Genomic DNA, 288,358 nt, shown 5'->3' with positions numbered 1-288,358 from the left:
GTTGGCCAGGCTGATCTCGAGCTCCTGACCTCAAGTGATCCACCACCCTCAGCCTCCCAAAGTGCTGGAATTACAGGTATGAGCCACCATGCCTGGCCAGTATTTTTAAATTTATACACGGTAAAATTCATTCTTTTCTCGTGTATAGCTCTATGAGTTTAACAAATGCATAGAATTTTGTATTTTTTGTTTTGTTTTGTTTTGTTTTTGTGTGTGTATTTTTAGTAGAAATGGGGTTTTGCCATGTTGCCCAGGCTGGTCTTGAACTCCTGAGCTCAGGCAATCCACCCACCTCGGCCTCCAAAGTGCTAAGATTACAGGCATGAGCCACTGTGCCTGGCCAGAATTTTGGAAATGCCCCACAGTGAAGACACATATACCACCCAAAAACATTCTCATATTGCCCCTTCATAGTAAAACACTCCTTCTATACTTACCTCAGCAACCACTCATCTAGTCTCCAACCCTACAATTTTTCTTTTTCCAGAATGTCATATAAATGGAATAAACTAGTATGTAGTCTTTTGAGTCTGGCTTCTTTTACTAAGCATAATGCATTTGGGATTCATCTATACTATTCCACATATAATAGTTATTCCTTTTAATTGCTGAATAGTATTTCATTATATAGATACCATAATTCATTTATCCAACATTAATTGAAAGACATTTGATTTCTTTTCCAGTTTTTAGAGATTATAAATAAAGCTGCTATGCACATTTGTGTATGGGTTTTAATATGAACACACATTTTTATTCATCTTGGAAAAATACATGAGTGGGATTGATGGGTCATATGGTAAGTATACGTTTAATCTTGTAAGAGACTGACAAACTGTTTTCCAAAGTGTCCGGGGCTGGTCCAAAGGTAGTGTGTTATCTCAATTGATTGTTCACAGTCAGTTACAGATTGAACTCCTTGTTCTCTTTCCCTCCTTCTCACTGCTGCACTTGACTAGTCTTCAAAACAACAAAGTGTCCAGGACACTGGACAGTGTGGCACTGTTTTGATAAGTCTTGAAACTAGGTAGTGTAAGACCTCCAATTTTGTTCTTCTTTTCCCATATGGATTTTAGAATAAGCTCATCAATATCCTTAAAAAAAATCTGCGGGTAATTTTGATTGTAATTGCTTTGAAACTATAGATCAGTTTAGGGACAATTGACAGCTTCGTATTTTAAAAATCTAACGTTGGCAAACTTACTGCTGCATCCTAATGTTTTTATAGTTGCACCCTAATGTTTAAATACCTTCATGAAAGTGAAGTCTAGAATTTATTTATTTATTTATTTATTTATTTTTGAGACAGAGTCTTGCTCTGTCGCCAGGCTGGAGTGCAATGCGCAATCTCAGCTCACCGCAACCTCCACTTCTCAGGTTCAAGTGATTCTCCTGCCTCAGCCTCCTGAGTAGCGGGGACTACAGGCTCATGCCACCACGCCCAACTAATTTTTGTATTTTTAGTTGAGACGGAGTTTCACCATGTTGGCCAGGATGGTCTCGATCTCTTGACCTCATGATCTGCCCTCCTTGGCCTCCCAAAGTGCTGGGATTACAGGCGTGAGCCACTGCGCCCAGCCAAATTTATTTATTTTTTAAAGGAATTTAGTAACTAGGCATTTAAATCTACACCGAGTTTCTGGAAGGCAGAGGCTGTGTGCCACTTATATTTGAATCACAGTGTACAAAAGATTCAAGATACAGAGCAGGACCTCAATAATGGCTTGCAGATTAAATATTTAAACATGAGGCTTTTAAATAATTCTACTTACGTTTTCAGACATGATGAATAGGGCATATGGAACTTTCATGAGGCAAGAAGAAGAAACAACTACTTTTCCTTTCTAAAAAGAGCTATGGTAATGGTCCCTGGTGCAAGTAGGAGTAAGAAGACAGTATAAACTGTCCCCAAACTTGTCACTCACAAGACTTAGATTCCAAAATGTGAAGGCAAATTATTTTATAGGTGAGGATCATACAGTGACACAATGTGACTAATTTCTTGTATGTCAATATATACCTACACAAAAATTTGAGCCCAAAACAAAAAACTTCTAATACAGCAGGTTATGTTTGTTGGTTTTTGTCATGTATAAAAATTGTACATTCTTTTATTTGACTTCCTTAGTGAATTTCTTTTTAGGATTTCCCTTTAAGAGAAAAAGTATTAATTAGTTTGCTGAAAAGCCTACATTTTGGTTTATTATTTTATTTATTTATTTTTTGAGACAGAGTCTTGCTATGTCATCCCGGCTGGAGTGCAATGGCACGATCTTGGCTCACTGCAAACTCTGCCTCCTGGGTTCAAGCGATTCTCCTGCCTCAGCCTCCCGAGTAGTTGGGATTACAGGCGCCCACCACCATGCCCAGCTAATTTTTGTATTTTTAGTAGAGACGGGTTTTTGCCATATTGGTTAGGCCTCTCTCGAACTCCTGACCTCAGGTGATCCTCCCGCCTCGACCTCCCAAAGTGCTGGGATCACAGGCGTGAGCCACTGTGCCCGACAGGTTTATTGTTGAATAATACTACAGTGATCGTCATCAACCAATTTTCACATAGCTGTATTTCCAAGTTAGATGCTAAGGAATATATTACATCCTTTCCAACACATAGATGGCATCAAATTATTTTACTAGTGATTATGTGACCAAGGTAGCCAAAGAAGTAAAAATTATTATTTTTTCTTCACTGCTGTAGGATTTGATGTGCTTCAAACAATTTTTTTCTTTTTTCTTTCTTTTTTTTGAGACAGAGTCTCGCTCTTGTCACCCAGGCTGGAGTGCAGTGGCACGATCTGGGCTCACTGCAACCTCCGCCTCCTGGGTTCAAACCATTCTCCTGCCTCAGCCTCCCGAGTAGCTAGGATTACAGGCACCCGACACCACGCCCGGCTAAATTTTGTATTTTTAGTAGAGACGGGGTTTTGCCATGTTGGCCAGGCTGGTCTCCATCTGTTGACCTCGTGATGGTCTGTATACATAGGCAGTGCCTATGTATGCAGACTACTGTATATGACTGCTAACTAGGTCTAGATGAAAATATGAGTCTATAAATTCTTTGTTAATTGGACATTTTAAATTATTTTTCCAATTACAGTGGTGCATTTGCACAGATTATTTTATTCTCTTTTTAGACCCCATTTTGCTCAAGAAAAGACCCTTGTCAAGCAGTTGGCTGGGGTCACGGGTGCATGTTATGATTAAGGAAACTAGTAGAGATAAGTGAGCCACACCGGGATTAAAAACTATGACCTCATTGACAAAGAGTTCCAACTAACCAGCACAGAGATAATAAATATATACTTCTTGGAACTTTGCTTGCTCTCTTTTCCACAAGTGTTTTCTCTTTGGTCGTTGAAGTATGAAGACATTTTATTCTCTCTAAACTTCCAGCAGAACTCTTCGTGCCAGAGATAGCACATTCCATCCTCTGTGTACTATTAGTAGTAAACAATAAAATGACCATCATAGAGTCTAAGTGTTTTTTGCCTCATAAAAGGAATTTAGAAGAGTCTTTGGATGAAAGTCACCATACAGAGTATAGAAGTAGTATTGTATTACTGTGCAGAGTATTATCACACCAAAGATTATGAGGCACACACACTTTACTGAGAGGCCTTTGTGGGTCAAGTTCATGTAGTGAAAACAGACATGGCATTTTAAATTATGTAAATTTATGGAATTATAGATTTTTCTCTTAGAAAATGAATAAATCCTTTATATAATTCTCAGGATAAAGAATAATAATGAAACTTGTGGAAGGAAAGTTCTAACATATTCATTACTTTTAAACAACACCAAGTTGTTTTCAGAGTTGGTAAAAATTTCTGTTTTTAAAAATTACTTCTGGTTTTAAAAATTACTTCTATTTCAAATGAATCATTAGGTGAACAGGCCCACATAAAAGGTGAGTGAACATAGAAAAAGAAGAGGAAAGAGGACATGAATTGATAATTTGTCAAAATGTGGTTGTGTGACACTTTGGGTTCCAAAGAACAAACGTTCATTCAGTCTTAGGGGAAAAGGGTTCGACCGTAAGGACGTATATGGTTTAAAATTACAAGCCATTTCACAGCCAAGGCAATTCTAGGACTGACTACACCAGTGTCCACATATTCTCTCTCTCCTTTGAGCATTAATCTTTTAAGTACGTTAGACTGTTAATTCATCAGTGTGGAGTGCATCTACTGGGTAGATTCTGACTCAAGTGTCCACCCTAGACAGAGGTATTTAGCTTCTTCTCTTAGGAGGACAATAGGAGGCAGAAGAGTCTATGTCATACTAGTTAGCATAGGTCCCACATCTTTTAAAAGCAAAAATAGGCCGGGGTAGGGTGGCTCACGCCTGTAGTCCAAGCACTTTGGGAGGCCAAGGCAGGAGGATCCCTTGATAGAGCTCAGGAGTTCGAAACTGCAGTGAGCTATGATCGTGCCACTGCATTCCACCCTGGGCAACAGAGTGAGACTCCTGTCTCTAAATAAATAAAATAAAACCCCAAATAGCCCTCCACATTAATAAAAATTATATATGCCTAATATTTACTATAATGGACAAAAGTGTATGCATGTAATTGAAGACAAAAAGGGACTATGAGAAATAAAAAATAGTTTTTCAAAGTGGTGAGATTATGATTAGCTTTTTTCTCTCAGTTTTTTCCAATGTTGTTTTAATATTTTGATGATTTAAGGAAGTTTTAAAAACATTTAGAATAATGAAGATAATTTAGCAATGCTCATGCTTTTCAACCGATTATCTCCAGTTATTTTATTTTTCAAGTAATTTTAAACTCAAGCAATAGAGTCAATTAAATTTAGGAAATGTGTGTAAGATGTGTTTAACCAACATTCTAATTGAAGATGAGTCAACAGTCATTCCAGTCAGTTTCCTCATGTTACAGAGGGAATTCATTATTTGGAAGTGCTATACATACTTTAAAAATAAAATCCCAGATATATTTGTGTCCCTCTCACACAAGCTGTTAAAATATTTGCCCGTCCCTCTACATAGCTGTAGTCACAGGCATGTTAACGTTTTCTGTAAAATAGATCAAAATATAAAGAAACATTAGGAAAATACAGCTGTTAGAACGAGGAGGGGAGAGTACACAATGTATTTATAGCAAGTGTATATATTATATCAAGTAGAACAGACACCCAGCCTTTTATGAGCAGTTTTAACTCTGACATGCATGAGTTTTAAATAAGAAATAACTGTAGAAATCTCCAAAGAATTTTAAAAATCCCAGGCCGAGCATGGTGGCTCACGCCTGTAATCCCAGCACTTTGGGAGGCCGAGGCAGGTGGATCATGAGGTCAGGAGTTCGAGACCAGCCTGGCCAATATGGTGAAATCCCGTCTGTACTAAAAATACAAAAATTAGCTGGGCGTGGTGGCATGAGCCTGTAGTCCCAGCTGCTCGGTAGGCTGAGGCAGGAGAATCGCTTGAACCCGGGAGGTGGAGGTGTCAGTGAGCCAAGATCACACCATTGCACTCCAGGCTGGGCGACAGAGTGAGACTCTGTCTCAAAAAAATAATAAAATAAAAATAAAAATAAAAATTCCATCAGTTGGTTAAGAGCTTTTTGCTTTATTATAAGTGATGTTTCATTGATTTTTGTTTTCAGATTCCAAAGAAAATTCCAAAACTAGTTTTCATAGACAGCAGATACATTTCTAAGTGCTTGGGATGATGAATCACATAAAATATGTATTTTTGAGAGTATTTAATTACAATGATTGTTCACCAATTAAATAATTTCCATTTATGTTTCTAATAAAACTCTCAGGTAAAGTATAATAAGTTAGTTTCTTAATCATATGATAAATGGACCGTATTCTAAAATTCTGATTAATATTTCTGAAGGATTCATGATAAGGAAGCAATGTTCTTACCAAGTTTGTTTAATTGTTAGATGGAAATTGTATTTGTCTGCCACCTGGGGGATTCATTGAAACATTGCAATTGACAAAATTCATAGTCGCAAAAATATTGCAATGTATGTGTTAATAGTGTTGTATTTGTTTTATGAATGATGTTGGCTGAAACACACACACACACACACACACACTTACATAATTGTGGGCAAAAAAGTAGTTGCAAAACCAATAGACTTGTGTTCTGGATGTCGAGTGAAGAAAATGTTTCCAGGCCGGACACAGTGGCTCATAGCTATAATCCCAGCACTTTGGAAGGCCGAGGCAACAGGATCACTTGAGGCCAGGAGTTCGAGATCAGCCTGGGCAACAAAGCAAGACCCTCATCTCTACAAAAAAACTTAAAAATTAGCTGGGCACAGCAGTGCATGCCTGTAGTCCTAGTCACTTGGGAGGCTGAGGCAGGGGGATTGCTTGAGCTTGAGGCCACAGGGAGCCATGATTTGTGCCACTGCAGTCCAGCCTGAGTGAAAGCAAGACCTTGTTTTATTTATTTATTTTTATTTTCATTGTTAAGACTTTGTTGTGTGTGTGTGTGTTTTTAAAAAAAGGTTCCAAAAGAAGGGAGTGATCAACTTCATCAAATACTGCTGGTAGAATCCCATAAGATAAAGAGGACTAAAACTGACCACTGCATTTGGCAATTGGGAAGTCATAGGTGACCAGGAAAAGAGCTGTTCCTGGATGTTTTATAGTTGTTATGGCTATTGTGAGCAAATCTTTCTATTTATGATTTTTTTTCTTTTTTTTTTTTGAGATGGAGTCTCACTCAGTCTCCCAGGCTGGAGTGCAGTGGCGAGATCTCAGCTCACTGCAAGCTCCATCTCCCCGGTTCACGCCATTCTCCTGCCTCAGCCTCCCCAACAGCTGGGACTACAGGCGCCCCCCCACCATGCCCAGCTAATTTTTTTTTTTTGTATTTTTTAGTAGAGATGGGGTTTCACCGTGTTAGCCAGGATGGTCTCGATTTCCTGACCTTGTGATCCACCCACCTCAGCCTCCCAAAGTGCTGGGATTACAGGCGTGAGCCACCTTGGCTGGCCTACTTATGATTTTTTTCTAATCATCAATTTACATTTTTTGAAACAGGGTCTCTCTCTGTTGCCCAGGCTGGAGTGCAGTGGCGAGATCTCAGCTCACTGCAACTTTTAACTCCTGGGCTCAAGCAATCCTCCCATTTCCCAAGCAGCTGGGACCACAGGCATGCGACACCAAAATCAGCTAATTTTTAACATTTTTTGTAGAGGGGTCGTGCGATGTTGCCCAGGTTGGTCCCAAACCTTTGTGCTCAAGTGATCTTCCCCTCTTGGCCTCCCAAAGTGCTGGGATTACAAGCGTGAGCTACCACACTCAGCCCCTTTATATCTTATGTGAATATGAAAGAGAATGTCATTATTCACAGAAAACACAAATTGACCATTTTGGGATTGTCACAATGTCTGTAATTTATTTTCATATTATTCTGTGAACAAAACCTCAAACTGTAATACTAAAAGACTCTAGGCAGAAAAATAAAAATAAAAAATAATCTGGCTCCCCCTGCCAAAATAAAAACTATGTACGTAAATACATACATATAAAGCAAACACACTAAAATGTTAATCAAGGTGGTAGTTACACAGGTATTCACTGCATTATTATTTAAACTTTTATCTCTATATTTGTTAAAAACACTGGAAAAAATGAGGGCCAGGCGCCATAGCTTACACCTGTAATCCCAACACCTTGGGAGGCCAAGGCAGATGGATTGCTTGAGTCCAGGAGTTCAAGACCAGCCTGGGCAACATGGTGAAACCCTGTCTCTACTAAAAATACAAAAATTAGCCAGGCATGGTGGCAGGCGCCCATAATCCTAACTACTCAGAAGGCTGAGGTAGGAGAATCGCTTGAACCTGAGAGGCAGAGGTTGCAGTGAGCCAAGATCGTGCCACTGCACTCCAGCCTGGGCGACAGAGGGGGACCCTGTCAAAACAAAACAAAACAACAAACTGGAAAAAATGGCATTTGAGACAAACTTTGAAAGATAGAGTATGAATACTGTTTTAAGACTTTGTTGTTCTTACATCAGTTCAATAAAGAAAAATCAGAAAACAGATAAAAAGAGTAAATTTATGTGACACACAATGTAGATGTAACCACTTTTAATTTTTTTAAGCTATATACAGGTTGAGGCCGGACGTGGTGGCTCACGCCTGTAATCCCAGCACTTTGGGAGGCCAAGGCCAGTGGATCACCTGAGGTCAGGAGTTCAAGACCAGCCTGACCAATATGGTGAAATCCTGTCTCGACTAAAAATACAAAAATTAGCCCGGTGTGGTGGCGGGAGCCTGTAATCCCAGCTACTAAGGAGGCTGAGGCACGAGAATCACTTGAACCCAGGAGGCAGAGCTTGCAGTGAGCCGAGATTGCACCACTGCACTCTAGCCTGGGTGAAAGGGTGAGACTCAGTGTCAAAAAAAAAAAAAAAAAAAAAAAAAAAAAAAAAAATATATATATATATATATATATATATATATATATTTATAACAGGTTGAGTATCCCTAATTCAAAAATCTGGGCCAGGCGCGTTAGCTCACGCCTTAATCCCAGCCCTTGGGGAGGCCGAGTTGGGTGGATCACTTGAGGCCAGGAGTTCAGACCAGCTTGGCCAACATGGTGAAACCCCTTCTCTACTAAAAATACAAAAAAATTAGCCAGGGCGGTGGCGGGCGCCTGTAGTCCCAGGTACTTGGGAGGCTGAGGCAGGAGAGTGGAGTGAACCTGGGAGGCGGACCTTGGGAGCTTGCAGTGAGCCGAGATTGTGCCACTGCACTCCAGCCTGGGCGACAGAGCGAGACCCTGTCTCAAAAAAAAAAAAGAAAAAGAAAAAATACAAAAATTAGCCGGGCGTGGTGGCGCATGCCTGTAATCCCAGCTACTCAGGAGGCTGAGGCAGGAGAATCGCTTGAACCTGGGAGGTGTAGGGTGCAGTGAGCCGAGATCGCACCACGGCACTCTGGCCTGGACGACAGAGCAAGACTCTGCCTCAAGAGTAAAAAAAAAAACCTAAATGTTCCAAAACTCAAAATGCTCCAAAATCTAACTTTTTAAGCACTGACATGACTCTCAAAGGAAATGCTCATTGGAGTATTTCAGATTTTGGATTTTCGGATTAGGATGCTAAAGTGGTAAAACACTTTCATATTCTGCTTTTCATTTAATACGGTGGTTGCCTTTCTGTCAGTCATCGTACATTAGCATCAGTTTGCTGCGTGATATTCCATTGCAGAGATAAATCTTGTGATATTTTTAACCAGTCCTCCATTGCTGGATGGTGCAATGAACATCTGTTAATACATATCTTTTGCTCATGTGTCTGATTATTTTAAGGGTAAGATTTCAGCCCGTGGAAAGGGAGTAAGTGTAAGTTTGAGCAGAGGAAAGGAGACCTAAAAGAATAAGGCGAGTCTGGGAACAGTTCACTAGGTTATTTTAGGGCATTGGACCCCCGTAGGCGAGAAATGCTTACAGACATCTTACGATGACGCTTAAATGGAAGAGCAGTTTGAGAAGATTTAATCTCATTTAATTTTTTTTTTCTTTTTTTTTGAGACGGAGTCTCGCTCTGTAGTCCAGGCTGGAATCTCGGCTCACTGCAACCTCCGCCTCGCGGGTTCAAGCGATTCTCCTGCTTAAGCTTCCCGAGTAACTGGGACTACAGGCGCAAACCACCACGCCCGGCTACTTTTTTTGTATTTTTGGTAGAGACGAGATTTCACCAAGTTGGCCAGGTTGGTCCTGAATTCCTGACTTTATTTATTTATTTTCTGAGACGGAGTCTCGCTCTGCCGCCCAGGCTGGAGTGCAGTGGCACGATCTCGGCTCACTGCAAGCTCCGCCCCCCAGGTTCACGCCAGTCTCCTGCCTCAGCGTCCGGAGTAGCTGGGACTACAGGCGCCCGCCACCATGCCCGGCTAATTTTCTTTTTTTTTGTATTTTTAGTAGAGACGGGGTTTTACCGTGTTAGCCAGGATGGTCTCATCTCCTGACCTTGTGATCCGCCCGCCTCGGCCTCCCAAAGTGCGGCGATTACAGGCGTGAGCCACCGCACCTGGCCTAGAACTCCTGACTTTAAATGATCCATCCGTTTTGGCCTCCCAAACTGCTGGGATTACAGGCGTGGGCCACCGCGCCCAGTCAATCTCATTTAATCTTAATGCCAGGTACCGTTCTAACACTTTTCTATGTATAATTTATTTCACTTGCAGGTACTATTATTATTCCCATCTATAGGCCAGAAAGCTGAGGTACGAAGTTTAATTACCAGAGTTACTTATCTTCGTTAAAATCCAAGCAGTCTGGGCTGCAAACAATTATACCTACTTTGCAGTCAAGGAACCATGCTGAGATGTTGAGCTGAAAACCCAGGTCTCACAGACTTCAAAGCTTTCTACGCAAGAGTCGACGGTGGCAGTAAAAATTAATGGGGGCTTGATCTATCCCTCCCACCCCCAAGAAAAGTAAAAAGCAGGAGCTGGGACCAGAGAAAACCTCCACGGAGTCCTTATCCCCTAAATATAAGAGGCATTTAACGCTTAGCATTGCTGACCTGCAATCAGGCTTCAACTATGAGAAGCCAGGCTCTAAAGCTTGATAACTGAATTCCAAAAAGCGCGCGAGCCTCCAGGCGAAACAGCTTCCCGCCTTCCAGCCGGTTGGAGCCGGCTCAGCAACAGCCTCTCCAAGCCAGGGTAGTGACGTCAGCCCAGGAATTGGGCCCGCCCCGGGATCTCGCTGCTTTCTGCACGCTCGGAATAACCAGAGTCGCGAAATTAGCCCCGCCCACTGCCCCGGAAGTTAATGCGGAAGCCACACACCTCCTCCTCGGCCGGCAGGGGCGCAGCCATTTTAATTCATATCTGAGTGGGCGGTGGCGATTGGTGTTGGCGGTCTGGCTCAGCTGGGCAGGGGGTAACTTTACTGATTTGGGGGTGGTTTTTAGTTTAATTTTTCTTTTCTAGCTTCCCATCGACGGTCAGTGCGCACGTTGTAATCAGCCGAGGCCATGTCAGGAGACGGAGCCACGGAGCAGGTGAGGAAGGAGAGTGGTGGGGCCTCGTGGCGACCTCTTCTCCACGTCTGTTCCTCCGACTGCTCCAGACATGTTCGCCTGAGGAAGGAATTGGGTCTAGTGAACCCGGGGGACAGGGTATATAGAAGAGTGGTGGGAATGGGGAGCAAGATCTAAGATTTAATTTTTTTTTTTTACTTCTCTCTCTTAGGCATGAATACGAGTAAATACTTGATTTAGACAATAGCGGTAGGCTGCTTCGTCCTATTTAGATTCATGGGACTACTCCAGATGGGATGCTTTCCTTTGATATCGTTTTGGTATTAGAGTGGATAGGAATTATTTTAATGTGCACCCGACGTTTTAGAAAAACTTGAGTGTTTCTTTTACCCCGCCAAATATACTGTACCCAGAAATATGTTACTAGTTTGAGAAATATTTGAGACAAAGCTAATCTGGAGAATTAAGACTTAATGAGAGCGAGTGAAGAAAGAAGCAAGTTATGCTGAGGTTTTGGGAATTTTGTGGCTTTCTTTCGTTTTCTTTTAGTCACATTTCGTTTTCATTTTTCCAGCTACATAAACATTGCAGGTATATGATAAGTTGAAAATAAGAAGTCTGTTTTGGCCACTGTAAATAAAAGCATCTGTTTTAATAGTAAATACGAGTGACAACTAAATATTTTAAAATTCACACTTTTAGGTTAGATCAGTGTGATTTGTTTCTTTTGCTCTTTGTATTCAGAATTTTGTAGGATAGTATTTACCTTTCAGTGTGAAAGAGGAAGCTAAATAGTTATGAAAAATGCCATTAAATGTGTTTTTCGATCTAAGTCCTGGTGTGTTTAGATAAATACAGTTTCTAAAATGGAGGCTAGGTAGCCTGCAGTCTCAATTTCCTGAAATTTCCCATTGCCATAGCAACGACATGCACTTAGGTTTTCATTTTTCAGGTTCCCTAGCTTATAACGTGGAAGATGTTATTGGAGGTTGACAGAGATGAGGCAAAATAGGAGCGTTCTATTGCATAGTCTGTAAGACTGTAGATTTCATTATGTCGGCAGTTTGATTAAATTGTTTTGTGTTTGCCCGAGGACTGGTTTCAGTCCAGAAATCTTCGCACTATTTACATTTTACATAGTGTTAGCATGCCCAAGCATGCAAAGTCTTAAAATTACTGTATCAAAACTGTTTACCCCTTTTCTGATCTGGTATTTGTCATCTGAAAGTGAAGGACTAATGAACTGAGGTTTCATTGAAAGTTTTCGAAATTCATTGTTAATTCTTAGAATTTATCTAAAATTACAAAGACACGGAAATGTTACCATGACCTCTTGAATGTTTTAGAACTGTGGTGTTTCAGTGGGACAGATGGTGGTGAAAATTTATAGAAAAATAATTTCCCCCAAAGGTTTTATTGTGCAAAGTTTAGAACATAGAGAAAAGTTGAAAGAAAAGTGCAGTGAACACCTGTAGGACAACTCTTCACCTGGAATCAACAGTTGAAAGCCTTGCCATATTTGCTTTATCTCCCCATGCTGATAGATTGAGAACAGGGTCTTTGTCACACTAGAGTGCTGTGACGCCATCACAGCTCACCATAGCTTCGACCTCCCTGCGCTCTCAGCCTCCTGAGTAGCTGGGAGTACAGGCGCGCGCCACCGTGCCCAGCTAATTTTTTTTTTTTTTTTTTTTTTTTTGAGATGGAGCCTTGCTCTGTTGCGCAGACTGGAGTGCAGTGGCGCGATTTCGCCTTACTGCAGCCTCCGCCTCCCGGTTCAAGCGATTCTCCTGCCTCAGCCACCCCAGTAGCTGGGATTACAGGCGCCCACCACCATGCCCCGCTAATTTTTGTATTTTAAGTAGAGACGGGGATTTCGCCACGTTGCCCAGGCTGGTCTCGAACTCCTGACCTCAAGTGATCCGCCTACCTCTGCCTTCCAAAGTGCTGGATTTACAGGCGTGAGCCACCGTACCTGGCCTAATTTTTGTATTTTTTTTTGTAGAGACAGGAATTCACCATGTTGCCCAGCCTGGTCTCGAACTCCTGGGCTCAAGCGATTCACCCACCTCAGTGTCCCTAAGTGTTGGGATTACAGACAGGCACGAGCCACCACGCCTGGTCCATGCATGTTTATTTGGAAGTATTTTGACACATTGCAGCCCCAAGTATTTCAGCATTCTCTTATAAATAAGAGCAAAATGTTGTTACATAACCACCATACCATTTCCCCACCCAAGAAAATAATATTTCTAAAATCTAGTTCTTCTTTAAATTTCCCCACTTGTCCCAAGAATGTGATTTTTTTTTTTTTTAACCAGAATCAATCTAGATTTACATATTGAATCATTTACTTCTGTCTCTTAAGTAGTCTCACCATTCTTCTCCCCTGGGGCTGTTGTCTATTTGAAGTGTCAAGGACACTTAACACTGCTTTTCTGGGTGTATTTCTTTTTTGTTGTTTGTTTGCTTGCTTGCTTTTGGTTTGGGGGTTGATGATGTCATTTAACTTGTCCCTTCATCTGTATTTCCTGAAAACTTTACAGTTAGGTCTATACTCAGCCTTGATATTTGGGTTAAGTATTTTTGGATAGAATACTTAACATTATATCATTACATTAGCAGGCACTTCTGCTGGGTTCTATTAGGATGGTTAAGTTTGATCACTTGGTTTAGGGTGATCTCATTGTTAAGGGTCATGTTCCCCTTTGCAGTTAATAATCTGTGAGTTGATAACCGTTTTCTTTAAAATCACCTTATACCTAGTTATCAATTGATAAATCTTGACTAAATCAGCTCTTACATTGGAAGTAGCAAATGGTGGTTTTGTTTTGTTTTTAAAACCCACAATTCTGTTGGTCTGTGTCTGTTTACTGGCTCATACTTTCTGCAAAAAAGACTTTTTTTCTTCCTAAAGATTAAGTATCGCTGTGGATTCATGGATTTCTCTTAGTGTGTTAGTATCAGTGATAGCCATTTTTCTTTTGCACACTCAACTTGTCCAAACCTTTTTGGTGGTTCTTATGTCTTTTCCTTAAGTCTGAAAGGCAATTTAGACATCTGATTATCAACAAGGAAGTCATGTTCATATAGCCTTTTCTTTAACTTTTTAATAATACATTTCAAACATGTAAGAAAAACAGTATAATATATGAAGTACCTGTCATAGAGCTTCAATTTATGGCTAATCTTGTTTCCTCCATGACTTCATTTGCTTCTCTCACCCGCATTACTTCGAAGCAAATCCTAGATACTGTATTCAGCTTCAACTAAAATAACCATTAAATAACAACTTAAGGATGGAAAATATGAATGAGCTGTACCTTGCTTGATATTTAAGACAATATTGAAAATCTGGAGGAAAAGAGAGTATCCAAAATAACCTGAAATCATGGATGAGAAAAATAAACTCAATGAGACTAAAGAATAATAAGAAAAAAATTCAAACCACTGAATCATGGATTTGCTTTGGAAAAATGCCAAGGGATGGGGTGGACAAAGAGTCCTACAAGATGCAGGTGTAGATTTAGCCTTTTAGTAGCATTGAAGTTCAAGTTTGTAGAATAAACCTGATACTATCTTAAATTTATTGCTAAAATATATGGATAGTCATTTTTCTCTTGGTGCTAAGATTTGTGATTTGTGCCCCCTAACAGAGGGAAATTATTGCAGACAAGCAAAGTCACTGCTAAAGGTTTATTGCTGTGATTTTTTTTTTCGACTCTAGTAAGGAAGTTCAATTTTGCATGTAGAGAGCTATTGGAATTACCTTATAGTGTTCAAGGATCTCTTCTGAAGCTCCTTGCTTATTGTTTTTGCTAGTTTAATGCTGAAAAAACTATTTGCATATAGGTTTACCCCCCTAACAAACATATGATTTCTGTGTGGAATTATGGCTGTATTATTTATTTCATGGTTTTGTTTTTTTGTGTTTTTTTTTTTTTTTTTTGAGATGGAGTCTTGCTCTGTTGCCCAGGCTGGAGTGCAGTGGCATGGTCTCGGCTCACTGCAACCTCCGCCTCCCAGGTTCAAGCAATTCTCCTGCCTCAGCCTCTTGAGTAGCTGGGATTACAAGCACACGCCACAATGCCCGGCTAATTTTTTTGTATTTTTAGTAGAAATGGTGTTTCACCATGTTGACCAGGCTGGTCTTGAACTCCTGACCTCAAGTGATCTGCCTGCCTCGGCCTCCCAAAGTGCTGGGATTACAGGCGTGAGCCACTGCGCCCAGCCCGTGGTGTTTGTTTTTTTTAATGCCTGATTCAACTTTTGATCTCATTCTTGGGTCTATTTAACCTTGTGCACTACTCTTAAGGCATTTAATATGCTGTTATTTATAGACATTTTCCATTGGGTTTTGAACTTCTTTAGTTGAAGAGATGACGTTATTCATCTTTATGTCTTAAAGACCTAAGAAATAATATTTTGATGCTTAAAGGTATTCAGTAAATGAATGGATTAAGTTTGCATCTTTTAAAAAAAATTATTTATTTACTATTTAGGTAGAGACGAGGTCTCACTGTGTTTCCCAGGCTGGTCTTGGACTCCTGGACTTAAGTGATCCTCCCGCCTCAGCCTTCCAAACTGTTGGATTACAGGTGTGAGTCCAGCCATATTTCACCTTTTAAACAATGTATAACTTATCCTAGAATTTGGAAGGCCTAAAATACAAGCCAAATGATCCTCAGCTTGGAAAAGCTACATGACTCTAAGAAGCGCAAATTAATTGCTGGTAGTTCTTAACAAAGGAGCATTTAGGCTCATAAATACGTGTTTTTAGTGAAAAATAATTTTGGGAAGATTTAGAAAATAATGAAGAGTATGTGTCCTATTATATACTTATTATTAATAAGGAAAGAAAAAGTTGAAACACCCACAGCATTGAAAACTGAAACCTGGTTTATTTCATTAGGTAAACATTAGTACTTAAGCTGTTTAGAAGTAACAGTATCGCCAGTTTTAGTCAAGGTGCATATATGTGTAGGGGTTAGAAGAGGCAGAGAAAGAGCCAACTATGTGTGTTGGACAATGTGTTTTTTTGGATTTATTTTTTCCAAAATCTTTCTGTAACAGCCCTTCCTAGTTTTCTCCCTCCTATTTTTAGTGATGCTTGTTTGGTGTAACAGTTTTGGGCAGGCAAATTGATTTGATCTTTATTGTTGATATTTCTTAGGAAACTGGAGCATTATCAAATATTCTGTTTGGGGACAGTTGTTCCTAAGAGAAATTGCTCTGTGCTTAAAGAATGAGAATTGGGTTTTTCTTAGAGATACAGCAGAAAGGTACTGTGTTAGGTGATATTGCATTCCTTCAACATTATTTCAGGGAATGTAGGCATTTACATCCCAGATAGACCTTCAGAAGGGCAAAATCTGTATTTGGGTGTTTTTACCTATTGGACAATTACCCATACCAATTCATGATTTTAAGCTTTTTTTTTTAAATCTTCGATTTGGTGACAGTGATTTTAAGCTTTTCTACCATGTCTCTGAATCTTTCTCTTTAGATAGGACCTACCTGTGAATTTGAGTCTTTTTGTTTTGTTTTGTTGGACAGTTGGTAATGGTGTGAGAATTGGGCTAAAAAAGGGATTTGAGTTGGCAGTTGTTTAAACTATCTTTAGATTAATGGACAACTTAGGATACATAGTAAATATTGAATAAAATCAGAAGGGCAAAGCTTCTGTGTGTCCTAATTAATGTTTTTCTAATGTTTGACTTAGTTTATTTAGTGTATTAAATCTGGATTATTCATATTTGAAAGAAGTCTCATCTTTTAAGTTCCAAACGGTTAAGATTTTAATTTATATTTTGTAGCTATTTGTTTCCTAGGGGATGAATATGCAAGTTTACTAAGCAGATAATGGTAAATATAATTATTTGAACCAATATGTTAAGCCAAGATCTTTTTTTTTATTTTTAATTTTTTTATTTTTATTTTTTCGAGACAGAGTCTCGCACTTTCGCCCAGGCTGGAGCACAGTGGCGCGATCACGGCTCGCTGCAAGCTCCGCCTCTGGGTTCACGCTATTCTCCTGCCTCAGCCTCTCTAGTAGCTGGGACTATAGGTGCCCGCCACCACGCCCTCACGCCCGGCTAGTTTTTTATATTTTTAATAGAGATGGGGTTTCACCGTGTTAGCCAGGATGGTCTTGATCTCCTGACCTCATGATCCGCCCGCCTTGGCCTTCCAAAGCGCTGGGATTACAGGTGTGAGCCACCATGCCCGGCCCAAGATCTTTTTTTTTAAAGTTTTTGAGTTGTTTGTATGTTTAGATTTTTAATCTATGGATGATTTGGAGGGATTAGTTTTGTATTGTAGGATACATGTTCAGTTTCATTCACAACAAACATGAAGTAGGGTTTGGTTGCATTGGTAAAGGAACACAGAACTAAGCTGACATCTGGTCCTAATATCTGGTCTCATTGTGACACCTGTCACATATAGTTCTTTATTATCTGGGCGTATGAATGGAATCAGTTAGGTTACTCCTCTATGAAAGTCTCAGCACGGCACCGTGGCTCACGCCTGTCTGTAATCCCAGCACTTTGGGAGGCTGAGGCTGGCGGATCACGTGGTCAGGAGTTCGGGACCAGCCTGGCCAGCATGGTGAAACTCCGTCTCTACTAAAAATACAAAAATTAGCTGAGTGTGGTGGTGCATACCTGTAATCCCAGCTACTTGGGAGGCTGAGGCAGGAGAATCACTTGAACCCGGGAGTCGGAGGTTGCAGTGAGCCAAGGTACAGCCACTGCACTCCAGCCTAGGTGACAGAGTGAGACTTCATCTCGAAAAAAAAAAAAAAAAAAGTCTTACGGAGTGCTACTCCGGTCTACTTTTAATTTTGAAAAAAAGTTAACCACAGAGAGAGACTTAAGACTTCAAATATATAGTATATTCAGTTTTCTTAATATTTTAGCAGAAAATTCACTTGGAATGACAAGTTTGTTGCCACCTTATTTTTAGTGAAACGTGACATTTGGAAAACATTTGTGGAACAGATAGATGAGGTGGTACATATTTCTGAAAGTGGAGCCCATGGCCCATTTATGTCATAATTAGGTGCTTTATAAAAGTATAGATACGTAGACTCTGATTTCAAACCTAACTGTTAAGTGGGGCTGAGAATCTTCGTTTGAAACAGGTACCACAGTGGTTTTTATGTCAATAAAAGCTTGCAGACCACAGAGTTAGATGATAGCTGGTTGTTTTAAAGTACATTCTTGATAAATAAGTGGATGAAAAAATGGCAGATATTTGAGGATGGTATTTTACTGATTTTTCCTGCCCACCTGCTCCCCACCCCCATATATTTAGTTATTACCCTGAATAGTGAGAAATACTCATTATAAAACCAGGGTTGAGGCTCAACTCTGCTTTTTCTGTTGGTCATAGTAAAAAGCTTACATCGTCTTAAATCTTTCAATCTACCATCTTTCTCCCCCTCTATTCATACTTTTGTGTTATCACTTTAACTGATCCCTACTTTAACTTAATTTCAATATGGCTCCTAATATAACACCTTTCTAATTTATCATGAAAGTAGCTATTTGGAGAAAGAGAATTATCTTTTTTTTTTTTTTTTTTGGTCTGTTTTACCTGCATGGTTGAAATGGAAGAAATTAGATTATTATTATTATTGTTATTATTACTATTGTTTTTAGAGATGAGATCTTGCTCTGTTGCCCAGGCTGCAGTGCATTGGCGTGGTCATAGCTCACCACAGCCTCAACCTCCTGGCCTCAAGGACTCCTCCCACCTCAGCCTCCCAAAGTGCTGAGATTACAGGTGTGACCCACTGTGCCCAGCCTTAAATTATATTATTTCAGTCATTAACATGATAGTGTCTGTCACCTCTTCACATCCCACCTTCCCATTAACACCTCCTAATAAAAGTTATGAGCTCATATAGAAAGAAAGTGGTTAGGAGTTTCAATAAAGCATAACTCATAGGGCTTTCCAGAGGCTACATCACCTATCCACAATTATATGTAAAGGCTGTTAAAAATGGTCTTTCCTCCCTTTTCCAACTACGTAACTGTGAGACTAAAATTTTTTCATATTTTTCATCTAAAGCAATATATTGTAACAGATTGAAAGAAGCAGATAATGTCTTCTATTCAGCCAGACATTTAAAAGATCATGAAAATGTAAAATGGTGCCATTCTTTTGACTTTTTTTTTTTATTTTGGAAAATTTCCTTCAGTAAAATATTTATATTCATATTTAAGGAATTTATTATTTTTAAGTGAATTAAATACTTTAATTTTTTGTTTTAATTTCTGATGTAAGTAACGATAGAATCCCTCTGGGCTCCTCAATTATTATTGTTATTTTTTTTTTTGGAGACGGAGTCTCACTCTGTTGCTCAGGCTGGAGTGCAGTGGTGCGATCTCAGCTCACTGCAACCTCCGCCTCCCGGGTTCAAGCGATTCTCCTGCCTCAGCTTCCCGAGTAGCTAGGACTACAGGCATGTGCCCACACCCAGCTAATTTTTTGTATTTTTAGTAGAGACAGGGTTTCACCAAATTGGCCAGGCTGGTCTCGAACTCCTGACCTTGTGATCCGCCCGCCTCGGCCTCCCAAAGTGCAGAGATTACAGGCGTGAGTCACCGCGCCCGGCCCGAGCTCCTCAGTTTTTAAGAATGTAAAGCAATCCTTTACAAAATGTTTGAGAATGGTTGGAATAGTACATCATGTTTGTGAAGCCAAGATTGTAAGTTCTATTTCTCTGAGTTAGCTTCACATAACAGACGGTTAAACATGGAAAGTGGCAAGGAATCCCACAGAATAGGATAAAATTTTTGTAAATCATGTCTGATAAGGGATTTGTAACTCCAACATGTAAAAATTCATTAATGAAAAAACCCAGCCAGGTGCGGTGGTGCACGCCTGTAGTCCCAGCTATTTGGGAGGCTGAGGCAGGAGGATTGATTGAACCCAGGAGTTCAAGTCCAACCTGAGCAACATAGCAAAACTGTATCTCTAAAAAGTAATAATAATACATCCAGTTTTTATTTTATTTATTCTTATTTTTTCAAGACATAGTCTCGCTCTGTCGCCCAGGCTGGAGTGCAGTGGCACAATCTTGGCTCAGTGGAACCTCTGCCCCTCCCTGCCGGCTCAAGGGATCCTCCCACCTTAGCCTCCTGAGTAGGTGGGATTGCAGGTGCCTGTCACCATGCCTGGCTAATTTTTTGTATTTTTAGTAGAGACAAGGTTTCACCATGTTGGCCAGGCTGGTCTCAAACTCCTGATAAGTCCAGTTTTTAAATGGGCAAAATATTTGAACAGACATTTCTCCAAAGAAGATGTACAAATGGCCAATAAGAAAATGAAAAGACACTCTACTTTGGTAGCCATCAGAGAAATGTAAATCAAAACCACAATGAGATATCACTTCAGACCCACAAGGATGGCTGTAATAAAAAAGATAATATCAAATGTTGGTAAGGATATGGAGAAATTAGAACCCCTTATACACTGGAAATGTAAAATAGTACAGCCCCTTTAAAGTCTGGTAGTTTTTCAGAAGGTAAAACATAAGAGTTACCACATTACTTAGCCATTCCATTTCTAGGTATATATCCAAGAAAAAGGAAAACACACAAAATGAACTCCACAAAGAAATCTTAACACACTAATGTTCATAGTAACATTATTTGTAATAGCCAAAACTGGAAACAATCCAAAGTCCATCGGCTGATACATAAACAAATGTAGGATATACACATAATGGAATATTGTCAAAGAAAAGTACTTAATATATGCAAAAACATGAACTTTGAAAACACGCTAACTGAAAGCCAAAACAAGGCCAGTTATGGTGGCTCACGGTGGTAATCCCAACACTTTGAGAGGCCGAGGCAGGTGGATTGCTTGAGCCCAGGAGTTCAAGACCAGCCTGGACAATATGGCAAAACCCCATCTCTAAAAATTATAAAATTTAGCTGGGCATGGTGGCACATGCCTGTAGTCCATTATTGGGAGGTCTAGGTGGGAGGATTGATTGAGCCCAGGAGGTTGAGGCTGCAGTGGGCCATGATTGTGCCACTGCATTTGAGCCTGGGTGACAGAGTGAGATCCTGTCTCAAAGAAAAAAGAAAACTAGAAACAAAAAGAACACATACTGTATGATTACATTAAATATGGGCACATCCCTAGAGACAAAGTAGATTAGTAGTTGCCCAGGGCTTAGGGATTGGAGGGAAATGGGAGTGACTGCTAACAGGTACAGATTTCTCTTTGGGGTGATAAAATGTTTTAAATGTGTGATGGTTCTGTAAACTTGAATATATTCATAAATAAAAACTATTGAGTTATACACTTCAGATGGGTGAATTGTATGTATGTGAATCATGTCTCAAGCCAGTACTAAAAAAGAAATTATAAAAGCTTAAATACATAATATGCTTATTCTACTTTCAAACCTTTTTTTTTTTTTTTGAGACAGGGTCTGGCTTTGTTGCCCAGCCTGGAATGCAGTGGTGTGATCTTGGTTCACTGCAACCAACACCTCCTGGGCTCAAGCCATCCTCCCACCTCATCCTCCCAAGTAGCTGGGATTACAGATACCTGCCACCACACCCAGCTAATTTTTGTGTTTTTTGTAGAGATGGGGTTTCGCAATGTTGCCAGGCTGGTCTCCAACTCCTGAGCTCAAGTGATCCACCTGCCTCAGCCTCCCAAAGTGCTGGGATTATAGGCGTGAGCCACTGTGCCTGGCCCCCCTACCTTCTTTCTTTTAGCCAGTTGTACATGGTTGTGTTATTCACAGAGAAGATAAAATTAAGTCATTGGTAATATGTATGTCTCGATAACTAGTCCAGTTTTTGCTGTACTCCTTTGATTTGGGGTCCCTGCCTGTTCCCCATTAACATCACCTGAAAAATGATATTGGGATTATAGATTATTATTTCAGAAGCAAAACTGGATTTTGATAGTTTTTGATAGTAATAAGTTTTTGGGATGCATAAGCATGGGACAGCTGTTCTTGCTACACTAAGCAGTTTGTTACAGAAGGGCATTGGAAACTTGCCCTGTTTTCTTTTCTTTTCTTTTTTTTTTTTTTTTTAGTTTGAGACAGAGTCTCCATCTGTTGCCCAGGCTGGACTGCAGTGGTATGATCTTGGCTCACTGCAACCTCCGCCTCCCGGGTTCAAGCAATTCTCCGGTCTCAGCCTCCGAAGTAGCTGGGATTACAGGGGCCTGCCACCACGTCCCGCTAATTTTTGTTGTTGTTGTTGTTGTTTGTTTGTTTTGTTTTCAAGACGGAGTCTGGCTCTGTCACCCAGGCTGCAGTGCAATGGCATGATCTCGGCTCACTGCAACCTTTGCCTCCTGGATTCAAGCAATTCTCCTGCCTCAGCCTCCCACGTAGCTGGGATTACAGGCATGTACCACCACGCCCAGCTAATTTTTGTATTTTTAGTAGAGACAGGGTTTTACCATGTTGGCCAGGCTGGTCTTGAACTCCTGACCTCAGGTGATCCACCTGCCTCGGCCTCCCAAAGTGCTATGATTACAGGCGTAAGCCACCATGCCTGGCCAATTTTTGTATTTTTAGTAGAGGTGGGGTTTCACCATTTTGGCCAGACTGGTCTTGAACTCCTGACCTCGAGTGATCTGCCCGTCTCGGCCTTCCAAAGTACTGGGAGCCACTGTGCCCAGCCTGTTTTCTTAAAATGACCTGTTCTGGCAACAGATTCAGGTAATAATACAACTTCGTTCCTTATGGAGGCCCAGTCTCTCTTCTTTTGGGTACTACAAAACTGTTCAGTTTTTCTTTGCCCAGTAGCATTATGGTAACCAGGCCAGAAAACAAAAATGCTTCACTCTCAGCGTTGGCTACCCAAGTGGTTCATAGCTGTTATGTTAAAAGGCTTTTTATTGTGAGAATTAAATGTGACCATAACCAGCAGGATATGCTCTTGAGCATTCTGGTTAACTTCCATTGTTAGTTAATGTGGTTGATTGAGAATTACATGTATAGATTGTGTTACGAACATTTAACTACTGAGGAGCTAGGCCAGAAAAAAACATTTAGTGATGTAACTGATACTTCTGCTAATTCCCCAGGTATCTGGATAGCATTTTAGGGATTCTGTGAAATTGGATGGGGGAAAAGACTTTCACTAATCGCTAACTGAAATTGAGCATTCCCTTTTATTATTAATGTAGGCCAGAATTTACAGAGGTAATAGTGTTAGCAGCAGCACTCATCACTCATGTAGTGAATTGACCCCTAAAGCTTGTTATTTGATGTATTAAGTATATATTACTATAAAAAAACTCTGGAGCAAGGAGCGGTGGTACACGCCTGTAGTCCCAGCTACGTGGGAGGCTGAGACAGGAGGATCACTGGAGCCCAGGAGCTCTAGATCAGCAATGTAGAGAGAGCCTGTCTCTTTAAAAAAAAAAAACAAAAAAACAGCAACAATACACACACACATGCTTTTTCCTTGAAAATCCCTCAGAATTTATGTATTTAAGAATATTATTCTGAGAAAAGGCTCATAGGTTTCACTAGACTGCAGAAAGATTCTGTGGCACCAAAGGAGCAACCAACTAGAGAGCATAGTTTTTTTTTTTTTTTTTTTTTGAGACAGAGTCTCCTCTGTCACCCAGGTTGGAGTGCTGTGGCGTAATCTCGGCTCACTGCAACCTCTGCCTCCCAGGTTCAAGCGTTTCTCCCACCTCAGCCTCCTGAGTGTGTGAGACTACAGGCACATACCACCACGCCCTGCTAATTTTTCTATTTTTAGTAGAGACGGGGTGTCACTGTGTTGGTCAGGCTGGTCTTGAACTCCTGACCTGAAGTGATCCACCTGCCTTGGCCTCCCAAAATGCTGGGATTACAGGCGTGAGCCACTGCGCCCGATGAGCCATGGTTTTCAACTAGGACTGCTATATGTTAGAATTACTTGAAAAGTTTTTAAAAAATATTGATAGTATGTACATTCCTAGAGATTCAGGTTTAGTTGATTGAGGGCGAGGCTTGGACATCTTTTAAAATCTCCTTCCCTTAGGTGATTCTAATGCAGAGCCAGGATTGAGAATCACTAAAGGGGTGGCTCATTTGATGTATTAAGGAGACATGTATACGTCTTATTGTGATTATGCTTGGTTGGATATCAGATTCTATGCTCTTCAGTTTCTCTCTTTTACAGATTATATGGTATACCTTACCTGATTTGGTAGGTTAATTTGAGCAAGTGGGTCTTGAGCTCCAGAATACCTATGAACACTAAAGTAATTTAAATAGCTCTCTAAATGCAAAATTGACCTTGTAACAAGAGTAAAAACAATTATAGCAGTAAACCTTGGCAGTGATTCTGCTTGTCTACAATCCTTTCCCTCTTTCAGAGGGCAAAAATCACAAATCTTAATACCAAGAGAAAAACGACCATATGTTTTAGTAACAAATTTGAGATTATATCAGGTTTATTCTTCAGTGATACTGAAAGGCTAAAAGAAATTGACAACTCATACCTTGTAGGATTCTTTGTCTACCCCATCCCCTGGCATTTTTCCAAAGCAAATCCATGATTCATAGTGGTTTTGGGTGTTTGTTATCACTGATTACCTAAAGCAGTTCAAGTATAGATGAACTGTTTTTTGGTTCCCATATCAGTTTTATTTCTTAGTTAATCGTTATCATTTTATAGTCGGTATCTGAAGACTGAAATTCTAGTTTACGTAAAATTTCTTTTTTTTTTTTTTTTTTTTTGAGACTAAGTCTCGCTCTGTTGCCCAGGCTGGAGTGCAGCAGTGTGATCTTGGCTCACTGCAGCCTCTGCCTTCCGGTCTCAAGCGATTCTCTTGCCTCAGCCTCCCAAGTATCTGGGACTACAGGCACGCACCACCATGCCCGGCTAATTTTTGTATTTTTAATAGAGATGGGGTTTTACCATGTTGGCCAGGCTGGTCTCGAACTCCTGACCTCGTGATCTGCCCACCTCGGGCTCCCAAAGTGCTGGGATTACAGGTGTGAGCCACCAAGCCTGGCCTCTTTCTTTCTTTTTTTTTTTTTAGAGACAGTGTCTCGCTGTCACCCAGGATGGAGTGCAGTGGCACAGCCTTAGCTCACTGCAACCTTGAACTCCTGGGCTCAAGAGATCTTCCTGCCTCAGCGTCCTAGGTAGCTAGGACTACAGGTGCCTGCCACCACGCCTGGCTAAGTTGTTTTTGTTTTGTTTTGGTAGAGACAGAGTCTCACTATGTTGCCCAGGTTGGTCTTGAACTTCTGGCCTCAAGCAGTCCTCCTGCCTCAGCCTGCCTAGTAGCTAGGGCTGCAGGCACACACCACCATGCCTGGGTAATTTTTAAATTTTTTGTAGAGACCAGTGTCTCACTATGTTGCTCAGCTGCTCTTGAGCTTCTGGCCTCAAGTGGTCCTCATGCCTTGGCCTCTCAAAGTGCTGGGATTACAGGCATGAGCTACCATGCCTGGCCTAAAATTTCTTTTAATTTTTTTTTTTTTTTTCAAGAAGTAAACCCATTGAAAGAATTCTTTATTTTGTTATGTATCCCAAGGGCCACTACAATGTCTGACACATACTAGGCACTGAGTGAATATTTCTCAGATGAATAAGAAAAATTCAAACAAACCAGAAGCGTATATGGCAGAGTAAGTGTATGTGTTGTTTGCATGTCTCCCTGCTCACCATCACTTTTTATTTTCCATGTGGCTATCTGCCATGCCTTGTTTTTTTTTTTTAAGTGACTACAAATTCCATAATTTATTTAATTGGTCCTTTTGTATATGTATTTATTTAATTTTAACAAATAGAGACAGGGTTTTGTACTCTTACCCGGGGTAGAGTGCAGTGGTGTGATTATAGCTCACCGCATCCTTGAACTCCTGGGGTCAAGTGATCTCTCCACCTTAGCCTCTTGAGTAGCTGGGAGTATAGGCATGCACCACCACATCTGGCTATACATAGTTATTTAATTTATTTTCAGCCTTATGTAACTATAGTCTAGTAGCTGACTCATTATATATCTTTGTGTACATGTGCAGTAGGGTGTTAATAGAAGTGGAATTCAGAATCGGACATTTATATTAAACATTGATCAGTTTCTTTTTTTCTTTTTTTTTGAGACGGAGTCTTGCTCTGTTACCCAGGCTGGAGTGGAGTGCAGTGGTGTGATCTTGGCTTACTGCAACCTCTGCTGCCTGGGTTCAAGCAGTTCTCCTGTCTCAGCCTCCTGAGTAGCTGGGACTACAGGTGTGCACCACCACTCCCAGCTAATTTTTGTATTTTTAGTAGAGACGGGGGTTTCACCATATTGGTTGGGCTGGTCTGGAACTCCTGACCTCAGGTGATCCACTCGCCTCAGCCTCCCAAAGTGCTGGGATTACAGGCGTGAGCCATCGCCCCTGGCCACATTGATCAGTTTCTACTTGCCCTTGCTAACAATATGAGAATATCTTTTTCTGCTTACCCTCACCAGTGCAATTTAATTATAAAATGTTGGATCTTTGTTTTCTGGTTTATATTTGCATTTCTTTTTTTTGTTTGTTTTTGAGACGGAGTCTTGCTCTGTCATGCAGGCTGGAGTGCAGTGGCGCCATCTCTGCTCACTGCAAGCTCTGCCTCCCAGGTTGACACTATTCTCTTGCCTCAGCCTCCTGAGTAGCTGGGACTAGAGGCGCCCGCCACCACGCCCAGCTAATTTTTTGTGTTTTTTAGTGGAGATGGGGTTTCACCGTGTTAGCCAGGATGGTTTCTGTTCTCCTGACCTAGAGATCTGCCTGCTTCGGCCTCCCAAAGTGCTGGGATTACAGGCATGAGCCACCGTGCCCAGCCAATATTTGCATTTCTTTTGAGTCTTTAAAAAGTTAATTATACACTGTTCTTATGCTTTGCCCTTTTTTTTTATTTTTAAATTTTTATTAAAAAATTTTTTTTGACACAGAGTCTCGCCCTGTCACCCAGTTTGGAGTGCAGTGGTGTGATCATGGCTCAACCTCCTGGGCTCAGGTGATCCTGCCACCTCAGCCTCCCAAGTAGGTGGGACCATAGGCGCATGCCACCATGCCCCACTAATTCTTTGTATTTTTTGTAGAGACGGGGTTTCGCCATATTGCTGAGGTTAGTCTCAGACTCCTGGGCTCAAGCAATCCTCCTGCCCACCCCCCAACCCCAAAGTGCTGAGATTGCAGGTGTGAGCCTCTGCATCCAGCTGCGTTTTCTTTTTGAACCACTGGTGGTTTATTGATTGTACTTTAATAAATTTAGTATTTTTGTCATGTGTTGGAGGTTTTTTTTACATTTGTCTTTTTTTATTTTGGTACTTTTCTCACGCGCAAATTTTAACTTACCATGTAAGTTTACTCTTTAAAGGCTTTTTTTTTTTTTTAAAGACAGGGTCTGGCTCTGTCACCCAGGCCTGAGTGCAGTGGCGGCAATCTCAGTTCACTGCAACTTCTCCCTCCCGGGCTCAAGCGATCCTCCCACCGCAGCTTCCCAAGTACGTGAGACTACAGGTGTGTGGCACACACCTGGCTAATTTTTGTATTTGGGTAGAGACGGGATTCTGCCGTGTTGCCCAGGCTGGTCCAGAAGAACTCCTGAGCTCAAGGAATCCTCCCGTCTCGGCCTCCCAAAAGGCTTCTGAAGAGCTTTTCCAATGCAGAAATACATTTCACCGTATTCTGGTCTAGTTCTGTCTTGTGTTTTGTTTTTAACATTTGAATCTTTGATCTCTCTTAAGTTTATTTGGGCAGAAAGAGTAAAGTAGGAATTCAACTTTATTTTGATAAAATTGACTTCACAGTTATTCTAACAGATGATTATATAGTTATTCTGAAACCATTTATTGAACAATTCACCATTCTGATTTGAATATGCCACCTTTATTATTTGCTGATTTTCCATTTGCTGTTCTTTCTGAGCCTGTAGTTTCATGTATGGGTAGAGCCAATAGTCCCTTATAAACTTTACAGCTTTAGTTCCTTGAGCAAGCTATTCATAAAGTTCTTATATGTTAGGAAAGCATCCTAATTTTAATTTTGAATTACAGTAGTCAACATGTCTTTTTTCTAAATAAGTAAATGCTTACCAGTGGTGCAAGCTAATTTATTCCAAAGAAAAGAGTTTATTTCTCCTAGGTAATTAAAAAAATCTGAACAGATACTTTTTTTAAACTTTTCCAAACTGGTGTTTTGACTGAATTGTTCCATGAAATACTAATTCCACTAAAAAAAGGGGGGGAGTGGTAGGGGAGAAAAGTGATAGGGGCAGTGCTTCCCTCTTTATGCTCGGATATTATCAATATATATTGCCATTTATAGATGTCAGGATGTCCTAGAAAAAAGGCAAAACAAAACTTCATATAAATTAACTTTTTTTTTTTTGAGACGTACTCTCTGTCACCCAGGCTTGAGTGCAGTGGTGCTATCTCGGCTAACTGTAAGCTCCGCCTCCTGGGTTCACGCCATTCTCCTGCTTTAGCCTCCCGAGTAGCTGGGACTACAGGCGCCTGCCACCATGCCCGGCTAATTTTTTGTGTTTTTAGTAGAGATGGGGTTTCACCATGTTAGCCAGGATGGTCCCAATCTCCTGACCTCGTAATCTGCCCGTCTCGGCCTCCCAAAGTGCTGTGTGGCTCTGTCACCCAGGCTGGAGTGCAGTGGCACAATCTCACTCACGGTAACCTCTGCCTCCTGGATTCAAGCAATTCTTGTGCCTCAGCCTTCCAGGTAGCAGGGATTACAGGCACACATCACCACGCCCAGCTAATTTTTCTGTTTTTAGTAGAGACTGGGTTTCACCATGTTAGCCGGGCTGGTCTTGAACTCCTGGCCGCAAGTAATCTGCCTGCCTCGGCCTCTCAAAGTGCTGGGATTGTAGATGTGAGCCACCACACCTGGCCTGTATGAATTAATATTTATCTGGCTTATTTGACCATCCCTTTTTGTGGTACACAGTAGTATTCTGAACAACAATTTGAGAATTAATACTTTTATTTTTGCTTCAAGTGCTGGCTACTATTTTAGGCATTTTTTTCAAAAATTAAATTTCTATAATAAAAGTAAAACTACCTTACCAAAGGATTTGGGGAATATTGAAAGAAAAGGGGGAAAAAAATCAGCCTCTAATTCTACTACTTATCTTCCAAGGATGACCAGTCTAAGCATTTGAATATATTTTAAAAATCTCTTTAATTGCAGATTTCTTTTATAGTTTTCATTGTATTGTACATACAATTGTGAATTGTGTTTTTAAAATTTCTTTACATCGAAATAAGATTTCCATGTCATTTCATGCATTTTCTTTGTGGCGCAGGATGAATGCTTTAACAGCAGTGTTTCTCAAAGTTGGTCCAGGAACCCCAAGGGTTCCTAAGGACTTTCAGAGGATCTGTGACTTCAGCCTGTCTCATAATAAATCTAAGACATTATTTGCCCTTTTTCACTCCTAATCTCTCACGGGCATACAGTGGAATTTTTCAGCATCTGTATGATCTGATAGGGCAGCAGATTGAATGCAGAAGCAGATGTGAAAATTCAGCTGCCTTTTAAAAAGTCAAACATTGAATGGATTTATAAATATGTAAAAAGCGACATTCTTATTACTGAATTTTAAGTTATTTTTTATAAAGAAAAAACATGTAAAAAGTTTTATTTGTAAATCAATCAATATTTAAATTTGTTTTAATTTCTAATATGGTAAATATTTGATAAAACCCACATAAAAGCTCTTTGTGGTTCTTAAATTTTAAGAGCGTAGAGGGGTCCTGAGACCATAAAGTTTGAGAGCTGCTGTTTTATAGTATTTAATACAAAAGTAAGTTTATTTGAATAAAAAATACTTGATCACTTGGTTTTATTATCTTTATGCAAGTTACTTCTGATTACAAATACAATCGTCCCTCAGTATCTGTGGGGGATTGTTGCCAGGACACCCCCTTAGATACCAGAGTCCATGTGTGCTCGTGTCTCTTATATAAAATAATGTATTTGCATATAGCTTACATATGTCCTCCCAAATACTTAACTCATATCTAGATTATAATAACGTCATATAATACAAATGCCATGTAAATAGTTGTTATACTGTGTTGTTTAGGAAATAATGATAAATAAAAAGGCTGTAGGTGTTTAGTGCTGTCTTTTTTTTTTTTCTCTCTGAGTATTTTCAATCCACCCTTGGTTGAATCTAAGGATGCGGAGCCCACAGATAAGGAAGGACGATTGTACACATAGGTTCTAGGAAACACGCTTCTCTTTTATAAGAGGATATTTTTATGCTTTGTAATGTGACATTGCGTCTGAGGACTTTATCGTTCATGAATTAAGTTAGGCATGAGATTTTTAAAACAGTAACTTTAGTTCACTGTTGTTTTTTTTCCCCAGGCAGCTGAGTATGTCCCCGAGAAGGTGAAGAAAGCGGAAAAGAAATTAGAAGAGAATCCATATGACCTTGATGCTTGGAGCATTCTCATTCGAGAGGCACAGGTTTAGTGATATAGGATTACATTTCCTTCTCTATGGGTCCAATCACACTACTTGGTTCTGCAGTGAATAATATTTTCATAATCCTAACATTGTAAATGCTGTTTATTGGTTTTCAATTTTAGAATCAACCTATAGACAAAGCACGGAAGACTTATGAACGCCTTGTTGCCCAGTTCCCCAGTTCTGGCAGATTCTGGAAACTGTACATTGAAGCAGAGGTTACTATTTTATTTTATTTTTTCTTATATCAGCATCTGATGGGAATTGCAGCATTCACTGTAGTGATAGAAAACAAGTTAGGAACATAGCCAATTAGGACAAGGAGGATTTAAATGTGTCTTACCTTTATTTTGTAAAATAGGTATAAAGGAGTAATTAAAATGAATTTTTGAAATTTGGGTCTTTTACAAGCTGATGATTGTTGCATTTTGGAGTTGCAACAACATTAAAACAGTTTCAATGGTATTGGAGTGCTTTAGCCTTTTCTTTACTTGTCATGTGTCAATTTATTGCCTCCTGTGTCATTTATTTAGAACTCATTTTTCTTTTTATTCCTACTTACAAACTAATATGAATGGGAGTATATGAAAATACAGAAATGTTAACTTAGTTTTTCATAGAATATTTTGAGTGTCTGGTGAAATGAAACATTTTAAGAGAAGAATTACTTCACATTTTAATTTTGTGAAAATGCATGGTTTATCAATGTAAGCACTTCAATAATTTAACGATTTTTCTGTAAGATAGTTTATATTATGCAAGAATAAGCTAATGTGATTCAAACCTATTTAATCCTATTTAATCATAATTTTACCCAATGATACTTTGATATTTTTTTCTTTGCTTTTTATATCTTGAAATTTGAACCCAGGCATGTATATTTTAAAGAGTAAGGACCCCATTCATGATTATGGTTAGGAGGAAAATGTTAATTTTTGAAGACTGGAATTAGTAAAAATCATAATAAAAGTTTTAATGTGTCAATAACAATTGGCACCAAGTAGTCATTTTCAGGTTATTAATATAAATTAATGATATGGAAGGGGTAAGATGTAAATAACTGATATCCACATTAAGCTGAAAATTATATGCATTTCTTTTTGTAACTTATGCAGTACTCTTATTTTTAATATTAATTTTGTGATATAGATTTTCAGCATAATCAAGTACACTGCAGCCTCAACATAACATTTTCTGCTGTACCTGAAATTTGATAATATTTAGGTCTGTTTTGGACCTATTCAAAGGGCTTTGGTCATCAGCAGTACTGAATATACTTCAGCACAACACAGTGTCATCTGTGATATGTCCTCAGAATGGACCCAACCAATAGCAGATTTAAATAGAGGCTACAGTGTACTCATTGTATTTGTGCTATAGTTTAGATTGTATTACTTGGTGGGGAGGGAAATTACTGGATAATAGCAGGAACATTGTGTGTGTTTTATTTTTGTGTGTGTGGTTGTGTATGTGGTATGTATGTTTGTGTGTTTGTATGTATGAGAGAGATTGTGCCTTATGTGGAGTCTGGTAGTTTTGGCCCATGACCATACCTTAAAGTTTCATCACCTATCCTCTGGGACCATTTCTTTCCTTAATATATTTAAATCACCAAAGTAGCTTGGCACAAAACAGGTGAGGCCTGTCTGAAATATGCTGAAGCCTGTGCTGCTTTGTATTAACTCATTGAAACAAGGAACCTGGATCACCTGCACCTGATCTGCCTTCTAGTCTGGCTTTAGAAACACATTAGACTTAAATTCAAACGCACCAGAAATGAAAATAATTGATATATAGTTGTTTTTGTATAATGAAGTAGAACTTTCTGAGTTTTTGAAATTTCCTTGTTTCTCAATTATTCAGGCATTATTCATGCATTTTATTATAGCGTAAGTTAAACTGAAATAGGCAGTTAGATACTCCATTCTGTAACTCTGAACACAATGGGTTTGTTTCTCCAATTTCCTAGCTGTAAGTTACAAACTGCATCCTAAAAAAAAGTTTCAGGAAGACCAGATGTTATTCCAAGGGGCTGAAAGTTGTCTACATAACAGGCTCAATTCATATAATGAAATGAAGAGCTGCTAGCAGTTGCCTGATGTATTTATTGGTAATATTTGCAGTTACTTCACGCACACAAACATACACACGCGCACAAATAGGTATATATAACATGTATTAAGAACAAATGGTAAATAATATATATGTATATTTTTTAAAATTTATATTTTTGGTTTAGGAATTAAGGTTTTAAATTGAATGCTGGTTTTAGAAATGCATATCCTGAGCTGTGTTTTTCTCTTTCCTGGTTTGCTGTTTATTTTTTATTTTCACATTTTATATTTTTGTTTAGCCTGTGAGAGGCTAAAGTTTTCTTTGATCATATCACTCAATGTGGCCATTAATATTTCTGGAGAAGACACATAACCTATTTATAATACTTTTTAAAAATCTGAAGTGATAATAAGAATGTTTTTACGTTGAAAGTAATACTTAAGTGTTTACATAACATTCTGTATGCACTCAAGAAAATAAAGTTTTGTTAATACATTTGTTGTAACTCAGTACTTCATGGTGGGAAAATTGTAATGTTCATTTCTTTATATTCAGCTAAGCCAACTTGTGTGACTCCAAATACCTTTTTTTAATAGAAAATACATACATCTTTAGTAACAGAAGATAATTTGCTTCCCCAGAGAAACTCCTTGCAAATCCTATTTAAGTACAGAATGTCAAAGGAAAAAAGTATTAAACTTTTTTAAAAAATTTGAAACATCAGTTGGAAATGAGAGCATATTAATTATTTTTAAAAAAGTTAATGATGCTGCTATATGAGCCAGTGCATCAGATTTGCTCATGACTGAGCAGTATCTATTTAGCTATGTAAAATTTGGATTTAAAATGTCATTCTGAATTTGTCACATGCTTTCATTTTTTTGCTGTAGCGTGGAAATTGTTGGAGGTAAAATTATCTTGCTCTAGTGAATGGCATTTAGGACAAACTTCTGTGTATTCTTAATATATAATTTCAAAAACTAGGCCAAATTACTTTGATGTTATATATAATACATAGGAGATAACATTTTGCCTCCACTCCCTGAAATACATTGTTCTGCTCTTTATTCCAAAACTGCTATGTCACATGATTTAACAGTATTATAAGATGAGCAAGTCATTAATTGTATGACTATTCTTAAAGTGATAGTTATCAAGTATAAAGTTTAAATATCACTATGATATGAAAGTACTTTTGTGACTTCTTAGTTTCAAATAAAGGAAACATTTAAATATGTCTCCAGCTATTTAATCGGATAAGGATATCTTAAATGCAGTTTAGTGTATTTTTGGATTTAATAAATGAGAGGTTTTAAACACTTGAGTTAAGTGGAATGCCCAGTCAGAGCCTCAGTGCTCTTTAAAGAACTACTTTTTACAATGATCAAAAAGGTCACTAAATAATCACAAAATTGAGAAAACCTACAGAATTTTGACATATTCTTTTAAATTGTTCTGCCCCACCCAGCCTGTGGTTTCTGTAGCTTTTCATGTAATTAGGTGATGAGTGACAACATGTAAGCTACAATATCTTATTGTTAGAGAAGTAATTTGTTTTGAATCGGGCCACATTCATAAGGAATTTTTTTACTGAAGCGTGTTTTTTATTGGTGGCTGAAGGAGAAATGAAGAAGGTAATGCTGCTGGTAATAGCAATGATGTATCTTGCTGTCTGTGAAAGCTGTATTTCTTTAATAAAAGCATATAGAGAATTGATTGTTTTATTTAAAATTTTTACAAAAGGTGAATTCTTTTCTCTATACTTGGTTTTTCCTTCCTTATAAATAATGGGTTGTGTAGCATACATTTCAGTTTTTCAAAATGACCTTTCTTCTTGGAAAATGGAAGTGAACTCAGGATGCAACATGAGTGTCCTAAATTGAAATAAACTTTTCCACTGTTGATACTGTTTTAATACCTTTACATAGTAATTTAAATTACTGTATTATAATGTTTTCTTTCTGTTGAGCAATGTGATTTTAAAATGCAGATACAATTACTGCATTATATAGATTATGGTGATTTCTATACTTCAGCTTGCAGCCTTTTTACCAAAAAAAACTGTACTCTTTTCTTATAGATCTACACTTTTCCTGTTTGTAATAAATGTTGGTCCATGTCTGTGTGATTATTCAGATTTTTACTTTAAAACTCAATATGCTTTTTTATCTAGTTTCTTAGATGCATATATAAATATAGAATAGAGATGTAAAAGAAAAAAGTACTTGTAAACAGAACTGAGTGATAATCTGAAAGTGCTTTGAATAAAGTACTGTTTGATAAGCAAAGGAAATATTTGCATGTTGACTATAATAAGTAGTATAAACTATTTTAGGTTTTATTGAATTATCTGATTCCATCCCTTTTCCCTATCCATTCTATAACAGAGATGTTTAGATGCTGTCACTTCTACTAACATGGTCTATACATTTTTTCCCTTGGGACTTTTTTTCTCAGCCAAAGCAACTACTTTCAAAAGGATGTAGTCACTTAGATAACAACATTTCTTTAAATAAAACTGTATGTTTTCTAATCTTTATAATTTCTAGATAATTCTTTTATGTGAAATGTAGCCATTTATTTTCAAGCAAAATCTTGTGCTAATCAACCTGATTGCCTATATATTTCTCAGCTTTATAAAGCAAAACTAATCTCTGCAGTCATTAGTAAACACATTGAAAATATATGGTCGTTTTCTTTACCCTGCAAAGACTCTTACGTTTTAAACCCAGCTTCTTTATATTCTATTCTTTGGTGTAATAAGAGTCATGATATATTCTGAAATTGTGGAAAAAGGTTTATGATAAAAAATGCATATACATTCTAAAATTAATGGTGAAACAAAAAGGACTATTGGATCAGACAATTTGAAGTTTTTGGGGGAGGTAGTAATGTTTTACCTAAATTTCCTAGACATTCATGGAATAACATAATATATATAATACCTAATACTTAGTTGTTAAAAATATTGGGTATTATAGTCATTAGGATCATAGGGGATAATTTTGGTTCAACACTCTATCCCTGTCCCAAAAGGTATTAAAGATATGCTGCAACGTAGCATCCATGAATCAACACAAACATGTAAGCCCCTCATAATATCACAGAGCTAGAAACCTCCATATTTGGAAATAAAACTAATTCTAACACATGAGACTTTTTACAGTGCTGAGCATTTTTGGTTATAACTTGAGCTCAGGGGAATCAGGTGGCAATTGACTTTCCTTTATAAAACAAAAGGACCAGTTTAAGTCAAAAGCTCAAATATTTTCTAATGGATTGTTTGTATTTTCTTTAACGCATCAGCTTTGAAACAGCTATTCCTTTGGAATGAGTCTGGTTCAAGGCACTTCCAGGAAATGAAGATGTCTAAAATATTACCAGTGACATCTGTAAAAAGTTGCACCTCTAAATAAATGTGGACAATGCATTTATTAGTTGTAACTTATTACTTTCAATTTTATTACTTTAATTTTACTGAATTTTTAAACTTTAAATTTTATTATTAAACCGGTTTGCTCCTAGCAACTTGGTAGCAGAAAACAAATAGTTGGTTGGTATAATGGCATAATAGGTTGAAGTCTGCATCTAGATTTTTTTCCCCCACATACCAGAATCCACAACAGTTTGAAAAAAAATTGTGAATATTTGCTTTGAATACAACTTCTTGAGAAACTCAGCTGCTTTTCTAAGACTCAGGAAAGCATAATGTGGGTAAGTTTTACCATTTTGTATGCTAGACCTCCAAAGAAAAATTTTCTATTTGCAAGTGTTAATTAAGCAATAGTTCTAAAGACAAGTTGACATCAGCGATAGGATTCAAATGTAGTTTTGAAATAGTACATTGCACCGTAGTAAGGGTCAAAGATAACAAGATCCCAAAGCTGTTTTTAGTCTTTCTGAAATGAAATCTAAATACTTTATTCATGTGACAGAACATGTTCAATTACAACCTTTTATTTAAATGCAACATTTCAGCTCTAGCATGTACTGTTGACATTTTAAGTCTTCCTTTGTCCTAAGATTCATATTCTGCAACTTTTCATACTGGATTTGAAGAAAAAAGAAGGTTGGCCATTTTGTGATGATGGTTTCCTTGGAAATTTTTTCATTCACCAGACTATGACTACTGTACATTTTACATATAGTTGAAGTGGACATAATGTTTTAAGCCAGAAATTTTTAGAGCTGGAAGATGAATTAGTTTAGCCCCCTCATTTTATATGTGAGTAAAATAAATCAAGACATTGTTATCCCTGGAGCCAAAGTTTACAAACTTCACTGCTTTAGAATCACTTGGAAAGCTTTTAAAGCATACAAGCTTCCCAGTTAGCATACCAGCCCTGCTGACTCAATCTCTAGAGGATGGACATATGGTATGTGTTTCTGGCAGCTAGTTTTGGGAATTGAGGCTTTGCAGGGCAGTAATTGAATCTTACTGCTGTCAGTAAATTTTATAGTTTGCAGAATACTCCCTATACTTGCCTGGACAATAAAGTGATTAGTCTCCTGGCTTGCTTTTTGTATATAATCGAGTGATCTTTGAAGCATCTACTATGTGCTTAGTATATTGTGACTGTTAGATTCACAGTCAGGGTCAGGGTTAGGGTTATGCTGTTTTAACTGTAACCGTTTTTTTACTAACTGAATTTATTCCTGGGTTTGAAAACTGATTTTCTGGTTGCGTAAACTTTTTTAAAAAAGACAATCACATGAGTGCTAAACTAAGAATCAGATAACCTTTAAGGACACTTCAAGTGTTATGGGAGAATCATCTAAGCTGAAGAATGTGGCTTAAAAGAATTAACTGCAGCTAACTTGTACCCTGTGTAGAGTTTGAACAAGAGTGCCACATCTTGGTATTTATTTTTGGTTTGTTTAGCTAACATCCTTTTATTTCAGTGCAACTTGAGTGTTGTACTGGTACTTCTCATTCTTCTGGGTGGTGGGGAATGGGATGTTTTCTCACAAATAACCAGTTATTTCTAACTTACTATAGTCAGGTTCAGTCCATTTCTGAGCTTTTCACTAGAAAGATCTGTAGTGTTTCTCAACCATTTTAAACTCATATCCTTATAAAAAATGAAAACTCAAATGCTTCCTTAATGGCTTTTGACAGTTTTAAAGTCAAATTTGATGACTAAAAAGTCCACCAGTGGTAATTTTAGAATGGTCTTTTCAGCTGTAGTTAAGAATCTAAGTACTAATAATATTTAGAATTACATTAGACTAAATTTTATAAAACTTAAATGTCCAAAATGACAACACTACTAAGTATTACAGAAGTGCAGTGTCATTGGAGGGAAGATTGTCAGCAAAATAACTTTGTTTCCTGTGTTGGTACATTTCTTTTAGTTCCCTCATCCACCATTTCCTTTGGTTTTGGCTATCGTGTATGAAGAGAATTTTTGAAGGTTTTGTGCTTCCCGTATTTGGGGTATGGTATTGGGTATTAGGTGAAAAAATGCTTAAAACTTTGATTATTTAGGTTATCAGAGTTGAAGATCCAATCACGGGAGATCACATGGTTTAATCTGCTTTGTATTGGTTGAATAACAAGAGCATTGCTTTTAGGGTTTACAGACTGACAGTTATTTAAGCAATTTTTGTAATGCATTTGTAACTTTATTTTGAAATTACTTTGAACTTACAAAAAAGTTGCAAGAACAATACAAAGAACTCCCATATATATTTTGCACTGCTTTTTAACATCTTGACATAAGTGCTTTACTGAATCTTTATTTTTTTCCTAACTATAGGAGATTGCATTGCATATATTATGAACTTTAATGCTTTGATGTGTTTGCTAATAACAAAGATTCTTATACATACACACAGTTGAGTGATGCAATTCAGGAAATGTAACATTAGTAGAATAATCTGCAGTCTATGTTCTACTTTTGTCATGGTAATACTCTTAAATTTCTTCTGATTCATTATCTAATCCAAGGCCATTATATAATTGTCATTCCTCTTAGTCTCCTTCAATGTGGAACAGCCCCTCAGCCTTAATTTGTTTTGTTTTTGAGTCTTGCTCTGTCACCCAGGCTTGAGTGCAGTGGCGTGATCTCGGCTCACTGCAACCTCAGCCTCGTGAATAGCTGGGACAAGTGTGCTCCACCACACCCAACTAATATTTGTATTTTTAGTAGAGATGGGGTTTCACCATTTTGGCCAGGCTGGTCTCAAATTCCTGACCTCAAGCCTTCCAAAGTGCTGGATTACAGGCGTAAGCCACTGCACCCAGCCCTCAGCCTTAATTTGAATTTGTCTGATGCTTCATCATTAGATTTAGGTTATAGGTTTTAGCTGAAAAGCCACCAAAATGGTCATGTGTCTTTAGTGTATCTCATCCAGAGGCATAGTAATGTTCATTTGTCCCATATTGGTGATGTCAGTTTTCATGATGTCGTTCAGGTGTTGACCAGCTTGTCCACTCTGTAGTTAATATTATTCCTTTGATAATTAATAGAAAAAATAATGGGGAGATAATTTGAGACTAAATATTGTATTCTCTTCTAACAACTGTCCACTCCATTTAAACCCTATTGATTCTTGGTTGAATCAGTGATATTTTTCCATGGAATTATCTGGTGTTTTTCAATATGTTTATTGAGTGGAAACAGGTATTCTATTCATGACTCAAACTTTATTGTGTTTGAAAACTATTGGAAAGTCCTAGCTTTCCCCTCCCTACCATGATTTTTTTCATTTAAGAAGCTTACTAGTGAGTATAGTTAGTAAAGATAATTTTCAGGATTTTGTCAAATATAAAATCATTTACTGTAAATGATGCCTGTCAATTCTGTCATAAATCATATGGGGAAGAAAACTTAAAAATTGTTACTTCAAGCATTAGGTTATATATATTGTATGTTACATATATATTATATATAAACTGTATGATATAGGAAATGGATATCTATATTGATTTACTTGACCAAATGGCAAATTATTTTAAATAAGAATTTAGATATTTTAAAAATAATGCCATCTTTCGCTTTGTAAACAAATAGTGAGTCAAAAAGATCATCTAGACAAATACGTGATCATTTGCAAATGCTACATTATTTAACTCGTTAAAAGTTTTCAGTTGTTAGCAACACAAATGATGAAATTCTTAGCACTTTAAAGGAAATAGTTTCTATTAGCAATTAAAGATGTCAGATTGCTTATCCATGGGAATATTTGCCAAAAGGTTCCTTTTTAAATTTGAGTTTCCTGAGTTCACAGAATAGTTAGGAGATTAGCATTTAAATAACAGGTATTCCAAGTCAAAATAACTTTGAAAAAAAGTGTTTTATCTGGCTGGGCGCAGTTGTTCATGCCTGTAGTCCTAGCATTTGGGAGGCCAAGGTGTGCAGATTGCTTGAGCCCCAGGAGTTTGAGACCAGCCTGGGCAACGTAGTAATCACCCCATCTCTAAAATACCTTTTTTTTTTTTTTCAACAGAGAAAATTATTATTCAAGTTCAGTTTTTTATTATGGGGGAGGGGAACTACTCTGTCCTGTGCCTCAACTGCAGGGCCAGAATTTTTCTTACTGTGTTACTGTAACAGTGGTCTGATCATATTTGGTAGTATGGAAAAGGTATGTTTAAAAATGTCTTCATTTATTTAAAGAAATGCAGTGCAAGGAATCTGCAGGTAACTCTATAAAGGATATATGCGGAAATAGGAATGAAAGAATTTGAAATCTGGGGACACTAGGATATTCTGCTTGCAGCTTCCTTATTACTAGGACCTTAGCCAAACAATTTAATGTTTTTTCTTTCCAACTTTTTATTATAAAAATTTTCAAACAAATTTGAAAGAATAATATATAGTCAATACCTGCGCACCTCTACATCGGCTCAATAAATGCTTTATATTACTCTGCTTATATAAAGAATAGTACCCTGTAAAACCACAATACCATTATCACACTTAAAAGGAACAATAATATTCAAATCTTTGTTTTTTTGAGACGGAGTCTCTGTAGCCCAGGCTAGAGTGCAGTGGCACGATCTCTGCTCACTGCAGGCTCCACCTCCCGGGTTCACGCCATTCTCCTGCCTCAGCCTCCCGAGTAGCTGGGACTACAGGCGCCCGCCACCACTCCTGGCTAAATTTTTTTTTGTATTTTTAGTAGAGACGGGGTTTCACCGTGTTAGCCAGGATGGTCTCGATCTCCTGACCTCATGATCCGCCTGCCTCAGCCTCCCAAAGTGCAGGGATTACAGGCGTGAGCCACCGCACCCGGCCTGTTCAAATCTAATTTAATATTCAGTTCATGCTTAGATTTTTCCTCCATGTGGGCTTCTAGTCACTAGCCATTATACGAACTGACCTAAGAAATCTAAAATACAGTATAGTTGTGGAAATAGCTATTAATATATAGTAGGTTTATAACTGACTCTTATTTTTCTTTGATCAGGAGTTTTTTGCATTCTTCGTTAGCTGTCTCAGTATTAGGTCTATCAATATTTTGGTGGGCATTTGAAAAAATGGATTATGTATAGCTACTCACAACCACATAAAATTGCTTCAGAGAATTTAAGCAAACCTTTTTAGAAGATTTTATGGTACAATAACTTCTGTGTAGCCAGGTTATCCTTTGTATAAAATCTTATCTCTAAAATTCTAGTTGCTATTCTCCATACTTCCATAGTTTTTTAATTTTTAGCTGTAGATACTTGGACTTAATTTCAGAGAGTACAAAGGAATGCTGTACACAAAAGGGGCAAATCTTTGTAATTTTGGATTTTAAGAAATTTGTAAGAGCATGTATTTTCTTACCTTTTTGGGACAGGGTCTCACTCTGTTGCCCAGGCTGGAATGCAGTAATGTAATCATGGCCTACTGCAGCCTTGACCTGCACAGGCTCAGGTGATCCTCCCACCTCAGCCTCCAGAGTAGCTGGGAATACAGGTGCATACCACCACACCCGGCTAATTTTTGTGGTGTTTTGGGGTTGGTTGGTTGTTGTTTTTGGTAGAGACAAAAATAACAAAATTTTGTATTTTTTTGTTTTGCCATGTTGCCCAGGCTGGTCTTGAACTCCTGGACTCAATCAAAGAACATATTCTTTACCACTTTGAATATTTTTTTACATTCCACATTATAGAGAGAGCAGTAATTTTTACATCTGTTTCTGGGTTAGGAATTAGGAGTGTTATTAAAATGGCATTTACTTAAATCAAGGCCAAAACTAAGGATTTAGGTAGAGTGTATTAGCGTTTCAATACCTGCTTATTAAACAGTTGTTTTCATACTTTTCAAAGATGTGTAGAAGTTTTGTAAATAAGTTTTCTGATAGGATAAACTAGATTCCCTATGATCTGTTATTTATTTATCATTGTTTTGAGACAGAGTCTCACTCTTGCCCAGGCTGGAGTGCAGTGGCGCAATCTTGGCTCACCACAGCCTCTGCCTCCTGCATTCAAGCGATTCTCCTGGCTCAGCCTCCCGAGTAGCTGGGATTACAGGCGCCCATCACCACACCTGGCTAATTTTTATATCTTTAGTAGAGACAGGCTTTCACCATGTTGGCCAGGCTGGTCTCGAACTCCTGACCTCAGGTGATCCACCCGCCTAGGCCTCCGAAAATGCTGGGATTACAGGCATGAGCCACCATGCCCAGCCTGATCTAAAAGGAAGTTTTTACTAATTGAGATTATGAAATTTTATGAAAAATAAAAATGAAAGAGGGGCACAATATCTAGCTCTGTATTTAAAAATATTAAAAGGATCTTGACTTTTCTAGTTAATGGGAAAATCTGATTTATTAAAACTAAATCTTTATTTCCAGTTATTTGTAATTTGTGGTGCATCAGGCTTAGGGATTCAAGATAAACTTTTTGAGCACATCTCCAGTCTATGCTACTGAAAACTCAAGTATCTTCGTGTAGCTACCTGATATTCCTCAGTTGATTGTAAGTAAACCACTATGATGTTGCATCAGAATTTGTATTATTTACCTATAAAACAGTTTGCAATTCTAAGCATCCCACAGTTGAAGTGTTTTGGAATTTTACTTTAGTGTATTCAGTTATGCTTGTAAGATACTTTTATGGGTAAGAAGAAAAGTTTACAAGCTGCAGTTTGTCATTTTTAGGAGACTGTGCAAACTAAAAATGCAGAATTGCATTCTTAGCAAACCTTGGAAAGTAATTTTGTATGTGGAGGACTAGTCCTTAAAAGTTCCCAAAAATTGTGGCCTTTTAGTAGAATGAAATTTACTGATGCCTACTGACGTATTTGCCTGGGTTATAGTCACATAAAATTGTCCAAAGTATTAACACCTTTTTTTCAATAGTACAGTTGGCTGTTGAATTTAGAGATTCTCAAGAAAAGTCATCTGGTGGTAACTTTGTAGACCCCCCCCCCCCCCACCATCTGTATATTTTTATAGGTTTTTATGTGGATATAGGTAAAAAAAAAAAAAAAAAAAAAAGTAGGCTGGGCTTGGTGGCTCATGCCTGTAATCCCAGCACTTTGGGAGGCTGAGGCGGGCAGATCATTCGAGGTCAGGAGTTTAAGACCAGCCTGCCCAACCTGGTGACACCCCGTCTCTACTAAAAATACAAAAATTAGCCAGGTGTGGTGGTGTGCACCTGTAATCCCAACTGCTTGGGAAGCTAAGGCAGGAGAATTACTTGAGCCCTGGAGGCGGAGGTTGCAGTGAGCCAAGATCATGCCACTGCACTTCAGCCTGGGCAACAGAGTTAGACTTTGAAAATGTCTTTTTTCAGGTTCTTCCATCCACGTTATTTTTTCAGGGAAGATGAGGACATTATCTTCCTAAATTGCTTCTAAAATTTATTAACTTTTCCAGTATCTGTTGTGTAAATGCATGCCAGACACTGCATGGGAAGATGGGGGATGGTGAGTCAAGGAAATCTGGAAGAACAGGACTTGTGAACTGAGGTTTGAAGTACATGTATGAGTTAAGCAGAGAATACCTGGCAAAGAGACTGCCAGTGCAGAGGCCTTAAAGGAAAGGGAGAAAACATGCTTTATTTGATGAGTTGAAACAATTTTAGCTTGATGATTTATAATTTTTTACATTTTAGAAATAGATGAATGGCGTGTTTTTTTAATTTTTAAGCTGAATTTTGCTTCTAGTCATTCCCAGTATATTAAAGCAGATGACTTGTGGCTTACATGAACGTTATAGAAATATGAGAATAATATAGAAATATTATAGAAATATGAGCTTAATGGTCATTAGCTCATCTAGAATTGTAACTAAGCAATGAGGGAGAATAATTGGAGAATAAGCATGAACATCTGAAATAATTGCTAGGTTAATAAGTTGGCTGTAATTTTGCTCTAGGAAGAGCTTAAGTTGAGATATCATTTATAATTCTGGGCCCTTATTTTACTCAAATACCTACATAAATTTATAAGTTAAATGACTGTGGAAGCTTCCTGTTCAATTCTCAAAAAAAAAAAAAATTACATGTTGATTTATAAATTCTCTTTCGGTTTCTTTTTCTTTATTTTTAGTTTCTATTTGAGTATTGAGAAACTAATACAATTAAGAAGCCATAAAATTTTCCCTTTAATAGTCTTCACAGCGATTGAGGAAAATATGACAGTAATTGGCCAGAGTTTTCACTTTTTGAGAGGGGGAAAAACATTTCATAAGATAAAAAATTGGTTATTTTCCATAGTAGGTTAACCCTGAGAAGTTGCATGAGTTTGATTCCTAGAAATGTTTTTACCATGAGTAAAATTTGTTTTTACTAAATGGGAATCCTAAGATACCACATTGTCAGCGTCTAGCTTATCCAATGACATACAGTTTCTAAATTGACTTATTTTGTACAGAAAAAAGATTGCTTATTTTATATGAATTTTTTAAATGAAAAAATGGAAAGTTTTCCCCCCTTTTGGATAAATATTTAAGTTAATTTGCATGTGTTTACTAAAAGGGATAATTTTACCAAAGGGACAAATATTTAATAACCAAGATTAAGAGATACTACTTATTTTACTGATTCTAGTATCAAAGTCTGAAACTTAGTTTTAAACAGAACCCTGTAAAATGTTTTGATGTCTTCTGGATACTTTTGGAATACCTAAAGACTGGTTAAAATTGAGAAAAGCGAAAGCACAAGAACAGTAGTTTCCAAACATCTCTCAAAACCCAAAAACATCGTGCCATTGCACTCTAGCCTGGGCGACAGAGCAAGACTCTGTCTCAGAAAAAGAAAATAAAACTCAAAAACGTTGGCAGATCATGTCAGTTTCTAAATTTTCTTTTCTAATTTTATTGATTTGTAATATCCAAAAATTAGGGAGAATTGCCTACCTAGGTGATATGAGGAGAGAAATATTAATAAGAATGTGTTGATGTAATAGTAATAACATTTTTTAAAAGACAGTGGTATTACATGAAATAAAATGTTTTTATGGGTGTTAAGAGTAAATGAGGATTATAATGGAACTTTGATCACTGAATTAGAGTTCTGATACAATTTTTTAAATTGATGAATTTTAAATGAATTTATATCTGTATTCTTAGTAATTATGTGAAAAGCCTAACATTTGTATGTTTAAGAATCAGGTTTTTTTAGTACATTCAGGTAGGCTGATTTAATAATTAGTAGAAAATTATTAAATGCTAGGATACCCACAAGTATAAAAATTTGTGCATAATGTCTGCATGATAGATAATCCACATATTAATAGTAAAGTCTCTTCTCTAGTCACACTGGCCTTGATGTTCCTTACACTGGCCTTGATGTTCCTTAAATTTATTCCAGACATTCCTCCCTTAGGGCTTTTGTCTACATTAGCTCTTTTATCTGTTCTAAAGATATTTTTCCAGATAGCTGCTTTGCTTTCTTCAGATCTACAAAAATGTTAACTTCTCATTGAGATCTACTGTGACCACTCTGTTTAAAATTGCCACTTCTATCCCCTGCAGAACTCCTTATCCTTTACCAAGTTCTACTTTTCCCCTATAATACTCATCACCTAATGTACTGAATAATTTACTTATAGTTTGTCTCTTTTGTATGTTGCTATATTCCAGGAAGCTACAATAATGCTTGGCATATAATGGCACTATGAATACTTGTTGAATTAAAAATCCACAGTGGGAAATAATTGTATTTTACAAGTTGAATTTCTAAAAATTCAAAGGTCTCAAAGAAAGTAAAATGAGTTATTTCAGTTTATAACGATGTATTTTCATGAATATAAAATTGTGATAGGCTGATACCTTTACTGTGACAGGTTAAAAAAATATCTTTATTTTTAGAACACTAAAAAGAAACTGTTCCTTTGAATTGTCTAATACCCCTAAATATTTAAGTATTTCAGAGTAAGCTGCTTTCACATTATTTAGAATTATGTTGATGTATAACATAAGAGAAAGATTTATACTTTTTTTTTTTGGAGTCAGGTTCTTACTCTGTCACCGAGGCTGGAGTGCGGTGGCTTGAACTCAGCTCACTGTAACCTGTAACCTCCACTGTGTGGGCTGAAGTGTTCCTCCCACTTCAGCCTCCTGAGTAGCCAGGACCACAGTTGCAGGCCACCACGCCTGATTAATGGTAGAGACAAGGTCTTAAGTTGCCCAGCCTAGTCTTGAACTCTTGGGCTCAAGCAATCCTCCCGCCTCAGCCTCCCAAAGTGTTGGGATTACAGGCATGAGCCACTGTGCCTGACCAGATTTTTACCAGATCTGGCTTCTTTAATAGATTACTTTTGGAATTTAGTGCCTCAGTGAACATTGGATTTTAGAGTTTTTAGTTACTTTTCAAGGGAGTTTGCACACATTTTTTTTCTAATCTTTTTGAAAGCTTGATATTAATAAAATACTATGAAGGAGACTAGCAGGTAATATGGTGAGTTAGGTTACTCAGATTAGCTCTCTCACTGAAAACAGCTAAGGCTGCTAGGTAGAATTTTAAGAATGTCTTATTAACATTGAACTTACAGCACTAAGGAATTACCAGGTCAAAGCCTAATGTACTGGGGAGGGAGAAAAAAGGAACTCGAGGAGATAAGCAGAATGCCTAAACTGTTTTGGCCCTGAAAGCAACTGCCAAACTGGGAAGACTTGAGCTTCAATTTTAAACGCTTCAGGACCTCAGGCAGCAAAAGTCAAAACCCAAGGCCTGCCCAAGGTACAGTGTCCAATGGGATATCCTTTCCCCTTACACTATGTGCTCCAAAAGCTACACTCAGGATGACAGTGATCTAGAAGTAAATCCATGCCACCTTCCTACCTGTAAGGGACTGAGAAAAGTTGCGTCCGTCTGAGTAGAGCAGAATGGGGGAATCCTGAGATGTTCCTTATGTGGATTTGTGTGAATAAACATCACCTGAGAATGATTCAGAAAAACTGAAGCCATGTATGTAAAGTAGACTCAGCCTGAATTATACCCCTAATAGGTGGTAATAGCTTATTCATACCCTTTCTGGAGGAATGCACCTTCTTCCTACGCCTCAAAGAGTTTCCACAAATAATCTTTGAAGGGAAAGGAACAGATCAGTTGTTAAAAATAAGCATATAGGGAAACCACATACATCAGAAACAGACCTCCAAAGACTTCAGAAACTAGAATTTAGATAAGATTAGCTTAATAACACAGGTGAAGAGAGAATTGGAGAACTGAAGGCATCCAGAATGGAGCTTAAAGAGCCAATTAGATGGAAAATATGAAAGGGATATCTGAGACACAAATTGATAACGTGAAAATGTGTCTACTTGAAGTTCTAGAAGTAGAGGAACGACATGGGGCGGAAGCACAATTTGAAGAGAGAAATACTGAGAAATTTCCAGAATGATTGAAGGCTTCAACAGATTCAAGATGCTCATTGAATCCCAAGCAGTAATTTTAAAAATTCACAACTGGACACATGAGGATGAAACTATAGAAAACTAAAGGTTTTTTTTCTTAAATCACATAAATGGTTGGAAACAAAAAGATAAATGACCTTCAAAGGAATGGCAGTAAGGTTGGTAACTTCACAGCAACAAGGGAAGCTAGAAGACAGTGGAATTGACTCTTCAGTTTGCTGAAAGAAAATAGCTGTCAACTTGAAAGTTCTGTACCCAGAGTCATGTTAATAAAATACCATTGTGGAAGTTACACATGCATTTTTGAACATGTCCAATTGTAGGTATAACTTAAATATATATATTAAATTACAAGCTCATTTATTAAGTATCCAGGTTTCTCTTCATGTTTGCTTCCTAGCCTAAAGTCACTCTGTTCCAATGAAAGTTTTCATAAGTGAAAGGACTCTTATTGGAATTCGAATTGGTGGTCTGTTTTTAGCTTCACTTTTTTCAGGGCAAAAATGATTATGAGTTTTATTTTTATGTTTATTGTAAGTAGAATTATAAATCTCACTTGATTGGTTTAGTGCCACAAGTTTACAGTTCGGGCATTGAACAAGTAGTTTCTGAAATGCTGAATTTCAGTTAAATTTTTACCCAAGTATATCACTTCAATTTTATTGTTAAATATTTATAATAACCCTTTGACTTGGTTGGAAATTAGTATTTTTAATAATCTTGAGTTATGCCAGTGTCAAATTCCATTAATTAGTATTCATTTTTTAGGTTTGGAAATTAACTAAATGAACTAAATTTTTATGGTAGTGCCTCTGGACTTTACCAGTTTGTGTTACGGTTGATAGTTTTCTTTTTTAAATGCTTAAATTATACTATGTTTAGAGGCTGCAAAGGTAATCCTTTACATTAAAAAATGTTAGTTTTGACAGTATTATACATCTAATTTCTGTATGCATAATGCATATTATGTTTTATTTGTACATTTTTTGCAAATTTTAACATTTTGGGGGTTTTTGGAATATGGTTTTGAGAATTGATGAAAATATAGATATGTGTTTAAATGTAAAAACTCAAAAGTTATATGTCACCTAGACATTCCATATATATGTGTATTTATATTCATATATGTATACACATATGTATATGTGTATATATTAAAATAAGGTTCAAAAATCAGAAGATAACAAAAGGAACCTACAGTGAAAAGTCACCTACCCCTGTTCTTGAGGCACCGGTTCCCCTCAGAGACAATGTTCAGAATCTAGAGATGTTTAATGCACATACATTCATGTGTTCTGTCCTTTACATTAATAAATATCTATTACATTTTGTTTTGTACCTTTTTTTAATTAAGAAAGTAGGTTTTGGAAATCTTTTTCTACAAGTACATAATATTCTGTATTTCTTTTAACTTGTCTCCTACTGAAGGACATGTAAGTTTTTTCCCTGTCTTATATATTATTACAGACGGTACTGCAGTAATTGTGTACATATCATTTCCATTTGTGTAAATATTCTTGTAGATTAAATTCCTAGAAATGGAATTGCTGGATCAAAGAGTATATGGGGTTTATTTGAATTTTCTGTTTCCTAATGTTCTTCCACAGAGGTTGTCATAGTTTTAAATCTCATTGATAATCCTGTAAAGGGCCCATTTTTCCAAATCCTCTTTACACAATGTTTTATAATCTTAATTTTTGCCAGTACTTATAAGTAAAAAATGGTCATCTCAGTGTGGTTTTCATTTGCATTTCCCTTATGAATGAGATTGAGCATATTTTCATTTTTAAGAGCCCTTTGGATTTCTTTTTCTGAGAACTAATCTCTCTAGTCCATTTTTTTGTTTTTTTTTTTCTTCTTTACAAGAGCACATTAGGGAAGTTAAGGGAAACTTTTAATGTTAGCACAATTTCCCATTTAGAAGTTGAAATAATTTTGATAAAACATTTAAATAATGTGTTACATTTATTGCTTTACCTGTTTTTCTCATTGTCAGGATGGAAGGAATGATAAATATGTTCTGAGATAAAAGAACATACTTTCCTTTGTTATTTTGATGTTCTTACTGACCTGTTTTACATACTTTTCTTTCCTTTTCTTTTTTCTTTTCTTTTTTTTTTTTTGAGACAGGATATCACTGTGTTGCCAAGGCTGGAGTGCAGTGTGTGATCACGGCTTAGTGCAGCCTCCACCTCCTAGGCTCCAGCAATGCCCCCACTTCAGCCCCTGAAGTAGCTGGGACTACAGGTGCACGCCACCATGCCCAGCTAATTTTTGTATTTTTTTGTAGAGACAGGGTCTTGCTCTGTTGCTCAGGCTGGTCTTGAACTCCTGGACTCAATCTAACCACCAGCCTTGGCCTCTCAAAGTGCTAGGATTACAGGCTTGAGCCACCATGCTCGGCCTATATTTTCTTTCAAATGTGTGTTTTGTGCTTAAGTATTTCTTTTGTTGGCCAAACCTCTGATTTCCCATTTAAATTAAGTCTTAATGTTTGCAAATTATTTTTTTCATCTTTTTAAGCTTTTTATGTTGCATCTCAACATTAGACATGAGGAGACTCACATACTGTTATATAATGAAAATAGTTTTGTACATATATATTTTTTTCCTGAAAACTGATTTGCTTATGAAATAGTTATGAAGAAAAATCTTGATTCACATTACAGATTTTCAATAAGGTCATGTATATAGAGAATAATAAGGTCATGTATATAGAGATATCAAAATCATGAAGGCATCTTTCAACAATCAGATCCTTTTGAAGTGAGTTTATATATAAGGATTATATTCTATTAACAGTAAACATTTCAAAACCAGTTTTCTTTCCCATTGGTGAGCTAATTAAATACTTTATAGAATTTGGTTTTCAACATGCACACTTTGCTATCCAACAATGTATCTCAATTGTAGTAATTTGAAAGCTAATCCATAGATTATTTTATATCTTGTTTCTGTGCATTTTGCAGTAGGATGATGGGATATGGGGAGAAAAGTGGTTTTATGCCTGTTCTCCTTTCCTTCCTCAGGTTTAGGTATTGACTGGGAAAGGGCTGCCAGGAGCTCAGTTTCTTTGAGAAACAGCTTTAGGAAACTTGTTGTTGTTGTTGTTAATTTAATTTTTTTATTTCTTACATGTCACAGCTTTTGATAATCTGATATCTCTACTGACCTGTTATAGTAGTCATGGACAAAATTAGACCTGTATAGTAGAATCAACTAGGAAGAATGGCCATATGTGTTTATTAGATTTGGGGAGCCTTCCACTGCAGACTTCATTTGCTGGTGAAAGTATCACCACCTTAACCCAGAGCTTGCCATTTAGGTTTTTTTCCCTTCAACTGTCTTTACATTTTAATGACAGCACCATAAGGGTCTGTTCTTAGAGCAGGAATATCAATATAATCTTCATTTCATTCTTGCCTACTAAAGCCTTCATGGCAGCTTTCCATATAGTATTTGAACTTAATTCTTTACCTTTGGTGGCATCACTTTGGAAAATATCACAAATATAATTAGAGGAGGTAAAATGAAATACAAACATTTCAAACTATAAAATAAGATTCCAGAGAAAATAGGATATGTTTTCGTTAAGCCTTTAAATGTGGCCATGTTTGGAGAAATGCACTCAGGAATTCATAAAGTTAGGAAAAAGTTTTAAAATCTAGTAGATTTTATGAAATAATTTTATAGATATTCTGGAGATAAGTACGTAGACTGAAGCCATTAAAATAGAGCCAAAATTTCAATTTTGGAACATGCCCATTAGAAAAAAGAAATTCACGTCTAAATCTTCTTGATTCTCCTGGAACTTAATGTTTACCTGAATTTTTTCTTTGTTTTTCTTAATTGGTTAGCTATGTCTACTTTTCAAACCTCCAAAGTTCCTAATTTCCCATCTTTTACATGGCTATTTGAAACAGCATTTTTGCTTCAAATAGAAATCATGTTTTCATTCAAGAAAAGTAATGGAAAATGGAATTGATTTGGGTGTGCTCACGGAAAGATCGAAATCCTGTGAAAAATCTAACTTTCAAAATCCATATTAGAGCTTTAATTATTCCTCCATTTTAGTCTGAATTTACTGATAGCATTATACTTTGCACCCTTTCTAAACCTTTTTATTGAAGTAAGGTTTTAAGTTAATATTTTAACAAGGATTATAGGACTCATAAAGACCTTTCTGTAAAAGTTATACATTTACATTTTTCATTTCCCTTGATATTTAAGACAGTATAATCTAAAATCTATTTTTGAATGAATATGCAAATAGTAACTGGTAGTTTTATCCACATTTATTTAGCAATTATTATTGAATGTCTGCTATATGTTAGGCTTTGTTCTAGGTGCTGTGAAATAAAAAACGTTATGCCTTCGTGGAATTTTTTAAATTATGTTGACTCGCTTGTTTTCTGAGTAAGCAGAATAATACCTAGATGGACTACTGAGAAAATACACTTAACCTAAATACATGCACAAATAATATTTTTGGAATTAAGTGGTTGAATTTTAAAAGGCAAGCATAATGAAGTAATATCAAGTGATTGAAACCTGAGAGATGGGAGGGAAAGTGGAGTTTGTCAAGATTGTTACAAAAAGGAAAACATTTTTCTTATTTAAAAGGGTAATATATGTGTTTATTATAAGAAAAAAACTCTAATGGAGAAAAAAACCATATTCTCCCTACCTTTGAACTATAACTTAATCACAGTTAACTTTTCCAGATCTGTCTATAAAACCTTAACTTTTTGTAGCTTGTTTTTTCCACATGGTAGCTATATTTTTGTGTTATTTAGTCTATAAAATCGCTTTTAATGGTGGCACAGTAGTACATCCTAGATACATGCTGTTTAACCAGTCCTAATTATCATTTACAGTGTTTCCAGTTTTTGTTTTATAAGAATCTCTTGCATGAATACAATTTTATTTCAGTATTTTTACATAGTCATAATTGTTTCTTTAGATTGACCTTTTAGAATTCATATTTTACTATCAAAGTTTGCTGTTGCTGGTGTGGTCTTTTGAATTGAGCTGGGTAATGATTTTTTAATCTTTCAGAATTTAAGTAAATATGACCAATGTGTAGTTTGTTCAAGAATAGAGAAACAGGGTTGAATAAATATACAATTTTGGGGAAAACGATGATTATTTGATAAGCATTTTCTAAAAAGGAACTTGGAATTAGGTCACTTCAACAACAAAATAGAAATAAACTATGCATATAGGATTGAGAAGGCTAGAATTGGGTCATAATACAAATGTTGATGGTATGTTCTTGGAAAAAGTGATAGGGTATCAAAAACAGTTGCAGAATAGAATTAGAATATAATTTCTGATGTAAAGTTAAAAGTATTGGAGTAGCAGTATTGATAAAAACTAAAGTAGTCTGAGGAATATACTGTGAGTTTTATAGAATGAGGAAATGGGCTATTTCTAAAATTATGCTTCTCTACTGATAGGTAAAAACTAGAGGAGTGGGCAAGTTGCTTAAAAAATACAGAAAAGCAATCCATTGAATTTGTATCTACTTCATTGTGGAAGTTTAATCCTGTTTTTGGAAAGTGATTTTTAAGAAAGGTTAAATGAAGCATTACTCATGATACTGGGTATCTACTATAAATGTTATACTTGATTTCATAGAATAAATAAAAGTGTACTTAGAATTAAATTGCCAACAAGAAAGTTACATGGAAAAAAAATGTGAACTCATTGGATGACACTGAAAATTAAGTAAGAGAAATAGTATTCTGATAGGAATCTCTATCAAAATGGGAAAGATTGTCTTGATTAGTGAACTAGAATATCTCAAGTAGAGGAAATGACTAAAGGCTTTTGTCCAGTGATAATACAATTGCTAATATTTTTAAACAGCAGTTTTCAATTTGTATGTAGTGAGAAGTACAGTAAGAGATGAATGAATTATAAACAGTTTTAAGTAAATGGTTTTCTGAACAACTTCCCCTCTGCACATTAAAAAAAAGTCATGTGACTAATGGAAGATTAACTCAGCAAACAAAAGTGAGATTAGATATTATAATATTTTATAAAGCAATATATAAAGTTCCTGTAGTAATACTAGAGAAGTTATATTGTTTAATATTTTAAGTTTGCCTGGAAGGACTTTTATTAAGATGATAGTTCACAAAAGCTGCAAATTAAGGTAGAAAAGACTATAAGTTGATGTGCAATAAACTAATATTAGACATTTGAGGGAAGCAAATTAGCAATCTACTTGATTACCATTCTGGCTGTGCAGTATGGAATTAATGTCATTTTTTGTTTTTTTTTTTTTAGATCAGAGGTTTATGAACTTGATTTCTTGACTTTCCTGATAGCTGGAGTGTCTCAAATGATTGTATACATTTCTTAGTCTCAATTTTAATTAACCTTTAGAAAGATCTATGCCACTCAGCAATTTTGAGGAGAGACAGGGGAGATGACCTAGTGGGAGGTAGAGTAGCAAAACCAATTGAGCCATGAATGTTAACTAGTGATTTTGATACTTCTGACTAAATTACTCACTTTTCTCAAAAAGCAAATACCCTGCTGTATTTTTCTTACCCAAAAATTACAGAGTATTCTTTGAAAGATAATGTTTGGCATGCTGTTGATAAGTTATTTACAGAGTTTAGATGTTTATTAAGTAAAGTAGGCTGAGTCTATAAATGTTAAGTGATGGTTGTTGATAGATGCCCTATATATTGGGACAAAATCAAATCTGAGCCAAGGTTTTACCTTTGAGATTCTTGACTGAAATTAGTATTGTCTAATTTATCTAGCATTTATTTAACTTTTTAAATCCTCATAGGCCTGGCTGAGAATTTGAGAGGATTTAAAAGTAGATTTTAAAGTGGGGATGTTTATGTTCAGAGAAAAATACCAATGAATTACTCCGAAGAGAAACTTACTGTTCAAAATCAGTTGTAATTTTCTTTCTCTTATTAAAAAAAAAAAAAAATCCCTAATCTGTCATGAGATTAGAGTTAAAAAAGAAAATGTTGAGTTATTTTTTAAAAATCCCAACTCTCTCCTTTGTGAAATTGATATGAAAATAAAATGTAACTGAGACAAAAATTGTCTCAATCCTTCCAGTGAAAATAGTTTTGGTCAACAGTTATTGTGTGCATTTCTTCCTACTCAGTATATATTTTTTGGATTTCACTTTTTAAATGTACTATGGATATATTTCCATTCAGTATTATACATCATTGCTTTTAAAGTTCCTGTGGGTGTGTATATATCTATATCTCATCCCATTGTTTAGACAAAACAATTACTTAGACAAAGCACAGTTTAATCATTCTACCTTTTGGTAATATAGGTTCTCAAATTTTCTGTGTACTCTTTCAATGAACATCCTCATATATATATATATATTGTGCTGAGAGCAGTATAGTATAGTGGTTAAGAGCTCAGTTGTGTGATCTGGGGGAAGTTATTAAATCTCCTTGTGCCTCAGTTTTCTCATCTTTAAGTAGGGAATAGTACTTTACCTGAGTGCTGTTTATGGATTAAATGAGTTAATACATATAAAATCTTGGAGTAGTGCTTACAAACATTAAATATTTAATAAATGCTGCTAGTATTAGCAGTATTTAGTCATTTTAAATTATAAGAAGCTGAATTGCTTCAACTTTTAAGTGTGTAATAAGCAATGAGTTTCTTATTGCCAGATCCTTCGTATACCCTTATTTTTGACCTGTGGCATATTCCACCAGATCCCTTTTTCTTATAATGTTCATCTTTGACTTCATACATATTATTTTATCCTGTTTTTCTTATGTCAAGTACTCTGGGGTTCTCTTCCTTTTTGTTGCCTGGGAATGGATAGTTTGGAGAAATGAGTCTTTGCTTGTCTGAATATTCTCTACTTCAGAGAATATACTTAATGCCTTAGGTATTGTATACCCTACATATTTATAAGAAAAGTTTTTTTTACAAATGACAAATATGCATCTTTAATTCCACTGTCTTATTGATGAAACCAACCCCCATCTGCTAACTTTAATTAGACAATTTATACCTGAGTTATGTCACCTCATAATAAACCTAATAAAAAGTAAACTTTACAGCAACTCTCATAACACTTTTCATTCTTGTTCCCATTAAAAAAAAAAAGTCTGTTGTTCTTCCCTCTACATTACTGGTTTTCTCTCCTTGTTCTACCTTCTCTGAGCCAAAGCCAATATTACCCCACTTAAGGATGACAGCAATAGCATCTTACCTATTGTAGCTAGTACCTGCTTGTCTCATCCCATAGCACTAAAAGCCACCTCTGTATTCTCCCCAGCCTGTATTCCCTAACCTACTTATGAGCCATCTTTTTTCAACTTTCCTCATTGTTTACCTGCCAGGAAAACCTCAGTGGGATTCAATAAGGTTTTCTGTGTGTCAGATTTAACTCTGCCTTTTTATGCCCTCTGTAATGGACCTTCACCATAATCAGCCAACTTATTTTTCCTATGCATATTCTTTTTTTCTTGCTTGGATGTCCTCATTATTCCACCGAAAACTAAAGAAACTCATGTTGTTTCACTGACTTGTACAGACTCCTTTTTTTCATTAATGGCCTGGATACCATCTGCTCAGTGAAGCTTTCCTTGTTAACTCTAGTTTGCATGGAACACCTTTTCCTCTGAATCTTATAGGACATAGAGCATACACAAAATAATTTAAACTTAAATTTAGTCCTTTATTGTTTCCATCATTAGTTTTATGTTTTCAACTGGGTCATAAACTCTTTAATAGTTCAGGTCCACATCCCCACTTCCACTTGGTAAATCCTAAGGACACATGACAAATACTTTTTAGTTGGCTTGGGAAAGTGGAAGACTAATTAATACCTAATGGTTAGTACAAGGAATTAAAATGAAACTAAATTTAATCTAGACCCAAAGATAATCATAGTTTTGTTTAGCACATTTCAATTTTAATCATAATTAAACTATACTTCACAGTGGTCTATAATTTACACTCATTTTTGACAAGTAGTTCTGTGATATATTTAAGGGCCTGGATAATTGAAAGTTTATAGGACATGTAGAGGTTGTGGCCAACCTGTTATATCTAAATCAGTATATATTATAGGTATACATTTGTATGTACATATTTATATTTTTAATTTTATAGACAGAATCTCACCATGTTGTCCAGACTGGTCTCAAATTCCTGGCCTCAAGTGAGTGACCCTCTCCCTTCCGCCTCCCAAAATGCTGAGATATAGGCATGAACTACTACACCTGGCATTTATATCTATATTTAATATGAAAATACAAATTGCAGAAACAATACAATTTATCATAGGAAAATTAGGAAGTACAGATAAAGAAAACTATTCTTTAGGTAGTGGCTGCCTCCCAAAATATAACCAAAATATAATTCCATGAGTTATGACTTAGTTTAATCCACCACTTTATCTCCAGTGCTAGAAAAGGGCCTGCCACATAGTAGGCACTTAATTATTTGTCAAATAAAAATGAATTTATTTGCAGACACTACTTTCCTGATTTCTTTACCTTAAAATTGGGAGTGGGTGGTGGAAAGAAGAATATTCTGCAACCACTCCAGCAGCTAACTTAAAAGCCTGTTTGTAGATCTTAAAATGTCATTCTTCAATATTTCCAAATTCCTTAAAACGACTTGTATTCTGTAATCTTCCAAGACATTTTTCAGGTTGCAGGGGATTAGAGAGTAGCTGAAAAGAGTAGTGAAAAAGTAAATGAACAGGAGATGAATTTATATTTAGGATTCCATTTGCTTTCAGATTTCAGGATTTGGCTAAGCTTTTTGGATAATTAATACAAGTAGAATCAGACAGCTTCTCTGCATCTCAAATTCAGTTTAAGATGATTGTCTTAAGTCCTAGGAAAGTCTATGTGCTATACTTTAGAGTAGAAAAGATGCAGGGAACAAATTAGGAATGCGACTGCAATTCATTTATTCATTTGTTCACATTGTGAACAACTACCATAAGAACTCACTTTAGATGGATCCTAGCCCTGCCTATGTGCCTATGTGCCTATGTGCCCAGTACTGTCTGAAAACCTAAGTGTTGACTTGTCCCAAATGGTTATTGTGTGAAAACCTACACAAAGTATATAGAGACTTACTTTTTCCTTTAGATTATAAAGCTTCTTGGTGTTCCTCTATAGAGTTATGTCAGGTTAATTTATTTATCAATTTTTTTTTTTGGAGACAGAGTTTCGCTCTTGTCCAGGCTGGAGTGCAATGGTGCAGTCTCGATTCACTGCAACCTCCACCTCCCGGGTTCAAGCAGTTCTCCTGCCTCAGCCTCCCAAGTAGCTGGGATTACGGGCGCTTGCCACCATGCCCAGCTAATTTTTGTATTTTTAGTAGAAATGGGGTTTCACCATGTTGTCCAGGCTGGTCTCAAACTCCGGACCTCAGGTGATCCACCCGCCTCGGCCTCCCAAAGTGCTGGGATTACAGGTGTAAGCCACTGCACCCAGCCTCAAATATGGTTTTAAACCATTTCGAGTTAATTGTATAATGATTCTTATAACTGGTGATTTTAAAAACAGCATACTTTTTAAAACTTTTGACTTTATGGGATTTTTTTTTCCCCAAGGGATAAGGGAAAAAATTGAATTTGAGGAAACCTGTCAAAATGCTGTTGACATAGAGTTTTATTTCTCTGGTCAGAAAAATGTGAATTTTGTCGGCACTTACATCAGCATTTCATAAAACATCCAATGAAGCATGAAATATGTTCCTAACATTAGGAAAAACTCATTTATTTTTGGACAAGTGAATATCATGCTTTCTTTAGATCTCAATATAAATATATTCCAGGGAAAGGACATGGCTAGTCTAAACTGTTAAAAATAGATGTTAGTCAAAGGGTCATTAGACCTTTTCTGGCAAAGTTAACACTTTAAAAATTAAGTAATTAATTTTGTTTTAACCTGTTAAGTAATAGGTGATCATTAGTTCCAATAATTTATCTGAGGATAGTTTTAGTTCCAAAAGATACGTGATGACCAATTAATGCTTGGGAAATAATTGTGGAAGTTAACAAAGGCCTGGAAATATGAAGTATTCAAAAGTATTGGGAAAAGATCTGTGTTTCCTCATCATGTTATACTTGTTTTACTCTCCCTAAGATAACCACTGATTTTTTTTTTTAAACAGAGATGGGGTCTTGCTATGTTGCCCAGGCTGGTCTCAAACTCCTGGGCTCAAGAGATCCATTCACCTCAGCCTTCCAAAGTGCTGGGATTATAGGCATGAGCCACTGCACCTGGCCAATAACCACGGATTTGAATGTAATTAAACTTAAAGGTTAATTGATCTTGATATTGCTATTCTAATTATCATACTCTTCTATTTAAAAAAAGGAAGTTGAAGATTTAAAAAATTTATTATTTTTTCTCAATAGACACTTTTCATATCTTTGTAAAATTTGGATAATTCATTAAAAAGTAATGTAATTGTATGACAAATTTTTATGATAGTATGTGTACCAGATAAGTATTTATTTGTTTTTTGTTTGTTTGTTTGTTTAGACAGGGTCTTGCTGTATCACCCAGGCTGAAAATGTAATGGTGTGATCATAGCACACTGCAGCCTTAAACTTCTGGGCTCAAGCAATCCTCCCACCTCAGCCTCCCAAGCAGCCGGGATTACAGGCATATGCCACCACACCTGGCTTAAAGTTAATTCTATTAAGAGCCTCTGTCATTGAAAATGATGCACTACTTTTAATAGATTAAATATAAGCAAGTCTTAGTAAGTTTTGCAAAATTATTTGTATGCATATAATGGTCTTATTTATTTATTTATTTATTTATTTATTTATTTATTTATTTATTTTGAGACAAAGTCTCACTCTGCTGCCCAAGCTGGAGTGTGTGGTGCGATTTCTGCTCACTGTCACCTCCACCTCCTGGGTTCAAATGATTCTCCTGCCTCAGCCTCCCGAGTAGCTGGGACTACAGGCATGCGCCACCATGCCCAGCTAATTTTATATTTTTAGTAGAGATGGGGTTTCACTATGTTGGCCAGGCTGGTCTTGAATTCGTGGCCTCAAGCAATCCACCCACCGAGGCCTCCCAAAGCACTGGGATTACAGGTGTGAGCCACATGTAATGTGGTTTATAATGGTCTTTAAATGGAGACCTATAATGGTCTTTAAATGGAGACATTTTCTATTGATTAATGGCAGGAAGTTCTGAGAATCCCAAATGTCAAAACAAAGTAATCTTAGGTATCAAGAATTTTTTTTTATTTTTAGAATTTAAACCAGGCTTTGATTATCAGGTAGAATGGATTCCTGTACAAATACACATAACTATGAAAAATATATTTAAGAATACTTATAGCTAAGATGTTTTCATGTAAATATTAGTAAGTAATACATAGGATAATAATCTTTTAAAGAAGGAAAATGGACTAGTGGTGGGATGGCTAAAGACAGGGTATTGGTGTGCTAGTCTCACCAATAATGCCATTTGAATATGGCCTGCACTTTTCCTCTGCATCAAATGGGCCAATTATAGTAACACCATTGCTCTTTCTGGCTACTTGGTTTACATAGTTCTGTTTAGAGAAGATATAATGAAAAGTTATACTCCTTTAGTTTATAGCTTTGTTGACTAGTATGATTTATGGGCACCTGGAATATCTAGATGCTTTATATTCTTTTTAATTCTTGATAACCCTTTGAAATGGATGTTATTATCATTCCCATTTTATAGGTGGAAAAGCTGAGACTGTAAGAGAGGAAGTAATTAATGCAATGTGATCAAATTCTTTTCATTTTGTCACACTGCAGATTTAATCTCCAAAGCACATTGATGATTTTTTTTTTTTTTCCACACAGAATTTCGCTCTTGTCAGCCAGGCTGCAGTGAAATGGCACAATCTCAGCTCACTGCAACCTCCACTTCCTGGGTTCAAGTGATTCTCCTGCCTCAGCCTCCTGAGTAGCTGGGATTACAAGTGTGCGCCACCATGCCCAGCTAATTTTTGTATTTTTAGTAGAGACGGGGTTTCATCACGTTGGCCAGGCTGGTCTCGAATTCCTGACTTCAGGTGATCTGCCCGCCTTGGCCTCCCAAAGTGCTGGGATTACAGGCATGAGCCACTGTGCTTGGCCAATGATTTTTAAAAGTATTTTTTTAATGAATGATGTTTTAAAAAATAATGAGATTATAGCTATTGTGGTAAGGCCACCAGTACCAGCTCTGTAGAAGGTCTCTCAAATAATATTTACTGGTTGCATTAATGAATGACAATCAGTGACCACGTACTAGAGATCAGAGAATTTTTCTATATTAGTCAAAAGTGTCTTTCTACATACATTTATTGGGCTAATACCAATTTACCAATTAAAGAAATAATTGATGAATCCAAGATATAGGACCACTTTGTTGGGGAGGTGTATGCAAAATTTGGTTATTTCGTAGATATACATAATAGACATAATTTTTACTGAAATGCATAGATGATAGTAAAGTCTTTTGTCTTGTCTCTATTTTTGCATCCACCCGTATCACCCTGCCAACCATAATTATGTTTAACAACCTTGTGGGTATTCCTTATTTTTCTCTATGCTAATAATACATAAACATATATAGGATTTATTTTTATTTATTTTATAAAGATAGATTATATAAATTTTACTATCTTTTCATTCAATAAGATCTTGTGGCAATCCCTCCCAATTACCTGTTAAAGCTGAATACATAATATTCCATGATGTGAATGCGTCATAATTTATTAAACTATTTCCCCACTGGTGGACATTTGATTTTTAAACTGTTTTTGCTACTACAAAGTTTACAGTAAGTAATCTTGTACGATTACCTCTCTATTCTGTTGCTTTTATTTTTATTTTATTTTATTTTTTTAGATGGAGTCTCTTGCCTGGGCTGGAGTGCAGTGGTGTGATATCAGCTCACTGCAACCTCCGCCTCCCGGGTTCAAGTGATTCTCCTGCCTCAGCCTCCCGAGTAGCTGGGATTACAGGCGCCGGCCACTATGTCCAGCTAATTTTTTGTATTTTTAGTAGACACAGGGTTTCACTCTGTTGGCCAGGCTGGTCTCGAACTCCTGACCTTGTGACTTGCCCGCCTCGGCCTCCCAAAGTGCTGGGATTACAGGCGTGAGCCACCATGCCCGGCCTGCTTTTATTTTTATAGGATAGATCCTAGGAGTGGAATTCCTGCGTCAAAAGATACATTTTTTTTTATTAGAATAGCTGTTACTAATGGCTTTTCAAAAATGCTGTAACAATTCATATTTCCTCCAGCTGTGTATGAAGTGCCTTTTCATTACATGGCTTCAGTAGTGTTAATACCTTTGTAAGTTTTTGCCATTCTAATGGTTTTTAAGTAATATCTATTATTTTAATTTGTCTTTCCCACATTGGAAGTTTACACATTGTCATATAGCTTTTAACCATTTACATTTTCTCTTCTGGGAATTAACTATTAATATTCTATGCCTATTTTCTCAATGGGTAGCTTTGGTTTTCCTGACCAGTTGTGTGAACTGTATATAATCTCAACTGCACCTAGGAAGCTGGTGATTTAAATTCATCCTACTTTATTCCCACTCTATTTACCTCTACTAAGCCAAGCAGCCGAATGCAAGGAAGCTTCAGGTTCTATGGGAATCTCAAAGAAGAGGCCCAGTAGAGGGCCTAGGGAAAGGACTAAGAAGCTGACCCATAGAAAATTTGGAACCCCTCAAATGTCTTTACCCCAGACGAATGTTGACATCAGCCTGGCCTCTTGGCTGAGTCCTCCCTACTCTTGAGTAGAGATTTCTTTCTGGTTTCTTGGCAGAGGGCTAGCAGCAGCTTGTTTGCTGCCTACACCTGCTACACAGCTGTCATGGTAGAGAAGGGTCAATTTCTACTACTTTAGGACTGCCAACACAGCTTCAGTGAATAGGCAGGAAAAAATAATAGCACATCTGAAGGATCCACCAACCAGAAAGGAATATAAACTAAAACTATCAGGTCCTTAACAAAATAGAGCTGCTAGAGGAGAAATACAACTGGAACAAAGTAATATGAACACAGGATTCAAAGTGCTGTATTAAAAACTCTGGAGTCTAAAACCATTATGTATGAACCAAATACGGTAATAGGCTAAGTGGAAGAGAATAGTCACATGGAGCCCTAAATGAATTGCCTGGGGAATCTACTGGACAAACTATTTTAACACCTTGAGCAAAAATTCAAAGGAAGGGTAAAGATAACAGATTTCAAGGACGGAACCAGGAGATCTAACGTATATAGTTCTAGAAGGAGAAAAAAGGAACAAATAGAAGAGAGACACTTATTCTTGACCTAAAAAAAGCCCTGAGTATATGGGTTCAAAGGGCATGCTGAGTTCCAAGCAGATTTTGTGGTAATAAAAGTAAATGATAATTACTCAGTGCTCAACCTGCTAGGCAATATTCTAAAGGCTTCACATTTATTAACTCATTGAGTGCTCAGAATAGCCCTGACAAAGTAGGTATTATTATCCCCCTTAATCAACTGAGGGAAAAAGAGGTTAAGTAGATAGCCAGATTGTGAACCTAAGAGGTCTGACTCCAGAGCCTTGATTGAACTGCTTCAAAGTACAAAGAGCTGTGTTTAAGTGTGTGCTAAAATTTATGAACTCTAAAGATCAAGATAAAAAAGTCCAGAAGAGAACAAGTTATCAGCAAAAGCAAAAAAGACTGTCATCAGCATTCTCACCTGCAGTAGTTTAAGCCATAAAACTGGGAATACTACTCTATTACTGTACTACTTTAGATAAAAGGACCAAAACTTCTCTAATCAGCCAAAATATTTATTTACCTATCTGGGTGAAACAGATTTGCTGATTAACACAGTTGAGCACCTAACCCCACCCACTCTGTGATGAAAATACTCAAAGAAAAGAGAAATCTAATAGTATTTAATCTTGGTCTTTGCACATGCTATTTCTCCTGCCTGGAATAACTCTTCCCTTTCTTCAGCAAATAGCTCAGATTCTCCTAGAAAAAGTTATCTTTTTCCCGGAAATCTTTTGCAATTCCCCAAGTCTAAGTCTTTTGCTCTTCCAAAATGCTGTAGCACCCAGTACTTTCTTCATTTTAGCACTTAACCATAATATCTTACAATGACCTTCCACTTCGTTGTCTTATTTTCCCCATAAGATTGTAAGCTCTATGAGGGCAGGGGCAGACCTGTCTTGTTCACAGTGGTAGCCCCCACGCCTAGCACAATATCTGCAATATAGTAGGTTGATGGTGTGACTGAATGTTTATATGTAGTCCAAATTTGCAAATCTTTTTTGCCGCTCGGATTGTTCTGGTAGCTATACAGGGAAAGGAAAGCCTTAAGTTTTTCTTCAGTGGATACATCCTATTCAGGTAGACCTATCGGGTGTGTATATATTTCTGTATTTATCTCATGACTTTTACAGAATTTTATTAAATTCACAAAATTTCTATGTAAATGTATGAAAATCCATATAGATTCAATTTACACAGGTATATTTACAATGCATTTTATCCATGTTTGCTTCACACTTCTGTTATTTTTGAAAATAACAGAAAAAATAAGAGACTATAGGGATGAATTTGCAAAGTTGGTTAAAAATTGGTCAAAAATTCAGATTGATGCTCTAAAAAAATAGTATTAATTCTATATTTTTCTGTTTCTCTTCAGATTAAAGCTAAAAATTATGACAAGGTTGAAAAGGTGAGTCCTCAAATACTTTGAATTTTATATTGAAGTTTAACTTAAAACCTAGTATGTATAAGACAGATGTAGTAAAATGTTAATAATAATTGAATCTAGATAGTGAATTTTTACAAGTTAATTGTACTTATTCAGCTTTTTTATATGCTTGAAAATGTTCATCATAAAAGTTTTGGAAAAGGAAAAGAAAATAATTATACTCCCCTGACAAATCATGAGAAGCATTTTAATTATCTAAACTGAAAATGGGGAAATTATTTGCTTTTTATTTATAAGAGATAAATTCATAAAGGGAGCTGAATTTGTGTTTTTAATGTTCCATTTCATCTATGTCCATGTGAAATTTATTTAACTGGATTCTGATAATATATTCTTGTATTTAAAGCTATTTCAGAGATGCCTTATGAAGGTTTTGCACATTGATTTATGGAAGTGTTATCTTTCATATGTCCGAGAAACCAAGGGTAAACTACCAAGTTACAAGTAAGTGAAACCAGGATCTTAAGAATGCAAGTCATCTCCAGGCACACAGTTAATCCCACATAAACTCACACCTTCTGTTAGCCCCAAGTGGGAAGAATTATCAGGATTTGAAAAGTCAGGATTTCCTAAGAATTAGTAACCTTGAAAAAAGTGCTTCAAAGAAAGTCACTGGCATGAGTCTTACTCTGGAGAATTGAATCGCCCAAGCCCTTTCTATACTGAAACACTGTATAATTGCAACACCAAACCACTTTGTTGACAGACTTGTTGCCAAATTTTTTCAAAAACCATCTTCATACTTGTGCTAGTACCACTTTTGTGAGGTCACAATGCAATGTGCTACTTAAGTGATCTAAGGGGTCTCTGACAATTATAGTGATATAAGGGATCTCTGACAATTGTATTGTGAAGTTGCCATCCCCACTCCGAATTATACCCACCTCCCCATCTTTGCCAAATCTAAATAATGGACCTTCTTCTGAGGTCCATTTTTCTATGTAACTAACAGGCAAGTTATGTCTGTTACTGAAATTCTGTCTTTATTGTCTTTTCCTGATTATACTTTTTGTTATGATTTTTGTGTTTTGAGACAGAGTTTCAGCTCTGTCGTACAGGCTGAAGTGCAGTGGCACAATCACGGGTTCACTGTAGCCTCAACCTCTTGGGCTCAAGTGATCCTCCCACCTCAGCCTTCCAAGTAGATGGGACTACAGGCAAGAGCCACCACACCTGGCTGATTTTTTTTCTATTTTTTTGTAGAGATGGGGTCTCCTTATGTTTGAGACTCCAAACGTAGCAGGGTCTCAAGCGTAAGTTAATGTCCCTAGGCTGGTCTCAAACTACTGAGCTCAAGCAATTCTGCCTCAGCCTCCCAAAATGCTGGAATTACAGGCATAAACCACCACACCTGGTCTGTTTATTGTCTTATATTGAAGTGGAAGTTCTTTTTCCCTAATGTACCCTTTACATTTTAATATAAGTTGCATTTTAATAAAACTATACTTTCCAGATTTCTACATTTTACTTTAGAGCTAAAGATCTTAATGTCTCATTAATGAGAGAACCACAAATTTCCACATTTGAATCTGCTATGTATAGAATTATGCAACTTAAATGATATAAAGATAAGTAAGACATGAGCCTTATTTTTGATAAGCTCACAAGCAGTAGATAAAGGAAACAATTTATGATATTGACAAGCTTAACATCAAAGAACGACTTTATATACTTACAAAGATGTCTTTAATTTTTGTTTATAGAGAATGTTCAAATGTTGTTCTGATCCTGTGATCAGAAGCTACATTTTAGTTATATATACATTTATTATTTATTTATTTATAGAGACGAGGTCTCACTGTGCTGCCCAGGCTTGTCTCCGACTCCTGGCCTCAGATGATCCTCCTGCCTCAGCCTCCCAAAGCATTGGGATTACAGGAATGAACCACCATGTCTATCTTCAAATAATAATTTATTTTTAATTTTTTTTAGAGACAGGGTCTTGCTCTGTCACCCAGGCTGAAGTGTAATGGTGCATTCATAACTCACTGTAACCTTGAAATCCTGGGCTTAAGCACTCCTCCCACCTCAGCCTTCTGAGTAGCTAGGATTACAGGTGCACGCCACCATGCCCAGCTAATTTTTTTAATTTTTATTTTTTTAGAGACTGGGTTTTGCTATGTTGCACAGGCAGGTCTTGAATTCCTGGTCTCAAGTGATCCTTCTGCCTCGGCCTCCCAAAGCAGTGGGATTACAGGCCTGAGCCACCATGTCTGGCCTAATTGTAGATAAATTTTAATAACAAAAAAATTTAAAAACCACGTCTTTCATGTTCATTTCAGAGAAAAAATGGCTCAAGCATATGACTTTGCACTGGATAAAATTGGAATGGAAATTATGTCCTATCAGGTAGAGTTAAAACTTTTTAATATATGCACTTAAATGTAAAAATACCAAGAAAGATATTAACATTTTATTTTATTTCTTAGATTTGGGTGGATTACATCAATTTCCTAAAAGGCGTGTAAGTATTTGTATAGTTTTTTTTTTACATATACAGTTGATGTAGCTAAAATATAATTTTTAGTTCTTTGAGAAATCTCCATACTATTTTCCATAGAGTTGTTCTTTGGGTAGATATCCAGTAGTGAGATTACTGGGTTGAATGAGATTTGGTTATAATATAATTGATGGCATTTCTTATCCAATCTCAGGGAAGCTGTAGGATCTTACGCAGAAAATCAAAGAATAACAGCTGTCCGAAGAGTTTATCAACGAGGTTGTGTTAATCCGATGATCAACATTGAACAGCTCTGGAGAGACTATAACAAGTATGAAGAGGTAAATTAGGTCAGAGTAGTTTTTTATTATAAACCAAGCCATTTTAATTTTTATGCATTGTGGATTTGTAGATTATAGCCTTTCTGTATCAGTGTTACACTTTTTTTATTGATTGTAATGAAAGCACTATAATGTTTTTGCAAGGTTTGAGAGTCTCCATATAGTGTTATTTTTTAGAGGATACTCTGAAGAACAATAGTTCTTATAAAACTATTTTTATTCTTTGCTAAGCCATATCCACACATTCATACACACACATACACATTGTCATTGACCTATAAAACAATACCTTTTGGGAATTATGTTTCCAATAGTACCTTTTGGGAATTATTTTTTAGTTGCTGTGCACCTTTTTCACCTGATTACAGTGATGTGATGATTGGTTTGAATTTGTGAAGTGTGTGGCTACAATCCAAGATCTTTGTGTTATTGGTATCTACTTTTAATAACTGAGCTAATCAATCTGAATACATAAATACACATGCCAAATAAGCTCTAGCATTAAAAGGAAGTTCCTTGGCTGGGCATGGTGGCTTACACTTGTAATCCCAGTGCTTTGGGAGGCCGAGATGGAAGGATTGCCTGAGCCCAGTAGTTTGAGACCAGCCTGGGCAAGATGGTGAGAGCCCGTCTCTAAAGAGAAAAAAAGAAAGTTTTTCGTATGTATATTGTGATTTGGAAGAACTATATAGGGTAGTGAAATTGTTCCCTCACAGGCATCAGCTGTGGTTTCCAAACTTTATGGTTTTTGGATTTTAACAGTTATTGAGGATCACAAAGAATTTTTTATTTTTATTTTTTTGAGACAGGGTCTTACTCTGTCACCGAGGCTGGAATGCAGTGGCACAATCACAGCTCATTGCAGTCTCAACTTCCTGGGCTCAGGTGATTCTCCCACCTCAGCCTCCCAGGTAGCTAAGACTACAGGCATGCGCCACCACTCTCAAGCTAATTTTTTGTAGAGATGGGGTTTCTCCATGTTGCTCAGGCTGGCCTTGAACTCCTGAGCTCAAGCAATTAGCCCGCTTCGGCCTCCCAAAATGTTGGGATTACAGGCACGAGCCACCATGCCTGGCCAAAAACTGTATTTTCCAAAACAAAAAATGTAGTGAGAAGAGTGGCATTGTTTTATATTTTCACAAATCTCTTTCATATCTAGTTTAATAGAAAACAGCTGGATTTTCATATCTGCTTCCATTTAGTGTGTTATAATACTAAATGTCACGTAGCCTCTGTAAAACTCCTGTATTTTATGAGAGAGGCAAATAATGTGTTAGTGTTATAATGACAACTATTTTGATCTCATGGACTCCCTGAAAGGGTCTTAGAATCCTTGGAGTACTCACTGAGTGGTAATGTTTATCTTTCCTTGCTACTTCTGTTTGTCTTTTTAAAAAGTGTTATACAACAGAACTAGTTTGAAAAGGGCTATTAGCCAGGTGTGATGGCTAATGCCTGTAATCCCAGCACTTTGGGAGGCTGAAGTGGGAGGATTGCCTGAGGCCAGGAGTTTGAGGCCAGCCCAGGCAACATAGCAAGACTATGTCTCAACAAAAACAATTTTTTTAATTAGCCAGACCTGGCAGGGCACACCTGTAGTCCTATGTCTGAGGCAAGAGGATTACTTGAGCCCAGGAGTTCAAGGTTCCAGTGAGTTAGGATGGCACCACTGCACTCTAGCCTGGGTGACAGAGGAAGACTCTGTCTATAAAAAAGAAAAAGAAAAGGGCTATCAAAGTCAAGCCATGGCTATTCACCCAGATGAATCTGTACATATTTTTTTTTTCTTTGAGACGGAGTCTCGCTCTGTCGCCCAGGCTGGAGTGCAATAGTACGATCTCAGCTCACTGCAACCTCTGCCTCGCCATTTCAAGCAATTCTCCTGCCTCAGGCTCCCAAGTAGCTGGGATTACAGGCGCACACCACCACACCCAGCTAATTTTTTTGTATTTTTAGTAGAAACAGGGTTTCACCATGTTGGCCAGGCTGGTCATGAACTCCTGACCTCAAGTGATCCACCCAACTTGGCCTCCCAAAGTGCTAAGATTACAGGCATGAGCCATGTCATTTTTTTTTCAGTAGAATCTTATATGAAATTATTGAGCCTTTTCAAATGATTCTATCTTTAAAAGTTCCTGATAAATGGAAACTTACTGCCAGCTCATAAGACATAAGCACATCCTCCTTGATCTTGGAAATGTATAATGTGATTGAACCTTTTTTCCCTGCTTTTCATGAGCTGTATGAACCTTTATTAAACAAGAAATCTTTTAAAATAAAAATTTAAAGTTATTTAGTAAATGAATAAATTAACTGTATTGTGCTAATTTTTAAGAAACTATACTTAATTTTAAAATATTTTTGTTTTTTTCTAGGGTATCAATATTCATTTAGCTAAAAAAATGATTGAAGATCGGAGTAGAGATTATATGAATGCTAGACGTGTAGCAAAGGTATGGAATTCCATCAGGCTATTTTAATGATTATTATGAGTCTGTTGTTTACAGCAGAGCTTTCCCTGTCTGGTATTACTCTTGATATTTTCAGTCATTAGCAATCTTAACAGCAATTAATTGCAAAGTCTGAGGAGATGACATATTTGAAATGAAATCTCTCTTTGTAAGAACAAAATATAATAAATTGGGTTTAGAAGAAATTGTTTTTTAAAATATGGAAACAGAAGACATAGAGAGAGACAAGGCTCTACTTAGAATTGATGAAGTAATTCTTTTCCCTCTATTATTTGGGTTCGTCTGAATATCGTATTACTCTGTGGTCTAATAACATAGCTCTCAGGGACACATTTTGATTGTGTGCATACCTTTCTATTCATTGACACTCTTGGAAGTTAGGAAAAATAGCCTATTAATACAAACTATTGAAATTTTAAAAGACAGTTTCTCCAAAGATGGCAATAATAATGCCACCAGATCTTCAATCTTATTGATCTGTCAACTCTTACATCCTGGAAAGTAACCTCCTAGATCACTTATAGAGAGGGCCCATGGGTGTTTTGTTTACCCACTCCTGGGAACCTGTTCTTGAGTGGGTAATACTCTTATCTTTCTCTCTACTCTTAAATAGTTTTTAGGTTATATTAACAAAGTGGTATTTGGAAAAAGTAGGCATTTTGAACAGTCTTCCAAACTGATCTACCCCATCCCCCATATATCTCAGTTGTTCCTGGCTCACCAAAGAATTCTAAATCCTTGTTGTCTAGGAATATGAGACAGTAATGAAAGGCTTGGACCGTAATGCTCCCTCGGTGCCTCCTCAGAATACTCCTCAAGAAGCTCAACAAGTAGATATGTGGAAGAAATATATACAGTGGGAAAAGAGCAACCCTCTTCGTACAGAGGATCAGACCCTTATAACAAAAAGAGGTAACAAGATTAACCCTCATGGGACTTCAGTTACATGTATGTTAGGCCACTTGGTATCCCCATAGGTTACTAAAATTTTCTTACCCCTAATCTTTTTTTCTTTTGTTCTTCAGATTCAATAATTCCTATAGATCTATCTCCATATTCACTGAACCTTTGTTTTCATCATATGCAGTCTGCAATTAAGCCCATCCAGTGAACGCTGTATTTCAGATACTATATTTTTCAATTCTATAAATTTCCATTTTAGAAATTTTTTATTTTTTATATTTCTTTTTTATGGTGTCCATTTCTTAGTTGAGATTCCTTGTGTGTTCATTACCATCTTTTTCTTTGTTTCTTAGAACGTATTTATAATAGTAGTTATAAAGTCCTCATCTGCCAATTCCAACATCTGGGCCTTCAACCACCATGGAGTTTATTTTCTTTGATTGCTTTTTCTCTTGACTGTGGTTTACATTTCCCTATTTCCTGTTTAAATTTTTTCTTTTAGATATTGTACAAATGTACAAATGAAACATTGTAAAGACTGTAGATTCTGTCATCTTCCTCTGAAGAATGTTTTATTTTAGGAGGAAGTTAAATATTACTGTCAGATTACTTGGACTTTGTGGAGGCTTAGTTTTATACTATGAAGACAGGTCTGTTTTAGTTTTACCATTAATCTCAGATTAAATACCTTATTCTTGGGACATAGTCTTTACTCCTAAGACAATGAAAAGTCTAAGGTGTTTACCCCAACCATCTAATTGGATGGGACTCAAATTCTAAACTTCATCTCCCTTAGTTGCTGAGGTATCTATTTAACTCTTTCTGCCTTCCAGCTTTGTTTTCTGCTGGTCTGTTTGTATTCTTCCCTGTGTATGTACATTTTAGGGATCAGCTGAGGATTTGAGAACATTTATGCCCAGATTTTCAGGATCTGGCTTTCTCCTTTTGGGGATGTCTCCTCAATTTCCAGCTGCTCTCATAGGCCAGAACTCCATGTTACTTCAAGACAGTAAGACTGCAGCATTTGACTTGAGTTCTAGCTATCCCAGAAGTGCACAACATGGGCATGTGTTTGAAGGGAAAAGCCATATTTAAATATGGATCTCACCTAGTGTTGTTCTGTCTTTTTAAGGTCTCAATCTCCTGATTTCTGCTTCTTTTGGTCATTTCCAGTACATTTAGATAGTTGCTTTTGTATTTGTGTTTTGTTTGTTTGTTTATAATTTTTACTTGCTGAGGGTTGGTCTGATACAAACTACTCTGTCAGTGCCAGACTCTTAATTTGGAGCTTTATTGAATTCCTCAATCTTGCCTTGCTGTTGCCTTGCTGTCTTACTTGCAGGTCTTTGCAAATATTGTTTCCTTTGCCCACTTTTTTTGTATCTACCCCATCCTTACTCCACTTCACTTATTTGCCTCTGACCAGCTTCATCCCTTCTTCAGGTGTTGTGCTAGATGTCAGTTCCTTAGTGAAGCCTTTCTTGAGCCCCTAAACTATGTTAAGTCCTGCTGCTGTAAGTTTTCAGAGTATACTGTACTTTCATCATCATAATCCTTTTGATCTTTGCTTTCTGTCTGTCCTCCCCATATACTGCAGACTTCTTGAATATAGGAAGTCTTACTCACTGGTATATTCACCGTGCCTTCCACATTCCCTGGCATATAGTTGGTGCTCAATAAGTATTAACTTAGGCTGGGTGCAGTGGCTCACATCTGTAATCCCAGCACTTTGGGAGGCTGAGGCGGGAGGATTGCTTGAGCCCAGGGGTTCAAGACAAGCCTTGGCAACATGGTGAAACCCCATCTCTAAACAAGATTTTTTTTTTTTTTTTTGAGATGGAGTCTTGCTCTGTCGCCCAGGCTGGAGTGCAGTGGCGTGATCTCCACTCACTGCAAGCTGTGCTTCCCGGGTTCATGCCATTCTCCTGCCTCAGCCTCCAGAGTAGCTGGGGCTACAGGCACCCACCACCATGCCTGGCTAATTTTTTGTATTTCAGTAGAGACAGGGTTTCACCATGTTAGCCAGGATGGTCTCAATCTCCTGACCTTATGATCCGCCTGCCTCGGCCTCCCAGAGTGCTGGGATTACAGATGTGAGCCACCGCACCTGGCCACAAGATTTTTAAAAATAAGCCAGATGTGGTGGCACACACCTGGTCTCAGCTACTTGGGAGGCTGAGGCAGGAAAACCACTTGAGCCCAGGAGGTCGAGGCTGCAGTGAACCATATTTGTGCCACTGCACTCCAGCCTACGTGACAGAGACCCTGCTTCCAAAAATAAAAAAAATTAATAAGTGATGGATAGATGGAGGGAACTTGGATGGATGATGGTGCCAGAAATCACTAAAGCTTTTTATTTCTAATTATCATTAATTTTTGAGGAGCCTAATTTGGTTATGATATTTACATTGATAGTTTTACAAATAATAATTATTTTAATTGAATATTGTTTGTTAATTTCTTCCCTTAGTTATGTTTGCTTATGAACAGTGCCTGCTTGTGCTGGGCCATCACCCTGATATTTGGTATGAAGCTGCCCAGTATCTTGAGCAGTCAAGTAAACTGCTCGCAGAAAAGGGAGTAAGTGTTCCTTCCCTATCCCCACTTTGATATTTTTGTGGTTTTGATATAGCAATGATTTACTGAAAAATATAACTGAATTTTGGTAATAAAGCATAAGTATTGAAAATTTAAGTTTACGTTCATGTGAATCTTAGTGACACTCATATAATTAGACCTCCTTAGAATTAAAATAAACTGGCAGTTTTTTAACGTATCAAAGTGATGAATCATTTAGAGTACTTGCATGGTTATTTTGTAAGTTAAAATAATGAAAGGAGTTTTTGGAATTTTTTTAGAATCGAGAAATGCATATGTGTTTATGTATGTGTGTGTGTGGATACATATATGTGTGTGTACATACATGTATGCTTTCTTAGACACATAAATAAAATAAAGTAGATGTAACTTTATTAATTTTATTCTCTCACAACTATATTAAAATTATTGAAGATGAGCTTTCTTTTTTTTCTCCCAGGATATGAATAATGCCAAATTATTTAGTGATGAAGCTGCTAATATATATGAAAGAGCCATAAGCACTTTATTGAAGAAGAATATGCTTCTTTATTTTGCATATGCAGATTATGAAGAGGTAAGTAAAAATGTTTAGAGCCTTCTTATAATTCAATTTTTTAGTGCAGGACTGAACTTTTTTTCTGGCTGCTTGTTTGCCAGGCATATTGCTTTTGGTAGACAGAGATGATGCCAAATGAACAGTTATTAGTTGTCAGCTTATACTATATTTATGCTCAATGGAGATGCCATTGGGGGTGGGAGGTTATAGCCGCTGGATTCCTTAGAGCTCAAATCCTGCTTATTTATGACCATATGTTGATATTCACTTCTTCTGTACCACCTTAGAGTCGCATGAAGTATGAAAAGGTTCACAGTATATATAACAGACTTCTGGCAATTGAGGATATTGACCCCACCTTGGTGAGTAACTTTACAAATCTTTTTTTCCACCTTTACAGTCTTATCTAACAAAAAATAATTTAAATTTATATACAATAAAATTCACTGTTTTTGTTGTATAGTTCTATTAATCTTGACAAATAACATTGAGTCATGGGATCCCCACCACAATTAAGATAGAAAACACCACCATCCTCCAAAAATTCCCCCATGTGACCCCTTTGTAGATATAACCCTTCCCTCTGCCCTTACCTCTGACAATTACTGTTTTCTGCTAGAATTTTTTCTTTTTAATGCAGCAGTATAAAATAGATACAGAGGCACTTTCTCTAACACTTTCTTTGTGATCATGGTTTGAAGCCACTTTATGCCACAGAATTGTTGCTTAATAAATATTTCTTTTTAAATGAGGCAGGAGAAACCGACATCCTGGGAAGAAATTAGACTGAAACTCACTTTATGCTAAATCCTGCTCTATCATAGTGGTTTTCAAAGCCCCAAGTGCAAAAGTGCAGTGATGCTCTCCCATTGGGAGAGGAAGGGGACAGGCTTGTGGGTGTGTCTCTAGAACCTCTGCCTCAAGTCAATTATAGCTACACTACTTTTTCTTGTTAACGATTTATATTGGGATTCCACTGCTATAATTCCTACATTTATTCATCATCTTATAATTCATTCCACAAACATATCTGGCAAATATATTGCTGGAGTCTATGCATTGTGCTAGACTCCAGCAACATTAATGACAAACTAGATGAAATTCCTTTTCTTGAGGAACTCATAGTCCATCCATCCATCCATCAAAACTGGGTAATATAGCTAGACATTATCAATACTGGGCAAACCAGGACCCTACTAATTAGTCATTTGTTCACTAAACAAAACTGCATACTCATGATGTACTGGACACTCTGTAGGTGCTGGGTATAAAATGGCTCATAGTTTATCCATGAAGTTCTATTATATGTTGTTTGGAAAATAGAGTAGTGGGCTTTTAAAAAGAAACCAAGAAAATGTGAAGTTAAACATGTATTGCAGGCTGGGCGCGGTAGCTTACACCTGTAATCCCAGCACTTTGGGAGGTCGAGGCAGGCAGATCACGAGGTCAGGAGATTGAGACCAGCCTGGCTAAAATGGTGAAACCCCGTCTCTACTAAAAAACAAAAATAGCCGGGTGTGGTGGCGTGTGCCTGTAGTCCCAGCTACTTCGGAGCCTGAGGCAGGAGAATGGCTTGACCCCAGGAGACAGGTTGCAGTGAGCCAAGATCGCACCACTGCACTCCAGCCTGGGCAACAGAGCGAGACTCCGTCTCAAAAAAAAAACATGTATTGTAAGACATGCTTGTATTAAAGCAACCCTTGAGTTTTTTAGATATTGGCATTCATTAATGGAGTATGTTCTAGTAGTGTCACACTTTTCACTCTTAAACTTTAATTTACATATTCTAGAATTAGATAATGGTGATGATTGCACAACCTTGTGAATATATTTAAAACCACTGAATTGTAAAGGGTGAATTTTGTGCTATGTGAATTATATCTCAATAAAAAAACAAATTAATTTGCATGCATCTCTAATACCAGAAAAAAATTAGTTTGTGGATTTAAATAGAATATTATCTAAATTCCTACTTTCTAATTTATTGGGTATTGAGGATTGCTTTCTTATGCAGGAAACATACTGCCTAATTTATAGAACACAAATACTTTCTTTTGCATAGGTATATATCCAATATATGAAATTTGCACGGAGAGCAGAAGGCATCAAATCTGGAAGAATGATATTTAAAAAAGCAAGAGAAGATACCAGAACCCGCCACCATGTCTATGTTACTGCAGCACTCATGGAATATTACTGTAGTAAGGTAAATACTGAAATACAAGTGTAAAGGTAAAACAACTTCCTTCATCTGAGGTTCGTAAAAGAAAGGTGATTTTAGCTTCTGTCATTAAGCTTTTATTGCTCCATTTTGTAAAGGCAGTCTAAGTGTATCTGTGTAAAATTTTATGGAGCATCATCCAAATCCCCAACTACTTGCTAATTTATGCTTCATTAATCACTATATTTCTAATTTGTGCTTTATTAATCACTATATTAATCACTATTTAGTGATTTCTAATCACTAAACTCCTTTGAATAGTTTCTAGCTCAGCAATTTTTACTTAACATGATTTTAATTTGTTTTAATTCTTACATATTTTGTCATATGTAGGTATAATTTTAATATTCTTTTAAGTGTTTTTTATCTGACATTTCATGGAAATCTGTATTTTACTTTCTTTACTTGTAGGACAAATCTGTTGCCTTTAAGATTTTTGAGCTGGGGCTAAAAAAATATGGAGACATTCCAGAGTATGTCCTGGCCTATATTGACTATCTTTCTCACCTCAATGGTAGGTTGATTCTAGAATCTATAATGATTACTTAATATTAAACCATGTGAAATTATGTTGCTAGATTTCTTCCTTCTTGAATGTATTATAATTTTGACATAGCAGACAGGCACTTGTTAGGCACTCAAGAAATACTTGTGGTATATCAACCATGAATATATTTACTGAGCAGTGGTAGATGTTTTTTGACTCTGCAGAACTGTCTTTATTCAGTAAAGTACCATCAGTAGTGGGATAAAGCTTCAGAGTCAGAGTCAGGAGACACAGAGTTGTTTATATTCATCTCTGATGACTCTGGGCAGATCATCTCCTGTTTCCTGGAAGGAAAACAAACAAACAAAAAACCCTCTAGCCACCAAAACTCAAACTCAAAAGATGCCCAAATAGTAAAGTAAAACACTTTGAGGATACTGGGGAAAAGATTCAAAAAGAAACATTTTGGTTTTTAGTATTTATTTCCCTATTCTGTTGTACGAATAACACTGGCCATCCTTTATTGAGTTCCTACCAGGCACTGTGCTAGATAATTCATATATGTATATCATTTAGTCTAGTTAACAACAGTCCACAATATGTAATTTCTTAACAAAAAAAGATGTAGTATAAAAGTTGGTTTTTTAGCTAGGTGTGGTGGCGTATGCCTGTAGTCTCAGACACTTGGAAGGATCACTTGAGCCCAGGAATTGGAGGTCACAGTGAGCTGTGATCACGCCACTGTACTCCATCTAGCCTGGATGACAGAGCAAGACCCTGTCTCTAAAAAACATTTAAAAACAAATGAATAGGCCGGGCGTGGTGGCTTACGCCTGTAATCCCAGCACTTTGGGAAGCCGAGGCAGGCAGATCACCCAAGGCCACAGGAGTTTGAGACCAGCCTGGCCAACACAGCGAAACCCTGTCTCTACTAAAAATATAAAAAATTAGCTGGACGTGGTGGCAGGCGCCTGTAATCCCAGCTACTGGGGAGGCTGAGGCAGGAGAATTGCTTGAACCCTGGAGGCGGAGGCTGCGGTGAGCCGAGATTGCGCCATTGTACTCCAGCCTGGGCAACAAGAGCGAAACTCTGCCTCAAAAAAATAATAATAATAAAGTAAATAAATAAATATAAATAAATACATCACTAAAAGTTGGCTTAAGAAAGAAATATGCAATTATATGTCATGTAAATGATTATAGAATTAGATATCATAGGTATAAATCAGTAATTTTAATATTTCAGAAAAATAGAGCATTCTATTTACCTAAATAATATAAAAGAGTAAAACTTAAATATGATTTTGTATTTCAGCTTAATGATTCTACATTCTGGGAAAAAGGCTTAACTCCAAAAAATGAGATAGTGGGGCATTTAATATTCCTCATAAATCTTAAATTGTTTTTCCTGATTTTTTTTTTAGAATAGTTACTAGTATATGTATTTTTATTTTTTTAAAAGGAGGATATCTGGTGTTAGCATTATTGTCTTCCAAAATCAGTGTCTTAGATGATTCTTTCATTCATCTATCCATCTATCCATCCATGAAACATTTATTCATTACCTTCTGGTTACTAGAGTCTGGGAATACCAAGATGAATAGGATCCAGAAAAACGTTTTTGTGGGGGAATCCAATGTGTAAATATAATTGCATCATCATTTGATGTTTCACTGTAGCATAGTTCTGAGGTTAGGTGTATAATCTTAAACTTCAGTTTCCTCATCTGCAGAATGGTCATAATAAGAATACCTTTCATAGGACTGTTGAGAGGGTAAATGAGTTTTTGCATGTGTTTCACTTATATATAGAATGTTGTGATTATTCCATAAATGTTATGATGAGGGTGGTGATCATTAAAAATGTGCTAAATACTGTAATAGATTCCTGAAGGAAGTACTATGGAAGCACAGAGAAGAGAGTATAATTTAAGTTATAGAGCTATGCTGCACAATTATGGTAGTCACTAGACTATTAGGTATTGAGCACTTGAAATGTGGATAGCCTGGGCTGGGTGTGGTGGCTCACACCTGTAATCCCAGCACTTTGGGAGGCCGAGGCAGGCAGATCACGAGGTGAGGAGTTCCAGACCAGCCTGGCCAATATGGTGAAACCCCGTCTCTACTAAAAATATAAAAACTAGCCGGGCATGGTGGCATGCACCTGTAGTCCCAGCTACTCAGGAGGCTGAGGCGGAAGAATCGCTTGAACCTGGGAGACAGACGTTGCAGTGAGCTGATATTGCGCCACTGCACTCCAGCCTGGGTGACAGAGTGAGACTCCATCTCAAAAAAGAAAAAAGAAATGTGGCTAGGCCAAAATGAGTTGTGGTGTAAGTGTGTAAATACATACCAGATTTCAAAGACTTAGTACAAAAAAAAATGTAAACTATCTTAACAATTTTTCATATTGATTACATGTGGAAATAAGATTTGGATATATTAGGTTGATTAAATATATTAATTTCACCTGTTTTTACCCATTTTATTAAATTCCATATGTGGCTTGTATTATATTGCTGATGGACAGCAGTGTTCTAGAGGGTGTCATAGAGAAGGGCACATGAGTTGGATTTTGAGAGATGAGTGGTAGTTAGCCAGGTAAAGAAAGATAAATGCATTATTCCGGGCAGAGAGCACAACACATAGGCAGGCAGTGTGAAAGTTCTGTGGAATGGTAAAAAGTGTGTCTGGAGCAAAGCTTGGGATAAAACAGAAAAAGATAAAATGTAAGATTTGTTTAACATTTTTTAAAGTATAATACGTTAAATTGAAGATAGAAGCCAAAAAAATAGCACCATCTTCTTTGGTCTAATATATTTAATTTCTTGGTTTTATTTTGCATATGGACATGTAATAAACTGAATAACTACTCTCAGGCAATAAAAAACAACTCCTCTGCTGGGTTAATTTTTCCTTTGAACAGCTTTATTGAAGTATAATTTGTATACTATAAGTCCATCCATTAGGTGTACAGTTCAGTGGTTAGTAGTAGATTCAGTGGTTGTTGTTACTGTTAGATTCTTAAGTTTTAAAAGATAACTTAGAGTTTAGCAAGAAGTGTCATTTTCCCACTTCCAGATATAGAGGACCTCCTGAGACTCTTAAAAGTTAATACACCTCTGTCAACAATTCTTAATTCATTTACATTTCCATAGTTACCTGCCAACCTAGATATTGTACCTCTGCAAGAGTTAAAGTAGCTAAATATAGCATAGTCCTGGTGCCTCAAAATAAGAAACTCAATTATTTCTAAGTTTGAGTTTGCCATCCTTCCATGTTCAATGTATTTAAAAAAATAGCAGTAGTCTGACTAATGTCAGCAGATATGTACTTGTCATTATTTTTAAAAGGCAAATGGGATACCTGGTTCAGATGGCACTGTTATAAATGGTTTTGCATTAGAACTGCAGTATAGTAGAGGAGGGCTGAACTAGAAGGGAAAAAAACATGGCTTGCAGTTACTGCTCTGCTACTCAGTCACCAAGAGCCAGATCAAATCTCTTAATCTTTCTGAAGCTCAAGTTTCCTCATCTATAAAAATCAAGTGTGATAATAGTTAAACCTTTCTGCATAGGATTTTTGTAAGGATGAAGTGAGATAATGCATATGAAAATATTGTTGCATTGTAAAAGTGAATTAAAAAAAATTTAAAATCTTTTTCAATATCCTAGAGGACAATAATACCCGAGTTTTGTTTGAACGAGTTTTAACATCTGGAAGCCTTCCTCCTGAGAAGTCTGGGTAAGCCATTGTGAAAAGTTGTTGATCAGGTTCTAAAGACAGCTTTCTTACCTGAATTGTGGTCTATGGGGTGAATGTTTGCTTGAGTATGAGTTTCAAGAGAAATTTCGTTTCCTTCTCAAGATTTATTTTACCTATCAGCAGTACTTTTATACCTGTTTAAGATTATTTTTAAATTTCTGCACAGTGATTAGAATTGTTTTTAAGAGATGCCATAGCAATTTATTATCATCTTTCTTGTTTACTATATATCCCTAACCAGAAACTGTGGCTCATGTCTGTAATCCCAGCATTTTGGGAGGCCAAGGTGGAAAGATGACTTTAGCCCAGGAGTTTGAGACCAGCCTGGGCAACATAGTGAGACCCAATCTATACAAAAAATATTAAAAATTAGCTGGGTGTGGTGGTGCATGCCTGTAGTCCCAGATACTGGGAGGCGGAGGTGGGAGCTGGAGGACTGCTTGAGCCCAGGAGGTTGAGGCTCCAGTGAGCTGTGATCACACCTCTGCACTCCAGCCTGGGTGACAGAGTGAGACTCTGTCTCAACAACAACAAAAAAGATACCTCTCTCTCTCTCCCTAGAAATTGATATTAACATGTTAAGAGAGGCATTCTGAAATTTTCACCTCCCTTACTCAAAAGCAAAGACTCTTGTAAATTCAAAGTTTGTTTTACATATTATGTCTCTGACTTATGGTTTTGTCTCTTGTTAGTTTTACCATACAGAGGAACAACACTGTCAAGTGGTACAGTGGAAATATTATAGTAAGGCTTTGGAGTCTTGGGTTCAATATCCAGCTAGATGGCAAATTTCATAGCTATACCAATCTTCACTTTCTTATTAACAATAATGTCTACCAGTGTAGGATTTTTTGTGATAGCCATATATCTGGTATATAAGAGGCACTTAATATATTACTTTAGTACAAAGGTGCATAGTGACATTTAAGTAGTCTCAGAGCATTAATTTTAGCTGTTAGAACAATGATGAGGCACCAGTTTTTCCCCAGTGATCCACGTTAATGGGAAACAATAGCGTAATCATTAGATTTTGGAGTATATTTCTATTCATATATTAGATGAAGAATGTATTCTACATTATAATTCCTGCCACTTAAAATGAAGCCACATTATTCAGGAGAAATTAGAAATCTGTCTAGGTTCCTTTTCCAACTTCTCCACCTAGAGTTTATCCTCTCTAAGGTAAGTCTCTCATATTGACCACAAAGAAGCAGCAGCTATACTAAATAAGTAAAAACTCAAAAATGGGCTTAAATACTGAAGTGATAGGTTTATAATTTACTTTGAAATACGTAAGCAAAAATAAGATGAAGCAAATATGGCAAAATATTAGCAATATAGGTAGTGGTATATAGGTATTCATTATACTATTCTATTTTTCTATAGTTTAAAAATCTTTATAATAAAAAGTCACTTTTTATAACTTAAGGGAAAAAGAGAGAGCTTAAGGCGTTTTTGTAAATGAACTCACTGCCCTAAACCCAGAATAATTAAAGTATTGATTGTATTTCTTTTCTTGCAGAGAAATCTGGGCCCGATTTCTAGCATTTGAAAGTAATATTGGTGATCTAGCTAGTATACTCAAAGTGGAGAAAAGACGGTTTACAGCATTCAAGGAAGAGTATGAAGGGAAAGAAACGGCTTTACTAGTAGATAGATACAAGTTCATGGATTTATATCCTTGCTCTGCAAGTGAATTAAAAGCACTTGGTTATAAGGTATGTACTTAGGATCAAGATGTGGAGTGTCCTCACTTTTCCAGTGTTTTAGAAGAGTTCATTGATAACCTGCACTCTAAATTCTGAAATGTGAATCTAGTTTTAGAATAGATTTGCAGGAAGCAAGAAAAAAGTTCAAAGATTTTCCTTGGGTTTAGGAAATCCTGAGTGTCAAAGTAGCTGAACAAAATGAGAATTGAAATGGGATTTAATAGTTTCATTCTGTCCCTGAAATTGTCAGTGCCTTATATCTTATATCTGGTGGGCAAGATGGAGGGAGTGTGGAGGGAAGAAAAACAAAAGAAAATCTGAATGTCATCTTAGGTATTACTTTTTTTTCCTAATAGTTCTTATCAAATTGATAAATATGTTTTGACAGATCTTAAACCAAATGTAGTTCCTGTTGCATATTTTGTAAGATATAATGAAGAAATATTACAGCTTGTTAAATCCATAAAGTTCCTTGAGGGATTTGTATTCTTAAAACAGTGTTCCTTTAGTGGCCTTTGGGGGAATTAGCTCATCTATGAATAGAACTCTTTTATACAGACTACTGAGTCATAAGAAAACAAATCTGGCACCTGAACCTGTTCAGGCCACAGGGAGAGATTAATATTTACAAAGCCCCAGTAACAGCCCTTGCTGATAAAACCACTGTTATATCATCTCTTAATCTTTCTGTGACATGTGAACAAAGACTAAGATGGAAATTCACAGAGAAGTCCTTGGTTGATCTCTTTAAGCCAACCACCATTAGGATGTTCCTGACCATCATTCTCCTTTTTCTCACTGCCCTCTTTTAGCCTGGGTCTTGCTCTGTCTGATCCAGATAAAATATTTTGAGAAAAAACTACCCATAATTGATATTCAGACATTTTTGTTAATGGAAGCCCTATTTCTGTGCCAGATGCAGATTCCTGGTATGAACCATAGGATTACTGCTCAGGGATAAGTAGTTTCTGCTTCTAGTTTTAACTACTTCTCAATGAAAAGTCAAAGATAGTTTAAGACTACAGTAAATCCTCATTTAACATCATTGATAGGTTCTTAGAAACTTTGACTTTAAGCTAAATAATACACAGCGGGTCCTCAAATAACGTTTTTGTGTTTAACATGGTTTTGTTATAACCTTGATAAGAAAAAAATTGGTTTTCCTATACATCGTTTCTGTCTTTTTTTTTTTTTTTTTTTTTGAGATGGTCTCACTCTGTTGCCCAGGCTGGAGTGCAATGGTGAGATCATGGCTCACTGCAGCCTTGATCTCCCTGGGCTCAGGTGATCTCCTGTTCAGCCTCCCAAGTAGTTGGGATTACAGGCAAATGCCACCACATCTGGCTAATTTGTGTATTTTTTTGTGGAGATGGGGTTTCACCATATTGCCCAGGCTGGCCTCAAACTCCTAGGCTCAAGGAATCCACTTGCCTTGGCCTCCCAAAGTGCTGGGATTACAGGCAGCAGCCAACACGCCTAGCCCATCATTTCTCTAAAAGTTGCAGTTTCCTAGAACCTATACAATGTTAAGTGAGGGACTTACTGTACTTTGTGCAATTGCTAGAAAAAGCTATTTCAACTTTTCCAAGATGAAAATGAAAATTAAGGCAGTTAATTAAAATAAAGATCTGCCAGGCACAGTGGCTCACGCCTATAATCCCAGCACTTTGGGAGGCTGAGGCAGGCGATCACTTGAGCCCAGGAGTTCAAGACCAGCCTGGGAAACATGATGAAATCCCATGTCTACCAAAAAAAGAGAGAAAAATTCAAAAATTAGCCAGGTGTGGTGGCGCCTGCCTGTGGTCCCAGCTATTCGGGAGGCCAAGGTGAGCCCAGGAGGGAAGCTGAGCCTACTTTAGTGAGCCGTGATCAAGCCACTGCACTCCTGACTGGGTGACAGAGTGAGACCCTGTCTTAAAAAAATAAAAAATAAACAGAAAAGAAAGATCTTATAGTGGCCAGGTGTGGTGGCTCACACCTGTAATCCCAGCACTTTGGGAGGCCAAGGCGGGTGGATCATCTGAGGTCAGGAGTTTGAGACCAGCCTGGCCAACATGGTGAAACCCTGTCTCTACTAAAATACAAAAATTGGCCGGACTTGGTGGCGGGCATCTGTAATCCCAGCTACTCAGGAGGCTGAGGCAGGAGAATTGCTTGAACCCAGGAGGTTGTAGTGAGCCAAGATAGCACCACTGTACTCCAGCCTGGGTGACAGAGTGAGACTCTGTCTCAAAAAAAAAAAAAGAGAGAGTAAGTATTCAGGAGTAGAACTACTTCCTGAATATGATGTTTTCCATCTTGTATTTCTATTTCTACTCTTTTGTTTTTTGGGGAAGGATTAATGTGCTTCTGTGTTTAACGGTGGGTGGTATGGTATGTATGTATCTGTGAGAAAGATTTTTAAAAAGCGATACCCAATGTGTCTACCATTTAGATTTGCTTATATAATACATACCAGATGTCACCAACTGCATTTCAACAAATTTTGAGAAAGTGGAATGCTTTTATATCCCTTGATGGCGGCAAAAAGGGGTTCTTTTGTTTCTAGACAGACAGAGTAACACTGGGTTGCCTGGAGCAGAGGAGCTCCTCTGAGATAGGGCCTCTGTTCATAGGTGACTGTATTGCTTCCTTTGGCATATCTTGTCTCAGCCCTGGCAGGGCAATGCTAGTGTACTGAAAAGAAGACTGTGGATGGATTTGAGGTCAGAGAGGCCTGCCCTCCCAATCCTCCTCTCTCTACTTCTTATTAGCTGTGTGACCTGGGAAATATCAAAACCTTTGTGAGCTTCAGTCCCTTCTATAAAATGGAGATGTTACTATTTCCCTCATTAAAAACAGAATGGCTAAAATTGCCTGATGAATAGTGTCTGCTCAGTAAATAATCCTTGTCCCCTGTAATAAATAGTACATTGGAAATAATTTTTCATTGCATTAGCAAAATCTTAACCGGTGTGATGCCTTCACAAAACAGGAAGTCACTTAATCCAGCTTCTTCATTTAATGAAACTGGTGTTCAATTCTAATGGAAGGGAGGTGTCAGAAGATCTAAAATCTTGAATTTTCCTCCAAATTATCCTGGCCTCTACTTGGTTCCCAGTCTGACTACCCAAAAAAGCTTGTATCTGTCCTACAAATGTCCTGCCTGGCAACACTACGTTTAATGACTTGTAACTTGTATGGGGTAAAGTTATGATACACTGAGTCTTAGAAACAAATAGCTTTCCTTGTTGAGTAACAATCTTTACCATCATTAGAGTCCTTGCTTATCCGTCTCCATTTTTTTTCTGTGGTTTTAACCCAGATATTCACACTGTATCCTCAAGGTTATTGCATGATTATTCTCTAGTAGTCCCTTTTTCAGGTTTAGGATTCTTCTGTTCTGCATTTTCAGGATGTCTCCCGTGCTAAGCTAGCAGCTATAATTCCGGACCCAGTTGTAGCTCCTTCTATAGTGCCTGTTCTGAAAGATGAAGTGGATAGAAAACCAGAATACCCTAAACCAGACACTCAGCAGATGATTCCATTTCAGCCACGACATTTAGCACGTAAGCCATGACTTTAGATCCAGTACTGAGACGTTGGTTTGTTTGTTGATTTAAATCCAAAGTGTGGGGGTAAAGTGACATGGTCTCTCAATTGTGGGTTAATTATTAGACTTAGGATCACTATGACAAGTGATTTAGCTTTAATCTTTGAACCAGATTAACTAAGAATGTCCTAAAAACAAAACTTCAATGATCCAGATTCCAGGAACCCATTCTGGCAGTAATACTTGGTTTTCAGAAATGCTGCTATGGCCAGGTGCAGTGGTTTACACTTATAATCCTGGCACTTTGGGAGGCCAAGGCAGGTGGATCACCTGAGGTCAGGAGTTTGAGACCAGCCTGACTAACATGGTGAAACTTTGTCTTTATTAAAAATACAAAAATTTTCTGGGCCTGGTGGCATATACATGTAATCCCAGCTACTTGGGAGGCTGAGGCAGGAGAATCACTTGAACCCGGGAGGCGGAGGTTGCAGTGAGCCAAGATGGTGCCATTGCACTCCGGCCTGGGCAACAAGAGCGACACTCTGTATCAAAAAAAAAAAGGAATGCTGCTACGTACAGATTACCTGAACAGCTGGTGGAAATTTTCTTCACTGATAGATTTGGTTTCTTTACTTAGGAATGGGTTAGTAGCTTCTCTAGATTCTTTTTGAACAAGGCCCTTCTGATTAAATACACTGTTGAATAATTGACTTGAAACAGGATTGCTAAACAAATGACTTGTGTAACTCAGAAACACTCTTTGACAAAAACTGACTTTAGTTCAGTCCCTGGTTGTCTTACACAAAGTCACTTGTCTACTTCTCTGCCTCCCAGTGGCCATGGCATTGAGACTGCTCTGTCTCACCCACTTTGGTTTGGTAAAGCCCTAGAAGTATTTTCAGTGTCCAGAACAAAGCAGCAGACATGGAAGATCTTTATGTGCAAGTCACTTGATTTTAGCTCTGTGTAGAAATTCTTCCATTCCACTTGATTCATACTTTTCTTTTTCTCACAGCTCCAGGTTTACACCCTGTACCTGGTGGAGTGTTCCCAGTCCCTCCCGCAGCTGTTGTTTTAATGAAACTTCTCCCTCCTCCTATCTGTTTCCAGGTTTGTTCACTTATTTTCATGGTAGATACTGGCTCTGTGGGTCATAGTAATTGTGTATAAAGTTACTACTACTTTAATGTGTCAGATTACTGGGATTAAAATTTGTTCATGTCAAAATAGGGTCCTTTTGTACAAGTGGATGAACTGATGGAAATTTTCCGAAGATGCAAGATACCAAATAGTAAGTAACAGAAGCTCCATTTCAGAGTGTCATTCCACATTGTTGTCTCATAGGCAGTAGAGATTGTTATTCTCTGCCACTGAAGTTTTCGAAACCAGCCAGCCAATTTGAAGTGCAGTGAAACCCAGGAGTTACCCAAACCCTCTTTGGCAGAGAGAGGCTTATTCACATTGAATTCCACTAAGTAAAATGTCATAAAACTTTATCTTTTCTATTCATGTGAACATGCACTATCAGGCTTGGCTTATGAAAATTATTAGTTTTAACAGCAGCTTTTGTCTTTTTCTTTAATTATTTAGTATCAGTAGTACTATCCCATGTTTTGCTAAAATAGTAGGCTATGAAATAAACTATAAGGTATCCACAGTTGAACATACATACCCTTTCATAGTGGAATATGTTTTTACGTTTTGTTGTTTTGTTTTAATAGCTGTTGAGGAAGCTGTGAGGATCATTACTGGTGGGGCCCCAGAGCTAGCTGTAGAAGGCAACGGCCCCGTGGAAAGTAATGCAGTACTCACCAAGGCCGTCAAAAGGCCCAACGAGGATTCAGATGAAGATGAAGAAAAGGGAGCCGTTGTCCCCCCTGTTCATGACATTTACAGAGCACGGCAGCAGAAGCGGATTCGGTAGGGTTTAAACGCCTCTGCAGAAAACTCCTGTCCAGGATTCCTTTTGCCTCAAGTGGTATGTTTAAAAGAGACAACGCTTTGTTACAAGGTTCTTGGAAACAAAGTTGTATTGTCATTGGTGCCTCTATCACATGGTTCTTGAGAAAAAACAAACCAACCTGTGTGAATTTTAGAATATGGAACAGACCTATGCTCTAAGCAAAATTAGGTTTTCAAAAATGTGAGAACAGTACAAAATGGCAGAACCACATTTTGTTCCCTCTTCAAGGGTGTCTTGTATGTGCCGCTTGAAGATTTGTGAGTTTTTCAACAGTTTTATTTTAAAAACTGGATGGCTTATGATTGTAAAGCATTTTATCACATTTTCTGAAAACAATTGTTCTTGGTTTGCTTATGTAGAGTCCTGCCTTATTGTTTGTTTTTATTTATGGCAGAATGTATGAAATCCGTTTTGTAGTTTCAAATTTTAAAAGTCCTTTAAAAAAATAAAAGGATTCAGAAACATCATGCTTCCTCTGCTTCTTTCAGATTTTATTTACAATAACTACTTATGTTATTTATCCAATACCATTTAAAAATAAATGTCAGGACAAGGAAAAGTCATCTTGTATTTACTAAATGTATTAATCACATACTCTTTCCTGGTCTTTTTTGGTGCTAACTAAAAACATTTTTAAGAGGCAAATTAAACATTTTAGAAATCCTCAAATATGAATGCATTTGCTCCCCAGTAAATCTGAGGCAGATTAAGATCCTGTTAATACTTTTGTCTCTCTTGAAAGCAACCTAAGTGTGGAAATTCCTTTAACCACCTGCTGTCTTGTTCTCACATAGAGTATCTCTTATCTAAAATACTTGGGACCAGAAGTGTTCAGGATTTTGGATTTGTTCAGATTTCAGAATATTTGCATCATACTTACCAGTTCACCATCCCTAATACAAGAGTACAAATTCCAAAAAACTCCACTAAGCATTTTCTTTGTGCATCATGTTGGCACCGAAAAGGTTTTGGATTTTGGAACATGTTGGATTTCAGATTTTCAGATTAGGGATACTCAACTTGTATATTTTCACAGGGGCCCAGTGCTCAAGAACATTTTTTTTTCCATGAGCTAAACATAGATAACATTAAGGAAAATGACATTTATTTAACTAAATTCTAATTACAGTGAGCAAAAACTTGTAATGCAAATTAAGTCCAAAGAACTAGACTTTGCTCTTTGGTAACAACATTACCTCCTCTTCTCATTACTAGTTAAAAACTAAAAAGCAGGAAGGAAACAAAAAGGAGGGGAGGACAAGTATTATGATTATAAAGAAATGATCTTACATATTAGAAACAATTTAGTTTAGAATTTGAATTCAGATGTGATTAAATAATCTGACATTTAAAATCAGCTTCAAATGTCCCATAAAAGTCTTACTTGTAAAAAAAGGTTATGCTGAATCATTTAGTCATATAAATTTATATGTAGCAAGGTTATATAAATTGGTCAAAAGTGTGTTTAGTTTCCAGTATTTTCCCATTAAAGCTAAAAATCGCCTCTCAAAACAAAGTCAGCTGCCTCTAATTCAGACTTTCTTATCCTTTCAAGCATCACTTTCAAGTTGTGAGTTTTTTAAAAATATCACAGTTACCATCAAAACTTAAGACACAAGTAGGCCAGGTGCGGTGGCTCACTCCTGTAAATCCCAACACTTTGGAAGGCTGAGGCGGGCAGATTATTTGAGGCCAGGGGTTCAAGACCAGCCTGGCCAACAAAGTGAAACCCCGTCTCTACTAAAAATACCAAAAAAATTAGCTGGGCGTGGTAGCCCAAGCCTATAATCCCAGCTACTTGGGAGGCGAAGGCAGAAGAATTGCTTGAACCTGTGAGGCAGAGGTTTCAGTGAGCCGAGGTAGCGCCACTGCACTCCAGCCTGGGTGACAGAGCAAGACGCTCTCCAAAAAAAAAGACAAGTAATACCATATGGCATAGACTTTAAAATACAGAGATGTAGGCTGGGCGCGGTGGCTCTTGCCTGTAATCCCAGCCCTTTGGGAGGCTGAAGATTACTTGAGGCCAGGAGTTCGAGGCCAGCTGGCCAACATAGTGAAACCCTATCTCTACTAAAAATACCAAAAAAAAAAAATAAAATAAAAGTTAGCTGGGCATGGTAGCACAAGCCTGTAGTCCCAGGTACTCTGGAGGCTGTGGTGGGAGGATCACCTGAGCCCAGGAGGCCAAGGCTGCAGTGAGCCATGATTGATTGCACCACTGTACTCCAGCCTGGGTTAAAGAGTGAGACCCTGCTTCAAAAATTATATAGAGGTGTAGACTTGTTCCTGAAGTGCCATTTTTGGTGGTTAGTGTCGGGGGTGAGCAGCGACTATCTGGGGCTGGTGGTGTGAGGGTAAGAAGAATTTACCAAGACAATAGTAGGTAGAGAAAGGTAGATTAGAGAAGGTATGAAAATGCACTGCAAGGTTGGAACAGGCAGAGAAGATGCTTGTCTGCAAAGAGACAAAGGCTTGCTGGGGATTTTATAAGATAGTGCTATGTGCTGAAGGTTTTATGTACTACTGAGAATGCCAGTGTTGCAGTGAGCTAACTTGCAGGTGTCTGGTGATAAGTTGGGTGCAGTACGGCTACATGTCCTGGACCATGAAGAAAGGCAGACTCATAATTTATGTGCTTTTCCCTGCTCCCACCAGCCTGACTCCCTTTCCCTAATTATGACTCCACAGTTAGTGTTTTGAAGACAAACAGGCCGGGCGAGGTGGCGCACGCCTATAATCACAGCACTTTGGGAGGCCAAGGTAGGCGGGTCACCTGAGGTCAGGAGTTCAAGACCAGCCTGACCAACATGGTGAAACCCTGTCTCTACTAAAAATACAAAATTAGCCAGGTGTGGTGGCACATGCCTGCAATCCCAGCTACTTGGGAGGCTGAGGCAGGAGAATTGCTTGAACCTGGGAAGCAGATGTTGCAGTGAGCCGAGATCGCACCATTGCACTCCAGCCTGGGCATCAAGAGCGAAACTCCGTCACAAAAAAAAAAGAGAAGACAAAACAGTTTCAAATACCTGTAAGTGATCTGCAAAAATATTCCCATAGACAATAAAACAAAGCCATGTGAACATGTGTGAAAAACCGTTTTTTAGCGTGTGCACATGCGTGTGTGCACACACGCACACACACACTTGGTGAAAAGTGTCTTTAATCACTTTATTAGTCCATTCCCACAATGCTATAAAGAAATACCTGTGACTGGGTAATTTTTAAAGAAAAGAGGCTTAACTGGCTCATGGTTCTGTAGGCTGTATAGATAGATTAGTGGCATTTGCTTCTGGAGAAGCTTCAGGAAATGTATAATCACGGCAGAAAATGAAGGGGAAGAGGGACGTTTTACACGGCCAGGGCAGGATGAAGAAAGGGGGGAGGTGCCACACACTTTTAAACAACCAGATTTCATGAGAACTCACTGTCACAAGAACAGCACCGAGGGGATGGTGCTAACCCTTTCATGGGAACTTCACCCCCCTGGACCAACACCTCCCACCAAGCCCTACCTCCAACACTGGGGATTACAATTTGATGTGAGATTTGGTGGGGACACAGATTCAAACCACATCAATTATTATTAAGGCTACTATGTATATTATAATTGTTCCTATTGCATTTATTTATAGGATTTTTTTCTCCTAGAAATGACCAGCTCTTTGAGCATAAAAAGGATTCTCATTAGAAGAAAACATTTCCAAATGTTCTAACTGCTATAGATATGTATGAATTTTTAGTTTTTAAGGTGATTCTGCCTGATATTTGATAATTCCTTTTGTTAAACAGTTCAACAAGCAGCATGATGTTAGACATCTGAACTTACCTTTGGAAATCTAATGTGCAGACTCATGGGATAATCAGTCCTACAATTCCAAGGACTCATATCAGTATTGCTGGACCCAAAGAAATTGCCAAAAGATATCCATCTTTTTCCTGTTTATAAAAGCAATGACAGCATCTCCTCAAGATTCTAGAACTAGACAAAAGTTTCAAGGACTATATGTATGTCCTTCCTAAACAAAAATTAGTCAAACTCTGGCCTTTACCACTAAACTTCAAACAAGAGGTTGCACCTATGTGGCCACATCTAGTACAGTAAAAGGTTAATAGAAACTACTAGTAAACTTTCTGAACAACCAAACTATACCAACGAAAAAGAATGAAAAACACATCATTTCTGTTAGTATATTGACCTTAGTCAATAATTATGAATTTATTTGATATTATAACCCTGTATTGGCCTATAGTTAATAAATAAATGTTGAGTTCAATTTTATTAAACCATAGTCATCATGTCATAAATTTTTTTTTTTTTAACATGGTAGTTCTTTGACTGTGACAATGAGCAAGTGAACTTATGTTTTACTTAATAAAAATTTCAGCCAGGCACGGTGGCTCACATATATAATCCCAGCACTTTGGGAGGCCAAGGCGAGCAAATCACCTGAGGTCAGGAGTTCAAGACCAGCCTGGGCAGCATGGTGAAATCCTATCTCTACTAAAAATACAAAAATCAGCCGGGCATGGTGGCGCACACCTGTAATCCCAGCCACTCGGGGAGGCTGAAGCAGGAGAATTGCTTGAGCTTGGGAGCTGAGATTGTGCCACTGCACTCCAGCCTGGACAACAGAGTGAGACTCCATCTCAAAAACAAACAATCAAAACCAAAGAAAACAAAAATTTTCATAAGTCTTTTTGTTTGTTTTGAGACATGATCACAGCATAATCCTCCCACCTCAGCCTCCCAAGTAGCTGGGACCACAGGCATGCACCACCATCCACCACGCCCAGCTAATTTTTTAAATTTTATGTAGAAACGGGATCTACCTGTGTTGTCCAGCCTGGTCTTGACCTCCTGGGCTCAAGCAGTCCTCCCACGTCAGCCTCCCAAACTGCTGGGATTAGCCACCATGTGAAGCCCTTCTTTTTTTTATTTTTTATTTTTTTGAGATAGGGTCTCACTTTGTCACCCAGGCTGGAATGCAGTGGCATGATCTTGGCTGAATGCAACCTCTGCCTCCTGGGCTCAAGCAATCCTCCCACTTCAGCCTGCTGAGATGGGAGCACAGGCCTATGCCACCACGCCTGGCTAATTTTTGTACTTTTAGTAGAGACAAGTTTTCGCCATATTGCCCAGGCTGGTCTAGAGTTCCTGGCCTCAAATGATCTGCCTGCCTCGGCCTCCCAAAGTTCTGAGATTACAGGCGTGAGCCACCTCGCCCAGCCCCTCTTGTTTTAAGGTTACTTTTAAGTCAAGAAAAGTGACACTCCATCGAACCAGGCCTATAGCTTAGTTCTGGTTCTTAAGTTCGGTAGGCAATAAATGTAAGTCAGGTGTGACAGAAACCCACATGAGGGACAGTTTTAAGTAGAATTATATGTTTAGACTTTTAACACATATTTTGTAGAACTCTGGCTATTTCTGAAAGTACCAGTGAACACTTGATCGTTTAATAAACAGAGCTTACCTGGGCTTAAAGATTATCCCCTTCCCCACCCATTGAAGTTGCTTTGAATACTATGACTAAAAAGGCTTTCCATTAAAATAATTATATAATGCAAAATCCAATATAAATACACACTTGCAAATATCATTGTAGTTATTTATTTAGATTGTTTTTAAATGAGATAGTGCCTTTAAATATGACTTCATAGCCCATTATCCATTACCATTCATTCATCCACTCATTTGTTCATTCATGAATTCATTTAGTTCAAATAATATAGAGGTGGAGATGGGGAGAAATCACTGGGGTGGGGGTGGATGTCAGGAAGTAAGCAAATGTAAGACTGCAGCTCTAGTATACAAGAGATGATGAACATAAACAAGTCTTAGGAGAGGACAGGAAGAAAACCTTCCCTGTAGGCCCGTAAAATGTGCTTGAATGAAGGGAAGTTGGGCGCTACCAGTGGAACATAACACCACAGCAAATGTGCGTCCACAGGTAGAGGGTTACATGTTCGCCTTTGTAGTTAAAAAAGAAAGGTATAGTCCTTTTCCATGTACAAAGCATTCTACCCTTCATTACCAAATGTAATCCTCACAGCAACAGTGTGAATTAGGAGTGTTCCCATTTAACAATGAAAATACCGAGGCCTTGGGGAGAATGGCTGGTCCAATGTTGTACAACCGGTAAGGCGGCGATAGAGGAGAGAAGACTAAAACCCAGATCTTTCTCTAAATCAGGAGCTTTGTGCACAATCCTGCTACCACCAAATGTTAGAATCGGAAGGGAGCTTAAAGACCAAGTCTAGTCCTTTCATTTTAAAGGAGTTGGGAATGGGCCCTGATTTGCCCCAGCTGGTACATAACAGAGTGGAGATCCAAGCCTTGGTTTCCTGACAGCTCCCAGTCTTTCCACTCTACCACCTGGCCTCAAAATGAAAAGAAACACAAATGTTCTACCTATAAATCAGAGCTCACCAAAAGGTCACTAGAAATCAAACAGCAAACACCTATTCTCTTTGAAATTCACCAGCAAAGCTGGTGGCAGCAACATTTCCTCTATTCCCAGGAATCTTAAGGCTTTGGAGAAATGAGAATAAGCACCTCCACAAAAACAGAACCGCTGAATAATCCATTTAGAATCTTGGCCAGTACGTGCATACTATAGGCCTATTAAGTCAAACTTATTAATAGCTTTTCTTCACAGAGAAAAAAGTTCATACATACCTACTGACTGCATTTGATCAGTAAGATATCATGTCAGTGTCCTTCTTACCTGAAGTACATTTATGGCTGGGTCATATCGTGACATAAATAATCACATTTTGTAGCTTGCTTTAGATGGAATGAGATTTTTTTTTTTTTTTTTGAGACGGAGTCTCGCTCTGTCACCCAGGCTAGAGTGCAATGGCGCGATCTCGGCTCATTGCAACCTCCACCTCCAGGGTTCAAGTGATTCTCCTGCCTCAGCCTCCCGAGTAGCTGGGATTACAGGCACGTGCCACCACACCCGGCTAATTTTTGTATTTTTAATAGAGACGGGTTTTGCCATGTTGGTAAGGCTGGTTTCGAACTCCTGACCTCAGGTGATCTGCCCGCCTCAGCCTCCCAAAGGGCTAGGATTACAGGCGTGAGCCACCGCGCCCGGCTGGAATGAGATTTTTAAAAACACCAGGACTGAGAATCCATCCACCCAACCAAGAGCCAACAAAGTAGCAGTTACTTTAAACATTCACTTATCCATGAGACTACTGAAGAAATCCAAGAGGCTTGGTGATACTGACCTCACTCTCAGTTCTATCCACAAGTAGTAAAGTACTGCCAAATACACTTAGCAATTTCAGGAAAAGACACTTGTCTCCACAACCTGTTACTGAATGCAGCATATAGAATCCATTCGATTCTGGAGGACAACACACTCCAAAGGATGTTTCGTTTTGGAAGGAGAGCTGTAGGGGAAGGTACAGGGGGATGCTTAGCAATGCTTCCTGAGTGACCAAATGAACGAAGTGGATCTCCCTGGCCCTTAGTAATAATCCTATGAGATTCCAGGAAGAAAATCAGCTTATCTTCACAGAGCAACAACAAAATGATTCAATATGAATATTGTGGTTCTGAAGTTTGCTTCCTTCATTCTTGACTTTTGCCAGTTGCAGAACTCCACCAGTGGACACCGAGGTAGTGGGGGGCCAAGAGTCTGTGAAGCCAGTTATTCACGCATCAAGATTTCAAACTGTCCAAATCGAACTCTGGCAATGTAAGAACTCAGGAGGGGAAAAATATCTTGCAAGAATGTACTCTTACAAAAGAAGAGTTTTTGAGATTTAGGAAGAATGACTGCAGGAAGTGGTGATCAGCGCTGTGCAGTTGGGGTTAAGCTCCTCTCCTTCAGCCTTGGAGCGGCAGGAAAAGGCCCCAAACACTCTGAGGCTGAGGCTTCTCTGCCCAGGAACCCAGGATCATACAACCGCCAGGCACAGTGGCCACAGAGCAGCCTCCACCTTAAGGGAACAATTCCAGACACGACCTCATTGAATACACCATGGAAGATGTTATCTTCTTTAAAAGTACCCTCATGGCAGGGCGCAGTGGCTCACGCCTACAATCCCAGCACTTTGGGAGGCCAAGGCGGGTGGATCACGAGGTCAGGAGATCGAGACCATCCTGGCTGACACGGTGAAACCCCGTCTCTACTAAAAATACAAAAAAATTAGCCAGGCATGGTGGCAGGCGCCTGTAGTCCCAGCTACTTGGGAGGCTGAGGCAGGAGAATGGCGTGAACCTGGGAGGCAGAGGTTGCAGTGAGCCGAGATTGCACCACTGCACTCCAGCCTGGGCGACAGAGCAAGACTCCATCTCAAAAAAAAAAAAAAAAACCCTTACAAGGAAAAAGGCAGGCAACTGCCATCTCCCAGTCACGCATCACCAGGAACTTGGCTGTATTATATCCTGCCTCAGAGACAAACTCATCTATTGTAGGCCTGGCCTGGATTGCTGCCTTTGAAAACAAGGAAAGGTCAGCAGAGTATCAACCAAGGCATGGAATTTCCAGGGAGGTCTCATTTCAAAATGTCATCAACAAGAACCACATGGACCTCTGTGAGAGGGATGACTAAACTAGCCTGAGTTTGAATGAAAGGATTATGTGTACCCAACCTGTAACTAACACCAAGGAGGTAAAGTGGCAGAGGGTCTTGTATGAGCAACAGCCCTTTCCTGATAACTATGTGGACCGGCGGTTCCTGGAAGAGCTCTGGAAAAACATCCATGCTCAGAAATACCAACATTGGGCTATGGTATTTGAGTCCAGTGTGGTGATCCCGCAGCTGTGCAGTGTTTTTGTTTTTCTGGTTATCTGGTGGTATATGGATGAGGGTTTTCTGGCCCCCCAATGGCTTTTTGGGACTGGCCTGGCTTCTTCACTGATTGGGTATGTTTTGTTTGATCTCACTGATGGAGGTGAAGGGCAGAAGAGTGGGTGGACCCGGTGGGCTGAACTGAAGAGTGCCCTAGTCTTCATTACTTTCACTTATGGCTTTTCACCAGTGCTAAGACCCTGACAGAGTCTGTCAGCACTGACACCATCTATGCCATGTCAGTCTTCATGCTGGTAGGCCACCTCATCTTTTTTAACTATGGTGCCAATGATGCCTTTGTATCCATTGTATCCAGCACACTATCCAACATGGCCATCTTTGCTTCTGGATGCTTGGCTTCCACCTTCCCCAGTCCCTGCATGTCTTCATCATGGTAACACTCGCCATCCAGATTTTTGTCCTGTGGCTCATGCTACAGAAGAAACTAAAGGCATGGACTCCCAAGGGCTATGTGGTGGTCACACTGCTTTTTGCCTTTTCGGTCTTGGAAAGCCTACTGCCTATTAGTGCTGTGGGAGCCGTATACTCTTTGCCCTTCTGTTGATTTGTATCTCATGTCTCTGTCCATTTTACCTCATTCGCCTGCAGCTTTTTAAAGAAAATATTCAGAGGCCTTGGGATGAAGCTGAAATCAAGGAAGACTTGTCTAGGTTCCTCAGCTAAATTAGGGACATTCTGATAGACTAGCCTCCTAACTAGTATAAAACTTAAAGACAGGCCGGGTGTGGTGGCTCACGACTGTAATCACAGCACTCTGGGAGGCCCGAGGCGGATGGATCACGAGGTCAAGAGTTTGAGACCAGACTGGCCAACATGGTGAAACCCCGTCTCTACTAAGAATCCAAAAATTAGCCAGGCATGGTGGCGCGTGCCTGTAATCCCAGCTATTCAGGAGGCTGAGGCAGGAGAATCGCTTGAAACCGGGAGACAGAGGTTGCAGTAAGCTGAGATCGTGCCACCGCACTCCAGCCTGGGTGACAGAGCAAGACTCCGTCTTGAAAAAATAAAAAATGAACCAAAGGCTTGGGTGGTGAGGGTGCTTATCCTTTCTGTAATTCTGTGGATGAAAAAGCTTTCTGGGACCCTCTTGAATTATTCGCTGTAACAAATGAAGTGATGTGGTTTCTATTAAAAAAATAATAATACATTCAAACAAACAAAAATAAATAAATATGAATAAAAGTACCCTCACAAAATGCAGCCAGTCTGCCAGATTACAGTGACCCAGATTCTCCAGTCTCCTGCCTGGGACCCAAAAAGATACATCTGGCTCTACTTTTTTTTGTTAAGGAGAGACAGGGTCTGGCTCTGTCACCCAGGCTGGAGTACAGTGGCATGATCATAGTTCACTGCAGCCTCAAACTCCTGGGCGCAAGTGATCCTTTTGCCTCAGCCTCAGCTTGTAGCTGGGAGTACAACTGTGTGCCACCACGACAAGCTAATTTTTTTTGTATTTTTTGTAGAGACATGATCTCACTATGTTGCCCAGGCTGGACTTGAAATCCTGGGTTCAGATGATCCTCCTGCCTTGGCATTCCAAAGTACTGGGATTATAGTGTAAGCCACCATGCCCAGCCCTGTTTTTTGTTTTGTTTTTTAAATTTATCACATCATTATAGATTAGAACCAACATCAGTGCTGATCTGCATACATGTAATTTCTACCTGAGTTTCTATAGCCAGGTCCAAGTCCTTGTATAAACCCTGGGACCATCAGCAATCTCAAAAATCCTGAAAGCAGAATGTATTCTGACTCTACCAGGTCTGATATCCTTCTCATGGAGTATCTGATTTCCTCCCCATCAGTCCTATTGGAATACCTACCCAACTGCTTCCTCAAGTCTTCCTTCAAAACACAAAATCACTGCACTTCCTTACAAAGAAGGATCAGAGAAAACAGCTGCTTGCAGTAAAATGTAGCCCTTCCCCCTGGTTGTGCAGGAGTGGCTGCTGGCCTTCCTGGAGTCTTTCTGAAATGGCTTCCAAGTTTCTTTTCTTTTTTCTTTTTTTGAGACAGAGTCTCACTCTGTTGCCCAGGCTGGAATGCAGTGGTGCTATCTCAGCTCACTGCAGCCTCTGCCTCCCGGGTTCAAGCGATTCTCCTGCCTTAGCCTCCCAATTAGCTGGGATTACAGGCGCATGCCACCACACCCAGCTAATTTTTGTATTTTTAGTAGAGATGGGGTTTCACCATGTTGCCCAGGCTGGTCTCAAACTCCTGACCTCAGGTGATCTGCCTGCCTCGGCCTCCCAAAGTGCTGGGATTATAGGCGTGAGCCACCACGCCCGGCTAACTTGTAAGTTTCTCTTAGCTTCCTGTACAGAAGGCTTCAGGTGCCGATATTACTGCATTACTCATACAGTAATATAGTCTTACCCCTTGCTGTTGTGGCAGTTGGTCATTCCAACTTCATGGCTCTGCTTCTAATATAACATCCCTGTCTAAAATGCAGACAGACATACATGTGTACACTTTAAAAAAAAAAAAAAAAAAAAGAACAGATCGTCTATGAGACCCAAATCACTCATGCTCAGAGGACATATCAGGAATTCTGGTCACTGAAGTTCCTTGAAAAATAATGCTCAAACACCAGGGATTTTCTATGACTTCCTCATCTAGGAGATTCGTGAACTCAAGCTATTTTATCTGAAAACAGTTAAATCTAATTCCAGAATTTAATTCAATCATCACATCTGTGTATTGTCTCAGGGTCAATTTTTCAGTAAGATTTCCAGACATTTCTCTTCGTTCACATTACAGTAAACTATTTTTCAATACATTTCCTCCTTGACTTTCAAGGCTTGAAAGTCAAAGACTTTCCTTTCACTAGATCTCATAAGTCATAACTGCTCTCAACCAGATGCAGGAGTAATTTTGTATAAAAGAACAAGCTTTTTAAAGTCCAATAACTGTATCTTTGGGGGAAGGTTAAAAGAATGTTTAAATACAAAAAAGAAAGTAAAAAAAAAAAAGAGAGAGAGACAAATAACTCTCCTCTAGAAAAAAGGGCTTGGGAGCCCTGGCTAGGCCAGGCAGGGAGGAAGCAATAAATAGGAGGAGAAAATGGCAATAAGACATTATATAGCCCTTCTAACAAAAATACCAGAAGGGAGGGGTGAGGGACAAGGCTGTCTGAGGGACGGCAGGAGGTGAGGCCATGGCTTGGTCTCTTTTGCGCTTGGATGGCTGTCAGCTCAGCATGAGGCATCTGAAAGAACTACCCAGATTGCAGAAGAGAGAGTTCCCAGCCTCCTTGGAAGGACATGATGGGGGAGGAGTGGAGACAACAGCTGAGTGTTACCTGTAAAACTCGAGAACAAAATGCTTCTTTGATTTGTAAACTTGCACTCATAAATACAATCTCTCAAAATAGAATTCAGTGGATTTTTCAACAAGTCTTTTCAACAGTGATACACAATATTCTTCCCTTTGGAATCGGTGCTGTTAAGTAGACATGTACTATATAGCCATTTTCCAATGCAACATTAGAGTACAGAACAGGTATTCTGTGGCTAGTGAGTAATACTGCTGCTGTAGGGTGCATACACGTTAGGATTGGACGAGGATCTTACTCAGGATTGCATCGTAGTAGGGACAGAAGACCATCTTGTTATAGTTGACCAGGCGAGCAAATTTAATAGCAACTTCCTCCAGCTCTCTCTGAACTGGACTGAGTCCCCCAGGGACTGTGGGCAATGGCTTCTGATGACCCGAGGCAAGGTAGGTTTCTAAGAAGGTCAGGATTCGAGATTCTGTGACAAAAAAGAAAGTGGTCAGTTGTTTCTTGTCCTTCACCTTACAAACCTTACTGTGCTTCAGTTCTTAGCTTAACCATCACCTCTTAGGGGAAGTTGTCCCCGATCAATACTCCCAGACCAGATACCCACAGCACCTTGCACTTCTGCATATTCATCCCATTTATAATGTTTTCTCTCCCCTCTAGATGGTTAGTTTCATGAAGGTAGAGCCATGCTCATCTTGTTCATCATGTCTCCTCAGCACTCAGCACAGTGACTGGCATGAGACCCAGCTCCCAGGAGAAGCTCAAACACACTTGGAATGCAAGAATGAATGCATGAGTGGCCGGGTGCGGTGGCTCACGCCTGTAATCCCAGCACTTTGGGAGGCTGAGGTGGGCGGGTCACCTGAGGTCAAGAGTTCGACCAGCCTGGCCAATGTGGTGAAGCCCCGTCTCTACTAAAAATACAAAAATTATCCAGGTGTGGTGGCGCGCACCTGTTGTCCCAGCTACTCGGGAGCCTGAGGCACAAGAATCACTTGAACTCAGGAGGTGGAGGTTACAGTGAGCTGAGATCATGCCATTGCACTGCAGCCTGGGCGACAGAGCCAGACTCTGTCCCCAAACAAAACAAACAAAAAAAATGAATGAATGCATGAATGAGTAAAGGAAGACTGGAGACATGCTCTGCTCTCCGAGGAGCAACACATCCTGAGACCATTGTTAGCCATCGCTGATGATCACAGAAAAAGGTGGAAGATTAAAGCAGGAATTACAGGTTCAAAAAAGACTTTTTTCCTACTAAGCCTCCATGAAAGCAGCTCGTGCTTCCTTCTCTGATGCCTGCATGGAAGTCATGGGCATTTGTAAACTTGTTCTACTTGGAGGAATAATTTAGGTTGATGCTTTTCTAGTCCATTCCCCTTCACGATGCTTTTGTACTCTTGTGTATCCTCATGAAAAAAGATTTGATCAAGCCACACTTCTTGCAGATTTTATCACAAAAACAATAGAGACATTTATATGGAATAGACTTTTTCAAACTACATGCCTTGCCTCCTGCCTGGGGAATCCTCTCAGGTGCAAATAACTTATACCCTCCTGAGCCTCACAACACAGACAGAAACTGCTGTCCGGACAGGGCCTAACACCCTTACTCTTTTTTTTTTTCGAGACACAGTTTCACCCTGTCGCCCAGGCTGCAGTGCAGTGGCACAATCTCAGCTCACTACACCTCCGCCTCCCGAGTTCAAGCGATTCTCCCCCCTCTGCCTCCCGAGTAGCTGGGATTACAGGCGCATGCCACCATGCCCAGCTAATTTTCGTATTATTAGTAGAGGCGGGGTTTCACCATGTTGCCCAGGCTGGTCTTGAACTCCTGACCTCAAGTGATCTGTCTGCCCCCGCCTCCCAAAGTGCTGGAACTACAGGCGTGAGCCACTGCACCCGGCCCTATCACCCTTCTTCTTTTTTTTTTCTTTTTTGAGATGGAGTTTCCCTCGTCTCCCAGGCTGGAGTGCAGTGGCGCGATCTCGGCTCACTGCAACCCCCGCCTCCTGGGTTCAAGTGACTCTCCTGCCTCAGCCTTCCGAGTACCTGGGATTACAGGCACACGCCACCATGCCCAGGAAATTTTTGTATTTTTCGTAGAGACGGGGTTTCACCATGTCAGCCAGGCTGGTCTCAAACTCCTGACCTCAGGTAATCTGCCCACCTTGGCCTCCCAAATGCTGGGATTATGGGCATGAGTCATCACACCTGGCCCTATCACCCTTATTCTTTTTTTTTTTTTTTTTTTTTTTTGAGACAGACTTTCGCTCTTATTGCCCAGGCTGGAGTGCAATGGCACAATCTCGGCTCACCACAATCTCCACCTTTCAGGTTGAAGCGATTCTCCTGCCTCAGCCTCCCAAGTAGCTAGCAACACAGGCATGCACCACCATGCCTGGCTAATTTTGTATTTTTAGTAAAGGCGGAGTTTCTACATGTTGGTCAGCCTGGTCTCGAACTTCCAATCTCAGGTGAACTGCCTGGCTCGGCCTCCCAAAATGTTGGGATTATAGGCATGAGCCACTGTGCTCAGCACCCTTATTCTTAAGTTAGTTTGGTTCTCTAAGGTTCCCAGGGCTGGCAGCCTCACCGAAGTAGAAATCTTTGTATTGTTACTACCCAAAGACTGGTTTTTCTTTTCTTTCTTTCTTTCTTTTAGAAACAGGGTCTTGCTCTGTCACCCAGGCTGGAGTGCAGTGGTGAAATTGTAGCTCACTGCAGCCTCAAACTCCTGGGCTCAAGTGATCCTCCTGCCTCAGCCTCCCGAGTAGCAAGGACTACAGATGCATGTTACTAACCTGGCTAATTTTTTTTTTTTTTAATTTTTTGTAGAGATGGGGTCTCACTATGCTGCCCAGATAGTCTCGAACTCCTGGTTTTAAGTGATCCTCCCCTTAAGGGCTGGTTTTCAATCTGTCGATAACTAGCTATTACAAAACAACCCAGGCAGCAGGATGAGTAGCAACTTGCTGGCCACAGGTCTACTTACAGGCACTTTCCTGCCTCCCTACGAAGGTTGTGAGTATAAATCTTGGCTGGATGCAGTGGTTCGTGCCTGTTAACCCCAGCACTTTGGGAGGCTGAGGCAGGCGGATCACTTGAGTCCAGGAATTTGAGACCAGCCTGGCCAACAAGGCAAAACCCCATCTTTAGAAAATATACAAAAAATTAGCTGGGTGTGGTGGTGCATGCCTGTAGTCCCAGCTACTTGGGAGTCTGAAGTGAGAGGACTGCTTGAGCCTGGGAGGTGGAGCGCAGAGGTGGAGTGCAGTGAGCCGAGATCGCACCACTGCACTCCAGTCTGGAAGACAGAGTGAGACCCTGTCTCAAAAACAAACAAACAAAACTATGTATTCACAGCATACAGCATGATGTTTTAAATGTATGTATACACTACGAAATGATTAAATCAAGCTAATTAACAGAATTTTTCATAAAGCCATTGCTGTGGTAACTAATAGCTAACATTATAGAATATTTTAAATATTTTATAGAATATGCATTAAAATATCTTAATACTTCAAGTTTATTATAAATTTTAAATAGCAATATCTTAATATTACCATTTTAAGTTTATTATATTTGATATGTTAATAGTATTACATACTAATATTTAATAATATTTTAATAGTATTTTTAAATAACATCTTCATTTTACTATTCAGCTCTTTTCGTAACAGCTCCTATTTACTGAGCACTTACTATGTGCTGCCAGGCACTACGGAAAGTGCTTCACCTTCTCATCCCAGGGAGTTCCTGCAGCGACCTTGTAAGGTTGCTGCCCTTATTCCTGCTTTAGAGATGAGGAAACTTGAGTGTCAAGTTACACGCCCAAGCTGCACAGAGGCCCTGGGACACTGCTTGTGAACCCAGGAGATTCCAAGGTTGCAGCCCTTAGAACAATGATGGCTGCCTGGTCCTGTGCCCATCTGTTGGGTGGTCCTGGTCTCTCTGTGGTGCTTCATTACACCATCTCCTCACCCATCAGCACCTTAACTCCAGCTAAGCCCTCAGGTTTCTTCAGAGGGACTCGTGCTCCAGCCCCTCAGAGGGCACATCCCTGCTGCCTGCCTTCCCCAAACGTACCCATGATCCTGCGAATGGGGTCATCGGGACTGGCCACGGCCTGGATCTGGCCCTTAAGCACGGTCTCCTTGTCCGTGGTGAAGGGGGAGGACCCACACAGGGAGAGGCAGCTGCTCACCTCCAGGCACACCTTCTCCCCGATGGTAGTGAGGACGTCCTTCAGATGGAAGGAGCTGGGGCAGAGGAGGGGAGAAAGGGTCTATAAGTAAAATACACCTCTAACCAGCTCCAACCGCCCACACCCGGGTGAGAATGACAGCACCAATAACTGGATTTGTGTGTTCAAGGGACAATTTGAGACTCTTTTCCCTGCCACCTTACCTCTCAGGCTGTGCATACCTGACCAGGGGGACTTTCTTTCTCTCCCTCTGCTAGAAAGGACAGTGGGAAGGGCAGGGGCTCAGAGTATACCAGGACCAACGACCCAAAGCACAACTTCCTGCTAGCCTCTGTGTGATAAAATCAGCCTGGAATGACCTCAGAATATCTTGATATACCTCTGGAGGAATACACAAGAAAGCAGGCATTTGGTAGCTGTGGGACAAGAGGGAGAGAGAAACTCTTCATTGGATGCCCTTTTGTACCTTTTGATTTTTGAAACATACACATGTATTAACTAATTTTAAAAGAATAAAGAGGCCGGGCTCAGTGGCTCACGCCTATAATCCCAGAACTTTGGGAGGCCAAGGCAGATGGATCAGGAGTTCGAGGTCAGGAGTTCAAGACCAGCCTGGCCAACATGGTGAAACCCCATCTCTACTAAAAATACAAAAAGATTAGCTGGGCATGGTGATAGGTGCCTGTAATCCCAGCTACTCGGGAGACTGTGGTAGGAGAATCACTTGAATCCAGGAAGTGGACGCCAAGATCATGTCATTGCACTCCAGCCTGGGCAACAAGAGTGAAACTCCATCTCAAAAAAATAAAAAAAATATAAAAATTAAAAAATTTTAAAAAAATAAAAGAATAACGAAAAGTGAAATCCTAAAGTTAAAAAAAAAGAGTACCTGGATACCCTGGGTCCCCCAGGCTCTCCCAGGGTGCCTGTGGGGAGCCCCCATGCTGGCAGGCATGCTGTGAGAAGGTAACTGCCTCTGTTGTGGGCCTAGATCCTTTGTATGTAGAATTACTGGGGGGCATGGGAGCAAGCCCTGGCACTCACCATTGGCACCAGCTCCGTGCCCACCCCTGGAGGGCCAGGGAGGATATGGGAGTGCAAGGCTGGGCTCCCAAGAAAGCACTGACCTGGGTCCCCCCCTCAGCAGGAGCTTTGACAGAGTAGTTCTCCAGGCAGGGGACCTAGGTGACAGCCCAGAGCTGCACCTGTGCAAAGGCCTCAGGCTAGGCCCTCAGCTGAGCAAACAGTTTCCTGGCCTCTCAGCAAACTAGTTTGACTGTCAAAACTGTTGAGCCCCTAGTCACAACTTACGGACACTGCACTGAACACACCCATGCTTTGTGAAAATTCAGCAGTAAAATTCCTCCATTTTGTAAGGATGAGAATGTTTAGGGGGTACTTCCCTTGAAGAAGTCTCTGAATTGGACCTTGTTAGATAGAGCATTTACTTAGAACCACTCAAAGATATTCTATAGGCTGAAAACCATAAAAGTCACCCAACATGACTCCATGGTAGGAGCGGTCACTGAAGCCTGCACGCGTGCAGATGCGGACTCGTGCTGGGTAAGAAAATGATGCATTACACTGAGCACAGAACGCCTACAGGGAACATGCAAGGGCAGAACACTTCAACCACATACATGCAGCTCTGCAGGAATATAGCTGGTTTCTCTCATGACCTTCCTCTAGGGCTCTGCTTTTCACTGTTAGTTGGTTATGAAAGCAATTCAGTGGGTAGCAACCAATATTTTTTTTAATGGAATAAGAATAGAGTAGAAACTATCAGGCTGCATTAAACACAGTTAGGGTCAGTTCCAGTTTGAGAGGTTTTCGTTTCTGTTACATGTGTGTTAAGTGTGTACTAGGTCACAATGGAAAATGAATTTCTTACTGCGGGTCCTAGTCACAAACATTTTTGTCCCAACTAATGTCTCTGGGTTCCAGTTTCTTCATAAGCTCCAGTAAGAGTTTAATACATTTGAACGGCTTTGGGAGAGGAATAAAGCACTCAACAAACAAACACAAGAACCTTGGAGGTGAGGAGACAAAGACAACCCCATTAAAGAAGGAAGGGGCCAGACAGCATCCTGCTCCCTGCCTAGGGAGAACAAATGAGTTGACGGCACTCAACACCGAGCCAGGCCCCGGGAGGAGCACGCTAACAGGGAATGGAGGGCCGCGGGGCCTCTAAGCCCAGGATCTCCAATTCCTCAAGGCAAGCAACCATTGATACCAGCGCTCCCCACCCTGCCCATGGCTTACCCCCCAGCCCGAGCCACTTCTTCTCTCGCCTCCTAAATGCTCCCTCACATCTACTATGTGCCCCATGCCAAAATTTAAACTTAAGGGCATAAATCTAATTACGTTCCCCCTCTTGCTTCAAATCCTTCAATGGCTCCCTACTGCTCTTAGGACAATATCCCAGCTCCTCGGTGTGGCCTCTAAGGCCCGACAGGCTACTCGGCTAGTCACACACATTTTAAAGCCACTATCCTAGAGCTCTGCTAACCCTGCAGCAGATTCTAACTTTGACCCTATGACCCTAAATAAACTCTGCTGGGGTCTTCGCCAAGTGAATCAACTGAGACAGCAAGGTTTCTTTTCAGTTCCTAGCGAGTGGCCCTGGGTTCTGCCTTACAGTGGGAGACCCCTCTGGGAGACTCCAGTCGGCTCTCTGACATCCACTGCCTCCCATCCACGCATGAAAGTTCCACTTACGGCAGGTGCATATCTGTTAGCAAAATCTTCACAATCATCTTGAGTTTCTCAGCAAAGTCGGCCTGGCTGGAAATTCCTGGTGCTGCCATGCTGAAGGTGACCAGCAACACAGCCCCCAGGATGGTCAGTTGTTCCAGCTGCAACTGGAGCTCATGGAAGCGAGACTGGTCCATTAAAACTGTCTGTAATGAATAGAAGAGGCCATCGCTGAGCTGCAGGTCCAGGCTGGCCAGCAGAGGGCGGGAGCGCCACAGCCCCCACACCTGCCTCTGCAGCTTCCCTCAGGGTTTGCGCTAGTGTCAGAGCTTTGAGGGAGTCTGGTGTGAAATAACCCCTCTATCTCAGAGCCATTCCTCCTGATCAAGGATGCAGTATAGCGCCCTCACTAAGAACACAGACAGGCCTGGGTGTAAAGCCAGGCTCCGTGCTTAATACCATGACATCCCCGGCTGGCCGCGGTGGCTCACGCCTGTAATCCCAGTGCTTTGGGAGGCCGAGGCGGGCAGATCGCCTGAGGTCAGGAGTTCAAGACCAGCCTGACCAACATGGTGAAACCCCATCTCTACTAAAAATACAAAACTAGCCAGGTGTGGTGGTGCATGCCTATAATCCCAGCTACTCGGGAGGATGAGGCAGGAGAATCTCTTGAACCCAGGAAGCAGAGGTTGCAGTGAGCTGAGATTGCACCTTTGTACTTCAGCCTGGGCAACAAGAGTGAAACTCCTTCTCAAAAAAAAAAATAGCATGACCTCATGCATGCATCCCCAACTTTGTCAGGCCTCTGCAGAATGGGGACTCCCACATCACAGGGCTGTTTTAAAGCTGAAGAAAGATGCTACATATAAAGTGGCTGGCAGAGCCAGCACTCGATAAATAAAAGTTATACTTATTGTTAGGAAGAAAAGTATAATGAGGCACAGACCTAGGGTCACCAACTCCTCCCAGTTTTTCTGGGACTGTCCCAGTTTTCAAATGGAAATTCCCAAGTCCTGTGAACCCTCACTCAGTCCCTAGCAAACTAGGACAGCCAGTCACCCTGTACAGAGCAATGGAAGGCCAGGTGCGATGGTGGGTGCCTGCAGTCCCAGCTACTGGGAGGCTCAGGCAGGAAGATCGCTGAGGCCGGAAGTTCGAGGCTGCAGTGCACTACGATGATGCCTGTGAATAGCCACTACACTGCAGCTTGGACAACATAGTGAGACTCCATCTTAAAACAACAACAACAAAAATCCCAGAGCAATGGAAGGGAGGACTGCCTTGCAGGCAGAGCCTACACTTATTCATCTTGGTACCCGCTCAGCACCCAGCACAAAGGAAGCTCGTAAGAACTGGCGAGTAAATAAAGAGGAAGAGAAAGAAACAGGAAGCACAGAGAGTAGAAGTGACAGAGAACAATCTAAAGCCTCCCGGAAAGCAAGCACATTCCCATGACTGCCTCCCCCATGTTAAAGACAGTCCTGGGTCCTACCATGCCAGTGCCCCCACCCGTGTGGGTGAGGGAAGGAGAAGGGAAAGGCTGCACAGGTGGGAATCTGATCTGAGAGTTTACAGGCTCATCGAATGGACTCTAAGGACCTTTCTTGCTGTCAGAAACTGAGATTTGCCAAATCAAGACATGAACAATGTGGGTCACAGCCAAGAAGTAAAAACCCTGAGGATTGAGAATCCTCTGCTGATACAAATACAATCCCAAGGACTCATTGTCGGCCTGTTTTCTGACTTCACATGGCTTTGTGGCTTCCCAACAGCAGGACGTGAGTTTAGGATGCAGACTGCCAAGGATCAATTCCTGGAGTAGACAGCTGTCCCCAGGGACCATCACCATCTTCCCCACAGCGTTTCTTTTCTGTTCTTTTCTTTTTTATTTATTTTTTTTACGAGAGGGTTTATTCATAAGACTGCCAAGTGAGGAGGCTGGAGAAAGGTCTCACATCCCCCTCTCCATAGAGAGGGCTTAGGGATATTTATGGGATGAAGAAGCAGGGGTATCTAAGGCCTGGGGAAGATGATCAGCGGTGGGGAAAAGGGAAGTATTGGACGGTCTCCCACAGCTATTTTTAAATAGACATGTCAGGCTGAGAACTTCCCTCCAGAAGAGAACATGCCACAGTTCAAAGGGAACATTTTCCCATCTCCAATTTGACATTCTCTTTAGAGCTTCCTCCAGCACAAAACGGGGAACTCAGAGGCAAGAGGTGAAACCTTAAGCTCACAACTTCTTGAAAGGAAAAATAAGGAACTTATAAGAAAGATATTTAGAGAAGTATCTGGATCTGAGGATAGTGATAAGAAGCTCACGTACCCCCCGAAAAGAGAGGGGGAGTCTACATAACAAAACAGCTATTTAGAGAAACACTGGGGGAATCCCTTCTTAGTCATCTTCTTAAAGAGGTCTTGCAGTTAGAAGTATGTATTGTGAAAAACATAAAAAGAAAAAATATTGCTCAGGATGGAAGGGGAAGAAGTTTCTTTAGATAAAGCTGTGAACAACCACACCTCTGTTGTGGTTTCCATCAAGATGAGTAAAAACAGGAGAAAAATTCAGCAGCACAGACTGGAGCCTCATACATTGCTGGTGGGATGGTAAAATGATGCAGCTGCTTTGGAAATCAGTTTGGCAGTTCCTCAAAATGTTAAACTTAAGAGTCACCATGTAACCCAGCAATTCTAATCCTAGGTACGTAACCAAGAGAGGTAAAAACATATGTCCATGCAAAAACTTGTACTGGAATATTCACAGAAGCATAATTTATAATAACAACCCAAATGTTTGTCAACTGATGAATGAATAAACAAAATGTGGTACATCCATACAGTAAAATATATTATTCAGCCTAAAAAAGAAAGGAGGGCTGGGCATGGTAGCTCATGCCTGTAATCCCAACACTGGGAGGCCAAGGAGGGAGGACTACTTAAGGCCAGGAGTTTAAGATCAGCCTGAGTAACACAGCGAGAACCCTGTCTCTACAAAAAACACACTTAAAAATTAGCTGGGTGTGGTGGTACACTCTTGTAGTCCTAGCTACCCAGGAGGCTGAGGCAGAAGGATCACTTGGGCCTTGAAGTTCAAAGTTACAGTGAGCTGTTGTACCACCTAGCCTGAGCAATTCAATGAGACCCTGTCTCTAAAATTTAAAAAAATTTTTAAAAACCCAGAAAGGGAACACTGACACATACTACAACATAAATGAGCCTTGAAGACATTATGCTAAGTAAAATAAGCCAGACCCAAAAGGACAAAGATTGTATAATTCCACTCATATTAAGTACCCGGATTAGTCCAATTCATAGAGACTCAAAGTAGAATGGTGGCTGCCAGGGGCCAGAGGGCGGGGGCAATGGGAATTACTGTTTGGTGGGAAGACAGTTTCACAGAAGGAAAAATGAAAATGTTTTGGAGGTGGCTGGTGGCAATGGTTGCACAACAATGTGGATGCATTTAATGCCACTGAACTGGACAACTAGAAATGGTTAAAATGGTAAATTTTATGTTACGTGTATTTTACCACAACAACAAAAAAAAAACACAGTGGAAAAGAGGACTAAACTACTGCTATATGTGCTACAACATGAAAAAACATTGGTGAAAGAAGCCAGGCACAAAAGGCTGGTAGTGTATGATTTCATTTAAATAAAATGTCCAGGATAGGCAAATCCATAGAGACAGAAAGCAGATCTGTGGCTTCAGGCGTTGGAGGGAGGGGGAAAGGGCAGTGACCGCTGATGGGTGCAGCGTTTCTGCTGGAGGTGATGAAAATGTTCTCAATTAAACAGTGGCAATGGATGCATAACTCTGTGACTATACTAGAAAACAATGAGTTGTACACTTTAAAAGGGAGAATCTTCTGGTACATGAATTATATCAGAATAAAGCTATTCTTTTTATTTTTTATTTTATTTATTTACTTATTTATTTTTATTTTTTTGAGACAGAGTCTCGCTCTGTCGCCCAGGCTGGAGTGCAGTGGTGCAATCTCGGCTCACTGCAAGCTCCGCCTCCCAGGTTCAAGCAATTCTCTGCCTCAGCCTCCCAAGTAGCTGGGGATACAGGCCCCTGCTACCACGCCCAGCTAATTTTCTGTATTTTTAGTACAGAGGGTGTTTTGCCATGTTGCCCAGGCAAGTCTTGAACTCCTGACCTCAAGCAATCTGCCTGCCTCTGCCTCCCAAAGTGCTGGGATTACAGGAGTGAGCCACCATGCTTGGCCAAAGCTATTCTTTTTAAAAAGTTCAGCAGCACAAAAACAAATATGAGTAGTGAGATGGCTCAGGAGACCTACTTCGGGGAACGGCCTCTGGAGGTGGTCCCACTTCAGAAGCTTCAGGTAAGCGTAATTCTGGACAGCAACAGGGCTCAGCCTGGGCATGTCCCCAGAGCCAGCAGCCATTCCCCCCACTGGCAGGGCATGTTTATACTTCTGAGTCATAAGGTCCTCTGAGGCTTCTTCCAGCCACTGGGTGACAAAGTCCAGGGAATCTGTGAAAAACAAAGCTGCACACATTACCTTGACACCAAGAAGGGATGCTTCTCGGAATTACTTAAGGGACAATCGATGTCCTGGTGGAGTGATAAAGTATAAAGCATGAACTTTGGAATCAAATAAAACTTGGATCAAATCATAGTAGTGCCAATGACTAACTGAGGGATCTCAGGCAAGTCATAATGTGTCTGAGTTTCAGATGCCTGATATAGGCAAATTTACAACACTCACCTCACAGGCTGTTGTGAGGATTAAACAAGATAATGAATAAGCCAGGCATGGTGGCTCATGCCTGTAATCCCAGCACTTTGGGAGGCTGAGGTGGGAAGACTGCTTGAGCCCAGGAGTTCGAGACCAGCCTGGGCAATGTGGCAAGGCTCTGTCTCTACAAAAGATACAAAAATTAGCTGGGCATGGTGGCACATGCCTGTAGCCCCAGCTAGTTTGGAGGCTGAGGCAGGAGAATCACTTGAGTCCTGGAGGTTGAAGTTGCAGTGAGTGGTGATCACACCACTGTACTCCAGCCTGGGGGACAGAGCTAGACCCTGTCTAAAATAATAATAATAATAGTAACAAATACATGACACCTAGCCAGGCCTTGCCACCCACCTGGTATTTAACAAACCTTCCTTCCCTTCTCTCCCATCCTGACCACTGCATGAGATGGACCCCAAAGCCCTGGCAACTCCAGCTCTAGAGACAGACAGGATGAGACACCGGCTAGAGTTTCCCTGTGTAAAGTATCCTCTACACTGATGATGAGGCTTTTCCTTGTTTAGATCTTAACCTTGTATCAATCTGGCTTCCTTTCAACCTGCGGGAAAGTGAACTCTGTCAGGGAAGCCCCATCTGGCTTTCAGCAGCCCTCCTGCACCCCTGCTTTTCTAAGCTTGGTAATGCAGGGGGCACTCTGAGGGATACAGAGAGAGAGCTGGAGGATCTCACACATCATCTGATAAAAACTGCACCTGTCAGGTCCCAGGAGGTGTTGCAGCTCTGTTAGTGGAGGCTTCCTGCTTCCTTAAAACCAAGTGGGCGGCCAAGGTCACAGCTGTGGTTTGCTCTTCACTGGGGCAGGGGGATGCAGCTCCAGTTCACCCTGAGCTCTCGGTCATGACTGCTGGGCCATCTGGCTTCACCCTCTCTTCTGCTGATAATATTCTCCATAACCCCCCAGCTTTGGGAAACCCGGGCTTTCATGTTGTGAGTTAAGTGCTAGATGCAGGCACTGTAGCTGCTTCCACCCTACCAGTGAGTCCTCCACTATGCCCCAGCTTTCAGGTCCAGGCCTTAATATTACGGCTCTTCAGGCTACAAAACTCTGCCTAGCGGAGGTTGCAGTGAGCAGAGATTGTGCCACTGCACTCCAGCCTGGGTGACAGAGCGAGGAGACTCTATCTCAAAGAAAACAACAACAACAACAAGAAAAAACTCTTCCCAGTACTCTCACAACACTGGTGAGTGTGTGAGCTTGTGGTCAATCCATTCTGGTCAAAAATCTCCCAGAACCTGTTTCCAACATCTGTAAAATGGGATTAAAAAAAAGGTGCCTGGCTCATCAGCTTACTGTGTGAGGATTACATATGATCATGTACATCCAGCCCTTGGCACAAGCCTGGCACTCAGTAAACATTACCGAACTTCTTCTACTTCTACCTCTACCCTGTCCTTTCCCAACCTGCCCCGGCCCCAGCACCACCTCAGACTCCTCTGCCTGGGGCTGGATGAATCAACTGCATGGGGCATTCACTTAACTAATCTGGTCAGGCAACCCAACCAACCCAGAGACTGCTGTTTTCATCTCCTCGTCAGCAAAGTTAGAGGCCAAATGGAATTCATCATACATTGAATCTGAAGACTGAAATTTACCCAGAATGTCAGTTAGCAATTCAGAGACCATAAAAAGCACCCTAGAAATACAACGTAGTTTTAGATTCTGAGAGTCGTCTGTTTTCTGCAGTCATCGGAGAGGTTCATAAAAATGAGACTCTTCCTGTGTATGAAACAAGATTTATGCATCCAGAACAAAAGCAAAGTTAAATTTCCTGCTGTGCCACACAGGGAGAAGAAAAGTGAATTAACATTCACAGGATGTCTATCATGTTTTCAAAAATCAAGACCAAGAATGTATTTTACTTCAAACTGGTGTTTTCATCAAAAAACCATTTATAATTTAGGAATTCATTGTTTTTAATTTCTATTCTCATAGCCTACTCACATTCCTTTTGCTTGTCAATTAAGTTTTCTTTTCAATGCTTAACAACTCTAGATGTAGTCCCAACATTTTGTGCTTTTCCTTCTTCAAATTAGACTATTCTCCTACTAAATTTTAGTTTTGTTCTGAAAATAATATTATGCAACAAGCTATGGCAGCTAAAATGAAAAACCACAGACAACAAAAAAAGTACCACAAAATATTCAACATACTTGGTTGCCTCTCCAAAATCTCTTGAAACTTCTTCCTTTCGTATTCAACTGACTGCTGCATGAGATGAGGCCTGATGCTACTGATAGCAAAGTTGGCCATGTCTACTTTCATTAGGTCCAACACAGAAAAAATTTCTCTGAAAGAAAAAAGGATTTAGAACCAAGCACTTGTAAAGTAAACATAGCATTAAAGGAAAAGAGGACCAGACGCGTGGCTCACACCTGAAATCCCAACACTTTGGGAGGCCAAGGCGGGAGGACTGCTTGAGCCCAGGAGTTCCAGACCAGCCTGGGCAGCATAGCAAATGTGACAACATGATAAAAACTGATGGATCCACATGAAGGGCTTGTGAGTGTTGATTGTACTGTTTTTGTAATTTTTCTGTAGATTTGGAATTTTTCAAAAGAAAATGTTGAAGGAAATTAATGTATAAAAAATATATCTATGTATCAAAATGATAAGAGTGATTGTGCCTCTGAGAGGTAAAATTATGAGTAAATGTCTTCTTTTTACTTTTCTGCATTTTACAAAATTTTTTTTTTTAAATCCATGAGTACCAAGACTTCAGGAAGTTTAAATTGAAAATAGTTCTGGTCTGGGCACAGTGGCTCATGCCTGTAATCCCAGCACTTTGGGAGGCCAAGGCAGCCAATCACCTGAGGTCAGGAGTTCGAGACCAGCCTGGCCAACGTAGTGAAACACCATCTTTACTAAAAATACAAAAATTAGCTGGGCACGGTGGTGCGTGCCTATAATCCCAGCTACTCAGGAGGCTGAGGCACGAGAATTGCTTGAATCCAGGAGGTGGAGGTTGCAGTGAACCAAGATCACGCCATTGCACTCCAGCCTTTGCAACAGAGTGAGACTCTGTCTCAAAAAAAAAAAAAAAGAAAAAAAAGAAAATGCCTCTGAATTGTAGTTGCACGGAGTATGATTAACATATTTCCATACCTGAAAAGGGGCACTATTTCCTTAATGTCCTTTAGTTTCTTAACTTCCTCATCTCGAGCAGGTGCACACAGTGTCCCCATCATGCCAATAATGAATTCTGCCAGCTTGGAAATGTCTAGGGCCCCATTCTCTGCTTCCTGCTTTATCAGATCCAGATCCAAGACTTCTGTTATCTGGTTTCTCAGTCTAGTATGACCAGGCAGCAAGAAAGATAAGAGAGTCTACAAGAGAACACAGCTACGTTTAATCAAAATTCTTTAGACATCATTTCTAATTATATGTAATTTATAACTATCCAAATAAGGGCTTCTCAATTGCTACGTAATATTGCACATATTTTACTTCTTATTCAACAAACCTACAGAAAAACATGTTTACAAATCATTTACAATAGCTACTTAAGCTTCCATTTAAGCCCTAGGTAGCAATTAAATGGATAGAAGAAAAAACTGTTAATGGTGAAAAAAGAAAAGCATGTTTATTAATGTGAGCCTGTGAGCCAACCATAGATGATGACAATTTCCATGCATACATTTCTTCTTTGATGCTACTGCTAAAGGCGCTGCAAAAACAGTCCCTCCACCTAAAGCTTTCTCTGTCCCAAAGGCTGAGTCACTTTTTGGCCATTATAAATGGAATGTGTCCACACCTATTAAAATTTATAAATAAACTAGATTTTGTGAAATAACTTTGTTGTCTTAAATGCCTTCAGGTTATCATGGTTTGCTTAAAACTTTTTTTAAAAAAAGGGCATTAAGCCAAAAACACTCTTGATCCACCTTCTGGCAAGTACTTTAACTTCTCGATCCTTCAATTTCTTTAAAGTCTTCTGGTGGTGACACAAGAAGTTGAATAAACACTCCTAACACACCAGAAAAGCATCACAATTCACTCTTTGCCTCACCTCTTTGATTTCTCCTACAAGTTTGATAGCATGGTCATATGCTGGGGGATCGTCACTTAGCTGCACACTCAAGCAATCCCAAAACGCTTTATGTACAATCTCCTTTACTCTCTTCTTCAAGCTGGGGCAGTGAAAAAAAAAAGGAGGGGGGCAAAAACCAAAATATTTGAGTTTCAAATCACTTTCAAAAGCACAAATACTATGGGTTTAGGGTAAGATCAATCCCAGTGATTTGGACCAAGGGAAGATTTCCAAGGCATACTTCAACTGATGGCATACTTTATTTTAAAAGTTAGTGATTTTTTGCAATAAGCATCTCATTGGAAAGAATTGCTCTCAACTAACTGGATAGCCAACATTAATCCAAGAAACAGCATACGACAGTGCCATATAATAAGAATACTGGAAAGTTCAAAGCTGTTAATTTTAGTTCCCTGTTACTAGTAAGTTTCCTAAGATGTTTATAATTAGGTAGTCTAAGATAACAATTTAGGCTGGGCGTTGTGACTTACGCCTGTAATCCCAGCACTTTTGGAGGCCGAGGCAGGCAGTTCACCTGAGGTGAGGAGTTCGAGATCAGCCTGGCCAGAGGTTGCAGTGAGCCGAGATAGTGCCACTACACTCCAGCCTGGACAACAGAGCGAGACTCTGTCTCAAAAAAATAAAATAATAATAATAAGATAACAATTCAGTATGTAGTAGGTTGAAGGACTTTATTTCCTAAAAATATCATATTTCCATGTGATACATGGGACAACTGCTTAACTAGGTACCAAACTGTAACAAGTTATATATACAACATAACATTTCATTAAAACCAGTATTGGCCAGGTGTGGTGGCTCATGCCTGTAATCCCAGCATTTTGGGAGGCCAAGGCGGGAGGATCACCTGAGGTCAGGAGTTCAAGACCAGCCTGGCAAACATGGTGAAATACTATCTCTACTAAAAATACAAAAATTAGCTGGGTGTGGTGGCGCATGCTTTATAGTCCCAGCTACTTAGGAGGCTGAGGCAGGAGAATTGCTTGAACCTAGGAGATGGAGGCTGCAGTGAGCTGAGATTGCACCACTGCACTCCAGCCTAGACAACTGAGCAAGATTCCGTCTCAGAAAACAACAATGGCTGGCGCAGTGGCTCACACCTGTAGTCCCAGCACTTTGGGAGGCTGAGGCGGATAGATAACAAGGTCAGGAGTTTGAGACCAGCCTGACCAACAAGGTGAAACACTGTCTCTACTACAAATACAAAAATTAGCTGGGCATGGTGGCGCACGCCTATAATCCCAGCTACTCAGGAGGCTGAGTCAAGAGAATCGCTTGAACCTGGGAAGCAGAGGTTGCAGTGAGCCAAGATCATGCCACTGCACTCCAGCTTGGGCGACAGAGCGACACTCCATCTCAAAAAACAACAACAACAACAATAAAAATGTCTTTCTGTCTTGAGCACAAAACAAGCAATTCTTCACTATTAAATGCAAAAAAGTACCATCTTTGCAGATATAAGAAATCTCTGTGAAGTCATATTTAGAAGCTTCCTATGGGAGACACTTGCCAGCACAGCAGCCATTCCTCCCCCTTTTGTTAACAGAATCCCAGTGTTTTTCAGGGCAACCATATACTCTGCCTGTGACAATAAATCATGACTAATCTAATAAGCCCATCACAGCAGTTCATTCCCTTTTACCCGACTTAAGCTCTCCAGGCTCACTTATAGCAAGGGTAGCATGTGACTAAATTCTGATTAACAAAATATTAGCAGATGTCTGCTTCATGACTCCAGGGGAAGATGTTCCTCTCCAACAAAAGGAGAGCCCTAGTCCTCCCAAACTTTTTGCTCTTGCCAGGAAGGCTGATGTATTATGGGATGCTTGGAGCTGCAGCATTCATCCTGCAACCATGAGGACAGGCTAAGAGACTCTCAGGCACCATCCGGAATCCTGACTTTGGTGAGCTGCTGACAGAAAGGCACTTGCACGCATATTTCCTTGATTCTAAAACAAACTCCCCCCCCCCCCCCAATATTTTAATCTCTCAGAAACTTGGATCTTTCTTAAAATCAATGGCATTTTTATAATTATAATGGGCAGTGTTTCCTCTTTCTTATGACAGCACATTTTTAAAAGGTGCACCTTACAACCAATAGAGTTTTTGATTCAATAAAAAAATGGTTAAGTGCCAGGCACTAGGGACACAGAGAATAACCCACAGTCTTCGCCTTTGCGATGAAACCAACAACTATAGTGCAGTGTGATAGTTTCAAAGAAGTGAATGAAACAAGGCAATGAAAACACAAGATGAGGCAGCTAGATCCTACTGAGTAGGCAGACTTTCACAAAAGATTTTTAGAGCTTTTATTTGATTTTTAGGTTGTTCCTTGTTTAGGAATATTTTTTAGCAATAATGTACAAAAGGAAAAATACGTTTGAATATACTGGTATCAACTGAAGGAAACATTTTCAAAACTGGGAAATGGCAGTGTTCTACTAAGCAAGATAATTTAGCAACCACCTTACCTGTTTTCTGGTAATTCAACTGGTTTAATCTGAAAGTCTCCATTTACTACAATTTCATGGGCTAGAGCCATGTTGGTGACGCCTCTCGCTGTCTCTAGAAGTTCTTCTACTGTCACAAAGCGAGGAGGACTAGCTGTAACAGAAACTCACTGTAAGAGATTTGCTTCCCTGGATTCGAATTTCTATTAAAATAAGAAGACAGTGGTTCTGGTACCAGACAATAATTTCAGTTATTGCCTCTATTAAAATGTTTGTTCTGGCATTTTCAAACAGCAACAGAATGTTACTTCATATTCATTTTTTACCCTTGAATCCTAAAAGCAGAGATCATTTATTAATACTCAAAACATCTGGTTTTTACTAAGACTGGTCAAAGGAAAATAATTACTGTAAACTGAAACTTAGGAAAACTTAAGTTACAGATGATCATCTGTCCCATAAGCTGAGGGTTTATTTTCTAGTCTGCCTCCTGTCTACCCTAAAAGAAAAAAAAAAAAAGAAGACACCAGATTTAAGATCTTCTCTTTTGCTCCCATTAGCAGTTTACTTTTGCACTACCACTAACACTGCCACAAATGAATCTCCCCAAATTAAAATAGCATCAAGGCTAGGCACAGTGGTTCACACCTGTAATGCTAGCACTTTGGGAGGCCGAGGCGAGAGATCATTTGAGGCCAGGGGTTGGAGACCAGCCTGGGCACCATAGTGAGACCTTGTCTCTACAGAAAAATGTAAAAACTAACCGGGCATGGTGGTGCATGCCTGTAGTCCCAGCTACTCAGGAGGTTGAGGCTGGAGGATCGCTTGAACCTGCCGTGAGCTATGATCATGTCACTGCACTCAAGCCTGGGTAACAGAGCAAGACTCTGTCTCAAAAAAATAAAAATAAAAAGTTGTAAAAAATTAAAATACCATCAAGTCCTTTAGGGTGCCGATGGTGCTGTTTAAACAATGCTAAAACCACTATCTTGTACAGGATACTGTGACAGAATATGATAGCTCTGCAGTGGTCAATGGACAGATCAAAAGATGTGTGACACAAGAATTTTCTAGAATGCTGATCCAGGAATCAAAAACTTTGAAAAAGAGTCATCTCTGATTTCTCTCTTTCCCCTGCTCTGTTATCCAAGTCCTGTAGATTTTACTTCTGTATCGACTGCTGCAACAGCCTCAAAATTTGTGTCCATACTTCTCTTTTGATAAAGCTTGAGACTGATCATTCAGAAAGAAGGTTCTAAACCAAGGAACAAAGGGGAATTCTTACTCTTAAAAGGCTATGATAAGGCCAGGCTCACACCTGTAATCCCAGCACTTTGGGAGATCGAGGCAGGTGGACCACCTGAGGTCAGGAGTTGGAGACCCACCTGGCCAACATGGTGAAACCTCGTCTCTACTAAAAATACAAAAATTAGCAGGGCGTGGTGGTGCATGCCTGTAATCCCAGCTCCTTGGGAGGCTGTGAGGCAAAAGGATTGTTTGAACCTGGGAGGTGGAGGTTGCAGTGAGCAAAGATCACACCATTGCACTCCAGCCTGGGTGACAGAGGAAGAATGCCTCAAAAAAAAAAAAAGGGTTTCTGATTTAGCAGCTCTGGAGCAGGGCCAAAGAATCTGCATTTTTTATTTTTCTATTTTTTTTTGAGATAGGATCTTACTCTGTCACCAACAGGAGTACAGTTGCACAATCATGGCTCACCCCAGCCTCAACCTCTCAGGCTCAAATCATCTTCCCACCTTAGCCTCCCGAGTAGCTGGGACTACACGCACATGCCACCATGTCTGGTTATTTTTTCTATTTTTTTAAAGACAAGTTTCGCCATGTTGCCCAGGCTGGTCTCGAACTCCTGAGCTTAAGTAAGTGATCCGCCTGCCTCGGCCTCCCAAAATGCTGGGATTACAGGCGTGAGCCACAGCAGCCAGCCCAGAATCTGTATTTCTAACAAGTCTCCAGTTGATGCTGATGGCTCCAAACACCACAGTTTGAGAAGTACTGGCCTAGAAGATGAATATATTAATTTTATGTGATAGTGATAAGATCTGGCCTTAAAATTAGATAAGTAATGTCACTGGTTTGCCCAGGTTTAAAAGATCTTCTTACATTGGTGAAAAGTTATTTTCCTTTTTTCTTTTGCGCACCAAAAAAAAGAAGAAAAAAAAAGGAACCAAATCGAACAGCTGGTCATATCCTGCCTGGTAAAAAACTTTATTTGGTCACAAGGGGAAGTTGGGAAAACTCAGAATTCTTCCTCACAACATTCTCAGCATTTCCAAAGAATATGAATAAGAATACAGAATAAATAAATCTGGCTTTGTGGATATTGCTAAAATATAATAAATATCCAAAATCAAAGCCCAATATATCTTTTCAATTAAAAAAATTTTTTTTAACTTTTAAGTTCAGGTGTACATGTGCGGGTTTGTTATACAGGTAATCTCGTGTCACCGGGGCTTGTTGTAGAGATTATTTTGTCACCCAGTTATTAAGTCTAGTACTCATTATTTTTCTTGATCCTCTCCCTCCTCCCACTCTCCAGTAGACCCCAGTGTCTCTTATTCCCCTCTATGGGTATATTATTAAGATGTCAATTTTCCCCAAATCAATCTATTGGTTAAATGAAATCCCAATCAGAAGGCTTTTTTGTTGAAACTGACAAACTAATTATAAAATGTATAAGGAAACACAAAAGACCTCGAAAAGCCAAAACTATTTTGAAAAAGAAAAATAAAGCTAGAGGACTGACACTGATTTCAAGACTTATTATAAAACTATAACAAGACAGTGTATTTTTAGCATAAGGATACATAGAAATTCAGGGCAGAAAAATCCAGAAATAGACTAATATACACACACATATGTATATAGGTGGTCAACAGACAAGGATAGGCCGGGCACGGTGGCTCATGTACTTTGGGAGGCTGAAGCAGGTGGACTGCTTGAGGCCAGGAGTTTGAGACCAGCCTGGATAACATGGCGAAATCCTGTCTCTACTAAAAATCATTTAAGCCCAGGAGACAGAGGTTACAGTGAGCCGAGATTGTGCCACTGCCCTCCAGGCTGGGTGACAGAGCAATACTGTCTCAAAAAAAGAAAAGCAAGGATAGTTTTGTTTTGTTTTTTTTTAATCAAATGGTGCTACAACAATTAAGTATCTATATGTAAAAGAATTACTCTATCATGCCTGTAATCCCAGCACTTTGGGAGGCTGAGGCGAGCGGACCACAAGGTCAGGAGATAAAGACCATCCTGGCTAACACGGTGAAACCCCATCTCTACTAAAAATACAAAAAATTAGCCGGGCGTGATGGCAGGCATCTGTAGTCCCAGCTACTTGGGAGGCTGAGGCAAGAGAATGGCGTGAACCCAGGAGGCCAAGCTTGCAGTGAGCTGAGATCGCACCACTGCACTCCAGCCTGGGCGACAGAGCGAGACTCCGTCTCAAAAAACATTAATAATAATTACTCTAGATCCTTCTCTCACATGATAAACAAAAATGAACTCAAAATGGATTGCAGAGTGGGGCATGGTGGCTCATGACTGTAATCCCAGCCCTTTGGGAGGCCAAGGCGCAAAAATTGCTTGAGGCCAGGAGTTTGAGAACAGCCTGGGCAACATGGCGAAACCCCATCTCTACAAAAAATACAATTAGCCAGGTGTGGTGGCATGCTCCTGTAGTCTCAGCTACTCAGGAGGCTGAGACGGGAAGATGGCTTAAGCCTACGAGGCAGAAGTTGCAGTGAGCCATGACCCCGCCACAGCACTCCAGCATAGGTGACAGATAGAGACCTTGCCTAAAAAAAAAAAAAGAATCACAGATAGAAATCTTTGCGATCTTGGATTAGGCAAAGATTTCTTAGATAGGATACAAAAAGCTCAAACTACAAAATAAAAAATGGATAATTTGGATTTTATCAAAATTTAAAATGTACATTCCATGATAGACTCTATTAAGAAAATAAAAAGTTTTTGTTATTTGTTTTTTGAAATAGGGTCTTATTCTGTTGCTCAAACTGGAAAGTGGTGATCACAGTTCACTGTGGCCTCAACCTCCCAAATAGCCGGGACTATAGGTGCACACCCAGCTCAGTAGGGATTTTCTGTATATATACATATGTATAAATATATGCTTATTTTTAAATTATTTCTGTTATCAGTTATCAGAAAATGAAACTTCCACTGTGGGTACATCAATATCAAGCATCAGGTGTTATTAAACTCCACCAAGGTCTTACCCCTTAAGAAGAAACTCAGAGATTACTAGGGCTCCCAAGTTTTTTAACCTTGCTTTTGCAAGAAATTGTGGGGAAAAGAAAGAGAGATCAGACTGCTACTGTGTCTATGTAGAAAGAAGTAGACATAAGAGACTCCATTTTGTTCTGTACTAAGAAAAATTCTTCTGCCTTGAGATGTTGTTAATCGGTAACCCTTGTCCCAACCCTGTGCTCACAGCAGAGACCTGTGCTGTGTTGACTCAAGGTTTAATGGATTTAGGGCTATGCAGGATGTGCTTTGTTAAAAAAGTGCTTGAAGGCAGTATGCTTGTTAAAAGTCATCACCATTCTCTAACCTCAAGTACCCAGGGACACAATACACTGCGGAAGGCCCTCCAGCAGGGGCCTCTGCCTAGGAAAGCCAGGTATTGTCCAAGGTTTCTCCCCATGTGATAGCCTGAGATATGGCCTCCTGGGAAGGGAAAGACCTGATCATCCCCCAGCCCAACACCCGTAAAGGGTCTGTGCTGAGGAGGATTAGTAAAAGAGGAAAGCCTCTTTGCAGTTGAGATAAGAGGAAGGCATCTGTCTCCTGCTCATCCCTGGGCAATAGAATGTCTTGGTGTAAAACCCAATTGTATGTTCTATTTACTAAGATAGGAGAAAACTGCCTTAGGGCTGGAGGTGAGGTGCTAGCGGCAATACTGCTCTTTAATGCACCCAGATGTTTGTATACGTGCACATCAAGGCACAGTACCTTTCCTTAAACTTATTTATGACACAGAGACCTTTGTTCACAGGTTTCCTGCTGACCCTCTCCCCACTATTACACTATTGTCCTGCCACATCCCCCTCTCCAAGATGGTAGAGATAATGATCAATAAATACTGAGGGAACTCAGAGACAGGGTGCAGGTCCCCTGGGCCCACTTTTCTTTCTCTATACTTTGTCTGTGTCTTATTTCTTTTCTCAGTCTCTCGTCTCACATGACGAGAAACACCCACAGGTTGTGGAGGGGCAGGCCACCCCTTCAAAAATAATCAATGTCTTACCATCTGAAATTTATGAAAACAACAGAAACACATCACATCAAGTCCTCTGCGTGAATTTTTTTTTTTTTTTTTTTGAGACGGAGTCTTGCTCTGTCACGAGGCTGGAGTGCAGTGGCGCGATCTCGGCTCACTGCAACCTCCGCCTCCCGGGTTCAAGTGATTCTCCTGCCTCAGCCTCCCAAGTAGCTGGGACTACAGGCGTGTGCCACCACACCCAGCTAATTTATGTATTTTTAGTAGAGACAGGGTTTCACCATGTTGGCCAGGATGGTCTTAATCTCTTGACCTCATGATCCACCTGCCTCGGCCTCCCAAAGCTGGGATTATAGGCATGAGCCACCGCGCCTGGCCGGATTTGTTATTTCCCAATAATTTTAGTCATCTGGATAATAATAGGCACCGTTACTATGCTGCCTAGTCATGAAACACAGTGGCTGGAGCAAATCAGGAAGGAATTTCACTTCCTCTGGACTCTGTTGAGTACGACCTTGAACAAGTCACTTAAATCTTGCAGGGTCAGTGTTTCTCCATATGCAAAAAGAAGAGACTTAAGGGTGTGCTATGAAATATAAGAATCCTCCAAATTTTAAACAAGTGCATTCTCAGTGTTTTGGGCATACTTGGAAAAAACCAGCTTGCACCAAGTACTAAGAACCTCACCATTAGGAAGAAGAAAATTTTCAGGAACTGTCCAAGTTAAGAGACTACTTAAAATCAGACTTATCAATGACAGGTATCTGATCATGACAGATAAAAGCTACAGTTCTAAGATATGATCAGGACATGTTACCGATGTACATATAGAGGAATTATTCACTGCATACAAATTATAGGGTTGTGGGGATTTTGTTTTGTGAGAGTTCTCAAATTTACCAATTTCATAAATGAAAACTTGGTAAGGATTGCATAAAATTGCATAAAGATGCAATTTGGTGGACAACACGTCTTCACCTTAATTTGTTAAGAGAACCTGGGTTGTAATAAGAGCCATGAAAAATGGTAAGGTCAACTCAGACATGGTGGTGCACACTTGTAGTCTCAGCTACTAGGGAGGCTGAGGTGGGTGAATCACTTGAGCCCAGGAGTTCAAGGCCAGCCTGGGCAACATAGAGTGATCCTGGTCTTAAAAAAAAAAAAAGTAAAGATACATGTAACTTACCCTGGAGTTTATCTTACGTGATACAAAGCTAAAGTTGTTGCTAAATTTTGTTATTTTGTTACAGCATTTGCGCACTGATGCCGTTAGATAAACTGAAAACCATATTAGGTTAAACATGACTTTAGAGAGGCTCGCAGATTCCAAAATAAAATGAAGTTCTAATTTAGAATGGTTGTACTCTCTATCTTTACTAAGGTGTCCTGAGATGTCTATACACTCTGAAAAGATGCTGTTAGTCACATAAGTGGACGGACATTTATGGAGGGCAAGATTGCAACTGTCACCCAAACAGCTACTATAGAATGAGTACAGTAAAGCCAGGGTAAAGGTTACCCATAGTACTTATTATGTTGTTGGAAACTGCTTGTTAATTTGTCTTCCTGGTCGCTAGCCTGCAAGCTCCATGAGGACAGAGACAATATGTGCCTGGTTCACTGCTGGATCCCTGACATACAGTATGCACTCAATAAATATTTGACTGATTGAATACAGAGACACCATAATTCAAAGTCTAGTCATGAGCTTTAGAAATGTAAGTTCTCGTGTCATCTATTCATCTATAGATGACTGGGATCTACTAATTAAATTCACAAGGACCTGATCCAATAAACAAAGGTCCTAAGTGGGAGATATTAACTGGAATAACAATTGATGTTTGTCATCTGAATATAGCATCTTTTACTGGTCAACTAGGTGATTAAACGTTAGAACAGAGGGTATTTTGTGAGAAGAGCATTAAAGTGTAAGTAGTAGAAGATTTTAGAGAAAACATTGTTAAGTTACAGTTGACTGATCCTTACTCTGTTTAAAGAACAGATAATCTTTTACAATCAAATCACCACCTCAAATCAGTACCAGTCAATTTTTTACAAGCCAGCCATTTTTCCTTTTTCAATATTCTGCATCGGTTACATCAGAATTCCACTCTTTTTTTTTTTTTTTCTTGAGATGAAGTTTCGCTCTTGTCCCCTAGGCTGGAGTGCAATGGCACAATCTCGGTTCACTGCAACCTCTGCTTCCCAGGTTCAAGTGATTCTCTTGCCTCAGCCTCCCAATTACAGGCACACACCACCACTCCTGGCTAATTTTTGTATTTTTAGTAGAAACAGGGTTTCACCATGTTGGCCAGGCTGGTCTCGAACTCCTGACCTCATCTCAGGTGATTCCCCTGCCTCAGCCTCCCAAAGTGCTTATAGGCATGAGCCAATGTGTCTGGCCTAGCAACTCCACTCTTAAAGTATTACTCTGTGTTATAATTTAAAACAATAAATGTTCTCTTTTTGCTACTTAGGTTTTAATTTGTAGAATTCCAAATGTGATTTTAGAGTTACTTTAAACTCAGTAGCTACAAATTTACAGAGTTTGGGGGAAATGTCTGTAAACTGTTAATTCCATATTTTGTAAATCCTTATTTATGCCCTATGTGTTCAATAATGCTTCCTTACCTGATCCCCAAATAATGAGGTCTTAGCTTTATCTTTTGGGTTTATAGCCCTGTACCTACCTAGTGCTACAGGAGAAATAGGAAGGCAGCCAAAAGGAATACCTTAGGGCATTGATTTTAAACCTTATTTCGGTACAGACTACTAAGAGAACTTAATGAAAGCTTCCATGACCTTATTCCTAAAAACATGCATATACAAACAAATGTTGATATACTTTTTTGGTTATTACTAGATCCCCTAAATCTTGATCATAGGTCCCAGGATAAGTATTCTTGCCTTAAGGGCATAACTACACACAATTTCAGATAATGTAGCTTAGTACTGGTTTGACATTAATTTGGAATCATGCCATCAGACTGACAAGATGCCAAAGGCGAAGCCATCAACCAAAGAATGGCTGAACCTATAAAAGTTAAAATTGTTTAAAAAAATTAAAACCAATCAACCAACTGTTGGGAGAAGCTAAAGCAGGGCTTGCATGTCTGACATAATGTAAAAGAGTCTTGGAACATGTCCAGGGTCTAAAACCCCTCATGGCCTTGGGAACGCCAAGCTCTGTGCTAAAGGGCAGAAGGCTGCCCTGCCGCACCATAATCTAAGCCCAGGGCATAAAACCCTTCGTGGCTTGAATGGAATCCAGGGCTCAGGGCGTGGCCTCTGGAATGTGTCTAGACTTGCTGGCTCCTTGCTTCTAGCACTCCTAGGCTCATAGATCTATTGTATCTTAAACTAGAACATGTTTCCCATTATATCTCAAGCAGCAGAACATGTTCCATATGCTGCAAAGAAAATGCTAAACCGTCACAGCTGTAGATCATGTGCTTGATACACTGCTTTCTTTCAACCCCCACATCCTCACCACCTGCTTCTTTGTTTCATCACCAATAAATAGTGCAGGCTTCCAGAGCTCGGGGCCTTCGCAGCCTCCATACTAGCATTGGCCCCCGGACCCACTTTATGCACCCTTAAACTTGTCTTTTCTCATTCCTTTGACTCCACTGGACTTCGTCACCTCCACATTGGGTCTGGCCATCCCAACAACCAACCAACCAATAAAGGGTGACTGAAGACCTAAACCAAAAGTTCTTCTTTAGCAGAAACTATAGGTTGTAAAGCTATCATGTTAGCCATATACATCTACATTACAGCAATCAATCCTGGCCTCTTTATTTTTTTTATTTTTATTTTTTTGAGAGAGGCTTGTCTCACTCTGTCATCCAGGCTGGAGTGCGCTGACACAATCACGGCTCACTGCAGCCTTGACTTCCCCAGCTCAAGTGATCCTCCTGTCCCCGCCTCCCAAGTAGCTGGGACTACAACCACGTGCCACCATGCTCAGCTAATTTTTTTTTTTTTTTTTTTTTTTGAGACAGGGTCTTACTTTGTCACCCAGACGGGAGTGCAGTGGCGTGATCTCGGCTCACTGCAGCCTCCACCTCCCAGGCTCAAGCGATCCTCCTGCCTTAGCCCCACAAGTAGCTGGGACTATAGGCATGCACCACCATGCCTGGCTAATTTTTATTTTTTGTAGAGATGGGGTCTTATTATGTTGCCCAGGCTGGTCTTGAACTCCTGGACTCAAGTGATCTTCCTGCCTCAGCCGCCCAAAGTGCCAGTATTACAGGTATGAGCCACCATGCCTGGCCAATCCTGGCATCTTTAAATGCAATAGATGACATAATGTTAGTAGCAATAGTAGTAACAACAACTAATGTTTATTAAGCATTTATTACCTGTGAAGCACTGTTCTAAGTGCCTTATAGGAATTCATTTAATCTTTACTGCTACCCTAAGAAATATTGTATTTTCCTCATTTTAAAGACAGGAAAACAGAAGCTTTCTAACTACACATATTGGAGTCAGGCCTGACAAATGCATGATAGACTGTGCTAGTAACAACATGTTTCCTTGGACACAATTTGACCTAATAGTTGATTTATTAAAATCTATGTGATAATAAATCAGAATAAAATAGGGTCCATTAATGTTTGCTAGAAGAATAGTATGTTGACTAATAAATTGCCTGGGAAGGGCTTTGATCATTTTAGAAGAAACACACCCCAAAACCCAAAAATGTCTGTACTTTTTCCAAATATGTACAACTACTGATCATCTACAATTTAAAGGGATAACATCAATACCAACATTCTTAGACTATGACATTCCCTCTTAAAAACTTGCATTTTTGGACTCACTTCAAAATGCTTAAGGTACCCTTCATAAAAGACGTGAGTTGAGGCAACCGCTGGGAATGCCTGAAGATATTGCCACCCTTTCATTTAAGAGGCTTGCTCCTTGCCAGGGATCTGAAATGACTTCACCACACACATTCAGCAAACTGAATCCCCTCAAGCTTGTGGGAACTAAGCCCCCAGGCAGAGAATTAGGGTGTGGTGAACTTACTCACATTTTTTTTTAATCTGCACAAGCACAGTCCTGGCTGGAATTAGCCTCAGACTTTTCAAACACTCTTTCAATAAAAGCTGCAATTTATACTCCACCCTCCTATTTCTCAGAGCACTTCAGAGACTGGAGTGTCACTGAGGCTGGAGAAAGACAGGAACATTCTGGACATTATTCTAAAATGTTAATTTCCCATGCAATTGAAAATCCACAAGTAGCTAGGCTGCCAGCTGAGGAACTGCTATTATTCCTAAATGCTACATTGGCAATGTTATATTATTAGAACCTAGCTCACGGCCACATGCACAAGGAGGCCTCATAAAACCATCACCTGAAAACAATGACAATATTGCATCTAACCAAAGTCAAATTTGCTTACAGTGAGGTCTCTGCACTCTTTGGGGGCTGGAGGAGTCTGACTTTATTGCTTTTTGTAAGGCTTCATCAGCACCTTCCACAGCATCTTCGAGGCCTTCCTCAGAATCATTGGATTTTGATTTTCCTGCTTCATTTACATTGGACTTGTCAAGGTTTTCAGACATTCTCAATTAAGTTTATTCACTTTCCTAGGAAAGAAAAAAACAACAAAAAAAAGAACTAAAAGTATTCTAGCTCTGTCACCAACTAGCAATGTGACTCAGGGCAAATCATTTAATCTCTTTGGGTTTCAGTTTTCTCGTTTGTAGAATAAATGAGCTTTCTAAGATCTTATTCAGCTATAATATTCTACTTCAATGACTAAACAGATACTTGTAAAATGACATTAGTAATTTATCAGATTTCTGGATCTCAAGTAGTAGTTAGTTGGAATATTTTTGTCCTACTCCTAAGTAGCATGTTTCAAGAATACAGGGCCTTAAACTATTAGAAGACACACTCTAAACTGTCTGCTGCTACAATTTTAATCAGTGATTCAATCTTAAATTCTTTACTTTCATTCCTAAGAGCAGATAGGTAAACTCCTTGGAAATAATGCTTTTAATTGGGCTTACAAGTGAATACACTGGGCTAAAGGGTTGATTCCTTGATATTATTGTGTGAATAAGATACCCAGAGATGATAGAAACTAGAATTTTTTTTTTTTCAGATGGAGTTTTGCTCTTGTTGCCCAGGCTGGAGTGCAATGGGGCAATCTCAGCTAACTGCATCCTCCGCCTGCTAGGTTTCAGCAATTCTCCTGCCTCAGCCTCCCAAGTAGCTGAAATTACAGGTGGGTGACACCACGCCCAGCTAATTTTTGTTTTGTTTTGTTTTGAGACAGAGTTTCGCTCTTTCATCCAGGCTGGAATGCAGTGGCGCGATCTCAGTTTACCGCAACTTCCACCTTCCGGTTTCAAGTGATTCTCCTGCCTCAGCCTTCTGAGTAGCTGGGATTATAGGCGCCCACCACCACGCCTGGCTGATTTTTGTATTTTTAGGAGAGATGGGGCTTCACCATGTTGGCCAGGCTGGTTTCGAACTCCTGACCTCATGATCCGCCTGCCTTGGCCTCCCAAAGTGCTGGGATTACAGGTGTGAGCCACCGTGCCCGGCCTAATTTTGTATTTTTAGTAGAGACGGGGTTTCACCATGTTGGTCAGGCTGGTCTCGAACTCCTGACCTCAGGTGATCCACCTGCCTCGATCTCCCAAAGTGCTGGGATTACAGCCATGAGCCACTGCGCCCTACAGAAAACAGAATCTTATTAAGTGTTTAAGAGGAATGTGTGGGGCAAATATTTTTATTACCTTCTTGCCAGTAATTAGGAAAAAGATTGTGAGTAAGAAGCTGCAAACAACCATAATGTATGCAGTTGGGTGGGCTTTTTATTAGTTGCTGATCAGAATAGCAATAACACTTGACACTGTGCTTTGGAGCAGTTAATAAAAGGTCTGCCTGGGCCTCCCAAAGTGCTGGAATTACAGGCATGAGCCACTGTGCCCAGCCTAAAACAGGCCTAAAACAGGCGGATCATGAGGTCAAGAGATCGAGACCATCCTGGCTAACACGCTGAAACCCCGTCTCCACTAAAAATATTAAAAAATTAGCCTGGCATGGTGGCAGCGCCTGTAGTCCCAGATACTCAGGAGGCTGAAGCAGGAGAATGGCATGAACCCAGGAGGCGGAGCTTGCAGTGAGCCGAGATCGCGCCACTGCACTCCAGCCTCCGCGACAGACTGAGACTCTGTCTAAAAAAACAAACAAACAAACAAACAAACAAACCCTGTTTTAATTACAGTAAAAGTTTTAGTCAATTCCTCCACTCTCCCTTTTCCTAGGGTGTTTCTGGAAGAGAAGACACAATGTTTCTTCATTTGCTGAAAATAATTAACATTTGTAACATCAGCACTTGAAGATCACAAAACATTTTCATAAACACTAATTAGACTTTCTTACACACATGGAAGGTAATCAGGTGATCAAAAGAAATGTCAACTGATTTAGGGAGTTTGGCAGACTGTGTTCTGCATATTAGAGAGAGGTGAAGAATCACCTGATAGAATTATGTGAAATTTCAGAGAACTCCATTAAATAGAATGAAGTTACTGGAATTGAAATATTCAGGCCTGTTTTTGTTTTTTTTTTTTGTTTTTGTTTTTTTGAGACAGACTCTTGCACTGTTCCCCAGATTGAAGTGCAGTGGCACCATCTCGGCTCAGCTCACTGCAACCTCTGCCTCCCAGGTTCAAGGGATTCTTCTGCCTCAGCCTCCCCAGTAGCTGGGATTACAGGCGCCCACCACCACGCCTCGCTAATTTTTCTATTTTTAGTAGAGACGGGGTTTCACTATGTTGGCCAGGCTCGTCTCAAACTCCTGACCTCTAGTGATCCGCCCGCCTCAGCCTCCCAAAGTGCTGGGATTATAGGCGTGAGCCACTGCACCTGGCCCAGGCATGTATTAATATGAAAGTTGTTTTCATGTATTTCCCCCTTCTAGACCCATCTTAGCTTCCAACACCCCACTGGAGACACCCATCTCCTCTGTATCCTAAATCCTATTAGGGTCAGGAAATGCTCCAAGATCCAAAGGATAACATTACCAGCATATTCTGTGAGAAACGACAAACAAAACGCTGTTAATTTTATTCTCTTCACATGCTGAGAAGGAGCCCAGGAGGGATGAAGTAATTCATTCTGTGCAGTGAGGAGGAAAAGGAGGATTTCTAGGTCTCTAATGCTCAGCTTAGTAAACTAACCCCATCCTTAAGATTGAGTTCAAGTCCTGTCTCTTCCCAGGACACTTCCCGGACCTCACCAGTGATTGCACCTTTCTCAACTCCTGCAGGGCTGGCTAGTCGACATTTGGCATTTGTCACTGCCTTAAATTCAATTCAAAGCGTGCTTATTTAAATAGAAAGATGCAAATACATAGTCTAGAGGGGGAGGCAGACAGGCTTACAAGGAGCCATAATGAAACTTAAGTGGCATTATGAAATTGCCCAGGGAATATAGCAGAGGAAGAAACTAACTCTGTCTGGGAGGAGACTGAGAAAACCTTCCCAGAAAAGATGACATTTGAACTGATCTTTAAAAGGAGTAGGATTTCACCTAGTTAAAACATGTCTGGAGGGGGAGAGGAGGTGAAAAGGAGGGCATTTCACTCAGAGGGCAGAAGCCAAGGCACAAGAAAATGAGAAAAGGAAGTGGCTAGAGATGATGGAAAGATGCGTTGGGGCCAGATGGTAAAAGTGCTAGTTTTTATTTTAAAATTCCCCACCTAGATTTCGAACTTCTTAAGAGCCAGGACCAGTCATATTCTCCACTTATGCTCCATCTGTATATCCCCCAAATAGACACCCACAAGTATCTGTTGATAGAGATGAATCCCTACGTCATCTCTGTGATGTCACTGTATCTGGGAGGGCTGGGCGTTGGTTTCGGACATACCTGGGCCCCAATTCTGGCTCTTTACTAGCTGTGTAACTTCAGTGTCCTCCTCTGTAAAATACAGCTACCTACCTGCTCGGTTTGGGGGGAGATGAAACGAGGGATTGTGCACGGCAGGCCTTCTACAAATGGTAACTAATTAAAGGGCTCTAGGATGCGGCCACGAACCATTTAATTTGCTTATATCGCGCGCATCCATTCAACCCCCACTGTGTCTAAAAAGAGAGCCGAGGGGAGGAGGATCCTCGCACTTGCCAAGAAGACGGTCATCCGTCGGGGCTGCACGCGGGCCTAGGCTGGACACAAGAGGCTCCCCAGCAGAAAGGGTCTTTCGGCAAAAAAAAAAAAAGGGGGCTCTGTCCCCCGGCGCCGGGAATCCCCTCCTCTGGCACTGATCTCCACTCGCGCCCGGCGTCCGGATTCCGTTGTAAACAGCTGTTCAGGCCAGCGAGGGAGTGGCAGGGCCGGGAGTAGGGGAGGACGCGGGCACGCCGAGAGACAGCCTCGAGGGGTGAGCTCCACCCGCCCGCGGACCCCGCCTCTTCCTCGCCTGCCCCCGACATCCCGGGATGGGATCCGACGGGAAGAGGCGAAGAGATGCCTGCGACTTGGACCGCGCGCTTCCCGGACGGGCCCCGCCAGCCTCCGCCCCAGCTCCCGCTCTCACCTGCCACGGAGTCGGCGTTCTCCCTCCTGCCGCTCCCGCCGCGAATCAGGCGCTGGCTGGCGCCGCGGCGGAAGCCGGAGGGATGCGCGGCAGGCAGGGGCGGTTCAGCCTCTGCCCCTCCGAGGCCGCATCCCTCGCCACGCGGCGGGCGGTCCTCCCAGCCTGACTCGGGTGGGCAGCGGTCAGAGCGGCCGCTTCTCAGCATCAGGAAGGAGGAGACTGCTCTTGGCCGGGAGGCGCCAGCCCTATATAGGGCAGCGCCATGTCTTCGTACGGAAAGGCGGGAGGGTCTTTCCCCTGCTTGCCGAAGGGGTTCAGTAAGCGGTGACTCGCAGCTGGGCGGCGCCGTGTTTCCTCAGGGAGAGGTGGAAAACATGGCCGATGACCGTTCAGGGGGCTCCGTGGCCGGTGGCTCCCAGCCAAGGGTCGCCCGCCGCACGCAGTGAGGCGCCATGTTTTTGTACGGAAACGCGAGAGGCACGGCCGAGTGCCCGCCGATGAGTCTCAGCTGGCGGTGGCTCGAAGCTGGGGATGGCGCGCCCCTAAGGCGCCATGTTTCCATACGGAAAGGCGGAAGGCGCCGCCGCATCCCAGCCGCTGGTGGGGGTGACGCGAGGAGAAAGGGAGGCGGAGAAGGCGCGGGTCAGTCAAAAGAAGGAATAAGAAGCCATTGCATCTGAAACCTTCCCCGCCCGTTCTTTGAAATTTAATTTTGCCATCCTGTTTGTAGCTACACAAAGTTTATTCCCCTTCTCTCATTTCCTCAGCTTTAAAAAGTTAGTCCGGGCGCAGCGGCTCACGCCTGTAATCCCAGCACTTTGAGAGGCCGAGGCGGGCGGATCACGAGGTCAAGAGATCGAGACCATCCTGGCCAACATGGTGAAACCTCGTCTTTACTAAAAATACGAAAATTAGCTGGGCGTGGTGGCGCGCGCCTGTAGTCCCAGCTGCTCGGGAGGCTGAGGCAGGAGAATCGCTTGAATCTGGGAGGCGGAGGTTGCAGTGAGGCGAGTTCGCGCCACTGCACTGCGGCCTGGAGACAGACCGAGACTCTGTCTCAAAAAAAAAAAAAAAAAAAACTACAAAAAAGCAGATGGGGTGACATTGGTGCTTTCAAACACTGCTTCTAAATATGGGTAGTTATTGCTACATTTGGGTAGTTATTGCTAACGTATTGAAGGCCGAGTGCAATACCAGACCCTCAAACCATTTACTAACTTGCACATTAAAGTCTTTGCTTTAAAAAAAAAAAAAAAAAAAAGACAAAAACAGAAGTTCTCTGGTGAAGATTCACTTTTTGGAGGAAAAAACACCAAAAACCCTTAAGATACTCAACTAAATGGAACTGTAAAGATCTACAAAGAATGGCTGGGCGCGGTGGCTCACACCTGTAACCCTAGCTCTTTGGGAGGTCGGAGGTGGGTGGATCACAAGGTCAGGAGTTCGAGACCAGCCTGGCCAATATGGTGAAACCTCGTTTCTACTAAAAATACAAAAAAATTAGCCGGGCATGGTGGCACATGCCTGTAATCCCAGCTACTTGGGAGGCTGAGGCAGGAGAATTGCTTGAATCCGGGAAACAGAGGTTGCAGTGAGCCGGGATTGCACCACTGCACTGCAGCCTGGGTGACAGAGCGAGATGCCGTCTAAAAAAAAAAAAAAAAAAAAAAAAAGATCTGCAAAGAAAACATGCAGTTCTTCTGAGTCTAAACTCATAACATTAAGTCTCTAGTGTTTTTCAGCCCTGACTACAAATACAACTTGGAATCTCAGGGGCAGGGGTTGGAAAAGTATTATCCAAAACTCTGGCGGGGGGAGGGGCGGTGATGCCAGACAAGTTTTAAAAGCTCTCTGGGGAAGCAGGCTAGAACCACCTCCCTTACCTTCCTTAAAAGATTAATATGGCTGGGTGCAATGGCTCACGCCTGTAATCCTAGCTCTTTGGGAGGTCGAGGCGGGTGGATCACCTGAGGTCAGGGGTTCAAGACCAGCCTGGCCAACATGGCAAAACCCCGTCTCTACTAAAAATACAAAAATTAGCTGGGCATGGTGGCAGGCGCTTGTAATCCCAGCTACTGAAGAGGCTGAGGCAGGAGAATCCCTTGAACCCAGGAGGCAGAGGTGGCAGTGAGCGGAGATCGCACCCCTGCACTCCAGCCTGGGAGACAGAGCAAGACTACATCTCAAAAAAAAAAAAAAAAGGTTAATATAACCAATTTTCATTTGGTTAGGAGCAAGTGAATGAATATACTCAAGTTTCACCTGGAGAGGATACTGCAACAATACCAAAATCACTGATTTAATTTGGGATATTTCACTTGTAATCTTTTAATGTTTTTTACTGTTTCAGTATTCAAAAAATATATATAGACACATTCCATTTTGATCTTTGGCTGCAAGGACTGGAAATTCAAATTACGTTAAGGTAAAGGGAGTTCACTGCAAGGACATAGGACTTGGAGGGAGAAAGGTGGCAGCCACTCTAGAGGTCGGCTACTGCTCCTGTACACACAGGATCCCTCTTGTCACATCTCTGCTTGCTGTAGTCCATTCCACTCTTTATGCTACAGGCTGGTTTCTGTACTTTCTTAATTGACGCTCCTCATAATTTAAATTTACCTATATAGAATTTGATTGGCCAAACTGATTTTTGAACAAAGTTAGTCTCATTAGCCTCCAGGGAAGCTGCCCTTGGATCAGGTGCTCAACCTTGGTCTGCTCTGCTAGGATGATGGCAAGACTTACGGTCAACTAGGCATTAGGTGTCTATGTGGGAGTGGGTCCCCAAGAAGGCATCATGGGTGAATGAATGAGAGCACACAGCAAAAGATAATCAACCGTTCTAGTGACCGAGGAGGGTTGCCCAAGGCTTTCAAGGTAGCACTGGACCTGTAGTTTAAAACCTTGACAATGGTTGCAGTAAACATGATCGATTTTTCTTTTTATCCTCCTTATAAGGCCTAAGGTAAATTGATCTTACTAGTATATTTTCCCTGAAATTATCATTCTACTAGAATGTTGCTTCTCCTAGAAGCATGAATGTAACTAAGTAGTTCTGCCTTCCCCTGAAGGTTGTCAAATAAATATGCTATTCAATTATGTGCAAAATAAAGGTTACAAATCAGATAGCACACAGTTGCTCTGCCCACCATGCTGATCTCACCACAGTTCCAGTAGCTTGTTTCTGAAAACTTCCTCTCACATTTAAATCATAAACTTACCTTCTTTTTCCCCTCACTGTAAAGAGAGCTGCCTTCCCTTTTTTTTTTTTTTTTTTTGAGAGGGAGTCTTGCTTTGTCGCCCAGGCTGGAGTGCAATGGCACGATCTCGGCTCACTGCAACCTCCGCCTGCTAGGTTCAAGAGATTCTCCTGCCTCAGCCTCCCGAGTAGCTGGGATTACAGGCACCCGCTACCACGCCCAGCTAATTTTTGTATTTTTGGCAGAGACGGGTTTTCACCATGTTGGTCAGGCTGGTCTCAAATTCCTGACCTCAGATGATCCACCTGCCTCGGCCTCTGAAAGTGCTGGGATTACAGGCGTGAGCCACCACGTCCAGCCCTTCCATTCTTACCTATCCAAAAAAACGGAGTTATTCCCTGAGTTATTAGAACTGGTATCATAGGTATTTTATAGATATTAGTCCTCAAACTTTATCTACTTAGACTAGGCACTATCAGTTATACCTAAGGGGGGAAAAACATTACTGACATGCTAACATATTGGTGCATCATTTCAGTTTTCCCTACCTCTCATTAAAGTCAGTTAAAAGACAAAATTCAATATTTAATCTTTTGGCTTTATTATTATTAGGATGAACAACTTCAAACTGTATTATATTGCTTGTCTATTTATCAAATACAGTTGACCCTTGAACAATGTGGGGGTTATGGGCATCAATCCCCCTGCACAATCAAAATTCTACATATAAGTTTTGACTCCTCTAAAACTTATTAGCCTACTGTTGGCCAGAAGTCTTACCAATAACAGTCAATTAACACACATTTCGTATGTTACATTATATAGAGTTTTTTTTTTTTTTTTTTGAGACATGGTCTCGCTCTTTCACCCAGGTTGAAGTGTAGTGGCATAATCATGGTTCAATGCTGTTTCAACTTTCCAGGCTCAAATGGATCCTCCCACCTCAACCTCCCAAGGAGCTGTACCACAGGTGCCTGCTACCATGCCTAGCTAATTTCTTTTTTTGGGGTGGGGTGTTAGAGACAGGGTCTCTCTACATTGCCCAGGCTGGTCTCAAGCAATCATCTCGGCTTCCCAAAGTACTGGGATTACCGTTATGAGCCACCGTGTCTGCTCTAAATACTGTATTCCTACCTTAAAGTAAGCTAGAGAAAAGAAAATGTTATTAAGAAAGTCACAAGGAAGAGAATATATACTATTCAAAGTGAAAGTGGATCATCCTAAAGGTCTTCATCCTTGTCATCTTCACATTGAATAGGTAGAGGAGGAGGAAGGCTGGTCTTGCTGTCTCAGGGGTCACAGAGGTGGAGGAGGTGGAAGGAGAGGCAGGAGAGGCAAGCACACTTTGTATAACTTCTGTTTTTAAAAATCCAAGTATAAGTGGACCTGCACAGTTCAAACTTGTGGTGTTTAAAGGTCACCTGTGTATCTTCACAGTGCACTCATTCCAAATAATGATTAACTTGGTTAAAAAGGTATTAAAAACTTTAGCTCTAATGCCCAATTTACAAGAACTATAGGATACAAAGGAACATGATAAAGGACAGCCCAGACTTGTCATCCGAAAAATTCAGACTGAGGAAAACTCAAGAACAACTGACCAAGTTTATTTAACAATAGAGACAGACACACAGACAAAAAGACAGAGAGGGGAAAGGTGGAAGGAGAAAGGAGTACTTACATTTTTATTTATTTATTTTTTTGAGACAGAGTCTTGCTCTGTCACCAGGCTGGAGTACAGTGGTGTGATCTCGGCTCACTGCAACCTCTGTCTCCTGGGTTCAAGGGATTCTCCTGCCTCAGCCTCCTGAGTAGCTGGGACTACAGGCACGTGCCCCCATGCCCAACTAATTTTTGTATTTTTAGTAGAGACGGGGTTTCACCACGTTGGCCAGGATGGTCTCAATCTCTTGACCTCGTGATCCGCCCATCTCAGCCTCCCAAAGTGCAGGGATTACCGGCATGAGCCACCGTGCCTGGCCAAACTTACTTTTTTTTTTTTTTTTTGTGAGACGGAGTCTCACTCTGTCGCCCAGGCTGGAGTGCAGTGGTGCATCTCAGCTCACTGCAAGCTCCGCCTCCCTGGTTCACGCCATTCTCCTGCCTCAGCCTCCCGAGTAGCTGGGACTACAGGTGCCTGCCACCACGCCCAGCTAATTTTTTTGTATTTTTTTTTGGTAAAGACGGGGTTTCACTGTGTTAGCCAGGATGGTCTCGATCTCCTGATCTCGTGATCCGCCTGCCTCGGCCTCCCAAAGTGCTGGGATTACAGAACTTACAGATTTTTAAAGAGAGACTTAAACACATTAACCAATTGCAATTTATGGACATTATTTGAATCTCCACTTGAATAAACTGTCAAAATCATTTGAGATCATCATAAGATTTCAACACTAACTGCAAACCTGATATTAAGGAGTTGTAGGTTTATGTGAATTACAATGGTTTCATGGTTTTTTTTTAACGTTCCTTTTTGTCATACACACCGACGTTTTATAGAGGAAATGATATCTGAAATTTGCTGGGATGAGTGAGGAGTGAGGGAGGGTACAGATTAAACAAGATTGGCCATGAGTTGGCAGTTGGCAGTATTAGTTAATGGGTACAAGCAAGAGTTCATTACTCTATTGTCTCCACTTTTATGTATGTTTGAAATTTTCCACAATAAGCTTAAAAAATTTTGTTTTCGGAAGCATTAGGACAGTCTGATTTCTGATTTGTCTACAACTTAAGGTAATCAGCAAATTCTTTTTATCATAACCTAAGTTTCTATCTTGCATCTTTAAGGAGTACCTTTCAAAACACAAACCCCACTCCTATTAACATGTAATTATCGTTTTCTTTACTGTTTAATGCTTTCTTATATAAATACTGCAATGTCATCTAAATCTCTATTATGTTCTATAAAGCATTGAGCACAGTAATTATAAATCAACTCACTTAAGTACTTAACAGCAAGACACCATATGACTAATAGCTTCTGACACACAAAGTTATACAAAAAAATTTTTATTAAGTACAGTTTCAAATTTAGAGCTTCCACGCTTACAAATGTGATTGGATATTTAGGATACATAATTTATTCTTAAAATACACAACTTATATACAGATTTTAAAAACTCAGTCTCCAAAATGCTCAATAAAGATGTCTGGGTGACACTTATAGAATTGACCTAGCAATTTTTTCTTCTCTTTGGCAGAAAGTTTTGAATCCTCATCAATAGTTTTTAGTAAATTCAACAGCTCATCTTTGGTTGTCTTCTCTGTATTGTTGGAATAGTCACGTTGATCAATTCTCTGGCAATAAATATATCCTTAAAGTTTAAAAGTAAAAAGTTCAGTTAATGACTCAATTCCTCATATTTAACCAGAAAAATCAAGCAATATTCTTGTCTTTATGTTTTTCTTCCCCATTTTGTAATATGCACTGAAGATGGTAAGCACTGCTGACTTTCTGACACTTGTAAAGTTGCTTTGTATGAATAACTCTGAGGAGAATGTTTTAAATTTGGTTGAAATTAAAGTCCAACTACTTATAGCAAAACATTCTCAAAAAACACCCGAAATTTGTCTCTGGAAGATCATGAAAATAATATTTCTCAGATTACCTGCATCTCTATTTGGATCTCTTCCGTTCTGTATGGCCATAAGCTTAACACTTACAATTTTATGTAGAGTTCCAGGAATCTTAAGAAAAAGAAGGGACATGGGACATTATTCAAATGCATTTTAATCTAGTGATCTATTACATAAGCTCAATTTAACTACTTTCACAATTTTACCTTAAAAACATCTTTCTGATGATCCATTAAAAAGAGTACCAGAAGATCTGTTTTGCCTTTGGATAAATTTTTATTGTCAACAATAGCTTTTGAGAATATCCTTTTCACAACCATTCGGTTGTCACTCTATAAAACAAATATATCCAATAGTATATATTTAAGAGACAAGTTTAATATAAAAGGGAATATTAAATATTAATAGCTATTATACATTTCAGCATACTTGATGCTGAAGATGGAATAATCTAATACTTAACCTGTAAGTATTAAGGATATTAAATACAACTAACAGTTAAACAAAAGACTTACTTCTTTCTGTAATTTAAACTCAGAAGGATTTGCTGCAACAGCCATGAAATACAGTAGTCTTCTAAATTCTTCTCTATTTTGGAAATCTAAAAGCTTTAGAAGGAGCTGGGTAGCTTCTAAAGCTATTTCCGTCTTCCCATTCACTTTAGCCAAAAGAAAAAAACTGCTTTTAATTGACCAAATATGACTATATTAAAGGGAACAAAACTCAAGTTACAGTTTGAGTTAAAAAGTGCACTTATTCAAAATTATTTCCAAAAGCAAAAGCAAGACTAGGAATTAACAATGAATGGTGAATACCATAAAGGCAGCTTGTTCTCAAATTGGCAACTAACAGCCTAAGTCCCTGTCATATAATATCTTCTGGCATTAAATCTAACTCTTAGCTTTGTGGATAAAATCCCATTCTGTTTTTCATTAATTCAGTACATTTGGGAGTATACCATGTGTACAATACTCATGTATCCAACTCTCCTTGAGAAAAATAGGAGAAATTTTCTGAAACCTCCAATTTGTTTCCAACAAATTATGTGGCTCATTGGTAGAGAGACAAAGCAGAGAGTCTGCCATTTTGAAGAGATGAAAAGGGGAGTAATGGTGGTGCTGATAACTCTTCTAAAAAAAGAGAATTGCTGCTTTATGCTTAAGCTTCCGGTGAATGAGAGCAGCATTATACTCCTGGGTAACCAGAAGTTTCTGCATAACTTTAGAGCTTGTTAAAGTCTCTTTCCAAATGACCCCTAGAAGTTTTTGAACAAACATACTTTCCATGAATTAATCCAGATCCACTCCCAGCTTGTAGTAGTACTATTCTGGTCCAGTTTGAGAACTAACTTTTTCTTGTTTCCTCCAAAAGATAAATGCTAGTATCCAGTTAGATCTTACTTACCTAAGAGTTCTGCAATTCCATTATGAACGTCAGATAAGTGATTTAACAGAGGTTCCCTACTACTGTAATATCTGCCAATGGCATCAAACAGAAGTTCTTTCACTAAGTCTGTTCGGTCTGGTTGCTCAGGAAAGCTTCTGCTTATTTCCACCACCATCTGGTCTGGAAGGTATTCTAAACAGTCAATTGCTGCAGAGAGCCACTCATCTTCCCTATAGGGGAGAGGGGAAGATTATTTAAAAGGCAAGGGAAGATCATTTAAAAGGCAAAGAATAACAAATATACACATGGTACCTAATTCAGCAGCTATTTCATGCCATCAGGATAAATTTCTACATGAACTTAAAAGATATGTGTAGTTCTTTTTAATATATAGCTAGATCACGTATCACATTTACAAATTCAGCTTAATGTTTTCCCTGTATTTTTTCCTTTTTCACGAAAACAAACTCTCCACCACAATACAGAGGTGAAAAGAGCATACAAATTCAAACTCTACTCTTGCTCTTCACATTTACAACGGAGACCCAGAAACTCCAAGTTACTTGCTCAGGCCTCAGGCAGGACTAGATCCCAGATCTCAATTCTGGGCCAGTATTTCTCCAACACAATGTTGCTTACTTCAGACCTCTGTCTATGATCTATTAGCTCTCCCTTTAGCTAGGACAGATTAAAGGAAGAAACATTTCAAAATAATTACACATCAGGCCCGGCGCGGTGGCTCACGCCTGTAATCCCAGCACTTTGGGAGGCCGAGGCAGGTGGATCACATGAGGTCAGGAGTTCGAGACCAGCCTGGCCAACATGGTGAAATCCCGTCTCTACTAAAAATGCAAAAATTAGCTGGGTGTGGTGGTGCACCCCTGTAATCCAAGATACTTGGGAGGCTGAAGTGGGAGAACTGCTTGAACCCAGGAGGCAGAGGCTGCTGTGAGCCGAGATTGAGCCACTGCACTCCAGCCTGGGCAACAGAGCAAGACCTCATCTCAAAAAACAAACCAACAAAATAATTAAATATCAATTATCATCTACAGTAAAATCCTGCTGGGTAACTTCAGAAAAATGTTACATTTCAAGAAATAAAGTAGTAAACTTTTAATACTCCATTTTTTATATCTATCTATCTATCTATCTATAGTTAAAAAGCAATCAATCATGTCCTCTACTGCCATACTGCCATGGACTCAGGACAACTAATTCAGCCAGGTGAGGTGTCTCAGGCAGGTCATTTCACCTCTCTTGACATCAGCTTCAACTTTATATGATAAGATGATCTTTAAGGTCACTTCTAGCACAAATTCTCATTTTGTATATAAAAATTACTAATTACAAGGCTGGGTGCAGTGGCTCACGCCTGTAATCCCAGCACTTTGGGAGGCCAAGGTGGGCAGATCACAAGGTCGGGAGTTCAAGACCACCCTGGCCAATATGGTGAAACCCCATCTCTACTAAAAATACAAAAATCAGCCAGGCATGGTGGCGTGCGCCTGTAGTTCCAGCTACTTGGGAGGCTGAGGCAGAAGAATCGCTTGAACCCGGGAGGCGGAGGTTGCAGGGAGCTGAGATCATGCCACTGCACTCCAGCCTGGGCGACAGAGAGACTCTGTCTCAAAAAAAAAAAAAAAAATTTAGTAATTACACAATGTTTCACATGTTCCTTTAGGTTATAGAAATGTGTTATATCTGCAGAATTCAGTAACACATATGTTGGGATTAACTTTTTCGTATAAGGCTTTAAGCTGCCTTTTGGCATTCAACTGTTTATAGTATTAATAGTTCTTTGGAACGTAGAATTAGTGAAGTACTGAAAATGTAATTGTATTCCTTTCAAACATTTTCATCCCCTTAATTAGACTGGAACACTATCTGCTAAGGCAAAATAATAAAAAATTAAGCTAGAAAAATCTGGTAACTTATTTTAACCGACAATAATTTTTATAGAAGAGCCTCAAAGTTATGGTAATACAGAACTCTTCTTTAAGGAAAAAAAAATTTTAATTCCCTCAGCACCTAAAGTTAAGCCTTCAAACCTTAGGATTTATATTCAAGAGAGGAGTAACTGGAATGAGAGAGTTACTTTCATTGTATTTTTTTTTTTTTTTTTTTTGAGACAGAGTCTCACTCTGTCACCTAGGCTGGAATGCAGCAACATGATCTCGGCTCACTGCAACCTCTGCCTCCCAAGTTCAAGTGATTTTCCTGCCTCAGCCTCCCAAGTAGCTGGGATTACGTGCCACCATGCCTGGCTAATTTCTGTATTTTTAGTAGAGTCGGGGTTTTACCATGTCGGCCAGGCTGGCCTCGAACTCCTGACCTCAAGTGATCCACCCACCTCGGCCTCCCAAAGTGCTAGGATTACAGGCATGGGCCACCGCACCCGGCCTTATTGTATTTCTTTAATACAACTAGTTAACTAAATACATATGTAACAGGCATTCTAGATATGTAATCAAAGGATCTCAATAATCTGTCAAATCTGTTTCTATTCTTCCAGGTCCCTTTGAGGAAATCTTGAGAGTCCAGACAGCTCTACATTTTAACAAAGATAAGAAGCTAAAGCATAATCATTTTTTTTCACTTAATGTGCAAGTTACACGTGAAACAAAAATGAATATGAAAAATGAAACAAATCTTTTTCTAATTTTGACTAATGTAATTTTGTTCTTCACATTCTCAAATACTGATAATATCAACTAACAATGCATATCTGATCCTATAGAAAAAAGAACAGATTACCTTAAAACCATTATCTCAATCTACCTACAAACACACTCAAATTATTATATGTATTTCCACATACTGAGAGTCACTATAAGCCTTGAGAATCCCTCGATCCAGATAGTTACTGCTGTTGACCATGGTGGACTGCCTCTTAGGTTGAGGAATTTTAGGTACAGCCTCTTGCTGTTTCAGTAAGGAGTCAAGAAGTGGAAGGTCTACAAGTTGTAGTAGACGCCCAATTGTTTCTTCTTGCCACACTTCATTAATAACTACACAGGAAAAATGAGAAGGTGAAAAGTAACAATTAATAGTTACTATATGCTCACCATAATATTTTTCTAAGCAGGTCTAAGCTAGTAAATTTGTGGCCAAAAAGAAAGAAAAAGTCAACCTTATGAAGTGCTTTCTTACAACAAAGTAAAACAATCCAAGATTTGTTTAGAGTGTAGGAGAATAGGCTTTGGACAACAGGAATTCTTTTCATTCTTTGTACTGTAAAAAGCAATCTGTCAGAGATAAGAGATCAAGTCATGTAACATGTTAATAAGGACTCTGGAAGAAAGAATGATTCATTCAAGCTAAAAACTTGTTTGAAACTATTGGCTGCAGATTATTCCACTCAGGGTTTCCACAACTGGAATGGGGGAAAGGGTGGAAATTAAAGTCATTAAACTATATTCCATTGCTACAGACAAGGAAGAACCGAAGAATTCTGTTAATGTTTTAATGTAATTTTCAAATTTTACTTGACCTAATAAGGAAAAGAAACATCGGAGAGCATATTTCAATACAAATCTGCATGCAAAACATCTCAGATCTGAACCTTTGCCAGCTGATCGGACAAAAGTCAGTGTTCAAGAGTTCTAACACTGATCTATTTGTTAAAGATAATAGACTTCTGTTAAAATTGAACATAAACAGCTTTAATACATACTGCACTCTTTCTCTGTACTTTGAATATTTAAAATCTAATAAAGATTAAGATTAAAAAATTTTAAATAACTTTGAAGTTTGTCTTCTACTTCTTACTTTGCTTCATCCTTAGCTTACCTTGTGGAGACAAGGTTGCAGAGATATTTACATGAGGGGAGTTGGCAGGCTTTAAACTCAGATTTTCCCACAGGTCCTCTAAACTGGCTGATCTGATATCGGATGACTTAAATAATGCATCTGCATACCTAAAATGAATTTATTTCAGAAATGAACATTTACTAAGCCCACAGAAATATTTTAGTATTTGAGAGCTAAGAGTTTTCTACAGAGTTATGCATTTCAGAGCAAAAACACAACAAATCCAAATTCTAAGAGTAGAATAAATTATAAAAACACCCACCTTTTTTCTCAAGCATAAACATATTCTGTTCTCCTTTGAACATTTTCTTAGATTTAACTAATTCAATGACTAAAATCTTAGTCACCAGTTTAAAAATGCGATCAAACATAACTGGACTTCATTATGCGTACTGGGTTTATCAGTTATCTCTTTGTGGGGCATTCCTTGGTGAACAGTACTTATCGTTTTCTTAATACAGATCTACAGCCCTTTACCTGCAATTCTGAAACCCAAAAAGCTTTGAAAATCAAAGGTTTATTTAGAGCTCATATCATGACAAAACCTGTCCCGAGACTATGATAGCTTTAATTTATCCCGGTAGTATATTCTTTTGTTTACCACAGAAATATCATTATGCTTGATTACCAGATGCTGTCCCGGATGCCTCCAGGGATGGTGAACCACATATATGTACAAGATAACTTTTCTAAATGCTCCAAAGTTCCAAATTCCTAAATGCATCCGGTCCCAAGGATTTCAGATAGAGTGTGTGGACCTGCATCTGAAAGTTTTGACTGTGCCTTACTTTATCCTCATATTTCCTTTCTACACAAAGAGGTAAATTTTATCATGTTTTAGTTTGGGTCAAAACATGTAAAAATGGGCCAGGTGCAGTGGCTTATGCTTCTAATTCCAACACTTTAGGAGGCCAAGACGGGAGGATCACTTGAGCCCAGGAGTTTCAGACTAGCCTAGTCTTGAACCATAATGGGATTCCGTCTCTACAGGAAAAAAAAAAAAAAAGAAAAGAAAAAAAATTAGCCAGGCATGGTGGTGCATGCCTGTAGTCCCAGCTACTGGGAGGCTAGGATGATCGCTTGAGCCCAAAAGGCAGACAATGCAGTGAGCTGAGATCACACCACTGCACTCCAGTCTGGGTGAGAGAGTAAGACCCTGCCTCAAAAAAGTACACACACACGAAAATGAATACACTACAACTCTGACTTTAGGTCAGATCTGAATTATAAGAGCTTCAATTATACCTCTGTGTCACCACTGCACAGTTTAGCTGAGGGTAACAAAGGGGAAAGGGTAAAGTTAGTTTACTTCATGACAAATAGCTGTAAGTTCATTATGCATTATCACCTACATCCATTTCAATCACTGGATTCCACAATTCTGTCTCCCCAGTTTCCCTTTAAATAATTCCTTCTTCTCTCCCACCGCAATCTGGGTTTCTCTCTGCCTGCCTTCGCTATGTTCTCATACCAAGTGGTATGAGAACACTTTTTACACTGCAACTATAACCTGAAGCAGGAAAATCAAAGTGTGTTGACTGCTTCTGCTAAATATAAAATATGACTAGGAGACACCCAATAAAGCTAACAAAATTTCATCGCACTTTATCAAATTTACCCACAGACCCATATTTTAGCCACATTTACTGCTAAAAATGTAATATAAAGCCAGTAGGCATCTCATAAAAAGGTAGACAAAATCCTGCCAATATTCCCGTGATAATCTAACATTATATACCAACCTGGCAGGTGAATATAGTTTGTTCTCTTTGCCTAACTGACTGTCTTGGTTAGGTATTGTGGTGAATCTATAAAGGCTGCAACTACTATCTTCAAATGTAGGTTTTTTGTCTTTTCCAAAGACTTTGGTTGGAACTGCTTCAAATACTTTGTAGTCCATAAGCGCTTGACACACTCTCACCACTTTGGCTCGAGGAATATCTACATCACCAAAATACTTATTCTGAATTAGGTGAGAAAAAATGACATCCACAGCTTCTGAACCAACAAAGCAGTCATTATGTCGTTTTAAACGGTGCCTTCGTTTTTTCACTTCCACTTGTGTTTGAAGAGTGTTTATGATGCTGCTCCATACATACGTGGCTCCAAATGGCTTCTGAGCTACACTGAAACCTAGAAGGAGAAAAATCATAGAGAAACTGGGATTTAGTACCTTGTTCATTTGTAACAAGGTCTAAGCAATCCTTAGGCAAAAATGCGGTAATTTCCAAAGTTACTGATAAGGAGCAATTATGAGGGTAGCTTACTGAAATACTGTTTTAATAGTGATGCATTAAAAAATTTGGTACTTATATGCCAAACACTGTTCTATATGCTAAGATGCAACAGTAAGCAAAATAAGATTCCTGTTCTCAGGAACTTAAGACTTTGTAGGAAGATAAAGACAATCCATACGTGTTAGATCAGTGCTGAGAAGAAAAATAAAGCTGGATAAGATAAAGAATGCTACTTTAAATGGGATGTCAGGATAGACCTGTGTGATAAGGTTATACCTGAGCAGAAACTCAAGTAAAACCAAGAAGCAAGAAGCAAGCTGTGCAGACATCTGGGGAAAGAGCAAATGCCCTGAGGTGGGAGTGTGCTCTGGTAGGATAGGAGTGAGGTCCGCACAGCCAGAGTGGTGTGGGGAGGGAGAGAAGAACAGGAAGTTAGATCAAGGAGGGAGAGGGGCTGGAGTTTGAGACTGGGAGTTAGGAGGACACATCAAGTAGGACCTTGTGGCAGTTACCAGTTTTGTACAAGAATTCTATTACACGCTTTATGTAAATTATCTAACCTTCAATAGCAACCTATGAGGTACGTATCATTTCCATTTGAGAGATGGAAAACAGAGTCACAGAGGTTACATGGCACTTCCAGATATTATACTGAAAGAGGTAGTACTGGGACTTCGCTCATGTTTTATATGATTTTGAAGTACTTATGAGTCATACACACACACACACACACACACACACACACACACACACACACACACAGTCATGCATCACAAAACAACATTTCTGTCAACGACGGACCACATATAACAGTGGTCCTATACAATTATAATGGAGCTTAAAAATTCCTGTTCCTATCTCTTGCTGTACCTTTTCTATGTTTAGATACACAAGTACTTATCATTGTGTTACAATTGCTTACAGCATTCAGTATAGCTCTGCAGGTTTGTGGCCTAAGAGCAACAGGCTACACCACATAGCCTAGGTGTGTAGCAGGCTATACCATCAAGGTTTGTGGAACTATACTCTACGATGTTTGCACAACAATGAAATCACCTGACAATACACATTTCTCAGAACATATCCCCGTCATTACACTATGCATGATGGTATACACACACACACACATACACATTGACACACACAATCATTGCAGGAATAAACTAATATTTTTAAAGCCTCCTATTATGCAGGCTTATGAGTTAAATACTTTGTATGCACGGTAAAGTAACAATTTGGTTCCTGCCCTATAGGAGCTTATGACCTATTGCAAAGACAGAGTACGCACAGAAGAAAGCAAGATTTTTGCCAAACACAAAAGGAGAAAAACAAACTTTCAAAAATATCCTATCATATTTTTCCTCATTGTAAGTAGCAGATATTTGGAAATCAACAGGAAAGAAATCAGGTCTTGGGTTTTTGTAAACCGATGGAATGGATTCCAGTGAATCACTCACTTGGTGGCTGGCTGGCTCTCTCCCTTTTTTCCTTTCATAAAGAGTAGGCCCTTTAATGTGTTACACTTTTCAGTGATCCTCTGAAAATTCAGCAGTCTTAATTTAAGCCCCCATTTATGTTAAGTATATTACCTCCTTTAGTTTTAGATATTTTGGCAGAGAAGGTGAAGTTATTACTTCCTTTAAGATCGCCTAGAAAGGAAAACCATATGCATGAGTACAATGGTAAGGAAAAAAGGGAATTATAATTAAAGAAATTGCTACTTGAAATTATCTTCCTACTTTTTTAGGCAAAATAGAATGTTTAAGGTGAAGAAAGCATAAGATAAGCTCCTGAAGGACATTATTAAAACTCCTTTACAGCCTGCTGAAGATGGTGAAACCCTCTCTACTAAAAATACAAAAATTGGCCGGGTGTGGTAGCAGGCACCTGCAATCCCAGTTACTCAGGAGGCTGAGGCAGAGAATTGCTTGAACCTGGGAGGTGGAGGATGCAGTAAGCCAAGATAGCGCCACTGCACTCCAGCCTGGACAACAAAGCAAGACTCCGTCTAATAAATAAATAAATAAACAAAAACTCCTCTTAGTGCACTAGAGCCATAAATTATAAGTGGGTCATTTGAAATTCATCTCTTACGTTGCAATAAATACTTAGTACACTGAACCACTACACTGATTTCACTTGTAGCATAATTCTCTAGCTACTAGCAATTTAAACATCTTTATAGTGAAAATGAATAGCATATACACAAATACACAGTCCTTTATTGTTTATTTGTATATTTCTAATACCAAAAGTAGATGGGTAATTTACCACCTACCCATTATCATAACGTTGGTTTAAAATGATCAGCAAGATTTTTTTTTTTTTTTGAGACAGGGTCCCTGTCTGTCACCCAGGCTGGAGTGCAGTGGCGTGATCTCGGCTCACTGCAAGCTCCGCCTCCTGGGTTCATGCCATTCTCCCACCTTTAGCCCACAAGTAGCTGGGACTACAGGTGCCCGCCACCACGCCCGGCTAATTTTTTGTACTTTTTTTTAGTAGAGACGGGGTTTCACCGTGTTAGCCAGGATGGTCTCGATCTCCTGACCTCGTGATCCACCCACCTTGGCCTCCCAAAGTGAGCAAGATTGTTTTTAATTGTCAAAATTGTATTTTAAATTTGAAGATATTTCATAAACCAGTACTAAACAAAGATGGAAGTAATTGTTGCCAGTCTTCCAAATATAATGTGAGCTATTTCAGGAACTGAATTATGGAGAATTGACTAAATAAATCAAGCTGGAATTAGATCTACTCTTGGTACAGTATTTAGTCTCTGTTGAACAGAGCAAGAATGAGGCATTTGATGGAATCTCAGAGTAAGTCCAGGTCATTCCTGGTATCCAGAACTCAGGAGTAGTTGTACTATTTCCAGCCACAATGCCTAAACATTGTTAGCGACTAATATTCTTAACTTCCTAAAATACCAGAGATTATAAATAAGATTTAAATAAACAATTTCTGCTTAATTTTTCAAATCTTTATTATTAATAGCTAACATTTGAGTATTTACACTACGACAGGCTCTGTCTTCTCGTATTTAATTCTGATAAGCTTCTCTGCAAAATGATTATTAATAATCCTATTTTGAGGAAATTGAGGCTCCGTGAGTTAAATGTGCCCGCAGTTACACAGCTGATAAATATATACTAGTTTTTCCTAGTACTTAAATATAAATATATGAAAAGTCAGCCATCAGATAAGTTGTTTAAGCATTAACCTTTCACTGGAAACTTGGATTAAGTGAAACAGCTTTAAGAGAGCCAAGAGATAAAACAAACTCTAAGAACCCTTAACCAAGCTATTTAAAAACAGTAGTCACTACTCATAAAATAAGGCAGGATATCATAAATTCTGTAATAAATACTACCACAGTACACAGGGTAAGACAGGAAAAGGAAGACATGCAAGATTCAAACTTCGATCAGACTGCCTTTTAAGAACCAATGAGACAGACTTTTGGACTAGTGATAATATAAAGATGAAACACATAAGTCATAACACTTGAGCTATAAGTAGGTTAGCATACAAATCCTAAATGATAAGGCTGAGTCATTATTAATTACAGATCAGTAAGACAGCTGAAGAGGGCAGTGAGAGGGGATATTTGGCCTCAATGAGTAGAAAAGGCTAATCTTCACAGAAGAATTAAGAGGTAAAGAATAAATTTCCCCATATTAACTTGTGGGAAATCAGGAGGTTCTGCAGGTTGGATAACACTGCATACAAGATTAAAGAACTGGTTAGAGCAGGAGAGTAGACACCTGTGAACCACAGGTTTCCAGAGTCCTCCAGGCATGATACAATGCAGCCCTCACAGGTCCCCTCTGTTCTCACTGACCATTAATTCCCAACCATTGCATCCTGGGATATTTCCCTTCAAGCACCACCACCCACAAACTAGCTCATGTTCATACAGATGCTTTCATACACAATGTACCCTGGACTTGACAAGTAAATGTGCCAAAACCCATACCAGGATAACCTGCTTTTTAAAATGCTGACTTCACCAGCTGAACATATATGGTTTGAAACTTATTTATTGTCATCTAAAAGCTGAAATGAATATTGGTATAGCAGATCATGGCCCAGTAAGATGACTTACTGTGATTTCTAAACAGGATTTAAGAGACCAAAAATAGACAATGAATGTTTTTTAAGTCTTGCAATCAGAATTAAGGGTTCAGCTTGTCCTCAAACCTCACTTTCATATGAGCTAAACAACCTTTTAAAATCCATCACTATCTACATCTTGATGCTTCCTTACATTTGGTCAAGCATTTTCTTTTTTTTTCTTTTTTTTTTTTTGAGACGGTGTCTCACTCTGTCGCCAGGCTGGAGTGCAGTGGTGCGATCTTGGCTCACTGCAACCTCCAACTCCCTAGTTCAAGTGATTTTCCTGCCTCAGCCTCCCAAGTAGCTAGGATTACAGGCACGTGCCACCACGTGCAGCTAATTTTTTTTTTTTGTATTTTTAGTAGAGACAGGGTTTCACCATGTTGGCCAGGATGGTCTCGAACTCCTGACCTCGTGATCCGCCCACCTCGGCCTCCCAAAGTGCTGGGATTACAGGTGTGAGCCACCACGCCCAGCCTGGTCAAGCATTTTCTAAAAGCATCATAACAAATGGAATCAAAGAGTTTAGAGATCAGCTGTAAAAACTCTGGATAAGAGACAATCTCTGTAAGTAGGTTTCTTCATCTACTGATAAAATAGTTGAACACAATATTTTAGGTTAGTTTCAGGTCTAAACTGCCAGGCCAGGCACAGTGGCTCATGCCTCTGATCCCAGGACTTTGGGAGGCCACGGCGGGAAGATTGCTTGAGGCCAGGAGTTCCAGGTTACAGTGGGCTAGGATCGCACCACTGCACTCCAGCCTGGGTGACAGAGTGAGATATTGTCTTTAAATAAACTGATTATAGGAACGTAAAGACTGAAATTATATCTCCTCCATTTAGATAAGGACATTGAACACCAAATATGGCAGATCTATAGGCAAGAAAGGAAGCATATGGACAAATTTGACCCTACCAGATACAAAACCTTTTGGAAGGTTGCCTAAGGAGGCTCAGGAATAATTTGATTATCTAGCCTTCAACACATAGTCTCAAGCACTATATAAATCTAGGCTAGTTAACCTTCATTTTTCAAGCAGTCTCATCCTTATTTGCTTGAAAACAATAGCTATTTTTCAAAAGCTGCCCTTCACATGTATTTGAACCCTACCATAAAAAACGTTTACCAAAAGTAAAAGTTAAACTTCTAAGATAATATTGAACACTTATATATACGTGTAGTACCAGTAATAATCATCCTCACTTCTAAGAATTCACACTAAATAACTGAGTCATAATAATTCCCTAAAAATGTAAAGAAATTACATTTACCCAAAAATTAGGGATAATCAGCATCAACCATAATCCACCCTGTCAGCAACCCTAGTCCTACTGTGAAAACCTATTTAAAGGGAAAACAATTGTATAGTCACTTCAAATAGTAAGATTATATTAAATCTTTAGAAGTAGATCAATATACACATTATAAAATTGGATCCCAATGTAAGGTAAACATACACACAGAATTAATAAAACACACTACCTCTTAATGAACATATAACAATTTTGTTTCCATTCTCGGTCTTTAGACTGGACTTAAAAATAAAAAAAAAAAGTAACTGAATCCAGACAGTTGATGTTTCTCCATAAAACTTTTAAGAGATGGTGAGCTAGTGCCCGATTTCTTTCAGATTTCCTAGCAGTTTACAGAGGTTTAAATTATTTAATTGCCTTACAGATTGCCTCAATATAATACAATTGGTTAGTCAATATTTGTTAGTTGTTAATTATTGCTAACTACTAAAAAACTTACTTTTTTTTCTTTTTTGAGACAGAGTCTCACTTTGTCATCCAGGTTGGAATGCAGTGGTGTGATCTCCGCTCACTGCAACCTCTGCCTCCTGGGTTCAAGCGATTCTCCTGCCTCAACCTCCTGAGTAGCTGGGATTACAGGTGTGCGCCACTACACCCAGATAATTTTTGGATTTTCAGTAGAAATGGGGTTTTGTCGCATTGGCCAGGCTGGTCTCAAACTCCTGGCCTCAAATGATCCACCTGCCTCAACCTCCCAAAGTGCTGGCATTACAGGTGTGAGGCACTACACCCCGTTCATAAAAAAAATTTTTAAAGGAAGGTTAACCCAGTGGTTCTCAGTGGGTGATTATACCCCCAACAGGACATGTCTGGAGACATTTTTTATTGTCACAATGAGTGTGGGTATTGCTGGCATCCAGTGGGTAGAGGGATGCTACTAAATATCTTACAATGCACAGACAGCACCCACAACAAAGAAAACGTCAGTAGTGCCAAGGTTAAGAAACCTTGCGTTGACTGAATACTGTTCAGACATGGAAACTTGAGCTAACGCAGCAGACACAGTGCTAGGTGCTGTGACTACAAAGAGTTAGACCAGTGTGGACTCTGCAGTCCCAGGGACCTGAGTTCCATTGTTGGGTCTATCATTTACTAATAACACAATCTTGGGAAAACTGCCTAACTTTTCTGTTGCAAAACAGAGCTAACTGCACTTCTCTCACTCATTGCAAGGATCATGAGACAATATGTTAATGTGTCTCGCAAAATGTCCAGAAATTAACAGATGTATCACTAAAAACAAAAGGAGCAAACTGTCACAGTCTAGAAGAGTAGACTCATTACATGACAACTGAATGTAATATAATATCTTGGATGGGATCCTGGAAGAGAACATTAGGCAAACACCAAGGGAATCTAAGTGTGGACTTCAGTTAATAATTATATGTATCAATATTGGTTCATTAATTATGACAAATGGACCATACTATTTAGTGAATCTAAAACTTTATTTTAAAAGTAGAAAGAAAAGGGAGGTATCTTTCTTCCTCTTCCTTCCTCTGAACTCAGAGGACACAGTCCCCAACCTTAGGAGTTTACCTTTTATTTACTCCTACTACCTGGATGATAATGTCAAGTTCTGAATAGTATTCAATCACATAAAGGCCAGCAGGAGATGAGAAGACAAGATGTGACACATACCAGAGGATTTAACTTTTCATCAGAAAATAACACATCTATAAATCCTAGACCATTTAGGATTTAAGAGAATTTTAAGAAAGATTTTTTCAAAAGAGGTTTTAAAATATTACTCACACAAAGAATTGTCAAGACAACAAAGAAAACGGACATTTGTTGGATAATAACCAAAACCTCATGAAAATCTTAATAGATAAATGTAAAGAGAATTGTGTTTATGGTGTTAAAACTGGACAGTTGTGACTGAGTAGAAAAATTTTCTATACTATGATCCCAAGATTACAACACTTTTACTGGATATTGGTTCTGGTAGTCCAAAGTTTATTTTCCTGCTAGTTGGCATTAGAGGCGTCATGCTGAAGACTGCGATTGCCTCTGAAAAGAAGGGTGCAGGTAGGTAAAAGAAGTCTCTACCAACAAGAAAAATTTACAATATCTACGAGAATTATCAGCAAAAGCAGACATTGGTCTCTGCTTTAATTCACATACATTAATGAGACAGCATATGGGAAGTACTTTGAGCTCCCTGGAAAAGTGATACCAGGCAAACTCAAAGAATTAGGTTACAGTATAAAGGGATAACAGGATAACAGACTACTTTCTTGTTTGTCATATTAAAAGACAAGTGTTTTTGACATACTGGCTGAAGACTGGCATATAGATCTCATTTCTTGTACATAAATCAGGTCCCTGGTCATTACAGCCCCTTTAAGGTAAGTGAGAGTTACTAATCGGTGGAGAAACAAAAGTACAAAGCTGCCTGCCAGAGCACACAGAAAGAGAATGGCAAAGAACCAATAACCGTGTGCTCCCACTACCTTGCTCACTGGAACTATGACAAGGCAACTAAAGGGTGAAAGAAAGGCTAACAAATGTTACCAGGTCGGGATTCCAGCGGTAGCAAGCAAAACGAGTGAGAACAACAGCGGGCCCCTCTCCGTCCACTGCAGCTAGTGTGCCGAGGACAGTGTTCCTTTGATTCCTGATAACCAGCACTTCAACTCTTCCCTTAGAGAGTTATCTACTTAATTTCTGAATACATACTTCCTTACACCATCTAAGAACCTGTTCACAAATGCCCAAAGCTCCAGAATTGGTATTTCAGCTATTAGAGAAAACAGGGTACCATGTTTTTATTTTAAGCAGGTGACATTTGGGAATTTCCTTCACTGAGTAAGTGGGCCCAAAAGATTTCTCAAGACTGTTTTCAATGTCATTTGGTTTTAAATTCCCAAATGTCTTAGCATTTGTCTTCTCTTCACAACATAAATCAAGGAGACATTCTCAATGTGGCCACTATGTGCTTACCTGAATCCTTTACATGGAAGCAGACTAAGGTCAATATTATGATGTTTCTTAGAAAAGGACAAGTGAAAAATGGTTCTCTATCATAATCTGTCGTTAGCATTTTGAAGATTGAAATGAGCATTAGTGAGTAAGTCAAACACAACAGTGGGGCCACTGAGAAGCACCCATTTGACCCAGAGGAAGGAATCACAGTTTCACTGGTTGGTGTTTTTACACATGAAAGGCTTCTGTCAGAAAGGGAACTAATTCCTACGACATCCCAGACTGGAGCTCCGGAAAGGGGAAAAAGTTGTAACTTCACCAAAAGAAAAAAGCCAAGGGTTATCTGAGTATCTTAACAGTTATCTGAGTCACCCCTATTAACTGGGTTGTAGATCTGCTATAACCAGCATTTTAGAAGTGATATCCGATTCTCTTCATGTGTTTGAACATTTAAAGAAACCAGAATCCTAAATCAACTGCCCCCAAAAGACACGATTAGGCCGGTGGCAGAATTTGCCAACTTCCCTCCTAATTTCATGTAACTGTTTTTTTAGCCAAAAACTTCTATTCACTAAAATACTGCTTATACATAAAGTGTTAATAAATACCTTTTATGCCAAATTCCTGCCAGTAAAACTCACATAAACCTCTCATCCCTCCCAGGAAGAGTCTGGGGAGACAAGCTGACTCTTGACTCCTAGCAGTCTGGAGAACAAAGTGGGCAAGGGAGGAGCTCGGCCCCTGGCCATACTGTGTCGCCAAGGTTTGTGGTTGAGACAGGGGGCAAAGAACTACACAAATTCCAGATACCACACTTGTCACCGGTAGCACCGTGGAGCATATCCCGGAGCTCCCCGGCGCGTGCCTGGCACGTTAGCGGGCGCACAGACCAACGCGCGGTCAAGCTGAGAGGCTGGGTAGAGAGAAAAAAGCTGGGCTGTGCGGGCGGGCTCTGCCGCTTGCAGCCCACCAGCCAGAGAGGTACTCGATCCGCCCGCTCGGCGGGGGCGTTGGCCAAGTGGTCGCAGCTGTGCTGTGCTCGCCCAGCCGGCCGTTGCCAGGCGCAGGCGGCCGAACGCCCCACGCCGCCCGCCCCGCGCCGGGACCCAGCCCGCGCACCCCAGCCCGCCCCGCGCCATCCCAGGCGGCAGTCCTCGGCACCTACCGGGAGGCCTGTGCGCGGGGCTGTGGAGAGCCGAGAGGTTTAGCGCAGCAGCCTTCTCCTGCACGGTGGCCATGGCCCTTGCTCCCCGGACGCCAACTCCTCCAGCAGCTTCACAGCTCCCTAACTCCCTGAGCGCCCGTCTGTTAACTGTGCGGGGCGTGGCTCCCTGCAGGCCCCGCCCCCACTGCCGGTCACGTGTCTCTCTGGCAACCACTGAACGTAGCCCGCGGCGCCAGCGATCCATGTTTCCTCGGGCGCGACGGCACGCGAGCGGTGGTCGGGGACAAAGCGGTTCACTGGGCCGGCACCACGCGGCCCGCGGCTCACACCAGCGGGGTTCGAACCGCGGCCTGCCGTAGATTAACTCGGGACCAGGCCGGGCGCGGTGACTCACGCCTGTAATCCCAGCACTTTGGGAGGCCAGGGCAGGTAGAGCACCTGAGGTCAGGTGTTCGAGAGCAGCCTGGCCTACATGGCGAAACCCCGTCTCTACTAAAAATACATAAATTAGCTGGGCTTGGTGACAGGCGCCTGTAATCCCAGCTACTCGGGAGGCCGAGGCACAAGAATCGCTTGAACCCAGGAGGCGGAGGTTGCAGTGAGCCGAGATCCACCACTGCACTCCAGCCTGGGCGACACAGCGAGACTCCGTCTCAAAAAAAAAAAAAAAGAAATAGAAAAAGTCGGGAACCTGGAAAGCTGCCTAACTGCTCTGTGCGTCGGTGTCCTCACCTGTGATGCGGGGGTAGGTTTAGTACCTGCTTCACTGAGATGTTTGTTTGTTTTTTAACGAGGTTTATAGGAACCAATTCAGGTTCAGCATTTAGTAACTGCGTCCGGAACGTAAGTGCTTAAAATTATGTCATAGTAGTAGTAGTAATAGTGATAATAACAATAATAATCGAGTTTTTCAGACATCCCTACCTGTGCAGAACAAACAAATCCTATGTGGCCCAGGAGAGCAATGTCTAGAGGTCACAGGAGGGCAGCAACGAAAGACCCTGGGACTGGCTGCCTCCAAAGGAACTGTGGGTCGGGTGGGTAGGGACAGTTTGCTGCCGGTTGGAGTGAAGGTGAGGAGAGAAAAGGAGGAAGGGCTATTAATGGGACACGTCTTAGTTACTTGGAAGTTGAAGCCAGGCCAGGGATCCAATGCTGGATACCTCTGAAAGGATGAGTGGTCTTAGAGACCAATAATCCAATTGCCAGACACTTGCCCTTTTTTTTTTCTTTTTTTTCAAGTTTGGGAATTTTGCAATGATTTTCAAAACGATTATGATGTCTTCTTAGAAGGAGGATGCTTGTGTGATTTAGGTGTAAATTAGAATGGTGTTTAAGTGGGAGTTCATTATTTAGCTTATTGGAAAGAGCTTCTACATGGGATTGTTTCAGAGAATACATACTAAGAAGCTGCCCCTAGGGACTTGGGTTTGTGGGTGGGAGGTGGGGGCCAGTTGCTGCTGCTTAGTGTTAGAAAAAGCTGGCCAGGCACGGTGGCTCACGCCTATAGTCCCAGCACTTTGGGGGGCCCGAGGCAGGGGGATCTTCGAGGTCAGGAGTTCGAGAACAGCCTGGCCAAGATGGCGAAACCCTTACTAAAAATACAAAAACTGTCCGAGTGTGGTGGCAGGCACCTGTAATCCCAGCTACTTGGGAAGCTGAGGCAGGAGAATCGCTTGAATCCAGGAGGCGGAAGTTGCAATGAGCGAAGATTGTGCCACTGCACTCCAGCCTGGGTGACAGAGTGAGACTCCATCTCAAAAAAGGAAAAAAAAAAGGTTGCCAACCAGTTGGCAACCTTTTTTTAATGTGACCTCTTCCCCTGATGGTAGTAAAACCCTGCTTTACTTCTGTTTAAGGATTTTCTTTGTAATCTCTCAATTGGCTGCTACTCACAGAAAGAGGATGCATTCAGGGCTGGTTTCAGGCACCCAGTATACCAATGAACTTTATCCCGTGCTGTATGACTGAATGAACACACAAGTCCTCCCTCACTGCATGGGAGGGGGAAAAAGCTCATCTGTCTCAGAAGACAAATCTTGAAAAACACTAATATTTGAAAAAGCTTGGTGACCTCAGTGACCATTTTGATACTTTATATAACATTTCAGAGAGTTTTTCACCAGGTTATGCAATAATTGTTTACCTCTTCTGGAATGCTGAAATGTTCATCTCTACTCAGATACTTTCTACAACCATGGGATAGGAAATGCCTACCCCTTTTCCCACTTTCTTCCCTGGACAGATTTTTCCAGGTTACCCGGGTGTGTTTTTTTTCTCTCAGCACCTGTGGCACTTATCAAATGCATTACTATTCATCTCCTGCTTGTATTGATACTCTCTGATTATTACAGCACACACATATCTTTTTTTATTATAATTTAAGTTCTAGGGTACATGTGCACAACATACTGGTTTGTTACATATGTATACATGTGCCATGTTGGTGTGCTGCACCCATTAACTCATCATTTACATTAGGTATATCTCCTAATGCTATCCCTCCCTGCTCCCCCGACCCCACGATAGGCCCCGGTGTGTGATGTTCCCCTTCCTGTGTCCAAGTGTTCTCATTGTTCAATTCCCACCTATCAGTGAGAACCTGTGGTGTTTGGTTTTTTGTCCTTGTGATAGTTTGCTGAGAATGATGGTTTCCAGCTTCATCCATGTCCCTACAAAGGACATGAACTCATCCTTTTTTTATGGCTGCATAGTATTCCATGGTGTATATGTGCCACATTTTCTTAATCCATTCTATCATTGATGGATATTTGGGTTGGTTCCAAGTCTTTGCTATTGTGAATAGTGCTGCAGTGAACATACGTGTGCATGTGTCTTTATAGCAGCATGATTTATAATCCTTTGGGTATATACTCAGTAATGGAATGGCTGGGTCAAATGGTATTTCTAGTTCTAGATCCTTGAGGAATTGCCACACTTGTGTTCCACAATGGTTGAACTAGTTTACAGTCCCACCAACAGTGTAAAAGTGTTCCTATTTCTCCACATCCTCTCCAGCACCTGTTGTTTCCTGACTTTTTAATGATCGCCATTCTAACTGGAGCACACACATATCTTAATTGCCTAAGAAAATTGGAAAATTGCCAGGTGTGGTGGCTCGCGCTTGTAATCCCAGCACTTTGGGAGGCCAAGGCTAGCAGATCACCTGAGGTCAGGAGTTCGAGACCAGCCTGACCAACATGGAGAAACCTCGTCTCTACTAAAAATACAAAATTAGCCAGGCGTGGTGGTGCATGCCTGCAATCCGAGCTACTTGGGAGGCTGAGGCAAGAGAATCACTTGAAACTGGGTAGTGGAGGTTGCAGTGAGCTGAGACAGCACCATTGCACTCCAGTCTGGGCCAACAGGAGTGAAATTCCATCTCAAAAAAAAAAAAAAAATGGAAAATTGTCCAGGGCATGGAGCATATTTTAACCTCTTGGACTTCTTTCAGCATTTGTGCATTGCTGGGCAAATAGTAGATGCTCTGATTGTCCCCATCAAAATACAGAGCTTTAAAAAATACCAGTTTCCTGCTTTTTAAAGTTTAAAGTTTAGTAACTTCTAATAGAAAAAGTTCTTTTAAAAATCCCATCTGGGTGCGGTGGCTCATGCCTATAATCCCGGCACTTTGCGAAGTTGAAGCAGGTGGATTGCTTGAATCCAGGAGTTTGAGACCAGCCTGGGTAACATGGCGAAACCCCATCTCTACAAAAAAATAAAAAAAATTAGCAGGGCATGGTGGTGTGCGCCTGTAGTTCCAACTACTTTGGAGGCTGAGGTGGGAGGATTGCTTGAGCCCAGGGAGGTGAAGGTTGCAGTAAGCCAAGATCGTGCCACTGCACTCCAGCCTGCGTGACAGAATGAGACCCTGTCTCAAAAACAAAAACAAAAACAAAAACAAAAACCCTTTCATAACTAACAAGTATCACAATCACACAGTTTATGACGTGAAAGGAAATTTCTTTCATCCCTTTCTGATTAATCAGTGCACAGCTGCAAAGACTTTGGCCTTTTTTGTTTTCAGTGCCATAAAACTACCAGCAGCATACACCCAAGCTGTAATCTTTGCATAGTATTTTTTATTTTCACTTACAGAGTGCTTTAAAACCACTTTTATTGATTATTTCGCCAACAAGTGTGTCAAGTCAGTATATGTTTAGCATATGGGAAAAACTTCACTTGATCTAAGCTTGTCTAAGATCAAACTTGTCTAAACCTATCAAGAGGTAGGAAACAGAGCAGAAAGTTTATGATTCACTAGTCTGTTCTGGTGCAATCCAAAATTCACCCAAAAAAATGTTTAAAAAACCACCAACCCACTTCCTGTTTCTGTGGCACTGTAAAACAGTGATGAGTAAAAACTCTTCCATAGTTTTTTTAACTTTGTTATTAAGATGGCAATATAATATCATCCTTTCACTATTAAAACATCCAAGTTGTAATCTTTAAATTTCCATCTCATATTTTTGCTAACTCAAATTTCAGGCTCAGGCCAGGTGCAGTGATTCATGCCTGTAATCCCGGCACTTTGGGAGGCTGAGGCGGGTGGATCACCTGAGGTCAGAAGTTCAAGACCAGCCTGGCCAACATGGCAAAACCCCGTCTCTACTAAAAAATGCAAAAATTAGCCAAGTGTGGTGGTGGGCGCCTGTAATCCCAGCTGTTCGGGAGGCTGAGGCAGGTAGAATTGCTTGAACCCAGGAGGCAGAGGTTGCAGTGAGCCGAGATCATGCCACTGCACTCCAGCCTGGGCAACAGAGCAAGACTGTGTCTCAAAAAAAAAAAAAAAAAACACAAACAAAACAAAAAATTTAGGCTTATACCCTAATCAAGGCTCACCCTACCAAAAATTGCCATAGTAGTAGACTATTTGAGTTTAGGAAACTTACCCCTCTCATATACACTCCGAATTTTGGTGCCAAATGGTAGGGCAACGGCACTGAAAACAGAAGGGAATAAAACCTGTTTTCTAGAAAGGATGATACATAGCAAGATTTTCCTCCATCAAATAAATTTTGAGCAATAGTACATTACATGATGGATGTATTTGGAAGGGCAAAGGTAGCCTTGATACTAGCCTTGAGGCTGACTTTTTTTTTTTATATCTTTACTTTTTTTTTTTTATTGAGACAAGGTCTTGCTCTGTCACTCAGGTTGGAGTGCAGTGGTGTGAACACAGCTCACTGCAGCCTTAACCTCCCCGGCTGCAGCTCAAGTGATCATCCCACCTCAGCCACCCGAGTAGCTGTAGTCACGCCTGTAGTAGTGCACCACCATGCCCGGCTAAATTTTCAAAAATTTTTTGCAGAAAAGAGATCTCACTTTGTCGCCCAGGCTTTCAATATTAAATATACACCACACTGAAAATATTCTCTTCTGTCCCTTAAGAAAGAAGATTTTTCTGAGATAGTTTGCATTATTTGGTACACATTTGTTCAAATGACTGCATTTCAACAGGTTTACATCCATCTGCTCATAAATTGGAAGATACAATTTAGATTTGGATGTCCTTATGATGGCCTTTTAGATGCACTCAAAGACCCTGGGTCTATGAAGACTTTAGAAATACTCTAAAAAACACATTCAAAAAGAAAGTTTTCTAATGATAGTGTGTATAGAAGCCATTAAAAATGTAGCTTTCTGTCCCCCACACTGTGTTCTGATTTACTACTTCTGGGGTAGAAACCCTGAGAATTTCTGTTGTTTTCTCTTCCACTGTGATAAAATACACAAATTTACATCTTTTTTTTTTCTCTTTTTGAGACAGGGTCTCATTCTGTCTTCCAGGCCGGAGTGCAGTGGCTTGATCACAGTTCACTGCAGCCTCAACCTCCCAGGCTCAAGTGATCTTCCCACCTTCGCCTCCCAAGTAGCTGAGACTACAGTCATGTACCACCATGCCTGCCTATTTTTTTCTAGTTTTTTTAACCTTCTTTTGTAGAGATGGGTTCTTGCTCCGTTGCCTAGGCTGGTCTTGAACTCCTAGGCTCAAGAGATCTTCCCCCTTGGCCTCCCAAAGTGCATGAGCCACTGTGCCTGGTCTGCATATATATTTTTTTTTTTTGAGACCGGGTCTGTTTCTGTTGCCCAGGCTAGAGTGCAGTGGTGTGATCTTGGCTCACTGCCACACCTCTGCCTCCCAGGCTCAAGCCATCCTCCCACCTTAGCCTCCCAAGTAAAATTAGCCTGACTAATTTTTGTATTTTTTATAGAGACAGGGTCTCACTTTGTTGCCCCTGCTGGTCTTGAACTCCTGAGCTCAAGCAATTATATGAGGGGTAATCGCCTTGGCCTCCCAAAGTGCTGGGATTATAGGCATGAGCCACAGCGCCTGGCCCCTGCATCATTTTTTTTTTTTTTTCCCTGAGATGGAGTCTTGCTCTGTTGCCCAGGCTGTAGTGCAGTGGCATGATCTCAGCTCCCTGTAACCTCCATCTCCCAGGTTTAAGTGATTCTCCTGCCTCAGCCTCCTGAGTAGCTGGGATTACAGGTGTGCACCACCACGCCCAGCTAATTTTTGTATTTTTAGTAGAGACGGGGTTTCACATGTTGGCCAGGCTGGTCTCAAACCCACCCGCCTTGGCCTCCCAAAGTGGTGGGATTACAGGTGTGAGCCACCACGCCCGGCCCTGCCCCCACCCCCCCCATCATTTTTAACGTACACTGCAGATGATTACAATACAGAATTTCAAAGAAGCACATTTTGAGGGATATTCTTCTTAACACCTCATAAAGTTTCCTTTTACCTAATAAGGATTTTTTTCACAGAATGTAAATCCCAAGACAGGAGAGATTTTTTATCTTTTCTCTTCACTGCTATATCCTTAGTAGTTATTAGTTCAGAATCTGGTTCATAATTGGCTCGCAATAATTTTTGTGAATGCCTGAATAAATAAAGTATTTATTTTAGATACAGTAAGTTTCAATTAAAAAAATTTCAAATATACAATTTTCTGTATACTATATATTTATTTGATGTAATGGTATATCCTAAGTTTTCTTCAGAAAGAAGCATAAAATCTTTAGTGTTAATTTCTGTACATGTTTACTTGTACATGTATATTTAAATCATAGAAGACTGAAGAATAAATTAGTCTTAATAATGAATTACCCCTCATATAATTTCGAATACAAGACTTTAAAAGTTTTCTTATTTGTTTGAATCTATGGGTGCTATGGAAGAATTAGAATAAATCATATTCACCATAGGTATTTTGCACAAGTATTCCAGTTATCCGTGGTCCACCCCCTTTTACCTTTGTATAAGTCATAAATGAATAATGACCCTTCTCATGGGGTACATTAAAGGTCTGTTTTACTCTTTTGTTTTATACAAGCTTCAATTAATTACAAACTAATAGATATGATGACCAATATTTACAACATAATGTCTACAGTAAAGTTCTGTGACATTTTGAGCTGGTAAACTAATACATGAACTATGACAATTGTAATTTTATTGAAGCCCCAGAATTTGGCTTAGATCAATTATTTTCTCTTTTACAAATGGAGTTTCTGCTTTTCCCCTTACAAAATAGATATAGCTTTATTTTTCTTTTGAGCTAACATGTAAAGTCTGAAAAATTACTACTGAATATTTAAAGCTACAAAAATTTTAAAAAATTTCAGATATTGATTTATTTATTTGAGACAAGGTCTCCCTCTGTCACCCAGGCGGGAGTATGTGGCAGGATAATAGCTTGCTGCAGCCTTGAACGCCTGGGCTCAAGCAGTCCTCCCAGTGATGCCTCCCAAGTAGCTAGGACTACAGGCATGCACCACCACACCCAGCTAACCTTTTTAAAAAAATTTTGTAGAGACAGGGTCTCTCTGTGTTGGCCAGGCTGGTCTTGAACTCCTGAGCCCAAGCAATCCTCCTACCTTGGCGTCCCAGAGTGCTGGGATGACGAGTGTGAACCACCGTGCCTGGCCCATAGGTATTTGACTTCCCTTAAAAAAAAAAAAAAAGAGACCAGGCACATGGCTCACATCTGTAATTCTGGCACTTTGGGAGGGTGAAGTGGGCGGATCACTTAAGCCAGAAGCTTTAGGCCAGCCTGGCCAACATAGCAAAACCCCATATCTACTAAAAATTCAAAAATTAGCTGGGCGTGGTGGTGCACACCCATAATCCAAGCAATTCGGGAGGATGAGGCACAAGAATCGCTTGAACCCAGGAGGTGGAGGTGGCAGTGAGCTGAGATCATGCCACTGCACTTCCGCCTGGGCAACAGAGCAAGATCCTATCTCAAAAAAAAAAAAAAATAGAAGAAGAAGAAGAATTTGAGTTACTGTTAATAAATTGTCCAACAGTCAATATCCAGTCAAGAATAACCATAGTTCTGCAGTGAGCCGTGATCACACCATTGTACTCTAGCCTGGGCAAAGAGCAAGACCCTATTTCAAAAACAAACAAAAAACAGAATAACTATAGTTGAGAGCCATAGCCACAAACTGAGAGCTGAGTACTTGGCTTCCAGAACATGATTCTGAGTATTTCTTTTATCTTGCTGGTTGTTATTTCTTGGTCTCCTTTCCTTTGACATCTCCTCTTCTCCCTGCCTAGTAATGTTGAAGTGTCCCAGGGCTCAGTCTTTTGTCCTTTATTCACTCCCTCAGTGATCTTATTCAGTCTTGTGGTTTTTAAAACCGACTGGATATGGTGGCCCATGACTCTAATCCCAACAGTTTGGAGTCTGAGGCAGGAGGATCACTTGAGGCTGGAAGTTTGAGATCAGCCTGAGCAACAAAGTATGACCCTGTCTCTACAAAAAATAAAAAATTAGCCATCCAGCCTGGGGAACATGTCAAAACCCATCTCTACTAAAAATAAAAAGTTTGCCGAGCATAGTTGCACACACCTGTAGTCCCAGCTACTTGGGAGGCTGAGGTGAGAGGATTGCTTGAGCCCAGAAGATAGAGGCTGCAATGAGCCGTGATCGTGCCACTGCACTCCAGCCTGGGTGACAGAATGAGACCCAGTCTCAACCAATCAATCAAAATATTTGAAGACTCCCAAAATTATATCTGTACTCTAAACCTTTCTTTGAACTTCACCCTCATTTATCCTACTGCCAACTCCACTACATCTCCACTTGGATGGCCAGTAGGCATCCCAAACTTAACATGGTCCCACACTGAACTACTTATTTTTCCCTTCTAGGTCTGCTCCACGGGAAACTTTCTCCAGCTCAGTTAAAGGCAGCTTCCACTCTAGTAGTTCAGGCAAAAAAACTTGGAGTTATTCTTGACTCCTCTCTTTCTCTCATACCCTCCACCCAGTTCATGAGGAATCTGACCATGTCCCACAACCTGTATTCCTACCACCCTGGCCTGAGTAACAGTCACCTCTTACTCGGATTACTGCAGTACCTTCCTAATTGGTCTTCTTGCTTTTTTTCCTCGTTATGCCACCCTTTTTAGTTTAGCAGCAAGAGTAGTCCTTAAAGCATAAGTCACGGAGACCATCCTGGGCCACATGGGGAAGCCCCATCTCTACAAGAAAGACAAAAATTAGCTGGGCATGTTGGTGTACGCCTGTAGTTCCGGCTGCCTGGGAGACCGAGGTGGGAGGGTCACTTGAGCCCTGCAGGTGGAGGCTGGAGTCAGCCATCATTGCCAGCCTGGGCAAGAGAGTGAGAACTTGTCTCAAAAAAGCAAAACAAAACAAAACAAAATAAGTCTGATTATTATTCTTTTTGGTTCAAAACCCAGCAAAGACTGCCTAACTACCCTTCCCTCATTCCATTCCAGCCACATTAGCTTCCTTATCTGTTAACACCCCAGGCACACATTGCTACCTTTAAGGCCTCCAGACATCTGTTCACTCTGCCTTAAATTTTCTTTCCTCCAATAACCATGGCTAACTCATATTCTTCAAATCCTGGTTCAAATGTCACCTTATCAATGAGGACTTCCTTAAGAATCCTATGTAAATATTGCAACCATGATCCCACCTCCCACAGCTACCCCTCAGCACTCCAGATACTCCGTATCCTGGTCTTCTCTCTTCCACGTTTCTTATCCCTTTCAATACATATACTGACTTAAAAAAAGTATCATATCTATTTTTTACTGTCTGTCCTCTCCCTCTCCCAATATAATCTCCATGTGGTCAAGACTCATTGACGTATCCCAAGCACCTAGAACAGTGCCTGGCATACAGTAGGCATGCAATGAATCTTTGATGCAATAAGGAATGAAAAGCAGATGATTTTCCCTTTGCTACCAGGATTTCTTGCATTGCAGAATTGTCCCACAAGTTCCATTTTGAGTTTTTTTTCTTTCTTTCTCGAAAGAGGAGAGGTCTATGCAAGTCTAATTTTGCTTAAAAATAGGAGAAAGAGATCCTCCTTGGGTCCCCACATTATACATTGTTGTGTTGTTGAGTACCTTCTCTCAGATCTTTGGCCAGAGAGCACATTGGCATAAATTTACATGACCAGGTCTACAGTCTAACGTCCTCAGAGTTTCTTTCTTATGTTTGGTAAAATCTCTGTATCAGGATCAGCTTTCCAGCTTTTCATGTGGTCTAGCTTTCACTCATATATATATGGTGTTTTCATTGTCTTTCCTGTTGTAATTTCCTCCTGGGTGAGGAAACACCCTCTCACCTGTTGGCTGGTGTTTGATGTGGGCATGCTTAGACTCAGGCCTTCCAACTCCTGTGACTTTCAAAGGCCTTTTGAGTTTGGAGAGGGTGTGTCAGTTGGACTGCTCCCTAAAGTCGTGTGACCTATCCTTTCTGCCTCTCATTATTCCTCTAAGTTAGGGGTTGATAGTTAGATTCTGTCAAATCTCCTATATTTACTTACCATACAAATATCCTGCTTTCTTTGCAAGAGAAGTTAAACATCAGATCTGGTGTCTTTTTTCACTCTGATGTGGTTCAATACTCTGTTTAGCAGACATTTTAAAATGTGGAGCATTTGGTTGACATCCTCTTTATTGATGCAGATTTTTCCCCTTTGTTTATTAAGTTAATTTGGCCTTTTCACTTGTAGTTTGGCAGGGGCCAGTTATAAATTGGTGCTTGAAAATCCTGAGGTATATACTTCCAATAATTCCTGGTAGGCATGTGTTCAAAAGTTTTCCATCTCTTCTGCACTTAGGAATAAGCTCTCTAAGTGATTTCAGTATGCAGGTAGATTGGGGGCTGCTGGAATAGATGATCAGTGAGACTTAACATGAGGGTTTAGAGGAAAGGTGAAATCTTGCAGTGGTAATAACTACACCTCAGAACCCTTAAGCAGCATCCTCAATGCGTCACCATTTAGCTGTTTTTTTTTTTTTTTCCTGGAAATTATTTTCTTTGTGTGTGTTTTTTTTTTCGCCAAAGCCTAAAGGCATTACCCAAAATATCAAGATACTGCAGATACCTGGTTATCTTCACTGCTTGTGAGGTATTTCAAATTAAATTTTTGTTCCTTGTAATTTTTCAGTGTTTCAAGGGAACCATTTTTTTCTAGGATTCACCGTCTATTACTATAATTTCATGAGACCCTTATATGGAGTCTAATCATTTATGCATTCAAAAAATATTTATTGAGGTCTTATAATGTGCCAGATACCGGAGGTGGATTCAGGTTCTGTGGAGCCTGAAACTTACTACAAATTTGTGGGCCATCTTTGAAAAAAGAAGAAAGGTTGGTCTGATGGGAGTGGATTATCAGAACTTATTAACATTAATGTTACTAAAATTGGTTTACAGCCCCCCACTGCTAAATTTGACTGGCTTTTAAAAAACTGAAAAACAAAAATAAGGAAGGGAAGGGAGAAAAAAAAAAGAGGGGAAGGGGGGGAGGGGCAAGAGAGGACTATGAAAACAATGACAATGACAGTGGTAGCAGTTTTGATAAAAGTACAAATTCAAAATTAGGTACAGACTTCTGCTTCTAGGAAGATGTAATAGAAATACATTTCCCCGTTCCTTCTACTAAGTACAACTAAAAACCCTAGTTACTATCTGTAAAACAAACATACCTGGACTCTGAAGGATGGAGAAGAGAAGACAGACCGAGGCACAGACTCAAGACCCAAGACAGGCTTTGGGACCCGAGAATGACGTGGTGATAAGTTTTCTTTTACCTTATATATCCAGACAAAGCTGAAGAAGCCAGCAACCTGAAAACACCAATGGGCACAGACAGAAGAACCTGCTCGCTCCAGCCAGAGACGTATGAGGACTTGTAGGTAAGAGGATTGTTTCTAGCCCTGGCTCTGTCACTAACAAATGGTAACTTGGTAGATAACTCTTTCTTCAGCTCTCCATGGTCAGCCAGCATTATGATTGAAAGTTGGGAAAGGAAAGGAGTTGTGTTTTAAGCAAATTTTAAGAGTTTACTTTTTTATTGCTTAATATAGAAATAACTGCATATTGTAGAACATTTGAGATGAAAGAAATGTATAATGAAAAATTTCAGAGCCGGGCCCGGTGGCTCACGCCTCTAATGCCAGCACTTTGGAAGGCCGAGGCGGGCAGATCACGAGGTCAAGAGATCGAGATCAGACTGGCCAACATGGTGAAACCCTGTCTCTACTAAAAATACAAAAATTAGCTGGGTGTGGTGGTGGGTGCCTGTGATCCCAGCTACTCAAGAGGCTGAGGCAGGGGAATCACTTGAACCCGAGAGGCGGAGGTTGCAGTGAGCCGCGATTGTGCCACTGCACTCCAGCCTGGTGACAGAGCAAGATTCCATCTCAAAAAAAAAAGAAAAGAAAAAAGAAATTTCACTATTTAGAATATTTAGAAACAAGCATTATTAACATTTAAGGCATTAAAAAAATTCTTTTAAATGATGTGTTATGCAATTGAGGTCATACTGGATATAAAATTTTGCATTTACATTTTTTGCCTAATGCTAGAACATATTACAAACTTTTTAATAAAACATTTTTATAGGCTAGGCATTCTTTTATCACATAAATATACTGAAATTCACTTAACCATTTAAATAAATATATATATATTTTTTCAAAGTAACTCATATTAGCATTTTTGTGGTATTTAAATACCTGTTACTTTTAGTTTACATTTCTTTGGGTCATTGACCAAAATATTTGACAAGGCCTTTGGAAATATAAAGGGTCTTTTGGATGTGTGAAATTGGGCATTCTTCCTGTGTTTTTAGCTAAGGTCTGTAACTAACGATCTGTAGTGGTGGGATTTTAATAAATGGCATAAATAATTAAGACAGCCTAATAGAAGTAAATTAAGTAAATATTAAAAAGAAACTTATAAATTAGGACTTGGACAATTTTGGATTGGAACTGCAATTTTGCTTCCTTTGTAAATCTTGTTTTCTGGTGTGTGTGTGTGTGTGTGTGTGTTATGAGACTGTAAGTGAAGCCTCCATGTAATGTAATTCCTCATAATTAAATAAACATTTATTGGGAAGCACTTTGAGAATGACAGAGTAAGGACTTCCAAAAACTTATTTCTCCATAAAACAATTAGATCACTGGCAGACATTCTCTAGTTTTTCAGAACTCTAGAAAAAACCAAAGACATTTAACAATCTGAGGAGTGCTTATTGAAGAAAAATGGCGAAATCTCAGACAGTGAGATTTGTAGTGTTTAACTTGCCCTATGTCAATCCCCCCCTCCCCAGCTCCATGGTAGTCTTGAAACCCAGCAATCTTGAAACCACAGTATCTGTGAAAAGCAGCAGCCTAGCAGCCATGGCCTGAAATGGTTATATCAGTTGGGACAAACAAGAAGCTGGCTAAAAAAAAACTTAAAAGGAAAATCTAGGGAATGAGATGTCCATAGGGGCTTTGAAAAATTCTGTGGGGCTGGTGGCCAAGATGGTGTATTAGAAGCAGCTGCGGTCCGCGGCACTCATGGAGAGGAATGAAAGGGGTGAGTAAATACAGCACCTTCAACTGAAATATTCAGGTACTCTCATTGAGACTCATCGGGGAACAACTCAGGCAGGGTGGGGCGACGGCCCACCTGGGAGTGACACAAAGCCAAGGGAACCCTCACCCTCAGCTGAGGGAAGTGAGTGATTGTGTGGCCCTGGGAAACCGTGCTTCTCCCACGGATCTTTGCAACCTGTGGATCAGGAGATCCCCTCGTGAGCCCACACCACCAGGGCCTTGGGTCTGATACACAGAGCTGTGTGGCGTCTCAGCAGAGCAGCCACTCAGGCACACGCAGAGACCCAGGAGTTTTATATACTCTGGCCCCAGGATCCCTGGCAAGGTGGGAGGCCTGTACATATCCCTAGGAAGGGAGCTCAATCCATGGAGCCAAGCAATGTAGTTCTGCGGGCCCCACTTCCACAACACCTTACAAGATAAGACCCACTGACTTGAATTCCAGCCAGCCACTGGCAATAGGGTAGAGCCTGCCGGAGATGGAATAGAGCCCTCAGCGGGAGGGGCAGCCACCATCTCTGCTGTTTGGTTGACTCAACCATTCCAGCCTGCGGGCTTTGGAGAGTCCAAACAGTCCGGACAAGCTCAGCTCAGCACAGCTGCTTTGTCAGATTGTGACCAGACTGCTTCTTTAAGCCAGACTCCAGTCCATTTCTCTTCACTGGGTGAGACCTCCCAGTAAGGCCCTCCAACCAGCCCCATGCATTTTCTATGGACAGAGATCTGATCTGTCCCTGGGACAGAGTGCCTGTGGGAGGAGAGGGCCACCATCTGGGTTGCCTGGACGACTCAGCCATTCCAGCCTGCGGGCTTTGGAGAGTCCAAGATGATGGAGCAGAGGCAGTTCCCAGCACGACAAGGCTATCTTATTGAAGTATGGCCAGAATGCTTCTTTAAGTGGGACCCTGATCCACTCCTCCTTATGGGCAGGTCCTCCCAGCCAGGGCCTCCAGCCACCTCTGCCCATGTTCTACTGCCAACCAAGCTCTAATTTCTCCCTGGGACAGAGTCCCTGTGGAGCAGGGCAGGCTGCCACCTTGGCTGTTTGGGGTTATCAGACAGTCCAGCCTATGGGCCCAAATCAATTGGGGACCGAAGGGATCCGCAACACAGCACAGTTGCTCTACCAAAAAGCAGCTAGACTGCTTCTTTAAGAGGGTCCCTTATCCCATTTCTCCTAACTGGGTGAGACCTCCAATTGGGGTCTCCAGCCACCTCCTATAGGTGCCTCCAGGCTGGCAACAGGTCAGTACCCCCTGGGACGAAGCTTCCAGAGGAAGGGGTAGGCTGCCATCTTTGCTGTTTCGCAGTCTTCACTGGTGATGTCTCCAGGTACGGGAAAAACTGAGGTAACTAAGGTCTGGGGCAGACCCCCAGCAAACCACAGCAGCCCTATGGAAGAGTGGCCAGACTGTTAAACGAAAAACAAAGAGAAAACAACAACAATGACGACAGTACCCACAAAAACCCCGCGCAAAGGTCAGCAACCTCAAAGATTGAAGGTAGATAAGTCCACAAAGATTAGAAAGAATCAATGCAAATACTCTGAAAATTCAAAAAGACAGAGTGTCCCTTTTCCTCCAAATGACCACAACACCTCTCCAGCAAGGGCTAAGAACTAGGCTGAGGCTGAGATGACTGAACTGACAAAAGGAGGCTTCAGAATGTGGGTAAAAATGAACTTCACTGAGCTGAAGGAGCATGTTGTGACCCAATGCCAGGAAGCTAAGACTCATGATAAAACAATGCAGAAGCTGACAGCCAAAATAGCCAGTTTAAAGAGAAACATAACTGACCCAACAGAGCTGAAAAACACACTACAAGAACTTCACAGTGCAATCACAAGTATTAATAGCAGAATAGACCAAGCAGAGGAAAGAATCTGAGAGCTTGAAGACTATCTTTCTGAAATAAGACAGGCAGACAAGAATAGAGAAAAAAGAATGAAAAGGAATGAACAAAACCTCCAAGAAATATGGGATTATGTAAAGAGATCAAATCTATGATGGATTGGGGTACTTGAAAGAGACAGGAAGAATGGAACCAATTTGGAAAACATACTTCAGGATATCATCCAGGAGAACTTCCCCAACCTAGCAAGACAAACCAACATTCAAATCCAGGAAATGCAGAGAACCCCAGTAAGACAAGATACTCCACAAGAAGATCATCCTCAAGACATATAATCATCAGATTCTCCAAGATCTAAATGAAAGAAAAACTGTTAAGGGCAGCCAGAGAGAAAGGCCAGGTTACCTACAAAGGGAATCCTATCAAACTAACAGCAGACCTCTCAGTGAAAAGAGATTGGGGGCCAATATTCAACATTCTTAAAGAAAAGAATTTCCAACCCAGAATATCATATCTGGCCAAACTAAGCTTCATAGGCAAGGGAGAAAATGGGCTAACTGCCCCAATCAAAAGACAGAGAGTGGTTAGCTGGGCATGGTGGTGCACACCTATAGTCCCAGCTACTCAGGAGGCTGCAGCAGGGGAATCACTTGAACCCAGCAGGCAGAGTTTGCAGTGAGCTGAGATCATGCCACTACACTCCAGCCTGGGTGACAGAGCGAGACTCCGGACACAGAGTGGCAAGCTAGATAAAGAACCAAGACCCGGCTGGGTGCGGTGGCTCACCCCTGTAATCCCAGCACTTTGGGACACCAAGGCGGGTGATCGAGACCATCCTGGCTAACACGGTGAAACCCCATCTCTACTAAAAATACAAAAAAAATTATCTGGGTGTGGTAGCAGGCACCTGTAGTCCCAGCTACTTGGGAGGCTGAGGCAGGAGAATGGTGTGAACCCGGGAGGTGGAGCTTGCAGTGAGCCGAGATTGTGCCATTGCACTCCAGCATGGGTGACAAAGCCAAAAAAAAAAAAAAAAAAAAAAAAGAACCAAGACCCATCAGTATGCTGTCTTCAAGACACGACACCCATCTCACATGCAAAGACATACATAGGGATGGAGGAAAATGGAAAACAGAAAAAAGTGGATTTCAATCCTAGTTTCTGACAAAACAGACTCTAAACCAACAAAGATCAAAAAAGAAAAGATAGAAGGGCATTACATAATGGAAAAGGGTTCAGTTCAACAAAAGAGTAGCTATCCTAAATATATATGCACTTGATATAGGAGCACCCAGATTCATAAAGCAAGTTCTTAGAAACCTTCAAAGATTAGACTCATACACAATAATAGAGGGAGACTTTAACAAACCTGCCTGACTGTATTAAACAGATCATCAAGACAGAAAATTAACAGAGATATTCAGGACCTGGATCAAGTTGACCTGATAAATATCCACAGAACTCCCCACCCCAAAACAACAGAATATACATTCTTCTTATTGGTACATGGCACTTACTGTAAAATTGATCACATAATTGGAAGCAAAACAACCCTGAGCAAATGCAAAATAACTGAAATCATAACAGTCTCTCAGGACCAATGGTCAATCAGATTAGAACTCATGATTAAGAAATTCACTCAAAACCACACAAGTACATGGATATTGAACAACCAGCTCCTGCATGACTTTTGGGTAAATAATGAAATTAAGGCAGAAATTAAGAAGTTTTTTGAAACTAATGAGAACAAAGAAACAATGTACCAGAATCTCTGGGACACAGCTAAAGCAGTGTTAAGAGGAAAATATATAGCACTAAATGCCCACATTGAAAAGCTAGAAAGATCTCAAGTGAACAACATAACATCACAACTAAAAGAACTAGAGGACCAAGAGCAAACAAACCCCAGAGCTAGTAGAAGACAGGAAATAACCAAGATGAGAGCTGAGCTGAAGGAGATAGAGACATGAAAAACCCTTTGAATAATAAAAATATCCAGGAGCTGTTTTTCTGAAGAAAGTAATAAAATAGATAGACCGCTAGCTAGACTAATAAAGAAGAAAAGAGAGGGCCAGGCACAGTGGCTCACACCTGTAATCCCAGCACTTTGGGAAGCTGAGGCGGGCAGATCATGAGGTCAAGAGATCGAGACCATTCTGGCCAACATGGTGAAACCCCATCTTTATTAAAAGTACAAAAATTAGCTGGGCGTGGTGGTGCTCACCTGTAGTCCCAGCTACTCGGGAGGCTAAGGCAGGAGAATTGCTTGAACCTGGGAGGCGGAGGTTGCAGTGAGCCAAGATCACGCCACTGCACTCCAGTCTGGCGACAGAGCAAGACTCCATCTCAAAAAAAAAAAAAAAAAAAAGAGGATTCAAATAAACACAATCAGAAATGATAAGGGGAATATCATCACTGACCCCACAGAAATATAAACAACCATCAGAGAACACTATAAACACCTCTATGCACATAAGCTAGGAAATCTAGAAGAAATGGTTAAATTCCTAGACACATACACCCTCCCAAGACTGAATCACAAAGAAATTGAATCACCAAATAGACCAATAACGAGTTCTGAAATTGAGGCAGTAATAAATAATCTACCAATCAAAAAAGCCCAGGACCAGATGGATTCACAGCTGAATTCTACCAGAGGCATAAAGAAGAGCTGGTACTGTTTCTACTGAAACTATTCCAAAAAATTGAAAAGGAGGGACCCCTCCCTAACTCATTCTATGGGACCAGCATCATCCTGATCCCAAAACCTGGCAGAGATGCAACAAAAAAAGAAAACTCCAGGCCAATATCCTTGATGAACATCGAAGCAGAAATTCTCAACAAAATACTGGCAAACTGAATCCAGCAGCACATCAAAAAGCTTATCCACCATGATCAAGTGGGCTTCATCCCCAGGATGCAAGGTTGGTTTAATATATGCAAATCAGTAAATGTCATTCATCACATAAGCAGAACTAAAGACAAAAACCACATGATTATCTTAATAAATGCAGAAAAGGCCTTCAATAAAATTCAACATCCCTTCTTGTTAAAAACTCTCAATAAACTAGGTACTGAAGGAACATGCCTCAAAATAGTAAAACCCATATATGACAAACCCACAGCCAATATTATACTGAATGGGCAAAAGCTGGAAGCATTCCCCTTGAAAACTGGTACAAGACAAGGATGCCCTCTCTCACCACTCCCTTCAACATAGTGTTGGAAGTTCTGGCCAGAGCAATCAGGCAAGAGGAAGAAGTAAAGGATATTCAAGTAGGAAGAGAGGAAGTCAAACTAATTTGTTTGCAGATGATGTGATCCTATGTCTAGAAAACCCCATCATCTCATCCCAAAATCTTCTTAAGCTGATAAGCAAGTAAAGCAGAGTCTTGGGATACAAAATCAATGTGCAAAAATTGCTAGCATTCCTATACAGTAACAACAGGCAAGCCAAAAGCCAAATCACAGATGAACTCCCATTCACAATTGTCACACACACACAAAAAAATACCTAGGAATACAGCTAACAAGAGAAGTGAAGGACCTCTTCAAGGAGAGCTACAAACCACTGCTCAAATAAATCAGAGATGACATAAACAAGTGGAAAAATGTTCCACACTCATGGATAAGAAGAATCAATAACATGAATATAGCCATACTGCTGAAAGCAATTTATAGATTCAATGCTATTCCCATTAAACTACCATTAACATTCTTCACAGAAAAAAAAAACTATTTTAAAATTTATATGGAACCAAAAAAGAGCCCAAATAGCCAAGGAAATCCTGAGCAAAAAGAACAAAGCTGGAGGCATCACATTACCCAACTTCAAACTATACTACAGGGCTACAGTAGCCAAAACAACATGGTACTGGTACAAGAACAGATACATAAACCAATGGAACAGAATAGAGAACCCAGAAATAAGACCGTGCCCCTACAACCACCTGATCTTCAACAAACCTGACAAAAACAAGCAATGAGGAGAAGATTCCCTACTTAATAAATGGTGCTAGGAGAACTGGCTAGCCATATGCAAAAAACTGAAACTTGACCCCTTCCTTACACCACATTACAAAAATCAGCTCCAGATGGATTAAAGACTTAAATGTAAAATCAAAAACTATAAAAACCTTAGAAGAAAACCTAGGCAATGTGCCATTCAGGATATGGCATGGGCAAAGATTTCATGATGAAGATGCCAAAAGCAATTGCAACAAAAGCAAAAATTGGCAAAATCTAATTAAACTGAAGAGCTTCTGCACAGCAAAAGAAACCATCAACAGAGTAAACAGCATACAGAATGGGAGAAAATTTTTGCAATCTATCCATCTGACAAAGGTCTAATATCCAGCATCGATAAGGAACTTAAACAAATTTACAAGAAAAAACAACCACATTAAAAAGTGGCCAAAAGACACGAAGAGACACTTTTCAAAAGAGGACATACATGCATCCAACAAACATGAAAAAAAGCTCAACATCACTACTTATTAGGGAAATGTTCATCAAAGCCATAATAAGAAACCATCTCATACCAGTCAGAATGGCTACTATTAGAAAGTCAAAAAAACAACAGATGCTGGTGAGGTTGTGGAGAAAAAGGAACACTTTTACACTGTTGGTGGAAGCGTAAACTGGTTCAACCGTTGTGGAAGACAGTGTGGTGATTCCTCAAAGACCTACAGGTAGAGATACCATTTGACCCAGCAATTCATTACTGGGTATATACCTAGAGGACTAGAAATCATTCTATTATAAAGATACATGGATATGTATGTTCATTGCAGTACTATTCACAATAGCAAAGACATGAAATCAACCTAAATGCCCATCAATGAGACTGAATAAAGAAAATGTGGTACATACACACCACGGAATACTTTGCAGCCAAAAAAAGGAACAAGATCACGTCCTTTGAAGTGACATGGATGGAGCTGGAAGCCTTTATCCTCAGCAAATGAACACAGGAACACAAAACCAAATACCACATGTTTTCACTTATAAGTGGGTGCTGAATGATGAGGACACACGGACACATGGGGGGCAAACAACGCTCACTGGGGCTTGTTGGAGGGTGGGTGGTGAAAGGAGGGAGAGCATCAGGAAGAATAGCTAATGGATGCTGGGCTTAATACCTAGGTGATGGGATGATCTGTGCACAAACCAGCATGGCACACGTTTACCTAACCTGTACATCCTGTACATGTACCCCTGAACTTAAAATAAAAGTTGGACATAAAAAAAAAACACCTCTTAGGCTCATGCCTGTAATCACAGCACTTTGGGAGATCAGGGTGGGAGGATCGCTTGAATCCAGGAATTCGAGACAGCCCGAGTAACATGGCGAAAACCCATCTGTACTAAAAATACAAAAAATTAGCTGTAGTGGTACACACCTGTAGTCCCAGCCACCCGGGAAGCTGAGATGGGAGAATCACTTGAACCCTGGAGATCAAGGCTGCAGTGAGCTAAGTTGCACCTACTACACTCTAGCCTGGGCAATAGGAGTGAGACCCTGTCTCAACAACAACAATAACAACAACAGGAAAAACTGGAATATTCTGGAGGCCATGTGCATTTTGCACACTGTACACATGTCCAGAAAAAAACCTGAGAAGGTTCTAATCTCTCACCTCTGGCTGACTTGTAGGTGCTGCAGAAGCAGGAAGTGAAGATGAAGGCAGAGTTATAAATTGCCAAAGCATTGATAGCGTGCCCAAACACACATAGAGATCCTTGGTAAAGGGCAGAAGACTTATTGGTTCAAAGCATTTAAGGAAATGTCTGTGCAATCATTGGCTGGTCACTAAGCTAAATGAGCAGACACTTCAGTGGCCACACATGGTAAATACTACAAACTTTATAGAATTATACCAGGAAAGTTACTAAACAAATAGCAGCAGCAACCAGAACAAACACAAACTACAGCAAAACCTGGCTTGAGGTGGGTGTATATCCAGATTTACCACATTATAGTGCTTAAAATATTTAATTATCAACAAAAATTAAGACATGCAAAGAAATAAGAAAGGAGAACAAATGTACAGGATAAAAATTATCAGTAGAAACTGACCCTGAGGAAGCCCAAAGACTTCAATTCACCCATTATAAATATATTCATGGAATTAGAAGAAAAGATGTTTAAAGAATTAAAGGAATGTATGAGAACAATGTCTTACATAATACAGGATATCAAGAAACAGAAATTATAAAATAGAGTTGGGGCCGGGTGCAGTGGCTCACGCCTGTAGTCCCAGCACTTTGGGAGGCTGAGGTGGGCAGATGACTTGAGGTCAGGAATTTGAAACCAGCCTGGCCAACATGGTAAAACCCCGTCTATACTGAAAATACAAAAATTAGCCAGGTGTGGTGATGCGTGCCTGTAATCCCAGCCATTCAGGAGGCTGCGGCATGAGAATCACTTGAACCCAGGGGGCAGAGGCTGCAGTGAGCCGAGATTGCGCCACTGTACTCCAGCCTGGGCGACAAAGCAAGACTCTCTTAAAAAAAAAAAAAAAAAGAGTTTGAAAGCATAATAACTCAAGTGAAAAATTCACGAGAGGGACTCAACAACATATTTGAGCTGGAAGAAGTAAAAATCAGCATACTTGAAGATAGATTGATTGAAATTATCCAGTATGAGGAATAGAAAGAAAAAGAAAGAAGAAAATGAGCAGAGCCTGAGAGACCTGTGGGACATCATCAGGTGTATGAAGATGCCCATAATGGGGTGGCCAGAAAGAAAGTAGAGAGAGAAAGGAGCTAAAAGAATATTTGAAGAAATAATGACTAGAATGACATGGTCTGAATATTTTCCCCAAAATGTATGTGTTGGAAACTTAATTCCCAATGCAACAGTGTTGGGAGTGGGGGCTTAATGGGAGGTATTTAGATCATGAGGTTTCTGGCCTCATGAATGGATTAATGCCACTGTAAAAAGAGTTTGTGGGAATAGGTTTACTTTCTTTCATTCTTTTGCCATGTAAAGGCACATTGTTCATATCACTTTGCCCTCCATCTTCTTTCATTCTAAGGCACAGCAAGAAGGCTCTCAACAGTCACCAGATACAGGTACCTTGATCTTGGACTTCCCAGCCTCCAGAACTATGAGAAATAAATTTCTGTTGTTTATAAGCTACCCAGTCTGTGGTATTTTAATATAGCAGCACAAAACAAAGACAAAATTCACCACAATTTGATGAAAAATATGAATCAACACATTTAAAAAAACTCAATACTAAGCTGGTTTTGGTGGTGTGTGTCTACAGTCCTAACTCCTCGGGATGCCGAGGTGGGAGAATTGCTTGAGCCCCAGAGTTTAAGACCAGCCTGGGGAACATAGCAAGATCCCATCTCTAAAAACAAAAACAATTGCATAAAGCAATAGTCAGTAATTATAAAACTGTGTTGCTCTTGTTGCATAAAGCAATAGTCAGTAGTTTTAAAACTGTGCTGATCTGCGTTGATGGGCTTTCAATGTATAAAAATAGATTTTATATAACAATAGCACAAAGGAGGGGGAAGTGAACAACGTGGAACTATGTTGGAGAAATGTTTTTATATATTTAAATGAAATTGTCATTAATCTGAACTAGGCTGTTTTAAGTTAAGATGTTAATTATGATTTACAGATAAACCACTAAGAAAATAATTCAATAAATATATAGTTAAAAGTCCCAGGGAGTCAGGCATAGTGACTCACACCTGTTATTTCAATGCTTTGGGAGGCTAAGGCAGGAGGATTGCTTGACACCAGGAGTTTGTGACCAGCCTGAGCAACAGAGTGAGACCTTATCTCTACAAAATAAAAATAGAAATAAAAAATGGCTGGACATGTTAACATGTGCCTGTAGTCCTAGCTACTTGGGAGGCTGCTGAGGGGGCAGAATCATCTGAGCCCAAGAGTTAGAGGCTGCAGTGAGCTGATTGGGCCACTGCACTCCAGCCTGGGTGACAGATTGAGACCTTGTCTTAAAAATGAACATAAAACTCAGGGAATTAAGATGGTACACTAGAAAATCTATTTAGCACAAAAAAGGCAATAATGGAAAATGGAAAAAGAAAAAAGACATAAACCTTTAGAAAACAAAATAGCAAAATGTCAGAAAGAAACCCTACTTTATTATAATGACATTAAACATGAATGGATTAAAAACTCTACTCAAAAGACAGAGATTGGCAGAATGGCTTTAAAAAAAGCATGATCCAGCAATATACTGTCTGCAAAAGATACAGGTTAGATTCAAAGACATGGATAGGTTAAAAGTAAATAAACATTATCAGGCAACTAATATGTACTTAACAGTGTGCTAGGATTGAGGTATAAAAAGAGAAATAGGACACTATTACCTGTTTTCAATTTCCATATGGTGGGAACAGCTAAGATGTCTAAAAACAATTCCATGGCCATGTGAGAAGTGATATAATACAGGATGCTCAGAATTATTTGGGATCACAGGAGGAGTTTCTCAGACTGTCTGAGGGAAAATAGTAGTCTTCTCTATGGAGCTATGTTAAACTTGAGTGTTAAAGGATGTTTACTGGATAGAAGAGGAAGGGGAGGAGGAAGACTTCTTGGTAGGCAGAAGAAATATGGTCAATAAAAGCATGAAAGCATGCTTAAAATGGCATGCTCAGCAAAAACAAAGAAAAAAACTTGTGTAGCTTCAGAATTGTGTCTATAATTATAGAGATGGGAGATCTAATGGGAAACTAGGTAGGAAATATAAGGTGGGCCACATCATGACTGGTCTGGTAATCAAGGAGACAAATTCTGGTGACAGTGTGCAGATTAGATTGGAGGATTATGAATCTGGGGGCAAGCCAGGTGCGGTGGCTCACGCCTGTAATCCCAGCATTTTGGGAGGCCAAGGCAGGCAGATCACAAGGTCAGGAGTTCGAGACCAGCCTGGCCAATATGGTGAAACCCCGTCTCTTCTAAAAATACAAAAATTAGCTGGGCGTCGTGGCGCGTGCCTATAGTCCCAGCTACAGGCTGAGGCAGAAGAATCGCTTGATCCAGGAGGTGGAGGTTGCAGTGAGCCAAGATCATGCCACTGCACTCCAGCCTGGGTGACAGAGTGAGACCTTGTCTTAAAAAAAAAAAAAAAAAGAATCTGAGGGCAAGGAGACCAGCGAAGCATGAAAGAGACAGGTGATAAGGACTTGGTCTAAAAAGTACTATTAGTTTGTACTGAAGAGAAGTTAGATGGAGGTGGGGAAGGGAAAGTTGAACAGATTTCTTCCTTCCTTTCTTCTATGCATATTTCTTCTGCACCTATTAATTGATGTGTATGGTGCTCAGTGAATGTATAGAACTAGGTGGATGATTAGATGTGGTCAGAGAATGAAAGTATCAAAAATGATTTCTATTATTTCTAGCTCAGTCAACTGTGGATAGGGAGGGTATCCTCACTTTTAAAATCAAGGTAAAAGAATTAGAGGAAATTTCCAAAGAACTTAATTTATCAATATATCAAACTCAAGACCTTTTATAACTGATGGCCATTAATTTTGGTAAAAAACACATAGTATAGACTTTTACCCTCTTAATCTATCTTTCTTTCTTTCTTTCTTTTTTTTTCTTCCTTTCTTTTCTTTCGACAGGGGCTCACTCTGTCACCAGGCTGGAGAGAAACCGCATGATCACGGCTCACTGCAGCCTCAATCTCCTGGGCCCAAGCAATTCTCCCTCCTCAGCCTCTCAAGTAGCGTAGACCACAGTCATGAACCAACATGCTGGGCTAATTTTTTCTTCTTTCTTTTCTTTTTGTAGAGATGGGGGTCTCCCTATGTTGCCCAGGCTGGCTGTTTAACTATTTTAAGTATACGGTTCAGTGGTGTTAACTATTTTGCACTTTCTTGTGTAGCAGATCTCTAGAAACTTTTTATTTTGCAAAACTGAAAGTCGGTATCCATCCCACAACTCCTTTTTTCCCCTCTCCCAGCCTCTAGGAACCACAATTCTGTTTCTATGATTTTGACTACTCTATATATCTCCTATAAGTGGAATCATACAGTATTTATCTTTATGTTACTGGCTTATTTCACTTAGCATAATGTCCTCAAGGTTAATCCAGGTTGTAATATGTGACAGGATTTCCTTGTATTTTTAAGTCTGAATAATATTCCATTGTATAGATATACCATATTTTCTTTATCTGTTCATCTGTCAATGGGCATTTAGGCATTTTTGTAATTGTGAATAATGTAATTAATATGGGTATGCAAATATCTCTAGACCCTGCTTTCATATCTTTTGGATATGTATCCAGAAGTGAGATTGCTGGATCATAAGGTAATTCTATGTTTAGTTTGTTGAGGAATATCCTTACTGATTTTCCATGGTGACTGAACCATTTTACATTGCCACCAGCAATGCACAAGTGTTCCAGTTTTTCCACATATGCACCAACACTTATTTTTTTTTCTTTATACAATTTTTTAAAAATATATAGAGTCTCACTGTGTTTCCCAAGCTGCTCTCAAATTCCTGGGCTCAAGTGATCCTCCCGCCTCGGCCTCCCAAAATGCTGGAATTACAGACATCAGCCACTACTCCCTTCCCTCCCCTCCCCTCCCCTGCACTCCCCTCCTCTCCCCTCCCCGTCCCATCCCTTCCCTTCCCATGGCCATCCTAATGGGTGTGAGGTGATACCTTGTTGTAATTTTGAATTGCATTTCTTTAATGGTTGATGATGAGCATTAATTCATATGCTTGTTTGTATTTATATATCTTTTTCAGAGAAATATGTGTTCAGGTGCTTTGCTTGTTTTTTAAATGGGCTACTTGTTTTTTTGTTTTTGAGTTGTAGGAGTTCTTTATGTATTCTGGATATTAACCTTTTATTAGATGTGTAATTTGTAATTATTTTCTTTAATTCTGTAAGTTGCCTTGCACTTTGTTCTTTCCTTTGGTATGCAGGAGTTTTTAAGTTTGATGTAGTCCCATGTATCTATTTTCACTTTCATTGCCTGTGCCTTTGGTGTCATATCCAAGAAATCATTGCCAAGTACAATGTCATGAAGCTTTCCTCCTATGTTTTCTTCTTCTAAGAGTTTTATAGTTTTAGGTCTTATATTTAGGTCTTTAATCCATTTTGAGATAAAATATCTTATATAGTGTAAGGTGAGGTTCCAACTTCCAACTTTCATGGGTGGATATTGTTCTATCAGCACCATTTGTTGAAGACACTGTCCTTTCCATATAGTGTGGTTGTGGCACTCTTGTCAAAAATTATTTGTGCAAAAGAACAGAAGAAAATTCAGTTGACCATATACATGAAGGATTATTTCTGGGCATTCTATTCTGTTCCATTGGTCTGTGCATTTGTCTTTATGTCAGCACCACACTGTTTTAATTACTATAGCATTGTAATGTGTTTTTAAGGGAGGAGACCACCCCTCATATTGTCTTATGCCCAATTTCTTCCTCCAAAGAAAGAAGAAGTAAAAACTAAAAGGTAGAAATGGAATCCACAGGCAGATAGCGCAGCACCACGCCCTGGGCCTGGTAGTTAAAAATCAACCCCTGACCTAACTACTTGTGTTATCTATAGATTTCAGACATTGTATGGAAAATCATTGTGAAAATCCCTGTCCTGTTCTGTTCCGTCTGATTACCGGTGCATGCAGCCCCCAGTCATGTACCCACTGCTTGCTCAATTGATCACGACCCTCTAATGCGGACCCCCTTAGAGCTGGAAGCCCTTAAAAGGGACAGGAATTGCTCACTCAGGAAGCTCGGTTTTTGAGATGTGAGTTTTGCCGATGCTCCTGGCCGAATAAAGCCCTTCCTTCTTTAACTTGGTGTCTGAGGGGTTTTGTCTGTGGCTCATCTTGCTATATTTTGAACAGACTGCAATTTTGATAGGGTCATTACTTCTGGTATTTAGCAGATGATTTAATAGAAATTCATCTGGGGTCCTGCTATCATTTATGGCAGCAGTCCCCAGCCTTTTTGGCACCAGGGACCAGTTTCATGGAAGACAGTCTTTCCACGGACCAGGAGTGGGGGTGATGGTTTTGGCATGAAACTATTCCACCTCAGATCATTAGGCATTAGTTAGATTCTCATAAGGAGCATAAGATTCTAGATCCCTTGCATGCGCGGTTCACAGTAGGGTTCTGCTCCTATGAGAATCTAACGCCGTGACTGATCTGACAGGAGGTGGAGCTCAGGCAGTAATGTGAGCAATGGGGAGTGGCTGTAAATAGAAACCAAGTTTCACTTGCTTGCCAGCCACTCACCTTGTGCTGTGTGGCCTGGTTGCTAACAGGCCACAGACTGGTATCGCTTCACAGCCTGGGGGTTGGGGACCCCTGATTTACAGGATATTGAACTAATATTTCTCTTCGTGTTTAGAAAAAGGAAGCTAATGTCTGGGTGCAGTTGCTCATGCTTGTAATCCCAGCACTTTGGGAGGCTAAGGTGGGTGGATCACTTGAGGTCAGGAGTTTGAGACAGCCTGGCCAACATGGTGAATCGCTGTCTCTACTAAAAATACAAAATTTAGCCAGACTTGGTGGCTGATGCCTGTAATCCCAGCTACTCAGGAGCCTGAGGCAGGAGAATCACTTGAACCTGGGAGGTGGAGGTTGCAGTGAGCCAGGATCATGCCACTGCACTCCAGCCTGTGGGACAGAGAGAGAGACTTTGTCTCAAAAAAATAAAAAATAAATAAAAAATAAAAGCTAACTTTTTTTGTGTGTGTGTGTTTTTTTAAGATGCAGTCTCGCTCTATCACCCAGGCTGGAGTCCAGCAGTGCGATCTCAGCTCACTGCAACCTCTGCCTGCCGGGTTCCTGCCTCAGCCTCCCAAGTAGCTGCGATTACAGGCATGCACCACCACATCCAGCCAATTTTTATATTTTTAGTAGAGACGGGGTTTCACCATGTTGGTCAGGCTGATCTCGAACTCCTGACCTCAGGTGATCCACCTACCTCAGCCTCCCAAAGTGCTGGGATTACAGGCATGAGCCACCATGCGTGGCCAAAAAACAGCTAACTTAAAATATATTTTGAAATAATACTTGTTGGGCAAATGTGAAGAAATAAGAACCCTCATACATTGATGGTGGGAATGTAAAATAGTGTAGTCACTTTGGAAAACAGTTTGGCAGTTCCTCAAAAAGTTAAACACAGTTAGCATATGACTCAGCAATTCTAGGCCAAGGTATATATTCAAGAGAATTGAATGAGTGGGTCAACCAGAACCTGATGATATACAGTTGTTTTTAGCAGCATTATTTATAATAGCTAAAAGGTGGAAGCAACCCAGATGTTCATGAACTGATAAATGGATAAACAAAATGTGGTATATCTATACAATGGAATATTATTTAGCCAGAGAAAGAAATGAAGTACTGATACAGGCTATAACACAGGTGAATTCTGAAAATACTATGTTAAGTAAAAGAAACCAGACATAAAAGACAACACATATTATGTGATTCCATTTATATGAAATGTCTGCAATAGACAAATCCATAAAGATAGAAAGTAGACTGGGGGTAGAGGGAAATGGGTAATAACTACTAATGGATATGGGATTTCTTTTGGGGATGATGCAAATGTTCTGGAATTAGATAGTGGTGATGGTTGCATAATCTTGCTAAAACAACTGAATTGTATGCTTTATTTTATTTTTTGAGACAGGATCTCGTTTTATCACCCAGGCTGGGGTGCAGTGGCCTGATCACAGCTCACTGCTGTGATGAACTTGAATTTATCATTGTTAAGACCATGAACAACCTCCCAAACTCAAGCGATCCTCCCACCTTAGCTTCCCAAGTAACTGGGACTACAGGCACAGTCCACCATGGCCAGCTAATTTTTGTATTTTTTGTAGAGGCAGAGTTTTACCATGTTGCCCAGGCTGGTCTGGAACTCCTGGCCTCAAGCAATCTGCCTGCCTCAGCCTCCCAAAGTGCTGAGATTACAGGCTTGAGTCACCGTGCTGGGCCTGAATTGTATACTTTAAAGGTGAATTTTATGCTATATGAATTATGTCTTCATAAAAAACAATAATTTATGAGACTCTTGTCTTAAAAGCATATCATAACAACGTATAGTGAAAACTTTGAAATAGGTGCTTAGTATAGTGATATTTGAGAGATGACTTTGGGACCCAATTTTTTGCAAAATTTTGATCATTTTTATTTTGTTAAATAAGATTATATTTATATATAATTATATAATGTATATATTACATGTAATGTGTATATATAATGTATATATTACATCTATAATGTATATATTATATAATATATAACATAATGTAATATATACTATATATACACATTACATGTAATTTATACATTATATACAGTATATATTATATGTAATATACACAATATATAATGTATATATTATATACAGTATATACATTATATGTAATATATACAATATATAATGTATATATACATTATATGTAATATATCTCCAAAGATATGTCTGTGTTATTATCAATAACATTTCCTGTCATAGATTATCAACTCACTCAATGCTACGTACTTAAAATTTGAAGGAATGGGCTGGGCATGGTGGCTCACGCCTGTAATCCCAACAATTTGGGAGGCCAAAACAGAAGGGTCACTTGAGCTCAGGAATTCAAGACCAGCCTGAGTAACATAGTGAGACCCATCTCTACAAAAAATTGGAAATTAATCAAGCATGGTGGCCTGCACCTGTAGTCCCAGCTACTTGGGAGGCATCAATGAGAGGATTGCTTGAGCCCAGGTTGAGGCTGCAATGAACCATGTTCACGCCACTGCACTCCAGCCTGGGAGACACAGCAAGACCCTGTCTCAAACAAAAAGAAAATTGAAGAAATGTTGTTCATAGAATTTGTCCAATTTTGTCTACTATTTAATTAAGAGCCTTGAATTTATCATTGTTAAGACCATGAACTTTGATCACAAGACTTGGACTCAAATCCTAGCTCCACTACATAGCTTTAGGTTATTTACTTAATTTCCCTAGTTTCTTCATCTGTAAAGTTGGATAATAATAACCTACCTCATAGGTCTGTTATGAAAATTAAGATATTAAATATTTAAACATTATCAAGGTATGTTTATCAGACTAATTGTTTAGCACATAGTACGTGCTTCTTTCTGTTTTATCTTAGATCCCCAGTTATTAAGAGGGCCCAGGATGGTGGCCTCTTTTACCCAGAGGAAAAGATGGCCTTAGTATCCAGAATTAATAATTTACACTTCCACTGCCAGTTAATAATCAGTCTTGGCTTATCTTCATCTTAGTTTTTATTGCTGCATCTCAAAAGCAAAGCACCTCATACATAGTGGGTGCTTGATATACTAGATAATGAATTATAAATATACTTTTCCAGTTAGCAAAAAAATAAAATTGTTATGACTAATTTGAGAGCTGATGTGTTTATAGACAATGAAGAAATAGTAAATTACACTGACTTAGCTAATCATCTACTTTCTTAAACACATATATGCAGCACTTAGGGCATAAACATTAATAGCATATATAACTATATAAGCAGTGAGTGGGTTGTCAAGTTGTGACTGCGAAGTTCAGAACAGGCAGTTTTCAACCCAATGACAAAATTTTTTTTAAAGAATTGGATGCAATGTAGTTAGTAAATCAGTTTTCTGTAGTCTCAGAAAATAAAAACCTAATCATGCCAACTAATGCTTAATTCCCAATTGAAGTAAGGAGGTTCTCTTGTTTTCTGATTTTTTTTTTTTTTTGAGACAGAGTCTTGCTCTGTTGCCCAGGCTGGAGTGCAGTGGTGTCGTCTCAGCTCACTGCAACCTCTGCCTCCTGGGTCCAAGTGATTCTCATGTCTCAGCTTCCAAGTAGCTGGGGTTACCGGTGTGCAGCACCACCATGTCCAGCTAAGTTTTGTATTTTCAGTAGAGACAGGGTTTCGCCATGTTTTCCAGGCTGATCTTGAACTCCTGACTGAAGGTGATCCACCCACCTCAGCCTCCCAAAGTGTTGGCATTACAGATGTGAGCCCCTGGGCCCAGCTGTTTTCCTATTTAAAATAAAAGCAGACCCTGTTTCTAGTAAGTTAAATATTTATAAATACTATATGTAACAAGAAAAAAATAGAACTGAAAAGAAGGACCAAGGGACAATAAAAAGTGAAAGAAAAAATGTATTTTCTGCTATTTTATATATAATGCCACCAAAAACATAATACACATTTTAATTATTCTTTTTATTACATATGCAAACTATATTATTTATATTAATTTAATTATTTATATATGTATTAGATATTATTATTTTTATCACATGCAGACATGGTGCAAAGACCCTTACAGTTATATAAAATATAGACCATTTCATTTTTATATAATAACATATATTTTAAAACCATAGCAGCTGGAGAATGAGTTTCATTATGACATTGAGAGGCACTCCACTGGCCCACTCTTCAGTGGAACTGGCAAAAATTATTATTATTATTTATTTATTTGAGATAGGGTCTTCCTCTGTTGCCCAGGCTGGAGTGCAGTGACACAATGGTGGCTCACCGCAGCCTTGACCTCATGGATTCAAGTGATCCTTCTGCCTCAGCCTCCTGAGTAGCTGTGACCACAGGAATGTGCTACTATGCTCCAAAAATTATTTCTAAGTGACAACTACTTAAAGCCCCTGGAAATGGTCCTAAGGACAAACATCAAGTAAAGAAACATCTATTCAAGAAAATGTCTGGGCCAGGCATGGTGGCTCACGCCGATAATCCCAGGACTTTGGGAGGCTGAGAATCGCTTGAGCCCAGGAGTTCAAGACCAGCCTGGGCAACACAGGGAGACCTTGTCTCTACAAAAAATAAAAAAATAAAAAATTAGCCAGGCGTGGTGGTGTGTGCCTGTAGTCCCAGCTATTTGTGGGACTGAGTTGGGAGGATCACTTAAGCCCAGGAAATTGAGGCTGCAGTGAGCTGTGATTGCACCACTGCACTCCAGGCTGGGCAGCAGAGCGAGACCCTGTCTTGCAAAGAGAAAGAAAAGAAAATGTCCGAAAATTGGGTGAGAAAGGTGAGAGTTTGTGTTATTGAACCAGACCACTCCTTTCCTCCTCCTCCCAACTCAGTAAGGCAGGGATTCTACACCAGACTGCTGCATCCAAGAACACAGGACTCATTGCCCCGCAAGCTCCTACTGGGATAACTTTATTCCTGGGAGGAACAGATTATCAGCATTTCTCATTGAACCTCCAACTACCTGTTGTGAGGCAAAGTCCTAGGTAAGTAGGGTTGAGAGGTAGGGGCTCCCTTCTGCTGAGCTCCCACTCATGTAACAGAGGCTCTACTCTTGGGTGTAACATATTGAGAATATTGGGTTCCCTGATCATCTTTGCTCTGGCTTATAAAGCAGTGGTTCCATGACAGGAGAGGAAAACTTAAGGACCCTTGCTACTTCCTCCTCCCTTCAACTAGCACCTAGCCCCTAGAGGAGGGATGTCACTCAGAGAGAAGTTTGCTTTGATCCCCACACCTGATTCCAGAGCCTGGGCTCAGGCAGCTCATAAGAATGATGACTACCAATGTTTTCAGAATGGAACTGTCTTCATTTGCAACAGAGCATGGAGAAGATCAAGGCTAAGGGCATTCATGAGAACAGTGCAGGTTGTGGTGAAAGGCAATTGGAAAGAGATTCAAGATACAGGCTAAACTGTGGACTGCCTAGTTTTTAGAAGAGAACAAGAAGAGAGCTGGGAGAAGCCCTCTTGGGGTCAGAACAAATAACAAACACTGAAAGGATTCCTCAGAAACTATTTCTTCAAATGAGCCTTGATTGGATTAACTTATAGAACAGTTTATGCCCCAACCCATTGTTGAGATTGATAGAGCAATTAGACCGTAATTAGTGGAGTTAACACCCAGATGTAGTCAGTAGAAGAGAGGCAGAGAGACCTGCCAAAGCAACTGTCATCCTACAGTGACTGTGGGCATACCTAAAACTGCACTTCCCTGAGGAGCAACTCCAGAGGCTCAATACTGGAGGGAAGGGTAGAGAGGACTTCACTGAAATAATCCAGCCAGTGACTAAACAAATAATCCAGTAATAATGACAATACCCAGAGTTATAAAATATATATGTATACACACATATATGTAGATAGGATCTAGATATACGTATACGTATATCTGACACATATATGCGTACAATACATACATATGGCTACAGTAATATATATAGCTACTATATATAGTTACAATAATATCTAAAACATGTCATTTCTAATAAAAACTTTTGAAGAATGCAAAAACAACAACAAAAAAATGAATAGTATGACTCATGCCTTGAGGAAAAGCAGGCAACAGAAGCTGTCTATGAGAATGACTCAATGTCAGATTTATCAGAAGAAGACTTCAAATATGGTCATAGAACTAAAGGAAGCCACGATTAAAGAAGCAAAGGAAGGTATAATGACAATGTTTCTTCAAATAAAGAATATTAATAAGGAGATAGAAATTATTTTAAAAGAACCAAACAGAAATTCTGAAATTGAAAAATACAATAACTGAAAAAAAAACTCACAAGAGGGGCTCACCACATTTGAGCTGATAGAAGAATGAATAAATGAACTTGAAGATAGATTAATAGTGATTATGCAGCATGAAGAAAAACAGAGAAAAAAGAATTTTAAAAAATGAAGAAAGTCTTAGAGAAATATCAGATACTATTAAACACAGCAATATATATGTAATAGAAAGGAACAGAAAACATATTTGAAAAAATAATGGAGAAAACTTCCCAAATTAATTAATAATTAATACAATAAAATTACTTTTATTTCCCAAAATAAAAATCTTACACATCTAGGAAGCTTAACTCCAAGTAGGATAAATAAAAAGAGATCCACAGACACATCATATTAAATATGCTGAAAGTCTTAGACAAGGAGAAAATCTTGAAAGCAGCAAGAGAAAAACGACTTGTTATTTCCAAGAAAAATTCAGTAAGATTAACAGCTGAATGCTCAACAGAAACAATTGAGGCCAGAAAGCAGTGGGACAATATATTCAAAGTATTCAAGAAAAAAAAAGTCAGCTGAGAATTCTATATCTAGAAAAGCCATCTTTCAAAAATGAAGGTGAAATACTTTCTCACATAAACAAAAACTGAGAAAAATTGTTGCTGGTAGACTTGCCTTACAAGAAATACTAAAGGAAGTTTTTCAGGCTGACATCAAATGATCCCAGATGGTAATTCAAATTCACACCCAAAAATGAAGAGCACCAGTAAAAGTAATTATATAATTTTAAAAGACAGTATAAATGCATATTTCCCTTTCTTCTGTTAAATGATTTAAACAGCAATTGTGTAATATGTATATAATGTATTCTTGGGCCTATAACATACAGAAATGTAATATATATGAATTATATTTGCCATTAATAGCAAAAGGAGATATGTGTAAACAAAGCTGCATTGGGCTGAGGAAATGACTACAGATGGTAATGTAATAATTATAATAATGTATTGTTGGTTTGTTATATTGAGATGTAATATATATGTGACAGCAGTATTACAGAAGTGGGGAAAATGAATAGAGCTATGTAATAGTAACATTTCTGTATATCACCAGAATAAAGCTTGTATAAATCTGAAACCGATTCTAATAAGATTTATATGGCAAACTCTAGTGGAATCACTAAACACAAAAACTATAGTGAAAAAATAATGAAAGAAATTTAAATGCTACATTAGAAAATATTTATGTAATGTAAAAGAAAATAACAAGGAATAAAGGAAAAAAGACATGAGATTTATGGAAAAAAAAAAAAGGAAGAAGTAAATATATCAATAATACCATTAAATGTGAATGGATTCAACATTCCAAAAAAAGATAGAGGTGGTCAAACCGAATAAAAAATATGATCAAACTATATTCTGTCTACTAGAGACAGATTAAAAATATAAATGTATTAAAAGTAAAAAGATGGACAAATATAGAAACAGCAACTACAAGAAAGCTGGAGTAGCTATACTGCTATAAGAAAAAATAGACTTTAAATCCAAAAAATGTCAGCTGGGCATGGTGGCTCATGGCTGTAATCCCAGTGCTTTGGGAGGCCAAGGCAGGAGGATTGCTTGAGGTTAGGAATTCCAGACCAGACTGGGCAACACAGTGAAATCCTGTCTCTCAAAAAAAAAAAAAAAAAAAAATTGGCCAGGTATGGTGGCATGTGCCTATAGTCCTAGTTACTTGGTAGGCTGAGGTGGGAGGATTGCTTGGGCCCAAGAGTTCAAAGCTGTAGTGAGCTATGATCATGCCACTCCATTCTGGCCTAGGTGACACAGCAAGACTCTTGTCTCTAAAAATAAAACCAAAAAAAGTTACTAGAGATAAAGAGGGATATTTTATAATGATAAAAGAATCACTCCATCAAGAATATATAACAATTACATATGTATCTAATGACAGAACACTGAAATATATGAAGCAAAAACTGACAAAAATAGGCAAGGCGCAGCGGCTCATGCCTGTAATCCCAGCACTTTGGAAGGCCAAGGTAGGCAGATCACCTGAGGTCAGGAGTTCAAGACCAGCCTGGCCAACATGGTGAAACCCTGTCTCTAGTAAAAATACAAACATTAGCTGAGCGTGGTGGTATGTGCCTGTAATCCCAGCTACTTGGGAGGCTGAGGCAGGAGAATCACTTGAACCTGGGAGGCAGAGGTTGCAGTGAGCCGAGACTGCGCCATTGCATTCCAGCCTGGGCAACAAGAGCAAAACTCTGTCTCAAAAAGAAAAAAAAAAAAAAAAAGAACTGACAAAAATAAAAGAAAAAATAGATAGTTCAACAATATTAGTTGGAAACTTCAATACCCACTTTTTTTTTTTTTAAGAGACAGGGTCTTGCTTCATTGCCCAGGCTGGAGTGCAGTGGCATGATCATAGCTCATTGCACTCACTTTCAATAATGGATAGAACAACTAGACAGAATATCTATAAGTACATAGAGTTGGACAATATTATATCCAACTATCCTAATAGATGTTTATAGAACACTCTGTCCAACAACAGAATATATGTCTTAGCAAGTCCACATAGTTCTTCAGGATATTCTAGGCCATAAAAGAAACCTGAATGCATTTAAATGGAGAGAAGTAATGTAAAGCATGTTCTGTGACCAAAATGGAATAAAATTAGAAATCTATAGCAGGAAAATACTTGATACGCTCACAAATATGTGGAAATTAAACAACAAACTACTAAATAACCTATGGATCCAAGAAGAAATGAAAAAGAAAATCAGAAAATACTTTGAGAAAATGAAAATGACAAATGAACACATACAAACTTTTGGGATGTTGGTAAAGCAGTGCTTAGAGGAAAAGTTATAGTATTAAATACCTATACTAAAAAAGATCTCAGGCCAGGCACAGTGGCTCACACTTGTAATCCCAGCGCTCTGGGAAGCCAAGGCAAGAGGATCACTTGAGGCTAAGAATTCAAGATCAGCCTGGGCAACATAGCAAGACCCTGTCTCTATAGAAAAAAGTCACTGGGGCCAGGCACTGTGGCTCACGACTATAATCCCAGCACTTTGGGAAGCCAAGGTAGGCAGATCTGTTGAGGCCAGGAGTTCAAGACCAGCCTGGCCAACATGGCAAAGCCTTGTCTCTACTAAAAATACAAAGATTAGCCGGGCATGGTGGTACACACCTGTAATTCCAGCTACTTGGAAGGCTGAGGCACACGAATCACTTGAACCTGGGATGCAGAAGTGAAGTGAGCCAAGATTGCAGCACTGCACTCCAGCCTGGGCAACAGAGTGAGACTCTGTCTCAAATAAAAAAAAAGAAAAGTCACTGGGCATGGTGGTACACACCTGTAATTCCAGCTACTTGGAAGGCTGAGGCACAAGAATCACTTGAACCTGGGATGCGGAAGTGAAGTGAGCCAAGATTGCAGCACTGCACTCCAGCCTGGGCAACAGAGTGAGACTCTGCCTCAAATAAAAAAAAAGAAAAGTCACTGGGCATGGTGGTACACACCTGTAATCTTAGCTACTTGGGAGGCTGAAGTGGAAGCATCACTTGAGCTGGGGATTTTGAGGTTGCCATGAGTTATGATCGAATCACTGTAACCCAGCCTGGATGACAGAGGAAAACCTCATCTCTTAAAAAAAAAAACACAAAACAAAATCTCAAATCTTCTACCCTAAGACACATGAAGAAGAACAGCAAAGACTGGGTGTGGTGGCTCACACTTATAAATCTAGCACTTTGGGAGGTCGATGCGGACAGATCACTTGAGCTCAGGAGTTTGAGACCAGCCTGGGCAGCATGGCAAAACCCCATCTATATAAAAAATACAAAAATTAGCCAGGTGTGGTGGCATATGCCTGTAGTCCCAGCTACTTAGGAGGCTGAGGTGGGAGGTTGCAGTGAGCTGAGATCATGCCACTGCACTTCAGGCTGGGCAACAGAGCCAGACCCTGTCTCAAAAAAAAAAAAGGAACAGGAAATTAAATCAATAACAAACAAAGAGAAGGAAGGAATAGATTGGAAATCAATGAAATAGATAACAGAATAGAAAAACAATAGAGAAAATCAGCGAATCCAAAAGCTGGTTCCTTGGAATACGCAGTCTGTGGTATTTTGTTATGGCAGCCCTAGAAAACAATGCAGATGAAAAGACAAATTTTTAGAAAGTCACAAATTATGGAAACTGACTTAAGAAGAATAGATGGAATATACATAAATATTCAATAAATCTGAATAGACCTGCAACAAGCAAAGAGATTGAATTAGTAATCAAAAGACTACTTACAAAGTCCAGGCCCAGATGGCTTCACTGCTGAATTATACCAAACATTTAAAGGAAAATTAATACCAGTTCCTCACAAATTTCTTCCAAAAGATAGAAGAGGAAGGAATACTTCCAAACTCATTTTTTATGAAGGCAGTTTACTCTGATAGCAAAACTAGACAAAGAGGTCACAAGAAAAAAAATACAGACTAATATCTCTTAGGAATATAAATACAAAAATTCTAAAAACATAATAGCAAACTGAATCCAACAACATGAAAAAAGAATTATACGTTATAATATCCCAGAAAATGAAAGGTTGATTTAACATTAAAAAAACAATTAATAGGCCAGGTATGGTGGCTTATGCCTATAATCCCAACACTTCAGGAGGGCAAGATGAGAGGATCACTTGAGCCCAGGAGTTGGAGGCTGCAGCGAGCTATGACTGTGCCACTGCACTCCAGCCTGGGTGACAAAGCAAGACCCTGTCTCTAAACAAAAGGGAAAGCAAAAGCCAATTAATATATCAATAAGATAAAAAACAAAAATCACATTATCATCCCAATAAATGCAGAAAAAGCATTTGACAAAATCCAATACTTTTGTAATTAAAAAAACTCAACAAATTAGAAATAGAAGGGGGCCAGGTAGTACAGTAGTAGATCACGCCTGTAATCCCAACACTTTGGGAGACCGAGGTGGGAGGATCATTTGATCTCAGGAGTTTGAGGCCAGACTGGGCAACACAGGGAGACCCCTGTCTCTACAAGTATTATGCTGGTGCAAAAGTAATTGCGGTTTTTGCATTTGACAAAATGTGAAAAGCCAGTTAATATATCTAATAAAAATCTAACAAAAAATTCGCTGAGTGTGGTGACATGCACTTGTGGTCCCAGCTACTCATGGGGCGGAGGTGGGAGAACTGCTTGAGCCAGGGAGGTTGAGGTTACAGTCAGCTGTGATCATACCACTGCACTCAGCCTAGGTGACAAAGTGAGACCCTGTCTCAGAAAAAAAAAAGAAAAAAGAAAAAGAAGGGAACTTCCTCAACCTGATCAAGGGCATCTACAAAAAACCTAAAACATAATGTCATACCTAATGGTGAAAGACTGGATGCTTCCCACCTAAGATCAGAAACAAGGCAAGGGTGTCTGCCTTCACCACTTCACCACTGTCCTGGATGTTCTAGCCAGGGTGATTAGACAAGAAGATAAAGTAAAAGGCACACAGATTGGAAAGGAAGAAGTAAATCTATCTGTATTTCCAGTGACATGATCTAATATATAGAATATCCTAAGAAATCTTGGCCAGGCATTGTGGCTCATGCCTGTAATCCCAGCACTTTGGAGGCTGAGGCAGGTGGATCACTTGAGGTCAGGAGTTCGAGACCAGCCTGGCCAACATGATGAAACCCCGTCTCTACTAAAAATACAAAAATTAGCTGGGCATGATGGTGCACACTTGTAGTCCCAGCTGCTCGGGAGGCTGAGGCAGGAGAATCACTTGAACCCGGGGGACAGATGTTGCAGTGAGCCAAGATCGCCACTGTACTCCAGCCTGGGCAATAGAGCGAGACTCTATCTCAAACAAAACAAAACAAACCCTTAAAAAACTATTACAACTAATAAGGAATTTCAGGGAGATTGCAGGGTAAAAGATCACATGGTTTATTTTTCTTGAATGAGCTTTGATAATTTCTGTTCAGGAGATTTATCAATTTCATTCAAATTGTCAAATTTACTGGCATAAAATTTATACTTTCTAATGTGTTTTAAATAGTATAAATTTCCCCATAAGCACTGCTTTAGCTACATTTGACACACTTTGATGTTATCTTATCGTTTAAATACAGTTGAAATATTTTCTACTTTCTTTTATTATTTTCTTCTTTGACCAGAGGTTAATTTGTTTAATTTACTAGTATTTGGGGGATTTTCCAGCTATTTGTCTGTTTTTTTTTTTTTTTTGGAAACAGTCTCACTCTGTGGTCCAGGCAGCAGTGCAGTGGCATGATCTCAGCTCACTGCAACCTCCGCCTCCCGAGTTCAAGCAATTCTCATGCCTCAGCCCCCCGAGTAGCTGGGATTACAGGCGTGTGCTACCATGTTCGGCTAGTTTTTGTATTTTTAGTAGAGATGGGGTTTCTCTATGTTGGCCAGGCTGGTCTCAAACTCCTGATGTCAAGTGATCCTCCCACCTCGGCCTCCCAAAGTGCTCTGATTACAGGGGTGAGCCACCACACACAGGCATATTTTTCTGGTATTGTATAATATAATTTAATTTTATTGTGGTCAGAGACTGAACATACCCTTGTATGATTTGAATCCACTAAAATTTATTAAGTTTTGTTTTATGACCCAGAATATGATCCATATTGGTAAAATATTCTGTGTGTACTTGAAAAGAATGTCTTCTGCTGTTGTTGGGTATAGCATATTATAAATATCAATTAGGTCAAGGTAGTTGATAGTGTTATTCAAGTCATCTATATCCTTAATGATATTCTGTCTACTTGTTCTGTCAGTTATTGAGAGGGATATTGAAATACCCCTATATAGTTGTAGGTTTGTTATTTTCTCCTTTCCATTTATTTATTTATTTTTTGAGACAGAGTTTCGCTCTTATTGCCCAGGCTAGACAATGACGCGATCTCGTCTCACTGCAACCTTTGCCTCCCGGGTTCAAGCGATTCTCCTGCCTCAGCCTCCCAAGTAGCTGGGATTACAGGTGTGCACCACCATGCCTGGCTAATTTTTGTACTTTTAGTAGATGGGGTTTTGCCATGTTGGTCTGGCTGGTCTCGAACTCCTGACCTCAGGTGATCCGCCCGCCTCAGCCTCCCAAAGTGCTGGGATTACAGGCATGAGCCACTGTGCTCGGCCATTTTCTCCTTTCATTTATATCAGTTTTTGCTTCATGAATTTTGGAGCTCTGTTATTAAGTTTTCTTGATGCATTGGCCCCATTATCATTATGAAATGACTCTCTTTAATCCTGATAGTAGTCTTTTGCTTTGTAGTCTACTTTTATAGTAATATAGGCCATCCAGTTTTCTTGTGGTTAGCATTTACATGGTAAATTAGTTTCCTAGGGCTAATATAACAAATCATCACAAGCGTGGTGGCTTGAACAACAGAAATTTCTTCTCTTACAGTTCTGGAGGCTAGAGGTCTAAAATCAAGGTGTCTGCGGTGTCACACTCCCTCCAAAGGCTCTAGGGGAGAATCTTTCCTTGCCTCTTCCAGTTTCTGGTGGCTCCAGGTGTTTCTTGGCTTGTGGCTGCACAAATGTGGTCTCTGCCTGTGTCTTCACATCACCTTCTCCTCTGCATTTCTTCTTCTCATCTCTGTTTTATGCGGACACTTGTCATTAGAGTTAGGATCCACTAACTAGGATAATTGAGGATGATCTCATTTCAGGATTCTTAATTATATCTGCAAAAAAACCTATTTCCAACTAAGGTCACGTTTATAAATTCTGGGGATTAGGATGTGGACATATGTTTGTGGGGGCCACCATTCAACCCACTATGTGTAGTATATATTTTTTTCATCTCTTTACTTTTAAGTATCCATATCTTCTTAGTAAAGTAGGTTGCTTGTAGGCTGCACGAAGTTTTTTAAAAATCTAATTTGACAAAGGCCAGGCGCGGTGGCTCATGTCTGTAATCCCAGCACTTTGGGAGGCCAAGGCAGGTGGACCACCTGAGACCAGCCTGGCCAACATGGTGAAACCCCATCTCTACAAAAAACACAAAAATTAGCCAGGCATGGTGTCAGGTGCCTGTAATCCCAGCTACTCAGGAGGCTGAGGCAGGAGAAACGGTTGAACTTGGGAGGCGGAGGTTGTAGTGAGCCACAGCATTCCAGCCTGAGGGACAGAGTGAGACTCTGTCTCAAAAAAAAAAAAAGAAAAAGTCTAATTTGACAATCTCTGCCTTTAATTTTTTGTATTTAAAAGTAAACATTGTATATATCTAAGGTGTACAACATGATGTTTTGATATATGTATACATTATGACTAAATCAAGCTATTTAACATATGCATTGTCTCAAATACTTACCATTTTTCCTGATGAGAACACTTAAAATCTACTCCTAGCAATTTTCTTTCTTTCTCTTTCTTTTTTTTTGAGACATGGGCTCACTCTGGCTACCCAGGCTGGAGTGCTGGAGTGCTGAGTGCAGTGGCACGACCTTGGCTCACTGTAGCCTCAACTTCCTGGGCTCAGGTGATTCTCCCACCTCAGTCTCCCAAGTAGCTGGGACTACAGGCACGCGCCACCATGCCTGGCTAATTTTTTGCATTTTGGTAGAGACAGGGTTTCACCATGCTGCCCAGGCTCGTCTTGAACCTCTGACTCAAGCAATCTGCCCGCCTCAGCCTCTCAAAGTGCTGGGATTACAGGCATAAGCCACTGTACCTGGCCAATTTTCAAGTATTTATTGTTAATAACTATAGTCACCATGATTACAATAATTCTCTTGAACTTATTCCTCCTGTTTTACTGAAATTGTATGTCCTCTGACCAAAATCTCCCCAATCCCTTCACTCCCACCCTCTAGCAACCACTTTACTCTCTGCATCTATGAGTTTAGCTTTTTCAGATTCCACTTATTGGTGAGATCATGGAGTAATTGTCTTTCTGTGCCTGGCCTATTTCACTTAACATAATATCCTCCAGATTTGTCTGTGTTGTCAAAAATGACAAGACTTCCTTTTTTAAGGGTAAATAACATTCCACCATGTGCATATACCACATTTTCTTTATCCACTCATTTGTTGATGGACACCTAGGTTGATTCCATATCTTTGCTATTGTGAATAATGCTGCAATGAACGTAGGAATGCAGATAACTCCTCAATATACTGATTTCATTTCCTTTGGATATATATGCAATAGTGGGATTGCTGGATCATATGGTAGTTGTATTTTTACTTTTTTTTTTTTTTGAGACCAAGTCTCACTCTGTCACCCAGGCTGGAGTGCAATGGTGTGGTCTCAGTTCACTACAACCTCTGCCATCCGGGTTCAAGAGATTCTCATGCCTCAGCCTCCTGAGTAGCTGGGAATACCAGGTGCACACTGCCACACCTGGCTAATTTTTGTATTTTTAGTAGAGACGGGGTTTCACCATGTTGGCCAGGCTAGTCTTGAACTCCTGACCTCAAGGGAGTCACCCGCCTTGGCCTCCCAAAGTGCTGGGATTACAAACGCGTGCTACTGCGCCCGGCCTGCATTTTTAATTTTTTGAAAAACCTCCATATTGTTTTCCATAATGGCTGTACTAATTTATATTCTTACCAACAGTGTAAGAGGGTTCCCTTTTTTTGTTTTGTTTTTGTTTTTTGTTTTTGTTTTTTTGAGACAGAGTTTCACTTTTTTTCCCAGGCTGGAGTGCAATAGCATGATCTCGGCTTATTGCAACCTCCGCCTCGCGGGTCCAAGCGATTCTCCTGCCTCAGCCTCCTGAGTAGCTGGGAATACAGGTGTGGGCCACCATGCCCAGCTAATTTTGTGTTTTTAGTAGAGACAGAGTTTCACCATGTTGGCCAGGCTGGTCTTGAACTCCTGACCTCAGGTGATCTACCCACCTCAGCTTCCCAAAGTGCTGGTATTACAGGCATGAGCCACCACACCCGACCAATGCTGATCATTTTTCTGTATACCTGCTAGTCATTTGTATGTCTTCAGAGAAATGTTTACTTAGGTCCTTTGTCCTTTTAAGAATTGTTTTCTTACTACTGATTTGTTTCCCTTCTCTCAAGATTACTGTCCTGTGCTGCACATTGTTCAATGTTTGAAAACAATTTTCACTTCTTTTGTCCTCACTTTTAAGTAAAGCAGAAAGATACATCTGGCCCTGTTAGTCCATGATGGCTCAAAGTAGAAGTTGCCATTAGCATTTTTGCCTTTATCCTAACAACAGTAGGCAGCACTGATGGATTTCCAGTGGGACTCACATGATCAGAGTTGTTTGAAAATCAGACAGCTTTGTGGAGAATGGACTAAAGGAAAGCAGTTGGGAAGGGGGAGGCAGCAGTTCAGAGATTATTATAGTAGTCCTGGCATGAGATGATGGTGGTTTGGACCAAAAAGAAGACAGAGGAGAGAGATAGGGAAAGGTAAGATTTATTTAGGAACTGACAGGATACAATTCCCTTTGTGAAGTTCAAAGAATATGACTCAATGGCAAAGGTCTCTACTACTGGTCTTTATAGTCTGTGCTAAAAGTTAATCTGTGAACATCTGAAAATCCTACAGCAGAAGAGAAGAGTGTAAATAAATGATGTTCTTGCTTCTGGATAGACTAGAGAGAGAATTTTAAGCCCATCAGTGATGACTATCTGCAAGGCTTTCACCTTTTCTGTGCTGTAGCTGACACTTCAGTCAGTGGTTGTTATGGACCTCATGTTTGTGTACTCCTGCAATTCTTATATTGAAGCCCTAACCCCCAATGTGATAGTATGTATGTATGTATGTGTGTATTTGTTTATTTATTTTGAGACTGAGTCTTGCTGTGTCGCCCAGGCTGGTGTGCAGTGGTGCCATCTTGGCTGACTACAACCTCTGCCTCCTGGGTTCAAGAGATTGTCTTGCCTCAGCCTCTCAAGTAGCTGGGACTACAGGCACCCACCACCACACCCAGCTAATTTTTGTATTTTTAGTAGAGATGTGGTTTCACTATGTTGGTCAGGTTGGTCTCAAACTTCTGACCTCAAGTGATCCTCCCACCTCAGCCTCGCAAAGTGCTGGGATTACAGGTGTGAGCAACCCTGTCCAGCCCCAATGTGATAGTATTTAGAGATACTTTTGAGAGGTAATTAGAGTTTATTGAGGTCATGAGGATGGGGATCTAATTATGGGATTAGTTCCCTTATAAGAAGGTACACCAGAGGGCTTGCCATCTCTCTGCCATGTGAGGGCTGTTTGCCAGCAACTAACCCTGCCAGCCTTGATCTGGGATTTTTAGGCTCCAGAATTATGAGAATGAATTTCTGTTGTTTAAGCCACCCAGTCTATGGCATTTTGTTATGGCAGCCTGAGAAGACAAAAATAGTGAGGCTCTCAGCTATAGCAGTCACAGCGATGACTTTTCTTTTTCTTATCTCTTTTTTTTTTTTTTTTTTTGAGACAGGGTCTCGCTCATTCAGGCTGGAGTGCAGTGGCATGATCGTAGCCCACTGCAGCCCTAATGTCTCGGACTCAAGTGATCCTCTTGCCTTAGCCTCCCAAGTAGCACCACCACACCCAGCTAATTTTTAAAATTTTTAGTAGAGACAAGGTCTTGCTCTGTTACCAGACTGGTCTTGAACTCTTGGGTTCAAGCAATCTGTCCACCTTGGCCTCCCAAAGTGTCGGGATTATAGGTATGAGCCACCATGCTGGTGGACTTCTTGTATTTCTCATTTGGATGGCAGAATATTTGTTCATGAGCAGTATGGGCACAGTTAAAGCAAGTTTTTGTTTTGTAGTGCCTTTAAAATATGCTTTAATATGTAATCTTTTTGATAGTGGATTGTTTGCAAACTCCTGTAATAATGTTAATGCATTCACATTAGTGTCAGCTATGAAAAACCCTAACTTCTGACTTCTACTTAAGTCAAATATTATCTTATAACAAACTCAATGGAGGACTGACATTATAAAGATCTTCTACTGACTGACCCATAAACAGTTCTTAAGTCATTGATAAATTCTAAGTAAACAAGGTTAATTTTAAAACTTCATTCTAAAGCCAGGTTCTTTCTGTTAGCCTGTTGCTAGTGTTTTGAATTCTCTTGCTTCACTGCTCCAAGATACCTTCTCTCTGATGATAGCCCATTCACTTCCATGGATTAAATAGAAATTCAAAATACAAATTAGGAGAATGGACTCTGGTATGTTGTGAAGTAAGCAGAGTGAGGAGAATTAAAGAGTGATATGAAAATAATTGGTACTGTAAGAGAGGTGCTTTCCCTTAAAAACAGAAAGGGAGGCTGGGCGCGGTGGCTCATGCCTGTAATCCCAGCACTTTGGGAGGCCAAGGTGGGCAGATCACGAGGTCAGGAGATTGAGACCATCCTGGCCAACATGATGAAACCCTGTCTCTGCTAAAAATATAAAAATTAGCCAGGGGTGGTGGCGGGCGCCTGTAATCCTAGCTACTCAGGAGGCTGAGGCAGGAGAATGGCTTGAACCTGGCAGGCGGGGACTGCAGTGAGCCGAGATCACGCCACTGCACTCCAGCCTGGCGACAGAGCGAGACTCCCTCTGGAAAAAAAAGAAAAGAAAAAAAAGAAGACAAAAAGGAAAGCAGGGAATGTACCACTGACAACAGGGTATTTTGACCTATTTTAAGAGGCCAGCTTGAAAACACTTTAAACTGATTCCAAGTAAACTCTCATTTATATATTCACCCATCTATGCAACACATACCTATTAGGTACCTATGGAGTGAAATACTTTGTGCTGTTGGAGATATAAAGATGAAGACTATGTACATACAGACTCTAAGCATTTCAAAATTGACTGGCGGCACGACGTTTCTAATTTTACGCTACTGTCACAAGATGAACTAGATTGCTAAGGTGTGTGTGTATGTATAAAATAGCTGATTAATGGTTTTGAAATGAATCTTGCAAGATAGTGAAAAATGTAGTAAGACCTTTCCATTCTTACTATTCTGCTGCTCTGATCTTCTGGTGCTGCTAACTGAGCCGCTTTGCATTTCTCCCAACATTCTGGTCTATCTAGAATCAAAGAATATTAATAGCTTTAAAAGACTGTTTCTTACTTCACTTTCAGGATGAGAAAACAGATTCAGATTAGGTTTCACATGGCATGCCTGAGGATTGAGCTAGTTTCGTGGCAAAACTGGAGCAGAAACCATCCTCCTGAAAACAAAGCATTATGCCTTCTTTGTCAGCCAGCTCTGTTGTCTTCCTAACCGCTGAGGTTCAGCTAATCATTGTTTCCATGAAGTCTTCCCTTACCCTCCTCAAATAGATAAACTCCCCCTACCAGAGTGTTTTGTTCATGAGTGCATCTCACAGAAACTTTATTTTTTTAAGACAGGGTTGCCCAGCTTGAGTGCAGTGGTGAATCATAGCTCACTGCAACCTTGAACTCGGGCTCAAGCAATCCTCCCGCCTCAGCCTCCTGAGTGTGACACCACCTCAGGCTAAAAAATTTTTTTTGACAGTACTTTCTTCCCCAGTTATTCTATTGGTGAATCTCAAGCCCCAGATAGAGGAATGTATGTCCTGGTCCCTGAGCTCTTTCTGCATATGAGGGCAAAATGTAAAAAATGATGGCTACTGCATTTCACTTCGATAAAATGTCAGCTATTGTTGTTGGTGTAGTCATTTTCTTCTGAAGTTGCAATTCTCCTAAAGTTGTGTCTTTGTTACAAAATCCAACGAATACTTTCCTGTTCTTAACCTTTTTAATATTCCCTGTGACTTTTTTTCATATGTCCAGTTATTTGCCAAATGTTTAATGAGAATATACTATGTTCCAGACAGTGCATGAGATGATGGGGATGCAGTGGTGAGCAAAACTCATAAGTCCTATTATCAGATGATAGGACCCAGCAGCAAAGAAAGTCCAGCAATCACACAACCACAACAAAGCATCATAAATGCTATGCTGGAGGAACTGAGCGCACTTAATCTGGTCCATTGGATTAAAACCTAATCTGGGCCGGGCATAGTGGTTCACATGTAATAACCCCAGCACTTTGGGAGGACAAGGCAGGAAGATTTCTTAAAGCCAGGAGTTGGAGACCAGCCTGGGCAACAAAGAGAGACTCCATCTCTACAAAAAAATTTAAAATTAGCTGGGTGCAGTGGTGTGTGCTTGTAATCCCAGATACTCAGGAAGCTAAGGCAGGAGGATTGCTTGAGCCCAGGAGTTCAAGGCAGAAGTGAGCTGTGATGGTGCCACTACACTCCAGCCTGGGTGACAGAGCTGAGATCCTATCTCAAAACAAGGAAACAAACAAACAAAAAAACCTAATCTGGTTCAGTAGAAGTGAAGTTAAAGTGAAATCAAAGTGAAATCTGAAGACTGAGATGTGAAGAAGACTAATTCAACAGGAGGAACAGGAAGGACTGGAGGCAAGGGAAAAACCGTATACTTTTAGGGAATTTAGATGCCCTCAGGCCTGGGCCACCATGGGGGAGGGCAGGCAGGTGAAAGATATTCCTGGATGCAGTTTTAGAAAAACATTTCTACTACGCCCTTTATTTTTTAATCTATGTCTTAAATGTTGTTGTTGTCTTATTCTAAATACCTTAAGGAGTAAAATTAAAAGAAAATCTATACTTTAGGTGAAAATAGTAAACTTTGCCCACAGGTAAATTATATGCAAGACACATTATTTCTGTAAAGCAATATCTTGACTCCTGATTAACATCATAAAATAGATAAGGTTTAACAACAGACCAATTGGTAATTGTATCTTCCTTTTATTTGAAACCAGTCAGCTCTAAATTATTCATCCTACCTAAAGAAGAGATATATACATAACCTAAAATGATCAATAACCCATATCATTTTTTTATTTCACTTTAGAATGTGCTTTGTAATTTAAACATTGGTATGCCAAATTTAGGAATTCACTTAAAGCTATGCTACAGAAAAGGAACAACCCATAGTACCAAATCTTGTAACCCATCCCATATTGAACTGAAAGCATGTTTTAGGCCAGTATCAAGACTTAGTATGGCCAGGTGCAGTGGCTCAGGCCTGTAATCCCAGCACTTTGAAGGCCTAGGTGGGTGGATCACTGGAGTCCAGGAGTTTCAGACCAGCTTAGGCAACATGGTGAAATCGCATCTCTACAAAAACTACAAAAATTAGCATGGTGTGGTGGTGCGTGCCTGTAGTCCCAGCTACTTGAGTCTGAGGTGGGAGGATCCCTTGAGCCCAGGAGGTGGAAGCTGCAGTGAGCAGTGATCGCACCACTGAACTCCAGCCTGGGCAATGGAGGGAGACCCCACACCACCTTAAAAAAAGCCTCCACTGAGAGTAGCTTATATCTCTTTCTTTACACTTTTCCCTATTGTTTTGAGTTTTTAAAAAACAAGCCAGAGTAGCTTTACTATTTTTCGAGTAATAAAATATTTCTATTTGGAAAACCAAAGAGTAGAAGTAACCTCTTTCACTTCTTCCTAGAGAAGGTTCAGGTTCAGTTTATAGAGTGTGTCTGAGACAAAGTACAGTAAAACAAACAAAACCAGACAGTAGGCCAGGTGCAATGACTCACGCCTGCAATCCCAGCACTTTGGGAGGCTGAGGTGGGCAGATCACTTGAAGCCCGAAGTTTGAGACCAGCCTGGGCAACATGGCGAAACCCTGTCTCTACCAAAAATACAAAAATTAGCCAGGCGTGGTGGCTCGTACCTAAAATTCCAGCTATTTGGGAGGCTGAGGCTGCAGTGAGCTGAGATCGGGCCACTGCACTCCAGCCTGGGCAACAGAGCAAGGCTCTGTCACAAAAACAAAACAAAACAAAACAAAAACAGACGGTAACAAAACATTAACAGAGCAGTGTAGTATATGTGCTGTCATTCAGGTTTATATAGATCACTTGAATAATGACTATTTTCTAAAATATTTTGAGGAAAATACTAAAATGAAAATATTAAAATTTCAGCAAACAATGGAGAATAAAACGGATGTCATAGAACCAAAAATTTTTTTTCAGACTTTACTGAGATGATAAATATTTGATACAGATCATTTATTACATTAAATATTTATTTTCTAACTGTATAAAGGCATGAAGATTCAGTGCTTTTATAATCCAGACTACAAGAGAGCAAGCACATTTGACAGTATCTTCACTTGAAATACTTAATATGCTAAAAATATTATATGAAGATTAAGGCAGAATCTTACTCAGAAAATCAACTCACTAGTCCAGTCAGGACACGTTTTTATTTTTTTAACTTACTCAATAGTTGTATAGAGATGACAGAAATAGCTTGATATTATCAATTACTTCTAGCTATGGACTATTTTCAGATAAACAAAACTAGGAAGATGTTAAGTTAATGGATTTATACTTTTTTTTTGATGGAGTCTTGCTCTGTCGCCAGGCAGGAGTGTAGTGACGCGATCTTGGCTCACCGCAACTTCTGACTCCCTGGTTCAAGCGATTCTCCTGCCTCAGCCTCCTGCGTAGCTGGGATTACAGGCATGCGCCACCACGCCCAGCTAATTTTTGTATTTTTAGTAAAGATGGGGTTTCACCATGTTGGCCAGGACGGTCTCGATCTCCTGACCTCATGATCCACCCACCTCGGCCTCCCAAAGTGCTGAGATTACAGGTGTAAGCCACTGCACCCGCCTGGCAGATTTATAACTCTTTATAGGTGGAAAAGGACTAAAAGAGTTATATCTTAAAACAGAAACTCTTAAATATGGTCTGCCATTGTTAGCTAAGGATGCATAATTCATCAAATACTAACTTAAAATAATCTGAGAAAATAATGGGTGGGCCCTATGCCATTTGTAACTAATAACTGTTTAGTTTGTGTGAGGAATCTGTAACATGATGATGATTTTGGCTGTATGATACCTGTTTTCAATTCTTAAAAAAACAAAAGAAACAACAACAACAAAAACCCCAAACATTCTGATTTTCTTGTTTAAAAAAATTGTTTTCATTTTAATGATCTGAGTTAGTAACAAACAAATGTACAAAATTGTCTTTCACATTTCCATACATTGTGTTATGGACCAAATGAAAACGCTGGACTACAAATGCGGGTTTCTTTATATCCTTAACTTCAATTATTGTCACTTATAAATAAAGGTGATTTGCTAACACATGCATTTGTGAACACAGATGCCAAAAATTATACATGTAAGTTAATGCACAACCAAGAGTATACACTGTTCATTTGTGCAGTTATGCATCAAATGCGACGGACACAGAAGCAGTTATCCTGGGATATTTCACTCTATATGAAAAGCATCTTGGAGAAATAGATTGAAATACAGTTTAAAACAAAAATTGTATTCTACAAATACAATAAAATTTGCAACTTGCACATCTGAAGCAACATTTGAGAAAGCTGCTTCAATAACCCTGCTGTTATATTGGTTTTATAGGTATATCTCCAAAGTCATGGGTTGGGATATAGCTGCTTTAAAGAAAATAAATATGTATATTAAAAGGAAAATTACACTTTAAAAATGTGAGGAAAGCTTTGAAAACAGTCTTAATGCATGAGTCCATCTACATATTTTCAAGTTTTAGAAACAGAAAGAAGTTTAGAATTTTCAAAGTAATCTGAAAACTTTCTAAGCCATTTTAAAATAAGATTTTTTCCCCCATCTTTCCAATGTTTCCTATTTGATAGTGTAATACAGAAATGGGCAGTTTCTAGTGTCAACTTACTGTGCTAATTCATAAGTCATTATACATTTGACTGAAGAGTTCAAATAAGTGGAAATTGGGTTATAATGAAAATGAAAAGGGGGCCCCTTCAGCAGCCACTCATCTGAACTAGTAATAAACACCAACACAAAATGATTTTTTATATTAAATTTTTTTTAGATCTCTAAAGGTAGGAAAATCCAATCTTTCTTAAAAATACTTTCCTGGGTTGTGGCAACATGTGCTTTACCTCTTTAACTCTACCTAAAACCTAAAGTTATTTCTATAGTATAAATTTCAAACTCCCTGGCAAGGAATGTAAATGCTAACCAGCTAGGTATTTATAGTCATGCGCCACATTACAACTTTTCAAAGACAGACCGCGTATTTGACAGTGGTCCCGTAAGATTATAATACCATATTCTTACTGTATGTTTTCTATGTCTAGATACACAAATACCATTGTGTTACAACTGCCTACAGTATTCAGTACAGTAACATGCTGTACAGGTTTACCATATAGCCTGGGTACGTTGTGGGCTATGCCACCTACGTTTGTATAAGTACACTAGGATGTTCGCACAACAGAATTGCCTAACAATGCATTTCTCAGAATGTATCCCTGCTGTTAAGCAACGCATGACTGTATTTAACTTCATACAAAGCGATAACTTATGGATGGCTGTCATAATAACATTTCCACTTTTCTCTAAGGCCTGAGGTTGACGTCTTTGCCTATGCTCTATGGATCAAATGAGAGAAGATGATGCATCTAAACAATAGGGTCTCTTTGAGGCAGTATCATAGACTTGGCCTCCCATATTATGAAAACCTTTGTTGTACTAAAATGAATACAACTGCAAGCAGTTTGAGGGCAACTGCAGTGCCAAAGGAAATGGGTTATGTTCTATGGGAAATGTAAGATTCATCTTAAGGAAACATCTTTGTTTGCCACGAGGCATATCATGAAGAAAATGTGGCTAGTGAATTCAAACATCGACTCCAAGAGCTACCTAAATTAAGGTGGCTTTAAAAAATATTTAAATTATCAATGATTTAGGAACATAAGCTGGAAGAGTAATATAAAGATGTATATTTACAATGCCACATTAGGAAATGTAGTTCCCTACTCTGCACTTTGGAAACGAAAGACATCAATTCTGTCCAGAGTCAATACTATCATATGGCTGCTTCCTACTCTTCTCCACTTGGAAAATTCATTTTATGATGCTCCCACTGTTGATACTCTGCATCTGTCATATGAGTTAGGCAAAATGAATCTAATAGGTTACTTTTGTTTTCAAAATAAACCACCCAAACAGGTTTTTTAAAACTTTCAAAAATGGAACATTTAACCCTTGAGAGAAACTTCCATTACTGAGTACCTAGTCTAATGGCAAGTACAGTATTAAGGATTATTGCTTTTAATAAGATAACCATCAGAAATAAATATGTAAGCTTAACTCAAATACTCATTTTTCACCCAATGCTACAATGTTTTATTCTCAAATCAAATCACATTACCTTCAATTCTTTGCCAGTTTACTGAGGTTTTAAGTACAAAAAGTTGGCCTGTTAACTCAAAAGCAAGACAATAGCAATATCCGCGTGTCTTATTTGGGCATTGAGCAGTAACACTGCTTTCTTGATAGGATTTAAGGCACTAAATGGTGGTAAAATAAACAAAAGGATGATGATTAACTTCTTTAGAATCCTAAAAAAGGAGATAGTTTAGGATGACACTAGTACATCTTTTTCTCAAACAAATAAGGCATCCTGTTGGCAAACACAAATAAAACACAAGGTCATGTTGAACCTAATACATTCACTGTCTCAGCTAAACTACTTGAAACGCTACCTATCAAACCTAAGAAAGCTACAATAGTGTGTATAAAGGCTGGAAAGGCACCAAAAGGAGAGCTCTACAACTTCCAGTTCTAAGAGTTAAGGAAGCTGTGTTTAACACTGCAAATAGTCTAATTATCAGTTTTATTCTTCAAAATGTAAATGTAGTTAGATTTTTACCTCAACAAGTTAATCAAGTGCTAGTTTAGTAAGAAGTTTATTTTATGAATTAGAAAATTACCGCAGTGTCTAACACAGCCCTATTTATAAAGCTAAACTAATTCTAGTACTGAATGCATATTCTGGATAACACTGAAGCAAATCTGTATGAACAAAAATGGTTACCTCAAGATAGAATTCACAATAGAAATTCAACATATAACTAAGATTTACTGAAAATAACAAAAGGTGTTGTAGAGATATATCAAACGTAATTATAACCACAACATTTTCCTTGTGAAAAATACAACTATCAGTGAAATAAAATGTACAATTGAAAATTTTCCAAAGGAAAAAACAGTATAAACGAAAATACTTTTCTTTGCAATAGGGAAAATAGTATGTCATTGTTTTTTTATCACAATATAATTTGACACAAAAAGCAGTCAGAGAATTGCACCAATTCCACATCCAGTTTCCTGAACATGTTAAGAGTAAAAGGAGTCTGTAAAGCAGAATAGTTTCCAAATTTTATATTTTAAATTGATGATATTCTTATATAGGATGTCACACCACACCAGACCTCTTTACATAATGTACAGTATTTCTGGTTTTGTGGCCAGATGTGAGTACAAACATATGGTTTCTGCCACTTCTCTGTCATTCTGGTGTTTAGCCGGAGTCAGAAAAAAAAATCGTTACTTTAAGTGTTACTTCTCTAGCAATAAAAAAAAATTATACTTAGTGCATGCTTCATCATTTGTCAAAAAATGTTTCTGAAAATATAACTCAAGTTACCCAATGGTTTACAAAATAGAAAAATCATTCATTAGGGTAAAAATGTGGTGGGATTTAGGTCCATTTCCAGAGGACTAACTTCGTTCCTAAAGGCCGCACCACTGTCCTTCAGCAGAGGTGGTAATGACAGTTCCATGATGGAAGCGGCCGGCCTGCAGAAGGCCACTACTTGACATCTGATTATCTTTGACCACCCCATATCTGCCATTTCATTAGTGCTATAAAAAGATGGGATTTTTGTGGAAAAGTCAGGAACATTTCTGCTGTACATGATTTAGAAGTTCTCCAAATTTTTCAAAGAGGTCCTCCACCCATTTTACATTTTTCATACAAAGTTGAACAATTTCCTCCTGTCCTAAATCTTCATTTTTTTTCTGCACCGAAGAAATCTAAAAAAAGAAAATCGCCAAATTAGCTTATACTTATCACGTCATATTTAAGTTCAACTACAAGTAATGGTATTTTATTTTTTTCTTAATCCTATCCATGGAGAATGATTATTTCAGCTAAATTTGGGTGAGATCTCATCCTCTCATCTTTGGCTCCAAGGTGGCAGAAAGGAAGGCTAGAAAAAGTACTTCAGACTTTCTCCATTTCTTCCAATTACGTTAAAAGTCAAATGACAAATTTTGGAGTCGATTCTGCATTTTAGAGCATTGTAAAAATAGTCAACCTATGTTGCATCACCATCTTTGCTTTCTCTTTTGCTATATAAAGGTTAGATTTATGAGCATCTTTCCATACCAGACTACTGTCAAACACATTAGATATAGCCTTGGACCAACTTAACCCTTTTTAATGAAAAGAAGTGATAGTGCTGGTCAAATAAGGTAGTATTGTCTACAACCATTTAGCATGGCTGTGGAAATTAATGCTCATATCCCATCCATGAGGTGATATTTTGTCATGTATAATCTCTGAACAACTTAAAAGCTACAATTAAATTTTAACTTTCAGTTTTTCATGCCAAGGCACAAAACCCCACTTCTCTGCAATTAAGTGGGATAAGGCCATTCTAAGTAATAAGTAAGGCAGTGAGATGTCAAAGCAGTGACTGAAGTGAATTAAAGCAAGATCATCATACACTGTGAGAGAACAAAATGCAATAAAACATCATTTATTTTGGCGATGTAAAGCAAGCACCAACAGCTTCAAAACATTACCAATTATAGCTCCTACAAGAGGTGGTGAGGCTCGGGTAAATCTGAGCACAAAACATAGCAGAGAGACTCAGAACAATAAATCAAGTCATTATTTACAGAATACATAGACAAAATACATACACACATGTATTTCACAACTCTCTTTAAAACACTCCAAAATACTATGGCTAGAGTCTCCTTAACATTCTGAAAAACTTTTTTTTTAAGTAAATGAGAAGAAATTACCTCATCCTTACATATCAGATAAACATGGTACTTATAATGATGGAGTGAATGATACAAAGAATACAACTGTATTTTCTCTGGATCGACAGCAAACTCCTATAAAAAGAAAAAAGTTTATAGATACATTTCATGGAGTATCTGAGCTAAGAACACTTTGAGGAAAATATTAGATCAAAAGTCTCAATGGCAATGTTGAAAATGACATATATGGGTAGGTATTCAGTTGGGTTAATATGGAGAGACTTATTCAAAATAAGAATTTAAATTATATTTTAAAATCTTATTCTTTATCCTGAATATAAATATGCATTATTTAAAAAACTTAAGCATTATAGGAAAATTTAAACAATAAACATATGAGATGATTTATAAAATAAAAGCTCCCTATAATCTCCTGCTTCAGAGCTAAACAAAGCTAATGGCATGTTATATATTTTTTAATGTTTTCCCCCAGGTATAACATGTATGTTAATAACACTAATTTTGTAATGAGAAGGGAATCACACTATACATATTGTCTAGCAACTTTTCTTCTTTCTTCCAACTTGTTTTTTGACCTAACTAAAAATTGGCTATCTTTTCATTTAGTACATATAGCTGTCCCTCCCCATCCTCCCCAAATACAAACTATATGAGGGTAAGGACTTTTAACCAGTTTTCACTGTTGTATCTCTAGTACTTAGAACTGTACTTGGCATACTATAGGCACTCAAAAAAATTTTTCTGAAAGAATGAACAAATCTATCTCTTCTTTATAAAAAGCACATAGTATGACATTAGGTGGCTCTTCATTTATCTAACCTCACACTGGTGGTACATAATTGGATTGCTCTTACAAACAATTCTACAATGAGCAAAGGTATGTATTTTTATGCATTTCTGAATCTGTTTCTACAGAATACTTTTTTTTTTTTTTTTTTTGAGACAGTGTCTCATTCTGTCACCCAGGCTGGAGTGCAGGGGTGCAATCACAGCTCACTGCAGTCTCAATTCCCTGGACTCAAGCGATCCTCCCACTCAGCTTCTCAAGTAGCTAGGACTACAGGTGCATGGCACCATGCCTGGCTAATTTTTTTTTCTCCCCCCAGGGTAGACATGGGGCCTTGCTTTGTTGCCAAGACTGGTCTCGAACACCTGGACTCAAGTGATCCTCCTGCCTCAGCCTCCCAAAGTGCTGGGATTATAGGCTTGAGCCATTGTGCTTAGCCCTGAATACATTTTTGCTGTGAAGTTGATATGTTGCCAAACTGTTTTCTGGAAAGGTTATAACAATTTACACTATGTTTGAAGATGAACAAATTCCAATTTTAATGACTTTGCAGATATGAAATAAACATTTCATCTTTTTATGGAATGTGTTCTGCACACTCACTTATCTATGTGCATGCATATACAATTAAAAATATACCTATATTACAAGTAATGCATATGTTAATGAGTTCGAATTAGCCATTTCAGAATGTACACACATTTCAAAACATTTTGTACATAATATATGCAATTTAAAAAATGAAAAACTACCTACAAATATATAAACATGAGCATGAGATGATTTCTTCCATATTAGTCAATTTAAGAAATTTGTGAGCACATATTATATGCCTGATACTGTGCTATAGAAAAACAATAAACCACCATGCGTCCCTGTTCCTCAGGCCAGTGACGCTTATTCCTACCTGAAAAACCTTCACACTTAATGACAACATAGTAAAATATTTGCTTGTTTCAATGTTTTAAGTAGGAATTGTATTAACAATTGGAAAAGGTATAGTTACATTAATAATCAATTACACTTACTTGTGCAGATTTGGTGGTTGTTTTAGAAGTCCTTAGAGTTTTCTTATTATAAGCTTTGCCATTCATTTTGATTTTAGAAATAGCAGTTCCTCCACTCTTTGCTTTAGAGTCTCGAGTAATTATTGTTAGTTCAGGAAAACTTTCCAAAGCATTCTGGAAAACAATGAAGCAAAATAACTGACACCAGAAGAAAACTAACCTAAACTGCTTCCAGCTATCTAAAATTTAGAAGTGTGTGTGCACACAAACACCTATTTGCAGAGAGGTGTGTGTGTACTGATGGGATATGCATACATATACATACACAGGTTGGGGTTTAAACATGGTCATAAGCTCTTTGCAGCCCTTCCTATTGGATATGTAATCTATTTCCCTTAAGTCCCTTAAATCTGAGCCAACTCTATGACCTGCTTATTTAAGCAACAGCACACCACACTGGGAACCCTGAACAGGGCCAAGAGTTCTTTCTAGTAATGTCTCTGGCTTCAAGGCAGGAGAAAGAAAGACATATATGTTTCACTAAAGCCCTACCACTTAAACCACTGCTTGCCCCCTGAAATGTGGCTGGGCCTTGCTATAAAGAAGTCATCTGCCTCTGGTGAAGATGACGACAGAGGAGAAGCGGCACTGTAGTGCTTCTCTGGCTTCACTCTTCTCTTGCTTATTTTGACTGCAAGACAAGTACTTGTAAGATAAGATCCTAAAACAGAGCATGATGGGTTTTTTGACAGTGGTCATGTGGCAAAATCAATTCCACTCCATCCTTTAAAAGCCACTGGTGGCCAGGAATGGTGGCTCATGCCTGTAATCCCAGCACTTTGGGAGGCCAAGGTGGGCAAATTACTTGAGACCAGGAGTTCGAGACCAGCCTGACCAACATGGCAAAACCTTGTCTCTACTAAAAATACAAAAATTAGCTGGGTGAGGTGGTGCACACCTGTAATCCCAACTACTCAGGAGGCTGAGGTAAGAGAATCGCTTGAACTCGGGAGGCAGAGGTTGTACTGAGCTAATATCATGCCACTGCACTCCAGTCTGGGTGACAGAGAGAGACTCTGTCTCTAAATAAATAAATAAATAAATAAATAAATAAGCCACAGGCCTATTTATGCCCTTACCTACTTGGCAAATCATTCTGCCTGACTGAAAAGCTACAAACAATAACTGAATGATACTTGTGGCAACATTTAACTAGTTTGATTATGACTTTATAAAAATTAAATCGAGCTCCTACCATCATTTATTATTTTGACACTAAAAATGTTGAAGTCCTCCTATTATACTTATGATTCAGAATGCAGTCCTCATTCGATAAGTGCAAGTGTTTTATAAACAGTTACAACCTTTAAAGCCACTCTTCTCCAAACTCATCTATTGTTTCCAAGCACCTGGTATTGGGGCCCTGAAAACGGTACTGTTTTTTTTTTTTTTTTGAGATGGATTCTTGCTCTGTCATCCAGGCTAGAGTGCACTGGCGTGATCTCGGCTCACTGCAAGCTCTGCCTCCTGGGTTCACGACGCCATTCTCCTGCCTCAGCCTCCCGAGTAGCTGGGACTACAGGCGCCTGCCACCACACCCGGCTAATTTTTTGTATTTTTAGTAGAGATGGGGTTTCTCTGTGTTAGCCAGGATGGTCTCGATCTCCTGACCTCATGATCCGCCCACCTCGGCCTCCCAAAGTGCTGGGATTTCAGGTGTGAGCCACCGCGCCAGTCCCGAAAACGGTACCTTTTTAAAAACAGGCAACCTAAATTTTTCTTAGTATAAGTGTAGAAGGGCACTAAATTTCATTTGATAGAAACGATAACACTTTTGGCATTTTCTACCACAGTGAGCTACCATCACGTTCGAGCTTCGTTCCTTTCTCAGATTATTTGTGCACTTATCATGTACTCTGGTGTTTTCCATTTAAAACATGCACCTTGACAATTTTTGGATCCAGAATTATTTGCAACAAATAGAATTTAAAGTCTAAAGATTCTAAATTTGGAAACAACACACACTAAGTCAGTGGAGATGAAAGAAGAAAATTTAAATCTTTCCAATGACCACAAAATGCTTAAGATGATCCAAAGTACACAGATTTCAGAAAAAGGCAGAACATCATTACCTTGAAAAAGCTTCAGGACTCCTAACATCACCAAGATCAACATAGGAAAGCACACTAATTATTTCTAAAGAACAGAAAAATCTTTCTTTCTCTACTATTTGTAATATTTTACTTCAGATCAGTCTAACTCTTAATATTATGTAATTTGGCTTTGAAATGCAAATTGCTAAGGCTGGGCATGGATTACACCTGTAATCCCAGCACTTTGGGAGGCAGAGGCGGGCAGATCACTTGAGGTCAGGAGTTCAAGACCAGCCTGGCCAACATGGTGAAATCCCGTCTCTACTGAAAATACAAAAATTAGGCAGGCCATCCCAGCCACTCCAGAGACTGAGGCAGGAGAGGAGGAGGTTGCAGTGGGCGGAGATCGTGCCACTGCACTTCAGCCTAGGAGACAGAGCGAGAGTCTGTCTCAACAACAACAACAAAAAAAAAAAAAAAAAGCAAATTGCTTTATATGACAATTATCAAAATTAATAACTAATAACAGAATTAGAAATCTTGTTAGAGAACTGGTTTGACATTTCAACAGTGATTAGCCAAACCTGGTAATTTTTAAGATTTAGTAAATCTTTAGAAAACACCTATCTAAAAATGTTCCCTTGTCTCCACAAAATATAGTATTTCACAAAAGAATATTTCATTTATTTGAAGGCAGCAGTTAAGCAGAAAACACTGGGCTAGGGCTGGGTGCCGTGGCTCATGCCTATAATCCCGGCACTTTGGGAGGCTGAAGCAGGCGGATCACTTGAAGTCAGGAGTTCGAGACCAGCCTGACCAACATGGTGAAACCCTGTCTCTACTGAAAACACAAAAATTAGCCAGATGTGGTGCTGCATGCTTGTGGACCCAGCTACTTGGGAGGCTGAGGCAGGAGAATCTCTTGAACTCAGGAGGTAGAGATGGCAGTGGGCTGAGATCACACCACTAGACTCCAGCCTCGGCGAAAGAACAAGACTCCATCTCAAAAACAAAAACAAACAAACAAAAACTGGACTAGGAGTCAGGAGACCAAATTCTTAGTACTGGATTTCTTACTAGCTTCTAAATTTTTTTTCTTCCTGCGAATATATGGCAGTGAAGAATACATGACTACTATGATAGTTTTGTGTCATTTAATTTTGAATGCAATCTAATGGCCTCAGTTTTCACCTAATTGAAATGAAGTCAATACTCACTTTTACATGGAGTTCACATAAAATAGGGATGTGAACAAGTTATACAAATGTATAATATAGTTACCATCAATTAAAAAATGTTCCCCAAGGTAGATATAACCAAATGATTCTTGATGTGATATTACACTTTGAATAAGAAAGGCTACGGAGTAATTCTGTGATTCTCTCCCATGTGCACGTTAATAAATTTGCATGCCTTTTCTCCAACTGAAATAAAAAGCTCGGCCGGGTGCAGTGGCTCACGCCTGTAATCCCAACACTTTGGGAGACCAAGGTGGGCGGATCATCTGAGGTCAGGAGTTTGAGACCAGACTGGCCAACATGGTAAAATCCTGTCTCTACTAAAAATACCAAAATTAGCCGGGCGTGGTGGTGGGCACCTGTAGTCCCAGCTACTCAGGAGGCTGAGGCACAAGAACTGCTTGAACTCAGGAGGCAGAGGTTGCAGCGAGCCTAGGTTGTGCCACTGCAATGTAGCCTGGATGACAGAGCGAGACTCTGTCTCAAAAAAAAAAAAAAAAAAAGAAAAAAGCTAGAAATTTTTAAACTACTAAGTTAGCTTCTATGAAAAATTATCTGAGTTGAGTTTAGATTAAATTTTTCTATATTTCTGATAACACCAAAACCAACTTATATTGCCAAGATATATTAACAGATAGAATTATATACATTTCCTATCCTTATAAAAATCAGCGTTTCCTCTGATATTGAATAAATGAGGCAAGTAAGGTGAATTTTGATAACTGTGCTAAGGAAAAGCTAATTTTAATTACAGACAAAACGTAAAAATTTTGAAAAGCGTTAAAAGAACATTTGGAAATTATTTTACAGAAGATATAATAGATAACTATAAATGCCTAAAAAATAAATTTAAGTGGAGAAAAGCAAGTGATTAACAACACTAAGAAGACAAACTAAATGGACTTACAATGAATAAAAGCCAAATTTTCATTAGGTAAAAAATGTTGTAAGTGAATAATTTTCATAAATTTCCTTCCTATTATACTTAAGACTATGACTGCCATTGCGTTTTGCTAATAAGTCATCAGAAGGAAATACCTTGAATGATTGATCCAAATGAAGATTCAGAAGAAGTCTCTTTCGGTTATCATTTAGCATGCCATCTATTTTTTTCATATGAGGTAAAAGTAGCTCATCTGAAACAACATTATAATTTAACAGGATAAACAATAAATATTTTTGAAAAAAATCCAACTTTTTCTCAAAACATTTATATATTAAAATACACTAAATTCATTGGCATATGTAAAATACTGATTGCAAAAAATTGGACATGAAGCTTTCTGAACAAAGGTTAACTTGAAAAGTAGGTTTATAGTGGCAAGTGAGAAAGAGGCAGCTCAGTAAGATGATGGGATGAGCACTACGTGAGGATCCAAAGTTCTAAGTTTTAGCTGAACTACAACTGCTGGATAAACTAGAACTGGATTTCAACTGAATAGAACTGATATGTGGCAGCTATGTGACGAATAGGCAAGCTGCCTAATTCCTCCAGACCTCATTTACCCTCTGAACAATCTGAACAATTACAAAATACAAACTGATCTAACAAAACACTGAGTATGACCAAGGGATATTAAGTCACTTTAACTTGAAGCAAAGAAAAAGTAGGGGAATAAAAATGATCAAAACCCAGTACCAAAAATATGAATCAAAATAGTTATTTTAGAAAAAGAGGGGAGAGTAAAATTATGACAAAGATTCCTATTCAAAGCTTTTGGCTTTCAGTGTCACCACTCTGAACTTTAAGCTCCATTAAGAAAAGCACTTTTAGAATATAATTAGTTTTGGTGTAGCATTAAACATTTTAGATTATTAGATTCTTTCTTAATTTACCAGCATACTAATTTATTATATTTTATAATACTAACTGCCTCTAATAACCTTCTGAAAAAAAAAAAAAACCCAGAATCCAGGTCACAAGTTTCACAGCTAAGTAAAATGATTGTTTACATAGTCTTTCTATTAGTGATTCAATCTGTTCTAATACTGTATTTACATTCTACAAAAATAAGTTTTAAACATTTGTGATTTAAAAATAATCTTAAAAAATTTTCTCCCCTTAGAGAAAAATCAGAAAACACTGATAAGCAATTTTAAAAAATCTTTCAAAATACAACTATACAGAAATGACTACTACAAAGAGAAGCATATTTTATGATGCAAGGAATATAACATTTAATAGCAAAAATGCTGACCTGGGATTAACTGAGTTTTAATCATGGTGCTTCAACCTCTAACCTGTTCTCTAACTTTAATCTCTTTTGAACTTTAGTTTACAAAATAAATGTTTCAGACTAGGTAATATCTAAAGTCCCTTCCAGCTCCTAATTACTTGAAAATGACTGATATACAGGTTACTGTCTCTGATTAGGTGGTAAGAAAAGCACTAGACCAGAAATTAGAAGACTTTTTAATTTTAATCCTTTCTCTGCCAGTTTCAAGTTTGTGGGCCATTAAGCAAGTCAGTTAACCTCTCTGAACCTGTCTTAATCCACAAAATGGCTGTCTAAGTTGTTTTAAGGTTAAATTAGAATATATGTCTAAGTATGTGAACATAATAAAACAGTATATAGTCATGCACTGCATAATGACATTTTTAACAATGATAGACCACATATACAATGGTGGTTCCATAAGACTATAATGCCATATTCTTACTGTACCTTTTACTTTCTTCTTTAAAAGAAACTTTTTAAAAATTTCAATAGCTTTAGGGGTACAGGTGGTTTGGGTTACCTGGATGAGCTGTATAGTGGTGAAGTCTGGGATTTTAGTGCATCCATCACCCAGGTAGTGTACATTGTACCCCACAGGTAGTTTTTCATCCCTTACCCCTTTCTCACCCTCTCCCCTTCTGAGTCTCCAATGTCCATTATACCACACTGCCTTTGTGTACCTATAGCTTAGCTCCCACTTATAAGTGAGAACATGTGATATTTGGTTCTCCATTCCTGAGTTACTTCAGTTAGAATAATGACCTCCAGTTCCACCCAAGTTGCTGCAAAAGACATTATTTTGCTCTTTTTTATGGCTGAATAGTATTCACTATATTTTCTTTATTCACTCATCGGCTGATGGGCACTTTCCATATCTTTACAGTTGTGAACTGTGCTGCAATAAACATACATGTGCAGGTGTCTCTTGGGTATTATTTATTTTCCTTTATGTAGATACTCAGTACTGGGACTGCTGGTGAGAATGTAAATTAGTACAACTGCTATGGAAAACAGTATGGAGATTTCTCAAATAACTAAAAGGAATAATATTAATTGGTATAACCCAGTGCATTTACTGGTTTAATACTAATTTTAATTGATTAGAAAATAATTGCTATGATGTATCTTTAATCTTTATGCCACTTTTATCTGGTTCATCTTTCCAATTATTGGAAAATAAAATATACTGACATACAGACCTTTCATGTAATACTAACACTTAGTAAACTATTTATGAGGATGATTAGATTCTAGAATTGGAAGAAACTGGTTAGAAGCTATACAATTTTCCCATGAGTAGAAAGCAATAAAAGTTCAAATATTCAGAGAATGCATGAAAAGATATGACCATTTTATGGAATTAAGATGCTATATATTTAACTGACAGTTTATAGGTATATATTACACAAGTCACATATAAACATATAACTAACAGACAAGATTTCTTTTTTTAATTCCAGGAAGTACTACCAAGAAAGTACTACTTAGAAGACTGTACCATTGCTCTTCTCTAAGGCTTGCATTGTGTCAGGGTCCAAGGCAATGCTAACAAGCAATTCCATGTAGCTCTTAAAGGTTTCCTTCATTGCTCTTGTGTTCAAAAAGCGAGTGACAAAGGGAGCGGGAGGTTCAAATTCTGGGAGGGAGAAAGGGTTAAATATTAAATTTTCCTTCCTGACAATTTTAAAAACACTTTTCTCTGTAACGAGACCCTAGAAGCAGATTGCAGATACAATTTCTTCAAATTCAAGACTTTCTCACCTTACCTTTAAAAGGTCTGAGGTTCTCAAAGCTGGTTTGCACATCACAATGACTGCAGAGCTTTGTTAACAATAGAACAAAAACCAGATTGCTGGACTTCCTAAAACAGAATCTTTGGTAGTGGTGGTGGTCGTGGTAGGGTGATGAAGCTTAAGTATTATGCTCTTAAAAAGCTTCCTAGGTGATTCTTGTGTATGTGTGTGTGTGTGTGTGTGTGTGTGTGTGTGTGTGTGTGTGTTTGAGACAGAGTTTCGCTCTTGTTGCCCAGGCTGGAGTACAATGGCACCATCTTGGCTCACTGCAACCTCCGCCTCCTAGGTTCAAGCAATTCTCCTGCCTCAACCTCCCGAGTAGCTGGGATTATAGGTACACACCACCATGCCTGGCTAATTTTTTTGTATTTTTAGTAGAGAGGGGGTTTCACCATGTTGGCCAGGCTGGTCTTGAACTCCTGACCTCAGGTGATCTGCCCGCCTCAGCCTCCCAAAGTGTTGGGATTACAGGTGTGAGCCACCACGCTCGGCCCTTCCTAGGTGATTCTGAAGCCCAACACCAGAAAAAGTAGACTGGGTAAGAAACTATTTGTCTTCTGCTGGATCCCACCACAGACATCTGCTGCCAGGTGGTGCTACTCTAGTCTTGATGGTTTCTCTATGTTTAGTAGTAAAGAAATCGTATGACATCCAATGTATGAGTAATACATAGATTTCCTTTTTATTCCTAGACATAAATTACTATAAAATTCTTGCCTGGGATGTATTAAAATGTTTAAAGTATGGCAGGTGCAGTGGCACGTGCCTGTAATCCCAACACTTTGGGAGGCCAAGGGGGGAGGACTGCTTGAGCCCAGGAGTTTGAGACCAGCTTGGGCAACATAGTGGGACATCGTTTCAATTAAAAAAAAAATAAATTAGCCACGTGTGTGGTGGCATGTACCAGTATTCCCAGCTACTCAAGAGGCTGAGGCGGGAGGATTGCTTGAGTCCCGGAGGCTGAGACTGCAGAGAACTGTGACTGCGCCACTGCACTCAAGCATGGGAAACAGAGTAAAGACCCTGTCTCATAAAGAAAAAGAAAAAAAGAAAAAAATCATTTTAATGTAAACACAGCCTGTGCACAGAGAAAATTTCATTCAAATCCAATGGAAAGAACTATGACATTAACTTGTTGGGTGCAGTGGTGCACACCTGTAGTCCCAGCTACTTGGGAGGCTGAGGTGGGAGGATGGTTTGAGCCTGGGAGTTCAAGACCAGCCTGGTCAATATAGCAAGACTCCATCTAAAAAAAAAAAGTTTGTTTCAATTTTGACTTTTTGTATTCAAATATATAATCAAGTCACACCCTTAAATAGCAGTTTTAAAAATATTTTTAATGTTGTGGGTATATAGTGTGCGTTTATGTGTGTGTATGTGTGTGTGTGTGTGTGTATATATATATATATATATTTTTTTTTTTTTTCTTTTTCTTAGAGATAGGGTTCCACTATGTTGCCCAGGCTGGTCTTGAACTCTCAGCCTCAAGTGATCCTCCTGTCTCAGCCTCTGAAAGTGCTGAGATTAGCTGTAAGCCACCGTGCCTGGCCTATAGTAGGTGTATGTATTTTAAACAGCAGCTGTTAAAGTACAGTCCCTGGACCCCAGGGGGGACCCCAAGACCCTTTTGGTGGTCTCTGATATCAAAACTGTTTTCATGATAATATTAAGATACTATGTACTTTCTTCACTGCGTTGCCATTTGCAAAACTACTACTGGGTAAAATTGATGGTGCCTTACCACGAATCAAGGCAATGACAACAAACTGTACTAACAGTAATATACTCTGCATGACTTTGTCATGTCACTCACTACCATGTATTTGGAGGGGGAAAAAGTTTCACTTAGGAATAGTCCTAGGGGCTGGGCATGGTGGCTCACACCTATAATACCAGCACTTTGGGAGGCCAAAGTGGGAAGATTGCTTGAGGTCAGGAGTTCAAGACCAGCCCAGGCAATATAGTGAGATCCTGTCTCTACAAAAAAAAATTTTAAGTTAGCTAGGTGTGGTGGCATGCGCCTGTAGTACTAGCTGCTTGGGAGCCAGAAGTAGGAGGATTGTTTGAGCCCAGGAGTTCAAGGCTGCAGTGAACTAAAAAGGTGCCACTCTACTCCTGCTGGTGATAGAATAAGACCCCATCTCTTAATTAACAACCAGAACAGTCCTAGGGCCAGGTGAGGTGACTCATGCCTATAATCCCAGCACTCTGGAAGGCTGAAGCAGGACAATGGCTTGAGGCCAGGAGTTTAAAACTAGCTTGGGCAACATAGTAAGACCCAGTCTCTACAAAAAACTTTAAAATTAGCTGGGCATGGTGGTGCATACCTGTAGTCAGTCCTAGCTACTTGGGGGACCGAGGTGAGAAGATTGCTTGTGCCGGAAGTTTGAGGTTACAGTGAATTATGATTACACCATGCACTCCAGCGTAGGTGACAGAGTGAGACCTGTCTCTAAATATACAAAATTTTAAAAAAGCCTAGGCAAGGCCGGATGCGGTGGCTCATGCACATAATCCCAGCATTTTGGGAGGCCGAGGCGGTTGGATCACGAAGTCAAGCATTCAAGACCAACCTGGCCAACACAGTGAAACCCCATCTCTACTAAAAATACAAAAAATTAGCCGGGCATGATGGCGGGCGCCTGTAATCCCAGCTACTCGGGAGGCTGAGGCAGGAGAATCGCTTGAACCTGGGAGGCGGTGCAGTGAGCCGAGATCGCGCCACTGCACTCAAGCCTGGACGATAGTGTGAGACTCCGTCTCAAACAAACAAACAAACAAACAAACAAACAGAGCCGGGGCAACATGGAAAAAACTTGTCTCTACTAAAAAATACAAAAAATTAGCGCCTGTAGTCCCAGATACCCAGGAGGCTGAGGTGAGAGGATCACTTGAGCCTGGGATATTGAGGTTGCAGTGAGCCTTGTGTGTACCACTGCACTCCAGCCTGGGTGACAGAGTGAGACTTTGTCTCAAAAAAAGATAAAACAAAATAAAAAATAATAGTCCTTGATGAAGAAGTAAAAATTATTAATGAAATTTCTATTCTTGAATACATGTCTTTTTAATATTCTGTGTGATGAAATAGCAGGTACACATAAAGCACTTCTGCATAAGTATAATGGGTATGACCAGGAGGAGCACCCATACAGTTGTGTGAGTTACAAGATAAACTAGCTATTCTTTCCCCCAAGAAAACACCATTTTTATTTGAAAGAATGACTGACAGATACACTATGCCTATCCAGACTTGGGTATTTGGCAGACCTTAATTTATTCTTAAAAATAAATTAGAATCTGCTCATTCAAGGAAAACAACTGACAGTATTTGTTGCCAATGATAAAATTAGAGATTTCAAGTGAAAATTAGAATTCTGGACATCTTCTATCCCCACTGTGAGTCTGAGCTCCCCAATTTGTAAAGACTTCATTAATGAGATCATTCATAGAATTGATGAGTGCTATTTTTTGATAGTGTAAAATGAAATATCTGACCTTAAGAGCTAGAACCATAAAACTCTTAGAAGAAAATGTGGGAGTAAATATGTCCTTGGATTTGGCAATGGATTCTATGTGAACAAAAGCTGAGTAACAAAAGAAAAAATAAGTAAATTGGGTTTCATCCAAATTTAAAACTTTTGTGCATCAAAGGATATTATCAAGAAAGTGAAAAAGACAACCTACAAAATGGGAGGAAACATTTTCAAATTATGTATCTGATTAAGGGTTTAATATCCAGAATATATTAAAAAACTCCTACAACTTAACAACAAAAAGACAAATAACCCAGTTTAAAATGGGCAATGGATCTGAATTTCTCCAAAGAAGATATACAAATGGCCAATAAGGACATAGAAAAAATGCTCAGGACATGGAAAAAATGCTCAACATCATTAGTCACTAGAAAAATTCAAACTGAAACCACAATGAGATACCACTTCACACTTGCTAGGATGACTTTAAAAAGACGCACACACAAACAGAAAATAACAAGTGTTAGCAAAGGATGTGGAAAAATTGGAACCGTCATGCTTTCCTGGTGGGAATATAAAACGGTGTAACCATGTGGAAAACAGTCTGATGGTTCCTCTAAAGGCTAAACATAGGATTATTACGTGACAATGGTAACAATTCTGCTTCAGGTATATGCCTCCAAAATTGAAAATAGGAACTTAGATACTTGTATGCCAATGTTCATTACACGAATTATTCAGTTAGCCAAAAGGAGGAAACAACCCAAATACCATCAATAAAATGTGGTATAAACATACAATGGAATATTACTTAGCCATAAAAAGGAATGAAGTTATGATATATGCTTTTATATGGATGAACCTAGAAAACATTTTGCTAAGTGAAAGAAGCCAGACACAAAAGGAAAAATATTGTATAATTCCACCTATAGGAGATATTTAGAACGGGCAAAATCACAAATACAAAAAATAGGTTAGAGGTTACCAGTAGCTGGAGGAAAAAGAGAATAAGTAGTTGTTGCTTAATGGTTACAGTTTCTGTTTGGGATGATAAAAGTTTTGGAAATAGAGGTGAGGGTTATACAACAGTGTGCATGTAAATAATGCTAATAAATTGTACACTTAAAAATGGTTAAAAAGGTAAATTTATATTTAACCACAGTGTTTTAAAGTGTGAAAAAATTAATTATTGGAAGATCTATATCACTGAGCTAACTAATATTTTCACATGACCAATGAACAATGTTATAAAACCATGCATGGATGAGAGATATGTAAAGTTAAGACAAACCAATAGATTTTAATGTAATAGCATGAAAACTCAAGAAACTACTACTTGTCAGTATCAGGAGTATCTATGAGTATCTGAGAAGGCAACTGAAATCCTCCTCCTTTTCCTAACTACATACAGGAGGAGTATTTCCATTGCTTTCTCAGTTAAGTACGGATATTCTTGATACTTTAGCCAAAATAACATGTAATAACAAACTGAATGTAGAAGCAGATATGCACTCATCTCACTAAATACTGTTAGTTTTGGAAAGTATAGTTGTTTTAAAAAAAAACACCTCACATTAATAAGTAATGGGTTCATTTTAAATAAATATTTTAAAACTTTGAATTGGTATTTAGTAAATATCAATAGATTTAGCACACATAAACCAAAGTATCTGGAATCCTCAGTGTGTTTGAAGATTCCATTGGAGTCCTGAAAACAAAGAGTCTGAAAATCACCAGCCTGTGAATATATGTTTATTATCAATATTTGACTTCTTAAGAGAACTAAATACATTCTTTAGCCTGAGAATGTAAAGCAAGGAACAAAAAGGCCTAAAAATGTTTGCTTAACTATTAGTGACACCTAGTGGTCACTCAGATTACCAAGGGAAGAAAATGTTATCTTGTCATTTGAAGAAACTACAATTGAGAGCAAATTCAGAACAAACGTTTTGATTCTAAGCAGTAGGCAAGACTGCTAACTGCAAAAATTATGTATAATGCCTTCTATGCATATTCAAGGCACTTAATTTCCTTACATATTCTTATTATATATTTCTTTTTTCTTTTTTCTTTTTTTTGAGATGGAGTTTCGCTCTTGTTGCCCAAGGCTGGAGTGCAATAGCGCAATCTTGGCTTACTGAAACCTTTGCCTCCTGGGTTCAAGTGATTCTCCTGCCTCAGCCTCCTGAGTAGCTGGGATTACAGGTGCCTGCCACCACACCTGGCTAATTTTTTTGTATGTTTAGTAGAGACAGGGTTTCACCGTGTTGGCCAGTCTGGTCTTGAACTCCTGACATCAGGCGATCCACCCTCCTCAGCCTCCCAAAGTGCTGGGATTGCAGGCATGAGCCACCATGCCCAGCCTGATGTATATATTTCTAAACAACCATTTACAAATAGCTTTATTTATTATTATTATTTTTTTAAGCGATGGGGTCTCGCTATGTTGTCTAGGTTGGTCTTGAACTCCTGGGATCAAGCAATCCTTTCTCCTGAGCCTCCCAAGTAGCTGGGTGTATAGATGTGCACCACTGCACTTGCCCACAAATAGCATTTACAAACAGTACATTTAGACTGGGCACAGTGGCTTATGCCTATAATCCCAGCACTTTGGGAGGCCGAAGTGGGAGGATTGCTTGAGCCCAGGAGTTTGAGATCGGCCTGGGCAACACAGTGAGACCCTGTGTCTACAAAGATTAAAATTTAAAAATTAGCTGGGTGTGGTGGTGCCCACCTGTAGTCCCAGCTACTCAGGAGGCTGAGGTGGGAGGATCACTTGAGCCTGGGAGGTCGAGGCTACAGTGAGTCATGAGTGCACCACTGCAGTCCAGCCTAGACAACAGAGTAGACCTTGACTCAAAAAATAAAAAATAAAAACGGTAAATTTAAAGTAGACTTCAGCACTGAAGAATTATTTTTTATTATGGTTCTATTTCTAATCAGATAATTTCTAAGATAATCTCTCAAGCAATGATACTTGTAATGTCAGAAACCATCCTGGACATCAACTTCAACCATAGCCCCAACAACTAATTCACCATTCAAGTTCTGCCAAAATTACATCCTGAATATCTCAAAACTGTCACCTCATCTCCATCCCTGCTGCCACTACTTAGGTTCAGACTCAATTTATGCCTGAATTATGTCTTGTAATTCAAATTCAAATTTTACCATATTGTTTCCCCTTTATAAATCCCTCTAAGGTCTTTCATTTGTTTACAGGATCACAAGCTTCTTAGCTTTATTATTGCATACAACGTCTTTCATCATCCCTTCCTCTTTTCTTATATTCAACTTTATGTTCTAGAAAAATAGGGGCCAGCAACCTTTTTCTGTAAAGGGCTATAGGTAAATATTTTAGATTTTGTCATATGGTCTCTGTAGAACTACTCAAATCTGCCACTGTAGTGGGAAAGCAACTGTATGGAAATATGCAAATGAATCTATGCGGCTGTGTTCCAATAAAACTATAAAAACAGGCTGAGGGTCAGATTCAGTCTGCAAGACATTTGGCAACCTCTGTACTAGACTACTAAACCACCTGAAATTTCTTACATATATTGTACACCATGCTTTGTGTGCTGGTATATTCTTATGTATTACAACTATCTCAGTTTTAATTTCTAATATAGTAAATATCAATAGATATACCTACATAAATGCATTTTAGGATCCTCAATAATTTTTAAGAATGTAAAATGGTTCTAAGATCAAGAAGTTTGATAACAAATTATTTCAACCTTTACATTTTATAAAAAAAGAAAACTAAGAGAGGATATCCTACCTTAGTTATAGGTACATGATTAGCTAGTGGCAGATATATAGTAGTAAGCATTTATTAAATAATGTAGTGGTATACGTTGTTAAATATATTACTATATTATAATTTGAGTGCCCCTTTCCTAGGCTTAGTTATTCTTTTCTTCTAGCATAAACGTAGACTCAAATGTTTACGCTAGGTGGGGCGCAGTGGCTCATGCCTGTAATCCCAGCACTTTGGGAGGCTAAGGCAGGAGGACTGCTTAAGCCCAGGAGTTTGAGACCATCCTGGGTGACAAAACAAGAGCCCATATCTTAAAAAGAAACATTAGCTGGGCATGGTGGTGCACACCTATAGTCCCAGCTACTTTGGAGGCTGAGGTAGGAGAGTTACAAGCCCAGGTGTTCGAGGCTGCAGTGAGCTAGGATCACGCCATTGCACTTCAGCCTGGGCGACAGAATGAAACCTTGTCTCAAAAAAAAAAAAAAAAGTTTAGAACTAGATGATTCTTAGTAATCATCTGATCTAACCTCCATCTTATCCAGAGTTGAGATAACTGGCATTACTAAGGTAAGTTCTGCCTTTTCTATTTACAAGGCTGCATGTGTGGGCCAACTGTGCTTCAGTTGGTATGTTCAGGGAATGTGAACTTACTTTCATAAAAACCTAAGCAGAATTTATTAGGTAGATAAATTCCCTGAAAAGTAAATACATTTTGAATTGTCAGCATCCTGCTCCTCACCACTCATGTAGATAATCTAAAGTTATCAGGGTAGCCATTTCACGGAAAACTCACCCTCATCGTCACTACTACTAGTATGGATCTCAGGAGATGAGTCAGATTGGGATGATGAAAATTCTTCTTTCCATTTTTTCCGTTTCTTTGGTGGTGGCTCAGCCTTTACTTTTGGCTGTTTAACTTTGGGTTTCACGGAAGGGGCTTTTGTAGTTGTAGTTTTTGATGCTAGAGGATCAGAAGTTTTACTGCTACTACTTGGCTTAGCTTGAACAGTTCTGCAATGTTATAAACAAACTTCATTAACACACTGAAATCTTGTTAAACTAAAATAAAATAGAAAAATAAAAGAGAATCACAGGAGATTATCTAATTACTCTCACCAATACCTTCAAAATATACAGTCCAAGTCCTACGTACATCTCAATGGTGATTCCCATAAAATTTTCTTAAAATACATTCTTTTCACCAGAAGCATTCAATATTCAGTTATTAAGGGACTTTTAGTTCAGTCCTTATTTCTACTTCTTCATTGCCCTCCTTGATTTATGGACTTATTTCCCAGAGACTATGAGGCTGTACAACAGATGATCAGTGGGCTTAGGTAGGTAATGAATGTTATAACCGTAATTGCCATATCTAGCTCTGACCCTAAGAAACTCTCACAGGCTCTGGTGGTGTCAGGTTTTGATGTAGAAACCCAAATGTGGCGCGGTGGCTCATGCCTGTAATCCTAGCACTTTGGGAGGCTGAGGTGGGTGGATCACTTGAGGTCAGGAGTTCAAGACCAGCCTGGCCAACATAGTGAAACCCCATCTCTACTAAAAATACAAAACCAGCTGGGAGTGGTGGCGGGCGCCTGTAGTCCCAGCTACTCGGGAGGCTGAGGCAGGAAAATCGCTTGAACCCGGGAGGTGGAGGTTGCAGTGAGCCAAGATCACGCCGCTGCACTCCAGCCTGGGCGACAGAGCAAGACTCTATCTCAAAAAAAAAAAAAAAAAGAAAAAAAGAAAAACCCAAATGCATCTGTCCTAGAGTCCCTCGAGATTTGCTCTATGCCAGCTGGGTATGGTGGCTCATGCCTGTAATCCCAGCATTTTGGGAGGCTGAGGCAGGCAAATTGCTTGAGCCCAAGAGTTCAAGACCAGCCTGAGCAACATGGTAAAATCCCATCCCTATAAAAATTAGCTGGGCACAGTGGTGCACACCTGTAGTCCCAGCTACTTGGGAAGTTGAGGCAGGAGGATCACCTGAGCCTGGGAGGTCGAGGCTGCAGTGCCGTGATCACGCCACTACACTGCAGCCTTAGTGACAGGGTGAGACCCTGTCTCAAATAAAAAAGATTTGCTCTCTTCCAGGTCTGAAGATTTGAGTGGATAAAATTCCATCATAAAAATAAGGTAAGCTGCTTCCAGTAGGTGGGAATGTTAATGAAACTGGACCTACTTGGCACTGGAGTAAGAACATCTACGGTCATACCTGCTTCTCATGCAGACCACAGGGTCAAGTCAGTTATCTTCCAGATTCATGCTCCAGACAACCCAGAGTCACATTAATACACAATAATAATTCTACTGTGTACACCTGTACAGTAATGTAGAGTTCTTATAGTTTTTTTATCAAAAATTATTTTAAATTTAATTTACTTCATTATATTATTTACATTTTATAGATGAAAAAGGGAGCTTCAGGAAAGCTGTCTTCTCTAGGTCACATAAAGCTGGACTCAAACTTTTTGCCTCTACAATTTTTTTTCACAATACTGGGATGACACCAAAAGGACTTAGGGAAAAGAAAAGGGCACCCACCCACCACAGATAGCCATGAGCTTTACAGTGCCCATTTCATGCCTTCAAAAGAATCACTTATTTCATCAGGCACTGAAATTTTTTGACTTGTGTATAATAAAAAAAATCTATTTAATTGATATGCTCCTTTGTACATTGGTATCATCAATAATACACCTATATATATGCACAAATATATCACCTAAGAAAACAAATACCTGATAGTTTGTGAAGGTTTATTTCTTGGCTTTTTAGAACACACTCTGACATATTCCTTCTTGTTTGCATTTTCAATGAACTTCACATATATTCTTTTGTATTTACTCTTTGCATCTCCAAAATATCCAAGATACTGAGGAAGGAAACACTTTGAGTTCCACATAATTGAGCAATCTAGATACAAATGCTACTTTGTTCAATTGACTATCCCATAGCCAAACTTCAAGTTTTCTAAAATGCAGCTCTGGCCAGGCTAATTTTACCCTCAAAAACTGATCCCAGGCTCATTATTGATTTCATATGTACAAGCAATCTCATTTGGCATATTCTTACTTCCAGCTACATTAAGTATGACAGAATAACTTCCATCAGTCTTCTGGTAAATCAGGATATTTGACTAGTAGAATAATCAATATAAAGGAGCCTCTGAGTCCATCTGAACTCTTCATAGGCTAACATTAATCCCTTTCCTTTATTAAAAAAAATAGTTAAACAATAGTACAAGGTCATTTAATTTTAAATAGCTGATATTTAACAAATGACTTTATTTTTATATTAGACTATCAAAGAGCATCAATATTCTAGTTCAAATTATATGCTACTTTATATAAAAAATATTCAATATGAAATACTTCTAAATTTAAATCATTGTTTTTTTCAGGACCACTGTCAAAATAAGGCTAATGTAAACATGCATTTTACTTACACTATTTGTAGCAGCAAATTCTCTTTGACCATCTCGAATTTCAGGAACAAATTTCTGTAATAAAGCTTTTTGTACTTTCCAAATAGCTGGAGGTTCTTTTCCTGTTTTTAAAGCCTCCTGTAATAACCAGAATTAATGATACTTACAAAACACAGCAACATATTTTAGATCTTAGAATATTAGAGATGAAAGGAATCTGAAAGGCCTACCCTAGCTCAACCTTTTATCTCACCTCTCTATCTGATATTCTGCAATAATTCTTATAAGCTGGTTAGGTTATTCAGTCTCTGCTTAAATTATTCCAGAAATAGGGAGTTCATTAGCACACAAAGTAGCCCATTACCCATTTGTGCAGCTAAAACCATTGGAAAGTTTTCTGCTAATGACACTGTCCTATGTTACATATGCAATTTTATAACTATGTATATATACATATCTTAAAAGACCATAAACAAATACATTAAAATATTAAAAGTAGTTAATTGTGAATAGTGAGAATACAGACACTTGAATGTTGGATTCTTCACTGCACTTTTTAATGTCATTCCAATGTTTTTTAAAAAGGCAAAAGTGGCTGTATGCAGTGGCTCATGCCTGTAATCCCAGCACTTTGGGAGGCCAAGATGGGAGGACTGCTTGAGGCCAAGAGTTTGAGACCAGACTGGTCAACATAGCATGATCCCATCTCTATTTAAAAAAGTACATAAAAAGGCAAAAGCAAAGCAAGCAAACAGAAACCCCAAAATATGTTATTTTAAATACAGCTAAAACTTTCTTACATAAAATTATTACATTCTCTTCATGGTTATACAACTTGAAATTATGAAATTAAATCTAACTCTACTTTTACGTGATAGTTCTCTGTTATTTTTGTTTAAACTTTTAAATTATATAAATAATGATTTTCTCCAAACTACCAATAATGAATTGGGAACCTTGAAAAAAGTCAACATTTTAAAACTACTATAATTACTAATACTGAAATGCAACTGACTACATTTGTACAGAAATACGTACAACTAAGTTAAAGTTAAAATTATCTTCAATGATATCTGACATCTACTCTTAATATTTTGATTTTATCAAACGCTTATAATGCATAAAACTTCCCATAATTCAAAGTAGATGCATGCTACTGAAGTCATAATGAAGGCTATCACAGGCACACTAACTAAACTATGACCTTTCACTGGTAAACACTGAATCACCTTAAAAGTCTCTATGTCTTCTATCTTTACCACAAATTCATCACGCTCTCTGTATTGGCCTTCTCCTCCGCTTTCTGTGTCCTCCTCATCTGTAAAACCTTCTATGGCAACAGTGTCCTGTCCTTTTGCAAACTGGTCTGAAGGAAGACCATCAAGTTCAATGGGCTTTGAGGATTCTGAAGAGCTTATATTTTCCAGAATATTTACTGCATATGAAGTAGAGTGGAGAGGTTCTTGCTTAACTGCACCCACAGTGGTTGAGGAAGTAGTAGCAGTACCAGTAGTATTGGCAGTTGGGCTAGTAGTTGCTACCTGTAGGGCTTCTGAAACAAAACCAAGCAAATGCAAATCAGTATTACAAATATTTAAACACTTGTTTTGTGTAAAACTCAAAACAGTTTAAAAAGAAAGACTTGATTATTTTGTAATCAAACTGGTTGAAACAAAACCACAGGAAGAAATTAGACAACAGATGTTAATTTCCAAGAATCAAAGATGTGAGAATTAAGTCTAGATGACAAGTAGACTGCAAACCTGCAACTATCTACCTATCCTCCCGCTGCCAATTCCATGTAAGTAGAGCAAAATTATTTTTAAAAGAAGAGACTGGGTACAGTGGCTCACACCTGTAGTCCCAGCCCTATTAAAAATAATAAAAAATTAGCCGAGCATAGTGTTGTGTGCCTGTAGTCTCAGCTAATCAGGAGGATGAGATGCGAAAATTGCTTGGGCCCAGGAGTTCAAGGGTTACAGTGAGCTATGATAGTGCCACTGCACTCCAGCCTGGGTGACAGAACAAGACCCTACTTAAAAAAATAATAATAATAAAAATAAAGACATGAAAGTGATAGAAGATAAGGAAGGGTCGGCCAACCAAAACTGTGACTCTTCATAGAAGATGAAAAACCAAATACATGTGGGGAAGAAAAAACCCCAAAACATTCTGAAACAGCACTAGAAGCTATCAAAATTAAAATGATTATAAAGTAATACTATGAAAAACTGTATGCCAACAAATTAAATAACTTAAGATGAAATGGACAAATTCCTAGAAAGACACAAAATACTAAAAAAGATTGGGCCAGGCACGGTGGCTCACACCTGTAATCCCAGCACTTTGGGAGGCCAAGGTGGGCAGATCACGAGGTCAGGAGTTTGAGACCAGCCTGACCAACATGGTGAAACCCTGTCTCTACTAAAAATACAAAAATTAGCTGGGCGTGGTTGTGCGCGCCTTTAATCCCTGCTACTCAGGAGGGTGAGGCAGGAGAATCGCTTGAACCTGGGAGGCAGAGATTGCAGTGAGCCAAGACTGTGCCACTGCACTACAGCGTGGGCAAAAGAGACTCTGTCTCAAGAAAAAAAAAAAAAAGACTCGGGAAGAAATAGAAAATCTGAATACCCCAATACAAAGTAAAAAAAAAAAGTAATTTTAAAACATCCCACAAAGAAAAGCACAGGCCCATATGGCTTCACTGGATAATTCTATCAACAATTAAAGAAGATATCAATCTTTTATAAACTCCAAACAATAGGAGGAAACACTTCCCAACTCATTCTGTGAGGCCAGTATTATTCCAATACCAAAACCAGACAAAAACAGCATGAGAAAACTATAGACTAATATCCCTTAGTATATAAATACAAAAACCCACAATGAAATACTAGCAAATCCACCAACATACAAAAAGAATCATACAATATGACCACGTGGGATTTATCTTAGGAATGCAAAGTTAGTTTAACACCTGAAAATCAATGTAATACACTGTGTTAATAGAAAACAGCATAGGAGCACAGGATCATCTCAATAGGTGAAGAAAAAGCATCTGACAAAATGTAATGCCCTTTTATGATAAAAACATTCAACAACCTGGGAACTTCCTCAGCTTTACAGAGGACATTTAGAAAAAATCAGTAACTAACATCATACTTAGTGGTGAAAACTGTATGCTTTCCTCCTAAGAAGGATATCTGAAGAAGCAAAGCTATATTTGCAGATGATATGATCTTGTATATAGAAAATCCCAAGGCCTGGGTGCAGTGGCTCACACCTGTAATCCCAGCACTTTGGGAGGCTGAGGTGGGCGGATGACCTGAGGTCAGGAGTTCGAGACCAGCCTGGCCAACATGGTGAAACCCCACCTCTACTAAAAATACAAAAAAATTAGCCAGGCATGGTGGCACACACCTGCAATCCCAGCAACTTGGGAGGCTGAGGCAGGAGAATTGCTTGAATCTGGGAGGCGGAGGTTGCAGTGAGCCACGATCTCACCACTACACTCCATCCCAGGCAACAAGAGCGAAATTCCGTCTCAAAAAAAAAAAAAAAAAATCCCAAGGAATATACTAAAAAACTATTAGAACTAAAAAATGAGTTCAGCAAGACTGCAGGGTACAAGACCAATATATGAAAATCACATGTATTTCTATACATTTGCAGTGAACAACCCAAAAAATAAAATTAAGAACACAATTCCATTTCTAATAGCATCAAAAGTAATATTTAGGAATAAATTTAACAAAAGAACTGCAAACTTACATTGTAAAAACTATAAAAACACTGTTCAAAGAAATCATAGAAGATCTGTATAACTGGAAAAACATCCCATGTTCATGGATGAGAAGACGCAACACTGTTAAGATGGCAGTGTTCCCCAAACTGACCTATGGAATCAACCCAATTCCTATAAAAATCTGAGCTTCATTTTTTATAAAAATTGACAAATTGTTCCTAAAATTCATATGGAAGTGAAAGGGACCCAGAATAGCCAAAATGATCTTGAAAAAAGAACAAAGTTGGCAGACTGACATTTCTCAATTTCAAAACTTACCATAAAGCTATAGAAATACAGACTGTGATACTGACACAGACATAGATACAAATCAATGGAATAGAATGAAAGTTCAGAAAGAAATTCCTATACTTATGAGCAAATGATTTTCAAAAAAGGTGCCAGAACCATTCAATAGAGAAAGAATAGTTAACCATCCTACTAGGATGGTTATAATTAAAAATATAGACATTAACAAATGTTAGCAAGAAAGTGGAATGAATGGAATCCTTATACATCACTGATGAAAATGTAAAATGGTACAGCCACATTGGAAAATAGTTTGGCCATTCCTCTATTAACCATGCAGATATATGATTGAGGAATTCCACTTCTGGATGTGTACCCTAGAGATAATAAACATCCATACAAAAATTTGTAAATGAATGTTTACAGATTTATTCATGATAGCCAAAAACTCTATCAATGGATAACTGAATATACAAAATGTGGTATATCCATATTATTAGGGAATAAAAAGGAATCGGATACTGATTCATGCTACAACATAGATAAACCCTGAAAACATTATGCTAAATGAAAGAAGCCAGTTACAGAAGGTCACTTATTATAGGATTCCCTTTACATGAAACATCCCAAATAGGCAAATCTACAGAGAGAGAAAGATTTGTGGTTGCCTATAGCTGGGTGTGGGTATGGGAATGGACTCCTTAATGGATACAGGGTTTCTCTTTGAATGACACAAATCCTGCACAAGTCTATGAACCACTGAACTGTACACTTTAAATGGGTGGATGTTACTGTATATGAATTATAATTCAATAAAACTATTAAAAAATACTTCAAATACCAAAGCTGATAGAGGAACTTTGGGCTGAGGAACAAATATAAATAACATGTAAAATTCCAGTGGTAAGTCTGAATAATACTGATGAACTAAAATAATCACATATACAACAATAAGTAAATAAAAATGGGAAAGCCAGGCCGGGCACAGTGGTTCATGCCTGTAATCCCAGCACTTTGGGAGGCCTGGGTGGGCAGATCACTTAAGATCAGGAGTTTGAGACCAGCCTGGCCAGCATGGTAAAACCCCGTGTCCACTAAAATACAAAAATTAGCCAGGTGTGATGGCAGGGGTCTGTAATCTCAGCTACTCGGGAGGCTGAGGCAGGAGAATCGCTTGAACCTGGGAGGCGGAGGGAGGTTGCAGTGAGCCAAGATTGCAACACTGCACTCCAGTCTGGGCGACAGAGCAAGACTCCCTCTCAAAAAAAGAAAAAAAAAAAGGGAAGGCCAGTGATCCCCTTAATTGTACTAAGCTGTAGGCAGAAGGGGTGTTTGACCATAGGCTAAAATGCAAAAGCTGTACTCTGAAGAAAGTGAATTCTACTTGCCTAGAGTGGTGGAGGAGCTGAGAGAAAACCAAAGCAGGGCCTGAGGCAAATCCAGACTTCCAACACAGAAAAAATGGAAATGCAGACTGGCAGGGGAAATCCATGAACTAAAGTGCTTGACAAATAAAGACCTCCTTGTTGCTACCAGCCAGCCTACCTGTTCTTGTCCCAAATTAAAGCTATTCTCATATATTTATACATTTCCCACTCAAGGGAAAAGGCCTGTTGAGGAAATACAGATGAATATTCTAATCATGTTAGGAGCCCATACTATGTTATTTTATCCTAACATATTTCTATAATGCTATAGTTACACTGTCATACTTTTCTGTCACAAAAATATGTATGTAAATGAAACTGATTTGTCTTGTAACTGAAGGCTCAAAATGTTAAACATTTCTAACATTATACAACTGCATAGTTGATCCAAATTAATATCTTTTCACATTTTGACAAGTATTAAATGTAAAACTCATGCTTCTGTTGGACATGGCACTTAAAAATTATTCATACATGGATCCATGGACAGTACTTATTGAGATAGATTTTACAACCAATTTTATTTGTCCTTCCCTTTTATTGATATAAAAACTTAGAAACCATGTTCATATAAATAATGGGTAAATTAAGGAATAAAAGTGACTTTGTTATAGCAGTGTCACTGACTTCTACAAATACTTTCTAAGTTATATGTCAAAACAAGTCACATAGTTATCTGTGAACAAAAACAGAGATGCTGCAGCAGACTCTGAGAAAAGGAAATACTAAAGGTATTTTAGTATTTAGTCTGCTTTAGTCAGATAATCCCAAGGAGAAGCTATGAGATACAAGAATGAATGAAGGGTAAACTGGGAAATATATAAGTAAATGTAAACAAATGACTATTTAAAAGACTATTAATGATGATAGAATTAAATATGTAGTAACAATAACATTTATGTCAGGAGGGGATTAAATGGAGCTCCAGTGTTAAAAAATCTGTATTATCCAAAAAAAGGAAGATATTGACAGATTTGGAGAAGCTAAAAGTGCATGTTGTAATTTCTATTGTAACCAGGAAAAGAAATATTTCACCAAAATAGGGAGTGGGCACCTAGATAAAGATATGAATAAAGCAAGATGGACCACATAATGATTATTGAAATGGATGATGCCCCCAGAATTGGGTTTCATTATGCCAATCTCTGTACTTTTGTATATGTTTGAAAATTTCTATGAAAAAAGCAAATTTTTTTTAAAAAAAGAATGTATAACTTCTAGTAGAGGGAAAATTCATCAATACTTTATTTATATGCCCTTTGTAGGAAGTTTTAAAACAAACCAAACAATAGTTTTGTTTTGTTTTTTTAAGAGATAGCATCTAGCTCTGTCACCCAGGCTGGAGTGCAATGGTGTGATCCCAGCTCACTGCCCCCTCAAACTCCTGGGCTCACCCGATACTCCTGCCTCAGGCTCCACATTAGCTAGGACGACAGGCACATGCCAACATGCCCACCTAACTGTTTTTTTATTTTTTGTAGAGATAGGCTCTCACTATGTTTCCCCAGCTAAAAAGTATAGTCTTTAGAGATGCATACATAGATGGTAAAATTATATTAAGTAAGGAAGTGATTACCATCCAAGTCAGTTAGTGATTTGCTCTAGAGGTTAAGAGTGAGTTTAATTTAATACTCAATTAATTTCGATACTTTCTTGCTTTCCAATGAATGACATTTAACACTATAAATTTGCTTCTTCACACCACACTCTGGCCACATCCTATTAGTTTCAGTATGCAGTGCTCCACTGTCCATTCCAATTAGTTTGTCATTTCAGTTTTGGTTTCCTTTTTAAGCCAAGAGTTATTTGGAAGGGTGAGTTTTTCTTTGTTCCTTTCTTTGTTCTTTCTAGAAATGGCTGCACTGTACCCAGGGAATACTGCTTGAATAATGTCTGCATTTTCAAATCTGTGGAAGTTTTGTTTTGTATTTTTCTTTATGCATGTTTGATTTTCACACGTGGGTTGTATTTCACAAGAAAAAATGTTCCAAAAGAAAACATAGATATGGAAAAATACTAAAAAAATGCTAATAACAACATTAGTATGACAGTATTAAAAACAGAAATCATTAAGTGGGAAAAAGATTTTATTATGATAAAAGGAAATTTAACTGTAGTAAAATTTTATGCACTGAATTACATGGGTTCAAAATATCAAGTAAACAGTATTAGAAAAATAATATAACATAATGGGAAACTTTAACACACCTTTCTCAGGAATCAACAGATCAAGCAATCTAAAAACAAATAAGGGTAGAGAGGAGTTTTAAAACTTTTTATTATTATAAAATTTTAGACTACACAAAAGTAGAGAATACAAACCCTACTGTAACCCAGCTGTAACAAGCACAAACATTTTGGTTCATCTGTTTAATCTATCCATCACTCCCTTTTATATTTGCTGGGCTATTTTAAGCCAAATTCCATACATGTCATTTATCTCCAAAATATACACATATGTAAACATTTTCTTAAATAACCTAATATCATTTATTAAATAAAAAAGATATAAAGGATTTGAACACTATTAATGAAATCTATTAGTACTTAGTATTTATAAAAACTGGAATATCTATAAAAATGGACCATTTACCAAACTACTAACAAAATTTCCATAAATTTCAAAATGTGAACATATTCCCTGAACACAATACAAAAGAGTCAAATTAATAATTAAAACAAAAACTACTAGGAAACAGACAAAAAACCCCTGACCATTCTTCATAAATCCTGGGCTAAAAAGGAAATCAAAACTGAAATAATAAACCAGTTTGAAAAGAAAGTGAGAGCATTATAAACTGAAACCATGAGATATGGTCAAAGTGTGGTGCAAAGAAGAAAACTGACAGCTTAAATGCCATTCATTAGACAGAAAATACAAAAATAAACTGAGTATTAAACTCAAGAAGCCAGAAAGAGATTATCAAATTATACCCAAGGAATAAAGGGCAAAAGAATTAAGATAAAACCAGACATTAAGAAAAAAAAGTAAAAAATAACAGGAGCAAAAAAATAAAAGTAGTTTGGTTCTTTAAAAAGAACCATTTATTAGGCAAAAACCTTTCACAGACTGACAAGGAAAAAATGCAAATAATCATTTAGAGGAAGAAAGAGGGTATAACTACAGAGGTAGAAGAGACTAAAACTTAAGGATTACTATGGACAACTTTACAACAAAGTTTACAATATAAATGAATGATTTTCCTAGAAAATGTAACTTTCTTAAATTGACCTAGACAGACCAAGCGACCTCAAGAAAAACTGGATAGTTAATTAGATCTATTCTTAGAAAGTTTTATCAAATCCCTATTATGTATGATAAACTTTCAAAGCTTAGATGAACAGAAAAAAAAACTCCCAGTTTAATTTGTATGACCAACATAATCCTGAATACAAAAGTGAGTCAGATTAAGACAAAAAATACTATAAGCTAATCTCACTTATGAATCTAAGTGTAAAAATCTCAAATAAAATACTAGCAAGTTAAATCTTTCAACAGATTAAAATAATCTGTCATGACCAAGCAGGGATCATGATAGTCCCTAAGCAAAACTATACAACACAAAAGCAACAAAACTTCAAGAAAAACCCTACCTTTCTGGCCAGAGGAATGGGTAAAGAAGCCTTGTGCAAGGCTAACAGTAAGGGGAAAATCTGTTTCTTTTTTCTCTTTTTTGTTTCCAACTCTGTCCAGAGAGAGGCCCAAGTCACAGAGCTGAAATGCAGTAATAATGAATCAGAAATCTAAAATCCTAACAGAACGCTTGTCTTGTTGGCATAAGGAACCTAGAAACAAGGCCCCTAAGGCATCAAGAGAATAGGGAGAATCCCTGTTCCTTCATTTCTTTCACTGCATTGCCCCAAGGGCAGTCCCAGTTGCAGAGAATTATGTCAAAGCCTGGGAAGATAAATCTCAAAAAAAAAAAACAAAAAAAAAAACCTCAGTCTTCTAGGCAACAGACTAGGAAAAGGGACCCTGGGATCTGGACAGTGTGGGGAAAATCCCAGGGAAAAGGGAGCTGGAGAATGGGATCCTCTCATTCTATGTATGGACCCACACAAATCAGCGTTTCATACCTAGGATGCACAAGTGTAAGATAGACCAAAACTAGCAAAAGAAAGGCTTTGAGATCTGAACTACAACACAGTCTACAACCCACCCAAGTTCTAGGCTAACTGCTGAAACAGACCTACAACAGCAAAGCAAAAGCCTTGAAAACAGAACTGACACTGGAAACACCATTCACAAAAAGTAAGACAGAACTTATGGTCTGACTGCCTGCTAAAACAGAACAAAATAAATCAATATTCTTCAGAGGATGTTAATAGAACCTACAGTTTTACAATACAGTACTCAAAATGTCCAAGATAAAATCCAAAATTACTCAATATACAAAGACCCAGAACATCCCAGAATGCCAAATAAATTTCAGAGACAAAGAACTAAAACAAACCTTAAAAAAAAATTAAAACCCAAATTTTAAGTTTTAAAAGAACTTCAAGGAGCCCAGAAAACTGACGGTGGTATTACACATTTTTTTAAGCTTTCAACATATTTCAGCCAAGTCCATTTTATCCAGAGATGCAAACAAAACTGAAGGGAAACACCAATTTTGGTTTCATTACATTCTTGAGATCTGGGTGCCTGTCAATTGTGTCCTTAACAGTTTGTTCTGCATACCCATGGCTGCCTGAGAAGTAGGGGCTGAGTGCTGTTCGTCAGTTTGGCCTTCATTTTGAAAAAATATACCAGTCACTTTGAATGAAATCAAATTGTAACTAGACTGTATAGCTCTAACATTCTACTTCCACTGACTTGATAATAGTAAATCACTTGATACAGATTCAGAAACATTTTAGTAGTGCAAAAACTAGTTTTATACTACACTTTAATTCAATCTGAAAGGAGTAAGGAATGGTGAAAATAGCACCTATCCCTAGTTTCAGGATTCAAAACTAAGGATGGGTTTTTATATTCCATTGGTCTTTTTAATGCAAATATAGAATTCAGAGTGTTAGACAACTGTGTACCATCTTGCCTAAAAGAGCCCAGGATTTAGTTTATGTTGATACAAGATACAGTTCCATTAGTTTTTCTTTTTTTCTTAATCCAACTCCTATACTGCAAGTAAATATGTAAATAATTCTTACTTTATAATTATTTTATCACAAACTTTACTAGAAAACTTTATTATTTTAGAGCAAGGAATATGCCCTTTAGGCATCTGAATAATTTAAAGTCAAAAAACAAGAGGAAACAGGTGCAACTAAGGACATCTTCATATGCTCAGAATGGCTACAGCAGTCCACAAAACACTAACAGCAAGCCTATGTTCCAGAAAATATTACAAGTATTTGGAAACTAGCATCAGTGGAAGATATACTCACGTTTAAGTTATTTACCATGGAACTGTGAAATGTGGAGTACCACAGGCTTATCATATATCTCTGTGACTTCATTTAAACTGTTTGGGACTGTGCAACCTATGTGCAAAAGTCAGAATTCTACTCACAAAATTAAAATCAAAACCTGGCTACTTAACTTTAACTCACGATCACCTCAATGTTCTACTTTTCTTTTACATACCCTCACTCATTATGTGAGTACCTGCTACACTTCAGGTCTTGCAAATACAAAGATGAATGCAGTATAATAACTACAATTAATGACTCAGGTTGTGCATGATGTTCTTTATGTCCCTGAGTCCTCTCAAAAACCTGAGAGGTTACTATATACTGACTGTATCACCAGGTCCCATTTTACAGATGAGGAACATGCCCTAAAGTCACAGCACTATGATTCTAGAATTTGAACCCAAGGTGATTTAACTCTAAAGCCTAAATTCTCAACCATAACCCTTCACTAGCTTGAAGGAACTCACCCTCTAATGAAATATACAAATGTAAATGAACACATTAAAACACAAAAGTAAATGCTTTCATTGAAATTTAAGGGCTGTGGGAATTCAAAGGATAGGAGCACTAATTCTGTCTGGAATAATGTCTACAACATGACTTTGAAAATAGTCTTTAAAGATCGATAAGTATCTTCTAGACTAAAAACTGGAGAAGAGAGTAGTCTACAAAGAGAAAAATGTGTTCAAAGGTTCACAACTGTAGAAGGGGGACAGACATCCAAGAAACAATGAAAATTCAATTGTCACAGCAGAGGGACAGTGGAAAGAGAGTAAAACATGGAAAAAGGAATTTTTACATATAATCTTTATTTTTCCCATGAAGCACAGAGGTGTTTTGAAATAGAAGTAACAATCAGCTTTCCTTTTTTATAAAGTTGAATCTGTTGACAATGTGGAGGATGGACTGGCATAGAGACTGGCGAGAAAAAATTCTAGGCCAGGCGCAGTGGCTCATGCCTATAATCCCAGCACTTTGGGAGGCCAAGGTGGGAGGACTGCTTGAGGCCAGGAGTTCAAGACCAGCCTGGGCAATACAGCAAGATCCCATCTCTACAACAGATTAAAAAAAAATTAGCCAGGCATGGTGGCATGTGCCTATAGTCCCAGTTGCTCAGGAGGCTGAGGAAGGAAGACTGCCTGGGCCCAGGAGTTTGAGGTTTCAATGTGCCAAGATCACACCACTGTACTCCAGCCTGGGTGACAGAGCAAGACTCTGTCTCTTAAAATAATAAAAAAAGAAAAAAAGGAAAAGTCTGTAATGAGTAATCAGTTGCAATAGTCCAAGTGACAAATGATAGCTTTTTTCAGATGAGGCAACAGGGATGGTGATAAGAGAACTTCAAAGACCTAATAGTAAGGATGGGGTTTATGATGATGATTTTAACTAAAAATGAGATAACATATCTCTGGAAGAAACTAGTTTTAGACTCATGTTAGAACAAAGATTTCAAAAGGTTTATTCTGGGAATGTAAGAGGGAATATAATAGCGATTGCAAAGCACTCTGAACTGGGTGAGACGTTACAAAACCATATTAGGATTAGACACATCCATGGTAGTAATGTCTTTGAATCTGAGACTGACTTTCTATCATGTTAATTTCCCTGTGTAATGAAATGAGAGTTCTTTAGAAATGTATTATCAGATATTTATGCTAACAGGTTATTTGGATACCAGTTGTCACGTAACACTTTAGTAGTTAAAGGTAGTCAAGTCCAGAGAGAAGCTGGGAAGTATGTTACAAAACAAGGTTTAAGTCTTAAAGCACCACCCTATTTATCCTAAAGAGCTGAGAAAGAATGTAGGCTCTAGAACCAGAAAAACCTGGGTTCAGATTCCAGCTCTGTCACTTACTAGAGGTATGGGCCCACATAATTCATTTATATCATCTGTATATTGGAGATAACAATGTGTATCTCACAACGTTCCTACTAGTTACTGGCACAGAGGTGGTAGTTATATTATTGTTACAAATAAATTTTTCCTTGGCATGTTTCTTACAATAGAAGATACCATACTTACTGCCAATTGTTTACATAAGTCAATGCTTCCTAAAATATGCCAAATGTCCAACAATGATAGACTGGATTAAGAAAATGTGGCACATATACACCACGGAATACTATGCAGCCATAAAAAATGATGAGTTCATGTCCTTTGTAGGGACATGGATGAAGCTGGAAACCATGATTCTCAGCAAACTATCGCAAGGACAAAAAACCAAACACCGTGTGTTCTCACTCATAGGTGGGAATTGAACAATGAGACCACATGGGCACAGGAAGGGGAACATCACACACCAGGGCCTGTTGTGGGCTGGAGGGAGGGGAGAAGGGACAGCATTAGGAGATATACCTAATGTTAAATAACGAGTTATGGGTGCAGCCCACCAACATGGCACATGTATACATATGTAACTAACCTGCACGTTGTGCACATGTACCCTAAAACTTAAAGTATATATAAAAAAAAAAATTTCTTCTAAAACTCCCTTAGCCACAGAGTAAACTGAAACACATACCCAAAGATTTGGGTATATAATCTGAAGCCAGCATAAAATTTTTAAGTTTTATCTTAATTATATTAGTGTGCATGCTGCACATAACCACATTTAATGGTTCAGATTTTAACTCTATAACATCCCTGTTGCCTCATCTGAAAAAAGCTATCATTTGTCACCTGGACTATTGCAACATATTTAAACATAACCATATTTAATATTAAAATGTTAATCTTCAGATAAAATTGGCAAACTAAGAAAATGTACCAGGTTTATACTACAGCAATGCCCACAATACAGTGCCTCAATTACCTCAAGATGTCTCAGATTAGATGGCATACTGTACAGATTATGCTGCCTTTGGCAAAAAGCCAAGAAAAAGCAGAACTACTTAACCTAAAACATAGACCTTTCCTACAGGCAAGGAAAATTTAAAAAATAAGTCCTTAAGATACCTACCTATATATTTTGTCCTGAAAATGTACTTGCAGACCTGCTTTAAGTGAAAAAAGCTTAAAATGTGGGCTATAGCTGGAAAAATAGAAGAAAGTAATAATTATGAATCTAAATTGTAAAACTTTACCTGTTTTCTTCTTTTTATCAGAAGTAGCATCCAAAGTAGTTAAGGGAGTAGAGATGCTTTTATAAGCATCTTGACTACATCCAGGATCATCTTCATCAGAAGAAAATGAAGATAAATGTTCCAAGTTTTTAAGTTCATTATCAACTTTATCTGATGGACTGTTACCGCCAGTTTCAGACACTAAAGGTGTGGGTGTTGTAGATGAAGGCTTGGGAAGTGGTGGGGGACAAAATGTACGAACCATCTGGGTCCCTGGCCGTCTAGTCCTGTTAGGCATTCGTACAGCAAGAGTGGAAAACTGCTGCTTGGGCCCGGATTTCAGAAAATCTAAGAAAGAAGCAATAAATCCTGTTTTGACTTCTGGTTGTTTTTCCTCCACCTCTTTGATCTTCTGTCTCATTTTTTCTTGATGCTGATAACCATCATGGCAGCTTTCTGAGGAAGGAGGAGTATACGGTAAGTAAATATCTGTTCCCCTTGGATTCTGGCGTTTGCCTTGGGCAGGTCTTTTCAGCTGTTTCTGATTACTGTTGTCTTCCTCTTTAACTTGCCCTTTTCCTTTAGCTCTTTTCTTTTGAAGGTTAAAATGCATTAAATCTTGGTTTTCTTCTTCAATCTTGACACTGACTGCATCCCCAGATTGGGCCATGGCCAACAGTGCAAGTGCACTCCTAGCTGGGTTCATTGACACACCACTGTCGTCACCCCCTAAGGTAAATTCACTCTCTGATGTAGCACTCTCTCCACTTATACTTCTACTACTAGAAACAAACTCTTGGTTTCTGTTATTATTTAATGTACTATCAACAGGAACTTCACTGTCTTCTTCAGATTCAAGATTGGTAGCAGACTGTTTCTTGAATGGGCCAGAACTTTGCTCCTGGACTTCATGACTTGGTCCAACCAATGCTGAAGCTACTTTAGTTGGTATATTTTGACCAGGTGTTTCAATGTGCTGTTGATCAAGAGTCATTTTTGACTGAAGGGCAGGTACTGGTGAAAGGTTCACAGTAACCTGATTTCCATTTAAGGAAGTATCATTTATATTCTGCGGCTTTCCTACTGTAGCTGTCATAGAGTTAAAATCTGAAGTCACATGCCTGACATCTAATGACTGCTGAAAATGAGATTTAGAATCACCATCTTCAACAGCCTGCATGGTTTCATTTGAAGTTGACTTGGAAAAATCAGCAGGTGTAACTCCACAAGCTGCTGCTGTAGCTGCTAAGATATCATCTACATTTGATAAAATATTTCTTTCATCACTAAGAAGCACTGCCTCTGGGAAACACATCGATCCAAGAGAAACAAACTGATTCTTTGAATCATGTTGATTTGTTTCACTAAAATGGCCCTTTGTTGTTAGATGTTGTTGTAATGGTTTTGAAGACTCAGAGAGGTCCATTTTCATAACTTCAGAATTTTGAGGATGGAGTTGCTGCTGAGAATGATCGCCATTGCTTTGAATAACATGACCTTCCATCTGAAGGAAGGGATGTACTATTTGTTGAGGGCTTTGAACACGCTGTGCTTGTAAAGATGCCTTTACTTGACCTAAACCTGCCTGCAGTATTGACTGCTGAAGAATTTGTAAATCACAGGCAGAATCTAAAAGGACTTGTGTATTAGGAAGAGATGCCTGATGGCCATGCCCTAAAGCATGATTTGGAATTTGAATCTGAGATGAAGCATTAATTATTTGATCGTGCTGTTCCTGGACCTTGGACTCATGCACCTTAAGTACGAGAGGATGTTGCTGCTTTAAGTCTTTAGTATTCAACCTTATTTGTGGAGTCTGTATTAAATTAGTTGAGTTCTTAAGATCAAGGGTAGCTGCATTATTGACTTGGCCAATTTGTTGGTTAAGTTGTGTCACTGAACCAACAACACTTTCTTCTTTTTTTGACGCTTGTAGAGCAACCCCAATAACTTGATCTTCAAGACGGGAATTACTTCTGATTACACTCTGAGAATATCTGTCATCTGCCTTTGACACCTTATAAGTTGATTCTTGAGCATTAATTTCTCCATCAGATAGCCTTTGGGTTGATGACTCAAGAGATGCTTGTGGCTGCAACACCTGTAACTCTTGCATTGGAAAACCATCTTCTTGCTTTGAAGATGTATACACATCTGAGTCAAGCTTTCTTTCGGCATAAGACTTTGGGTCAGGGGAAGTTATGTTATTTTGTAATGTCTGACAATGAGTAGAGGATGCAAAAGACGATGACTGGACAGCAGGCAAAAACTTCTGGGACTGGGGAGATGATGACTCTTGAGTCTGAACATTTTGGGAAGAATGCATAGAAATATAATTCTGGGTCGGGCTAGAGTCTGGCAAATTCTGAGCCCGAGAGGCAGAAGAATAAGAAAGAGAAGGGGCTGTTAATGTTAGGGACTCCCCTGAAGCATAGCTTTCTGAAGGACTAACAACTGACAAAACTTGTGATTGAGATGAATAGCTAACCTGTGTCTGGCTAACTGGTGATAAACCCTGAGAGTGACCAGATGAGTAACTTTGAGACTGACTTACTGAAGACAGATCTCTTGTTTGAGCAGGGTAATTCTCATTTGTAACTGAAGACAATACCTCTTGCTGATTAGATGAATAATTAAGCGTCTGATTTTCAGGAGTTATAGTCTGAGATGACCCAGAAAAAGTCAATGTTTTATACAAGGGTGGCAATTTCTCAACCTTGCTGGACCTATAAACCTGTGAATGAACAATAGATGGCACATTATGTGGCTGTACTAAACCGTAATTTTGGGACTGACTAACTGATAAAAGGCTTGGTAGCTGCGCTGTAGAATAAATTTGTGCTTGGCCCGATATTACAGAACTCTGATTATGTAAAGGTTTGGAATAGCTTAGTGTTTGCACAGGAGGAATTATACTTTGAGGTTTAGGGGTCTTGGTTGATGTCAGTGGTTGTTCTGTAGAACAGCTTTTTATTTTTGTAGTAGAAGGAGGATACCCTGATGATGGAATTGCAGATGAGTAAGACTGAGCAAGTTCCACTGAGACTTGGGAGGTCTTCTGTTGTAATCCTCCGTTGCTCACCTGAGTGGAATCTCCAATTGGGCTACAGGATAAAGATGACTGCCTGGTTGTTTCCTGAAAATTAACTACACTTGAATTTGATAGATAACTATGTAAGGAGTGCTGTGAACCAGTCAGTTGTGCCTGAATTGACTGGGTACCTGAAGGCCGCTGATGGTGTTTAATAACACTACATTCTCGAAGAAGAGCTCTTTCAATGGAAGCAGTAGAACTAGTAAAGAGAGTTGAACTGTAGGCTTGAGGAGTCTGCTGGGATCCCCCAAGTGCTGAAGGCAACAAACTAAATTGAGGTTGTAAAAGATGGGGTGCAGACTCTTGAGCTGAGCGGTATGTTGAAGACTGAGGTGGTATGCTGTTACTTAATACAGAACTGCCCAGGCGCTCAAATGCCAAAGCAGTTGGAACAGTTCCCTGGGAAGTCTTGATTTGTAGCAAAGGGTCATGATGACTTAAAATTCCATTTGATGTAGTGTTAAAAGTTGAATCCTGAAGCACCAAAGGTGAAGTGGTAGCAAAGTTTCTATTGCTGAAGGTGGTGGGATGCTGATAAGCAGAGAGAGATGGTGGAAGTGTTCCAGTGCTTGGCAAAGGTCCAGTAGCAAACAGCTCAGTTGCTGCTGAGGAATGCATGCCTATGAAGAAAAGGCACAAAGATTTTTATGTAATTATGGCACAATTACTTTATGTTTTCATAGTAATGACTTACATAACCCTTAACTCATCAAAATGTCTTAAGACTGAAAAATCTGACCAGTTAGTTCTGCATGTAAATTTTGAAAATTACATTTCAAAATAGCTAGCTTCTTTTTTTTTTTTTTTTTTTTTTTTTAAGAGACAGGGTCTTACTCTGTTGCCCAGGCTAGAGTGCAGTCTTGCGATCATAGCTCACTGCAGCCGCAGTGTCCCAAGTAGCTGAGACTACAGGCGCATAACCCCAAACCTGGCTAATTTTTAAATTTTTGTAGAGATGGGGTCTTGCAATGTTGCTCAGGCTATCTTGAACTCCTGGGCTCAAGTGATCCTCCTATCTCAGTCTACCAAAGTGATGGGATTATAGGTGCAAGCCACCACGCCTGGATTAGCTAGTTTTCATAGAGTAAAAATGAAGTTACAATGATATCAGCAATTCATATCTGTAATTGTTATATAATTTATATGTAGTTTGATAAGGTCATAGGAAAATGAAGAAATCAGTAAAAATGTACATATCTCTAGTGATTAATTTATCCCAAAGTACCAACGCAAAATACCAATGGACAAACTAAAATGTACATAACATTAAAATGGAAAAAAAAAAGCTAAATTGCCTACATCTAACATGATAAATATAAAAAAACAGTGAACTGCAGTTTCTTTTACCAAAATATATTCACTTTAAAAATCTCTTGCATTTCAAGCTTTGACTTCCTATGAACAACTTCCCAATCATAATAGATGCATGTTTATCATGAAAAGTTGATCAGAAATTAACAAAGTACTGTCAGAAAGAGACTGTTAACATTTCAGGACAGCATTTTAGCCACATATAGCAAAAGTAAAAATGGGTATACCCTTGTGATCTGAAAGTTTTATAGAAATTTATTCTAAAGAAATAAGTGCATTCAAAAATATTTGTACCAGATATTCATTATAGTTATTGTTTACAGTAAGTAGAAACAACAGAAAGTCCATAAACAAGGGATCAATCAAATAATTATGGCATACCATAATAATACTATTGCCATAAACATTAAGGTGGATACATATGTTTTGACATAGAAGGATATCCAATAAAAATAAATAACAAACTGTTAATTCCTCTTTGAAAAGTTAGGAACTATCACTTTCCACTTTATATACCTTTTTACTATTTAAATGTTTTATGTGAACTTCCATTAAATTTTTTTTTCATTTTTGGAAAAATGGGGAAAACAATTCTCTGGCTCTTTGAAAAATATTTTCCTACTTTCCATTAAATATCCAAAAAGAATTATTACTACAAAGATAGAAAATATCTAGTGGCACTTGAAAGAATAAATAACACTTAGAAATGTTTAAAATAATACACTGAACTAGAATAGACTTTTGAGATAATATAGTTCAACTCCTTTGTTCTAGCAATTAGGAGACTGGGGTTGACAGGTGATGTGACTTGCTGAGGGTCAAGTGATATTCATGAAACTAATCAATTGACTCTACTGCTCTTTACCAGAGATCTCCTATTGTTCTTTTGTGTGTGTTGGGGTGGGGGGTTTATGTTTTAAACATAATAAGTAAACAGTAATAAAGAACCGACATTTAACTAAATGTAAAGTTACAAATAATGGATTGATTCAGTTTTAGTGGTTATTTTGAGGTGTTTTATGTCACATATATCAAATCATATTTAAAGAACCAATTGTAATTACATAGTGACTGACATTATCACAGTTATGCCTAGAATGAGGAAGAGGCTAGTTAGAAAGGACAGAGAATATCTGGGGCTTAAAGTGGTGGTAAGGAGCTTCTATTTCTTGAAATCCTTCTATCCAGTAGAGTGATAAAAGATCTTTCTCACTTCACTTACTTCTGCATGATTTATTAGATTAATGTAGAAGGGAGTCACAGAGGCTAGCAAATTCCCCACAGTATGCCCACAGAAGATATTTTGAAATGCATCTAATGATCATATTGTAATCTCAAACATGCCAAAAGATGATGTTCCTTATCCTAACACACTAACACTAATACCTTCTTCCAACTAATGGTGTATTTATATGTTGTGTATGTTTTTGTCTCAATTTCATTTTTATTTCCCATTCAGAGTACATTAGTTTAGGTCCAGTTTAATGTGCTCAAAAATCCATTAAATTCCTTTTAAATGGCCATATGACAGTAAAATCAGTCATGCTCTAAGAAAAAATAAAAATAAAAAAACTTCTACCTACTAACCTGAGAGTCCAAGCCCTTCTGAATGCAATTCACTTATGGGATCAGATACAAACTGCAAAAATGAATTGTTAAAAATTGAATCCTAGGCCGGTCGCTTTTGGGAGGCTGAGGCAGGCAGATCACATGAGGTCAGGAGTTTGAGACCAGCCTGGCCAATGTGGTGAAACCCCGTCTCTACTAAAAACGTAAAAATTAGCCAGGCGTGGTGGTGCATGCCTGTAATCCCAGCTACTCAGGAGGCTGAGGCACAAGAATCACTTGAACCTGGGACGCAGAGGTTGCAGTGAGCCAAGATTGTGCCGCTGCACTCCAGCCTGGGCGACAGAGTGACTCTGTCTCAAAAAACAAAACAAAACAAAATTGAAACCTAAAAAACCACAAAAACTTTAAAAACAAACTATACAAGAGTAAAAACACTTCACAGAAATATTAACAGATTTTCTTTTGTTTTATTTTAAAACTTCTTCAACTCTCAAGTTTCAGCACGAATATACTGATAGGAAAATCTAACTAAATACATGAAATATAAAATTATTTCAGGAAGTAAAAAATAAAGCTCTGTTTTAAAATATTATTTTATTTTGCCAAATCATTAATTATCCCCTTAGAAGCAGGAAAAAAAATGTTGCTATGGCAAACTGAGAAACTTCTATTAGTGGAATTTACATCAGAATGTTAAAATACTGTTTCCTATACCTATCCCTTAAAAACATATTCTCAAATAAACTATGACATTTCTTAAGACAAAACTCCAAAAAGAATTCCTGTCATACTACAAAAAAACAGAAATATATAGATATAATTTCTGATGAGAAACGGTTGAAAAGTAAAATAAGAAAAATGAAATAGAAAAGCACATTATAGATCTTGTAATTATTGCTGGAAAATGGGCACATCATAATATCAACTTGTAATGTCTCTTATTAGTGATTTAATCTATCCAATTAAGGATAACTTTATATAAAACTAACAATGAAATGAGTCCCAAGATTTTTTTTACTATAACACCTACCCATTCTGAAAATAAATTTTAATCTTTGCTTCTTTCAAGTAGACAATTGCTAGATATAAACCTTATATGAGACCTTCTTTAATCATTATCTACCCCTCAATGTCAACTTACTAGTTTTTGTCAGAATGCTAAAACTAAATTTCTGCCAGTAATAAATTCTTGAATTTTATCCACCTGAAAATTTTGAAAAATTCCAGGTCTTAAAGTGCAGTGGAAAATCAATATTGTAACAAAACTCCCAGCCACAATGACAAGGCCATCAAATGTATATGTTTCATCAGCATTTTTATAGGACTTAAAAATTCTAAAAACAGAGAATCACCTGTCTGCCAGGATGGAGCCCTGAATTGTGGTAAGAGAGTAGTTCCTGAAGCAGCAGCCTGAGCAGTTCGGGATTCAGCAGTAGACAGAAAATTCATCACTGAAGACTCTTTAGTGTTACTGCTGGCACTGTTCACACTAGTATCAAATATTCCAGAAAGACCTAAATTTGAAGATAAAATGTATCCCAAAGTAAAAAAAAAAATATGTACTTGTATAAAATTATATTCCTGACTCTATTTTAAAATTTCTGAAAATTAAGGCCAAAACATTCTACAACCCCAGATGGTTTTATTTTGATAGTAAACATATTAATTTGACCAAGCATATTTATAATTTAAAATCTCCAAAGATGCATGAAAGATCTTTTAATTTATTAATTATATAAATATTCCGTTGGTAAAAACCAAAGCTTTGGTCGGGCGTGGCGGCTCATGCCTGTAATCCCAGCACTTCTGGAAGCCGAGGTGGAAGGATCACAAGGTCAGGAGTTTGAGACCAGCCTGGCCAATATGGTGGAAACCCCGCCTCTACTAAAAAATACAATAATTAACGGGGCATGGTGGCAGGTGCCTGTAGTCCCAGCTACTCGGGAGGCTGAAGCAGGAGAATCACTTGAACCCAGGAGGTGGAGGTTGCAGTCAGCCAAGATCACGCCACTGCACTCCAGCCCAGCCGACAGAGCGAGACTCCATGTCAAAAATAAAAACAAAAAACAAGCTTTTACTCTCATTTCATTTCCCATGGCATGAGTATGTCCTACACATTCAGAACTCAACACATGAAAATTGGTTTTTCTTCTTATTCACTAAATGTACCCAGACTCATAGTATATTTCACAAGAGAATTGTTACCAGTAGGCTGAGGTGTGGGAGCATATCCAGGAAGCTGATGAGAGGCTGCAAAACTCTGTCTCTGAAGGAGATCTGTTTCAGAGTGTGAGGGATGTCCTTCTTCATAGCTTAAACTAGAGGACATTAAAAATCAGTGACCAAAATACACAGTCCAAACCATCTGATAAAAAAAACTTCTAGAAGAACAACTATAAAAGTAGTAGAAATCTTTGACCAATTTCCTGACCTATAGATTAGTGGATCAAACACAGTCTGACAAACTATCACAATGGAGGAAATATATTTAAGATGCATTAGGAAGAAAAATAATACACAGTATTTTCTTTAATTCAATTCTACCTCAAACAAGAGTCTTTTTACTGGGAGAGGTAATGTGGTACAGAAGAAAAAGTAATATCCTGGACAACAGAGAGCTGAATTCATTGTACAGGCTCTACTTCTGGCTTACAGTGTAATTTAAATAAGGGACTCAATTATTGTTAGACTAATTTCATCTGTATAAAAAAAGGACCAGATGAAATAACCTCCATAACCTTTCTAATTATAGTATTCTATGGAATAACAGATAATTCAAATAAATAATTAATACTATTTCCCAATAACTCACTGAGAAAACTTCAAGCTCAAACATTTTCAGAGTAGTCCAAAACAAGATTTTCCCCCCTCTCCTTGGAAAGGAAAGGTTATGTTTTTATTTTGAATATTTTAAACCCATAGAAAGAAATAAAAAATACAATGAACACCATATACCTGTCCCTTAAGATTCAACAACTATTAAGATTTTCTAACATTTATTTTTCTCTATACACACATACCCACTTTTCTTTTTTTTGCTAAACAACTTGAAAATAACTTGGAGATATCATCAGTTGCATCTCATAGGAATAAGGACATTCTTATATAACCAGATATCATCAGACATTAGCATTAATTCAATAATCATGTAATATATAGGTCATATTCCAGTTTCCCCAATTATTGCCAAACATCTAAAAGTCTTAAGCTCTTTTTAACTAGGATTCAACCAGAATTCAGTAATTTCATTTGGTTATTTCTCTAACTTAGTATCAGTGCCTTCACCCAACCCCTAATCCCAAATCCCTTGACCTTTTGAAGAATCCAGGGCAACTAAATTATAAGATGTCCCAAATTCTGGATTTGTCTTAAGAAGACAGGGTCTCTGTCACCCAGGCTAGAGTGCAGCAGCTGGATCATAGCTCATTGTAGCCTCCAACTCCTGGGCTCGAGCAATCCTCCTGCCTCAGCCTCGCAAGTAGCTGGGACTACAGACATGAGCCACCACACCTGACCTGTTGTGTACTTCTTATTGCATCACATGAGGAAGCACACCGTGTCAGTTTGTCTCATTACTGACGATTCTGAGCTTGAAGTCGTTAAGGTAATGTATCCTTATTAATGTCTGCAGCACAGCCTGGTGTGGTGGCTCATGCCTGTAATCCCAGTACTTTGGGAGGGTGAGGCAGGCGGATCACTCGAGGTCAGGAGTTCGAGACCAGCCTGGCCAACATGGCAAAACCCCATCTCTACTAAAAATACAAAAATTAGCTGGGCGTGGTGGCATAGGTCTCGAATTTCAGCTACTCTGTAGGTTGAGGCACAAGAATCGCTTGAACCCAGGAGGCAGACGTTGCAGTGAGCTGAGATTGCACCATTGCACTCCAGCCTGGGTGACAGAACAAGACTCTGTCTGCAAAAAATAAATAAGTAAATAAATAAAAAAGCGATGTATCAACATTCCAGTAGTTTTGCATCTTTGTCAATATTTGATCTTTTCAGTCTTCTTAATTTTAGCCATTCTAGGTGGGTTCAGTGGAGTATCATTGGGCTTAATTTGCATTTCTCTGATAACATACGAGGTGCGTTTTTCTGTATGTTTGTAAGGCTATTCTTTTAGCTTCTCTAGTGAAGTTTATTCAAATCTTTAGCCCTTTTAAAAGATCTAGGTTGTCATCAATTTCATTACTGGGTATACATCCAAAAGGAAACAAGTCATTCTACCAAAAAGACATTGACTTGCATGTTCATTGCAGCATTATTCACAATAGCAAAGACATGGAGTCAACCCACACGTGCCCATCAACGGTTGACTGGATAAAGAAAATGTGGTACACAAACATCTTAGAATACCACACAACCATTAAAAAGAACAAAATCATGTCCTTTGCAGCGATATGGATGCTGCTGGAGGCTATAATCCTAATCAAATTAATGCAGGCACAGAAAACCAAATACCACATGTTCTCATTAATAAGTGGGAGCTAAACATTGGGTACTTGGAAATAAAGATGGCAATAATAGAAACTGGGGGCTACTAGAGGAGGGAAGAAGGGGGTAAGGACTGGAAAACAAACTGTCAGCTACTATGCTCAGTACCCAGGTGACAGGATCATTTGTATTCCAAACTTCAGCATCATGCTGTAACAAACCTGCACATGTACCCCCTGAATCTAAAATAAAAGCTGAAAATAAAACCAAACCTGGGTTGTTTCCCTTCTTATTGGGTTTTAAGAGTTCTTTACATACCCTGGATCAAAATTCATTGTCAAATATATGTATTGGGAGTATTTTCTCCCAGTCTATTGGCTTGCCTTTTCATTCTCTTTCATTTTCCAGTGTCTTTATTTATTCCTTTTTTTTTTTTGAGACAGGGTCTCACTCCAGTCGCCCAGCCTCAATTGCAGTGGCATGATCACGGCTCACTACAGCCTCCACTTCCCAGGCTCAGGTGATTCTCTCACCTCAGTCTCCCGAGTAGCTGGGACCATAGGCGTGCACCACCACCACCAGCTAACTTTTTGTAGAGACAAAGCTTGTCCATGTTGCCCAGGCTGGTCTGGAACTCCTGGACTCAAACAAGCAATCTACCCACCTTGGACTCCCAAAGTGCTAGGATTACAGGTGTGAGCCACCACACCTGGCCTCCATTGTCTTTAAATAATGAGGTTTTAATTTTTGCTCAATGTGAATTATCAAGATTTTTTGTTTTATAGTTTGTGCTTTTGGTGTCCTAAGAAATCTTCACCAACCCAAAGTCACTAATACATTCTCCTATTGTTTTATTTTGTAAGTTTTAATGTTTTTGCTTTTATGTTTAGGTCTGTGACTCATTTTGAGATCTTTTTGTGTGTATGGTATGAGGTAAAGTTCAAGGTTCAAATTTTTCACATTTTTGCTTTTTAAAAATTAGGTATAATTTGCATAGGTAGAATTCACCTTTTCTAGGGCTTTTTTTTTTTTTTAATGAGATGGAATCTTGCTCTGTTGCCAGGCTGGAGTGCAATGGTGCGATCTCAGTTCACTGCAACCTCCACTTTCCGGGTTCAAGCGATTCCCCTGCCTCAGCCTCCTGAGTAGCTGGGACTACAGGCACCCGCCATCACACCTGGCTAATTTTTTATATTTTAGTAGAGATGGGGTTTCACCATGTTGGCCGGGATGGTCTTGATCTTCTGATCTCGTGATCCACCCGCCTTGGCCTCCCAAAGTGCTGGGATTACAGGTGTGAGCCACCGTGCCCGGCCTTTTTTTTTGAGATAAGAGTCTCACTCTGTTGCCCAGGCTGGAGTGTAGTGGTGTGATCTTGGCTCACCACAACCTCCACCTCCTAGGTTCAAGCAATTCTCCTGCCTCAGCCTCCTGAGTAGCTGGGATTACAGGCGTGCACCACTGCGCCAGGCTAATTTTTTTTGTATTTTTAGTAGAGACGGGGTTTTGCCATGTTGGCCAGGCTGGTCTTAAACTCCTGACCTCAGGTGATCTGCCCACTTCGGCCTCCCAAAGTGCTGGGATTACAGGCGTGAGCCACTGTGCCCAGCCCTCTAGTGTGTGTTTTCATACCTGCATAAACAAACCACAGAAACCAAGGGAGAGAACACTTCCATCACCACAAAGATTCCCCCTGCCTCTCTGCAGTGAACCCATCCTACCACCAAGTCCCCAGATCTGTTTTCTGCTTCTGTGATTTTGCTTTTTCCAAAATGTCATATAGATGGAATCATTTAATATGTAGTCTTTATGTCTGGCTTTTCACTTAGTGTAACACCTCTGAGATTCATCTATGTTGTTATTTCTATCAGTGATTCATTCCTTTTTATTGCTGAGCAGTATTCCATTGCATGGTTGTACCACAGGTTGGTTTGTTTTTTAAAACCTCACCAGTTGAGAGACATCTGGGGCAATCATGAATATAGCTGCTATACACATGTGCATAAGTTTTTGTGTGAACATAAGTTTTAATTTCACTTGAGTAGAGAGATGGCTGAGTTATACAGTAATGTATCTTTAACTCAGATAAACTGCATGTTTTCCAGAGTGGCTATAACATTTTACATTCCCACCAATAATGTATGTCTAGTAACTCTGCATCCATATGGGCCCTAGGTATTGTTAGTTTGTAAGTTGTTACTTAAAAAAAAAAATTAGGCCGGGCATGGTGGCTCACGCCTATAATCCCAGCACTTTGGGAGGCTGAGGTGGGTGGATCACTTGAAGTCAGGAGTTCAAGACCAGCCTGGCCAACATGGCAAAACCCCATCTCTACTAAAAATACAAAAATTATCCAGGCATGGTGGCACAGGTCTGTAATTCTAGCTACTCAGGAGGCTGAGGCATGAAAACCAATTGAACCTGGGAGGCGGAGGTTGCAATGAGCCGAGATCACACCACTGCACTCCAGCCTGGGCGACAGAGTGAGACTCTGGCTCAAAAAAAAAATTAGCCATTCTAATTGATGTGCAATAAGTATCTCACCATCTGCCATGTAGAAATCTTTAGTAAAAGTACTACTGAAATATTCTGCCCATTTTTATTGGGTTGATTTCTATTATTGAGTTTAGAGAGTTGCTTATATATTCTGGAGCAAGTTCTTGGCCAGTTATGTTTTGCAAATATTTTCTCCCACCCGGTGGCTTTCATTCTTGCAACAGTATCTTTAGAAGGGCAAAAGCTCTTAATTTTGATCAGTTTTTAATTTATCTATTGTACTTTTGGTGTTGTACCTAAGAAATCTTTGCCTAATTTAAGATCTCAAAGATTTTCTGTTTTCTTCTGGAAGTTTTATAGTATTAACTTTTCCATTTAGGGCTATAATCCATTTGGAGTTAATTTTTTATACGTGGTGTAAAAGGTTGATACTCATTTTTAAAATTTCAATGTGCGATGGTTCCAGCACTATATATTGAAAAGATTATTCTTTACCTATTGAATTGTCTTGGCACCTCTGTCAAAAACCAATAAATCATATATATGGGTTTCTATTTCTTGACTATAGTGTTACACTGACCAATGTCTGTTCATATAAATCAATCCACAAATAACTATATTTTTATACAACTGTGTTTATAGTGTCTTCAATTCAATAACACAAATCTTCCAAATTTGTTCTTTTTCCAAAATTGTTTTGCTGTGCTAGGTAGTTCCACGTACATTTGAGTTAGCTTGTCAATTTCTATGACAACAAAAAAACTGTATTGAATCTAAACATCAATTTGGGAAAAACTATACCATCTTAAAAGTACTGAATCTTTTAAGCCATGAATATGGTATAGCTGTTTCTGGTCTTTAATTTCTCTCAACAATCTTTTGTAGTGTTTAGTGTATAATTCTTACATGTATTTTGTTAAATTTATCTCTAAGTATCTTTTGCTATTCTGTTCTAAATGATTTTGTAAAAAAACAATTTGGAATACACCTTTCATACCATAAAGGTCACCCTTTTAAAGTATGCTAATCAGTGGTTTTTAGAATATTCAGACTTGTCCAACTGTCACCACAATCTAATTTTAGAATATTTTGATCACCCCCCAAATAAACGTGTATCCATGAGCAATTGGTCCTATTTCCCTCCTCTCTTCTGCCCCTGGCAATCACTGATCTACCTTCTGTCTCTATGGATTTGCCTATTCAGAATAACTTATAAAAACTGAATCATACTACATGTGGCCTTTTATGACTGGCTTCCTTCACTAAATATGTTTTCAAGGTTCACCTTATTACAACATGGATATATCAGTACCTCATTCCTTTTTAGGGCTGAATATTCCATTGTATGGATATACCACATTTTGTTTATCCATTCATCAGCTGATGGACATTTGGGTTGTTTCTACTTTTGGGCTATCATGACGATGCTATGAACATTCACGTACAAGTTTTTGTATAGATGTATGTTTTAATTTCTCTTGGGTATATATATCCAGGAGTGAAATTGCTGGGTCAAATGAAAACTCCATGTTTAACATTTTGAGAAATGGCCAAACTGTTTTCCAAAGTGGCTGTACCATTTTACATTCCCACCAGCAAAGTATAAGTTATAATTTCTCAACATTCTCACTAATATTTATTATCTGTATTTCTCATCTATAGTAGACATCCTAACAGGTGTGGAGTGGTTCTGATTTGCATTTACCTCATTATGACTAATAATGTACAGCATCTCTGCATGTGCTTACTGACCACTTGCATCTTCTTTGGACAAGTGTCTACTCACATGCTTTGCTCATATTTTACCTGGGTTATCTTTTTATTATTAAAGTATAAGAGTTCTTTAAATATGCTGGATACAAGTCCCTGATAAATCTGATTTTTAACATTGTTTTCCATTCATTGGTTATCTTTTCACTTTCTGATGGTATCATGTACAGCACAAAAATTTTTTATTTTGAAGTCCAATTAATTTTTTCCTTTGTCACACTCATGCTTTTGATAGCATATCTAAGAAATAACTTGTAATCCAAGGTCATGAAGATTTATGCCCATGTTTTCTCTAAGAGTTTTTTAGTTTTAGCTTTTACATTTAGGATGACAGATCCATTTCAAATTAATTATTTTATATGGTGTGAGGTAGGAGTCCAGTTTCATTCTTTTGCTACTCAAAGTATAATGTAGAAATCCCTTAATACAAAAACCCAAATGCCCAACTGCTATTTTCAAAATACTCTTACGATTTTATATGCTTTTAAAATGATCATAGCAATCATTCTCTATATTAAAACAAGCTACATGTGTATTTCCTTACTCTGGTGGGCAGAGCCCAGAAGCAATGACACTCCAGCAGCAAAGAACATACCTAGTGCCCAGATTGGTTTCTCGTACCATTCTCCAAGAAAAAGGAACCAAGGCTCCTTGGAGAAATGGCTGATTCTAGTACTGGGGCAGGAAATATACAAGATGAGTCTGGAGTATCTTGTAGTGCCAGAAAGTAAGAAAGTGCTAAAAAGAAAGGGGGCAGAGAGGGAGGGAGAAAAAAAGAGAGAAAAGACATTTATGTCAAAGGAACACACAAGCTAATTGAAAAGAGTTCCCAATGACCAAAGCAGGAACATTTTGAGCAACAAAATAGTACTGGCTTGTAACCCGAAGTATAAAATATATATCCATGGGTCCATACTGATAATTATTAAACTATTGAATAAACAGAGAGGAAGAGACAAATTTCCCTTGAAGAATTCCCAATTAATTTATGTAGATTCTCTACCCTGAAGGAGGGAGACCATAACTCCCCACTCAGGTGTGGACTGCACACAGTGACACCTTTCCAGAGTATAGTATTGAAAGGAGGAAAAAAAGAGTAACTTTACAGTGTAGAAACCTGACAAGAATCGACCAGGTGATAAAGGCTTTTATCAGTAGTGATAAATCACGTTGATAGCATGTACCACTGACAGGATGTGATGAAAGTGACACTTTGCCCCTGTGGTCTCCCTCCTCAAAACCAGTAACACCGGTCTAAACATGAAAAGAAAAAACATTAGGCAAATTCCAAAAGAGGGGTATCCTACAAAATACTTGCCCAGTACTTCTGAAAACTGTGAAGGTTATCAAAAGCAAAGTAATAAGAGGTTGAGGCCGGAGAAGTGCTTGATACCAGACTGAGCACCATAGCAGTACTCAGTCTCTAAAAAACTTTAAAAAATTTGCCAGGCATAGTGGTGCTTGCCTGTAGTTCCCAGCTACACATTTTGGCCCAGGAGTTCATAGGTGATCATGCCACTGAACTCTAGCCTGGATGACAGAGCAAGACTGTCTCTAAAAAACAAAACCGCAACAACAAAAACAACAAACTAAGCTGGAAAAACTGTCATAGATAAGAGGAGACAGAAAAAGACATTAAGTAAATCTATGGAAATCTGAATAAACTATAGGCTTTAGTTAATAATACTGTATTAATATTGGTTCATTAACTGTAACAAATGTCCCATACCAATGCAAGATGGTAATAATAGGGAAAACTAGGTGGGGGGGTGTATGGGAACTCTATACTATGTTCCTGATTTTTCTGTAAATCTAAAACAGTTCCCAAAAATGAAGTCTACATTTAAAAAAATGTAAGCCATGCTAAATCTAAACACAACTTCCTAAGTGTTAGAATAATTATTGATCTAATTTATAAATATCAGGGGTTTTTGGGGGGAAGAGGGTGTTCCTTATAAATCTTTGCTAACTCCAATCACTTCTTGAACAGGCAAGGAATTATTATACCTAACTGGTTTCCTTGCCTCTGCTCTTGCCCCTCCTTCCCCTCATCCTCAGCCTGAGTCACTCTCTTGAAAAGGTAAAATCAAATCATGAAAAACTTTCCAACGGCTTCCCACCTCACAAGAGCCACAACTTCTTACAAAGTTCTCAAGGCACTACATGATCTAGTTGCTGCTCCCTTACACCTCTGATTTTAGCTCCTATTTTTTACTTCCAGCCAGACAGGTCTCTTGCCTCATCCCTCAAACTCACTCCTCATTTCCCCTTAGGTCTCTGCTTAAATTTCACCTCTCAAGATTTCCCTGACCACCCCATATAAAACAACATCCTTACTCTGTCCTCTCTCTCCACATGCCCTAACCCTCTTTATTTTTCTCCATGCATTAATAAACACTCAACATACTATATGTATTTACTATATATAGTATGCTAGTTTGCCCAGTATGCACTGAAAGGTAAACTCCTTAAGGACAGGGCCTTTGCTTTATTCACTGGTACATCCCAAGCACCCAGAATAGTATGTGGTACACAGCAGGTACTCATAAATAATTACAACCCATGTACAGTTTCGGAAGAGAAATCAGCTTCAAGTTAGAGCTCAACAATCTCTCAAACTTCTACTGAGTGCCTACTTGACTGGGCAGGCATTCTGTTAAGGACTAGGGATTCAAAAATGAAAGATTAAGCCAGTAGGTCACTCCATGCTAATTAAAAACTGAATTATCTGAGACTTAATATTATTAATTTTAGGCATTATATCAGGATTTCATATAAGGCCAAAACCTACTTGAGCTACCATCTAATGATATTAATTACTGAAGCACAAAACAAGAGAGCTCCACATCATAAGTTACAGAAAGCAATACAGAGAAATGCTTTTTTTTTTTTTGAGACAGAGTCTCACATTGTCACCCAGGCTGGAGTGCAATGGCACGATCTCAGCTCACTGCAACCTCTGCCTCTGAGGTTCAAGCGATTCTCCTGCCTCTCCCAAGTAGCTGGGACTATAGGCCGGTGCCACCACGCCCAGTTAGTTTTTGTATTTTTAGTGGAGATGGGGTTTCACCATGTTGGCTAGGCTGGTCTTGAACTCCTGATCTCAAGTGATCCGCCCACCTCGGCCTCCCAAAGTGCTGGGATTACAGACATGAGCCACCACACCTGGCCATAAAATAGGGTTTTTTAGTATCTTGTGTTCAATGGGATAAAGATTACATTTGACATTAAGTTAGCTGTGAATAAAGCAACAGTAGTTAACTGAATTAAGAAAATATTAATAAAATCTCATGCCTCCCTCAAAAAGTTAAACATCATTACCACATGGCCCAGCAACCGTACTCCCATATACCCATGAGAATGGAAACATGTTCACACAAAAACTTGTACATAAATGTTCGTAGCAACATTATTCATAATAGTCAAAAGGTGGAAACAATCCAAATGTGCAAAAACTAATAAATGAATAAACAAAACGTGATGTAGTCAAACAAAGGAATATTATTCACCCACAAAGAGGCACAAAATACTGATACATGCTACAGCCTGGAGGAATCTGGAAGTACTATGCTAAATGAAAGAAGCCAAACACAAAAGACCACATATAATTCCATTTAGAGTCATGCCCAGCCGGGCGTGGTGGCTCACACCTGTAATCCCAGCACTGTGGGAGGCCGAGGTGGGTGGATCACCTGAGGTCAGGAGTTCGAGACCAGCCTGGCCAGCATGGCAAAACCCTGTCTCTACTAAAAATACAAAAATTAGCTGGGTGTGGTGGCATGCATCTGTAGTCCCAGCTACTCAGGAGGCTGAGGCAGGAGAATCACTTGAACCCAGGAGGTGGAGGTTGCAGTGAGCTGAGATCACGCCACTGCACTCCAGCCTGGGCAACAGAGCGAGACTCTAAGACTCCATCTCAAAAAAAAAAAAAAAAAAATAGAGTCATGCCCAACATAACAATGTTTCAATCAACAGACCACATGTACAACTTACAATACCTTATTTTTACTGTACCTTTTCCATGTTTAGGGGTGTTTAGATACACCAATACTTACCATTGTGTTACAACTGCCTAGAGTATTCAGGGCAGTAAGATCCTGTACAGGTTTGTAGCCTAGGATTGACAGATCATACCATATAGCCTAGGTGTGTACAGTCTACACCATCTAGGTTTGTGTAAGTATACCCTAAGATGTTTGCACAGTGATATAATTGCCTAACGACACATTTCTCTGAACATACCCCTTTTGTCAAGTGAGGCATGGCTATATATGAAATGTCCCAAACAAGCAAATCCATGGAGACAGATTACTGCATTTGCTAGGGTCTGGGGAGAGGGGAAACTAGGAAAAGACTGCTACTGGGTATGTGTTTCTTTATTAGGTAATGAAAATGCTCTAGAAATTAGATAATGGTGATGGTTGTACAACCTTGTGAGTATTCTAAAAATTATTGAATTGTACGATTTAAAATGGTCACTCATCCATGTAAATTGTATCAATAAAAATTATATTCATCCAGCCGAGCGCGGTGGCTCATGCCCGTAATCCCAGCATTTTGGGAGGCCGAGGCAGGTGGATCACCTGAGGTCGGGAGTTGGAGACCAGCCTGACCAACATAGAGAAACCCTGTCTCTACTCAAAATACAAAATTAGCCAGGTGTGGTGGCGCATGCCTGTAATCCCAGCTACTCGGGAGGCTGAGGCAGGAGAACTGCTTGAACCCAGGAGTTGGAGATCACACCACTGCACTCCAGCCTAGGCAACAAGAGTGAAACTCCATCTCAAAAAAAAAAAAATTATATTCATCCAACCTTAGTGATCATTTTTAATTTTTCATGAACACTACCAAACAAGAAGGTGGTTTCTAGATAAGCCTTGCTGTCATGCATGTATTCAATCTTTTATGGTTGGCCCATCTCCATATACCATATAATAATGTTTTTTAAAAATCTGTATGCTTTATGGTTTTAAAATCAATTTCAGAAGGTATTAATCTTAGCAATAATAATCTGATGTACCGGTCTGTTGAGATTGTTTATTTTTTAATCAAAAGCCAGAATTTCTTTTTTATAATCCTAAAAGGAAAAAGCATGCCTCAAAACATGGTCTTGATTTGTAATTCCGTGTTTGGACCAGTATAGACTCGTCTTTGAATATAGGTACATTTATGTAAGATAGGACCTACTGTGGCCCAGCATAGCCCTTCTTAATCCCCAAGCCCTGGGTAGTCGTGGTAGGGAGAGAATAGTAAACTTTTACCATCACCTTACAAACTCCAAGTATTACCTCAGCTAAATCCTAGAGAAGAATGAACCAAGTCTCAATCTTCATATTCCCAGCCCCAGCATAAAACAAATCTTCTATCTCCTCCCCACACTCATGAGTAAGGTATGAAATTGAGGACAAGGAAGGTTAGAATTTTGCAAAGGGAAGTATCATCTTCTTTCAGTCACTGTCACATTTAAAAAAAAAAAATTATAATTTTCTTAAATAACCAAAACAGGCCAGGTGCAGTGGCTCACACCCATAATCCCAGCACTTTGGGAGGCCAAGGCTGGAGGATTGTTTGAGTCCAGTAATTCAAGATCAGCCTGGGCAACACAGTGAGACCCCATCTCTACAAAAAATAATTAGCTGGGCATAGTGGCACCTGTAGTCCAAGCTACTCAGGGGGCTAAGGTGGGAGGATGGCTTGAGCCCAGCAGGTCAAGGCTACAGTGAGCCGTGATCAGGCCGCTGCACTTCAGCTTGGGGAACAGAGCGAGACTGTCTCAAAACAAAAACAACAACAACAAAAATTGAAACAAACCAACAAAGATTAGTTATCTGATTACCACTCTCTACACTGTTTAAGTGTGATCATTTTTTAGTCAACTTCACTATAACAAAGAAAATTAATTTCTAAAGCAGATATAGCTGAGGCAAAAAATTCATCAAAATGTCCACTCATGCAGTGAAGATAGTATATGACTGTAAGATAAAATGCTTTTAAATATATGCTCTTATGGTTTACACCCAGATATTAATAACATATAAACCTACTCCTTGGGTAGCCTACTCTTATGTTTATGATGCTTAAGAAATAAAACACATTCCAGGTTTAAAAATCAATTAGCAAATGTTTCATGAAATATGTTAAATCTGAGAAAACAAGCCAGTACTTGCACACAAGTAATAAGTTATTTAAGCACTGAATAAATGATTTTGCCTTAAGTAGTCATATCACTTTGTTCTTTTTGTGTTAAATAATTTGGTCACAAATACCTAGAATATAATAAAAATAGAATTCTCTTTAAGCTTTGAAAATATTGTTACAGTTTTAGGTATATCAGCTTTTCATAGTTGAGAAAAATAAACATTCTGGATTGGAAGGTAGGAGCCCCAAATTCCAGTCCTGATTCTGCAAATAAATGCTACAAGACTTTGAGCAAAGTATATAATCTTGTAGAATACTTGTTTTCCTACTTATAAAGCCTAATGTTCTTTGTAGTTCTAATATTCTCAGTTAAGATAAATATTTTTACTTTATTTAGCACACAGTATTCTTTGGTATAAAATCCGAATAGAAATAAACACTAAGTCCACTGAATTAAATCTGCGTGGAACTCTAGCATATACCTATCCCATTCATACCTAAATGCCAAATATTTTAAAATCTTTGTTTTAGCTAATCCAGTTTGATAATTTAAAAGCAAAAACATGTAGCCTAAGAATAATCAGCTCTTATCAAGAAATTATTTATCATGAATTTGAAAAAAGAAACTAGGGAACTTTGAAACAACTGTGTAACAGCTGTATAAAAGCATAGCTCTGCAAACAGGCTACAGGATTCAAATCCAGTTCTATATAAATTCTGTGACTTAGAGGCTAGCCACACTTGGTTAGACTTAACCAAGTCTCCGTTTCCTCAACAGTAAAATATGGGTAATAGTAACACCTACCTTCATCAGGTTGTTGTGAGAGTAAACAATAAAGCACATACGGTCAGCAGCAACTAGCACAGTCCAGCAACTGGCGCATAATGAATGCTGAATCAATGCTATTATTGTTGCACCTAAAGGTAAGGTCTGCATTTATACAACTGACATTTACTGACTGCCAAGTGTTATGCTAGGAACTAGAGAAATAAAAGAGCATAAGTAAATAAACATAACACAATCTGGGAAGACTTCCTCTAGGACATGACAACTGAGTATTAAAAGGACGAGGAAAGACCAGTTGCGGTAGCTCGCACCTGTAATCCCAGCATTTTGGGAGGCCAAGGTGGGCGGATCATGAGGTCAAGAGATCGAGACCATCCTGGCTAACATGATGAAACCCCGTCTCTACTAAAATAAATACAAAAAATTAGCTGGGCATGGTGGCGCGCACCTGTAGTCCCAGCTACTCGGGAGGCTGAGGCAGGAGAATGGCATGAACCCAGGAGGCAGAGCTTGCAGTGAGCCGAGATCGCGCCACGGCACTCCAGCCTGGGCAACAAAGCAAGACTCCATCTTAAAAAAAAAAAAAAAAAAAAGGAAGAGGAGACATTATCCAGGGAAAGCAAAAGAAAAGAAGGTTCCAAGAAGATAAAAATCACATATATGAAGACCTAGAAATATCCCTAAGATGGCACATTAGAACTGTAGTAATTCAGCATGGTTGTATTGGAGAACAGGGATATGAGGTAGACAGGAACCAAACTATGGAATATTACATACCAAAATAAGGATCTCACATTTTATCTTCAAGGGAATCAAGAGCCTCTCAAGAATTTTAGTAACAGTTAAATTTATACTTTTTTGAGACAGGGACTTGCTCTGTTGCCCAGGCTGGAGTGCAGTGGTGTGATCATAACTCACCCTAGGTGTGACCTTCCAGGCTCAAGCAATCCTCCCACATCAGCCTTCTGAGTAGCTGGGAACAAAGACGTGCGACACCATGTCTGGCCAGTTTTTTAAATATCTTTTTGTAGAGACAAGGTCTCCCTATATTGCCCAGGCTGGTCTTGAACTCCTGGACTCAAGCGATTCTTCCACCTCCACCTCCTAATGTGCTGGGATTAAAGGCGTGAGCCACTTTGCCTGGCCTAAAGAATGGTCTGTAACCAGGCGTGCTCATCAGCGTCACCTGGTTAGTTTTTTCAAACTATATACATCCAGATCTCCCTTTCAGAAATTATTGATTAGTAGTTCTGACATGTGACATGGGACCCTGTAAGTTCACTTTGAAAAGTTCAAAGGAATCATTATCTTAGATAATCTGATAAATACTGTGCAGAACAGAGCAAACCTTAAAGAGAGAAGGCCAAGATCCTACTGCAGAAATCCAGGTAAGAAATTATGAGGGCAAAACAGTGGCAATAGCTAGATACTTAGGAATTCTTAAAAAATACAATTGAGAAGACTTGCGGGGAAGACAGGAATCATGAATGACAGTGAGCCACCCATAAGGCTGAACAAACATGGACGGTTTCAATTTTGAAAGCACTGAGTTTGAGGTGTTAAAGAGACATATTGTGAGAAATAATTGAAAGAGGGCTAATGAATATTCCTACTTAGGACTCAGAAGAGAAATCTGAGCTGGAAATAAAAAATTGGGGATCGTTACAAATTGAGTGTTTTTTGAAGTCATGGAAGTAAATGAAAATGTCCAAGAGTGAGTCACATCAGAAGTGGGCTAAGGGCAGAAATTATAGAGACACTGCTTTACATATGACCAACAATATTAATTTCCTGCTTCTCAAGGATGTTACTTATCTGCAAATCAAAATTCCTTGCAACTCAACTGAAGTACCACTCTTCCCTCTTCCACTTAAGATATCACAGAAATAAATGAGTAATAATACTATTATAGGGTGTATTAGTCCATTTTCACACTGCTATAAAGAATGATGTGAAACTAGGTAACTTAAAAAGAAAAGAGGTTTAATCGACTTACAGTTCAGCATGGCTGGGGAGGCCTCAGGAAACTTACAATCATGGCAGAAGGTGAAGGGGAAGCAAGGCATGTCTTCACAAGGTGGCAGGAGAGACAGCAAGTGCAAGGGAAACTGCCACTTTTAAATTGTCAGATCTCGTGAGAACTCCTTTACTATCGTGAGAACAGCATGGTGGAAACCACCCCCATGAGCCAGTTACCTTCCATGTCAAGGTCTCCCTTGACATGTGGGGATTACAATTTGAGATGAGATATGGGTGGGGACACAGAGCCAAACCATATCATAGGGATCAACTCTATCTTATTTAAAGACAATGAGTAATCATTCATAACTTGGTACTTTTTTATTTTTTTATTTCTTCTAAAAAATAATGGGATACATGTGCAGAACATACAGGTTTGTTACACAGGTATACATATGCCATGGTGGTTTGCTGCACCTACTGACCCATACTCTTAAGTTCCTTCCCGTCTTCCCCCACCACCCCCAGGAGGCCCTGGTGTGTGTTGTTCCCCTCTCTGTGTCCATGTCATAACTTGGTACTTTTAAAATCAATTACCTGAGATGCAGATTTAAGGGAAAGGTAGAGGAAGAGGAAACCATAAGGAAGAATAAGAAAGTTTAACTAAAAACTTAAGAGGAAAACCAGGAATGTCTCCAAAAATCAAAGGAACTGTAAGTTTCAAGAAAGGAGGACTAACTGCTGCAGTAAGATTAGACAGCTAGAGAAACTGAGGAGACAGTAATAATAAATCAAGCAGAGCTATAACACACATATTACATATACATTACCTATACAATTATTACATTGTACTATCTCCTCCCACAACCCCTTGCGCTACAAAGTTCTGTGGACCAGAAGGCTAGGACCAAAACAGAAAAAGCCAACTGGAACAATAAAGTAGTTATAACAGTGGCATGAGGGAGGTAGGAAAAGGTAGGGAAAAGGAAGAAGAAAGTGCTTGTAAATCCTAATTTATGGCCTAGATCTAAAATGTCCATTTTGATTTTTACTCTATTTACCTTTGATCTTAAAGTTTTTGTTTAAAAATTCTCATTATATTGGCAGTGTAGCTGCAGAACATTTCTAAGGTATCCATTTCAACATGCTCAACATTATTTTCAAGGGAAAATTTCAACTTAAGTCTCTATGTCTTTACTGAGTATATGCATGCAAAAGGTAGGAGTGAAAGGCATACACAATGACAAAGTTCCTGCCATCATGACCTATTGTTAACTATGGGGGATTAAACAGCATACAAGTGTCTAGCCAATTCTACAAAATAGAATAAAACAAACATATGGCAGAGCAGGGTAAATTAATTTATTCAACAAATATTAGATATTATGTACCAGGCAATGAGCAAGGCACTGGGGATATAATAAAAGGATAAGTCTTTGAAGAGCTTACAGTTTAGTTGTGAGACAGGGTGGTAAATAAAAGGAAACCAACTAATAAAACAATTATAAACTCTATCAAATGAATAAAGAAGAAAAAAGTCTAAATATAGAGATTATGGGAGAAAGAGGACACAGTAATCAGCAATGCCTCCTGAAGAAGGGATCTTAAGCAAGCCCTGCCCCAAACCAAAGGAAGAGAAAGAACAGTTAGGAAAAGGCCTGAAGTGGGAAGAGTCTGGAACACAGAGAAGCTGAAAGAAGACCAGCATATTGTGAGTGTACTAAGGGAAGTGGGCGAGCAGTAGGAGATCGTGGAAAGGTAGTAGTTAACGGTCAGATGTGGAAAACCTTGTGGGCACAATGAGTCTGGATTTCATTCCAAATGCAATGGAAAACCAAAGGATTTTTAAGCATGGGAGTGTCTAAATTACATTTTTTAAACATAGCTACCTGCTACACAACTTCCTTTAGTTTCCGAACTAAAATCGATACCAAGGGAATCCTAAAATCAAAATACACCTTATAATGTCATGACCACACCCCGCCATACACACGACTCCCAAGTAGCTCCAAGTTTCATGAGAAATTACTTTTAAAATAAATGTTAAAGGATCTAGAGTTTAGGACAGGCGCAGTGGCTCACGCCTGTAATCCCAACACTTTGGGAGGCCAAGGTGGGTGGATCACCTGAGGTCAGGAGTTCGAGACCAGCCTGACCAATGTGGCAAAACCTCGTCTCTACTAAAAATACAAAAAAACTGGCCAGGCGTGGTGGTGTGCGCCTGTAGTCCCAACTACTTGGGAGGCTGAGGCAGGAGAATTGCTTGAACCCAGAAGGCGGAGGTTGCAGTGAGCCAAGATCGTGCTACTGCACTCCAGCCTGGGCCACAAGAAGGAAACTCTGACTCAAAAAAAAAAAATGATCTAGAGTTTAATGAACTTGGCTACCAACTGCTGAATAATCTCACGTCATCTTTTAGTTTAAAAAAAATCAGTGGAAATATCAAATCGATAAAGCTGTTGATGATAAAAGATACTTCCCTTCCTTGAACCCAATTTTAGAGAAAATAGAGGTAGAAGAGGCAGATGAGTCAAACATGCTAAACTTTTCAAGAAATGAATGAGCAATAATAAAAAAGACAATCACAAGTGTGGCACAGACATGGGGAAATTGGAACATCCATATATTTCTTTTCATTTTTTGAGATGGAGTCTTGCCCTGTTGCCCAGACTGGAGTGCAGTGGCGCGATCTCAGCTCATTTCAACCTCCGCCTCCTGGATTCAAGCGATTTCCCTGCCTCAGCTTCCCAAGTAGTTGGGACCACAGGCGTGTACCACCACGCCCAGCTAATTTTTATATTTTTAGTAGAGATGAGGTTTCGCTCTGTTGGCCCGGTTGGTCTTGAACTTCTGACCTCACGTGATCTGCCCGTCTCAAACTCCCAAAGTGCTGGGATTACAGGCGTGAGTCACTGCGCCTGGCCCATATATTTCTGATAGGAATACAAAATGGTACAACCACTTTAGGAGAAAAAAATTTGGCAATTCCTCAAAATGTTAAACATAAATTTGCAACAGTTCCACTCCCAGATACCTACCCCGGAAACATGTTCATACAAAGTGTTACATGCAAATGTCCATAGCAGCATTATTTGCAATAACCAAAAAGTGGAAACAACCCAAATGTCCATCAAAAGAGTTCGGATAAACAAAATGTGCTATGTCTATGCAATGAAATATTATTCGGCCATATACATCATTAATGATCTTTACCAAAAATCCTATTTTATTTTGTACAAATGATACACTCGAGTTGGTTAAACAGAAGATGTTTGTTTTCACTAAGAAAGGTCAAATTAGTAGTATGGAATTTCCTTTCTAGTGGGGTGGCAGAGTATATTAAAAAACCAATATATCAGTTCCAAACAGTATTCACAACAAAAAGAGACAGATGTTGGCATTTGTAACTGATGCCCAAGAAAAATACTGCCAAAGTCAAGGCAGCTAAGAATTTCTGTCTGCTGTTTCACAGGTAAATAATGAAATGTGATGGTGATATGGCATATGCTTGGCTACATCCATGATAACAAGAGCCACCAAGGCCTGGATTGGACAACTCCAAAATTGCATTTCATCATCTTCTTTTTCTATTTCTGTCATCATTTGCATTATCAATCTTTCTTCTGGACAAAGACAAGATTTTTAGGTCCCAAGTTTTCCCCTTATTTCCAACAGTTCAGTATGTTTTTTGTAATGCTTTCCTTTTCTTTTGAGAAAGTGTCTCATTCTGTTGCCCAGGCTGGAGAAGAGAGGTGATCATGGCTCACTGCAGCCTTGACTTCCTGGGCTCAAATGATTCTCCTGCCTCAGCCACCTGAGTAGCTGAGACTCCAGGTGCATGCCACCATGCTCAGCTAATTATGTATTTTTTGTAGAGATGAGGGTCTCCCTATGTTGCCCAAGCTGGTCTCATACTACTGGGCTCAAGGGATCTGTGCCTGCCTTGGCCTCCCAAAGTTCTGGGACTACAGGCATGACCGTGCCCAGCCTATGCTTTTCTTTTAAAAGAAATACATCCATCAAAGCAAATTATTTTGTGTTTGCATGTACTAGCTACCTGTAAATACCAGGCATGTTTATTTAAGAGACAGACAAAAGTGGTTATATGGGCCCTGGATGGTTATCTCTTATTTTGGCTACAAAGGAATGAATAAAAATGAACTAACATATAGCTGGTTACTTCTCAACATGTAACACAGTTCATATTTCCATGATTCAAATGTATGGGTGCTATGAAATGTTTTTTTCAGCTTTTTCAATGTATCCTTTTGTTTGTGGCTTAGTCTTTCATTTACCAAATTAAATTTTCTCCCTTGTTTGAGAAAACCGTAGAGCCAATTTTTCACTACATCACAATTTTATGTATTATTATTAACATAGTCTATTATTTCTGGCATTAGATAAAGGAAATCTGTCCAAAAATACATTTATCACAATTCACATCTGAATATGAACTAGAATTACAAATGTTTTCATATCTTTGGTTTAATACAAGAATTTAATAACATTTTAGGGTAGAAAAGAATATGTTCAGGTGAATCAAAATCCAAAATTGTATTACTCATTTTATACTCAATGTGCTGTTCTTTCCTTACAAACTTTTAGAAAAGTCATCTAGAAGCTTAAAAAGTTTGATGCTGCTGTTTTCCTAAGGAAATGTCCACAGATTTGTAAGCCAAAGACTTATAATAAAACCAGTAGTATTTTATCCTGTTGTAACGGTACTATACTACTTATACTATTTTAATTGTACTATACTATTAGAAGATTGACTTCAAGTACTAAAACCAATGAAATATGTATAGGTTGCCTTAAAATATCCTACCTATTGTAGTTATATCAAAAAAAATTTAAGTCTTTATCTTTCAGAGTTCTCTTTCATACTATGGTTGAAAGAGATACATAGCCTGAAATTTGCTTTGAAAGGATACATGGGGGTTGGGAGAGAATGTAGGGATATGCATGAAAGAAGACTGACCATGTGCTAAAATTGTTGAAGGTGGGTAATGGATACTCAGGGGTTCATTATACTTTTCTCTCTAAATTTGTTTGGTTTGAAATTTTCTGTGCAAGTGTTGTTGTTGGCCAGGTGCAGTGGCTCATGTTGATAATCCCAGCACTTTGGGAGGGTGAGGCAGGAGGGTCACTTGAGCCCAGAAGTTTGAGACCACCCTGAGAAAATAGCAAGACCCCATCTCTACAATGAACAAAAACAAAAATAAACCCGAATTTAGCCAGGCATGGTGGCACATACCTGTAGTCCTAGCTACCTGGGAGGCTGAGGTGGGAGGATCACTTGAGCCCAGAAGCTTCAGGTTACAGAGAGCCACTGTACTCTAGCCTGGATGACAGAGTAAGACCCTGTCTCTTAAAAAACGGAGTTTTGCTCTTGTTGCCCTGGCTGGAGTGCAGTGGCGCCGATCTCAGCTCACTGCAACCTCTGCCTCCCAGGTTCAAGCGATTCTCCTGCCTCAGCCTCCCAAGTAGCTGGGATTACAGGCATGCACCACCACACCTGGCTAATTTTGTATTTTCAGTAAAGACAGGGTTTCACCATATTAATCAGGCTGGTCTTGAACTCCTGACCTCAAGTGATCCACCCGCCTCAGCCTCCCAAAGTGCTGGGATTACAGGTGTGAGCCACCATGCCCAGCCCAAATTTTTTTAACTTAAAAAAAAAAAAAAAAACTAAAAAATAGTCTTTTTTTATAGTAGAGAAAATCAACTTTAAGGTGGCTAATTCTTGTTCTGCATTATTAATTCACAACAAAGGCTAATGTAAAGGAAGAAATTATAATGAATTTCAGAGGAGTATATATTTTGAAACAAGTTACACACCAAAAAAAATTATAACATATTAATCAAATGTCATAACACACAAGTTTACTATCTTTTAAATTTTCCCTAATAAGCATATCTGTTCAGAGCAAATAGTAGACATACTGTGAAATATGCTTGATATCTATGAGGATGGTGCTAACATGACCTTCTTAAAAGGCAGCCCAGTAGATCAAGATTAATTAGCTGGTATACTAGATTAGCTTTTAAAAGCAAGTTTGGAACTTTCAACTCCTATGCCTTATTAAAACACAACTTACGAGTCTTAGAAACAATTCTAATCATTACCATGTTAGAGGATCAGATTTGAGTCAAAAACTTGCTGTTTAAAAAAAAGTAATACAAAGGTATTAACAAATAGCAAAAGACCATCTCTAAGTTTTGGGTTTCTTGAGGAGTTGGGGTTTCTGGCATAGGCACAGTTCTACTTAATTCCCATCCTTCCGAAGGGTTCACACTTTTACTTTGACATCATTCCACCAGTCCCTTGTGGCTCTGGCCAAATCAAACTCTGACTTGAAGTAGTTTAATGTCTAAAGTTTTAGTGAGAATAGTACCAGCTGCTTTACCAGAGTAATGTTCATCTTGCAGTTTTGCTCAACCTGAGAAATGTTTTAAAACGTTAAGCCATCTAATTTAAGCAGATCCAAGCAAAAGTATTTTAGCTTATCCACATATTTGTGTTTGCTTCACTGGGTCAGACAAATCTGGTCTCAAGTTACTTAAACAGGATCAGTGATCACACAGTAATGAGAATGATGGCATTAGGCCATATGAAAATTTCATTATTTTATGTTTAGTTACACCCCATAAATGCCTACATGCCTAGCAACATAGGACAAGCTACACGGTCAGGATCCCTAAAGAGTTTTTAACTTACAGAGGCCAAATTTAAACTCTGAAATATTAGACAAGTAAAAGTAGAATATCCCCCATTAAACATATTCTTTATTAAATCAATATTCATTGAACACTTATTATATGCCAGGCAAGTGGGGGAAAACACAGCTGAAGTTCTACTGTCAAAAAACACCCAAGCTAAAGGACAGAGACTACAATAAACAAGAACAGATAAGTATTTATATCAAGGATTGATAAATGTTATGAAGAAACCTTAAGCAGGGTTGATGGTGATGGGGGTGCATACCATTCTTTTGAGGGTACTAAGCAGAGGCCACTGATCAACATGAGGAAGTCACACAGATTATCTCAGGGAAAAGTGGTCCTGGCACAGGAAAAAGCACAAAGACCCTAGATAAGAGCATTCCTAACAGCATTCTAGGAACAGTGAAAAAACTGTGTTTCACTCAAAGATAAAAGAGAAGATGGTTCTGCAAAAAAAAAAAAAAAAGAGTGGATATGCTGAAACCAGGCCATCCTCTCATTTACCTCTTCATATTATACAGCATCCATACACATATTCATATTCACGGCTAGCACATTAAGAAATGCTTACTACTGGCTGGGCGCAGTGGCTCACACCTGTAATCCCAGCACTTTGAGAGGCCGAGGTGGGTGGATCACAAGGTCAGGAGTTAGAGACCAGCCTGGCCAGCATGGTGAAACCTCGTCTCTACTAAAAATACAAAAATTAGCTGAATGTGGTGGCCCATGCCTGTAATCCCAGCTACTCAGGAGGCCAAGGCAGGAGAATCGCTTGAACCTGGGAGTTGGAGGTTGCAGTGAGCTGAGATCGCACCACTGCACTCCAGCCTGGGTGACATAGCAAGACTCTGTTCCCCTACAAAAAAAAAAAAAAAAAAAAAAAGAAAAAGAAATGCTTACTATTGCCTTGACTGCAGAAAGGCCTAGACTGGAAAGCCCTGGCTAGACTGGCCTGAGTCAATGTAAGGAAACTGTGTTAGTAGCAGCCTAGTAACAAAGTCACCCAGCATGTAGCTGAAATTAAAACACCAGAAGCAGCAACAGGGATAAACATTAAACAAAGAAATAAGATTTCCTGTAAGCAATTTAACCCAAGGAACAGATTAAGTTTTTTACAAAACTTGTAGTCTCATTTGAATTAGGGGCAAGAGAAACTTACTGGGGCTGGGTGTGGTGGTTCATGCCTGTAATCCCAGCACTATGGGAGGCCAAGGCGGGTGGATCACTTGAGGTCAGGAGTTCCAGACCAGCCTGCCCAACACAGTGAAACACTATCTCTACTAAAAATACAAAAATTAGCTGGGCGTGGTGGTGGGCATCTGTAATCTCGGCTACTCGGGAGGCTGAGCCAGAATTGCTTGATCCCAGGGGTGGAGGTTGCAGTTGCAGCAAGCTGAGATCGCGCCACTGTACTCCAGCCTGGGCGACAGAGCAAGACTGTCTCACAAACAAACAAACAAACAAATAAAAAACTTACTGAAGCACCCTGTTTCCCAAGGTAACATTTTTTCTTCTCATTTCAAAAGTTAGCACTTCCAAGTCATTGTTCAGTCATTTCAATGAGCCTGCCCAGTCCACTTTGTTTGTAAATCTGCAACGCCTCCTCCATCCACATCCCATTCTGCCTAATTCTGCTTTTCTTTTTCTGGTATCACCTCCCAACATACTAGATAATGTACAGTTATGTTCATTTTCTAATTAGCTGTCTCACCCCATTCACCTCAGGATCTTGGTTTTGTTCTCTCATGTATCCCAAGCCCCCAGAATAGTGTCTAGAATATGAGAGGTGCTTCAGTTAAAATCTCTGAACTACCCATACCCTACGGCAACCATTCAGTCTGGTATAAGCCCATGTCCCCAAGTTTTCTGCAAAAACTTTTGGCAAAAGTATGCTCTGGGAAAATGATTCTAATTTTTTAAATAATGGAAAATATAACCTCCCAGCATAAATGTTAAATCCCAAAGACCCAACATCCTTCTTCAAAGTATTCTATCATTAAACCTCTTTCTGACTTCATTTGCCAATTCTACTTAATCCTATACCCTCAACTTCCCAAAAGGATTTTTCCCTGAAAGCTTATGATTAATAGCACGGTCTCTGAAGTTACACCTCTTGGGTTCAAATCCTGCCTCCGCCACTTACTAGCAGTGATGTTGGACAAATTAATAAATCTCTCTTTGCTTGAGTTTCCTTGTCTATATAACGGGCTAACAATAGTACCTACATTCTAGAATTATTATGAGAAGTTAAATGAGATTAACACTATAAAATTATTAGGCCAGTGCTCAGCACATAGCAGGCATGTAATAGACACTATCACCTACAACGGCAAAGGCTCAGTTCTCAGCCCTTCATTCTTCACCCTCAAAGACCTTAATCTCTGAGATTCCACTATTGTCTCTATACACATGTCCAGTCAGACTCCTAAACTCACCTGTCTGGTCTTGTCAGCTAAGGGAAAATACTTTGGGGAAAACAGAAGCGTTGGAACAAAGGAAACCTGGTGGGACTTTAGATCTGGTGGTCAAGGAAGGTCTTTGCAAAGAGATGATATTTAAGGAGAGATAAGAATGTCAAGAAGCCAACACTGACAAGACCCAGGTCAGTGGTTCTCAAAATCTCCTCACTGGACAAACAGCATAAGAATCACCTACAAACTTGTTAGAAATGCAAATTCTTGAGCTCCACCCAAGACCTATGGATTCAGAAACTCTGGAGTTGGGCCCAGCAACCTGTGTTTCAACAAGCCCTCTGGGTGGTTCTAAAGTACCACTGAGCTACAGCAAGATCCTGCCAGGGAAAGGAACTGCCAGGCTTGTTCCTGCCTTGGGACATTTGCACTTGCTGCTTCCTCAGATCTCAGGGAAGTGCACTTCCTCTAGGAGAAAATTTTCTCAATAATTTGCCTGCCCGACTCCTTCACCCAAGCATGTAAACTCCACAAGAACAGAGATCTTATGTGGGTTTTTTTGTTGTTTTTTTGAGACAGGTCTCGCTCCCTATGCCCACACTGGAGTGCAGTGGCACAATCATGGCTGACTGCAGCCTCCACCTCCCAGGCTCAAGCGATCCTCCCACCTCAGCCTTCTAAGTAGCTGGGACCACAGGCGCACGCCACCATGCCAGGCTAATTTTTGTATTTTTGTGGAGACGGGGTTTCACCATGTTGCCCAGGCTGGTCTCAAACTCCTGAGCTCAAGCCATCAGCCCATCTCAGCATCCCAAAGTGCTGGGATTATGGGCACAAGCCACCACGCCTGGCCACTCCCTATCCTTTAGAGTGGAGAGACTAAACTCCATAATCTGTCATCAGAAGCCCTCTAAAATCTAGTACCAACGCTCTGTGGTACAGTGTTACTCTGGTGAGCTCCCCAAGGAACCACACCTTTGTGTAGTTTCCCTCCCATGACAATTCTGCAATGGACCAGGGACTGCTTTGACCAACAGACTGGCAGAAGTGATGCTGTGCCAGTTCAAGGCCCAGCCCTTAACTGGCCTAGCAGATTCCATTTCCTCCCTCTTAGAACACTTATTCTTGGGAGCTCCTTCTTTGTACTAATCCCTTATTCCACTATGCAACATTAGCAATAATTCAGATCAGTTTGTATGCAATCTACCTGACAAATGCTACCATGATCCCCTTGAACTCAATATAATTTTCCCCACTAAGTCCCTGAAGTATTTTTGTACCTCTGGAATAGTCTGACAAGTATTAATAGCAGTTATTTCATTCATTCATTGAATGTTTAATGGCACAATGCATCAGACATTGTTCTCAGTGCTGACAATAAAGTTAATAATCTATATGCTATCCTATATGCTAGACATCACTCTAAATACTTTTCTAAGTTTTTCCATTTAATCTTCAAGAATTCTAAAAGTGTCCTCATTTTACATAAGGAAACTGAGGCACAGAGAGGTTAAGAAACTTGTCTAAGATCATACTGTAAGTGGTGGAGTCAAAATACAAACTCAAACATTCTAACTCCAGAGCTTATGCTATCAACTACTATACTAACCTGGCTTGTACAGATGTGAACAAGACAAAGAGCCCTGTTCTCATGGAACATGCATTCTATCAGTGATGGTTAGTGGTATCGGGAAAGGGTGGTAATAAACGATACATATAAATCAACAAAATTACTCCAGAGAGTGAGAATGCTCTGAAGAAGTAAAACTGTCATGTGTCAGTGATGTGCAGTTACTTTAGACAGGGCAGTCAGAGAAGGCCTTTCTGAGAAGGTAACATGTGGGGAAGGCCTAACTATTAGCAAAAGCAGAAGCAGCAAAGCAAAGACCTGGAAAGAAAACTTCAGTTAAAGAGAATAGCCGGTGCAAAAGTCCTAAGACACAAGTAATCTTAGCATGTTTCAGGAACAGAAGTAAAGCCAGTATGGCTGAAGGATGGTGGTGGGAGGGGAATGACATGAGGTTGGAGAAATTAGCTGAGGCTTAGATCATGCAGGGCTTTATAGGCCACGATAAGTCATTGGATTTTTTTTTTTTTAAGATGGAGTCTTGCTCTGTCACCTAGGCTGGAGTGCAGTGGTGCGATCTCGGCTCACTGCACTCCGCCTCCTGAGTTCAAGCTATTCTCCTGCCTCAGCCTCCCGAGTAGCTGGGACTACAGGCGCCTGCCACCATGCCCAGCTGATTTTTGTATTTTTAGTAGAGACAGGGTTTTGCCATGTTGGCCAGGCTGGTTTTGAGCTCCTGGCCTCAAGTGATCCTGCCTCAGTCTCCCAGAGTGCTGGGATTACAGGTATGAGTCACCACACCTGACCAAGTCATTGGATTTTACTGATTAACACTGGAAGGTTCTAAGCAGGGTAATGACATTACCTGACTTATACTTTTGAAAAGTTAATTCTGGCTGTTGCGTACTTAATAAATTACAGAAGGCCTAAAAGGAAGCAAGAAAAGCAACAGGAGGCAACTGCAATTATCCATGCAGGAAATTATGGATATGGAGATTGAACCAACAGGATTTGCTGAGGGACTCAATATGGGAAGGAATGAAATGAATCATGGATGGCTCTAACCTTCTGGACATAAGCAATGGAGTAAATGGTGATAATAATTACTGAGGTGGGGAAGGCTAGAGGAGGCCCAGGTTGAGAGGGTGACAATCATGTTTTGGATATGTCATTTTGGAAATACCTATTCAATATTCAAATGAAGATGTCAGATGCTAGATATGAATCCAGAGATATAAATTTGAAAGTCATCTCATATATATGGCAACTACACCTAGGGTCAGTGGAGAGAAAAGAAAAAAGGACAGAACTCCAAGTTTCTGAGCACTTCAACATTTAGAAGCCAAGCAGAGAGGAAGCAAGTGCATTACCCTCTCACCCTCCAGATCACAAGTTCTTTCAGAGGCAAGACAGTGTTTTTTTTTTCATTTTTGTGGCACCCTGCAGAACTCAGCTGAGAAACAGAAACTGAGAGATGGCCACTACATTTTAATGAGTGATTGCATGCTTGTCACTTGATTTCTCAAGCTTTCACTGCAGAAATATAACTCAAGGAGATACAGGTAACACTGCCTTAACAATTGCAGGTACTCAAATATTTGTTTAATGAATAAAAGAAAACTGTGTTTTGGTAGACATACTTTAGTACTCATTGTTCCAGAGAACATACCAAGGAAAGGAAGAAACAAGTAGTAGCCCATATCCCCACCCTGCTAACCAAAGATAATCACAAACTTACCCTTCATCTTGCTCCCAACTACAGGGTAGAGGGGGAATGGCATTAGAGGCTGCAACAGGAAGAAAGGGACTTCCAATTCCCACACTGAAGCAGAGTTCTGGCTTTCATGATATAAGTATGTATTAAGCACCAACTATATGCCATGGATTAAAGTAAATACTAAGTACTACAAATATAACAGTTAGCAAAACACATAGGGGTTCTTCAAATAACCTCTATTCTGAAGAAGATATGTATTACATAAACAATACATAAGTATATATTTCTAAGAATATGAAAGTAAAATAAAATATTCTGTGAAAACATATACCATTGCACAAAACAACAAGGAGTGAGGGTTGAAAATACTGCAGGTTTCTCACATGAGATACCTTAACAAGTCAGTCTGGGAGGTGGGGATAGGGTGAGAGTTATCTAAGTGAAGGTAAGACGATGTATGAAAACCTTAAGGTAAGAAGGAATTTAGGATGATTCAAAGAATTTAATACGGGCCAGTGCGAGGCATAGTGGCTCACGCCTGAGAGGCCAAGGCAGGAAGACTGCTTGAGGCCAAGAGTTCCCGACCAGCCTGGTCAACATAGCAAGACCTCATCTCTCAAAAAATTTAAAAATTAGCCAGGTGTGGTGGCACATGCCTGTAGTCCCAGCTACTTGGGAGAATCACCTGAGCCCAGGAGGTCGAGGCTGCAGTAAGCTGTGTTCATACCACTGTACTCCACCCTAGGCAGCAGAGTTAGACCCTGTCTCAAGAAAAAATAAAAAAGAAAATAAATTTTAAAAAAATTGGTCAGTAAATGCAGAGCCATACAGAGCACATTACTATTTGTGTGTGTGTGTGTGTGTGTGTGTGTGTGTGTGTGTGTGAGTGAGACAGGTTCTCAGTCTGTCGCTCACGCTGAAGTGCAGTGGCACCATCACAGCTCACGGCAACCTCCACCTCCCAGGCTCAAGCCATCCTCCCACCCCAGCCTCCAGAGTAGCTGGGACCACAGGCGCATGCCACCATGCACGGCTAATTTTTTCTGTTTATTTTTTGTAGAGATAGGGTTTCATCACGTTGCGGAGGCTGGTCTCAAACTCTTGGGCTCAAGCAATACTCCCACCTCAGCCTCCCAAAGTGCTGGGATTACAGGTGTGAGACATCACGCCTGACCATATTACAGATGTTTAAAAATGTGACCCTAATATGTAGGAGTAGCCATGGAAAGGCTTTAAGCAAAGGACCAAGAGCAAACTTGTAGATCTGTGTTTTTAAAAATCACTCTGGATGGTATAAGAAGAATGAATTGAAGGGAGGAAAGAAAAGGTCCAAGATGACTAAGTTAGGAAGCTACCACAGTTGTCCAAGTGAAAAATAATGGTGGCTTGGACCAGCTGGAGCAGTGGATACAAAAGAAGCAGACAGTTTCAAGACATTAGATTCAAAAGCAGTAGGTCTTAGTGACTGAGCATACACAACTCCCACCATCTGGCCAGGGCAGCTAGGTGGACAGAGGTATGACTTACTGAGATGGGCCTCACTAGAGAAGCAGAGGTGTGATGGGTGGGGAAAGCGTATCATTAAGCTCAAGTAAAAGGTCAAAGAGGTAGTTGGTTATGTGATCAGGTTTTCAGAAGAGTCTGAGGTCCTGAGAAGAGTCTGCTCAAATATGGGCATCTCCACTGAGATAGTATTTAAAAGCATGGATGTGGATGTGAGTCCTCAGGAGAAAGCAAGGAATGAACAAGAAATTTATCAATCCCAAGCCCTGAGGAAACAGTAACATGCAGAGATTAGACAGAAGAGGAGTAAACACCAGTGAAGAACAGGAAAAAGCGTTGGGCCAGAAAAGTAGGAGGAAAACCAGGCAAATGCAGTGCTATGGAAGTGAAAAGGAATATATTTCAACTAGGAAATGGTCAACGGTGACAAAGAACACTGAACTAAGGATATTAATGATGCTTAGGTTTCCAGGCCAGCTCACAGAAATTCATTTCACATATAGGTGGATTACAGCATTCCACTATCTTACAATAAAGCAGTGCAGTACACTGGTTATCACATAGGCTCCAGATCTGCAATGCCCAGGTTTCAATCACAGCACCACTATTTACTAGCTATGTAGCTGTAAGTATAAATTACTTCATGTCTCTATCCCTCAGTTTCCTCATCCATAAAAGGATGGTAAAAAGAATGCCTACCTCAAAGGATTTTTATAATGAATTTTGATAAATGAATGTATGTATTCATTTATTCATGATAAATGAATTTTGATAAATGAATGTACGTGTGACTTAAAACAGCTAGCACAAATTAGTTGCTCGTGACGTAAATGACAGCTACTATTACTTACAACACGGTTTCCATGGGAAAAAACTTTCTGGACTCTAACAGTGGAAGTTTGTCTGAAATAACCTTTCATTAACTTGAGATTGTTCTTACGCCTTACAAATTATGATCTATAAGGCCTTTTCCCAAAAACCTTGAGGAAAACTCTAGATTTGAAATGTATCAAACAAATGTCCATCACATAGAAACTGACAGGTTTTAGAAGAGCTAATCATTACTTTGGTTTTTCAGAGGAGTATTTATCATACTCATTATACCTCATACTAAAAAAAAGTATGCATTAGGAATTCTAAAAACTGGTGCCAAAAGTTATTTCAAGTTAGAAAGGCAAAAAACAGGCCAGGCACGGTGGCTCACACCTGTAATCCCAGCAGTTTGGGAGGCCAAAATGGGCGGATCACCTGAGGTCAGGAGTTCAAGACCAGCCTGGCCAATGTAGTGAAACCCCATCTCTACTAAAAATACAAAAATTACCAGCCTGGCCAATGTGGTGAAACCCCATCTCTACTAAAAATACAAAAATTAGCTAGGTGTGGTTAGCTACTCAGGAGGCTGAGGCAGGAGAACTGCTTGAACCCGTGAGGCAGAGGTTGCAGAGAGCTGAGATCATGCCGTTGCACTCCAGCCCGGGCAACAAGAGCGAAACTCCATTGCAAAAAATAAAATAAAATAAAATAAATAAACCTATTTAAATACAAAATATTTCCATTCCCTTACTTTCTGGTGCATATTCAAATACAAACACATCGATTATCACTATAAAACAGCCTGCCTCTTCCTGTTGTGACCAAGATATAAGTATCAAGTACAGAATGCGGCAGTGGATCTGCAGACTCTTGATGACCTTCTTATTTCCCAAGCTATGCAAAGGTATTTACAACATCCAAAACTGCACCCCAAAGGTATTTCCAACTGCGTGGTGTTCAGCAAAGGACATGTTCATTCATTTAGTTCCTAAAACGAACTGAAATTAGCACAAATAAATGAAGATTTATATGGCCAGTCCTTATCCCTGTACTTTCCAAGTACCTAGCAAGTACTCTGAGAAATATTCAAAAATCTCTCTATAAGCCCCATTTAAGGTATAATGCTGGAGTTTCCCACTCTGTTTTTCCACTGTTATTACAATAAAACTACCTAATAACTAACAGAGCTGTTGTATTCAAAAAAGTATTCTTTCAAACTCATGAAAAGCTGTTTATCATGTACCTTCCCATCAACTGATGAAAATGATGTATTTCAAGACCAAGAAGGCATAAAGTAGGATGTTAGATCCCTGTCGGCAACAACTGAATGTCATTACCATCTGTCAGCTTCTGAATAGGTTACAGGAAACAAGGTGACAGACAGGCTAATTCTTTATGGATAAGTATCCATATTACATCATCACAACTAGTACTCATTTGCACCTTCACAAGAAACTGCCACAAAGGGGAACAAAAACATTCAACTGATACGTGCATTATGAAAAAGCTTTTTAAAATGGTATAAAAATATAAATAAGCTTCTGAAGTGTAGAATATTTAGACTTACAAGGCATATTTCACATTTGCTATTTTTGATATAACTGAAATCAAAGAGGAATATGTGCACAGTTTGAGGAATAAAATGAGGTATAATTCAGAAGTGTAACTCTGTACAGATGGCCTGATCCCAATACAAGATGTTAACAAAGCAGGTTGGCGGGGGAGGGGGTAAACCTGCATTTTTCTACGCTGTATTTTAGCTGATTCCCCCCACCGCTGATTTTTTAAAAAAGCAGGGGGAGAGGGCATGAGGGGTAATATTTAAGATTCAATAACTTCTAGTAAACAGAAAATAAATCTCCTTTAGATTATGTGTGCCAAGTGAATCTACTTACTGTTTTCAAGTGTATTTGGGAAGTCATTCCGTGTTACTCTGATAAATAACATTTGGAAAATATAACAAGTAGATTTGAGTTTCTTGCCTCAGAAGTATTCTACTAAAAGAAGTAAATAGTATTTCAGTTCCATTTACCTAATAAATATTTTTCATTTAAAAGATAAAAAATGCGGCACAAATACCTATCATGCTGTTCAATGATGAGAAAGTAATTTTCATTCGTAAATTATCCTAGTCAATGCAAAAAGCTACTTAAAAAAGGATAGTCAAATTACCATCAGCAAGAAATAATGGGTGAAGTGCCAAACGTCTTTCATAAAACTCCTTAAAATGGCTTACTTGTATGTAATACAAAATTATGGCTATTTCTGAAAGGTTTCAGCATTTAATTACTTAGCTCCAAATTGGCACACCACATTATTTTTGTTAACTCCCAAGTCTTGAAAACAAAGGGCCTAAAATTTTCTGAGAAAGCTTATATCCCTATTCCTGAAGCAAATTTTTCTCATTCTTTCACAACCGTCCCAATGGACAATCTAAGACAAAGACCAGCTACCCTTCACACTTATTTGCTCAATCATGAACGTAGAACTTTCGTAAAAACAAAGAAGATAACCTGGAACACGGTAATGTATAAACTTAAAACAAAAGTTCACTTCTGTCGTGAAAAATAATGAAGAAATCTGATGAGATCATAAAGCCACGAAGCTTCCTGTTGGTAGCTGAGGATGAAGTCATTAGCAACCCAGGATTCCCTGGTCCATGTAATCAGAAGCTGCACCTACCAGATTCTGTATTGTTCGGGAGAGGTGGCTTTAAAACACCCCGCTCAACAATCCTCCAAACCAGACCACGCCTTCCAGTTATCATTCAAATGGGACCGTTTCACAGTGTGGCACTACTACACATTTCCCGCGAGCTTAAATATCAAGTAGGAGTCAACATTTTAGATTCCCTTGGTCATGCAAGATGAACTCTTGAACCCCACGCTACATAATGCACCCGGACCTTAGAGGCCGAGATGGAGAAGCATGCTTTGGTTCTTCAACCTTTACGGCCTTCACTACCCCCACCCCAACCCCCGCCCCATTTCTTCCCAACTCTCAGTCACCCCGAGGCACAGAAGGCAAAGAAAGATTCCTTACTTCCTGCTGTTGTTAAAAGGGGAGGAAACCTAAGAGCAACTTTGAACGCGTGGAAGAAAAATCGCCTAAATCTTGGCCACCAGCGCAAACATATGTCACCCGGCCCTGGAGCCGCGTTCGCGCCCTGCCGGGCCCCCTCTTCTGCCCTGCGCCCCGGGGATTCTCCCGTAGCCCAGCCCTCCCGGGTCCCCCAGTGTCTCCGGGACGCGGTTCCGCGACTCTTCCTCTCCCGCCTCCGCAACCCTCACACGCCGGAGTCCCCAAGACCGCATTGTCGGCCACCCAGGTTCCAATACAATGGATCGCCACTGCCCCAAACTCTCCGGCGCCCCCTTCGGACCCCCGGCGCCAATCCTGGGTCTCACAGATCCCGAGTTCAGCCACGAGCCCAAACTTCACCATGTGAGAGCCCAGGACCCGAGAGGTGACGGAGCCCCACGACTCCCGCCCAGCTATCCCTTCACCCGCCGTCCCCAGGCGCGAATCCTGCACCGGGCGCCCCCACCTACCCGCGACCACCCCATAGGAGTCATCAGCCGCCTCCCCCGAGCTGGGCGAGGGCGAGCGGAGGGCTCCCCGCCCGGCCCAGACCTCTGGGCGGCGCTGCAACCGAGCGAAGGCCCCAAACGCATCCCCGGCCTTTCCTGGTCCACCGCGACCCCGCCGCCCACCCTCCCTACCTGGCCTTGAGGCTGGGGCTGCTGCCGCTATTGCAGCTGCCACTGCTGCAGCTGCTGCTGGCGGCGGCGGCGGCGGCTCGGGGTTCGTAGGCCCAGGCTGGGGCAGGGGGCTGCGCAGCGGCGCTGGCGGGGGCGGGAGCGGCGGGGGCGGCGAGGGGCGCGGGCGGCGGCGGCGGCGGCGGCTCGGTGAAGCCCGAGGTCGCGTAGTTCCTGTCCATCGTGGGGGTGGCGTAGGGAGGGCGGGCAGCAGCGGGGGATCCTCCAGGGCTCCGTGTGACGGGGGCGGGCAGGGAGAGGGGGCGGGGGAGGAAGAGGGGGCGGCGGCGGTGGAGGGAGCTGCCCCCTCACATGGCCCCGGCGAGCAGGCGGGAGAAGGGCGCGCTGGCGAGTCTGGGTCGCAAAGACCCGGGCCGCGGCGGGCGGCGAGGCCCCAGCTGGGCGTCAGGGAAGCGGAGGCACCCGCGGCCGGGACTCGCGGCGACGGCGGCGGCGGCGGCGGCCGCTGCGCCCCATGTTGGTGGATTTCCCAGGATGCACCTCCCGCCCCCCTCCGCCCCGCGGCCTTGCCCCGCCTCCCCTCTGAGCCCCGCGCTTGCCGCTCGCGGGGCTGGCGGGCGGGCGGCCGCGAGGCCTCCGCCACCGCAGGACGCTTCGCGAGGGACAGTTGGGGCCGAGAAGGCGCGGGTCCTGCGGGGCCCGGCCGAC

The 288,358-nt window shown here is 39.4% G+C and overlaps 4 protein-coding genes, 1 long non-coding RNA gene and 1 pseudogene across 14 annotated transcripts; 3 read left to right on the top strand and 3 right to left on the bottom strand.

Moving 5' to 3' along the window:
- Positions 1-10,740: 10,740 nt before the first annotated feature.
- Positions 10,741-87,477, top strand: CSTF3 (cleavage stimulation factor subunit 3). Of its 2 annotated transcripts, XM_055356545.2 has the most exons (22): positions 10,761-11,004; positions 15,486-15,581; positions 30,347-30,448; positions 30,571-30,666; positions 63,975-64,007; positions 64,393-64,490; positions 66,329-66,395; positions 66,476-66,510; positions 66,701-66,827; positions 69,203-69,280; positions 70,048-70,210; positions 72,672-72,781; positions 73,239-73,355; positions 73,625-73,699; positions 75,400-75,543; positions 75,970-76,072; positions 79,719-79,788; positions 81,332-81,527; positions 84,913-85,066; positions 86,066-86,160; positions 86,281-86,341; positions 86,772-87,477. In XM_055356545.2, the coding sequence occupies exons 1-22, from the start codon at positions 10,978-10,980 to the stop codon at positions 86,972-86,974; spliced, it is 2,250 nt and encodes a 749-aa protein (XP_055212520.1). In that variant the 5' UTR covers positions 10,761-10,977; the 3' UTR covers positions 86,975-87,477. The 2 variants fall into 2 exon arrangements, with proteins under 2 accessions (XP_030871788.1, XP_055212520.1); XM_031015928.2 differs by lacking the exon at positions 15,486-15,581 and having other exon boundaries at positions 10,741-11,004.
- Positions 87,478-95,588: 8,111 nt separating this feature from the next.
- Positions 95,589-96,502, top strand: LOC101126101 (phosphatidylinositol N-acetylglucosaminyltransferase subunit C-like; annotated as a pseudogene).
- A 1,998-nt stretch (positions 96,503-98,500) lies between these two features.
- TCP11L1 (t-complex 11 like 1) lies at positions 98,501-132,527 on the bottom strand. Of its 4 annotated transcripts, none has more exons than XM_004050902.5 (10): positions 132,129-132,527; positions 127,974-128,160; positions 117,328-117,460; positions 114,815-114,935; positions 113,911-114,131; positions 112,959-113,095; positions 110,331-110,527; positions 106,051-106,232; positions 103,215-103,387; positions 98,501-99,591 (listed from the first exon to the last, which is right to left on the bottom strand). In XM_004050902.5, the coding sequence occupies exons 2-10, from the start codon at positions 128,134-128,136 to the stop codon at positions 99,389-99,391; spliced, it is 1,530 nt and encodes a 509-aa protein (XP_004050950.1). In that variant the 5' UTR covers positions 128,137-128,160; positions 132,129-132,527; the 3' UTR covers positions 98,501-99,388. The 4 variants fall into 4 exon arrangements, with proteins under 4 accessions (XP_004050950.1, XP_030871789.1, XP_055212521.1 ...); XM_031015929.3 differs by lacking the exon at positions 132,129-132,527 and adding an exon at positions 131,713-131,981; XM_055356546.2 differs by lacking the exon at positions 132,129-132,527 and adding an exon at positions 131,534-131,978.
- Positions 132,528-138,321: 5,794 nt separating this feature from the next.
- On the bottom strand, positions 138,322-156,121 carry DEPDC7 (DEP domain containing 7). Of its 3 annotated transcripts, XM_055356543.1 has the most exons (10): positions 155,304-155,777; positions 147,927-147,986; positions 145,843-146,233; positions 144,080-144,207; positions 143,109-143,298; positions 140,309-140,520; positions 139,420-139,562; positions 139,111-139,236; positions 138,937-139,015; positions 138,322-138,642 (listed from the first exon to the last, which is right to left on the bottom strand). In XM_055356543.1, the coding sequence occupies exons 1-10, from the start codon at positions 155,347-155,349 to the stop codon at positions 138,449-138,451; spliced, it is 1,569 nt and encodes a 522-aa protein (XP_055212518.1). In that variant the 5' UTR covers positions 155,350-155,777; the 3' UTR covers positions 138,322-138,448. The 3 variants fall into 3 exon arrangements, with proteins under 3 accessions (XP_055212518.1, XP_018891241.2, XP_018891242.1); XM_019035696.3 differs by lacking the exons at positions 147,927-147,986; positions 155,304-155,777 and adding an exon at positions 155,861-156,121; XM_019035697.3 differs by lacking the exon at positions 147,927-147,986 and having other exon boundaries at positions 155,304-155,785.
- A 62-nt stretch (positions 156,122-156,183) lies between these two features.
- LOC129525563 (uncharacterized) lies at positions 156,184-230,554 on the top strand. Its single transcript, XR_008669952.2, has 3 exons — positions 156,184-156,605; positions 167,964-168,055; positions 230,372-230,554. It is a non-coding gene; the product is annotated as an uncharacterized lncRNA (long non-coding RNA).
- On the bottom strand, positions 206,993-288,015 carry QSER1 (glutamine and serine rich 1). Of its 4 annotated transcripts, XM_019037432.4 has the most exons (13): positions 287,654-287,960; positions 253,822-253,934; positions 252,969-253,130; positions 245,664-249,356; positions 232,934-233,256; positions 231,726-231,842; positions 231,019-231,152; positions 229,074-229,291; positions 220,750-220,887; positions 218,071-218,168; positions 213,723-213,875; positions 211,926-212,021; positions 206,993-210,926 (listed from the first exon to the last, which is right to left on the bottom strand). In XM_019037432.4, the coding sequence occupies exons 1-13, from the start codon at positions 287,869-287,871 to the stop codon at positions 210,786-210,788; spliced, it is 5,604 nt and encodes a 1,867-aa protein (XP_018892977.3). In that variant the 5' UTR covers positions 287,872-287,960; the 3' UTR covers positions 206,993-210,785. The 4 variants fall into 4 exon arrangements, with proteins under 4 accessions (XP_018892977.3, XP_055212517.1, XP_055212513.1 ...); XM_055356542.2 differs by lacking the exon at positions 252,969-253,130; XM_055356538.2 differs by lacking the exon at positions 206,993-210,926 and having other exon boundaries at positions 210,946-212,021.
- Positions 288,016-288,358: the final 343 nt, after the last annotated feature.

The sequence above is a fragment of the Gorilla gorilla genome, chromosome 9 (assembly GCF_029281585.2).
Source record: "Gorilla gorilla gorilla isolate KB3781 chromosome 9, NHGRI_mGorGor1-v2.1_pri, whole genome shotgun sequence".
In the NCBI taxonomy this organism is placed as follows: Eukaryota; Metazoa; Chordata; class Mammalia; order Primates; family Hominidae; genus Gorilla; species Gorilla gorilla.
This window is presented reverse-complemented; position numbering and strand designations above follow the sequence as displayed.

Coding starts and splice junctions, on each gene's coding strand:
- CSTF3 (XM_055356545.2), top strand. CDS start 10,978: ATGTCAGGAGACGGAGCCACGGAGCAG. Junction 66,828..69,202: donor ACTATAACAAGTATGAAGAG/GTAAATTAGGTC, acceptor GTTTTTTTCTAG/GGTATCAATATTCATTTAGC. Junction 75,544..75,969: donor TGGAATATTACTGTAGTAAG/GTAAATACTGAA, acceptor CTTTACTTGTAG/GACAAATCTGTTGCCTTTAA.
- TCP11L1 (XM_004050902.5), bottom strand. CDS start 128,136: ATGTCTGAAAACCTTGACAAGTCCAATGTAAATGAAGCAGGAAAATCA. Junction 110,528..112,958: donor GATTTTGGAGAGGCAACCAA/GTATGTTGAATA, acceptor TGTTTTTCACAG/ATTCCCTGGACTTTGTCACC. Junction 103,388..106,050: donor CTAACAGATATGCACCTGCC/GTAAGTGGAACT, acceptor CCTCTGCCCCAG/CTCCTTCCATCTGAAGGACG.
- DEPDC7 (XM_019035696.3), bottom strand. CDS start 156,104: ATGGATCGCTGGCGCCGCGGGCTACGTTCAGTGGTTGCCAGAGAGACA. Junction 143,299..144,079: donor TGCAACCTTGTCTCCACAAG/GTAAGCTAAGGA, acceptor TTTCCTGTGTAG/TTATTAATGAAGTGTGGCAA. Junction 138,643..138,936: donor AGATCCAAATAGAGATGCAG/GTAATCTGAGAA, acceptor TTAAACTTTAAG/GATATATTTATTGCCAGAGA.
- QSER1 (XM_055356538.2), bottom strand. CDS start 287,871: ATGGACAGGAACTACGCGACCTCGGGCTTCACCGAGCCGCCGCCGCCG. Junction 253,935..287,653: donor AGCCCCAGCCTCAAGGCCAG/GTAGGGAGGGTG, acceptor AATGTCCTCTAG/TTTAAGCTATGAAGAAGGAC. Junction 213,876..218,070: donor ATTTGGATCAATCATTCAAG/GTATTTCCTTCT, acceptor ATTGTTTTCCAG/AATGCTTTGGAAAGTTTTCC.